Below are 284,986 nucleotides of genomic sequence, written 5' to 3'. Positions count from 1 at the left end.
TTTCGTGTTCAGATCTTCTTCTCAGCTGCTACAGAGTGTTGAAGGCTCGACTTGAGCTGTGAGTCAGTGTTTTTAGCCTGACCTAGGGGACGCTTTGGTGGAAGAAAATGGTGCCAGTCCTGCAGTTAAAGGACCAACATACCCGTGTGTGTGTGTGTGTGTGTGCGCCAGTTGTAGCTCTTCAACTACAAATAATGTGCACTTTATTTTTTTACGACCATTTTCAGGCTGTACAGTTTTAGATTTATCATTGTATTTTTTCCTACATGTCCACGCAGCCATTGATCCTCATTCATTTCTGTATTGTATGAAAATCAAACCACCACAGTAAACATCAATGCTAGTTATTTAGCCAGATGAAATTAATTTTTTTTTGTCAGGATAATTTTGTGACGGTTGTTGTAATACTCATTTTGGCCACAAGAGGCTGAAGTGCACCACCACCACATTTTCTAAATAGGACTAAAAACATTGTTTTCTTAACAGTGAGTTTTTACAAAACTTTCTTACACACTATATATGTTGTGTTTAGAGTAAATTGAGAATTTAAAAACTAAAAACATGGGGTATTGGTGCACTTCAGCCTCTTGTGGTCAAAATGAGTATTACAAAAACAAACACTAAAATGATTCTGATTAATAAAAAAAAAAAAAAATTGATTAAAAAAAAATACTTAGAAATATAACTTAGAAAATTGATCCTGGCAACTTTTTTTGACAGATGAAAAAAATATTAAGGAACTTAAAAAGATAATCCTGGCTAAACCATTTTTTTCAAGTCAAACACAGGAGAGAAAACAATTTAGATCAGACGTAGAATAATTTTTCTCACTTGCCTCTCAGGGCTTCCGTAGACTTGAATTACTGCGATAGAAAATTGAAGGTTAGCATTTATTGTGAGCAGGAAGTTAATTCAAAATATTCAAAGATGCTTTGAGACCAGACTTTTTATTTTAATGCAAAGACAACAAAAAAAATCTTTTAACCCAAAGTCTTACTATTCCTGGATTTGATTTAATGACAAACTGGTCACGTAACTGAAGTTTGGGATGTCAGAGGGTCCTTGAATCCACCACGAACCAGAGGTTAAAACATGATCTGTTTGCATTAAACACACGAACATTACATCACTTTGACAAAGAGATAAAGATCAAGTTTAAATGTCAACGATGCCAGACTTCAGACTTCTCTAAATTCACCTCAACAGTGAAGATGCAGAAAGAAGATGCACCAAATTATTTCCACGTTTTCGTCCCCCTTCTCATTTTGTTGGATTTTCTTCACACATTCCATCCCTACAGCTTATTAACATCAGCTTCTTATTATTTTTAACTTCACCCTGAACCCGAACATTAAGTGCCAAAGGACTCGGCTATTGTCGTAAATTTTACTTTCCTCGTTATCTTTCTAAAGGAAGTTGTATATATGTATATTTGCTACCAACTGTTTGTGTACGACTTCAAAGTTAATAAAAATTATGTTATTTTTAATTAAAGTCATCAGAGTGGACTGTTTGATGTTGTAGTTCGCTCTCGTACAGAGAGATCTTGTGAAGGATAAACATGAATCAGCAACAGTAGAAACCAGGAGAGTTCAAGGTTTACAAGTCATATTATGGTAGATTAGTTTTAGAAAATGGAATAAAACAAGTTCAATTGAAATGCATTTTTGGGATTCCATTTTGAAATTCATAATTTAAAGCCGTGGTTCTCAACCAGAGGTCTGGGGACCCCCGGGGTGTCCTTCAGGGAGTTCGAGGGGGTCGTCAGAAAAATGGGGAATAGTTTATTTTCACGATTTAATTCACTATAGAAGTGAGCCCAATGTGAGTAAGAGTCATAAGAGTGACTATTCTGATCATAGGTTTCACTTCCTCCACGGTCATCTCCTCAACTGTTTATATAGAATTTTATATATATATTTCTGGTCTTAATCATGTCTAACAACCAAAATATTTTCAGATGGACGTCCCTAAAGCGAAATCTTATCAAATGGGGTTCCCTGCGCTAATGTGTATCAATTTAGGGGTCCTTGAAACGAAACAAGTTGAGAGCCACTGATTTAAAGGAACATTGTGTAGGATTTGGCGGCATCTAATGGTGTGGTTGCAGATTGCAACCAACTGAGTACCCCTCCGCTCACTCCTCACTTTCCAAGACTGCGGTAACGTGAGCCACCGAGTGGAAAACCATGGTAAAGGCCTTTACACACCGGCACCTTTACTCCACTGCAAATATTATATGTCTAGGGCTTTTATTGTGAAAGATAAGAATGGAAGGAGTGGATTTGATCTAGGCTGCCTTTGTCAAGATTGAAAGGAGTAATAAAGTTTGTCGTCTTGGTTCACACTATGGAGCCTCCGTGTTCATCAATAGAGCGCTCCAGGGATGACGTATTTTTGTAGGCCAACCAGGAAGTTAGCATATCCCTGGTTCCCTCCACTAAAAGCCAATGGGAATGTTCCATTGGGTTTTGGATTATTACAGAAAATAAACTCCGTGGCAAACGTTTATGATACTTAAACGTTTTATTCAGCAAGATAATCTCCACAAATGAACACCACTTTTATGATTTTTGAAGTGTGAAGCAATAGTCAGAAGTAAAAAGCTAATGTTAGGCTATTTATCTATTTATTAGGTATTTATACAAGGAGAACTCCTGGAGAGTCATTCGGTTTTTATATATAGCACTTTTAAAGACCTGATTGCTTTTATACTGCTTTACTCTGTTAATATCCTGTCATCCACTTTTTATTGTGCTGCACCGTCGCACTTTGTTCACTGTGTTATGTTCTATGTTTGTGACTGTTTTTGTATGTCTGTGTTTGCACCTTGGTCCGTGAGCAACGACATTTCGTTTTAACTGTGTACTTTGTATGTGGAAAAATGACAATAAAGTTGAACTTGTAAACCTGTAACGGAACTACACTAGGGTCACATGAGCGTGAGTATGAACACAACGAGGCTGTAGAGGAGGACGAGTCGGCGTGATGACGTTTAGTAGCCTCATTTAGCCACTTGTTAGCAACGGCCTTTTTTAAGACACAGCTTCAAAATTCGACGTATTTTATATCATAGAACAAATCAATTATTTAATTATTTTAGGGAAACATGACAAAGTGTAAAAATAGTAAAAAGAAAACATTAACTTATGCTGCAAATTGATCAAATGTCTTTTAATGTTCTCTGCTATTATTCATATGTATTTAAAGTCTTCTATTAATTTTTCCAGTTGATACTTTCTTCTTACTTTCTTCACTCAGCGTATTATGTTGTAGCTTTGTTTTATTTGCTGCTCTAACAAAACATTTCATCATTCAATTATGTCAAATGCGTCACATATTGCGACACAAATATGGCGTAATGAAAATGAGGAACAACACTGATGTTTCCTGCTGTGAGTCAGAGTAAATTTGCTCAGATCCAGTTCTTCTTGAGAACAGACTCTGGTTCTTCTTCTTTCTCTCTTCATAATTGATTATTCATTTAATTAATTTATAAAGCAGAAATGTCAAACATTCTCTGGCTCAAACGTGACGATTTGCTACTTTAGTCTGTTTTACATTGTTATAAACTGAATATCTTTGGATTTTGGACAAAATGAGACATTGTGATAGACGTTATGCACTTTTTTTTACATTTTATAGACTAAACAATGATTTGATTAATTAAATGTATAGATTAATTAATTATGAAAATAATCATAGCAGTATATAGCATATAAAAAATCTGTAATTAATCAATAATTTAAAAGATAAGGGTTTTGTAGAAAGCATATTTGTGATGGAATAATTGATATACAAGTTATCTTTGGAAGGAAGAGGTCCGGAGCTGATGATGTCTTACAAAAGAAGGTTTATTGAAGCTTGATCAAGGAGAATTGTCAGGTCTCCACAATAGATGCTCTCTGCGTGAAGGCCTCACAACTCTGTCCTTCCTCCCCGGTGCTCAGTGTCTTACCCCTTATCATGTTATGACTTACTTCGTTCCTCTGGCATCTCTGACCCTGGTTGCCCTAGCGACTGGCTCTACGGTCTCCACTACAGGCACAGCTGTACAGATAACGGTGGCTCCTCTAGACAGGACTCCAACCCAAGAATGTCAGCAGAGGGACACTCTGACAAACACTCTGACCTTTCTACCAATAAGAGAGGAATTGATGGAAAATTCCATCACAATATTTATATTTCTTGAAGCAAGGTATCTGAAAAAGAATCATCATCTACCAAAAACCAGCCTTTGTATAAATATTATAGAACATTTTTCAAATGATACCCAGCCCTGCTCTTGTCACCCACCTGTTTTTCCTCACATTATTCCTCACATGTTCAAGTTTTAACAAATGAAAATTGGCATGGATGTCAGTCGGTGCAAACTGTACATCTTTCAAAAATAACTTTTGTTTCTTGGACACTAACTGTCAAAGTCCTACTGTATCAACATCCGACATTGTTTATTGTTTTTAAAATGTATTCATCTTCAATGAAAGTGATAAGGAATGGAAAAGGAAGACGTTTCCATGGTGGCTGTGTGATTAGATGACTCACAGCCAGTGGTGGAAGAAGTACTCTGATCCTTTACTTAAGTAAAAGTACAAATACCATAGTCTAAAAATACATCATTACAAGTAAAAGTCCTGGATTCAAAATATGACTCAAGTAAAAGTATAGAAGTATTATCAGCAAAAAGTACTTAGAATATCAAAAGTAAAAGTGCTTATTGTGCAGAATGGCTCATTTCAAAGATAAAAGAATACTGTATTATAGTGTTTTTATGCATTAGCATTTAGTGCATTTTAATGTTGTAGTTTGTCAATGTGGAGCTAATTTTAAATACTTTGTATACTATTAGTAGTACAGTACTGCATCGTATCATATAAGCATATCATGTTTTTATATGTAACAAATGTCAAATAAATGTAGTAAAGTAAAAAGGGAAATATTTCCCTCTGAGAATGTAGTGAAGAGGAGTAGTAGAAAATGGAAATACTCAAGTAAAGTACAAGTATGTCAAAATTGTACTTAAGTACAGTACTTGAGTAAATGTACTTAGTTACATTCCACCACTGTTCGTAGCATGAACCCACACGCGCTCATTAAATATTCATGAGCTGTCCAGTGCCCTCCTAGAGCAGGGGTCTGCAATGAATAACTGTTCTTTGTTTACATTTTCATTTTTATTTATCATTGTTGTAGGTCTATGGTACAACGATACGATGGAGTATTAGGGCCACATTGAGGAAAAGAAATAAATCTGAGATTTCGGGAATAAAGTCCTAATATTACGAGAATAAAGTCAGAAGATTACGAGAAAAAAGTCGTAATACTATGAGAATAGAGTCATAAGTTTAAGAGGAAAGAGTCATAGTAATATGAGAATAAAGTCATAGTAGTAATTTTACGTGTTATTTTCGTTTTTTCTCGTAAAGTTTTGACTTTATTCTCGTAATATTACAACTGTTTTTTCTCGTAAAGTTTTGACTTTATTCTCGTAATATTCCGACTTTTTTCTCGTAAAGTTATGACTTTATTCTCGTAATATTACGACTTTTTTTCTCGTAAAGTTTTGACTTGATTATCGTAATATTACGACTTTTTTCTCGTAAAGTTATGAATTTATTCTCGTAATATTACAACTTTTTTTCTCGTAAAGTATGAATTTATTCTCGTAATATTATGACTTTTTTTCTTGTGAAGTTATGAATTTATTATAGTAATATTACGACTTTTTTTCTCGTAAAGTTATGACTTTATTCTTGTAATATTACGTCTTTTTTTTCTCGTAAAGTTTTGACTTTATTCTCATAATATTACAACTTTTTTTCTCGTAAAGTTTTGACTTGATTATCGTAATATTACGACTTTTTTTCTCGTAAAGTTATGAATTTATTCTCGTAATATTATGAAATTTTTTCTCGTAATATTATGATTTTATTCTGGAAATCTCAGATGTTTTTTCCCTCAATGTGGCCCTAGTACTCTGTGGTACATTTGCTCTTTGGCCCTCACTGCATTAGATTCAAGATTCAAGATTCAAGATGTTTATTGTCACACCGGTTGTACAGGTACAAACGTGTGAAATACTTTTTGCTGGGAAGCTCCATTAAAATAATAAGTTATATTACATTTCCATTACAATTATAAAAGGAAATACTTTGTACAAGGGCATATTAAGAACATATACAGGCATATTAAGAACATATATATTAAGAATATATACAGTATATACAGTATAAGATATGTTTTTGTGTGAGAATGTGTCGAATGAATTATCTATTTAAAAGCCTGGGGGAAAAACTGTTTCTCAGTCTGTTGGTGAGTCCTGGGGGTCCTGTATCTTCTACCAGAGGGCAGGAGATATAATATATATATATATATATATATATATATATATATATATATATACACATATATATATATATATATATATATAAACTGTGTTACCTTCATCACAACGCTCAAATGTTTTGCGGCTCCAGATGGATTATGAATTTTTTTTTTTTCTTATACATTTATTTGTTTGCCTATAATGTATCTTTTGATAGTAAAGGTTGCTGACCCCTGCTCTAGAGAGAGAGAGAGAAACAAATCTGTTTGCAACTCTCCTCCTAGTGCCCATATTTCCCACCGCCCCTGAACGGAGCAGCAGGCTGACTGGCTCTGTGAAGATGGCGGACTGTCTACGTGTTCCTCTGCTCCTGCTCTTCATGTGCATCTTGTCGTCTTTGCAACCAATTCGAGGACAAAACAACGTTATCGCCAAACTAACCAGTAATGCTGAAATCCCACAGAATCCAGCCGGAGGTCCTGGACCGGCTGTGGTGAACCCGGTAGCCGCTGAGAAGAGCCTGGTCGCCGGGGCCTCGCTGCCTCGGAGGCGCTCTACCGGCTGGAAGTTGTCTGAGGAGGCGGTGTGCAGAGAGGACCTGACGCGGCTCTGCCCCAGACACTCCTGGAACAACAACCTGGCGGTGCTGGAGTGTCTACAGGACAGGAAAGAGGTAGGTTAGCGGGTCAGGGTGCTGTGGTTCCTGGGTGAAAGAAGGAGAAGCAGGGTGTTGCCTGCTGAAACACACCAGCTACCGTTAGCAGCCACAGTTAGCCGTGAGAGAACGTCACGCCAAAGTCCAGTCAGAAATGCACCAATTTATTACCTATATCATCATATTCAATATGATTAACTGCTGTAGAACAATATTTAACACATACTCAGAGTCATCATGGTCCACTCTTCAGTTCGGCATGATTTAATACCACGAAAGATGCTTATCTTTTATACGACTTGCACGTTTTTGAATCGTGCCGCCTCAGATTTCTCGTCTCTGTGTGTTTTATATAGTAGACATCAAATCAGCGTAATGTAGATTAACATCGAAACAACCGCATAACACACTCCGTTACCAAGCGTTACCAAGCGTTACCAAGCCGTTACCAAGCCTTTACCAACCGTTACCAAGCCATTACCAACCGTTACCAAGCCTTTACCTACCGTTAACAACCGTTACCACAGATAACCGTTACCAAGCCTTTACCAAGCCTTTACCAAGCCTTTACCAACCGTTACCAAGCCTTTAGCAACCGTTACCAAGCCTTTAGCAACCGTTACCAATCCGTTACCAATCCGTTACCAATCCGTTACCAAGCCATTACCAACCGTTACCAAGCCTTTACCTACCATTAACAACCGTTACCACAGATAACCGTTACCAAGCCTTTACCAAGCCTTTACCAAGCCTTTACCTACCGTTAACAACCGTTACCACAGATAACCGTTACCAAGCCTTTACCAACTGTTACCAACCGTTACCAACCGTTACCAAGCCTTTACCAACCGTTACCAAGCCTTTACCAACCGTTACCAAGCCTTTAGCAACCGTTACCAAGTTTGTTACAGATTAACTCTAATTTATGGTCAGTTTGTTGTCAATGATTTAACAGTGAGCTGTAACACAGTAAACTGGCAGATTGTGAGCGAAGTCCGGTGTTGCAAATATCCAAGTGCGTCTGGACTAAACTAAGCTAGCTGCTAAATGTAAAAATTGGCCACAACATTTTGCCAACCTGCCAAACCGTTACCACAGATAACCGTTACCAACCGTTACCAACCGCTACCACAGATAGCCGTTACCAACCGTTACCACAGATAGCCGTTACCAACCGTTACCACAGATAACCGTTACCAACCGTTACCACAGATAGCCGTTACCAACCGTTACCACAGATAACCGTTACCAACTGTTACCACAGATGACCTTTACCAACCATTACCAAGCCTTTACCAACCGTTACCAAGCCTTTACCAACCATTACCAAGCCTTTACCAACTGTTACCAACCGTTACCAAGCCTTTAACAACCGTTACCAAGCCTTTACCAATCGTTACCAAGCCTTTACCAACCGTTACTAAGCCTTTACCAACCATTACCAAGCCTTTACCAACTGTTACCAAGCCTTTACCAACCGTTATAAACCGTTACCAAGCTTGTTGATTCTTGGCTTTGTGTATTACTGTTAATTACAACGTTTAGTTTAATTATACCTCCTGTATCCAGTTTGACTGTGACAGCTAACGGAACAGGTTATTAACTGGTGTGTGACTGGTTTTAATGTTGTTGTGTGTAGCTCATGTTAAAGTGAGGCAGACAGGACAGTTAAAATCCATTTTATCTGCAGAGACTCTGTTTTTTTCTCCCCTGGGAAAGGTTGTCAGTGGCCTCCCACTTCAGCCCGGGGCAGCACCCAGGATCACTAGTCACTGTGGTTTTAGGGTAGTGGATGTTGTCCTGACATGTTTAGGCAACACATTACCAGAAGATGATTTTAAAAAAGAATAAAACTTCAATGCCAGGGCCAATAACATGCATTTTTTAATCTTAATATGCTCACTGCTTTCTGCAAAAACATTATTTTTTCATTTCAAGAGTAAGCCATGTTGTGACTTGCTGTTTTTAAATCTAATCTTAAAACTCACCTGTTCCTCTTAGCTCTCCCACAAATGTTTCATAATAACTATGAGTTGCTTTTAACTTATGTTAGGAAATAATTTGTCTATAATCTTTTTCGTCCTATTCTGATTTTGTGATTGGTTTACCCTTTGTGTAAAGCACCTTAAGATTTCGCTGTATTTTATTATTATTTGTAATGTGTTAAATAGTCATACACTGTAGATAACCCTGTACCACCAAATATCCACTGCTGCTCTTATAGACTATACATCTTACAGTCTTTAATGCACATTTTTCTGTAATATGTACATATCATCTTGTCACTTTACGGACATATTATAATATGTACGTCCTACTCAGTGTACATACAGTATATAGACATCTCCACTTGTACATGCTGTACATAATCATCCAGTCCACGTATATCCATCCAGTATTTATTTCTTTGCACTATTTGTATTGTTTGCAACTCCCACACACTTGACTTGTATATAGACATTTGATTTTTAATATCGTATTCTTTATTCTGTTATATATTGGAGTCAAATTCCTTGTATGTATGTATATATTTGGCGAAATAAACCTAGATAATAGTCTTGGCCAACAGTCTAAAACCCAAAGATATTCTCATTATGATAACATAAAACAGAAAAAAGTGGCGAGGTAGTGACCCCCAGCAGACGCTAGCTAGCTGTCATGCCAGTTTGTGGAGCTCAGAAAACGTTGGAGCAAATGTTCGATTCGCCGTCTAATATCGTAAAACTGCCAATATCCAAAATACACAGTTGTTTTCTCGCCTCAAAAATGATCAGAAGTGAATTTAGTGATGAAATAACTACGAAAATCTGGGGGGAAAAACACACCGTTTTTGATGCTCTTGTTATGACCATAGTCTGTAATGTTCCAGCGCTTTAAATTGTTGGATACAGTAGGTGAGGTAGACTGGTCCTATGCATACTGGAGATTTTTTCCAAATCAGTATGACATCCGGGTATTTTTGGCATACTATAGATTTTGCTTTTGTTTGCATACTACATGCTACATTTTGGCCAAATCAGTATGTATTACTAGTATAGTATGAGGTTTTGGATACAGCCATTGTCTGTCGACTAGTTCACACCCTGCTCAGAGAGATAACCGTTAACTTTCTTCCTGCTTGACAATGAGTAGTTTCCCCGCAGCTATTGGATTTGTTTATCTTGTTCCAACTAAGTCCACAGGTAGTTGTTTGAGAAAGGTGGAGGATGACTCAGTATTTTCTCACAGTGAGAAACTTCTCCAAGGCGTGTCTGTAGTTGAACTTGTGCTTTTCAGGTCATTACTAGGTTGTGTTTGTGGCCTTTTAGGCTCGTTCAAGTGTGTGCTGAGAGATCAACACAGGACTGTTGGCCTGTTGGCCTGTTGGCAGCTGACTGCTCACTCACTTCTTTAAGCTCATTAGCTGCTTGTCAACAGCAGAACTACAGCAGACTGAGAGATCTCTATACGCTACAACAGCAGCTTACAGCAGCTAAGACAAGCCTCGGTTTGTGCCCCGTTATCTGCTTACTCAAAATCACAAGACGCCGTCCCCTCTGGTGGTAAAAGTCTTCATGAAATACTTTGTTTTATAGCCTGTAGCTGCTGGTGGGAGTCGAAAAGATAAGAAAGAAGCTTTCTATGGAGTGTGAGCGTCAGTAAAAAAATCAAAACATCTTGATCTTTAAGAAAATGACTACTGAAGATTTCAAGCATTCAAACTGGCCACTAAGACGCTGTGATCATAGTTTTCTGTAGTCTTGTGGTTGCTCCTTATCAGCTTTTCCACATTTGACACGTGAAGTGAGGAACGTCGCTGAAATGATTTCAGAAAATTAATCTGCAACTATTTTTGGTAATTATGAGACTAAAATACCTAAAAGTTCCAGTTTCTCTAAAGTGAGGATTTGCTGCTTTTTATCTGTTTTTTAGGGATGCACCGGTTTATCGGCTGAACATCGGTATCGGACGATATTTGCCTTATTGACTGCCATCAGCCTATCAGCAAATAAGATGACATTCAGCAATGTTTATCTGTTGTGTTGCATCTCTTTTGCGCCGGCTAAATGTTGTGTTGGTTATTTGTGGTCGGTCTCTGACAACAGTAACCAGCTGATTCATAGACATTAAATATTAAAATTAAAATGGAAAATGCTAAAATGGGTCCCCAAATATACTTGGTTGTCCGTTAATATAACTGGGCGGCCCGCCTACGTAAAGTCTATGTTTGGGAAACTCTGCTTATCTTAATATTTTTGTTGGGCTATGTACTGAAACATTCTTTTCATTGAGTAGGTAGTAGGTGGTTATTTAAAACAAAAAATAATATTTTTCATGTGAAAGAAGGTTATATTAAATGTTGTTTCATAAATTAGTATGATTGAATTGGTCCTCATTCAAAGACAGTGTAATGAAATGCTGAATGACTTTAAAACAGCTCCGTTTTTTTTTATAATAAAGAGGTTTTTAATTTCCCTGGCACAAAAGGGGAATAAATAACTATTATTTTAAACATCAGTATCGGTATCGGTGCATCCCTAGTTTTTAACTTTGGTGCAAAAGGTAAATCCGTCACCAGACAAACCTCTTTGTGAACTGTATTTTCCAGCAACTTGTGTTTTGACAGTGTGACATGAATGCAGCTGAAGCCCCCGGTGAACTCAGGTTTCTGGGTGTGACGTCTCGTCTCTCTGCAGACGCCCACCACGAACGCTGCTGCTGAGCAGCCGTCGTGGAGCTTGTCCGTCCACCTTCTGTGTGAAGGCCTCGAGCTGCCCAGATGGCACTGGTGCTGCTGTTCTCTGGTTAAGGGTGAGATTTAGGAGCTGCTTTTAGACTCGCAGCATTTTTGTGTGTCTCTGGCCTGCCCGCTGTCGTCCTGCTGGTGGCTGTGGTTTTGTGTACGTGGAGCAGATCCTCAGAGTCCAGAGGGAGGAGGCTCTGGAGATTGAAGGTTTCGCTCTGGCCCGTCAGCTGCCTGAAGCCTCCATGTGTCTGTTTCTGTCTCCCAGTTGTACCCAGTTTGATAATTGCCAATTAGCACATTAATGCTACAAGACATTCACTTTAAATAACAGGCTTGTTGGTGTATATTCAGCTGCTTTGCTGTTGAACACAAGAAATGATACCCCCAACCCAGGGCAGCGTCAGTCTTTGTGAAAGCTTTGTTCCTCACTGATTGCTTGGTACCCAGGAGTAATATTTGTATCTCTTGTTTCTCTGTCAGAAAGAGGTACAAACAATGGATTGGATGGTGTCGAGGTCAGGACTCAAGTTCTTCCTCACCAAACTGCAAAAAACATTTCTTTGTGGGGCTGGCTTCGTGCACACACAGGCGTTTTATCATGTTGAAACAGGAAAGGGACAAACACAATCTGTTGCCAAAAACTATGAACAACACTATTGTCTAAGATATCACTGCTGGAGCATTAAGATTCCCCTTCATTGGAACTAAAGAGCACAAATGAGGAAAAGCAGCTGCACAAACATACTGTATGTGGTCAGAGGTGTCCACATACTCTATGCAGTATAGGCTACATCCACACTAGTCGATCAGGACATCCCTACCCATTTTCTTTTATAATAAACACTCTAGAGGCAACAAGTACATTTTACTTGTGTTTTTTTTTCACTTTTACTTAAAGGACCAATATGTAATATACTGTATTTACTCTATTAAATCATAAAATGACCATGATATGTCATCAGAGATTAAGGAAGTTGAAACACTGGCTTCTCTGATAACAAGTCAGTATGTTCTCCTATAAAATTTCTATTCCGGTCCAGAACGTCTGTTTTTGTTTTGGCCGGTTATCAAGGCAGCAAGTATTTGAGACACACTGCTGGTGAAGTGATTTACGACTACTACTGGCCAGAGGCTAACGGTATTGATGCTAACACATGCTAACTGCTATCAGTCACACCGCAAACAACATGCAAACAACTCCAATGTTTTGAATTTGGACTGTAATACCCATTCTAAACGCTAGCTGTGAGTGCTACATATTGCTCCTTTAAATACAATGATAAACATACTTTATGGAGTATTTTCCCATTGTAGTACTGCTAATGTACGTGTACTAAAGTACAGGATTACTTACCTGAGCAGCTGTAGCAGGTTGTCTGTCTCAGGACGACTGTGTCCTGATGATAAAGCAATAACAGAAACATTTCAGGGTGCTGAATTCCCACAAGTATTCAGATGCTTTTATAGGCTTATCTTGCATTATGCTAAACAAAGACGGAGCTTTTAGTTTGTTTTGATGCATTTATTTTGGTACTTTGACGGCCATAATGAAGAGGAAAAAAATTTTCCTGGTTGCTAAGCAACATCCTTTTGTGTCCTTCCAGCATCCAGTGTCTGACGGTCCATTCAGGCTGATTGTTGACATTTATCCAGAAGTGTTCATCCAACTGCAGCTCTGCTACTGTCGTCTGTGTGATAACAGTGATGTTATCAGTCATTTAACAAACAGTCCTAGGCAGTGACCTCATTTAGGATCGTAGTGGTCTATGGGTAGAAGCTCCTCCTGATCCTCTCAGTGCTGCCCGGTGTATCGGGACCTTCTTCTTGACCTCCACAGGGACAAAATGCCAATATTCTTTGCCTTAATGATTCTTCTAGCCTTATTCTGGCAACACCTGGTGTAAATATCCTTTGGCAGGGTAGAGCACCGCCACTACCTATTGTATGTTCAGCCGAAGAAACCACTCTTTGCAGGGCCTTGCAGTCCTGCAGTCCAGTCCTTGCTGTTTCCGTACGAGGCAGTGATGTGCAGTTTGCTATGTTATGATTTGAGCATATTTTTTATGCTAAATGCAGTACCTGTGAGGGTTTCTGGACAATATTTGTCATTGTTTTGTGTTGTTAATTGATTTCCAATAAGAAATACTGTATATACATTTGCATAAAACAGCATATTTGTCCACTCCATGTTGATAGGCGTATTCAATACTTGACAAATCTCCCTTTAAGGTACATTTTGAACAAATAAAAAATGTGATTTATCGCAATTAACTATGGACAAGCATGCAATTAATTGCGATTAAATGTTTTAATCGATTTACAGCCCTAGTTTTTATGCAAATAACCACTATAGATGACAATAACAAAGTACAGTACTGTGTACAGTACCCTCCCACCTCTGAAAGATAGGGCTCCCCCAGAAGCCCCGGTGTAATTTGAACACTGGAAATTACCATGCATATAATGTTTTTTGTGTAAAATATATTGACCATTGAATGACATCAGATCTAAAAGGTTATTCCTTCATTTAGCGCATAGATTTCAAAAGTGGCAGATAAAAACACATACTTGCCTGCTGCCACAGTGGCAGGCAGTGAGAAAAGTTCATTTCAGATCCAGATTGTGTGTTTCCTGTTCTGAAGATTTCTGCTGGATTTCACAGTTTGATGAGATGTCAGTGTTTTCAGTCTTTTTCTGTGTGTTGTCAGCGGTGGTGAAAACACATCTGTCACACACCTGACCTGAATACTGCCCTGCCCAGCTGTTTGGTAGGAAAAAAACACTCCTGTTTTTATGGGTGGAGAGTCAAATAAAACAAACAGTGTGCAGAGACTCAGCTGAAGCTGCAGAGGTGGTTCTAGCTGACCTGAATCGGTGTTTAAACTGTTACTGTTTGCTGATGTGCTGCCTCAAGTCATCCATGGTTAGTTTTTGATTGGCTGATTGAAAACGCAGCATGTTACAGGATACGGCTGCATCAAGATCTGGCTTCGTCCCGGATGCATTTCTTGCTTGATGTCCACTGGAGCGTCTCATTTGTGGCTCTTTTCTCGGCTCCATAATCTTTGTGTGCTGGGTCTATTTCTGCCAGACCAGCTCTCATCTCTAAAGCATAAAATGTACTAGTATTTAAATACTAGCGTGCATGCGCATTGAAGATAGCTACCTAACTGTTGCACCTGCTCATTAGGGAGGTAAGAAAATATTGATATACATGAGTATCACAATATTATGTTTTGCGATACTGTATCGATTCTCCAAAACGCTGTATTGATTTTTAATTAACCTCTTGAAAATCCGATGGCCCACCGGTGGACCCGGCCGCTAGTCTGTCTTTCGGAGGTTGTAGCGGGCTGAATTTTAAAGCTAGAGTGAAGGTGCTGGCATCATATGAAACTAGAAAAAACATTGGTACCAACCGTGTCATACTAGCTTGTCGGCAAGGAGGCTAAATAACGCTCCAAAGTTTGGTTGAATTTTGGCGAGGAAAAACTGTCAGTGCCATTTTCAAAGGGGTCCCTTGACCTCTGACTTCAAGATATATGAATGAAAATGGGTTCTATGGGTACCCACGAGTCTCCCCTTTACAGACATGCCCACTTGATGATAATCACATGCAGTATATGGGTGCTCTACAGTCGTAGCATCGGCCCATTTGACCACGGAGATGAGTGACGGCTGGCTTGACCGCACGTTACCGCAATACGATAACGTTTCCTGTCCATGACAGTTAGCATGCAGCTTAAGCTATGATGTCTTGCTCTGCTTTTTGTGCAATGTGTGAAACCCAAAGTGTTTCCAAACTTTCCTGAATGTGTAGTGTTTACCACGCTGGATTTAACATATGAGGGTGCAGGTCGTATCCACGCAGACCCTCCACCGTTATCTGCATTTTCTGTGTTCGGCTCGCTGCGGTTTGTTTTGGTTGACGGATACAGTACGGATATGACGTCACGTTACTCAGACTACAACAATAAAAGCTGTAACTTCCTTCTACCTCCATATAGACTCAAATGATGCAAAAATCTCGATTCTGGCATTAAAAAATCTATTTCAAAATGGTAAAATTGCGATACATAAGTGAATCTATTTTTTTCCCACCCCTAATATTCAGGGTATAAAACAGAGATAAGACTGCATGCTGCTGTGTGCTCTGGTTTACGTAGGGTGAGTCTGATGAAAGATGCCAGAAGTTGATGGAAACCAGCTGGTCCAGATAAATTTGTCACTTTATATTTCATTTTGAAGCTTTTCATTAGGAAAGGATTGCCGTCAGCTTTAGAAAGCAGGTTAAAAGATGCTGAGGATGAAGGCTGCTGTGCTTCATGACTCAGTAGCTGTTGGCTTCCCTCTGGATTCTCTCCTCTTTCTATCACTTCTTGTGTCATTTTCTCTCTCCATCTCTTCCTCTCACCCACTTCCAATTATAGCTCAACCAGTCATGCCGGTTTTCCCAAGACAAAATGAGGAGAGCTAATTAAGTTTAATTTAGCTGCAGCTATTAAATGAGATGGACGTTTTCACAGTTTTCTCTTTTCAGATGGGAAGAAGGTAAAAACAAAGACTAAAGTATGTGAAAGGGTGTGTCAGCTGAGTTCCCATTGTGTTAGATTACATCTCTGACAGCTGGTCACTGAGTTTGACACATTCAGAGTTAGATTAATCCAACAGTTTGGATCCGATTCACCTGAACAGTTAATATCCTGTTGCCATACAATAGTATTTTCCCAGCCTTCATGAGCTCCGTTTGGTCAGACAGAGGCTGGTTTCATCATTGTTAGTTTATTTTGGCTGTTAAATCAACGTAGGATTGAACAGATGAGAAGTTTTGGCGCTCTGAAACGTGCAGATCCCCTGGTGGAGCTGAACAGACGGCGCCCACATGAGTCACATTGTGCTCTGCAGCGGTGGTGATGTGATGTTTGGCTGTTCAGTCCAGAGGTGGACTGAGCGTGTGCAGAGGCGGGCCGGTGATCCAGTCCAGAAAATAAAACAAAAGCTCCGTGCTGTTTGAGCAGCGTCAGACTGGCCGGCTCCATCCAGGTTAAACCCCCCTGTTAGCTTTACTTTGGTACGTTCGGCCCCTCTGTGCTGACACTGACTCACTCACTGTGTTGACTTAGCAAAAAAACATGATGCTGCTTTCAGGTGCAAGTCAGAAGCATCGGAATTACAGTATTTACGAGTGCCACAACATAAATACAAATCCAGTTTTGTTTTAAAAAGCTGGAAGCATTTTAGTTTTTTATTGGTACCCACGAGTCTCCTTTTACAGACATGCCAACTTTATGATAATCACATGCAGTTTGGGGCAAGTCATAGTCAAGTCAGCACACTGACACACTGACAGCTGTTGTTGCCTGTTGGGCTGCAGTTTGCCATGTTATGATTTGAGCATATTTGTTATGCTAAATGCAGTACCTGTGAGGGTTTCTGGACAATATTTGTCATTGTTTTGTGTTGTTAATTATTTATTTCCAATAATAAATATATACATGACAAATCTCCATTTAAGGTACATTTTTAAGAGATGAAAAAATGTGATTAATTTGCGATTAAATATTTTAATCAATGTAATCGTGAGAAACTTAAATAAATCCAGTTGTTTGAAGGTGATGTTTTCACGTCAACATATAGCTGATAGAGATCGAATTATGAAGGGATGCACCAATCCGACCTTTTCAGTGCTGATACCGATAGCAATACCTGGGCTTTGGGTATCGGCCGATACCGAGTACCGATCCAATACCAGTGTTTAATTAATAAGCTGTATTCCTCACTGTGTGGAAGTGACTGTGATCATTCCTGTATGTGTAAGGCTGACTTAAACATTGCTTTCCTAACTTTGTAAAACAAAATGTAACAAATAAATACATAGATATAAATTTACTGAATTGTTATTTATTATTAAAATAATGAATCGTACACCAGCAACCTGGCCAAAAACCTTAAAATGAACATGATTGACAACAAATTGGTCAAAACTTAAACAGGAATTAAAATACCAGTATATAATGTATATAAACATAGAATTGAATTGAATAGATCGGCCCCATTGTCACAGATACCCGATCCAGCTATTTGAGTCAGTAATCGGTTCGATGCTTCCCTAGAATTATGACCTGTTTAACTTCCTAACAAAAAACAGTATGCAAACGGTAATAAAAGGAGTGGATGTTGAAGTACATGGGATTAATTATACCCCCGCGCCAACGTAGTCCGAGGTATATAGCGCTCCGCGTGTCCGTCCATCCTTCCGTCCGTTCGGGTGTCACACTTTCGTTTCCGGAGCAGAACTCGGAAACTATTTAACTTAGGAGCCTCAAATTTGGTTTGATGGTTGACAGTGTGGTCTAGTTGTGCCTTTTGTGGATTAGAAGTCCAGTTTATTTTTTTTCACCTCAGTTAACCACTGACATGTTATAAACAGCACAGAGCTGACTCAGTCCTCCAGTACCGTCCTCTTCTTCAGTAACACCACCACACTGCATTTACTGTCTGTGTGAAGAGCATTGTGACACTTGTGTGTAAAATACACTGTAAACAGAACACACACATGAATATTCAAACACACACAGACGGTCTATTCCTGGCCCGCGGTGCGGCTGCCATGTGGTAAACAGTCAGAAACTCTTCGGCCATCTGCAGAGCTGTGATTTCAAACACACACACGCACACACACACACACAGAGTCAGCAGTGGTTTGGTTTGCTCTGGTAAAAGCGGAGGGGCGGCTGCTGGTCTGAAGGCGATTTGCTGCTGCTGGTCAAGACAGGAAGTCAGACAGGTTACCTCAGGTCAACGCAGCAGAGCAGGGAAATAACTCGATGGTCACATTGGCCCCGGAAGCTGTGTCCTGGGTCGGGGTCCGCCTCACACTACGGAGGTGTGTTCTACAGAGGTTTAAAGGGCGGGTACATCTGCATTCTTTTCCAGGGTTTTTGAATGGAAACGTCCACTCAGCCGTTCACTAAAAGCAGTGACGTAGGTTACCACAGTAAGCTAATCAATAAGGTTATGAGTAATGTGAACGCTAGCACTAGCTGAGTCAACGTTAGCTGTGCTAAGTTTGGAAATAACTGTGGGTTAGTCCAGATTTTTTGAAGTGGGGTTGTATGTGCAAGGTAAAATTACTGCTTTTGTGAACGGAATCTGGTGGCTTTGAAGAGAGCAATATAACGGCTTCAGTTCCCGTCAGAAAGGGCTGTCTGATATATTTAGTCTTGAGTCAGAGCCGTACCGCCTTAATCCACCTCATAAAGAATCTCTGAAGAAATGATCTTAATCCTAAAGTCATCTCTAATGTCTCCTTTCTCTCCTTCTCTTTCAGGAAACTGAGATTGCAGCCGAATGCAACCATGTAAGTGTCTTCACTTCCCTAAAACACCTCTTCCCAGCATGCACCATGTTGCCCTACAATTCCACATAGTGTATGTTAAGCATAGAGCACCGAGGATGAGTTTGGTACCTTCATTCACATATACAACCAAAAGAAACACTGATCTAGTGAATTGCAGGTCAGAAGATGTCTATACACACATCGCTACTGCAGTATCAACCCAAAATAGACAGATTGTGCTGTGATTTAATTGCATTAAATGGATCAAAATGATGCTAAAATAATTGCATTATGATGTTGATCTGTAAAAAGTCTGAATTCATGCTTTGTCAGGTCTGTCCACAAGACGACAAGCAAACAACTTTTAAAACGCTTGTTTTCTGAATGGAGTTTGGATCAGTGCCAGGCTATGCAGCTGCTCCATCAACACTCAAGATAAAGTCATCTAGGAATAAATATGACAGCGACGTTGTTGTTTCTACCAAAGACCATATATGGTTTATACACATACATTTATACACAGAGTTTGGTCCGGTCTCTGTACAGATATGATGTACTATCGTAGCTCTGGGTGACCACAGACACATACAAGATTTATTTCCTCCATTTCTGATTCAACAACTTCAGGACGTCAGTGACGACAGGAAGAGTATCCCAACGCTGATAGGCTTTCACCACACAGCGTCACGCAAATTTCTCTTTCGAGGTGAAATATTTTGCGTCATTTACGTCATGACTTTGTGTGTAATTGCACTGCGCGAAAAGTTTGCTTTGCTCTTGGTGTGATCAGACCATCAGGAATGCAAACAGGGAAAGACACTAGTAGCATGATGGTCCAGATAGTTAGACTCTGCTAGTATCTGGATAGTGTGTGTAATCCCGATGTTTTATGTATCTTCTCTCGTCCAGCTGCTCTGGAACTACAAGCTGAACCTGACCACCGACCCAAAGTTTGAGTCTGTCGCCGTGGAGGTCTGCAAGACCACCATCACTGAGGTAAGTCGCTAAAACAAACCTCCCTCTAATGCAGCGGAACCTCAAACTAGCTGATCAGTGTAGTGATTTTCAGACAGGATAGTGTTTGTAGTTGGACTCATCCCCAGTCTCATCGCCTCACTCTTCTACCAGCCTCCTTGTTTGTTGTTCCTCGCACACAGCAGCTGTTATTCACCTGACATAAACAATCCTCCTCTTCACCACCTCTCACAGACATGTTTGGATTCTCCTCAGATTTAGTTTCTGCAAAATCTTGTTTTTTGTAATTTCTAGAAACTGAATAACTGAAAAACACTCAGACCTTTTACCCCTCTGAGACCTAAAATAGAGCCGTTTTTGTCTTTTTTAGGGGGTTACAGGGGGTCTTTAGGGGGAGATAGCAGGTCAACAGTAGATGATATGATGGTCATCCCCATGTTCTATAATGTCTCATAAGTTGTTTTGGGTTGATACCATTTATTACACAGATTTGGTGCTAAATTTAAACACTTTTTTACCACTGGAGAATTGATAAAAATGATCAATGATCCCTCCAAAATACCAAATTATATCACCAAGACCCTGAGGAACACCATAGAAAAAGCCATGCTGTGATATGGTTAAATAAAGCTTCTTTCCATTTAGAATTTAGAAGGCAGCTTTATTTTAATATATAATGAAAATAATGAAATTTCTTTACAAAGAAATGACAAATTTCAGCCAGCTAAAATTGATTTATGTCAACTAAATGATTTAATATCTGAATCAAAATTGAATATGCCTAATTTTGCAGCAATCAACAAACATGTCACATCTGTGGGAAATGAAAAAATGAACTTCTACTGCACGCCATGTTCTGATATACAGGAAGAGCTAATCTTTAAGATCCCTTTGAAGTGTCTGTATCAGCCATCAAGCTGCAGTTTATTTTTAAAAAGCCACAGGAAACCATGAAGCTTCCTGAAGACGCTTTCTGCTCACAAACAGGTTTTATTCATCAGTTCATCAGTGGTTTGTTTAACCGGTAGCAGGTTTCATATATAATTGTGGCTTAAATTGCTTTATAGTAGTAATCAAGCAATAAAAACATAGCATGATATACGTTACTAGGAGCTGCTGTTATCTGTGTTCCTGTGTTGATAAGGAGTCTTAACAGCTCCATATTGAAGCAGGTGTTGCTGATAACTTAATTTCCTGTATAGATTGTGTGATAGCAGCTTGTTTTATAAACACCAGTGCAGTTCCCGTTGAAAATGTGCCTGTTGAACGGACTGAACAGTTGAACAGCTTTCACACACACATTACAAACAGCTTCACACTTGACACTGAGCTTCTTCAGGTTCTGAGCAATACACCTGCCCAGAGTTGGGAGGGTTACTTTAAGAATTCAATCCGATAGAATTACTAATTACTTGTTCAAATATGTAATCAGTAACCTAATCCAAGTATCACAACTAAGGCTGTCATAGTTAACGCACTGCGAGTTTTAGGTTGCCCCGGGCTCAGTTTTAAAGCTAGAATGGAGATACTGGTATCATGAAATTAGAAAGCGGAATGAATCCATTGATACCAACCATGTCATACTAGCTTGTACAAAGGAGGTTAAATAACGCTCCAAACTTGCGTTAAATTTAGGCGAGGAAAAACTGGCATGGCCATTTTCAAAGGGGTCCCTTGACTTCTGACCTCAAGATATGTAAATGAAAATAGGTTTTACGGGTACCCATGAGTCTCCCCTTGACAGACATGCCCACTTTATGATAATCACATGCAGTTTTTTGAATGCAGTATAAATGTGTTTTTTTATGTTAAATGCAGTACCTGTGAGGGTTTCTGGACAATATTTGTCATTGTTTTGTGTTGTTAATTGATTTCCAATAATAAATATATACATGCATTTGCATAAAGAAGCATATTTGCCCACTCCCATGTTGATAAGAGTTTTAAATAATTGACAAATCTCCCCTTTAAGGTACATTTTGAACAGATAAAAGAATGTGGGATTAATTTGCAATTAATAGCGATGAAATATTTTAATCAATTTTTAATCACAATAAAAAAGTAAGCAATATTTTCTGTTACTTTTAGATTATTTACATTATAAAAAATGAAGATGATGAGTGAGTGAGTGAATATTTTGAACATATTATCTGATCATAAAAAAGAAGATACTTAGACTTCATAGTTATAAAATAACTGAATGAGTTAAATGTCACAGATGTGTTTATTCAGATAAATATGTCTAAAGTAGCTTCTTCCATAACATTTGTGGCCAGATCTGTTTAGACGTTCGGGTGACATATGAGGTTTTGTCGACATGTAGCTTCAGATATTTTTCAAAGTTTTATTTTTGTTGCACATTTCAGCAACATGTTTAGTTTAATGAAGTTGTCCGTGCTCTTCGCTTAGGTTAAAGAATGTGCGGCGGAAGAGCTGGGGAAGGGCTACCTGGTGTCCTGCCTGGTGGACCACCGCGGCAACATCAGCGACTACCAGTGCAACCAGTACATCACCAAGATGACCACCATCGTCTTCAGCGACTACCGGCTGATCTGCGGCTTCATGGACAAGTGTCGCGAGGACATCAACACGCTGCGCTGCGGCAGCATCAGCACCGGAGAGAAGGTGAGATCCAAGAACTAAACTAAACCCCACTTTATGATAATCACATGCAGTTTGGGGCAAGTGATAGTCAAGCCAGCACACTGACACACTGACAGCTGTTGTTGCCTGTTGGGCTGCAGTTTGCCATGTTATGATTTGAGCATATTTTTCTATGCTAAATGCAGTACCTGTGAGGGTTTCTGGACAAAATTTGTCATCGTTTTGTGTTGTTAATTAATTTCCAATAATAAATATATACATACATTTGCATAAAGCAGCATATTTGCCCACTCCCATGTTGATAAGAGTACTAAATACTTGACAAATTGGTACATTTTGAACAGATAAAATGTGTGATTAATCACGATTAACTATGGACAATCAAGCGATTAACTGTGATTAAATATTTGAATCGATTGACCGCCCTAATATAAACCCTTAACTCACTGAGTTAGATGAAAATATGCCGGTTCTACACTCTTTTCACTTGTTTTTCCCTGTTGTCTCTTACTCGTTCTTCCGAGGCAGACTATTAATTTAGCAAAATAAAATGACAAAAAACACCCCAAAAAAAAATCTGGCGATGTACTCAGCCAATCGCCGATAGCAGATACATTCGCCCAATCGCTCAACCCTAGCACACATCAGTCAGAGCAGCATTTGACAATGTTGGGGAAATAGAAAGCCTTTTCACTAGTTGGGTGTACAGTCAGTGCTTACTACCTCTTCTAACCAAAGTCTTACCAATGAAACCTGTGCTGTAAAGCCAGAGCGTGCCAGTGATTGGTTATTGATCAGTGGGTAGCTGATGAGGGACTGTCCTGTCCAGCATCTTCTTCATCCATCATATATGACCAGGCCTAGGGACTGTAGACATGTTGGTTGTCTGCAGGTAAAAAACAACAGTACCCGTGAAAGTGGTTTATAGTGTTTCATACTTGCCAAACAGATTTTGTGGTGGGTCTCTTCTCTTCCAAACCCAGAAACTGTGTTCAAAGTGTGACTCAGCTAAGAAAAGACAACTTTGACAGCAGTTTGTCAGCGAGCACAGCCAATCAGTCTCCTCTGAACGTGTTCTCCTGCTGCTGAGCCAAGCTAAACCTCATAAGCCCGTTAGACACGCTGCTATTATGGGATATCATGCCGGCACAATTAGAACTCGGAGCAAATAATTTATTTGTCAGCGGGAGCAGAGTCGGTTTCATTATCAGGAATTTGTCACAGCGGCTCATTTCAGTATGCCGGAGCTGCTCAAAGTGGAGATTAGACTGACCGTGTTTACCCCGACCGAGCTCGACTCTCAGCACACCGAACAAATACAAGACGCACTCTGACAAAATGATGCATGGAGTGAAAGGAAACCTCACTCTATGTGGGATTAGTGGTGCTATGAACTACACTGTCAAAACGTTCATATTGGGAACACTTGGCGTGTTTTATAAAATGATAGTAGCATTTTAAACCCCCAAAAGAAGTGTTTTGGATTTCACATTAAAAGTCTTCACTTCTACCTGGATAAGGAAAAGTTCACTGTTTTTATTTTTAATCAGGGCTCTCAATCGATTAAAATATTTAATCACGATTAATTGCAGATTAAATGCACATTTTTATCGGTTCAAAATGTACCTTAAAGGGAGATTTGTCAAGAATTGAATACTCTTATCAACATGGGGGTGGGCAAATATGCTGCTTTATGCAAATGTATGTATATATTTATTATTGGAAATCAATTAACAACACAAAACAATGACAAATATTGTCCAGAAACCCTCACAGGTACTGCATTTAGCATAAAAAATATGCTCAAATCATAACATTATCATAAAGTGGGCATGTCTGTAAAGGGGAGTCTCATGGGTACCCATAGAAGCCATTTTCATTCACATATCTTGAGGTCAGAGGTGGCTATTGGGGCTATTTTGTATAGGACAAATGGTGTTTTTATCCAAAGTAACAACTACACTGCTTCTAGAAGAGATGTTGTTATTGATATTAGGTGAACTGACCCTTTTTAATAATCATCCTGCCATCCCAACAAAGAAACATTTCTGTTATATAGCTGTTGAAACTAGACATATTGGAGTGAAAAGGCACCACTATCAGCAGGTGATTAGATTCGATTACTTTGGCAAAAATGTGGATATTGTGCATGCTTGCAAATGATTAAATGGTTAAGAAATATCTCCAACAAAGTGTGCAACCAGGACAGATAATTAATTGAATTGCCTCCTTATCATTATCATATGGAGTACAAGTCTGATATAAATGGGTTTAATAGAGCTGATTGATTTGAATCAATGGAGCAAAAAACCTAATTAACGCTATAACCGTGTGACCTTTGCTCTCTGTGCAGGACATTCACTCCCAGGGCGAGGTGATCGCCTGTTTGGAGAAGGCTCTGGTGCGGGAGGCCGAGGAGCAGCCGGGGGCGCATCCCATCAAGGACGAATGTAAGAAGTCCATCATGAGAGTTGCCGAGCTCTCCTCAGACGACTTCCACCTGGACCGCTACCTCTACTTCGCCTGCCGCGAGGACCGAGAGCGCTTCTGTGAAAGCGTGAGGATTTAGTGGACAATCTTGTGCACGCGTCATGAAACGTCTTCTATTAATTGATCCAGAGTTACAGCCATCACAAATGCATCTTTTAGAGTTTGTGTTTTTCTTGTTTTGCATCTTTGCTATTCTGATTAACACTAATTTACTTCTTTAAACACTTATTTCCTGTTGTGCTTTTCCTTTTTTTAGCTCGTTTCAGGTGTCTAAATTGAGAGACACGTCTGCTTTGTTACTTTATTTTGGTCTTTAAATTGGACCTCAGTTCAGTTCTCAGGTTTGAAAACCTGCAGATAACCTTGGACACACCTGTAAACATGTGGCACCATCCCATTAATATTAGTAATAGTTATAGAGCACATAAGGAGTCTCTCCTAATTATTAACACGTTAATGATGCAGACACGCCTCAGTGACAAGATGCATTCATGGCCTGTCAGAGCGTTTTACCTCTATATTAGTGCCTCCGTAAGGACAAGGCAGCTTCACATGGAGGCAGATAAAGCGTTTCATTCCTAAACAAGATGATGTCCACTTTATGAAAACGCCTCAAATAATGTCTGATATCAAAGGGATCAGAATGAATCCGCTTTTCAGGACCAATCATCCTTGTGATGCAACATGATTCTGAATGTTTGGCTGATGAAATGATTAAAAAGAGAAAGATATTTTACCTTTTACAGTAAGAATGAATCTCTCTGCTGTTGATGGACTGTGTTTTTACTTTTTTGTTTTGTTTTTTCAGACAATGGCCGGAGAGGGACGAGTTTACAAATGTCTCTTCAATCACAAGTTTGAGGAGGCGATGACTGAGAGGGTGAGTGTTTTAACGAGCTGTAGCCCCGCTTTCATTTTAAATTCTCATGTTAGTAGTTGTTGTGCAGAGTGATGCTCTGACTGGTAGAACTAAAGGTCATATTTTTACTTACCATTATTGGTCTTGTTACCATTATTATTTGGTATTCTGCCTAGGGTTGCAAAATTCCAGGGATATTAAAGTTGGAAACTTGTTGTTGCGTTGCTGGCGTTAGCGGATTCCATTTCTAACCAAACATTAGCTATGGTTGCACACTGGAGCTGAAAATAAGCCACTCCAGAGCGTGCATGAAGTCACATCCGTTGGATTTTCCCGGAAAAAACTGCCCGAATTCTTCACATTAAAATCAGTCTACAGGCTGATAGAGGAAACCAGAAACCAGAAAGTCGGGGAAGGTCTAATTTTTTTGGTTAGGTTACAACCTGTTCACACATTGGCAATAAATAGTTAAAACACGTTTATACGTGTAAAAACTTACATACAGTCCCTTTAACTTCTCTTGCAAAATTTCCTGGAAATTTACAGATCCTTTGCAACCTTTTGCATTATTTTAATCAAAACATACCATAAGACCTATTATTGCTTTTGAATGTGTATTTCCCCCCCAAATAGTTCACCATTTAAATTTTTTTTTTAAACTGAAATTGTCAAAAAAAAATAATAATTCAATTCAATTCAAAATTTTAACTTCCCTTGGAAAAATTCCTGGAACTTTCCAAACCCTAATTCTGCCTTTTGGAGTACAAACCAGGCTAAAAAAAAAGAGCACACATAGTTTGAACCTGTGCTGTGATGCTGACATGTGTCCCGTGTGTCCTCAGTGCCGCGAGGCGTTGACCACCAGGCAGAAGCTGATCGCTCAGGACTACAAAGTGAGCTACTCGCTGGCCAAAGCTTGCAAGTCAGACCTGAGGAAGTACCGCTGCAGCGCCGACAGCAACATGCCCCGAGCCCGAGAGGCTCGCCTGTCCTACCTGTTGCTCTGTCTGGAGTCGGCCGTACACAGAGGTGAGCAGCCTGTCAATCACTCTCATTCCTGCACACTAATTCATGACACTAATGGTCTGTTCCCATTAGTCATTTATTGACATCTCAACTACACACTGAACCTCCTACCTGTCTGTCACTCTGACTCTCATCCAGTCAAACTGGAATTAAACAATTCAGCCTCTAAGAACAGAAGAGAAGAAGGACCACTGCTCAGATTGGGTGAAAAAGAAGCAATACAGTTGTCTTATTGCTTCTTACAGCAGCCTAATTGAAGCAATAAGGCAGCAAGGCTCCTGTCTCATGATTAAGACATTAAAGAGAATAAAAAAAATGATGATTCTGAATTCATTATTAGAGAAAAAAGATTTTAAAAATATATGTTGCGAGAAAGCCACAATCCAGTCTGAAACGAAACCTTTCTGAAAAACTGAAACTAAAAGTAGCAAACACACTTTGAAAACTAACTAAAACTATATCAAATTTGATTGAAAATTCAAAAGTATTATAACGTTGGTATTGAGTGTTGTGTTTGTGTGTTGTTTCAGGTCGTGTGGTCAGCGGCGAGTGTCAGGGCGAGATGATGGACTACAGGCGGATGCTGATGGAGGATTTCTCTCTGAGTCCGGAGATCGTGCTCCACTGTCGGAGCGAGATCGAGGGTCACTGCTCCGGTCTGCATCGCAAAGGACGGACGCTGCACTGCCTGATGAGGGTCGGCCGAGGAGACATGGGAGCCATCGATCCCAACTGTCAGCGGGCGGTGAGGCGCCATTAATATTAACTATATGTGGGGAAAAACAAGCTTTCAGAAGCCATAAATGTTCATTTGTTAACAGCAACACAGTGTTTTTATGAAGTAAATATTCTCTCTTACCGTGCAGACGTTGGATGTTTTCCACCAGTTGATATTGTTTATCCTGGAGCATCACGACTGCATCAGAAGGAAATGATTTGTCATGTTACACAGCATTTTATCATTTTTCATTCATCACTTCTGTTTTTTTTATTGTTGCAAAAACAAAACAGCAGTGACTTTACAGGTGGTACAACAATGGTAAGAAATACCCAAAAAAACAAGGTGACATACAAAACTTGACAAAAAAATAACAAACAAAACACACATAGCAAACAAAAAAGGATGAAATAATCGTCATAATAATTCTAGTAACATCTTAAATATATAAAGATCATGATAATAATATTTAAATATTTTAGAAAAATGATAATAAAATAACTAGGTGGTAATAATAAGGAAGGAATAAAAATATATTAATAATAATAATATATTATAATAATTTTTGAAAAATAATAATAAAATAATTAGAGGGTAATTATAAGGAAGTCATTACAAATAATAAGATATACATATTTTTGAAAAATAATAATAATAAAATAACTAGAGGGTAATAATAAGGAAGGAATTAAAAAAATATATATAATATACAAATAATTTTGGAAAAAATAATAATAAAATAATCAGAGGGTAATATTAAGGAAGGAATTAAAAATAAATAAATGAGTAGTTAGATATTTAGAAGTGTTCCCTATTGTAGTAAGGAGGGAGCTGAGCTGAGCAAGTTCAACCGGTCCAGTTTGTACCATTTTAAAAAGTCATTTTCAGGAATAAATAATCAGGAGTGAGAATCATAATTTAAGTCCCAGTTTTAAACTTGGCAGCAGTTCTTGATACCCAGAGCAGCACCCCCTCAGAGGATAGCTTCCAGTTTATTTTTTTGTTTTTTGTTGTTGATGTTGTTGTGTCGTCCATCCTCAGCTCCAGACTCTGATCCAGGAAGCCGACCCCGGAGCTGATTACCGCATCGACCGGGCGCTCAACGAGGCCTGCGAGTCCGTCATCCAGACCGCCTGCAAACACATCCGCAGCGGAGATCCCATGTGAGTCAAACACGACACTACTTCATGGTTTTCTCTCCTCATTCATTGTGTCTTTCTGTTTATTGTAGTACTGGTTTATCTTCCTTATGTTTCAGTATTTTACATATTTTATATTTTCTATCTACACACGTTTCACTGATAAGAACATAAAACAGACTTTAGCTCTGATGTAACTTAATTACAAAATCTTCTACAAAGGGGAGTTATCATATAAAGTTTGGTCAAATAAACAGCTTCCATGAATGAAACCTAATATGACCCACCTTTATAACTCTGTATTATGTCGCATTCACACCAAGAGCAAAGCAATTTTTCGCCTCGCTTAACCTGCACGAGTTGGACCGCCGGTATCATTTCTGTTCATTCGCTCTAGATGCGCAGGAGAGAAGGAGCTTGTCTCCATGGAAACCACTATTGCTGCTTTGTACATGTTGTGGAAGTCCCAGATATGTCAGAAAACCAAACGCTGTTGTGTCTGGGTTCATAACATCACCCGGCGGTGAGCTGTATTCACCTACAGTGCCATTGCACTGACTGCATCTAGCAAGCCACACATCGCTACTGCGGTATGAACCCAAAATAAACAGATTGTGCTGTGATTTGATTGCAATAAAAAGATCAGAATGATGCTGAAATAACTACATAATGATGCTGATTTGTAAAAAGTCTGAATTAATGCTTTGTCAGGTCTGTCCACAAGACGACAAGCAAACAACTTTTTAAAATGCTTGTTTTCTGAATGGAGTTTGGATCAGTGCCAGGCTATACAGCCGCTCCATCAACACTCAAGATAAAGTAATCTAGGAATAAATGCGGCAGCGACGTTGGTGTTTCTACCATAGCCAGTCTGTGATATCTACACAGAGTTTGGTCCGGTCTCTGTACAGATATGATGTACGATCGTAGCTCTGGGTGACCACAGACACATGCAAGATTTATTTCCTCCATTTCTGATTCAACAACGTCAGGACGTCAGTAACGTCAGAGACGACAGGAGGAGAATCTCAACGCTGATAGGCTTTCACAGCACAGAGTCACGCAAATGTATTGCTCGATTTGAAATATTTCAACTCCTGCGAATACGCGATTGGCGCCATTTGCGTCGCACGTAGCGAATTCGCGTCTATTCACCAACTTGCATTGACATTGTATGTAATCGTGCTGTAAAGAAAGGTTTGCTTCGCGCTTGGTGTGAATGTGTCATTAGAAGCAGTAATTTAGTGACTTAAAAGTTGTTAATTGTATTTTTATAATTGTTTCTTGTGTAGTCCTGCATAGTATTTACATTATATATTTGTTGTAATTTCTGGTTATAACACCTTTTATTAATATAATTCAAAGAAACTCCTATCAACATTTCTAATTGTATGTAAATGGACCTCTCCTCATTTGATTTTAGTTCCTCAGAGTATATGATCATGAAAGGAAAAGTTATTTTGTATTCTGTATGTGGCAAATATCTGTAATGTAGTCAAAATAAAAAGAGGAAACTTTAAATATTTGTGCTGCTGATCCTGCAGGATTCTGTCATGTCTGATGGAGCATCTGTACACAGAGAAGATGGTGGAGGACTGTGAACACAGACTGCTGGAGCTGCAGTACTTTATCGCCAGAGACTGGAAGTAAGTCCTGCTAATCCTCCTCCTTCACGAGATAAAAAAAAACTGAAGCTTTATTTTCACTGACCTTTGCTGAAAAAAAAAAAGCTGCTTTACAGTTGAGAAAGCAAAACATAAAAGAAAAGTCCAGTGAAACACCAATAAATGTGAGATTAGAAACCAGGTGGCGCAGTATGTTTGTGCACTGATAGATACTTCATAATTACTCCCTTTGTTGTTGCCCAGGTTGGATCCCATCTTGTATAAGAAATGTCAGGGCGACGCTGCCCGGCTCTGCCACACTCACGGCTGGAACGAGACCAGCGAGATGATGCCGCCCGGCGCCATTTTCTCCTGCCTGTACCGCCACGCCTACCGCTCTGTGGAGCAGGGACGGAGGGTGAGTCTGTCCACGCCGACACCACCATCACAGGAGGGTTTCTGATCTGACCTCTAAGCCTTTTCTAGGATCAGTTCACTCATACTTTCCTTATCTCACTTTCCAGTAGTGGTGTCCGTCTATACAGAAAGTTTATTTTACATATCTGCTGCTTGGGTTCTGCCACACCACAAATACATTTCACTAACAGTATTCATTGTGATCTACCAACTGTAGAAAATACTGAATCTGTTCACCTTGTGGTTTTAGAATTATCTTGAGTTTTTGCTGTTGAATCCTTCAACTGTAATTTTATGTAATTTTTTTTATTAAAAAAACAAAAAACAATCCAGATGGCCGGCTACCATGTGAGAAAATATGTTGGTGAAATTTGGGTGTACTGACCCTTTAACTTCTTTACTTAAAGGGTAACTATTTTCCCATGTTTTTGGGTCTAAGCGACTAATCGGGAAAACACTTTTTGAAGTTGGTCCGGTATTGAGGGAGAACGCTGTAGACAGCAGCTGCAATATGGTGGTATGGGGGCAAGCTGGCGCCGTCACTTACATCCACTTAAAGTGCTTGTTTTTGCCACTGCCAGGCTCAGATTGTTAATATAAGTGTCTGACAACATTGTTGAAAGGACCCCGCAGAGAAATAAAACCTTTTTCTTTCTTTCTCTTGATCCGGTTTGTTCTAGGGTTGCAACTAACGAATATTTTCGAATATTAATCCGCCGATTATTTTCTCGATTTATCGATTAGTTCTTTGGTCTATAAAATGTGGATCAGTGTTTCCCAAAGCTCAAGATGACGTCCTCAAATGTCTTGTTTTGTCCACAGCTCAAAGATATTCAGTTTACTGTCATAGAGGAGTAAAGAAACCAGAAAACAAACGCATTTAAAAAGCTGGAATCAGAGGATTTTTTTTTTTCCTTAAAAAAATACTCAAACTGATTAATCGATTATCAAAATAGTAGGTGATTCATTTCATAGTTGACAACTAATCGATTAATCATTGCAGCTCTAGTTTGTTTAGTATTGTGTGTCTCGCTCTGAGTAGTCTCGTGAAATCGTGTGTCTCATTAACATTATGGAAATTATCTAAATATTCAGGGATGACATTGGAAATCTTTTACTCTTTCTGTGCTCCAACACAAAAAACTCTGACAACACCGGCACTCTTCTCTCCAACTCTCACTCACGTTTCCACCGTTTTCTTCCGGCAACAATTCGCATGACACAATAACAAAGCGAAAGTAAAAGGCAAGAATAAAGTTTTATTTCTCTATAGGGTCCTTTCCATAGTGTTGTCAAACACAGTATAATAACAATCAGAACCTGTCAGTGACAAAAACAAACACTTTTAGTGAACATACATTCACAGTGAGTAGTTGCCACAAGCAATTATATAACAGCCTGTTTAGCGGCTGCTGCCGCCTACAGCGCTGTTCCTAAATCTCCCAATTTCAAAAACTGTCGACCCATTAGTCACTTAGACACAAAAACATGGTCGAGTTTGAAAAATATATCATAAGTTTTAAGGCTTTTCGTGCTTTTGCACACACTACAGCATAAGCTAAAAGCCCAAACTGACAGACTACTGGAACACATTTGTATTTATGATGTCAGTATACAGAAGAAAATAAAAACTGTAGTAAATATGCAGGAAGTGTGTGAACGTTCTCACTGACCAGAGAATATTCTCATAGCTCCTCAGTGGGGAGTCTGAAGCAGAGAACCAGGGTTTCACTGTGAGTATGTCGTGCTGCTGATCTGATGATGATGATGATGATGATAATCACAGGAAACTGGACGTGCCTGTCATGATGACTGATGGTTTGTAGGGGAAGTGATTGTGCTCTGTAATTCTCCAATATCGGTGCAATATCGGTGCATGTGGGAGCTGATTTTAAAGAGTAATTGTGTGAAACGTGCTGCTGAACTGTGATGTGAAGAATTTATGTAAATTTAAAATGGTTATGCTGATTAATCAACCGGAAGAAATTAAGTTCTTGATTAAAATCAGATGTGTTGGCTGTCCTTAAAGTGATACTCCACTCATAGATATTGTACCAGTATCAAACACTCTCCCTGATGGCTTGAAAATCTTCCAACTACAACAGCGTGGTTATTTTTCTCGTCTTGTCTCTCTAACCCGGCGCGGTCGTCCTCCTGCAGCTCTCCAGGGACTGTAAGGTGGAGGTGCAGAGGATCCTCCACCAGAGGGCGCTGGACGTGAAGCTGGACCCGGAGCTCCAGAGACGATGTATGACCGACCTGGGGAAGTGGTGCAGCGAGAAGACGGAGGCCGGACAGGAGCTGGAGTGTCTGCAGGATCACCTGGAGGATCTAGTGTCCGACTGCAGAGACGTGGTGGGGAACCTGACGGAGCTGGAGTCTGAGGTAACCACCACACCTGCTGCTACCCATAATGCAACATTCTGAACTGGTTCAGGAGGCAAGGACACATGAAGAAGTGTTTGCTGTAGTGTGTTTGAGCTCAGTGAGGCACTCACCAGTGACTGCCTGAGAGTTTAGACCATCTCAGGAAATTATTTTATATTAATTCATATTTTGCCGTCAATTCAAATCTACATTTTACAGTTGCTCTCTAACATAATATAGTTCTCTGCTCTCTCAAACAGCATCTGATTCTCTACAGAACTGACTGTTTTATTTAAAGTGGCAACGGACAACTTTTCGACTTCTTCCCCCCTTGCATTTCCAAGTTATTGGTGCCGCTGTCGCAAAGACAACTGGATCGCTTTCCGTTTTCCTCAGAGCCTATCACTACCAACAATGCAGGACCAGAGACTTTTCAGACCCTCTTAGTGACTTTATTTCTAAATGGTGACCAATTTAGCGACTTATTCAGACCATCAGGTTCATTCTCAATGCTGCTCAGACTAATCACAGTCAACAGCACGGGGTCTCCCTCTCTTCTTAACAGTCTCTCCTTCGCTGCAACCGACACTACCACTAAGCTTTATGCTAATTAATGCACAATGACGTCACCAATATGCGAATAAGTGTATGACGTCATCTGGCAACTTTTAGCGTGCTAGCTACTTTCATTGGAGAAATGGAAAAGACGGGTCCCAGTGGATCCTTAAAAAGTCTAAAAATGTCTTGGAATTGTAAATCTGGGTCTGGGAGGTCTGTATCGTTTAGTACCCCGCCGACCTCTTGCTGCTCGGCCTCGGCCCTGCTTCCCATGTCGCTTTGTTCCTGGTGTTTCCGGGCAGGGATTCCCCGCGGCGTGCCTGCGGCCGTTGTCGCTTGGGCCTGTCTTCCTTTCAACCAACCCCTCCGCCTCGTCCCGACTGGATGCCTCCTTCCCCCATCTTTAGAGAGTGTGGCCACTTGGATGTGCAGGACCCCAGACTGGAAACTATGACTGAATCTAACTTCTGTGATCTGTCCTGATGGAATAAAAGCAGTTTAACCAGAACTGACTGATCTGGTCTCACTCAATCTTTTGTGTTTGTTCTGTTCTCAGGATATTCAGATCGAGGCGCTGTTGATGCAGGCATGTGAACCCGTCATCCAGATCTACTGCCATGTAAGTCTGCACGTAGAGAAACTCACTAATAGTTCTTTTTAAATCCAGTTTGACTCAAAATTCAATGTTTTATACCAAATTTCAACCCCCTCTGTCTCTCTGTGTGTGTCTCTCAGGAGGTGGCTGATAACCAGATCAACACCGGCGATCTGATGGAGTGTTTGGTTCAGAACAAACACCAGAAGGAGATGAATGAGAAGTGTGCGGTGGGAGTGACACACTTCCAGCTGGTGAGCAGACGGATGAAAATGTGTTGTCATGATGGTTTTTTGCTCAACGAGAACAAATTAAGAAGCTTGTTATCTCTACTGACATGCAGCATGAATTATGATGCAAATGGGCCAATATTTCTCTACATAGATTCTTTTAACCAATATTGAAATATTAAAAATAAACATTTTGTTCATTCTCTTCATAGTTTAGCTCATTTAGTTATTGGAGGCATATCTGTGTATTAGCATTACAGCTTCAGCATGCAGTAATGAGTCTGTCTGTCTGTCTGTCTGTGTGTCTGTACAGATTCAGATCAAAGACTTCCGTTTCTCCTACAAGTTCAAGACGGCCTGCAAGGAGGACGTCCTCAAACTGTGTCCCAATATCAAGAAGAAGTAAGATTTATTATCAGATATCCGAATCAGAAATATTGATCTGGGGGTAAATTGGGACGTTACAGTTGCTCTTATATATAAGTATAAAGAAAAATATATGGAGGACGGAACCTGCCCAAATCAAGAATAAATGACTAAATAAATAAATGGCTTGATAAAGGAATAAATATGTCATTAAATTTAGCAAAAATAATATTAAAAATAAATATAACCATTCATTAATTGATCAAATGTGACATTAATTATATTTATTTATTTTTGTATTAATTCCCCAATTTATCGACTTCTGTTTAATTATTCATGTATTTCTTTTTATTAATTTTTAAATGTATTTATTTATTTTATATTTATTTGTAAATTTATGCATTTATTTATGCATGATTTTTCCTTTGCATTACACGCCTTATTTATTTCCTCAAACTTATTTATTTCTGTAGTCTTTTCTTTATACATTTCTTTATGCATTTCTGCATAAGGGGGCTATTACTCAATGTATAATAGCAGCAAATTATATTTTATTTATATGCTTGAAAAAAATTTATATATACAGTATAAAACATGTACATAATGCTACAATATATAACACAATATATGTAGAGTAATAAAAATATGAAATGAGAAATATAAGAAATGGGTACAAATATGTGCTTCAAACGCATACAATATCTAACCACCGTGTAAATAAAATATGCTGAGAAATGGGATCTACTAAATGTACTAAATATAAATGCAAGAATAGTATAAATAAGAATTAAATAAGAATATGTCTTGAAATGTACCGTATAAATGCAGTATTAATGCCTGAGTATTGCACAGCTGAATTATTAAGTTAAGTCAGTATAACCTGACACCAAAACAAATGCAACAATCTGACCTTCATATTCGCAGCAATAAAATACCAATTACTTTATCAATTTATCCGATTTGTAACAAAACAATTCGAGCTAGAAAAGGTCCACTTACTATGTTTGGGAGCTTTCAGCTTCATCTCACAGTCTTTATTCTTTATTGGACGTCTGGAAAGCGTTTTATGTTACAAAATATTCTGAGCTCAAAGGTGGAAAATGATGCTCAACTTTTTCCAGGTGTTTTTGTAAATGATGGCCGGTCAGTTCACTTTCCTAAAACTCCTCCTGAGGTTTTCAGACTGCTGACTGAATTATAACGTTAGCTGCCAACACACTTTTTTCCACCCAACAGTCCAGCAAATACTGAGAAAAGTTTAGAAATGTGTGATAGAGGTTGGGTTGAAGTTTGGGAAAAAAAGAATCTGGCTTCTTGACTCTTAAAAACACATTCATCAGTTTGGAGCAGGTTGTTGCATTTAAAGGTGTATTATGTAACTTTCCTGCATTAAAATGTCTGAAAACAACTAGACCTAGACCTACATTTAGTTGAGCTGTGTACTGACATTATCCCAATTGTTTCCAATAATTTTCAAACCAGAGAAATCTGTAGTTTCTAATCAAGGTAAAGGTCCGTTTCATTTGGTCACCTGTCAGTGGCGCCATGTCCCCTTTGTGCATGCGTCACCGTCATAGACTGTGTATAAGAAGTGGACATAGTCACTGTGACGTCACCCTTTGGCTTGTGGACTACGGTTTTGAAGCCTCGGGTTTGGCGTTTTGGCCGTCGCGATCTTGTTTTTTTGGAACCAGAAGCAACCAGGAGGGTGAAGCATTTCACAACATTTCAAATGATTTAATGATAAAGCATCCCCTGCTTTATGGTCTATTTCACTCTAAATGGAACCATAATTTACTAAATGAACATCATGCTGTTTTGAAGAAGACTTGAAACTAGATAAGATAAGATGACTGACATTTAGACAGCAACTCCCATGATCCCACGCTGCTTCACCACGTCACCAAACTCCCTCTTTTGTTATTGTTTTGATTGAGAAATAACATATTGAGTGTTTACATATATTTTACAGAAAACCCATTTCTGTTTGCAGTTTAAACAAACAGACTTTCTCATTTCCAGCGAAGCATGAAACTAATCTTGACATATTGTACAGACTACAAAGTCAGACTTGGTGTATAACGTGTCGTCTTCCTGTCGTTCAGGGTGGACGTTGTGATCTGCCTCAGCACCACGGTGAGGAACGACACCCTGCAGGACGCCAAGGAGCAGCGAGTGTCCATCAAATGTCGTAAACAGCTGCGGGTCGAGGAGGTGGAGATGGTACGTTCACTGACACCGGGTTCACCAACACACAGTCACAGTCAGTCAGTCAGCGGTCGGTCCAGTTTGATTAGTTCAGAGACTCACTTTCGCTGTCAGGCAGCAGCACAGAGACAAGAAGTCTGAACGTCAACTAGTCCACCATGTTATTGTAAGAAAATTTCCATATTTTTTAACTAAAAGAGCAGCAGGTCAATCTCATCTCTCTTGAGATGTTTCCTTAAAGCCGGTCTAAGCTTCTTCTTCCTCTCCTGCACAGATTAAAAGTGTTTTCTTTGTATCTGTGCTTTCTGTGAATCCACTGAATCCTCCCCTGAATCTTTGCAGTCAGAGGACATCCGCCTGGAGCCGGAGCTGTACGACTCCTGTAAGCAGGACATCAACCGACTGTGTCAGAACGTGGCCTTCGGCAACGCACAGGTCAGCAACTATACACACACACACACACTCCTGTTTGTTTACTTCACCAAAAGGCAGATTTCATTTTTGGACGAGTCATTATAAAAAGACTGCAGAGTATGTTAAAAAAACGAAAGTTAGGTAATTGCATATAAATATCAGTATGGTGCAATCAGCCTCTGAACAGTAGGTGTGAATCCATCCAATGTAACTGCATAATGTAATGTTACTGTAGCGTAAAATAGGGTTCTGCTCAACAGAAGAAATGCTGAGAGGGTTATGCTGTGTTCACACCAACGAGAGCGAAGTGAAATTTCACCTTGCTTTACTCGCGCTAGTTGGACCGGCGGTATCATTTGTGTTCATTCGCACTGGAGAGGAGAAGAAGCTTGTCTCCATAGATACCAACAACTTTTCTTTCCTCCATTTCCTCCATCAACCATGGAAGAAATAATCTCTGTTCCTGCTTTGTACATGTTGTGGAAGTCCCAGATATGTCAGAAAACCAAACGCCGTCGTGTCTGGGTTCACAACATCACCCTGCAGCGAGCTTTATTAACATACAGTGTCATTGCACTGACTGTATCTAGCAAGCCACACATCGCTACTGCGCTATGACCCCAAAATAAACAGATTGTGCTGTGATTTAATTGCAATAAACGGATCAAAAGGATGCTGAAATAACTTTATAATGATGCTGATTTGTAAAAAGTCTGAATTCATGCTTTGTCAGGTCTGTCCGCAAGAGGACAAACAACTTTTAAAAAGCTTGTTAAAATCATCTAGGCATAAATACGGCAGTGACGTTGCTGTTTCTACCATAGACAGTCTGTGGTTTCTACAGAGTTTGGTCCGGTCTCTGTACAGATATGATGTACGATCGTAGCTCTGGGTGACCACAGACACATACAAGATTTATTTCCTCCATTTCTGATTCAACAACGTCAGGGCGTCAGTAACGACAGGAGGAGAATCTCAACGCTCAAGGCTTTCACCACACAGCGTCACGTGACAGTGTTTTTGTGAGGTTTTTGCAGTAAAGAACAGAAACAATGCAGAATATCTGTCAGTGTCTTAAACGTCCAGCCGGTGGCAGGATTTTTCAGGGATCAGTGCAGTATCAGTAGCCGTGTTTCTATTGACATATTTTTATTCGCATTTAGAAGTATCCCACAAGAAAAGCTGTATGGAAACGACACAATTCAATAAAACTTCCTCAACATGTTTCTCTCTCTCTCTCTCTCTCTCTCTCTGTAGGTCATCGAGTGTCTGAAGGAGAACAAGCGTCAGCTGACTCAGCGTTGCCACCAGCGGATCTTCAAGCTGCAGGAGGTGGAGATGGTTGATCCTGAACTGGACTACCAGCTGATGAGAGTCTGCAAGCACATGATTAGGGTAGGCCAGTAAAACCTGTACCACATGATCAGGGTAGGCTAGCAGGGTCTGAAATTAGCACCCGCCACCCGCCAAAACGCTAGGGATTGGAATAGAGAACCGTTCCTAGTTGTCCGATTCTTTGGCATCTCATGCCTCTGTGTCTATCGATTCCTCTTATTGATGCTCTCCGACAGTTACGCATGCATAATGACACATACACAGGCCGTATCATGTTTCAGTTTGTTTGGGACTGGAGCCACGGTGGAGAGGGGAAAAAAAACGCTCAAAAGCGTGGCGCTATAAACCTGAAGGGACGCACCATTTCCCTGATAATGCGACACTGAACAACAAATCCGTGTTGAAATCAGCAGGAGGAGAGTTAGTAACGTTACCTCTTTGCAGCCGGCGGGCAGCACAGTCCTGTTTGGTTAAATAACGGAGCTACTAACGTTAACGGAAGTGCCATTGAGTTACAATTATGAGGCGTTCAAGCTCTGCTCAGTAAAAGTGACTATTGGGCGAAGTGAAATTTAAACATTATCATGATGTGTTCAAATGTAATCTTTCTAAAATTAAGTTTTTGGCAAGAAACCAGTTGTTTAAAGGAAATGTTTTCACCAATATAAGATATATAATAGAGAGAGAATTATGACCTGTTTAACTTCCTAACACTAGCTCTCAGCAGCTTGCCAAGATGTTTCTTAATCAAAGCAAATATTTAAATAATCATAATCTTTTGAATAGTGTTTTTATGCAAACAACGATAACGATAATAGATGACGATAACAAAGTACAGTACAGTGCTGTGTACAGTACCCTCCAACCCCCCAAAAAAAGGGCTTCCCCAGAAGCTACGATGTAATTCAAACACTGTAATTTAGCGTGTATATAATGTTTTCCATGTAAAATATATCGAACATTGAATGACATCAGATCTGAAATGCTATTCCTTCATTTAGCGCAGAGATTTCAAAAGATCAAATTTCTGAGTGGCGGACACAAAAAGTGGCAGGAAGTGGAGAAAGTTAATGTCAGACCCTGAAGGCCAGTATAACCAGGATTCAAACAGAGCATTGACTCTTTGCGCCTGGATATAATGTGTCGTCACATCTGCAGTTTTCTGATTGAATTACAGTAATTCTGACATATCGAAAACAAACCGATCTATGATCTTAAAGTACGGTGCATAGTGAACATTGATATATATTAGTGTGTTGTGTGTATTGTGTATTAGTATATAGTGTTTGTTCCTGTTTTTAACATGAGTTTGATGTTTCAGAGGTTCTGTACGGAGTCGGAGGGAAAGAACACTCTTCAGTGTCTGAAACAGAACAAGAACAGCGAGCTGATGGATCCTAAATGCAAACAGATGATTACCAAGAGACAGATCACCCAGAACACAGGTACACACACACACACACACACACACACACACACACACACACACACACACACACACACACACACACTCCACTCAGTTTAATTAATATTATTTCACAACCACAAGTACAACTGCTGAAATCGTGTGTGTCTGTGTGTGTCTGCAGACTACAGGCTGAATCCGGTGCTGAGGAAAGCCTGTAAAGCCGACATCCCAAAGTTCTGTCAGCCCATCCTGAACAAGGCAACGGCCGACAGTGAGCTGGAGGGTCAGGTCATCGGCTGCCTCAAACTCAAATACGCCGACCAGGTGAGACGCTTTGATCGTCATCGCTGTAAACAAGACGAAGTTGTTGGCAGTTAGGAGAAGTTTAGGGGGTTGTCCTGTTGGTCTCGTGGTTCAACTGCGACTGGTTCAACTGCGACTTAGGGCAACCGTCTACCCAACAAAATAATAAACTGTGTGTTAGGAGTTCAAACAAAATCGTATTAAATTAAAATTAAATTTTATCTTTAATATTAAATAAACTGTTACTGTTCATTACAGATAGAAACCAATTTATCTTGGACGGCTCTTTAGGATGAGAGATGAAGAAAAAACATTGAGAACTAAAAGCTTGTGCTTGAGATGAAGTTTGTGTTTGAAGAAGAACCATAAGAATATATGTGGTATTAATACTGTATATACAGAATAATAATACACTTTATTTATATAGCACAAAGTTGCAAAGCTCTTTACAAGACGAAATATAAATGGCAGACAATTTAAAACTGTTTTAAAAAGTTACACAACGCTGATCAAAGGTATTACATATGAGAAAAAACACAATAAGTAAAATAAAACAATATAAAATTATTAAAATAATAAAATAAAAGTTAAGAGAATGCTGTTAATGGGAATCAAAACATGAACTATTCGATGCATCTAAAATTAAAAAGTCCTGAAGACAGTTAGCCTCTAAATAAGAAACTTGAGTTTGTAAAGTAAATATTTAGGTCATAATAATATTAATGTGTGTTTCTGTGTTGTTCCAGCGTTTGTCTCCAGACTGCGAGGCCCAGATCCAGGTCATCCTGCAGGAGTCGGCGCTGGACTACCGACTGGACCCTCAGCTGCAGATCCACTGCACACAAGAGGTTCAAATTGCTTCCTGTCTATATGTGACCGTCCTTTACATCAAAATATTATACATAACTTATGACTTTGTCATCCCAACAGGCATTAATTACACAGATCATAAAAGCAGTAAACAGTAATGATATAAAACTGTGAGAAATGGAAATGATATAGAAATGAAAGCTCTGTCAGTTCAGCTTCTCCATGCACACTGATCTCCTGTTGGTGCTGCTGGTCCGATCATCCATTCTGTCAAACATCAGAACATGTTGAATTAACGCAGACTGATCTTGATGGAACTTGACAAGTGGAAAATGGTGCAGCTGACGCCGCTAATATGCAAATTATCACAAGATGCCATCTGGCTACCGGAACAAAGCTGAGAGGATAACTGCTGAGAAGACCATTTTTCAACGTGAAAATTATAACGAAACAGATGTGCTCGGCCCTGCTTACAGTGAGCAGGTAGCTCATACAGCTGTTTAATGTGTTTTCAGATTTCCAGGCTGTGTCCGGAGGAAGCAGCAGCTCAGGAGCAGACGGGGCAGGTGGAGGAGTGTCTGAAGGTCAACCTGCTGAAGATCAAACAGGACGGATGTAAGAAGGTAAACAACCTCACTGCCGCCCTCATTCTGAGATGAACTGCGCCTCACCTGGAAAGTATATGAGATCAGGTGGCAGCAGCAGCGGATGGTGACAAAATGCTGCGGTCAAGTCGGACAGTTTCCGTCCGCCTTCAAAGAATTTATAGGAAGTCACAGAGATAGTTACATCCTGTTAGATCCGATCTGTAGGCTACTTGTAGTTTGCAGACCTCGTTCAGATTTATTTATATTTGTTTGTAAATATATGTAGAAATGTGCGTGTATCTGGCATTGGATTCTATTCTTCATTATTTTTATGTCTGCTCTGTAAAGCACTTGTAATGAGCACTCATTTTGATAAGTGCTATGTAAATAACCTCCTCCTCCCCTTCTTAAATCCTCCTCTTCTTTCCTTGTCATCTTCTTCTTTTCCTGCTCTTCATCATCTTCCCCTCCTCCTCTTCCTCCTTCTGCAGGAGGTGTTGAACATGCTGAAGGAGAGTAAGGCGGACATCTTTGTCGACCCCGTCCTCCACACTGCCTGCGCTCTGGACATCAAACATCAATGTGCAGCCATCCCACCTGGCAGAGGGCGCCGTGAGTCCACAAACAAACAAACAAACAAACAAACAAACAAACCAACACCTCAGCTGAAAATCAAAAAATTACATTTATCACCTAAAATCAAACACAAGAAATCAGATGCTTTTTTTTTTTTTTAGATTGAACTGTAATTCAATGAATTTAGAAATTTAAAAAGAGAAAATTTGGACATTTTGCTGTATTCATGTAAGAAGTCCAACTTTTTGTTTTAGGATTCTTTTGAATTGAACCATATAGTTTTCCTAAATATATATCTTCTTCTTTTTTTGTTACTACCAAGAAATAAAGTGCAGTAAGAATCAGTGTGATTGAGTAAAAACTAGGGCTGTCAAGTGATTAAAATAGTTTATCGCGATTAATCACACATTTTTATCTGTTCAAAATGTACCTTAAAGGGAGATTTGTCAAGTATTTAATACTCTTATCAACATGGGAGTGGGCAAATGTGCTACTTTATGCAAATGTATGTATATATTTATTATAGGAAATCAATTAACAACACAAAACAATGACAAACGTTGTCCAGAAACCCTCACAGAAAAATATGCTCAAATCATAACATGGCAAACTGCAGCCCAACAGGCAACAACAGCTGTCAGTGTGTCAGTGTGCTGACTTGACTATGACTTGCCCCAAACTGCATGTGATTATCATAAAGTGGGCATGTCTGTAAAGGGGAGACTCGTGGGTACCCATAGAACCCATTTTCATTCACATATCTTGAGGTCAGAGTTCAAGGGACCCCTTTGAAAATGCCCATGACAGTTTTTCCTCGCCAAAATGTAGTGTAAGTTTTAAGCGTTATTTAACCTCCTTCACTACAAGCAAGTATGCATGGTTGGTACCAATGGATTCCTCAGGTTTTCGTGTTTCACATGATGAAGTATCTTTACTCTAGCTTTAAAACTGAGCCCGCTACTACCTAAAAATTGCAAGTTGCGTTAATGCGTCAAAGAAATTAGTGGCGTTAAAACGAAATTTGCGTTAACGCGTAAACTTTGACAGCCCTAGTATTTAGATATTTTAACGTATATTGTGCTCTGAGCCTTTTTTTATCTTTATTAACACAGATAACATACATTATTTGAATGTTGTCTGAGTTTATTAAGTATTGACAAACAGGTTTGTTTCGTTAGTTCAGCATCAGTGTTAAAACTATTAGAAACTATATAAAAAGAAGACATCTAACCATCGTCTCTAAATCAAACAGTGCAGCCACAAACCAACGTACGATAACACACTTCTGTTGTGTTGTTTCCTCAGAGATGTCGTGTCTGATGGAAGCGCTGCAGGACAAACGTGTTCGTCTGCAGCCAGAGTGCAAGAAGAGACTTCAGGATCGCATCGACATGTGGAGCTACGCCGCCAAGGTTAGTTTCCTCAGTCTGTGTTATAATACTGTATGTAGATGTGCTTTCTAAAAATGAAAGATAATATTAAAGTTTAGAAAACGTCACTTAACGTTTAACAAATGGGTTATAATTTGTTTTAAAAGCTATGTAAAATTAATGAGTGACAGTTCTTTGTGTTAGCTTGAACTTTCCAAAGGTTTGGAAAAACATTACATAATATAATAAAATATAAAAGGAGTCGAGAATAAAATACAGCTCCTCAAATGTAAAACTTTAATCATAAAACATAAAGATTATTTAAAAAATGAGCTCCTTAAAATCCAGTTTAAAATCCGTTTTAAGTTTTACAATTTTTACTTTTAAATTGATGTAATGGGCTTCTAAACTGTTTAAATTGTTTTCTTATTTTGAAATTCATCGAATGAGCTGTAGAACATCAGTTTAAAGGGGTCCTTTATTTTGAAATTAATTGAATAAGCTGCACAAATTTGAGTTTAAATGTTGCTTTTATTTTGAAATTGATGGGATGAACAACAACAAAATTTAAGTTAACTTAAGTTTTAAGGGGCTTTTATTTTTTCTAAGGGGAACTTTGTTTTGAAATGGAATTATTGAGCTGCACAAAGGGACTTTTATTTTGTATTTGATATGAGCTGCGTAAAATCAGTTTTAAATGTGCTTTTATTTTGAAATCGAGTTAACAAGCTGCATATCAGTTTTAAATGGGCTTTTATTTTTAAATTGAGTTAACAAGCTGCATAAAAATCAGTTATAAATGGGCTTTTATTTTGGAGTTCATTAAATGAGCTGCATAAAGTCGACTGATGTGAACACAGCTGTCCTGTCCTCACTTCCTGTCAGGTGGCTCCTGCTGAGGGCTTCTCAGACCTGGCCATGCAGGTGATGACATCACCATCCAAGAACTACATCCTGACTGTGATTGGTGCGGGCGTGGCGGTGCTCTTCATGATGGGGCTGCTCTGCGGCCGATTCACCAAACGCGTCACGCAGGAGCTGAAGGACAGGTAGACCCCGCCCACTCCGGGGTCAGGACACACCCACGGAAGAAACGACCACCGCTGAAAAAAGAACCACGCCCCCTCATTTACCTGCTCTCCGCCACCGCCACCCGACTTCAACTCTCTTTGCCTCATCGCTGGAATGACATTACCCACAATCCTGCAGACGACAGTGGGCTTGATCAGTGACTCACCTGCTCTTCCTCTACACGAGCCCCTCCCACTCTCCAGGAGGCCACGCCCCCTGTCGCCGTTTCTTCTTCTTCTCTTCCTGAGCTTCGATACAGAGCCCCGGGTCCTCCTGCAGTTTTACTCCACTCTCCCCTGATGTAGATGCAGTATTACTCCACTTTTTTTTCTTTCCTCCTCCCCCCTTCGCTGTCGGGTGAGAAGAGGGAGGAGGAGGGGTGGGGGTTGTAAGGATATGGGGTCAAAGGTCAAGATATGGGGGCGAAGGAGGTTAATGACATCATATTAAGTGTAAATGTGTAGAAAGTGGGATGGGAAATGCTCATGTATAGAGCAGTTTAATGACTCCAGTATTTTAATGACTACAGTGTGTTGTGTGTATGATAGTGTGTGTGCGTGTGCGCGTGTGATTGAAACGGTCTTTCTACCACCATATTGTTCTGGTATGTCCTCCTGCTAAAGGGTTTTTTTCGGGGTTGTTTTCGCTCTGGATATATCTTCTTTTTTTTTTTTTTGCTGATGTGTGTTAGTTAGATCTTATCGCCATGGGACTGCCAGGCGGGCGGTGCCAACCAGCGAGCCCTCCACCGAGCCACAAATGAGATAAAGAAGACACATCACAAACACTCCCAACCGGCTCGCTCAACGCTCTTTTTACAGGAATTATTTGTGGATATTTTTATTTTTTTCTTCTTTCTGAAACAGCAGACCTGGCAACCTCAGCTCTCCTCTAATGCAGTCCGATTTTTTTTTTTTTTTATTGTTTTTCATTTTTTTCCCAGCCCAACCTGTGCCATAAATGCACCACTTGCTGCTCCCAGTTTACCGCTCCAGCAGCTGGTTGGAACGCTTGTTTGGCATCACGCTCCGGTCTCCTGAGTCAAGAGTGATCCCAGTCTGATCCAGAACTGGGAGCTATTTTTTTTTTTTTTTTTTTCCCAGTCATGAACTCGCTGAGCGGCTGTTGGTATCGTGCCGGTTGGTACAGAAAAGCTGAGAGCAATGCAGGAAAAAAAAAAAGCAGAATAAAGAAAAGATTCTAGATTATTATAGAGATGTGAACATTTTTGTGTAAAGATGATACTGGAATCATTGCACAGTTTTCGTTCTTTTTTTTATATCTATAAATATATATATATTGTTTTGTCATAGCCTTATTTATTTGTTTACTAATGTTTTGTTTTTTTCTATGATTTTAATGTTCTCTGGTTGCCTTTTCTCCAGCAAGCGAGCGTCCCTCCTTCCTGCGAGGAGGATGAGGATATGGGGGAGGATGCAGGCGGCGAAGGTTTGGCGTCCTCCGGGCATCAACCTGCTCCACGGTGTGACAGTGAATGCCTCTCTGGCGAGCAGAGAGAGTTCTTAGAAGATGGCAAGATGACACTTTGTTCCAGATCAGACATGTAATCTGAGAACGAAGTAGTAGTGCATCGGTGCATCGATATCTTTAATGTGATGGGGATGACCACTGGTGCGTTTATGCACCATTAAAGCCGATCAGTAAATATGAACAGGAAGATGGTTCATTTCACGTAGCTACGTCGGTTGGACAAGTTCGGAAAACAGTTTAATTTAAAGGTGCAGTGTGTAAGATTTGGTGGCATCTAGCGGGGAGGTTGAAGATTGCAACCAACTGAAACTTCTCCCGTGTGCAGGAGTACTACGGTGAACCACGCAAAAACACGAATGTCTCTCTCTAGAGTCAGTGTTTGGTTTGTCCGTTCTGGGTTATTGTAGAACCATGGCGGCCGGCTCCGTGGAGAGAACCCGCTCCCCATGTAGATATAAACGGTTCATTCTAAGCTAACAAAAACACGACGACTGTTATTTTCAGGTGATTATACACTAAAGAAAACATACTTATTAATATTATATTCCATTTCTGGCAATAGATCCCCCTAATTGTTGCACACTGGTCCTTGTCCTCATGTACAGACTACATGACGTACACATGACACGCCAAAAGCAACAAAGGCGTTATTGCACGTGAAATTACTTACAAATTATAGTATCATTCATACACCGTTTGGTGAGACCGGGCCGTGTCTCATGTTGTCTCATATCACAAATCGTCTTTGTAGTTTCTTTCTGCTTCGTCATATCAGTGCCGACTAAATGACGTGAGCAGAGGAAAGAGAAACACGCACAAAACAAAGAGCAGAACAAGACTCAGTCCAAATGGAGTATATGTGTCTGAACCGTGTTCGGTCAGTCTGTGAATTTGTGGTTGAATTGTTCCACTAATAGTCAGTGGTTATGTCTATAACGATGTCCACCAGGTCCGGCGTGGACACTAGGGGACGCGCTTCTCCACCCATATGGCCGTTCAAGCGGTGACGTTGAATGCACCTGATTGGTCCCTGGTTCTCTGCTCACTGTTTCAAACAGGAAACAACATGGCGGCCTGCTCGTAAACCATTGTTATTCCGTCTAAACAATCCACCAAAATCTACTTCTGATAGAGAGGAAGATGCTTTGTCACTGCTGAATCTGGTTTCATTTTAGAACTAGATCGCCTAGTTTGACAGTTTGGTCCAAGTTTTGTGAGCCGGACGCGTCACGCTGGACGGACTCATTTGCATAAAGGACTGTTCCCGCCTTTTCATTTTGAAAGGCCAATGAGGAAACTCCAACACTCGGCCGACCAATCGTGTAACTTTTGCGTTTGTACGGCTGACCCGCTGCAGTCCAGACAAAATCCAAAAATGGACGACAAACTTAAGAAGCGTTACAACATGATTTAAGCTCAAAGGTTTTTGTGGGGGGACAGGGCTTGGACTGCATCTCGCGGTCTTCTTCAGTGTTTGATTTCTGTGATTTAAACATAGCGGACTTGTTTCTGGATCTGGTCTCTCTGATGTGCTTCTGCTCAGCCTGCAGGTTGATGCCGGAGGAAGAAGGCGGTCAAGGTTTTTGGTGTAGTCGTCGGAGAGTCGCGGTGTTGTCGAGCTTTTTGGTCTCGGTGCGTCTGAGCGACTTCGCCAACTGTAGAAACACAGATCTGTCCTCTCCCAGCTCGAGCCGATCTCGTGTACATGTGTACTATACTGAGTGATGACATACTGTAAACTACGTACCGTGCAGTTAGCCTGTACTGTTTATTTTTTCTAGCTTGGTGTGGTGAGCGCTGCCCTCCCTGCTTGTAAATGAGACGTCCTGATTCGTTGAACTGCCTTCACTTCTTTTTTCTCCATCTGACGTCGGGTTTTATCAAAGCGTGCCTACTCGCCATCCCACCGAGGGATCCCGCTGTACAGAACATCCCAGAACCCCCTGCAGCACCCGGCCGAGGAGCATGTGGGCATGTGAGTGAGTGATGGATGACATGTCTGTGTGTGTGTGAGTGTGTGTTGCCCACAGATTCTGGACTGCGAGTGCGATCTCCGATCAGTTCTTCGCCGTTCTCGTCCCGAGCGATGACGACTAGAACATTTCTTGATTTTAAGTTTGTAATGATACAGATCTTTTTGTAAACAATGTTTTGTGTCTGACTCCATGGAGCTCCTGATCATCTGATTTATTTTGTTCCCCCCTGTCCACTTTTCTTTATTTGATTTCTTTTGTTGTTCTGTACAGATGAAAATTGGACAGTTTGTTAATAATAATAAAGTCTGCAAGGTTTCTATTCTGTTGTCCTGTGTGTTTATTTCAAAACCGGCTTTAAAATAGTTCTTCTTGTCAACAAATCTCCATTCAAACCAACAGCGGATTATGTGGATCACCAAATGTGGATTAATCTGTCCTCAACAAATTCAGTTTTTCCTCCTGTTTGTTTGATTAAAAACTACAGTGACCAGCTAATCACTGAGATGTTTTTTAAAAAAAAAATGAAACTATATTTATTTAAAGGTGAAGCGTGTAAGATCTGGTGTTATCTAGTGGTGAGGTGAGTATTGCAACCAACTGAAGCCTCTCCCTTGTGCCCAAGCGTGTTGGAGAGCTAAGATGGCCAATGCAAAAACGCGAATGTCCCCCTCTAGGGTCATCTGGAGCAGAGCCAGTGTGTAGTGTGTGTGTGTGTACGTAGGAAGTGAGTGGTGAAGCGAGAGAGAGAGTAGCGGCGACGGGAGCGAGTAACGTTATTGACTCCGGCCCAAGCAGGAAAGGTTAAGTGTTTGGTTTGTCCATTCTGGGCTACTGTAGAAACATGGCGGAGCAACATGGTGGACTCCATGGAGAGGACCCGCTCCATATGTAGATATAAACGGCTCATTCAAAGGTAACGAAAACACAGCTAAAGAAAACATAATTATTAATATTATATTCAATTTCTGCCAATAGATCCCCTAATTGTCACTGTTCCTTTAAGGATTGCGGTTCATTGCATCTTATTTTACAGGTTCATATCAGTCAGTTAAGGACGTTGTCGTGTTCCCAGATCTCCAGAGAACAACTGACGTGAGTCAATCTATTTGTTACTTGGAAAGATGATAGTCATTTTTCAGAATTTTTTTTCTTCAGACTTTATTTCTCCCGACATTTTTCATACTATTTTTCCCTGACTTTTTTTTTTTTTACTTTTTTTCGGTCATTTTTCAAACTTTATTTCTTCAGACATTTTTCTGACATTTTTCAGACATTTTCTCAGACATTTTTCAGAATTGTTTTTCATCAGACTTTTTTTCGGATTTTTTTTCTTCAGACTTTATTTCTTCCCACATTTTTCAGAATCTTTTTTCTAGACTTTTTTTTCAGGTTTTTTTGGGGGATATTTTCTTTCAGACTTTATTTCTTCCGACATTTTTCATACTTTTTTTCCAGACTTTTTTTTTACAATTTTTTTTTAACTTTTTTTCGGTCATTTTTCAAACTTTATTTCTTCAGACATTTTTCTGACTTTTTTTTCAGACATTTTTCAGAATCTTTTTTCTAGACTTTTTTTTCAGTTTTTTTTTTTGGATATTTTCTTTCAGACTTTATTTCTTCAGATATTTTTCTGACTTTTTTTCGGTCAAACTTTGGTTCAAACTTTATTTCTTCAGATATTTTTCGGAGTTTTTTTTCTTCCGATTTTATTTCTTCCGACATTTTTCCTACCATCTTTCCCTGACTTTTTTTTTTTTCCTTTTTTTCGGTCATTTTTCAAAGTTTATTTCTTCAGATATTTTTCTGACTTTTTTTTTCTGACTTTTTTCAGACATTTTTCAGAATTTTTTTTCTTCAGACTTTATTCCTGCCGACATTTTTCCTACTATCTTTCCCTGACTTTTTTTTTTTTTTTTTGGTCATTTTTCAAACTTTATTTCTTCAGACATTTTTCTGACTTTTTTTCAGACATTTTTTCAAACATTTTTCAGACTTTGTTTTCATCAGTTTTTTTTTCGGATTTCTTTTCAGACTTTATTTCTTCCGACATTTTTCAGAATCTTTTTTCCAGACTTTTTTTCAGACGTTTTTCAGAATTTTTTTTCTTCAGACTTTATTTCTTCCGACATTTTTCTGACTTTTTTTTCAGACATTTTTCAGACATCTTTCAGAATTTTTTTTCATCAGACTTTTTTTTAGTCATTTTTCAGAATTTTTTTTCATCAGACTTTATTTCTTCCGACATTTTTCCTACTATCTTTCCCTGACTTTTTTTTTTTTTACTTTTTTTTTTCTTTTTTTCGGTCATTTTTCAAACTTTATTTCTTCAGACATTTTTCTGATTTTTTTTCAGACATTTTTCAGACCTTGTTTTCATCAAAGTTTTTTTTCAGAGTTTTTTTTCGGATTTGTTTTCAGACTTTATTTCTTCCCACATTTTTCAGAATCTTTTTTCCAGACTTTTTTTCAGACATTTTTCAGAATTTTTTTTCTTCAGACTTTATTTCTTCCGACATTTTTCTGACTTTTTTTCTGACTTTTTTTCAGACATCTTTCAGAATTTCTTTTCATCAGACTTTTTTTAGTCATTTTTCAAACTTTATTTCTTCAGACATTTTTCTGACTTTTTTTCAGACATTTTTCAGAATTTTTTTCCTTCAGTCTTTATTTCTTCCGACATTTTTCCTATCTTTCCCTGACTTTTTTTTTTTTTTTACTTTTTTTCGGTCATTTTTCAAAAAAAAATTTCTTCAAACTTTATTTCTTCAGACATTTTTCAGAATCTTTTTTCTCGACTTTTTTTTTGGGATATTTTCTTTCAGACTTTATTTCTTCCGACATTTTTCATAGTTTTTTTCCAGACTTTTTTTTAACATTTTTTTTTAACTTTTCTTCAGACATTTTTCAGACTTTTTTTCCAGACTTTTTTTCAGACATTTTTCAGAATTTTTTTTCTTCAGACTTTATTTCTTCCGACATTTTTCTGACTTTTTTTCTGACTTTTTTTCAGACATCTTTCAGAATTTCTTTTCATCAGACTTTTTTTAGTCATTTTTCAAACTTTATTTCTTCAGACATTTTTCTGACTTTTTTTCAGACATTTTTCAGAATTTTTTTCCTTCAGTCTTTATTTCTTCCGACATTTTTCCTATCTTTCCCTGACTTTTTTTTTTTTTTTACTTTTTTTCGGTCATTTTTCAAAAAAAAATTTCTTCAAACTTTATTTCTTCAGACATTTTTTCAGACATTTTTCAGAATCTTTTTTCTCGACTTTTTTTTTTGGATATTTTCTTTCAGACTTTATTTCTTCCGACATTTTTCATAGTTTTTTTCCAGACTTTTTTTTAACATTTTTTTTTAACTTTTCTTCAGACATTTTTCAGACTTTTTTTTCAGACATTTTTTCAGACATTTTTCAGAATTTTTTTTCTTCAGACTTTATTTCTTCCGACATTTTTCTGACTTTTTTTTCAGACATTTTTTCAGACATTTTTTCAGACATTTTTCAGAATCTTTTTTTTTTACTTTTTTTTCTGAATTTTTTCAGACATTTTTCCAACTTTTTTTTTCATCAGACTTTTTTTTTGATATTTTCTTTCAGACTTTATTTCTTCTGACATTTTTCATACTTTTTTTCCAGACTTTTTTTTTTTTTTACATTTTTTTAAACTTTTTTTCGGTCATTTTTCAAACTTTATTTCTTCAGACATTTTTCTGACTTTTTTTTCAGATATTTTTTCGGACATTTTTCATAATCTAATTTAATGATGAATTAAATGGACAGATAATGTAAACTAAAATCAAATACACAGAAACTTCACTTTAAAATGTAATTATTATTTCAATTCTAAATCGGAAATCGATCAAAATTAGCTTCCAATTTCGACCACTGAAATCAAAAGCAGGAACGGTAATTATTTTTTTTCTCTATGCCCACGCTTACTTGCCTGTGTCCATTTATGCTCGCCGTAGTTTACACTAAATGCAGGTTTACACTACATACATGCATGTAGGCGCCGACAGGGACTTCTTGGTACCTTCAGGTGTGCCTCGTAATATCTGAGAAAGTGTATCTCTATCGGTTGTTTTTAAGATTATTTTCTTGGCTTTTGCCTTTATTAGATAGTTACAGCGACAGTTATGAAAGGGGGAGAAAGAGAACAGCAAAGGGCCGCGGGTCGGATTCGATCCCTAGGCTGCTACAATAAGGTGTCATTCTTCGTACATGGGGTGTCCGCTCTACCAGGTGAGCTACCGGAGCGCCCCCATCTCTGAAACGTTTCTCCGATATTGTAGCTCGCTATAGAGCCTTGAATTACAGTTTGTCATCTGAAATGTATATTTGTTTTGCCTCCAGCTAACACTGTGACGTAATCATGACGTTGACACAAAAGGGGTTTATTGTTTTTATTCTGTAGATGTCCTCCACATCACCATCATCCTCTTGTAGTTCTGTTGTTCTACAGCTACAGAGATAGTCACTGGTAAAATCTTCACTGGGAGATCATCCACAGTGTAAATTAATGGAAACATCCTCTCAGTGAAAGTGTGTGTAATGGTGTGAATGTTTGAGTTAGTATCCGGGTCAAAGAACGACAGCTTTCCTTCGTTCCAGTCCAGATTCACTCTGATCCTCTGGAGCTTCTTCTTCACTCGGCGAACAGTAGGTAGACGTGACGGGGAGAACGGTGAGTATTTACCATTATAGAACCCTAGTCTCCATAATCCAGAGCGGATGAACCCCTTCCTCTGGACAGACTCTGCTAACACACCCAGTTCCCAGTATGTACAGTCCCCAACCTCAATGTACCAGCTATGAGTCCCTGAGTTAAAGCCCTCAGAACCCAGGACGGCGAGGAAACCTTCGATCCTCTCTGGATTATCAGGAAGCTGCTGTTTCTGTCCTGGTCTCACACTGGTCAGATCTTCAGACAGGACGAGTCCTGGATCCGCAGTGTTTGGGTCCAGAATCACAGGAGTGTAGGAGACCATGTCCTTCATCTTGTTCCAGATGTTGAAGGTCAGGTTGCCCAGGTGTTTGGCCTGGTCTATCAGAGCTCCTGAGAGCAGCTGTGGATCCTCCAGCAGGGGGCGCTGCTGGACTCTTTCCACTACAGCCTTGTAGTTGAGCAGGAATGAGACGTCTTCAGCTCTCAGCTCGTCCTCTGTGGCTCTGACTGTGTCTGAAAGAGCTGCTATCTCTCTGCTCACAGCCTCCATCTTCTCCTTCATCATCTGACTCTTCTGCTCCTCTTCCTCCCTCAGTGCAGCCATCCTGGCCTCCTCTTCCTCTTCTAGAAACTGGTGAAGCTTCTTAAACTGCTCCTTAATCTGCCTCTCTGTGTGTCGGGCCTGGACCTTCATGTGTTCTGCTGTTTGATCAAACTTCATTTTAACTTCTACAAAAACCTTTAACTTCTCCTTTAAGGGCTCCAGAGTTTCCTGAAGTTTCTTCTTGTGTTGTTGTGCAGCTTCATCGATGGGTCTGATTATGTGGTCAGTGTGTTTTTCTGAATCTCTGCAGACGAGACACACCGGCTGCTGATGGTCCAGACAGAAGAGTTTGAGTTTCTCAGAGTGCAGACTGCAGAGAGCCTCTGAAGATCTTTGAGCTCTCTCCTGTAACAAACTCTCACACAGGTTCTTTAAAGCCAAGTCAGGAAGTAGTAAGTCCTTTGAATGTCTTCTCTTACAAAGTGGACACTCTTGGATGTGTTTCTCTGTCCACCAGCTCTGCAGACAGACTTTACAGAAGCTGTGGCTACATGACAGGATGACAGGATCTTTAAAGATGTCGTGGCAGACAGAACAGCAGAGATCGTCCTCTAATCTGGAAGCCATTTAGTCTCTGAGTGAAGCTGAAAACACAGCAGGCAGACGGCTCAGCCACCGTTTATGTTGTACATCTTCCGTTCAGTTTGTGGATTCAGCAGCTGGTTGTAGTGGTGGTATCCCAGTATTCCCAATATTCCCTCCTGTAGATGTCGTCTCTCAGTGGAAGTGGTGGTTGTGGTCTGAAGTTGAGTCATCTGTCAGTGTGTGTGTGTGTGTGTGTGTGTGTGTGTGTGTGTGTGTGTGTGTGTGTGTGTGTGTGTGTGTGTGTGTGTGTGTGTGTGTGTGTGTGTGTGTGTGTGTGTGTGTGTGTGTGTGTGTGTGTGTGTGTGTGTGTGTGTGTGTGTGTGTGTGTGTGTGTGTGTGTGTGTGTGTGTGTGTGTGTGTGTGTGTGTGTGTGTGTGTGTGTGTGTGTGTGTGTGTGTGTGTCGTCTCAGTGAGGCAGAGTAACAACCTGTTTCCTGATTTGTCTCAGGTGAGTCAGATGACGGAGCTTCATTGTTCCAGTTTGTCAGGTTTCAGGAGTTTTATTCCAAACTGATTCATAATTTGTTATGTAAACACAAAAGTATTGTACCCATTAGATAGTCCTTGATATCTGTTTCAGTGACGCCATTCATGTCACAATTCCACCTCTCTTGAGGCCTGTACTATGAGGCGACTTCAACATACCCAGAGTATCTTCTGGTTATCTGGCTTAACTAACCCTAACAAACAAGGTCCCGCTAAGCGGTATAGGATTTTACTTTGCTAGGCGTAATATATATTTTAAATTAGTTCAGACTTTATGATTCTCACAAACCGTCGTTTTGACACTAAGCATGAAACACCATTCAGACGTATAGAGTAGTCCTCTCACACATCTGACAAGCTTTGTGACAGCAGATTCATAACTTTTGCACTGTAGTGTATATGTATATATAGTGTAGCGTGTGTATTTATCTGGATATCTATAAATCCTCACACACACGTGAACGTTTTATGTGAACAGAGCTGACGTCACAGTCTTGTTTGCATGTGTGCCGTCTTCGTGTAGACATACATGTTGTGTGTTTTCTGTCTTGTACGTGTGTGTGAGAATGTGTCTGCAGACATGCAGTGTAAACACATGTGTCTGTGTGTGTGTTTTTAATGTGTGTGTGTGTGTGTTCTGTCTGGCCTGTGGAGGAGGCTTCAGGCCATCTGACAGATCTGTGTTAAATTCTTCAGACCAAAACACGTCGACCATCGAACAAAACTACAGTTTACAACTCAAATGTCTCAAAACATCCAAAAATACCTTCGTTGATGATTTACAGCTTGTAACATTAAACCTGCACATGACACAATGTCTGAGTAAACATGTTTATTATGTGTTGAACAGTCATTTCAGCAATATAATCAGGATAAATACAAAGTACAGTCACAGAATATCTGCAGAAATCTTTCAACAAAGCAAATATACTGACTCATACGTAGCCCCAGTGTGCACCTCTCATGCATTATTATTATTATTACATACAATTCACAGAGATAAGCATCAGTTTCTGAAACAGAAATCCCTCAAAGACTCTAAACTATATAGTCTGCATTAGAACATACTCAATCTGCTGCAGAATATAAAAGACTTTCTTTCCTAAAGTGATCTTCTGCTCATTTTAAAAAGACGATGATTAGCTCTGTGACTCGTCATGATAATGCATTAGAGGAATAATAAGTGGTGGAAGAAGTATTCAGATCCTTTACTGCAGTAAAAGTACTAAGACAAGTAAAAGTCCTGCATTAAAAACCTTACTGAAGTAAAAGTATGTAAGTATTATCAGCAGAGTGTACTTAAAGTACTTAAAATTAAATTATATGGAGGACAGAACCTGCCAAATTAAAGATCAATCAATCAATCAATCAATAAATGACTCGATAAATAAATAAATGTAATTTCATATAGGAAAAAATAATTAAAAAAATAAATGTAACCATTAATTATTTGATAAAAATGTGATATAAATTTATATTTGTTTTAATTTGCTTCTTTATTTATTTATCTTTGTGTTAATTCCCTTATTAATTTACTCCTCTGTTTAGGTTTCCCTTTTATTTATTTATGTATTTATTTTTAGTCATTTTTAAATGTATTTATTTATTTTTGCATTTATTTTTAATTTATTTTTGCATTTATTTGATAAAATAAATAAAGCAATAAATGCATAAATAAATAAAAAAACAATAAATGCAAAATAAATAAATAAATAGAACATAAATGCAAAAATTAATAAATTCATTTAGAAATAATAAAAAAAACAAATACATGAATAAATAAAAAGGAAAACAGAAGAGTAAATAAATAAGGGAATTAATACAAAGCTAAATAAATAAAAAAGCAAATTTAAACCGAAATATCAATTTATGTCACATTTGATCAATTACTTATTGGCTATATTTATTATTAATATATTTTTGCTCAATTCTTTGACATATTTATTTAATAATCGAGTCATTTATTTATTCATTTTATTTATTTTTTATTTTAGCAGGATCCATCCTGCATAAAAGTATTGATAATGCGGTAAATGTTCCCTGTCAGTGTTTTACTATTACTATATCTGATGTTTCTGTATTAACATTACTGTTGAATTAGTATGTATGCTACATTTTACTGCTGTAGATGTTTTTAACTACGATCTACTTGATCGTGGCTACATTATATACAGAATTCATAGTTTTACAGAAGAAATTCAACAAATGCAGTAAGTCACCTGCAGAGAGGCTAAAAACACTCAGTGGTTGGACACCCCCCAACCCCACCCACCCTCCCCGTCTGTTTTGCTTCCTGCCCTCGCATTCATTACAAAACCTTCAACCTCATGTTCCCTCGTATGACCAGACATTTCTGACCCGACCACCTCCTCTTGCCAGTTTTTTACACATGCTTTTACTTTTACATAAAAAAATCACATCTTGGTATGTCCCCCTTGTACATAAAGGATGGTGGTGTGACTGGTTTTTGGAAAATTCAACATAAAGGTCTTTGCACACCATGACCGTATTTTTTTTAATCCGTCATCCGGTAAAAATTGTTACGCACAGAAACATTGCGCACTGAATCAATGCGTTTTATTATTCTATTCGTTGCGAAAGATGCGTTTTATTATTGTATTCGTTACGATAATTTGCAATACAAGACAAAACTGAATTAATTACGTGGGTTCAATGAATAGCGCTAGTCCCAAACGGGGTTAATGAATGAATGACATTATCAAGAAGCTATCGTTTAGCTGCCTAGAGCACAATCACTACTGTCGGATCTTTCCTACATCCTTTGTTTTGCGACCGTCCCTTATTCCAAGCTGTTCTGCATCACCTGCCACAATCTATCTTTAAATTCTACATCTCTGTTTTCTTTTATTTCTTTATCGTAAAGTGCTTTGTGCTGAGAGATGAAGTGAATCAGTTAACCAGATGCCATTTTGAATGGTGACATTTGCACGGCTGGTGGCTCCGAGTGGTCAAACAACCCTCTTTTTGCTTTTGACGGATGCGAGAAAACACAGAAAATCAAACCTGTTACGAAAATTTTTATGATGGGCGAAAGTTTTAGAGTTGCTGTGTAAATGTGATTGACACAACGGGAAGTTGTATTTATTTTTAAATGTGCGTCAATTTCAGACGAAAAATCAACACATTCTCACTCCCAACTCGTCAAATACCGCCGCTTGACTGATGTGACAAAATTAGTCAATGGTACTTTTAGCTTCACACTGGACACGAACAGCCATGTCCGTGTCACTCCTGGTTGAAAGTCTTGTGTTTGTTTGACCCATCCACCTCCCCTCGCCTCCTTCTGCCCTGAACGGACTCTTATGCTATTAATACTACGTCACTTGCTCCAACCATCGAATAACGCCACAGGTGGGTTTGGAGTTGGAGTTAGCTGAAAGCCCAGTTTGTCACATACTGTCGCTAAAGGGTGCCTCCGTGTGTCGGTTTCTGATGCCGAGGGGCACTGACCAAATGGCGATATTTGATGAGTTGGGAGTGAGAGCGGGCTGGAAAATTTGAACTTGGTATGCAAAGATCTTTAGGGTTTGTGACTTCCAGAAGAATTTACTCACCGTTTTACAGCCGCTCCTGTACCAATTATTTATGGGCCGGTGTGCGTCAATTGATGAACATGGAAGTTGCAATACCTCGTGTGGCAACAACTCCAAAAATTGTATATCTTTTTTATATCCCTCAATAATAAAAAAACATTAACAGTAATTTAAAAACTCACTTTTACAGATTTTTAACTTGTAAAAACGATAACTGTTGTGACTTCAGTTGGACTGTAAAAGTTCATCAGGCTCTTTATTTCTGGGTGAACTGGTCCGGCACCAAACGCTGGTAAACCCTGAACCCCTCAGTCCTCCCCCTAAAACTCGTATGGAGAAACGAACAGGGTGACCTTGGTGAGGTAGCGGCCCAGCAGGTTATGGCGTTCCAGCTCGCTCATCTCCACCTCGGCCTCTAGAGTGGCGGGACCCTTGATGGGCGTCACCAGGAGGAGTGTGCCGGTTTGCCGGCCGGATCGCTGCACGCTGAAGTGGCCCCGCCCACGGCCGCCTGCCAGGCCGAAACGCAGCGTGTCGCCCAGAACGCGAGCCGACGACACCCGGAAGAGGACGCGGGGGGCGGACATGTTTGACACCACGGACAGGAAGTGGAAGGAGATGGAGTTTGGCGCCTGAGTGCACGCCTTGTCTCCCAGCATGCACGGGTTCCTCTCACAGCGCCTGCAGAAACACAAAGTAAATATCGTTATGGATGATTTAGGATGTTTTTACTCTAAAGTCACTTCCTGTCTGGTATCTGCACCTGAGAAGATGAAACATGTTCCTGGAGTTTACCGTCCACATGAGATAAATTAGTTATGTTATGATTTATAAGTTATCTGTCAAATTGAGCAATATGTTAACAGAGTCTGAAAAGCAGTAAGGCCGGCAGTCACCGAACTCCAACTCCAGTGGGCTTTTGTTTTCGGGATAACGGGCTGTTGAACTAATGGGCTTTCACTCCAATGGGACATTTATCGAAGAATTTGGGTTTTGGAATAATGTGCTTTCGTCCCCCCTTTGACATGGAGCATTGAGTCAGCCGGACGTTTGAAGAAGACATTTATGAAGCGCTCCAGAGTCCAGAATTATTTTATGAACTGGTGGACATCCATCGACATCGTCGATTGTTTTTAAAGACACAGTGATATGAAAAAAATAGCCTTTTTATTTCTTATCTTGTGGTTTAATTTGCTCTGTTGACAGATTTTTTCCTGTTAGACATTTCTGTGAAATAGTCATATGTCAAATTGCTGAAATTTACATCACACAGATTTTTAAGGTGTGGAAAGTAACTTTTTCTCTGCATACAAAGTGAAGACCAATATCTAAAGAACTAAATTCTTAACCCCAAACCCATTTTTTTAATCTTTAGTAAGCAGCTTTTGACATTGTTATTTGCAACTCTCTGGCAGAATGAACATGTAACCCTGCTTCCCGCCCTGAGAGTCTGCGCACCACAGCGCTGCCCTCCCTGCATTACTAAAACACACAATTATGATCCAGCTGTAGGAATAAATCAAACCTCTAAAACCACTTTTGATTTAGTTCCTATTTCACGCCTCTCGACCGCCACCAGCTGATCAGCTGACTGGAGTCTGAAAACCTCAGCAGGGCGTCTGAGGCCAAACCTCAGGCTGACTCTCAGCCCGGTGGCTGTCAGAGGAGGGACGCTAACGGTCGGGAGGAGACAGGAAGGGGCTGACATGGAGGTAGAACTCATTGTTTTCAAATCTCTCTCCATCGCCCAGTCTTTGTCCTTTGTGGTGAGAAGGTTTCTGGTTTTCTTTGTCCTCTGCTTGCTTTGTTAGCAGTTTCATTGTGCTGTTGAGATGTGATTTAACTCTTTATTATTTTAAAGCTCGATGATGTAAGAAGAATTTTTTTTTTTTTTACTTGTCACATCCTACAGATGTGGTGTGGAGATTTGTAGCGCTGCAGTGATGAAACTAAGGAAAGCTATCAGCAGAAGGATGTAAATGTTACTGGATGTGATTCTTACATCGGTGACGTCTTGATGTACGTGGCGTTTTTCATGTGAGGACACTCCACCACCACGCACTGGAAACCTCCGTAGGTGTTCACACACACCTGGTCTGTTGTGCAGTTGTGCATCCGGTTTTCACACTCGTCGGCGTCTGAGCACAGAAGGACAGAGACGGACAGTTACAACACGTCTCTAAACATTCTCCCCCCAGCATATCGGGATGACCTTTGACCTCTGACCTGTGCAGCTGCGTCCGTCTCTGGAGAGGTCGTAGCCGGCGGGACAGAAGCAGTGGAAGCTGCCGGGAGTGTTTACACACTGATGGACGCAGAGCCGGCCGGGCTGACCGAGAGGAAACAGACGGCACTCGTCGATATCTGAAACACAAACAGGATCTTCAGTAGTAGTAGTAGTAGTAGTAGTAGTAGTAGTAGTAGTGGAAGAAGTAGTATATGGAATATGGAAATCAGATTGAGCATTTATTCTTGACATCAGACGTCAGTTTCCTCAGTCCAGAGGGCCACTAGTGCGTCAAAAAGCTGACTAGTATGTACTTTGGTGGTACTACTGCGGCGCCCGGCGTCACTAGTATGGATTCTGATGGAACTCTTTGGACAAAAGTGCCACTAGTTGCTGAAAAGGAGTGACGACTAAGTGACTAGTGCAACCAAATATCCAACTAGTGCTGACAAAGAGTGACTAATAGAGTAAACTCACGTCTGATACCAAGGATTAAAGCTCAATTGGTTTTCCATAAATATTAGTAGTAGTACTAGTAGCAGTATTGGTAGTTCCATATGTTAGTGGTAGTAGTAGTGGTAGTTCCATATGGTAGTGGTACTACTAGTAGTAGTAGTAGTTATTGGTGAGAAATATTTATCACCTGTGCAGATGTTGTTGTCGCGTCCTGATATGGTGAAACCCACGTCACAGGTGCAGCGGGTGGAGCCCAGGAAGTGAGTGCAGTGAGACGGACGGACGGAGGAGGAGGGGGGAGGCGTGGGTGATGAAGAGGAGACAGGAGAAGGCGAAGATGCTGAAGAGGAGGAAGAGGAGGAGGAGGAGGAGGAGGAGGAATCTGACTGAGCAGCAGAGATGGGGAATGAAGAGGAAGGAGCAGCAGGAGAGAAAGAGGCCAGGGTGTTTCCGGTGCTGTTGAAGACTGAAAAAAGAAAAAAAACGTCATAAAACTACTGGTACTGAACCAGTATCAGTACTCTGGTCCAGGATTGGTACTTACTTCTGCACATTGGCTGCTGGCCGCTCCACCTCAGAGACTCCAGACACACTCGTGTGCGTGGGCCAATCAGCTCGTAGGCAGGCTTGCACAGGAAGTGGACCTCGTGTCCGACGCCAAACACCCTGCCCAGTCTGCGGCCGTGAGGGGGCGGTTCTGGTTTGGAGCAGGATGCTGGGAGCAGATAGAGACAAGTTAATTCACCTTCTGAACGTACTCAACCTTATACCTTATACCCCAGGTGAAGATACTAGTATCTCTACACCAGGATAAAGTCTCACCGCCAGTCTTAAAGAGGGCCATGGTGCTGTTGTGCAGAGCGCTCATCTTCTTCCTGAGGGAGCGAAGGCCCTGCTGGTACGACGCCTCTTGGGCCACCAACATCTTCTCCACCTCCCGCAGCGAGTTCAGCAGGTCGTTGGTGGACGTACAGTCCTGTGGACGGGGACGAGGAGACATTAGAGGAAAGACTGAGAAGAATTTTTGATCTGCTTTATTTTACTGAACCCACTTTGCGTCCTCGTATGGCTCTTACATGTCCAGACTTGTGAAACGAGTCTTGATGTTCAGCCTTGATGTCTTACACTAAAACGTTTTCTGATATTTGTAAAGATCTGTTTATTGAAAGAGTTTCACGACCAAAAAGTTTGCAGATCAAAGTAAAAAGGAATAGTGGAAACTGATACACTGTACTGTCATCCAAAAGAGCACGGGTGACATGAACAGGTTGCATTAAGGGTGTCTGATCTGGTCAGACGATAAAATCGGACCCACGGGACTGCACCGCCCTGCACGCTCATATGACATATCCGGTTCTGCCAGCTTCCTGCTAGCTGTGTGCGGCTGTAATAATGGATATATTGGCTGTAATTCATCACTTTTATTATCTTCTAATACACCCATGTGCTGTATGCTGTCAGCCTGTACCGTGGTGGATGTATTAACGTCTCTGTTCCCAAACAACCGGCTGTCGGCCAGTAGCTAGTAGTGCTAGTAGCATGACATCAACATAATTTAATGGAGTTGTAGGCTATTTAATAACACGCAGGACAAAAGCACAGGACACAACCTCTTCTACATCCATGGTCTGTGGTCTATTGGACTCCATTTTGGATCCTTGACATGAAAAAGCTTGAGATTGTTCTCAAAATCTGTGTATTTTTCTAACTTCCATTAAATGTCCATCGCTCACTTTATGCTCCTCTGGGAAGCAGCCGGGCAAAAAAGTTTAATAAATAAATAGTTATAACGGTATGCATATGAATTATATTGTTATTGTTCAACACAGACCATTTCAGTATAGACATTAAATATGACGATAGAATATAAATAATTTAGTTTTACTTTTGGGGGCTGCACAGTGGTGCAGTGGTTAGCACTGGCGCCTCACAGCTAGAGGGTTGCAGGTTCAAATCTGGCTTGGGGCCCTTCTGTGTGGAGTTTGCATGTTCTCCCCGTGTTAGCGTGGGTTTTCTCCGGGTACTCCGGTTTCCTCCCGCAGTCCAAAGACATGCAGGTTAGGTTAATTGTTGACTCTAAATTGCCCGTAGGTGTGAATGGTTGTCTGTCTCTATGTGTCAGCCCTGTGATGGACTGGCGACCTGTCCAGGGTGTACACCGCCTTCGCCCAATGTCGGCTGGGATCGGCTCCAGCCCCCCCGCGACCCCTAACGGGATAAGCGGTTGCAGATGGATGGATAGTTTTACTTTTGTACGTCACTTTGTAGGCGGACGTTTTACTATTGTCCAGATGCTTTCAGTCCAAAATGGCTGGCTTTTCCCAAAAGTTTCTCATCTGGGAAACTTCTCTCAAAAGAAGAGAAGTTTCCCAGATGAGAAACTTTTGCTGAAGAATGTGTCAATCACGCTACACCTGTAGTTTAGTCCCGCCCCCCAGCTCTCACCAGCCAATGGGAGCCCGGCCTACTAGCAGAGCTAACGTCAGTGCCGCTAAAGAGAAGAGGCAGCAGGTGTTAGAGCTCAGATGTGAGAAGGTAAAACGTTTTATTTACTCTGTAGTTGTTGTTTAAGCTGCTGATGAAACTCGCTTGCGCACATTTCATGTGTTTGATGCACATGAGAAAGTGGAGTTTGCACTTTGAGGAGCTGAAATTGAGGCTATTTTGAAAATAGCTAACTGTTCTACACCATGCTGTCTGTCTCTGCTGTAAAGACTGAGGAACCAGGTTATAGGAGTTATTGTGCAGACCTGGTTAATGTGTTATTTGTATATGGATCAGCAAAATGTCCTCTTACTTTAGTATTGTAAAAGTACTAATACTTCACTGTAAAATACTGTGCTGCAAGTAAAAGTTTGAATACCATACTGTAAAATACTGTGCTGCAAGTAAAAGTACTAATACCACACGGTAAAATACTCTAACAAGTTAAAGTACTAACATTACACTGTACAAATACTCGGTTACAGTAAAAATACTAATACCACACTGTAAAATACTTTGTTACAATTAAAAGTACTAATATCACACTGTAAAAATACTGTTACAGTGAAAGTACTAATACCACACTGTGAAAAAATACTCTGTTACAGTAAAAGTCCTGCATTGAAAATGTTCCTTCAGTAAAAATAAAGCAGTATGACACTTTGAGCAGTGACACTGGCTTATGAGAGGTGGAAGTTACAAAAACTAACTGATAAAAATGGAGGTGATGAAGATGCATGTGAAGTGAAAACTGGAGTGATAAATGATCAGGTGATTTGATTAATTTAAAGCTGATTTCTCTAAAACAGTGAAAACCATGTCTCATCATTTTCACCATTCATTCACAACACAAAATTGACATTTATCATTTAAGGAAAATGGCCTCAAGGGGCGATGTCACAACAAATAATTGAAGAAAAGGGAAGTTTTTACATCCATTTTTTTATAGATAAAAAACACATTTCTGGAACGCCCTACGAACAGAAATAAAAATACAACCTGACCTGAAAACATTTAATGAAAAGGTGGAACACTGGCTGAAACTAAACCAAACCTGTGATCACTGAATATTGATTGGGAACATACAGTACATATGTAAATTGATTGTAATGTACGATGTTGGATTATGTGATTTCATGTAAGATGTGCTATCCTTTATTTTTTTTAAATGTATTTTCTTCTCTTAAAAGCCTAACCAGGGACAAGGTCTGCAAATTAGCTATGGCTAGAAGTCCTATATACCTTGCATCAGTTGCACTTTAATTAAGTGTAACAGTGCCTATGTATTGTCCCTGTCAAATAAACTAATAAATAAATAAAAATAAAATTCACATGCATCTTTATCATCTCCATTTTTATCAATGAATTTGTGTTTCTTCCACCCCTCATAATAGTTGTGATATTTGTGTTATGTGAATGAAATACTGGTGCTTTCTTGTTGTTGCTGTTGGTGGTACGTTGTAGGGGAGATACAGAGCACGTGCCTGCCTGGAGCTTCAGTATCTTTGTACTGGAGATAAAACTGATTTCCATCTTCTCAACTGACTGTGGGGACGATAATAAACACATTTTGAAAATGCCATATTGTTGATTAAAGATAAATAACAAATAAACGTCCCTCACAGCTTCCCCCAAAACTACAAATTTCTAGGGCTGGAACTAGCGATTATTTTCTAATCGATTAGTTGTTTGGTCTATGTTTGGATCAGTGTTCAAAAATATTCAGTTTACTGTCATAGAGAAAAAATATTCACATTTAAGAAACTGGAATCAGAGAATTGTTACTTTTTTTCTTGAAAAATTACTCATACCGATTAATCGATTATCAAATAGGTGGCGATTAATTTAATAATTGACAACTAATCGATTAATTATTGCAGCTCCACAGATTTCCTGTTAATCTGAGGCAATCATTACCCACCCTGTGTGTCTCCAGTCTGCAGTGAGTTTCAGGTGTGAGGTCTATACATAGAGGTGAAGCTGCTGTAACACCTGAGTGATAGTTGGACCGGAGCCAACCGCTGACCTCCAGCTGACGGTTAAAACACTGGTTCACTAACACAACACAAGAAAGAAGCTCTGGGTTTGTGTGTCTGGAGGCGTCTCTGAGGTTTGTTAGTGACCCAGTGGTGGAGAAAGAGGAGGGTGAACCTGAGTTCAACATGTTGGAGCGCAATTACAGAACATGCAATGTTATAAGACCAGGAAAGAAAATAAATTAATTAAATAATCAAGCATTAACAAACTAAAACTTAATATATAAAAACAAGGGCTGCCAAAGTTAACATGATGATAACATGTTAATGCAAATTCATTTTAACGCCAATAATTTCTTTAATGCATTAAGGCAACTTGCAATTTTTAGGTTGTAGCGGGCTCAGTTTTAAAGCTAGAGTGAAGATACTGGTATCATGTGAAACTAGAAAACCTATTGGTACCAATGGATTCCTTAGTAAACCTAATGAATCCATTGGTACCAACCATGTCATACCAGCTTGTCGTAAAGGAGGCTAAATAACGCTCCAAACTTACTCTAAATTTTGGCGAGGAAAAACTGTCATGGCCATTTTCAAAGGGCTCACTTGACCTCTGGCCTGGGATTGAGGTTGTCGTGTTATGATTTGAGCATATTTTTTATGCTAAATGCAGTACCTGTGAGGGTTTTTGGACAATATTTGTCATTGTTTTGTGTTGTTAATTGATTTCTAATAATAAATATATACATACATTTGTATAAAGCAGCATATTTGTCCACTCCCATGGTGATACGAGTATTGAATACTTCGCAAATCTCCCTTTAAGGTTTGAACAGATAAGAAATATGCAATTAATTTGTGATTAATCGGGAATAAATATTTAAATCGATTGACAGACCATATAAAATACCAAAACTAAACCTTTCTGAAAAACTGAAACTAAACTAAAACTAGTAAACACACTCTGAAGGCTAACTAAAACTAAACTAAAATTAAATTGAAAAGTAAAAAATAAAATAAAATAAAACATAATTGAAAATTCTAAACTATTATAACTTTGGTTTGAATGCAGGACTTTTACTTGTAACTTGTAGTTTTGCACTGTGGTATTACTACTTTTACTTAAATAAAAGATCGGAGTACTTCTTCAATCACTGCTGTGCACATGATGCATGTACAGATTTCAACATTTCACCAAAGAAAACAGCAAAGATTTGAGTAAAAATAAACGTTAAATAAATAAATAAATATATATATTGTTATCCTTTAACTGCTGCTCTAACCTGAGCATCAATCTAGAAGTATAGTGAGTACAAAAATACTACTGTTAGGACTCAGTGAAACAAGTATATAATAAACTCTTGGATGCAAAGAGAATTAATGTTCCTCCTCAGTAGAAACACTGTGAAACAAACCACAGTAACACAGAGTCACCTGTACTCACCTGAGCAGAAGAGAAGGACATGTGATGAAGACTCAGCATCAACAGAACGACCCCAACGATCTTCATCCTGATAAATCTCTTGTTTCTTCAGACTCCTCAGCTCCTCCACGGCGTCTCTAAAACTAAATCAATTCCTCTCCTTCGGCTTCTTTTCGAGGGCACTTGCCAAATTTCTCCTCCACTCACTCGCCGCCACCCCTCCACCCTCCTCCACCCTCCTCCTCCTCCTCTTCAGAGGAGAGAGGCGCCCACATCTGGAACCACACTTTCACTTTTTTGATCCATCAGCATCCCCAGAAATAGACTCTCAAATTAGAAGCCACTGGTGGCGTCTTTTTAATCATCATCCGAAGAACAAAGCGGCTGCAATTTAGTGACTATTTCAGATTCATTCTCCGGCTCAGGAATGTGACTTCTGCTCCACTTACAGCAGCTTTTTTTTGAAACCCTAAACCTGCTGTCATGAAGGATAATGTGGTGTGGCTCCTAAATGACAGGGCAGCCATATCTGCTGATAGCCCCGCCTGGATTATCCCCCCAGAGAGAGAGACCCTGAAAGCATCATCAGTTATATGGAGTCATATCTAAAGAATGATAATGGCAGAGTGTGAACAGACACTATAATCTACATGTACTATCTCTAAATCCCTAGAAGCTCGTGAACTAAAAGAAGCAAATAAAAAGACACGATCGGTGTTTTTAAAATTACTGAACAAGATTTATTCTTTCTACCAAACAAGGTCTTGACTGTCCTTGAAAACTCCTTGAATTTGATGTGAAGTATTCAAAAATATAAAACTGTAATCAAACGGAAAGCTTTTATGAAAACTGTCCTGTAGTCCTCTAATGTATGCAGTAGTGGAGGAAGTATTCAGAACCTTTACTGCAGTAGAAGTACTACTACCACACTGTAAAATACTCTGCTACAAGTAAAAGTAATAAAACCACACTGTAAAATACTCTGTTACAAGTAAAAGTACTAATACCTCACTGTAAAATACTCTGCTACAAGTAAAAGTACTAATACCTCACTGTAAAATACTCTGCTACAAGTAAAAGTACTAATACCTCACTGTAAAATACTCTGCTACAAGTAAAAGTACTAATACCTCACTGTAAAATACTCTGCTACAAGTAAAAGTACTAATACCTCACTGTAAAATACTCTGTAAAAAGTACTAAAACCACACTGGAAAATACTCTGTAATAAGTAAAAGTGCTAATACCGCTCTGTAAAATACTCTGTAACAAGTAAAAGTAGTAATACCTCACTGTAAAATACTCTGTAAAAAGTACTAAAACCACACTGGAAAATACTCTTCTACAAATAAAAGTAGTAATATTACACTGTTAAAATACTCTGTTACAGTAAAAGTAATAATACCACACGGTAAAATACCGTTACAGTAAAAGTACTAATACCACACTTTAAAAATACTCTGTTACAGTAAAAGTACTAATACCACACTGTAAAAATACTCTGTTACAGTAAAAGTCCTGCATTAAAAATGTTCCTTCAGTAAAAGTATGTCAGTATAAACATTAAAATGTAGTTTAAGTATTAAACTGTGACTGTTGTACTATCATATATTCTCGTATTTGATTATTATTAGTCATACATTATTATCAATTAAAAATGCAATATGAACAGAAATATGTAATTATAAATATTTACTGTAGAATTGAGAATCTGAATATGTTATCGTGTAACATGTTCCACACAGTAGTTTTAAGATGATAGATGATGGTTAAATATAACTAAATCAAAATGTAGAAATGCTTCAGTTTGATGTGATTTAGTGTTGTATTGGTGCAGCGAGTCTGGCGTCCACCAGGCGGCGCCTCAGTCTCTCATTACAACCTTTGTGTTGCAGAAAAGAAGTTTTTGTCTTTTTCCAAATATGCAGCTGAAGTCTGAACCCAAAGAAAGTCCTCTCAGAAACACATATTTGGGAAATGATTATTTATGTTGGTGGAGTCACTAAATACAACATGAAGCTTTGAAGCATGAAAAACCACATGAAGGCTGAGAGCTGATTTACTAAAGTTGGTTTTCAGACACAAACAAAACTCAGGTTCTCTTTGTTTCTGAAGTTAATGTTTGTTTTATTGATGCCTCTGTAAAAATAGAAATCGAACAGAAAGCTTGTATTAAAAACTGACCTGTAGTCTTCTAATATACACAGTGATGGAAGAAGTATTTAGATATTTTTGTAAAGTAAAAAGTACCAGTACAACAATGTAAAAATATGTCATTTAAAGTCAAAGTCCTGAATTCAAAATGTTACTTAAGTAAAAGTATGTAAGTGAAATTAACTAAATGTACAGTATTAAAAGTAAATGTACTCACATCACTTGATTTATCTGCAGATTACTTATTCGTTCAGCTCTATGAAATAGTGAAAAAAAATTCTCATCTAAATTTCTCAAATAAATGTCTTCAAAATGTTTGTTTTGTCCGACCAAATATCCAAAAGTTAATGCTGAAGCTGAAGAAAAGGATTAATCAGTTAGCAAGATAGTCGCCAATTATCTCTTTCGATTTGCTAATCGATTCATTGATGATCATTTCAGAGCTAATATTTTTCTTTTTTGTATTTTTTTTCTCTCTTTTCTCTAAAAATACAAAGTCAATACATTTGTAACATGCATAACATAGTATAAGTGGTACAGTATAATATAATGTATAATTAACTAATTAATTAATTTTCGCATGATTTGCATGATTTTTCTTTTGCATTTCACCCTTTATTTATTTATTTTCTTTATACATTTCTTTATGGATTTCTACTTCATTATGCAAATAATGGGGCTACATAAATAGATAAAAGGGAACATTAAACAGAAGAGTAAATAAATAAAGGAATTCAGATAAAGATAAAAATAGACAAAGATAAATAAATAAATAAATAAAAACAGAAACATTTTATCAATTAATTTTATCAATTAATTTATGGCTACGTTTATTTTTACTCAAATTTTTTCTACATTTAGTGACATTCATTTATTTATCGAGTAATTTATTTATTTATACATTTTTTATTTTTTATTTTGGCAGGTTCCGTCCTCCATAGTTTGGCACGCCCTCAAACAAAGCTAGTTAGAGCGGCGCTGGAGCGGAGTCTGAAGAGTTTGGTTTTGTTGACAAATCACAAAAGACTGGGCCAGCTGATGTTTTTTGAACATTAAAGCATGTAAACATATTCTAGTAGAAACCAAAAATACAAGTATGCACCTGAAAATGAGCATCATGGGTCTTCATATGCTTCCTCTTTGTTAATTGAATCGCCTGCAGCAGCTTTCCAAAGTCGTAGTTTGATTGACATCTTTCTCGTATCATTTCCTGTTGACACAAAACAGTAAAACGTATTTATTTAATGTGTACTTCCTGTCAAGATGGTATACTGTGTAGATTATACTGTAATATATTGCATACTTTATAATAACAGTAACTGATACAGTATGAAAGATGTTTCAAAATCAAACTACAAACAAAAGCAGAGAAATCCGAAACATATAGTTGTTATTTAATATTTGTCAAATGTTTGTATATTTATATATTTGTGTTTACGGCAAGAGACGATTATTGTGTGTGTGTGTGTGTGTGTGTGTGTGTGTGTGTGTGTGTGTGTGTGTGTGTGTGTGTGTGTGTGTGTGTGTGTTGCACTGACCGTGTGGTCTGATGGATAAACCCTCATTTAAATGCATGCCGGGAGGCTGCGAGCCGGCTGCTGACGGAGGTTAACTCCAAGATAAATAAAGAAGCCCAGGAGACGCCCCGGCTCCCCTCATCATCATATCTTAATTAGATGGGACAGCTTTAATTAAAATGAAATCATGTAATGGATTTTGTAATTAAAACAGAGTTGGACAGCGGCTGGTTGGTCGGGTCAATTTATAAACGCTGATTAAACTTTTATCAACCAATCAAAGCTTCCTGAAGTCCAGAGGTAAACATATCGTTTACTTTCTGAGAAGAGTTTTAAGGCTCGAACTGAACTGATGAACTGATATTTAAAAGGTCAGTTCATGCAGATACTTTTGGTTTAGAGATATTAATCTCTGAGATTTCTGCCTCCATGCCAATACAATGTCATGCAATGTGCTTTTCTTTGTGCTACTTATAGCAATAAAAAAATCTTTAAAAATTAAACAATATTGTCTGGCTAATCTAGAGACCCAATTTGAGCTGTTTTCATTGGGACTATTATTTCTACTAAACAAAAATAGGTTTTGAGACATATACCTAACAAATATGGAATTTGTGTGAACAGACCCTTTACATACCGGGGGCATTTTTTTTGTAGGATTAATTTGCACGTCAATTTGTTGTTTTTGTCAGGAGCATTTTCACACAGAACATGACTATTCCATGGCAAAAAAGCAACATCATTTTAATTTGGAACAAAGTTGATTTTTCTGAGCTTCCGCACCGGGCATAATAATAATAACAACAATAATGATATAAATATCTTTATTTTAGGGTTGTCACAATTAACGCAATAATAACACGTTAACACAAATTTGTTTTAACATCACTAATTTCTTTAACACATAACACAACTTGTGATTTTTAGGTTGTAGCTGGCTCAGTCTTAAAGCTAGAGTACTGATACTGGTATCATATGAAACTAGAACACCTAAAGAATCCATTGGTACCAACCATGTCATACTAGTTGGCGTGGAAAAAGTGTCATGGTCATTTTCAAAGGGGTCCTTTGACCTCTGACCTCCAGATATGTGAATGAAAATGGGTTCTATGGGTACCCATGAGTCTCCCCTTTACAGACATGCCCACTTTATGATAATCACATGCAGTTTGGGGCAAGTCATAGTCAAGTCAGCACACTGACACACTGACAGCTGTTGTTGCCTGTTGGGCTGCAGTTTGCCATGTTATGATGTGAGCATATTTGTTATGCTAAATGCAGTACCTGTGAGGGTTTCTGGACAATATTTGTCATTGTTTTGTGTTTTTCATTGTTTTCCAATAATAAATATATACATACATTTACATAAAGCAGCATATTTGCCCACTCCCATGTTGATAAGAGTATTAAATACTTGACAATTCTCCCTTTAAAGTACATTTTGAAACGATAAAAAATGTGTGATTAATTTGCGATTAATAATGATTAACTATGGACAATCATGAGATTAATTGCAATTAAATATTTTAATTGATTGACAGCCCTAATTCTTACTAACAACAATTACTAACAATATTCCATGAGACTCTTTTCCTTTCATGAAACCAAAAAATATAAATGTCTTCCTTCTGGTTTCTTATATGTTTTCAGATTTGTATTTGCCGTAACAGAAAAAAAATACATATTTAATTTCAGTTTGTTTTCATCCACTAGGGTGCGTAGCATCTCCACAGGACAAACACTGAGGATTCCCTGACTGTTATTGGACCTGGATGTACAGGATTAATGGAGAAACATCATAAACTTCAGGTCAGTGTTGTGGTACCTTCTGTTGCTTCTATTTTTATTCTATTGATTCCACTTCTCATTGCTTTACACCACCTCTAGCAGTGTTGTCAGATCTCTCTCTCCTCTCAGACTCTCTCCCCCTTCCCTCTCACCCGATAATGAACCGGTCATCCCTCCTCCACCCCTCTCAGTGGAGTGTTAGATGGTACAACCCACTGCCATACTCAGCGGTCACCTCTCTCTCTCAGTGAGGGAAGCATCAGTCAGACACTCTCAGTCGGCAGGGTTTATCTCTCTCCTCCTCCTCCTCCCCCTCCTCCTCTTCCTCTTCTTCTTCTTCTTCTTCTCTTGTCATGACCCATTTCAGGAGCGACTGCCACCGAGACAGACGTGAGTAACACACACACACACACGCACACACAGTGAGATCAGTAAGAAGATGTTGTAACTGAAGATGCTGATGTTGCAATGTGACTGTTAGCAGATTAAAGATGCTCTGAGTGCACTAAAGAGACTTCAGCTTCATCGTGCAGTTCATGAGAGGAAACAACTAGTGCGATAAGAGCAGCACTGACAATTGACAGAGTCATCCTTTAAGCTGTGAGATGTGAACTGTGCAGAAAGAGCTCATATGAGGGAGATCATTCATTCATTCATTCATCATGAACAGAGCATGACGGGATGTTGCACCGTTAAGGACCAGTTTGAGTTTTACATTTGGGCAGTTGGAGATACTGAACCCAAATTTCTCCCAATGATGATGGTAGCTCACTGCCATCCGTGTGTGAGAGAATTAATGTGTGTTGTGTTTCCATTCAATTGTCAAGCGAAATTTAAGCAAACTTTTGAAATGTTGCAAAAAGAAATGTGGATAATTACAGCGCCACCATGTGGCTGATTGGAGTCATACTTCTTGGGAAGCACTTGCACATCATTTCCAGTTATTGTGCCAAGTTTCATGTTTCTAGCTCAATTTGAGCTGTGGCATAAAACAACAAATACGTATTCTGTCTAACAGCCAGCAGGGGGCGACTCCTCTGGTTGCTAAAAGAAGTCTGGTTGTATAGAAGTATATGAGTAAATGAGCCTACTTCTCACTTGATTTATTACCTCAGTAAACATTGTAAACATGAGTTTATGGTCTCAATCACTAGTTTCAAGTCTTCTTCAATACAGAATGATGTTCATTTAGTAAATTATGGTCCCATTTAGAATCAAATGGACCATCAAAGTTCATTATAACATTTTTGGTCGCCTAAAAATGTCTTATTCAGCGTTCAGTTGTACTCAGCTCCACCGTCTCGTGTCACTTATGGATGCAAAAAAACAAGATGCCTTCTGCAAAAAATGCCTAACTCGAGGCTTCAAAATGGCAGTACACAAACCAATGGGGGACGTCACGGTGACTACGTCCACTTCTTATATACAGTCTATGATTTCCACTTCGTTTTTTTATATGCAAATTGAAAATATGCACAAAAGCATGGAAATGCACTGAAAACTGTGTGACCACGACTACAATAACTATTTAGAGTCAAGTTGAAGCAGGAAGTCGTCTGTTAAGTGTGATTGATGTTTGCCTTTGTATTGTCTTCCAAATAAGTTTGATTACAATTAGGGCTGTCAAAGTTAACCCGATATTAACGCAAATTTGTTTTAATGCCACTAATTTCTTTAATGCATTAACACAATCGATCTTTCAGAGGTTGTAGCAGGCTCAGTTTTAAAGCTAGAGTGAAGATACTGGTATATGAAATTAGAAACTCTAAGAGCTAAGTTAAAAATATACTAGCTTGTCGCGAAGGAGGTTAAATAAAACTCAAAACGTATGCCAAATTTTGGTGAGGAAAAACGGTCATGGCCATTTTCAAAGGTGTCCCTTGACCTCTGACCTCAATATATGTGAATGAAAATGGGTTCCATGGGTACCCACGAGTCTCCCCGTTACAGACATGCCCACTTTATGATAATCACATGCAGTTTGGGGCAAGTCATAGTCAAGTCAGCACACTGACACACTGACAGCTGTTGTTGCCTGTTTGGCTGCAGTTTGCCATGTTATTATTTGAGCATATTTTTTATGTTAAATGCAGTACCTGTGAGGGTTTCTGAACAATATTTGTCATTGTTTTGTGTTGTTAATTGATTTCCAATAATAAATATATACACATATTTGCATAAAGCAGCATATTTGCCCACTCCCATGTTGATAAGAGTATTAAATGCTTGATAAATTTCCCTTTAAGGTACATTTTGAACAGATAACAAAATGCGCGGTTAATGATGGACAATCTTGTGATTAATCGCGATTAAATATTTGAGTTGATTGACAACCTGTCGACGCACATTCCTGGGACATTACCAAGTAACGAGAACGCTGTATTTCTACTGTTTAAAACACTATCGTTATGATTTTAATAAGACTGTAAAGACTCTTGGCGAGCAGTGATCTGTGGCTCCTCTGGCTGGAACAGGTGCAAAGATTTTCCTTAACGTGTTTAAATTTAGTTCAGAGTGATTCAGTTGATAGAAGGCAGCTGGTGTTTGTGGTTTATTGTGGATTTTAATGTCAGAGTTGTAACAAACTGCTCCACAATGAATTTTCTGAAATCATCTACTGTCTCTTTAAACATGTATCTCAGCGGACTCTCGGGTCTTTTCTTTGATGAAAACAGTGCTAACCACGATAAAGATCAGCATCCACTTCAGCCTCCACACTCACTACTCAAGTTCAAGGTTGTGTTTATTCATCCATAAAATCATGGAAATGTCAGCGCTCACATCCTCACCACCATCCAACGGTCACAGATGAGAAATAACATCAGTGTTACAGTTTCTAAAACTGGTCCACTAACATTTCATCAGAGGCTGTGATCATCAGGGAGTGAAGAAACTCTGACATGTTGTTTTACTGCTGCAGGGATGAGTGGAACTGGAAACCGACATGTAATGTTTTAGGTTTTTGTGTGTTATTATGTAATTTGTTAGTGAGAAGAGAGAGGGTGGGCACTCACTTACAGACAGGATTGATTGACTCAATTAATCCCAAAATGCAACAGAAATGGCGGACGGAACCTGCCAAAAAAAAAAAAGATCAAATAAATAAATAACTCGATAAATAAATGTAATTAAATATAGCAAAAATAATATTCAAAATAAATGTTGTCATTAATTAATTGACAAAATGTGACATAAATTGATATTTCTGTTTTAATTTGCTTCTTTATTTATTTATCTTTGTGTTAATTCCCTTATTTATTTACTATTCTGTTTAATTTCCCCTTTTATTTATTCAGGTATTTATTACATTTATTTATTTATTTTTTATTCATTCATTTATTTTTGCTTTTTTATTTTATATTTATTTTTAACTGATGTATTTATGCATTTATTTATTGCTTTATTTCTGTGTAGTTTTCCCTTTGCATTTCACCCCTTATTTATTCCCTCAAACTTATTTCTGTATTATTTCCTTTATACATTTTTTTTCTCACATTTCTTTATGCATTTTTGCTTCATTATGCAAATGAGGGGGCTGTCACTCAACCTGTGTCATCGTGGGTTCAGAGTGCAGATAATAGATCGACTATATGGTATAAAAATACAATACAGAGGTAAATGAATAAAGAAGCAAATTAGAACAGAAATATTAATTTATGTCACATTTTAATAATTAATTCATAGTTACATTTACATTTATTTTTAATATGATTTTTGCTATATTTAATTACATTTTTTTAATTTAAATTTATCGAGTCATTTATTTATTTAATCATTTATTTTTTATTTAGGCAGGTTCCGTCCTCCATGGGCAACAAACACTTTGCATGAACGATGACGATGCAGTACAGAAAGGCAGCAGTATAAAGACTTGTGAAATGAGCTGTGAGATATGTTGTTTCCTCCAGTCTCATGAAGCATGATCAGTGTTTTTTCTTGGACAGACTCAAGTCAAGTTTGTTAAAAAGACAGAATCTACATGTTGCAGTGTAGAAATGAAGGAGGAAGAAGAGCTGAGCTGGTGTTCAGACAGGTGTCTCACCTGGCTTCTGTTGATTCTGTGTTCATTTTCCTTTCAGTATGTTGCTAATGTGCACAAGAGAAACAAGTTGTGGTTCTCCCAGTTGTTTCTACTCATTTGTTTTTTAATGCACATAAAAACCCACTAATTGATGACAAGGCAGCAGTAAACATCCATCCTCTGAAATGAGCTGCCAGACGCATCGTTTCCTCCAGCTTCATGAAACGTGATCAGTGGAGTTATTGTTTCAGAGTTTCACATTTCAACAGGATGAACTTCAGAATAAAGTTTGAACCGAGACATCATTTAGGTGAACAGACAGAAAATAATGAATCCAGGATGAAGAGAGAAAGTAAAATGGATCTGTTGTTTCCTCCCTGATCATCCAGATGGTCTGAATGAGAAGCTCCTACTTTATTTCTTCTTTAAGTGGAGGTGATTGTGTGTGAGAGGACAGGTGTATTTACCTGTCATATAGCTGCAGCTGGATTTAAAAAGTTGATAGTGGGCAGTGGTTTTAAATATGTTTCATGTGTTGACTTTACAGACTTTGATCTGTTCCTGTTTATTTATTAGATCAGGATTTACACTGACACTGTTAAGGCCACCTGACAGGAAGTCATGTGACTAGGTCATCAGCTCACCTGGATGTAGTTCCTGTTTGTATCCTGATGAAGTCACATGCAGTTAGAAGTTTGTTACACACCCAACAAACAGGCAAAATGGAGGCTCAGTGAGTTTTACTGGATTTATTTGACACGTCATTTATTTAAACAGGAAGTCTGTTAACACCATAGAGAGCTCTGGTCATCATGGGAGATGGTTAACGTGGAAATACACATTAAAAAAACATGAAAACAGATTTAAAAAACAGAGAAGAAACAATACTTTAAAAAGTTACAATCTTCAAGTTGTTTTTTTAGTGTGTACTGATATGATGGCCATAATCCCCAAATCCTTAACTCCATGTGATACAAGAGTTGATGTTTTTCTGCAGTGAGTTCTGCCTGTTTGATTGGCTGCATATCTGGCTAGAGGACGGACTGGATGAATATGATTTACAGTAAATGTTCCAGGACATTAAATCTCTCTCTCTGCTGCGCTGATTCTCTTCTGGATCTTATTACAGAACTGAGATTGTGTTGTATGATGTTGAAGAATGTGATAAACTTTAGATTATGTGCTCTGAGAAGACAAATGTGACACAACAAATGAAGGCTATCATATAGAAGTCAGCACGTTATTTACATATTCCCTCAGGACTTACTGTACTGCAGCGGCCTGTAGCTCAGCTCTCTGCTGAGGTTCAGGGCTCAGATTCGTTCATGTAGTCAGACAGTAGACCTGTTAACCTGTTAGCTTGTTAGCCTCTGGATATTATTCCTGGCTTTCTGTATGCCGACGTTGGCGAGACTCGCTGCCACAGTTTGGTTGATAGACTAATTTCAGTGCCAGTTATTATCAATATTTGTTTTAGATATTGATTGAAATACTTTTATCGTCTCCATGTCATTTCTAATATGTAAAACAAAATGGTACTTTAGTCCTAAATTAACTAAGTTAAAACAGGAGGTATGTTGTGTTTAACATGGACCTGTTTTTAATAGCACAGTCACTTATAGGTTTCGTTTAGAGAAACTTAAAGGGAGGGTCCATTATTTTTGAAATTTTTCCCACGTGACCTGACGTAGGTTTCTGCATGATGTCGCTGCTACATGTACAGTATATATACATCCTTATAGTCAGTGTATTAACCAGGGCTGTCAATCAATTAACATATTTAATTGTGATTAATCGCATGATTCTCCACAGTTAATCGCGATTAATCGCAAATTAATCACACATTTTTTATTTGTTCAAAATGTACTTTAAAGGGAGATTTGTCAAGTTTTCAATACTGTTATCAACATAAGAGTGGGCAAGTATGCTGCTTTATGCAATGTATGTATTTATTATCGGAAATCAATTAACAACACAAAACAATGACAGAAATTTTATACTTTAACATATTAACGATACTTATGATTTTTAGGTTGTAGCGGGCTCAGTTTTAAAGCTGGAGGGAAGATACTGGTATCATATGAAACTAGAAAAGGAATCTATTGGTACCAACCATGTCATACTAGCTTGTCGGGAAGGAGGCTAATTAATGCTACGAAGTTACGCTAAATTTTGGTGAGGAAAAACTGTCGTGGCCATTTTTAAAGGGGTCCTTTGACCTCTGACCTCAAGATATGTGAATGAAAATGGGTTCTTTGGGTACCCACGAGTCTCCCCTTTACAGACATGCCCACTTTATGATAATCACATGCAGTTTGGGGCAAGTCATAGTCAAATGTTCAGTTGCTCTGAACTGACACAAATCTGTTGGAGGCGTACTCATCATCATCGTCGTCGTCGTCATCATCATACAGCAAACAGATATTTCCTGACAAAAGTGATCGTTGTGGCCTCATCCAGATGCCAGCAGCCGGCCTCCTCTCCGCTCTGCTCTGCTCTGGATTTCCTGCCAAACTTTGAATAGCCTGTCCCTGAAAACCAATAACCATGAGGGTGTGAAATTGTCCTGTCATCATTCTCTCTTCCTTCCCTCCTCTCTCATTTTCCCCTTCTCTTTCTCCTCCAGCCCCCTCCATCTTTCCCCCACCTCTCTCTAAAGCCGATGTGTCGTCCAAACAATGCGAAGCAATAAGCAATAATAGCTGTAATCACTCAGTCGATGATGCACAATCACCCGTTCAGCACGCAGCAGGCGTAGCGGCGACCTGGCAGTCTTATCGATCTCCAGGGGAGGGAGGGGGGACGATTAAAGGCACCCCAGCAGTTAACAGATGGTGAGTGACGGCGCTCATAAACCTCGCACTAAAAGACTAATGTCCTACAAGCTGCAGCCGGCGTGGAGGCCATAAACAACCTCGCCGCCGACTGTCAGCGCGGCGGGTGGGGGAGAGGGCGATGATGGGAGGCCAGCTGCTGCCTTCCCGAACACGGCTTGACATGCGGGGGGTCCTAGGAGCCGTGCACCGAGCTCTGATGGAGGTCGCGGAGAGACAGGCTGCTCTCAGCTTTCAATTACAAAATCCGGTGACTGTTCAGTCTGACTGAAGAGACGGAGGGAAACAGGAAACACAAAGTTGTTTTGTCACTACGAGGAAGGGGCTCTAAGATCTCAACAAAGACAAGTGTGTTGTCTTATGCTGCGTTCACACTACGAGCGACAAAGCAACAGGCTACATGTCATTTTCAATGGAAACCGGTGACATAAAGCTACAAACTGACGCCCGACACTTGTCGCTGCATGACAGGCTACAAATCAAAATTGAGCTGGTCTCAACTTTTTTCAGCGCTCCAATGACGTGGTGAAGCGTCAACCAATTCCTGTTCTGTCTAAAAACATTCAAGAAAAACATATTCTTGCCGTTGCTATTTAACGACATGTTTTTTTATTAGGGCTGTCAATCATTTAACATGTTTTATCTGTTCAAAATGTACCTTAAAGGGAAATTTGTCAAGTATTTAATACTCTTATCAACATGGGTGTGGGCAAATATGCTGCTTTATGCAATTGTATGTATATATTTATTATTGGAAATCAATTAACAATTCTTAACAATGACAAATATTGTCCAGAAACCCTCACAGGTACTGCATTTAGCATAAAAACATGCTCAAATCTTAACATGGCAAACTGCAGCCCAACAGGCAACAACAGCTGTCAGTGTGTCAGTGTGCTGACTTGACTAAAACTGCATGTTATTATCATAAAGTGCCGTGGGCATGTCTGTAAAGGGGAGACTCTAGACATGTATGACATGGTTGGTACCAATGGAGTCTTTAGGTTTTCTAGTTACATATGATACCAGCATCTTCACTCTAGCTTTAAAACTGCTATAACCTACAAAAGATCAATTGCGTTAATGCGTTAAAGAAATTTACGTTAACGCGTTATCATGTTAACTTTGAAAGCCCTATTTTTTTATGAGTAAGTAATAATAATGTATAAATCCCAAAATAGCCCATGAAATAAGGAATAGTTCCACAACATTATTCATTAAATATAACTAGTTATTCTCAGACGAATATCGCTGTTTGTTGTGTGTAGAGATGCGTGTGTGTACAGTAGTGCAGCAGTGGCGCTGTCTCTGGCACTGAAACGCCGGTTTTGTACGTTTGGGCATCTGTGAACACAGCACAGCAGGTGAGCTGTTTTTCATCTTGTGTAACAGGACAGACTGACTATTGATTGCAGCAGTAAGAAAAACAGACTATTCTTCACTTGAGTGTATCCCACAATCCTTTGCTGATCGATACGGCTTGCCTCTGCTGCTGATCAATGAGCCCCTCAGTTTATACAGAGTGTGGAAACAACACAGTCTGGCTCAATTTCTCTATATAAATAGCACCAGAGCAAGGATTTTTTTGAAGTGATGGTGAGGTATAAGAAAGAGCATCTCTGGAGCTTTTTAGCCTCTTTTAGAACATGAATGGTGAATTAAATTGATGCAGCTTTAAACCTTTTAAACAACGAGTAGATCTTATACTTCAACAAGTCAACTAAACATGTTGTTTGTAACTGCCCTTTAGAACAACATATAGAAGTGATTTCTGATCAGTAGGTAACCAGTGGGGTCTGAGAAGTGAAGCCAAAGCTGAAGTACGTTAAACCTGCATTCTTTCTAACAGCCAGCAGGGGGCGACTCCTCTGGTTGCTAAAAGAAGTCTGATTGTATAGAAGTCTATGAGAAAATGACCCTACTTCTCACTTGATTTGTTACCTCAGTAAACATTGTAAACATGAGTTTATGGTCTCAATCGCTAGTTTCAAGTCTTCAATACAGCATGATGTTCATTTAGTAAATTATGGTCCCATTTAGAGTCAAATAGACCATAAAGCAGGGGATGCTTTAGGACTTAACGTCCACTTCTTATATACAGTCTATGTTTCTGATATGATGCTCCTTTAGGCATAAATGACTTGGTTAAGGGGTAAAAATAACCCTTTCGTCGTCATGGCTGCGATGATAACCACATGGTTAAGGTTAGGGAACTATAGTGTTGACTGTCTTTTAGAAACAGGAAACAAACAGCGGTCTCCCGTGTTCAAATTAAATGTTTAGTTGACCCATCCGTTCACCCTGACCTCCTACACCTGTCGACTTTTTTTGTCTATAACGTCATCAATCTTCATCACAATTCTTTCGGCCGCTAGATGCTTTTTGCCACTTGAACGTAAACAGATGACGTTTTGAGGATTTTCTCTTCTTAACTTCCAAACACAACCTCAGGATTTCATGAAGGTTTCAGATTATTTTCACATGTCTGTCTCTCAGGCTGACAGACAGCTACATGTCTGCTGTTAAGAAGACAGGAAGCGTCATGAATGTGAGAGGAAATTAATTCCAGCCTGACAGATGGAGGCCAATTAGACTCTCAGGCTGCTCGTTAAGGTTTCCGGCTGAGCCCGCTGGGTCTGTGTGTGTGTTTGTGTGTTCATGTGTGTTTCCTGTCCACCTCCATCGCTGTCTCCCTCAGGTCAAGTGGTGAGACGGCTGCCGTCACGGTCTAACCTGATCTGACAGTTGTTTTTTGTTTTTCAGACGGCGGGATGCACGGCGAGCTGAGAGCTGGTCGCACCACGACGGTCAAGAGAGGAAGCAGCGCCGCCGACAGGTTAGTCTGCACCGCTACACTGTGTGTCTGTGGTTCAGGTGGTGGAGACGGTTTAGCGCTGTTGGATTGTAACGTTACCGTTCAGTTATTCAGAGCACCTCACTCTCAGAGCCACGGAGCACACTCAAACGAAAGCATTAATGCCGATCTCCATATTGAATATTTTTACTGAATATCGAGGCATCCCTAATGAACGGTCGGACAACTGAATGAGGCATTCCACTTACCCGAACACAGAGTTCAAACTGATTTTGTCGCTGACGCTCGCTTACATTGCATTCAGTTAGAACACGGTTCTTAAGTAGTGTTGTTAATGACTTTGCTGAGAGTAAGGCCCAAAGGATGAACTTCTAATGGATGAGTAAAGGTTTCTCTTTGTTATTATGGAGTGGGATCAGGGATCTAAATCTATAGTGGTGTAATTGTTACGTCTCATATGTTGGAAAATGTGCACCTACAGGTTGTTAAATTAGCTTTGATAAATTTGGCTGCTGTCCGTGGTACTGATCAAAGGCTGGTTAGCAGGATTGGAGTTGCATAGTGATCCTCTGCATGGCGGCGTAGCAGTTGTCTGGAGTGGTTGTGTGTGTCGAAGAGTGTGTGAACTTGTGTTTAGGGCGAGAACCCAAGAAACTAAATTTGCACCGGGGCCAATCACAATTACATGTTACGCTGCTGACACCCACTTTACGCTGTGATTGGTCAGCTGTGTGAAGGTGAATCAGTAAGATGGGTTTGAACCTCTCTCTCAAGCTTTTTTGTTTTTTACTAGGGCTGTAAAAATTGTTTTAACGCCACAAATTTCTTTAATGTATTAACGCGACTTGCGGTTTTTAGGTTGTAGCAGCTCAGTTTTACCAACAAACCAACCATGTCATACTAGCTTGTTACGAAGAAGGATAAATAACGCTCCAAAATTACTCTAAATTTTGGAAAAACTGTCATGGCCATTTTCAAAGGACCTCGACCTTGACCTCTGACCTCTAGATATGTGAATGAAAATGGGTTCTATGTGTACCCACGAGTCTCCCCTTTACAGACGTGCCTACTTTATGATCATCACATGCAGTTTGGGGCAAATCATAGTCAAGTCAGCACACTGACACACTGACAGCTGTTGTTGCCTGTTGGGCTTGAGTTTGCCATGTTATGAGATGAGCATATTTTTTATTGTTTCTAGACAATATTTGTCATTGTTTTGTGTTGTTAATTGATTTCCAATAATAAATATATACATATATTTGCATAAAGCAGCATATTTGCCCACTCCCATGTTGATAAGAGTATTAAATACTCAAGAAATCTCCCTTTTAAGGTACATTTGTCATGATTATCTTCCAGGAGAGACTGAAAATGTGGTCCGTTATCAGAAATCAGGTTCGCACATACAAGGAATTAATGCTGGTATTTTGGATCTGAATACTTCCTCCACCACTGGACATGGGGTTTGATTTCATGAAAATATATGTTTTTGGTGATGAGTCTGTTTGTGTTTACAAGCATATTGAACACACGTTGTTAACAGTAGTACTATTCAGAGTAGCAGCAGTACTGTGAGTGTTGTGAGTAGTTTTCAGTGCTGGCTGTTTGTCTGTTGGTGTTTGTGTGAAGCTGACAGTGAGTGACGATCCAGCTGTCCCCTCCTTTAACCTCATTCTCTGTTTACATGGAAACTAAAGCCAAACCGTCCTCCCAAATCCCACCGCCGCCCGCCGCTGGACGGATTAAAGCCGGGACAAACACGACTCTGCGCCGGCCAGAGTCGGGATTTACAGCCAGGCAGCCCAAGAGAGAAAATCTGCAAGGACCAACGTAGACTGTCACATCACTCTGCAGCTCTGAGAGAGAGAGAGCAGGTTTAGATCAGCTTTATTTCTTTATTGTGAGAAAGCGAGTTAAAGGGTCAAAGGTCACCAACTGAACTGATGAAAGATTGAATTCTGTGTGAATCTGCCACGTCTGATACACCATTTATCCGATAACACTGATCCAACAACGTTAAGTGGTATTTTAATAATTTGAAGTTGCAGGTTTTCTCTCTTTACTGGGTGGAAAATTATTGATTTTTATACTGAGAGAATTTTAGGCACAAATTCAGGAGGCTTATTCAGAGAAGGAGAGAGCTCAAATCCATCAGAAGAGTCAAATCTGATGAGAAAAACAGATATTTAGTATCAACAGGCTCATTACTACAACGGTGTATTAAGGTCCTGACACACCAAGTCGGTCGTCGGGCAGTTTCGGCCCGTCGGTGAGAGAAATCACTCTGATTGGCTGTTCAGCTTAAATGAATCAGTGCACGAGAAGAGAAACTGAAGTGAGGAAAAGCAAGCCAACGAGTATTCTGTAGATAAGCAGGAAGTCAACGTAAAGCAAAGTAGGCTACCTGGCAACAGTAGTAAACACTAAACACCGACGTATGTACCGCCAAACATTGCATTTGTGTACTGTAATTATTACTGTCGCTTACGCTTAAGTCTAAATTACTTCCTGTGTCTCGGTGCTTCCCATCGGGTCGCCACTCTTTCCATGAGACCTTTTCTTTTTAGCTTTTTACCAAACAATCGCTAATATTCTAGATAAAAAGCTTCTTCTTCCTCCAGTGTGTTGCCTATTTCTTTCTAAGTATTTTATGGTCATGTGACTGTCCCTGTGGTCATCTGACTGTCCCTGTGGTCTCTCAATGAACAGTTGTAGAGACATCTGTACAGGCGAACCTAATCCCTTGAAGGCGTGTTGAAATGAAAAGTGCAGCGGGTTCAGTCGGCACGTAGTTACAAAAATTCAGAGGTGCACGGCAGAGCACGGCGACAACTTGCGGAACCTTTGCGCACCACGCGAAAGCCGTGATGACGTAATTTTCTGGCGCGCACATCTCGCGCCGGCTTCACTACGGCGAGCATAAACCAAGCTTAGTACTTCCCTCCGCCCGGCTTTGTAATTATAATTTTTTTTTTTATCTACAGTAATCATAATATGCCGTTTACAAACCTGAGAGCTTGACTCAATGGAAGCAAACACCTGTTTAGTTTAATCCATCACTGATAAACCTACGAAGAATGACGTGAGTACAACTGAGGTGCGATTTCCTGATTGTGTCTTGAGTCACCACGTAGCCATCCTGAACTTATAGCATAAAATGTCTGTTAGAGAAAAGGTTTGAGAAACCAATAGGTGTAATGATTCAGAATCGTTTTCTCTTTAAGGAAACTGTGATAAACCAGCAGGATCTGACTGATGAAACTTTGGACAATGTGTAGAAGTTTTCTTTTTTTCTTGTCATGTTTTTTTCTCCTCGTTGTTACTTGTGAATGCTTTTGTCATTGATGAATGTCGGATCGTCTCTGAGCTCCTGGATGTTTCCTCAGAGCAGGTTTACCGTCGTTAGTTTTGATTAGGAGACAGAGGAGGAGGCCGAGCCCATCTGGACCACAAGCTGCTGTTTTAGCATGAGGAAACACTGAGGGGAGGAGAGGAGAGGAGGAGGCAAGGTGTGGAAGGTGGTAAAGAAAGCAAATCTTGGTACCAGTATCACTTGATGGAGTGTGTTACTGATAGTCCATTATAAAGGGAGGACAGTGGTGGAATGTAACTAAGTATATTTACTCATGTACGGTCCAGTGTGTAACATTTAGGGGGATCTATTGGCAGAAATTGAATATAATATTAATAAATATGGTTTTTGTTTAGTATTTAATCACCTGAAAATAAGAATCGTTTTCCTTATCAAATATCAATATTATAAAGTATTTAGTTCTTTATTGATTCTCTGGTACCAGTGAATGTCCTGCTAGTTTCCTGTTAGACAGTCTGAACTGTTTCGCTTTTTCTTTAGTTCAGCCTTTTGGCAGATTATTGATTTTTGTTTGCTGAGTGTATTTTATAAATAGAGCTCTGTTAAAACTGTCAGCTCTTCATAACTGAATTTGTGTGATTGATTTCTCCTCGTTTCCAGTGAACTCAGATATTGTCATGTAGCGTAGATGATCGAACATATTAGGGATGTGTATTGGCAAGAATCTGGCGATACGATACACATCACGATAAAGGGATAACGATTCAATATATTGCGATACTGCAAGGTGATATTTTGCAATTTTTTTAACCAAATTTTTAGGAAAACTGTCATAGTAGAACACCACCATATGCATACAATCTGAATTTTAAAAAAGTTAACTTTTTCATGCAATCTGAACAGTGGGATCTGGATTTGCTTCCATCACAGTCTGTGTAACCTCCAACATCACAGCACTACTTTGAGAGGGCACATACACTGAGAGGGTGCATCTCTTTACAAATTAAATAAAGTATTGACTTAGTCAGTCTTTGCATGTAAACTGTTATCAATTAAAAATCGATACTGTGTTTTTGAGAATTAATACAGTATCACAAAACATAATATTGCGCTATTCAATATTTTTCGATATTTTCTTACACCCCTAGTACATATTGCAGAATCACCTTGACGATGGTGCCGTTGTTATGGACTCATAATTTACCCTCCGAGTCCTCGCTCCGACCCTGATCCTCCTCAGCTTCGTCTCTCAGGCTGCAGCCCTGAGAGAGCTGCCGGTCGCTCCGTCCTGCATTTTAAATCACTTCTCTCTCTGCAGACGTCCTTTCATGTTTTAAAGAGAAGCTTTTTAAAGCAGCGCCGGCTTCTCCGAGCTTCAGTCTGACTCTGAGCTTCAGAGACCAGAGACTCCGGGGAAACTGAGGTGAAGGAACACTTTATAAACTGCAGCACCGGTGCAGTGAAGCAGTCTGTCGGCCCTGTGGCATCACTGTGGTGGCTTGGAGCTGCTCGATGTTTGTTAATTGATTACATTGTCTTAAATCATATGAGATGATTAGCTGATTCAGTAGAAAGCACATTATACATTTGAAGATGAGTCAGAATGAATCAGGAGGATGTACAAATGTTGGAAAGTTGGGATCAGTGCACAAAGAAAGGAAGAAAAGTTTCATGATGCGGCATGATCTGTGTGAAGCCAAAAGTAAACGTTGACTTAGCGCTTGTTACATAACGTCACGTAAGAAAGTCTGCTAAGGGCGGCTGTTATTTATTTACGCTACTTACAGTTGTTATGTTACGTTACGTTGTTACTAGCGCTGTCAATCGATTCAAATATTTAATCGCGATTAATCTCATGATTGTCCATACTTAATCATGATTAATCGCAAATTAATCACACATGCCCACTTTATGATAATCACATGCAGTTTGGGGGCAAGTCATAGTCAAATCAACACACTGACACACTGACAGCTGTTGTTGCCTGTTGGGCTGCAGTTTGCCATGTTATGATTTGAGCATATTTGTTTATGCTAAATGCAGTACCTGTGATGGTTTCTGGACAATATTTGTCATTGTTTTGTGTTGTTAATTGATATATAATAATAAATAAATTTAAAAATACATTTGCATAAAGCAGCATATTTTTCAACTCCCATGTTGATAAGAGTATTAAATATTTGACAAATCTGTACATTTTGAACAGATAAAAATGTGTGATTAATTTGCGATTAATCATGTTTGACTAATTTAATCACTTGAAAGCCCTAGTATAAACTAAACTGGAACCATCTCAGTCTCACTAAAACATCTAAAATAAAATGTCAAAAAGGAAACTTATGTATAGAAGCATGATGTCTTGTTGTGACACTGTAGTGCTTCAGTGTCTCTGTGTGTTTGTGTGGTTTGAGTCGGTGTGAAGGGAAGTTGTTTGTCATCATGTTGGATGATCTGTGTCACAGAGTCCAGCAGCTGTTAGTTCAACATGACATCATGTCGTCAGTCAGACACACACGCACGCACGCACGCACGCACGCACGCACGCACACACACACACACACACACACACACACACACACAGAGGCATTGTTGTGTAATTATGCAACTCCTCTCCGGGGCCTCACTAAATCACTCCAGTATGATCGATGGCTGAATCCTCTCTGTGGTTGGTATGCCAACAGACACACAAACAAACCCTCATAACGGACGCATTCAGTGCGTCTACATGCACTTAGCTAATTTCTTAAACGTCATTTCAACAAGAAACTTGGTTTCTGTAATCTGGGTCGAGGATTAGAAAAACCTGGTTTCTCCAGGTAGACTTCTCCTGGAGAACGACGGTTTCGCTGCCAGGTGTACGAGTAACTTTTTACATGAACACCTGTGCAGGACAAAATACTTCTAATCATAGATTGTATATAAGTAGTGGATGTAGTCATCATGATGTCACCCATTAGTTTGTAGACTACAGTTTTGAAACCTCGACTTTGGCATTATGGCCGTCTTCATATTGGTTTTTGGTCGTTGCCATCTCGGTCTTTTGCAACCAGAAGTGAAACAAGAGGGTGGAGCTAAGTACAACCGAACGCTGAATAAGATGTTTTTCGGTGACCATAAAGGATATAATTAACTTTGATGAAGTGAAAACACACTGTGAAAGGGTTAAAGTTGTAAGACGAAAACACAGACAACTCCCAGACCGGACAACGCCGTGGTAATGTCCTGTCAATTACAAGGTAGCCACGCTACCTAAAGCATCCCCTGCTTTATGGTCTATTTGACTCTAAGTAAGTAAGTAGTAAAAGGATGCAGTAGTATTATTGTTAGAGCAGCTTTTTTGATCAATAGTATTTCGCTGGATATTGCTAGGGGCACGTCCCTACCATCCCTACCAAAATCTACACCCTTGGTCTCGGAGATGCACGGCATGCTGGGATGCCTGCAGGTTGCTTCAATGTGAATGAGCGTTTAATTACCTGATGGGAAGCTTCCCAACAGGCTCCCAGCAGGTTTCAGTTGGTACAGTGTTCACATTGATCTGCTGTTTTTATTAGAGGTGGACTCTCCGACTGCATAAACTGTGTTTTCATCATCTCCTGATTAACTTCACATCAACGCGAGTGAGGAGGCAGACGCAGGAAAATCAAAGGAGAAACAGAGGACGAGAGAGATAACGTGTTGATAGGAGAGAGAGAGAGAGAGAGAGAGAGAGAGAGATAGAGATAGAGAGAGAGAGGAGCGTGAACTGTGCAGAACGCTGTAATTATGTCTTCTTGTCCCTCGGTCGCCCTGCTGAGATGAGCGTTTAGTAGAAAGAGATGAATCAGCGTTTCCTTTGAGGAGAAAAATAACAGCTCGATAAAGAGGCCGCACAAGAAAACAAAAACCATTTAACCCACCGCACACACACACACACACGCACACGCACACGCACACGCACACGCACACGCACACGCACACACACACACACACACTGAGATAAAACTGAACAGCCTCCTTGTTTAAATTTAAATATGGCCTTTGATGGCGCTGCGACGACGGCGGCTGTTTCACCTCATCTACTCTGAAATGACCCAACGTGTTTACATGAAAAGACAAAACGTGCAATTTAAATATAATTCAGATAATAATGCAGATAGAGGCTGACCAGCAGATGCACTATCATGTTGTTTTGTTCCTATTTGGAGCTGCAGGATTATTTCTCATATTTAAGCTGCGGTTATAGTTTCCACAAGGACGATCGCACGGACATGAGCTGACGTGGAATCGTGACGAAGTTACGTTTGGATCATTTATACTCTAATAATCTCAAATCTCCTCAAAGTTCTCCATTTTTTCCGCCCATCCGCATAGTTAGAAAAATGTACAATGTTACCCGGATGGGCGAAAACCTGCCGCACGTAACCCGTGAAGGGCCGCGTCTGATGGTGTGACATCACAGCTTTGGCCGTGTGGACACTTGCTATCAAGGTTTATCCTCCTGCTTTGCAGAACATCTAAAGAACATTTTCTTTAAATCTCATTTTCTCTTTTTTTACAGATAAAATATTTCACAATATTTCCCTCATCTTTTATCCCTTGTATGTTTTTATTCTATTAACCTGATCTCTGAAATAGATCAATGAATTTTAAAATCAGTGATTAGATGCTTCTTGCTGAAATGCACCATGGGAGTTTTACCCCGTGTCTAGACCGCAACAATTTTTACGCGGATATTTTCACAGCGACATAGCCGCCTGGAATGAAGCCAAGTGTTGAGTGAGAGTGGTGTGAAAATGGTCGGCAGATGTCGCTTTGTTTCATGTACCTATCATAACAACGGCTAGTATATTCGCCGTCCTCGTTCTTCCTGTTTCCCTTTTTGAATGATGAATACAGACTACCGCCGCCTGCTGGTGTGGAGTGTTAGTTCCTCTCACGCAGTCGCAGAACGTAAGTGCTAACTGGCCGTAGTCTTTGTGGTGTGTTCGAGTGCAACTTGTCAGCCAAGACAAAGGCAACGTGAGGGGACAGTGGGCCTTCATCGCCGCTAGTTCTCTGATGTCGGCTTGGTACGTCTGGACCTTAAAACTGTTCACTTTCTCAGTTCCATTGATGTAGACGGGTGTGTATCTTCACCTCTTTTTTTTATAAAATCAACGATCAGCTCCTTGGTTTTGCTGACATTGAGCAGTAGGTTGTTCTCAGTTACAGATGTTACAGTCTGATCCAACTAGTAGGTCTGTTGTGGGGATGTTGACAGGAACAATATTTACAAACTTGTCATTGCAGTAATACATTGTGACATAAGTTCCTCTGTGACCTCACAGCAGCCTGAGGTCACCGCCGAGCCGCCTTACCTCCTGACCCCCCCTTCGGTCCGAGCCCAGCGAGCTGAGGTGGCAGGAGCACGGCTGTACGGCCCATTAACCGCCGTCTCACTACGCCGCGCTACAGCACGCCGCCGCTGATTTATGACACTGCAGCAGGCCGGTGAGGGAGAGCGGTAAATCAGAATAAATGGATGGTGGCGGAGGAGAAGGAAGTCAGCGTGGCCTCACCTGCCGCCAGACGCCATGAATATGTATGAACGCGCACACACACTGTGCGGTTTTGGTGTGTGAATGCTGTCATTAGTGTTGGAGGGGGGGTGCGTTAAGTAGCAGCTATATAAATGCAAATTCCTCATATTGTTTCCTCGCCGTGTCTCCTCTCATTGTGCTGCGTTTAGAGTTCAGTTCAGCCATGTTTACTCCTCCGCTCGCCTCACCTCGTCAACGCTCTCCCCTCTGCTCACCTCCACTTCCTGTCTCACACCTTGTTATGCGTCTTCTTCCATCAGATTCCCGCCGCCGAGTCGACTCTCCTGCTTTTAAAAAAAACACTTCTCATATCGCTGGCTGCAGAATGAAGAGATGATATTTGAACAGATCATTGATTTCTCCCTCTCCACTGACGCTCTCTCTCTAGATGTGTTTGTCCGTGGTGTTTATCGACGTTCTTTGCTGCTTCGTAATTATTCCCATCAGGAGAACCGTCACTGAGTTCTCTAATAACACCATTAGGTTCTCCAGCAGTGCAGCGCAGAGCAAATTAAAAGCCTTATTGACACCCGAAGGGGCTTCTTCACTGTGATTATTAGAGGCACAACACTGACGCAACCTCACGGCCAAAGTGTTCTGGGTTTTATACAGCAGCAGCACTTGAGTACATTTAGTGTATTTACATAGTGTTTATGTTTATTTGTTTCACACATATAAAACAACAATAAAATACAATTCACATTAAAGGAATGTAAAACATGTGTGAGGATGTGGTAGAAACCTATAATGGCTTATATAAAAAAACACACCCAAAGGACATGCAAAAGGTAAAAATAACTACCATGACATAAATCACCAGTACATTTTAGATATTAGTGTTCAAAACATTTCACATATAAAAATATACAGTGTAAAGTGTAGGAGTAAAGTTCAAACAAAACAAAAAAAATACAAAGAAGAAATACATAGAAGCAGGAGTAATAATCCATATATACAGTTTCTAAGAACGATCATTTTCTCCCAAATCAAATGTTTTTGTCAGCAGAGCATTTCTAAGCCTCTTTTTATACACAGACAATGACGCAGAGGAATCCATTAAATGGACATTTTCATTCCATCAGATAACTCCACGAAATCTGATAGAAAACTGACCAGGGGATGTTTTATACAAAGGAAGATGAAGAATATCAGCCTGTCTGGTAATTATGGTGTTGAGAGTTGTTACAAAATAATATCTAAAACAATGAGGTAAATCTGCATCCATATATCTCGCCTTAAAGACAAATGTACAGGTTTGAAGAATGTTGATTTACATTGTTATATTAAATACATTTCAGAGTGAATTATTGTACCTTTGTTTAGTTACTTGGCAGAGGAAGCAAATATGATAATATTTCTGCAAAAGAATTGCTGAATTTTGAAGCTGGTAGCGTACCAAGAATACCAACTCAAAATGTATTTTGCTGTTATTTAGTGTTAAGTTATTGTACGTTTTATTTATTATGTGAATTTATATCAATTTGTGAAGTGTTTTGTATTAACTCAAGTGCTGTCAATGTCAACGCGACAATAACGCTTTAACGAATGTGATGTTGTATATAGTATGTATGTGATAAATTAATGTACATGATTTCGGACCCCAGGAAGACTAGCTGGTGCCATTGGTATCAGCTAATGGGGATCCTTTTTAAATAAATAAATAAACGCAAATTAATTTTAACGCCACTGATTTCTTTAATGTATTAACGCAGTTTGCGATTTTGAGGCTCAATTTTAAAGCTAGAGTGAAGATACCATATTTTATAATAATAATAATATTTCATATTACACACAGCACGTGATGCGGCCTCTCTCTGCTGCATTTCTTCGGCCGTTTACTCTGGCTTGAATAAATACAGCTGAATATCCGAGTCAGCCAAAACAATGTAAAATGTAATGTCCTCTGCACTCATATTTTGGTACGCCATTGTCACTGTTTGCAATACAACCGAAGAGAACAAGGAAGTTCTGTTGTTGAGTAGCATCTAGATTATGCCCTATATGCAAAAATGTTTGCTTCATTCGCGTCGCCCAGCGGTGTCTATTCGCCTCTTTGCATTGACTTTGTATGTAATAGTGCCGCGCGAAAAGTTTGCTTCGCTCTTGGTGTGAATGCGTCATGACACTATCTATTGATCCTGGTCTCATTCAGCCTCTACGAACCTCCTGTGAATCAGGCTGTAACTGCCTGGAGAAAATGCAATAACTTTAAATTTACCCACTTAAATGAGATCACACAACATCTTCATTGACTTCCTGTATAACAGGAGGTCCTTTAAACACTCATGGAGCTGTTGTGTAATTAATCTGGTGAATTGAAATCAGTTGATTGGGAAAAGTGCTCGAGCAGCGATGAGGAGGAGAATAAAAAGGATTAAAAAGTGAGGTTGTGTTCATTTTCCTAAACGCACCACGGTGGACCCGAGCCCAGACTGGTGCTCATAAAATCCAAAACAGCCTGAAGGACATTTTTTACTGGCATTATGAGGACCTCAGTAGCCGCTCGTATCGGCTGTTATGTGCCCGTAATCACAGCGAGGAGCGTCCTCTCAGGTGGCGCCGCTGCTGTAATATCAGACCTAATTACACAGATAAACCAGCAGTGCGAGCCATAAAAGAGTCATTTAGTGTGATCCCGTCTCAGAGGAGCGGGGCCGTCCTGCAGATCAATAGTCATGTTTAAAGGTTTGCTCCTACACAGCTCAATAGGAGACGCACGACTGAGCCGAGGCTCCGAGTCGGCCCCCGGATCGATGGCGTCGTTAAACGCTGATTAACACCACATCACGGCTGATGAAGATGAACGATCAGCAGCGGGAAGAGGAGCGATGATACGACTGCTTACCAACAGTGGAAGGATATGAGTTTGTTTCTCCATCAGAGACGTTACCTCCTCTATCTGTCTCCACCTTTATCTGTCCAGCTCCATCTCCTCCTGGCTTCTCTTTATTAGCTAGAGGCCTGTCGCTGCTGGTTGTGTGTTAGATGGTTATTGATTCCTCCTCAGTGGATAAATAGTGCCACCATTTGGACTTCAGTCTCCATCTCTTTTTCATTATCTGTATGGCTGAGAAAAGGGATGTTGTTTCTTCTTCTTCTTCTTCTTCTTCTTCTTCTTCTTCTTCTTATTCTTGTTATTCTTCTTGTTCTTCTTCTTCTTCTTCTTCTTCTTCTCCTTCTTCTTCTTCTTCTTCTTCTTCTCCTTCATCATCTTCTTCATCTTCTTTTTCTTCTTCTTCTTTGTCATCTTCCTCTTCTTTTTTTTCATCTTCTTCCTCTTTCTTCTTCTTCTTCTTCTTCTTCTTCTTCTTCTTCTTCTTCTTATTCTTCTTCTTTTTCTTCTTCTTCTTTTTCTTTTTCTTTTTCTTTTTCTTCCTCTTCTTTTTCTTCTTCATCTTCTTCTTCCTCTTTTTCTTCTTCTTCTTCTTCCTCTTTTTTGGTTGGACCGCAGAGGGCCAGCCCTACAAACGCAAAAGTCTGTCACTGAGTGATGAAGTTAATTGCGTTATTATATTGCGTTATAATATCCCGTTATAATATTTTATTGCCTAAACCTAACCAATCGTTTCACTATGTTAACCACATGGCATTGTACGTTTCTGCAAGCGTGATACGAGGCTGATATGAGACATTCATTCAACGTATCTCTTGGGTTACAGAAACGTCCAATGCCAACATGTTTTCTGGCGACTGGATTGACTCAATTGATCTTTTATAATATAGGACGGCTGCTCATCTCTGTCTGTTTCTAACCTTCATTTCTCTCTGTGTCTCCTCAGATCTGACTTTGAGATGGAGTTTGACAGATACCCTGATGACCACTACAACAGGTAACCCAACATCTATTCACCTTTTATTTGTTGCACTTCCTGTTTCATCTCTTAACTTGTGGTTGCTAACGCTGGCTAAAGTTCTGACTGGATATGTTACTTAAGTAAAAGTGCAAAAGTATAGGCATCACAATATACTTCTGAGGTAATCAATCAAGTGAGAAGTAGGATCATTTTCTCATAGACTTCTATACAATCAGACTTCTTTTAGCAACCAGAGGAGTCGCCCCCTGCTGGCTGTTAGAAAGAATACAAGTTTAAGGCACTTCAGCATTGGCTTCACTACATAAAAGTACTTCAAACATCTGGGACTTGAATAAGTAAAACATGGAAACACATTGTTCTGCAAACAAACTACTTTGTCGTGAACCGGTTTTAGTGGCAACAAGAGAAGATAACTGTCCAATCAGAGCAGAGTGTGTAGATTATGTGCTGATGGTGAGATTAGTTGTCTGACGGGAAAAGACAGAGTCAAAGGGTCGATATTTTATTTATTAAAGCTGTCGTAAACTGAACTGATATTTTGGCAGCAGCTCTGGACGACCTTGTCTCAACTTTTCAGTGTTTCAACAGCTTCTAAATGTGTTTTTCCTGAATGACTCAAACTGCACATTTTCAGCTGAGAGGAGGAAATTGGTCGCCCTCTTTGAGAACATGAACTGCCTCAACTCTCCATTTGTGTCTGGCTCGCAGCGGCAAATTCGATTTCCTGTTTGATGGCGGCATATATATACGCTGGACTGTGAGGTTAGGAAACGATCCTCCTCTCTGAGAGCTGTTTACAGTTCCAGATAGAGATGAAAGTGGATCCCAGTTTGACCTTGTTGTGTTCAGTTTTCAGCCGGTTGAAGAGGCATTTTGTGAGGATGAGTGGAGCTGCTGGCCTCCATCCATCCTCAGCTGCCATTATTCTGCACGGCGGTAAAAGACAAAATATAGTCATATTCTACAAAATACATCAAACAAGCAGAGAGTGGAGAGAGAGAGAATGACAGGTTGAAATCACGTCTCTAGGATTTATTGAAACAGAAGAAAGTAAGAATGACACAGAGACTGAAATAAAGAGATATACAAGGAGAGAGATCAAGAGAGAGGGACGGACAAAGGGAAAGATAAAAAGAAGAGTTGAGAGATGAAACAGAAAGAAAGAATCACGATAAAGAAAGGTGAAGGACAACGAGAACATCTTTAATTTTTTTTAATTTCTGCATTCATTTATTTATTTGTACATTTATTTTAGTTTATTCCTTTATTTTTACATATATATATATATATATTATATATATATTTTTAAAGAAATATAAAATGTAAAATGAAATGTATAAAGAAAAGAATACAGAAATAAATAAGTTTGGGGAAATAAATAAGGGGTGAAATGCAAAGGGAAAATCGTGCAGAAATAAATAAATGCATAAATACATAAATGAATACATACATTTAAAAATAAAACAAAAGTAATCAAAATAAATACATAAATAAATAAAAGGGAACTCTAAAAAGAAGAGTAAAAAAATGAGGGAATTAATACAAAAATAAATAAAGAAGCAAACTAAAACAGAAAAATCAATTTCTGTCACATTTTATCAATTAATTAATGGCTACATTTATTTTTAATATTATTTTTGCTGCATTTAATTACATATTTATTTATTTATTGAATTATTCATGTATTTATTTTTGATTTTGGCAGGTTCCGTCCTCCATAAGCGCCATCCCCCGGGTCGATGAAATGTTTGCTGGGCAACTGCAGTTATATACTTGACAGAGGAAACAGAACTAAACTTTCATCTTCTGAAATAATCCATGAAGTTACGCTGCTGTTCCTTTTGTGTAAATGTGCACAGCGTCTCTCTCTTGCCTGACGAAAAATATAGTAGCTCCGCAATGTTCACATTTTAGAGAATGTAATTAATATTTTCCTCATTAGTGATGTATTATTTCATCCACCCACAACCCATCTGCTATTAATCAGAATGTTAATTTATATGACCCGATCTGTCCGATCCGTGGATTAACCATTGAACTGCAACGTGCACATCTCTGGTATCTTGGTCAGTGTATCGTTTCATCCCACCCTCTGTGAACATCACAACACCCGACTGGAAAAAGAAAAGTTTAAACGAGTGCAGAGCAGCAGGTGAACAACAAAATGTGTTAAAACAAAGAGGGAAACTCTTTAAACTGAATTAAATTAGCTCTGATGCAGAAAACAGCTTAAACTAAATTACATTCAATTAAAATAGCCCTGACGCAGAAAATGGGAAATGAAACGTGTGTGTGCGCGCGTGCGTGCGTATGTGTGTGTGTGTGTGCGTGCGTGTGTGTGATGAAGACAGTATATTGTTGCTGCTTTACATGAACCTTGACGTGTCCTTGTGTTTCCTGCCAGCTGATCTCACTGTAAGACTCAATATGGACATGTATTATTCACAACAGCAGAATGTAACTAAGTACATTTACTCAAGTACTGTACTTAAGTACAATTTTGAGGTTAGGGTTAGTACTAATAACCTTTGTACTCTTTTTTTCTCCATTTTCTGCTACTTTATACTTCTACTCCACTACATCTTCTACGTAATGAGTACTTTTACTTTTGGTACTTTTGTTACAGCGTGTAACATTTCGGGTGAACTATTGCTGATACTTTTGTACTTAACGGTAGGGTTGGTAGTCTTTTTCAAATAAATCTTTTGTTATATTTGTTGAAATTTTCATTACATCCCAACAGCAATCAATTAAAATGCTCTGACAAAAAAAGGACACAGGACTGTAATAAACCCGTCCAACCATTACATTCGAGCTGGATATAATGATTGGACGGGCTGAGTCTCCCACAAGCTGCTAGCTTGACAGCTGTGAGTATTAACAATAGCCATGTTTGTTGTTTATAATGATCATTTTGAGGGAGTGGCTTTGGAGGGAGGCCTGAAGCCACGGACTGTCAGTGTTGCAGACTTAGCGACTTTCCTGCTAGATTTAGGGACTTTTGGAGCAAGTTAGCAGCTAATACAAAAGATCTGAATACTTCTTCCACCAGTGCGACTCTTGTATTACAGAGTGCGTTACCGTAAAAGACTGTTGGATTGTGGGTTGTTTGTAGCTTCAATGTGCCTCAAAATTGATGCAGCAGAACCAGAGATATCGTCTTTTTTATTTCTTGTCAAAACCTGGCTCTGACATTACCCACAATGCAACCTTGCCTCTGACAGCTGTGTGGGCGGATCGTACAGGTGTGTTATACTGTACTAGTAGCAGCTAATGTATCATGGAGCTTCTAGTCTGCAGCAGAGATGATCAGCAGGAGGTCTCACTTCTGTCTAACTCCACACCTCCAGATTATTTAACTTTTCTAACTTGTAGTCTTCAAACGACGCTGACTCAAGTGACATCACTTGAGGACATTTATCAGACATCACACAGCAGCTCCCTCTGGAGACACTAAAGGCTACTTTTATCACACATGGAGCAGTACTCTCCAACACCTAGAAACACACTTTGAGGTGTAAAATAGGCGAAGGTTAGTTGGTTAGTTCAGTATAAACTGTAGAAAAAGACCGGATTTTGCAGGGAGAAGATTCAGTTTTGATGTTTATTTCCGTTTGTTAAAATGTGTACTACATTTGTTAGTTTTAATTTTAGTCTCAGTTAATTGTATTATTCTTTGTAACAACACGCTCTGCTCACTAACACAGCAGTAAGGAAATAATCTGCTGTGCTCTGGACACATTTTTATCAGCTGCTTATTCACAGCCTGTAAAACTCCCTGACAGCACTGAAGGTGACACAGCTCTTATGTGTGCACACAGTGGACTCAGCAAATTCCAGACAACAGAGAAAAAAAACAACAACAAACGGGTCTGCCGGGAAATGTGCCACTACGGCAATTTAGTGTGAAAGAGGACGACAATTTCAGTGAAAGCAGGAGTTCAGTTATAAATCATCTCTTAAAGCTGTAATTCCTCCTCCATCAGCTGCTCTGAACTCACCTGAGATATCACAGAGAGGCGGCAGATCAACCAGAACACAATGAGACGCTCAGCCTTCATCACAGAGAGTTCATACTAACAAAAACACCTCCCATTACTACAGCCCGTTCTCAGCTTGGTCAGTGGCCTTACGCTTCAAACTATGGCCGTTGTTATGGCGTGAGTAAAGGAGGATGATGTAGTATAAAGAGCGACAAAGACCAAGGCATTGTCATCGTAGAACTTTAACCCACAGTGTGTTTTCAGGTCATCAAAGTTAATTATAACTTTTTGGTTGCCTAAAAATGTCTCATCAGCGTTCGGTTGTACTTAGCTGCACCCTCTCGTGTCAATTCTGGTTGCAAAAAACCAAGATGGCGATAAATATTAATATTATTTATTATATTGTAGATGTTCCCCGACTTCACTCAGGTTCATTTGTTAGTCACAGCTTCACCAAAATAAAAGTCAAAGGAAGTGGAGTCAAACCATTTTATTACAGTTGAAATAAAATCAGTTCTTTAATCCAAACTTAATTATATCTAACAAGAGAACAAATACATCTCTAATAAAACCGAAACCAGACTTGTAAATTAGATTGAAAACGACCGAAAAATTCAAACTAAAATAAAATGAATGATAGTTAACTTGCGGAGGCGAAGATTTTCAGAGGCAAGATGGGAACATTTCACATTAACGAATATCACAGTGTCATTTTAAAGTGCTTAACAGATTACATAAAGGAAGTTTGCTCCAACACTGTGAAACAAGGTGATTCTGAGAAACAGCAGCCTCACTTGCCTTTCAGATGAAGGTTAAACGAAACAAATGTCTAATGAAAATGCAAAAAGAAGTGTAAACAGCAGTGGACTGACTGCCCCACCGCGGGCTGAAAGCACAGATCACTGCAGGCCGCCAAGGACAGGAGGAGGAGGAGGAGGAGGAGGAAGAGGAGGAAGATAACTGTATATTAGCTGTAGAGGAAGAGTAAGGAGATGAAAGAGTAGAGGAAGAGGATAGAGAGAACAGCAGATGAGTGTAGAGAGAGAGAGAAAAAGAGGCTGACAGCATGAAAAACGAGTGTGTTGGCAGCCGGCAGCCGCTCAGATAAACGCTCTTCTCAGTTTCCTCCCTCTCTTCCTCCGTTCACTCGTCTGCATCATCTCATTTCCTTACACATGCCCTCATTTCAACAGGGAAGCCCACGTGATTCAGGCTACATCCACACTAATGCATTTTAAAACGCATAACTTTTGCTGCGTTTATGCCTAGCGTCCACACTACTCCGGCGTTTTCGAGGCCCTAAAACTGAGCCGCTTGAAAACGCTGCTGACTCCGTTTCAGTTTTAAAACTACGAGGTTGTGTTTTAGTCTGGACGGACAGAAACAGAGACCTTTTCAGGGGAGGGTAGGTGGATGGGTCCAACAAACACAGAACTTTTAATCAGGAGACCGCTGTTCATGTCCCAAAGTGTTGTTGAGTTTTTGTGAAGTTACGTTAGTTACGTTAGTTACGTGAGTTACGTTAGTTACGTTAGTGACATGTTTTCAGTACTTCCGTTACGTTGTTTCGTACATATTTTAGGCTCAACCGTGATGTTTTTACTAAACCAAACTAAGCGGTTTTGTTGCTTAAACCTAACTGAGAATCTTACCGTAGTTTTGTTATGTGGCAAAACAATTACACGCGAAAAAGCTAAAATGCGTTCTCATGACACGTGCGATGTCCTTGTAATGTTGGGCTATTTATATGCCTTCCAATGAGATTGGGTTTGGTGACGTAGAAATAAAGTGACAAAGAACAAACAAACACAGGAATTTCACCCAAGAGACTACTATTAGTGACACGTAAGTTAACTTAAGCTGGTCATACATTGTACGATTTTAGCCCGTTTCTGGCCCGAATTTTGAGCCACACAACTCATTTTAGAGTTGGACTGAATTTCAGCTTCGTCGGGCGTCGTTTGCCGTGCAGTGTACAGGGGGGACCGAGGACTGATAATCTCCTCCCGACCGGCCGTCGAACAAACAGATGAATTTCTGACATGTCAGAAACTTTGGTCGGCCGACCATATGCTCTCACACAGTTGAAGCAGAGCTACGAGCTGATTCCCCAACGTCAGTGCCTTTTTTCTACTTTTCTTACAGCAATCAGAGAGTAGCTATCAAGATAACAATGTGCAATGGATATAGTAAAACTTAGCTAGCTTACCTCCAATTCTCTGTGCAAAATAGACGAGCCATACTGCCCACGTCTTCCTCGCCAACTGGGAGTCCATATAAAGTTACGCCGACGCCTCTTTTTTTAGACATTTCAGCAGTCTGGATGGCACAGATGATTAAGGCAGCACGTTCCTGCCTTTTTAGCATTGTGACCCGTACAGTCCTCTGCTAGCTAACAAACTGTACCTGCCTTGGAGCTTTCAAACCAATCTTTATTGACAACTGTAACAGGTAACTTACTAAACTTATGTACGTAACCTTAAGTTACGTAACAAACGTACTTATTTTAACTCAAACCATGATCTTTTCCTAAACCTAACCAAGTAGTTTTGTTTGAATTCACAACGTTAACCACGTGTTGAAGTCTATTAGACTACCCTGCACGTTGAAAAATGGTGCTAAGGGGTCCTGACCAAGCGTCCGTATGACGTGTGACGAGTCGAGAGCGTTTCAGTATCATGTGGGATTAGAGGATTTCAGACATAATGAACTTCTGCATCCTAGTTATTTTGTGTAAATCGCCTGAACAGTGTTTGTCCAGCTATAACAGAATATTTGACCCGTCCAGCCAGCAGAAGGACAATATTTCATGCACGCTACCTTCTCTGGAAAAGCCTCCAGGAATGATCTATTTATTTCCTTTTTATCTGTAGAATTACACCGCTGCACAGCCGGGCCGCCTGGCTCTGAACGGAGCCAGACAGGATGTAAAGCTGTGGAGCCCGGCCGTGTCAACACCGCCATCCTGTAAATATTTATAGGCATTTATCTGCTGGGCTGCGGATTATCAGCTTAGCGAGGTACAGTAGCCCGCCCTCGACCAACACACTTACTCACCGGTTATCCTGATGTGTTGAGACTGCAGGGACAAACACAGCAGCAGGTCTGAATATGTATGTGCTAATCATACAACCTCACAAATCACACAGTTGCTGATCATATGTTAATCCTCACTGTTCGTGTGACACTTCCAGAACAGCAGAGCTCACAAAGTGCCTCACAGACAGACATAAAGATCTGACTACTGACGTCTATAAGAAAGAGATAAAAATAAAGTGTGTATGAGGGAAGTCAGAGCTGCAGGCTGTCAGTTTGAGACTAACGAGACAAACCTCCTGTTCTCTTTGACGGAGCAGGTTTCTGTATTTTTAGCTCTTCTTTTACCTGGAATCACATCTCCTCTACCTTTAGGAAAACCTTCTACTCAACCTGAACTCTGTAAAATATTAATAACGTTATTTTTAAACTTTGTTCTTGGGCAAGAAGTGCTTTTTTCACATTGCTGGTCAGTCGAGATGTCCCATAGCGCCGTGTTCGTTTGAAGAACTATTCAGATTCTTTACTTCAGTAAAAGTATTAATACCACAATGTAAAAATACTCCACTACAAGTAAAAGTACTGCATTCAAAACATTAACTTAAAGCTGCGGTGGGTAGAAATGGAGCAAATCTCATTAAAAAAAGTTATTTTTACTACCTGACAGTAGTGCATGAAACAGGTAATCTGAAAAAAAATCATGTTCTTCTGTGTCCTCCGGTGCTCCTAATGGCATCTGCAAGATTTCACAGACCGGAGGAAAACAACCAATCAGAGCCGAGCTGGAGTCTGCCATCTCTGAGCAGATACTGGTATCATATGAAACTAGAAAACCTAAGGAATCCATTGGTACCAACCATGTCATACTAGCTCGAGGTCCCTTGACCTCTGACCTCCAGATATGTGAATGAAAATGGGTTCTATGGGTACCCACGAGTCTCCCCTTTACAGACATGCCCACTTTATGATAATCACATGCAGTTTGGGGCAAGTCATAGTCAAGTCAGCACACTGACACACTGACAGCTGCTGTTGCCTGTTGGGCTGCAGTTTGCCATGTTATGATTTGAGCATATTTTTTATGCTAAATGCAGTACCTGTGAGGGTTTCTGGACAATATGCGTCATTGTTTTGTGTTGTTAATTGGTTTCCAATTATAAATATATACATACACTTGCATAAAGCAGCATATTTGCCCACTCCCATGTTGATAAGAGTATTAAATACTTGACAAATCTCCCTTTAAGGTACATTTTGAACAGATAATAAATGTGCAATTAATTTGCGATTAATCATGATTAAATATTTTAATCGATTGACAGCCCTAGTTTAAATAGTTCATCCTGAATCATCTTTACAGCCCACTGTACTGTTGAGCCCATGTGTTCCTACTGACAGTCCAGAATTACGAGGCTGAGAACTAAAATCCAGATTTATTCAAACTTGTCAGACTACTTGTTTAATAAACCTGCAGGATGATGGAGGATATCTGCAGCCTGTAGCCTCTCATGTCAGGTGAAATCCCCTGAACATTATTACATGTTTTTGTTGCACATATTATAATATTTTCCTCAGGCCTTTTGAAGTGTAAATGTTTTACACACCACTAAAGCAGCTTTTGAAATGAACTGTGTGTGTGTGCAGGTGTGTGTCTATGTGCATGTTTATTAATGTGACAGTGAAAGAGATGAAGTGTCTTCATGTTTACCTGCAGTCAGTCCTCCTGCAGCTGTAGATGGCTGCTGTGATAGACGGCAGAGGTTGACAGGGAGAGGAAAGGCAGCTCGTCGTCTCCCCGATCGTCTCCTCTATCGCCTCCTCTATCGCTCTCTGCATCAAATTGGAGATGTCAGTCAGATCTCACCTGCAGCACAACACACTCTATCAGAAAACACGGCGTCGGCGTCTGTTAGAAAAAGGAGGGGATGTGGGATTATTTGATGAAATGAAATCAGTGCCGGTTATCCGTTTTCATAAGATAAATTGTTCTGTCCTTCATAAAGTTTCAGCTCACCTCCAGCAGGTAACAGCTGTGCTGCAGGTTTAAAACCAAATTCACTTTCACTTGACTTTCAACTGCAGCGTCATCATAACGTTAGAGCTTTCATTCTCAATTAATTTCCATATAGATCATTTTAATACTTTTATAAGAATGAAGGGGTATTTCTGCTGGGTTAGCAGGTTAGTGGACATAACAGAGAGAGAGCGCCCTTAAGGCAGAGGAACTGGGTTCAAACCAACGCTGCAGCATACCAAATGTTTAATAATTTTTTAGGGCTGTCAAAGTTAACGCGATAATAACGTGTTAACGCAAATTCTTTTTTACGTCACTAATTTCTTTAATGCATTAACACAACTTGTGATTTTAAGGTTGTAGTGGGCTCAGTTTTAAAACTAGAGTGAAGATACTGGTATCATATGAAACTAAAAAACTTAAGGAATCCATTAGTACCAACCATGTCATACTAGCTTGAGGTCCCTTGACCTCTGACCTCCAGATATGTGAATGAAAATGTGTTCTATGGGTAATCACGAGTCTCCCCTTTATAGACATGCCCACTTTATGATAATCAGATGCAGTTTGGGGCAAGTCATAGTCAAGTCAGCACACTGACACACTGACAGCTGTTGTTGCCTGTTGGGCTGCAGTTTGCCATGTTGTGATTTGAGCATATATTTTATGCTAAATGCAGTACCTGTGAGGGTTTCTGGACAATATTTGTCATTGTTTTATGTTGTTAATGGATTGCTAATGATAAATATATACAATCATTTGCATAAATTTGCCCAATCCTATGTCGATAACAGTATTAAATACTTGACAAATCTCCCTTTACGGTACTGGACATTTTGAAAAACAAAAAAAAATGTGTGATTCATTTGTCATTAATTCGCAACGGCTGCACCCTGAAAAATAGGTGCTTGGGAACACTTGCGCATCGGGGCGACGCCTACCGTGCTTTTACATTGAAAACAATGGATTTGAGCGCGCAAAAAAACGTGGCATGTGTACGGCCCCTTAATAGGCTTCTTTTTTTGACAAATACAGTGTTTTCTTCTCTCTGACACTTGGTTATTGTTCTATCAGCTCTTTGGTTGTTTTAACTGCGTACTTTTCTAATGCGGGACGAGCTTGGAGCCGAGAGCCAAAGACAGGAAGTCAGAAAGTTTAGAGAGAAGAAGTAACACTTTGTTAGTTTTGGTCTTTTCTCGAGATCTGAAATAAGTATCTATCATTCAGGCAACAATCTGCCCTTTGGTGGATTCATTTTATGCCTTCAACATTTAAAAATAAGGATAAATGTTCTTTTTAATGAGTGTTGTATTGCTGAAAAAAAAATTCTTTGTATTTCTTCCTAAACTGGTTTATTTCCATATATTATAAATAACTTCACAGACTCGTCCGCTCCTCAGTTTGTTACCAACATAAAGATTAAATCTGTTCATGACACAAATTACCCTCCCCTTCATCACAGTAATAAAACAATCCAGAAAACAGGCCAGCGCCTCGGGCAACGGTGCATCATGGGACTCTGATGTGTGTGTTTTGCAGGGTGTTTGACTACCAACGTGTCCCCTCCTCGGTCCCAGTGGATCCCAGTCCTGTCAAACGGCCCCGCCCTTCATCCTCCTCCTCCTCCTCTTCCTCTTCCTCCACAGCAGCTCTGAAGATGAAGAGCAGCAGAGCTTCCAGCAGGAGCAACAACAAACACACCTCCTCTGACAGCAAATGTAAGAGAGATGCTCTACTCACTCTACTGTGGAGGCCTCTAACTCGTCTAGTCTCTCTAAACTATTATCTAAACTAATCTGTTCACTGATGAGGAAAAATGTCCAAACTGAATGTAGCTGAACTTGTTTAAAGGAAAGATTGTAGTCTTTTTGGTAAATATTGTAAAAGCAGAACATTTAGCAGTTAAAAGCCAAATATGTTTCTCAGGAGTTGGTGTTCCGCCCATGGGTGTGATGTGATGGTCTTAAAATGAGGTGTGGTCAGGCGCTTTGTTGGCGCGTTGCTATCTTGAGGCAGAAGAGAGCGATTGCGCCATTGACCAACAACCTGGTCTAAAGTCTGGCGCTGTATTTTCCTGCTATTTAAAGGGACTCTATGTAAGAATCAGAAATTGATTGTCAACAGTGACACCTGTGACCGTGAAGACAGTCAGCGTCCTGTCGCTCGCACTATGTAGACACGAGCGAGCATCGGGCAAAACAGTGAGGTGACACACACAAGCCTGAACTAGATTGACAGGCATCATGTTGATTAACGTTAGCAACATTAGCGGCTAAAACCACAATATCACTATATTTCACATGCTTGGCAGTAATGTTAGCGTACCTGTCCAAAGGGAATTTTACCAGTTCGGGGTCTGTTTTGAAACCTAAACCAAACGAAGGTCCCTCCATGAATTGAAGGCTGATGTGATCCTAGTTCTCCCCCCCCCCCCCCCCCCGACGTTGGTCACATTGCTGTTTTACAGACGGGTTTCACCAGATATAACTTTGTTTTTTTATGCTTTCGTGGAGTTTGTGTTGGAGTCTGAGTTGTGGTGGAGGCTGGTCGTTTTTTGGCGTTAGCGGACGCCATTTCAAACCGAACGTTAGATATGGTTGCAGACTGTTAGCCCTGTAAGCGGAGCTGAACAGAGTAAAGGCACTCGCGAGCGTGCATGACCTCACATCCGTTGGATTTTCCCGGAAAAACTGGTCCGCATTTTTCACATTAAAAGCAGTCTACAGCCTGATAGAGGAAACACAGAAGGTTGCGGAAGGTCTCATTTTTTAGGTTAGGTTACAACCTGTTCACACATTGGCAATAAAAAATGATTAAAAAGCGTTTATACGTGTAATTTGAATGTAATTCGATTCCTGTTACACCAAAAACACACCTGTTATTAATTAAGAGACTAAATACAACCCTTTTACCCCTTGCACCTTACTTTGTGCCTCTTAACTAGCAAAAGTGGAGTTGTACACGCCCTAAATGCACTTGTACCATGCACTTTAGACCATGAGCTATAGATCATTAAAATAGGGACCTAACTCATTTAACACACTGAATCACTTTATTAAAATTGAGGATTTTGTTCGAGGACTTGATTCGGCTTCAAGGAAAAACTGTTCTTCTTTCCATTACAACATCTTTGCACACATCAAGTCTTCTAGCATGCAGGAGTACATGTTGCATGTTGGGTATTTCACCTCCACAAAGCCAGCTTTTCAAGGACTTTCGTCATTCAGATTTTTGTCCTGTGCTTTGGTTTGTCAAAAGTATTTATGAGTTGTATCTCTCGACTGAGACGCACATGATCGTTGAACCAAATGAATACATAAAAAATCATTATAACTGGGGTTATGACCGCAACGCTGCCGAGTGTAAACGATGAAAAGAAATATTATGACTGCAGTTGTGTGGGTTTGAATGTTAAAAAGCTTTTATCCAGAGAGGGCAGAGACACAGGTCGATACGCAGGGGTGTTTAATGCCTGGACCCTCTCCAATTAAAGGCTTTTAAATCTCACACCCACACAGGAACCTCGGCCTGGGCGTTCATATGTGTGGTCGTAATATTTTTTTTTTCTAAAATCTTTAAATCTGCAGCCTGGATCTTTCCTTTTCTAAACCCTGCTCATGTTATCTCGTCTCGGTGGTAGGGCCCCAGGGTGCTGCAGAGAAGGCGGGTGAGGGGCGGGGGGGTGCCAGATGGTCTCTTCATTAAAAGCTTCTGTACCGCGGGGCTCTCCTTCCTGCTATAACCCAGCCGAGCCTATCAGCGCTCGCAATTAGACTGAGTTAATAGTGCATGGCAAATAAGAATTGTTTATACTAGTTTATTACAAGCCTTAATAGTTTTTACTTCGCCCCATCACAAGGAAATTAGATTGCCTTTGCAAGCTCCCGAGGTCGAAAAGCTTTCAGGAGTGAAGTAGTTTTCAGGGTCGTTTGGTGAGCCGGCGGTCCGTTACAGAGCACAGCGAGGGCGAAGGATCGTGCAGTGGAAGGAGGTGGGAGTGAAGCACTGAGAGCACTTGGCGGTGCAGGACTACAGGCTACATGGCTACAGGGGTCACTGGACCACATTTGCATCTGCTTGGAGCTGCAAACCGTGATCCAGTTTCAAGTGTGTTTTTAGCCGACTTATGAAGGGAAAACACTTCAAAAAACAGTTCTGAGTGATCTTACATGTTGTTGTTGTCCGCAAAGTTAGACGAGCACAGGGATGTCCCCATACTTTTGACAACAGCGCATCACTCACTCGTCTTATATTGTATTCATACTCTCTGTGTGTCTCTCTGCAGTGAAGATGGCGGAGCTACTCGCTATAAAGAGGGAGCTGACGGTGATCAAGGTTCAGATCGACGGCCTGTTGGACTGTGTGGATAAGATGGACAGACAGAGGAAGGACTGCTCAGGTAGAGACAACAAGCAGTTGGACAGCTTCCTGTCCAGCACTACTGTTTAGTTGATTTATAAAATCTGACAGACATTTTTATACCTGGACTGAAACCGAACCCACAACCACAGAGAGACAAATATAACCAATGATGGAGAGTAAGTAAGTGGGATAATGTACAGCTAGCGGGTCATTGTTGTGAGAGAAACCCCTTCAGGGCGATGCAAGACCCTGCCTGGGTTTATTTCACAACAATGACCCACTAGCTGTACATCATCCCGCTTATTACACGGCTACTTACTTAATAAATCAATAATTTGACACAAAAGTGGTCCGACATCAGAACTGCGCTCATAGCAACGGTCTGTTATAAAGAAATAACAGACCGCAGAATGCCGTGATTGACCAATCAGAACCGAGTATTCAACAGAGCCGTGTAATAAGTACATTTACTCAAGTACTCTACTTAAAGGTCCCATATCGTGAAAATAGGATTAGATTGTGTTTTGTGTTTGTTACAAACTCTGGGATGTAAAACGAAAGCTGTGAAAATGTGAAGTTGCTTCGAAAAGTAATGCACTGTAATTCGTTATATATATATATTTATATATAGATATACTGTATATTTATATATCTATATATAGATATATATATCCCACGAAATAATTTCTTATTAAATCCACGTAATGGAGGTCGGTGTGGATGGGTGGGTGAAAAAACACCAGAATTTCGCCCAGGAGACCGGCGTTTGTGCCCCTTGTGAAACCAGAAGTCAAAGTTGATTTATGTCACTTAACTTCCGTATTTTTAGGACGGGTCCATCTACGTTCTTTTCCAGGGCTTTCGAATGGAACCACTGTCAGCAAAAAGTAGTGACGTAGGTTACCAAAGTAAACCAATCAATAAGGTTATGAACAATGTGAACGCTAGCACTAGCTGAGTCAACGTTAGCTGTGCTAAGTTTGGCAATAACTGAAACGTTTTTTTTTAAGTGGGGTTGTATGTATACTCCCGCGTTCTGAGAGGTAAAATTACTGTTTTGTGAATGTAGACTGGTGGCTTTGAAGAGAGCGTTATAACAACTTCAGTTCCCCGTCAGAAAGGGCTGTCTGACAGCGAGGTAAAGCAGCTGTGGACAGGAGAAGCAGAAAAAAGCATTTTAGCCACCTAAAAAAATCGATATCAGTTTGGGTCGGGATTTGAATACTTAAGGAACTCCACTGGGAAGCTACAGAATGATATAAAAATCTCAGAAAACTCAAAAATAATGGACCCGCCCTTAAAGTAACACAACTTCCCTAGATATTTTAACCCAAACCACGATCTTTTCCTAAACGTAACTAAGTAGTTTTGTTGCCTAAACCTAACCAAGTTGTTTCCTGTGAAGACAGAAGCTTATTTTGAAAAGACTGTATGCATGTAACGAGCGGAAATTGACACGTGTTGCTGGACATTCATTGGAGAACACACGAAAAATGAGGAATAACTTTTCATAAGATATCACCCGAATAGTTGTATAACAATATGTTGCACAGGTGGATGACACTGACTGGTCCAGATCCCAGTTTTATTAAAGAATATCAGTCTGATCCAGGTTTTAATCCACCCAGACAACGACTGATCTGATGTTTAATATTTACTAATGATCAGCTGGTGATGCACGGAGAAAGAGAGTCGGTTTGTTTACCATCAGATGTGATACGCTATCATACTGCATCTGTGAGTAATGGTTCAATGACAAAACTGCCGCCAGCGGAGCGTGGATTATGACAGGGAGGTAAACAGCGATAAACACCGGCCTCATAACCTTTCATAAGCTCCCCTTCAGCGCTCAGGAGTTATCTTGTCGTCCACCAACTCTGTGTGTGTGTGTGTGTGTGTGTGTGTGTGTGTGTGTTGGTTTTATTTCTCTACCTCGGAAAAGGAAAATTTGCTTGCGATGATAAAACGATGAGGAAATGATCCAAAGTGGCATGTTGACAGTCTTCACTTCTTTGGGATGATTTTAAAATGTTTTTCATTACATACATTAATATTAGAAAACTTCTCTCACTCAGGTAGCAACACGGTGTGCTGGAAAAATGACTTTATTACTTTAACGAATGATGAACCAGCAACGTCACCGGTTCCATATCTGAAACCCAGCAGGTATTGAGTTGGTGATTTGCACACCGATGACTTGCAGACAAGTGGTGGAAGAAGTAAAATCACAGTGTAAAAATACTTTGTTGCACGTAAAAGTCCTGCATTCAAAATCTTACTTAAGTAAAAAAGTTTAAAAAGAAAGACTTGAAAGACTAGATCTTCAGGTGAAATAACACAATGACTGTATTCAGAGCAATGTCGTCACCTCTGACATGCTGTCAGTGACGGTACTCACAACTGTAGTAATACTGATACTGTGTGCGTGTGTGTGTGTGTCAGAGTGTCCTCAGGGCAGGGAGCCCAGTGTGTCCGACTCTCCTCACCGAGGTTCAGTCAGCAGTCTGGAGAGAGAAAGTCCTGAACCAGGAGAGGCCAGCGAGGACGAGCCGCTGCACTACCAGCACTACTACCCCCATAGGGTAAATATATACTACTACTACCCCCAGAGGGTAAATATACACCACTATTACCCTCGCAGGGTAAATATACACCACTACTACCCCCACTACTACCCTCGCAGGGTAAATATACACCACTACTACCCTCACAGGGTAAATATATACCACTACTACCCTCGCAGGGTAAATATACACCACTACTACCCTCACAGGGTAAATATACACCACTACTACCCTCGCAGGGTAAATAAACTGGAAAAACAAAGTTTGGAAACTTGTGTTTGGTCGATTATTTCTCTGTTGTTACAATGCTAATGGTCATTGTATTTTACATCGTTGGAAAGCCTGTTTATTTACCTTCACAATGATGTCCAACTTGTATGGATCATGTATTTGTGGGATGAGCAGCACAGCTGATTATGTGGGTAGCGCCCAAGAAAAATTTGCCAAAATGCTCCGTCAATGGTAAACAGTGTATTCTCCTGTTGGTATTGACTCTTGTTTTGAGTTGTTTGGTGGATTGGATGATTGAACTCTCTTTCAGTAACAAGCAACAAACAAGACATATTGGCTATTTTACACTTTATTAATTTAATACACCGTCAGGAGCCTCAGTAGCGGTGGAAGATCCATACGCAGCCACAACAGCCTGGCACTCCTCCTCATGGTGGTCACCAACCTGGTCACACGTTGCTGTGGGATGGCGTTCCATTCCTCAACCAGGATTCGTTGCAGGTCAGCCAGCGTGGTTGTGTTGGTCACTCTAACACGTAAAGCATGCCCAAGCTGATCCTACAAGTGTTGAATTGGGTTGAGGTGTGGACTCTTGGCAGGCCGTTCCATTCTCTCTACTCCCACATTGTGGAGGTAGTCTGTGATAACCCTGGCTCTGTGGGGGCGAGCGTTGTCATCTTGGAGGTTGAAGTTAGGTGCCAGATTGTGGAGATATGGGATCGCCACTGGCTGCAGAATCGCATCCCGATATCTCCCTGCATTGAGATGGCCTTCAATGATGACAGACCTTGTTTTGCCAGTGAGGGAGATGCCGTCCCACACCATGACACTGCCCCCACCAAAAGCTGTTACTCGATCGGTTCAACAATCAGCATAGCGTTCTCCACGTCGTCTCCATACTTTGACCCTGCCATCCAATTTTCGCAGACAGAACCTGGACTCATCACTGAACATGACATTCCCCCACATGTTCAGGTTCCATTGTCTGTGTTGTCGACACCAGCGCAAATGGGCCTGACGATGAAGGGCAGTCATTGCAGGCTTCCTGGTAGCCTTATGAGAATACACTGTTTACCATTGGCAGAGCATTTTGGCAAATTTTTCTTGGGCGCTACCCACATAATCAGCTGGGCTGCTCATCCCACAAATGCATGATCCTTACAAGTTGGACATCATTGCGAAGGTAAATAGGGCTTTCCAGCGATGTAAAATACAATGACCATTAGCATTGTAACTACAGAGAAATAATCGACCAAACACAAGTTTCTAAACTTTGTTTTTCCAGTATACATACCACTACTACCCTCACAGGGTAAATATATACCACTACTACCCTCACAGCTACCCCCACAGGGCCATAATTAATGTTATTAATTACATGTGTGTTTACCCTGCAATGACATGTCAACATGGCTGCTGTGAAAAGTGCATATTACACCTACCCCCCACGGGGTAAATGACTATCCTAACTGCCCCCTCTGCATTGAGCTCCACTATAGAAGGTAATGTAATCCTGCCATCTTGTGGATAAGCTATTATTAACACCAACTTCTGTCAGCTCAACACAAGGAAGCAAACTCTGCTGTGAGTCCGTTAGTTGGTCTATAAAGTGTCAGATAAAAGTTAAAAATGTCACAACTTCCTGAGGTCATTAAATATCCAAAACCTAGAGATATTATAATGATATAAAGCAGCAAAAAGCAGAACTGAAAAGCTAGAACCAGTGAACTTTTGATAGTAGAAAATTACTTTGATAATTCAGTTATCAAAATGGTTTATGGTTAATTTTCTCCCAATCAAATTAATTGTTTCAGATAGACTTGATAGATTGACTTTTTAGAATGAAATGTTGTCACTACCGGTACGAGGCAGCGGTGGGGAGAGCAGCATTAGGCCGATGACCCGCTGTACGGAGCAGGGGATGAAGACTGGAGTTAATAAGCAGAAGCAGCTAGCTAGCTAACTAACATAATAGTCATGCACCCTGCCCCCATGACGACACATGTTGAGTGACAGCCCCTCTCATTTGCATAATGAGGCAGAAATGCATAAAGAAATGTAAAAAGAAAAGAATACAAAAAATAAATAAGTTTGGGGGAATAAATAAGGGGTAAAATGCAAAGGGAAAATCATGCAGAAATAAATAAAAAATAGAAAATAAATTAATAAATAAATACATACATTAAAAAATAAATATAAAATGAATTTAAAACAATGCATGAATAAATAAATGCAAAAATGATATGATAATGAATATTTAATAAAAAATTATACATAAATAAAAAAGGGAAAATTAAGCAGAAGAATAAATAAATAAGGGGGTTTCTACAAAGATAAATAAATAGAGAAGCAAATTAAAACAGAAATATCAATTTATGACACATTTTATTTTTTATTGAATGTTTATTTTTTTATATTTTTTATTTGTATTATTTTATTTTTGATTGATTAATGCTACATTCATTTTAGCTACATTTAATGACATGTATTAATTTATTGAGTTATTTATTTCTTTATTCATTTATTTTTTATTTTGGCAGGTTCTGTCCTCCATAATAGATCAGAGTTATAAATGACTGAAACAATTTTTTTTATTTTTTTATTTTTTAAAGGACAAATGAGACTTATTGTGGTTGATGTTAATCTAAAATTAGGGGATGGACTATTTACCTGCCTCAGTCCATCCCTTCACCTGTCTGAACAGTTACTTCTGTCATGTAGAAAATCTCAGACTACTGATTTAACTAAAAACAGTAAAAATCTCGTTGCTCCACGCTGCACAGAGTGGCCCGAAGACAATTTGCATAATCTGTGGTGGACGATGTGTTCACTGTTTACTGTCTCTATTTAAATTCAGCACCTCACCGGCGTGAAGCAGATCAGCCGCGGTGCTTTCAGTGTTTCCGTTTCTTTACAGGGAAACATAATGATATAGAATTAGCCTGCAGGCTTCCTACTGTACCTGCCTGACAGAGCGGAGCTGCCTCATTAAGCTGAGCGGAGGCAGAGAACAGACCGGCCTTTAATCTGCTGCATTGTTCCTCCGTCAGGAAGAAACTGAGTGTATGTGAAGAAGAGAGAGTGTGTTAGTAATTACCATTTGGCTGTGTATATGTGTGCTCAGCAATGTGTGTGTATTACAGCCGGCGAAGATGAGGCTACAGTGATGATGATGATAAGGAAGAGAAAGGGGATGTGTAAATGAGGTGCTAACTATAGTGTGTTTTATCCGACCCAGTGTCTCGTTAAGAGTTGCTTCCTCTGTGTTTCCAGATAAAGCAGCATCAGTCTGATCTGGAGGACAATCTGTGATACTGCAGCTCAGGTATGAACGCTCACACTGAGACAAACGGCATCAAAAGACCAAAACCAACAACATGTTAAGGCCCTGATACACCAAGCCGACGGTCGGTCGTTCAGACAGTTTGGGGTCGTCGGTGAGCGTTTATCGGTCTAGTTTTTGCGGTGTGTCCCGCACCGTCGGCTCTAGTCTGCCCGTGTTGGATTTTTTTTGGCTGATTCAGCATGTTGAATCAGTGGCGGCGCCCGTCATTGAAAGAAGTCACTCTGATTGGCTGTTCAGCTTAAACGAATCAGTGCACGAGAAGTGAGGGAAGCAAGAAGAGTAAAGTCAAGAGGACACACACAGAAGGCTCTTCTCATTTTTCATCTTCATCTCATCTGATCATTCCAACACACGGATATTTTCACAGCAACATGGCCATGTGGAATGAAGCTAAGTGGTGAGTGAGAGTGGTGTTTCATGTACGTATCATAACAACGACTTGTATATCTGCCGTCCTCGGTCTTCTGGTTTCCCTTTTTGAATGATGAATACAGAATACCGCCGCCTGCTGGTGTGGAGAGTTATTTCATCTCATGCAGGAGCAGAACATACGTGCTAACTTGCCGTCCGCTGTAGTCTTTGCTGTGTGTTCGAGTGCAATTTTTTTGGCCTAGACAAAGGCGACGTGAGGCGACTCAACAGTTGGCCTTTGTCGCTGCTAGTTCTTTGATGTCGGGTTGGTGTGTCTGGGCCTGTAGTCCGTCTCTCAATACTTTCTCACTTCCCTACTTCCCTGTTTGCAGCAACAAGTCCATTGGTTCGTATTGAAAACATACATCTTTAAAAACTGCTCACAATTATGTAGTTTCATTTTAGCCACATTAGCAGCATGGCTCTATGGATGGCAATGTCGGTTCATTGGTTGGTTGGTCCACCACTTTGGTCCAGACTGAAATATATTAATATAAAACTGAGTAGAGACAGTCATGGTCCTCAGAGGATGAATCATACTGATCCCCCGACTTTTCCTGTAGCACCACCATGAGGTTTACATTTTGGGTTAAGACTGAAAAATTATATTGGATGGATTGCCATGAAATTTGGTTCACATTTCATGTTTCCCTCTGGATGAATGCCAAAATTTGGTGATTTCATGTAGCACCATCAGGTCAATGTTTTTAATTTGTCTAATACTAATTAATAATTAATAATTCATTTGTCCAATACTTTGGTTTATGACCAGAACTAAAGAGATTCCCATCAGCCTCAACTGTACGTTGTGTTTAGTGCTTATTAACATATGGTAGCATGCTAACATGCTATGCTGAGATGTTGAACATGGTAAACATTGTATACGTTAGCATGCTGATGTTAGCATTTAGCTCAAAGCCCTTCTTTGTGCATGACTGAAAGTAGTTATTATTCAACATTACTCAAATGGGAGTAAACAGTGCATTTGTTGGGGACTATTTTTGGTGGTGGATTAATCCACATGTTGTGCTCTAGTGAGTATTTCTGGCACCAGGACGGTGTATGTGGGAGTCTAAATAGTGTGTGTTCATTGTAATGAAGGAACATGTCACCCAGTGACACAGAGAGGCTCACTGGTGTTTTTTTTGGTGGTTACAATGTAAAGAAATAATGAGGTTAAAAAAGCTATAATACTACTACACATCATCTGATTTAACTGACGCAGGTAGAGTTTTAACTGTTGTTAGAAATGTAATAACAGTTTATACTGATTTAAGGACTCTTGACATGTTTGCTTAATTGGTGAATTTCCACATTTCTTAGTCTCTGTTTGTGTCCCGGAGATCAATAGACATCTGGTTTCAGACTCCTCTCCTGTTTTTCTTTACAGAACAGAAGCTGGGATTGGTAACAGCTGGGATGGAAGATGCTCCAAGGTGGCGTTGGCAACATGAAATGCATTGGACTGACTCTTCTCCACCTCTGAATCTATCTTTTATCTGTCTGTTTGATTTCTATTCTGCTGCACCAACTCCGGTTTCCAGTCCACAATGACGACAAAAAACCCAATGTGTTCCTAGTATATCACCACTCTCCATGCTAACATATTGGCACATGGGACAATATTGCTAAACATCTGTGTTTATTGATTTTTCACCTTTACAGTTTTTAGATGATTTCCTAAATTTCAGGCCACCATTAATTTCAACAGCAAATTCAGAACGCTATAAAGATTTACTTGCAGAGACTTTATACTTTCTGCAGACAAATAATAACATAACAGTGAGCAATTTATTTCATTTTGATTTTATTTCAAATTAATAGTGCACCTACCAAAACAAAATAAAAATTCATGAGCTATGTTTGGCAGACTCTTTTCTTTTAGCTTATTACATTATTTATTATACCCAGATTGAAAAAACTACATTTTCTGTACTAAAAGATGTAGCCTAATATTGGCCCCATTTATTGGCCTAACCTCGTTCCACTGTTGGACTCCACTCTGATTAATGTTAATAAAATCAGTGTGGCAGCAGCTGGCAGCTCTTTATTGCACAGTTTATTTTCATCATGTGTGTTATAACCAGATGTGTACAGTTAAAGGCTCAGGGAGCACGGATTCATGACTCTCTAGGTTACACTGTTTAATTCCCCCATATCAGACAGAATGAAGTGAAATGAAGATTAACTCTGAATAAGAAGCTACATGTAGTGCATATAATGGGAAGATGGGAGGATGAAGTATAGCTGGCAGTTACCACTGCTTCATGTCATCATCATCTGAAGACTGAAGCCATCACAGTTTAATGTAAAAGTACCAAAAGGGCCATTTTAACAGGCAGGTGCTGGATTACAATACCCGAACTTTTGGTAAACTTTAATGCTTTTGTTGTCAGAATGGCAGTGAACTTATTATCGCATCCGTACAATAGTGCTACAGACACAATGCCGTTCCATTTTCCTTTGTACGTCTATCCAACACTTAAATGTTCTGTTATCTTGACAACTATCGGCCAGAAATTTGTTATCCATCCTCCCCAGAGGACAAATGTGAATGTTGTTGCTGCCACCCTACCCCTATTTGTGTGTTTACACCGTGTCTTTAAACCACAGTGGTCCAATGTCATACTACTTCCTGTTTTTAGTCGTATCACCTCCGTCATATTTTACTTTAAATTTAGTTTGGGTGACTGGTTTTATGGAAAGCAATGCCGCCAAACTGTTGTCAAGTCAAACACATTTATAAAAACTTTTCCTCTAGCATGTTTACCCAGCTGGATACTTATGGACAACTGTGACTGACTGTAAATATGTTTAAAGCCTTCATGTAAAATATTTGTCGGTTAAAAAAAATGAAAATATTTATGTGTACATTAGTGGCTCTTTATACTTAAACATTTCAGACTTTTAAAAACATGTTACTAAAAATGTTTTAATAAGAAATCCTGTAACTGCAGGTACAGAATAATTTTGGAAACACTTCACTTGGCTTCACTGTAATGTACTTGGCTGTTGTTGGTGCTTTTGTGTTTGTCCTCAGTGCTAAATGTGATCTATTTCGGTGTGAGTGTAGTAAAGGTATTTTTCATAAAATAGATGTGTGGTTGGAGCTTTGTGTGTGTAATACTAATATGATTCTGTATGCATGTGTGTAGTAATCTATGGTTTAAGTCTGTAACAAAAGTAGCCTAATATTCATATTTTGTTGCTCTATGGATGTCAGTCGTTCTTCCTCTTCTCCTCCTCCAAAGGGAGAACAAAGGTCAGGTTTGGCAGGAATTTAGTGTCTTCAGGGTTCCCGTGTGGGTCTAAAAACGTCTTTAAAAGTCTTAAATCCAATAACCTGAATTTAAGGCCTTAAAATGTCTTCAAATGTCATGAAATGTCTTAAATACAATTTTGGCAGGTCTTAAAAATTCATTAACGTTACTTTTTATTTAATAAAAGAAATGCATTATCTTGCTTTTAAATCGTTTACTTTTTGAGCACGCCGTTACCATGCTTTATGAGTGTGACAACCAACGAGTTCATGATTAAATTGTTTACTAGAGTACAGTGATGGAAGATGTTCTCAAATCTTTTACTTTAGCAAAAGTAAAACCACAGTGTAATTAGAATTGCACTCGGAGAGCGCAGACCTCCGGCGACGCGTGACGTTAAAAACAGATCACAGCTCACAGATGGCAGTTACGTGAGGTGGCTGGCTTATTACTTACACGGTGTGTTTCCGTGTAACGTATCGGCGGATGCCTCTCTCATTCAGCAACCTTGTTATGTCTGTATAACGTTTCACTACGTTGCCTGTCATCCCGTCAGCTACAGCTTTTTTCTTTCTCACCGCGGATGGCCAGCATCTCCCGCACAAAACACATACACACGTATCTCTCTGCTCTCAGAAGGAGGAAGGAGGCGGGGTCACGCGTCATCAGCTACACTGCACATGTGTTATACCCTGTGGTTTTAATTCTCAGGCTGATCGGAATCCATAAAAATATTCCTAAATCCGGATCGCCACCAAAATCTGCCCTCCAGTGGTCACAGAGGAGAACACATATAGTCTGTGGATGTGAATTCAGTCTGAGTTGAATATTTACAGCTCTTACAGCAAATGATAAGAGAGATGAGCAGAAATGTATTATTATTTTTTATTTTATTGATGTTTGATTGATTGTTTATATGCATTGATTGTGGGAGAACCACAGTAGACAACACTGTCCACTGAGGAGGTCCTGAGAGCTCAAGCTCCTGCATTCATTTTGAAGGAAAAAACATTTTTTCTTTCAAGATGAAAACCACATTAATTATTTTACATAATTAATTCACTTTGAAAAGCGTCTTGATTTTGCTCCCTATTGCTTTGAGTGTGCTCTTGTGCGTTTGCTCTGTTGGAATTGAGCCTGAAGCATTCGTTCCATCCATCTTGTCTTCAGCAAGTTCCCGAATAATGCTTTCTGCAGCAACTTCAATCTCCAAAGAGCGTTGATACTGCAGCAGCACATACTCAGAGTCTGGCACGTCAACCAAGAGAGGGTCCATGATCACCCTCAACTCCTTCCTGATGATTTCTAAGACTTTTTCAGTCTCAAACTCAGTTTCTGGTTCCTCAGTTGATTCTTGGGAGGTGGTGGGACTTGACCTCTGCTTCGGTGGACGAGGTGAGAACACAGCCTTCATCTTACCTGCGAATGTCTTACACAATTCACAGGCACGACAAGTCATGGTTTCAAGTTTGACGGGAGGAGTGAGGCGCTGAGGTATGCCCACAGGACTGGAGAGGGCATTTTGGACACTGGCTGTAACGTCTTCAGCGATCAAATTTGTCAAGTCTGCTGAGCTGGGACACTGGACTGGGTCCTTAACGTCCAGAGCTTCGGCAAAACTCTCAGAGATTTTGCCGTCCAGTATGGATTTAACTAGGCCCGCAGGCACCACAGTTGTGTTCCCCAAAGATTTCAAGATGGCGTCTGTCAAAGTTGAAATTACGTCTTTCAGTGTGTCTGCCATCATGACTACAGTGGTGTCATCAGGTCTGCCTGATTTCATCAATCCCCACTGTCTCTCTGTCATCCTTTTAAAAAAGGATCGGAGCTGTGGGCGAACAAGATGGCGAACATCGACCTCCGGCACCGCCTGTTTCTGTGATGTTCCTGAAGTATCCATGGGGATTTAATGCTGTATTTATGGTCGATTAAATTCAGTGCGTTGCGAGTCAAATTCCTTGTACGTATGTACTTGGCAAATACTTGTCTACTCCAGAGCAATTCTTCAAAGCCATTCTTATAGTGTCATCACTTCAGAGCCATTCTTATTGTGTCATCACTTCAGAGCCATTCTTATTGTGTCATCACTTCAGAGCCATTCTTATAGTGTCATCACTTCAGAGCCATTCTTATTGTGTCATCACTTCAGAGTGTTCCATAAGCCCCGCCCACCCAAACAGCAACCAAGGTGTAGCAGCTGTTGCTAGGCAACGGCGTCACCCTGGTAACATTCTCAGAGGAGTTTTCAAACAAACTTTATTATTATTATCATTATTGTCATTATTATTATTATAAAAGGTGTTATGCACAACAAACATCCATATTCTGTGAAACAAGTCACATCACTTAATTCAGTAAAGTTGGAAAGATATTGACAGATTTGAACTTCCGGGATCAATAACTCATGAACAAAACGTTGATAAAACACAAACAACGGCTCTTTATAACCGTAGTATGGTAGACAACGAGCTACAACCTCATTTTAATCACAACGTGCCATCCTCTGAGCTGCAACCATTACATTGGTCTCTTTTTGTGTCATCACTTCAGAGCGTTCCATAAGCCCTGTCCACCCAAACAGCAACCACAGTGTAGCAGCTGTTGCTAGGCAACGGCATCACCCTGGTAACATTCTCAGACGAGTTTTCAAACAAACTTTATCATTATTATTATTATTGTAACCTTTATTATGGAGTGGACTGTTAGTGAAACACCTCAAGCTGGACTTCCTATTTCGTATTTACTGAGTCATTTGAGTTGCGAAACTTTCCGTGCTAGCTGGCCACTGCAGGCCTTGCCGCACATTCTCCGTTGTACTAGGACGCGGCGGCAGCCGAGGGCTCCAGTCTTTCAGAAGGACATGGGAGACGGAGAAGTAGCCGAGGGCCAGGGCCCGATAGGAGGTGCTACGTGTATCAGCTATTTCTAATATGGTAATAACGGCCAGAACCAGCTTAGCTGTGCATTGAGAAAGTAGAGAAGAAGAAAAAGTGGGCGTTCCCGTTCTCCATGAGCCAACCACGTTCCTGTCATTCTACAGGAACGCCCCTCCGCGACTGCAATCAGACCTGTCTCTCCCAATCTTGCATTTAACATCGCAAGGTAGGGCATGGCCTTGACGGAGGTCTGCACTCTCTGAGTGCCCTTTTTTGTTTTTATTACTCTATGGTATCTGTAAAATCTACTTACAATCAGAAATAGATAAATCGCTTTAAGAATAAATTCACATTTCAGATAGCCGCTTCAGAGGCTGAACGCCTCATGATCAACATATCTTAAATATATGAGAAAATATAGATAGAAAGCACAGACCTCCGCCAAAGCCTATCAGCTCCAAAATCTAATGGGTTCTTCCTCGGCCCACGCTACACCCATCCACCAAGTTTCATGAAATGTGGGCCGGTAGTTGTTCCCTAATCCTGCTAACCAACAAACCGAAAACATAACCTCCAATTGTGCTACCATGAAAAGTGAAATGATAAGACAACACTATAATTAAAGATGAACTTTCCATTCAGGCTGTATATGATGTTATATTGTCAGTGTTTTAATTAAATCAGTGGAGCTGTATCATGTAGTTTAATCATAATCAAACACTGGATCACATGTTGTTGACTGCAGGGAAGCTGCACTCTGGTGTTATTGATTCATTAGAGCCAGGACAACCTTTGACTCTGGTCTGTTTGTGCCGTGCATGCTGGGTAAATGGCTCTGAGCAGTGGGCGTGTGCCGTGATGGTGTAACTGGTTGGACATGTTTCTTTGGGAACTGAATGAACTGAAGTTGCTGCAGCAGAGAAGCGTGCTCAGACAGAGGTAAGGCTTCACTGACACTCACTGAGACACAAGTTTCCCGCTTTCACACTACTGCGTTTTATTACTTGCAAAGTGTCACCAGTATATGAATGTTATGTAGATTTAAAGCATTTCACATGTGTTTTGTCCATATTTTGGTAAGCCAGTTTAGTTTAGCTCTGATCTTTTCAAGCTTATAAAGTTTATTAATAGTATTTTTCTTTTCCTATATCTTTATTCTACATGTGCATGTTGTACTCGTTTTCCTGCACAGGGACCAGCTCAGAGATTCTCAGTCTTTGCATGGTTGGGACCCCTCTTGTGGTCTCTTCATATGCATAAAAGGTCACATTTTAATATAACATATCTATGCTGCCTCTATGTTCTTGAAAATGAAATATACCAAAATGCCAGACTCACGATCACATGACAGCTTGAGAACTCTTAATTGCTGGGGATCATGAGATTTAGGTAAAAACACCAGGGGAGAGTCAAGGGTCAAATGGCTGAAAGTCCTCGGACTAGTTTGTTTACTAATCTGCTGGTCCTCCATTGATTGTTTGAAAAATCCATGAAATAAATTCCTGCGACATGATTCAAAGATGTGTAACAAAATAATCTTAATTGTAATTTAATTAGAATCATAATCAGCTTTATTGGCCAGGTGTGTGCACATACAAGGAATTTGACTTTTGAGTTTTTTGCATTTCTTGATGTACTTACACAAAAATAGTAACAACATATTTCTTATTTCTTAATTTTTATTTAATTACTTTTTTTATTTCTTTGCATATATTGTGCTTATGTTATGGCATTATGTGCATAATTTACATATTACATAAAACTTTATTTATATTTTCTTTCATTTCTATATGTTTGTATAAGAGCAACTGTAACACCCCAATGTCCCCCCGGGGATCAATAAAGTATTTCCGATTCTGATTCTGAAATAAGCTTACAAAGAAAGGTAAAGGATTGGACTGTTATGTGCACAAGTAGTGGAAAAATAGGTGTGTGTGTAAATATATATATATATATACGTATATATAAATTATATATATCTACAGTATATACAAGTGCTCTGTTAGTTGTAAACTAGGGCTGCCAATCAATTAAAATAGTTAATTGCAAATTAATCACATTTTTGATCTGTTCAAAATGTACCTTAAAAGGAGATTTATCAAGTATTAATACGCTTATCAACATGGGAGTGGACAAATATGCTGCTTTATGCAAATATATGTATATATTTATTATTGGAAATAAGTTAACAACACAAACTCTTGACAGATATTGTCCAGAACCCCTCACAGGTACTGCATTTAGCATAAAAAATATGCTCAAATCATAACATTACAAACTGCAGCCCAACAGGCAACAACAGCTGTCAGTTTGTCAGTGTGCTGACTTGACTATGACTTGCCCCAAACTGCATGTGATTATCATAAAGTGAGCCTGTCTGTAAAGGGGAGACTCGTGGGTACCCATAGAACCCATTTTCATTCACATATCTTGAGGTCAAGGGACCCCTTTGAAAATGGCCATGACAGTTTTTTCCTTGACAAAATGTAGCGCAAGTTTGGAGCGTTATTTAACCTAAATAAACAAAAAATAATGAATAAACACTAATAGTTTTAAAGCATTTAGGCACATTAAATATAAATAGTTTTATTGACTTTTATTTGTTTGACGAAGACCTACGCCCGCTGGAACTGAGGTGTCCCACTTTACAGCAACTCACCCTATGTATCCCAAGAAATGTAAGAAAGATTGATACTGAGGGTGGGACATTACATTTATTGTTCCATATCGTAGTGTCATGAAGCCCGTTGAGACTGTAATGTGACTGAAGGTCCTACAGGTAAAGCTCACCTGTCCACACCTGTCCAGCAGATCATGGCGGCAGCAGAGTCCAGCCCTCTGACCACTCACGTGCTGAACACAGCCGACGGCGTCCCGGCGGCCAGGATGGCCCTCAGCCTGCACCAGCTCAACTCCACGCTGATGATCTGGAACATGCTGAGTGTCGGGTAGGTAGGGTTCGAACCTGCGGACTAAATACGTTACTACTCTGCTGAAAATTTAGAATCTGTGATTTTGTAAATGAGCGTTAAACCTTTATTGATTTGTTTAGAATTATTATTAAAGCATAAAAAGTATTGACTTTGTATTTCTAGAGAGAAATACATAATACATACATAATTATGTATTCACTAATACATAATTTGAGTTTTCTTTGAGCAGCGTTTAGCAGTCTTTACCGGTGTTATGTCGAAGTCTGTAAAACTACTTAGTAAGGTTTAGGAAAAGATTGACTTGGTTAGGTTTAGACAACAAAACTACTTAGTTAGGTTTAGGAAAAGATCGACTTGGTTAGGTTTAGGCAACAAACTACTTAGTTAGGTTTAGGAAATTATCAACTTGATTAGGTTTAGACAACAAAAGTACTTAGTTAACTTTAGGAAAAGATTGTGGTTTGGGTTTAAATAACACCGTAACTTAAGTACGGAAGTTGCGTGACAAATAAATCAACTTTCACTTATTCACTTTCACACGGGACATGAACAGCAGTCTGAAGGAAGGCAGAGAAGAGCTTTTCTTTTTTAATGACAGAAAACAAAAAGTCAAAGTCCTTCTGAGCTTGAATGAACTTTACAACTCAGCAGTTTGATGATTTGTAGGACAACAAATGAAGACGGCCGCTGCTCAGGACTCACCAGCAGAGCAGCGTTCATCCCCGGCACCTACAAGCTTCGCTTTGAGACGGGTTCATACTGGGAGAGTCTGGGTCAGACCTCCTTCTACCCATATGTAGAGGTGAGCTTCAACACGCTGCGTTCATCTCTATCAGGTGTTCCTTGGACATTATTTATACTGTTTATTTTATTGGTTAACCAGGCTGCTTTTTTGTTTTTAATTAATAAATGGAAGAATATAATACATTATAGTTCTAGGTTGTAATTGTTGTTTTTATACTTATAAATTATAAATTATTGTGGACAAATCCTATGAAAAGACTATTTGTTCTATACTGAAGATGTTAATCCTTACAAATGGCTCACATAAATATAAAGGTTTACTTTAAAAAAGGCCAATAATTTACTAAAACAGATGGGCGCTGTAGTTTTCTGCAGATGTCAGCACATCTGTCCTCTTGCAGGATTATGAAAACACCAGAAGGTGTCGCCAGATCAGATCGGACAATCATCAGGTTTAAGAGAGTTGTTGTCATCAGTTTAGACAACAGTAATGTGTACCATAATATGTCAGTATTATCACCTCATCATGATAAATAACAACACTGATTTATTACAGAGTAATTGTGAGAAAAGTCTGCAGATTTTTCTATTTAGAACTGAAGACAACTGATCTTTTATTATTTGTCAATCCTGTTAAGTGGCTTGAAATGTAGCCTCTCTTTATAGACAGAGCACAACCAAGGGGTCAGCGCGGGGTCAGCCATAGTACGGTCAAATCCCAATGGACTGAGCTACTATTGTTTGTATTTATTGTATGTTTCTATGTATGTGTGTGTTTCCAGGTTGTGTTTACCATCTCCGAGCCGGAGAAGCGGTTCCACCTCCCTCTGCTGATGAGTCGATTCTCCTACAGCGTCTACAGAGGAAGCTGAGAGCTGCAGCTTCAACACTCTGCAACCACGGATGGAGAGAGAGTAGATTTCATGACATCCAGTCTATTTTTGTTTTGTTGTTGTTTTTGCCTTTGGCGCAGTTGCAAATTTTGGAGTGACATGAGCATTTTAATCCTCATTACTACAGACTTTTTAGGTGCATAACATTTAAGGCTTCACTTAAGATCAAGTGAAGTTGTTTTACTTATTAAATACATACCAGTATTTATCATCTCTTTATTTGATGTTTTATTTTATTACTCATAACACTGCTAACCTAACTATTCTTTTGGAAGAGAATCTTAATTTACACATGCGTACAAACCTCTGATTTATTAATTTCTCATTGAGACTGATATTGAAAGTTTTATAGAATCTGTCATCTGTATGAATATGAAGAGTATGAAGCAACTGGAAATACAGCTGAATTGATCAATTTTGTTTTCTTATTTATTTTAATAACATTTTAAGACGTGTTTTCTATGGAGGACCACAAGAATCACGTAAATATGAATAAAGCATTTAATTGATAAATAATAATTGTACAATAAAAATAGGCTAAAATAAATTTGTTTACAAATGTATTTATTAATCTATGAATAAATTGACTAAATTACAAAGTAATTAATTATTTGACATTTTGATGGGCAATAAAAAAGAATTATAAAAAATGATTTACAAATTAAATATGAATCCATCAATGAATAGTTCAAATTAAAAAGGGATTCACAAAAACACCATAAATCAGTACATCATTTAAAAATACATAATGAATTAATAAATAAATAATGGAATTTAAAATTTGTTTTAATAATAATTATAATAATTAAAATAGTTTTCAAGCAGAAATGCCAAACATTTGCAGGTTTCAGCTTCTTCACTGTCTTATATGATTAAAAATCTATTGATCAGACTAAACAAGCAATATGAGCCAAAAGCACTGAGATATTGTGATGGATCTTTTTCACTATTATTATTATTATTATTATTATTATTATAATAATATAGGTTTGATGAAATGATTAATTGATTAGTCGAGAAAATCATCGCCAGATTATTCAACAATAAAATAATTTTTAGTTGCTGAAAATTTCAAACAAAACATACTTTTAAAACAAAATTAATTTCAATGTCATGATTTTACTCTGTGTTTTTACTTATTTATTCTTTATTTTTGTCTTACTAACTCAGTATTTACTTTTATTTTTTTCTCACAAAGTGAAACATCTATTTTCAATATTTTAATATCTTGTTCAGCTGTTAAATTATGTCATTTTTTACGTGTAATAATCAAATATATCAGTGTGAAAACAGCACAGTCACCCCATGTTTTGGTAACAGTTCTGTTACATGAGGTTGCATGGAAGCATTGTGAGTAGTGATGTGTCGGATACGAACGAGCCGGTTCAAAGAGCCGGCTCTTTTAAGTGAACGACAAGAGCCGGCTTTTTTAATTATATAAAAGGCAGAAGTTGTAAAAACGAAGAGCCGTTTTGGAGCCGAAAGAGCCGGATCTTCTTCGTGTGCTGAGCCAAATGATCTGACTCACTAAAAAGAGCCGGAATTCCCATCACCAATTGTGAGTAAGTGTCTTTCTGTGTCAGCCAATCAGAGTGAAGGTGTGCTGTGTGAGGACCCAGTATTGGCCTCGCTGGTGCCTGAATGTAATAAAGTCATCCTAAAGAGAATTAAATCCATTTACTTGCATTAAATGTATAATATATCATATAATATACTATATTGACATTTTTATCACCTAAATATTTTTTTAAATTAATAAATCTTTCTTTTTGTAACAATTTCCGGCAGGCATTCGAAGAGACAGCCTTCCGGGCTTTTACATCATCATGGTCCCGTTGACATTTCACGCTGTTATTCAATAACACTTGTTGGAGCTCCACCATGAAGTCCAGGAGAGGAGATTAAAGCATTACTCGTTGTGTTTTTGGATTGAAAGACTGGGCAAGCGGCTCTGGGAGGATGTCTCAGATGCTGAGGCTTCTCTCGGCGGCCGGTCTGCCTCTCTGCCGGGCTGGAGGAGCCCGGGCTCGGCTCTCTGCGGTGACCGCAGGATGGCTCCTCACAGCCGGGTACCGGAGCTCCGCTGCTCGGGTGAGTGAAGCTGGAGGTTTTCTGGAGTAATTACTAAGTAATGTACGAGTCAGACAGTGAATTAATGACACTAATTACCTCTCCACGTGGTTAAACTTTGATTTTATGTCTAGAGAGGAACTGATATCTAGCTTACCCCGACTACGTGCGAAAGCCCCGTTGCAAAATCATTCAATTCAAGGTTATCAAAATAACATACACTTTAAAACTCCATTTAAGACCTCATCTGCTTGATTATAATCTACTCTTTGATTTGGCATTAATCAGATCCAGCAAATAAAAATATTGCAAGAGATAAAGTGACTTTTTGTGTGGAGACACAGCTTGCTATTACACAGTTAGCAAGCAGACTTTGGGACTTGCAGGTAAAGGTGTCACCGGTTTTCTGGAGTACCTATTATTAAGAAATGTACGAGTCCGACAGTGAAGTCATGTCACAAATTACCTCTCCACGTAAGTTGGAAGTTAAACTTTGATTTTATGTCTAGAGAGGAACGGATATCTAGCTAAGCCCGACTACGTGCGAAACCCCATTACAAAATCAGTCAATTCAAGGTTAGCTTGGTTAATATCAAAATAACATACACTTTGAATCTCCATTTAACACCTCATCTGCTTGATTGTAATCTACTTTTGAATTCGGCATTAATCAGATCCAGCAAATAAAAATATTGCAAGAAATGTTTGTCTAAAGGAACGGATATATAACTAAACCCGACTACGTGCCAAACCCCATTGCAAAATCATTCAATTCAAGATTAGTTTGGTTATTAACAAAATAACATACACTTTGAAACTCCATTTAAGACCTCATCTGCTTGATTATAATCTACTACTTAATTCGGCATTAATCAGATCCAGCAAATAAAAATATGAATAAGTAATAAAAGGACTTTCTCTGTGGAGACACGGCTTGCTACTACGCAGTTAGCAAGCAGACTTGGGGACCTGCAGGAAAAGAGTCACCGGGTTACTGGAGTAACTATTTAAAAAATGTACGAGTCCGACAGTGAATTAATGACACAAATTACCTCTCCACGTGGGTTGGAAGTTCAACTTTGATTTGTCTAGAGAGGAACGGATGTCTTAGCTAAACCCGACTACGTGCGAAACTCCGTTGCAAAATCATTCAATTCAAGGTTAGATTGGTTAATATCAAAATGGCACACATTTTAAAACTCCATTTAAGACCTCATCTGCTTGATTATAATCTACTCTTTAATTCGGCATTAATCAGATCCAGCAAATACAAATATTGCAAGTAATAAAGTGACTTTCTGTGTGGAGACACAGCTTGCTATTACGCAGTTAGCTAGCAGCCTTTGGGACTTGCAGGTAAAGGGTCACCGGTCTTATTTAACACTATAGTGACATTTTTGTCCTGTAATCAGGTGTATTGTGTGCCTTTTTAAAATATGCCACTAAAGTTATACAATGCAAAAGTTCTTTCTGAGGCTTTTCTCACAAAACAAGCTGACAACCGTCCTGCTACTTAGTTAGCTAACTGAGGCCCTTAAAGTGAGCTAAACTTAGCATTAAGTATGGTAGCTTAAACTCAATGCTCAATTTGTGTTGATGCTTAAAAACGTGGTTTCACCAAACAAAACAGTATTCTTCTGCACCAGTGTTGACTGAAAAATGACCTTGGAGTAAAGTAAATACACAAAGCAGTGTATTTGTACCATAGAAATAGAATAGGACATAAGACTGAACTCCTATATAGTACAATGGTTAGAAATAAGATATATATATATATATTATAAGAGAGATTTAAATAATAGAAAAATGACTTTGCAACTTAAACTGAGAGAAAATATTTTTTGTTAGTAAATAGAAGTAATGGATGATTTATGACAGTGGAAAATGCTTATGGACTAACTCTTGTATAAATGACAAGATACTGGATTTGTAAACACTCTTCTTTGATGATGGACACTTGTAACCATGACTGGTCTATTTGTTTTCTTTATTGTGTTTTCTTTTTCTATCTTTATTATTGTAAAAAAGAAAAGTTAACATACACAGTACTTTTGGTTGTATGCACAAACAAAAACTCAATAAATATTAATATTGTCTTGTTTAAATGCAGCTTTATCATAAAGACATGTGACATAAATCTGGGCTCTTTAAACATTAATGGTGCAAGAGAGGATGCTGAGAGAGCTTACCTTATTAATTTAGTTTAGTTTATTAATTTTTATTTTTTTATATAAGAAATGCACAGCTGAGAGTGAATGTGAATAGAGGAGGGAGAGTAGGAACAGTGCTGGAGTTGCAGTCTTGTTTTCTAGAAAATATAAGCTGAATTTGAAAATGTACAAATGACTTTCATTAATGTGTATGCTCCAACCGTAGGCACAGATAGTGTTTTTAACACACTTTAGACACTGTTGTTGACAGTTGTAGATACTCAAGACTGAAAACCATCCAGAACCACATGGACATAAATTTTACTGTTTCAGCATCAAGCTAATGCATGTGACTAAAGATGTGAAATGTAGCAGTGCCTTGTGGCATTTCAGTGTGGCTCTTCTTTCTGATACAGTCTTTAAAAATGCTTCCAGTCTCTTTTGGAGTAACTACGGAAACACAAAATCTGAGTACAGTTCATGGGAAATAGGGAAGGGTAATATAAAACAGCTGTGCCTACAGTACCAGCCCAGTCAAACAGCAGTTTGTGAAATAATCACAAAATGTAATGTATTGATTCGTGTACATAGACATGAATTTCACTTTTTTTTTTTTTCATTATGGTCATCACAAAATCAATTCGTATGTAATCCACGTAATTGTGAACCGGGAAGTATAAAGGGCGTCGAACGCCACGTAAGGAGGAAGTCGGGGTGGATGATAGGGTCAAAAAACAAAAGACTTTCACCAGTTCAAAGTTGATTTATTTGTCACATAACGTCCGTATTTAAGTTACGGCACTTCCGGTGTTATTTTAATCCAAACCACAATCTTTTCCTGAACCTAACTAAGTAGTTTTGTTCTCTAAGCCTAACTAAGTCGATCTTTTCCTGAAACTAACTGAGAAGTTTTATTTTGAAAAGACTGGAGCAGAAATTGACACGTGCATCACGTGTTGCTGGACATTCGTAGGAAAAAGCACGAAAAATATGTTGTTAAAAGTCGTGCTGAGCGGTACGAAAAAAAAGGGTAATTGGGACATGATGACTAGATCTATGAAAGCTCTGGAGAGAGAAGCTGCAGGATTTAGCCGACTCCGTAGGAGAAAGAGAACATATTAACGTTCTCTTTCATAGAACGTTCTCAAAAGGAAAACGTCAGCTCTATCTGACCTGCTGGGTTTTTTCTGGTTAGATCTCGGTTTCAGGATGCTCCCTCTCACTTTTTCTATGACCTCGAACTCCTATTCTATTTCTATGATTTGTACAAGGTAGTTTTATAACTTCAGATGTACAGTGTCAGTTTATTGAAAACTGTCGTCTTCTTATTATTAACTTGTCCCCCCTTATTACTCAGCTCTAATCTAATTTGGACAATGATTCAATTCTATTGTCTTTAAGGCCCAGACACACCAACTCGACATCAAAGAACTAGCGGCGACATACATTTCTTGGCCGACATATTGAAATTGACACACCAAAAAGACTACAGCTGACGGCCAGTTACCACGTACGTTCTGCGCCTGCGTGAGATGAAATAACTCCACACCAGCAGGCGGCGGTAGTCTGTATTCATCATTCAAAAAGGGAAACAGGAAGACCGAGGACGACGGATATACAAGCCGTTGTTATGATACGTACATGAAACAAAGCAGCGTTTGTCGACCATTTTCACATCACTCTCACTCATCACTTAGCTTCATTCCAGATGTTCATGTCGCTGTGAAAATATCTGTGTGTTGGAACGATCAGATGAGACGAAGATGAAAAATGAGAAGAGTCTTCTCTGTGTGTCCTCTTGACTTTACTCGTTGGCTTGCTTTCCTCACTTCCATTTCTCTTCTCGTGCACTGATTGGTTTAAGCTGAACCGCCAATGAGAGTGATTTCTCTCACCGACGGGCTCCGTCGCCGATTCAACATGCTGAATCGCCCAAAAAAACTCCAACACGGGCAGACTAGAGCCGACAGACGCTCACCGATGACCCCAAACTGTCCGACTGTCGGCTTGGTGTGTCAGGACCTTTTAGAGGTGGTGGTCTTAAAGCAGTCATATAAATGTTGTTTCTCAGCAGAGCCTCTCAGGTTGTTCTCGGTGTGTGTTCGGTGTATTAACGGTGGTTCTGTGGTCTTTTTCAGAATGTCAGTCGTACTCCAGTGAACTTCCTGTCCTGTCGCAGATTCCAGTCAGCCCAGCGACGACTGTACTCCACTGAACCTAAAGGTGAGCGCCGCTGTGTCTAAAGCACAAAAGGTGGTTATTGTGCTCATCCAGCCCCAGTGGGGTTCACGACAAAAAGCAGCAAACAAAGAAAAAGGAGAAGTTGTTTGCACATTAAAATTTGAAAGTTCTCAAACGTTTTTATTGATGCAACATTTTGACCTATAAGATCTTAATCAGGCAAACATCCATGTGATATAACAATCATTTCAGATGGTCAAGGAGGACCTGCAGGAGGAGGAGGAGGAGGAGCAGGAGGAGGAAAATCATCAGGTGGAGGGAAAAAAGGAGGAAAAGACTGGTGGAACCGAATGCAAAAGGTTTGTTAAACTTCAAAACATTTAAATTCTTACAAGATGTTGAAAGATTTGTTTGGAGGAGAAAGTGAGATTTTTTTCTGTGTAGTTAAACTAAAATGAGAAATAAAAGCTGGACTTTTAGATGCAGGTCTTTAATTAACTTTGCTCTCACAGAGTTCACATAACGGGTTCATTAAAAAGTAGTATTTAGGTTGATGTTGAGACTTCCAAGAAACTTCTCTTCCTCTACTTTAGCAATATAAAATACACAGGATGTGTTTTTATGGAAAGTCCTGGGTTTCACAGTATTGTTATTGGTTTAGTATTTAGTAATGGTTTGAAATTTTGCCAATATTGATCAGAAGGTTGTGGAGAAAATGTTTGTTGGCCTTGTTTCAAATTCAGCCAATAGGAGAAAAGAGAACTGATCAGGTGAAACGTGCAAAGTAGTAACTGTTTGATAACAGCGCCGGATGGCTTTCAATGATTCAGAATCCGTTTTATTGCCACGTAGGTTTCCACATACGAGGAATTTGCCTTTGTATCTTGGTGCATAACGGTCAAAATAAACATAGTGAGGGAAAATAAAAAACAAGAATCATAAATATAAAATTGAGATTTACAATTTAAAAAAAAGTGTAAAATATGTTTTAAAGGAAAAAGTTGTACAGTCTCATCGCCTTATCGTGGTTTATTTCACAATAATGACCCACTAGCTGTACATTATCCCGCTTATTACACGGCTACTTACTTAAGAAATAATTTGACAAAAAAACGGCCCACCAGAGTCCAACATGCGTCCATAGCAACGGACTGTTATACATAGCAACGGTCTGTTATACATAGCAACAGTCTGTTATAAAGAAATAACAGACCGTAGAACGCCGTGATTGACCAATCAGAATTGAGTATTCATCAAAACCATGTAGTAATGTTTTATAACATGGACCTGTGTGTCTGTGCTGGTCTTCAGGGTGACTTCCCCTGGGATGAGAAGGACTTCCGCTACTTGGCGATCACTGCAACCGGAGTCAGTTCAGCTCTGCTCTACTTCTACTTCAGAGACAACGGCAGAGAGATCAGCTGGAAGGACTTCGTCCACCGCTTCGTGGGCAGAGGAATGGTGAGGAGGACATTTTTACTGGAGCATTTATACTGTACAGGGACATTTATATTGTACTGGGACATGATTTAGAGTCCAGATCAAGTCTGAACATCCACAGAAACAAAATAAAATAAATATGGTATAAAGATGTATCATCCACTGCATCTTTGAATAATAGGAGACAGGAGCCCTGCTGCTAAATAAACTCATTTAAGTAAAAAGGATTGTAAATGTATTTTTTAAAAACATATATGTGTTTTCTGTCCAGGTGGAGCGGTTGGAGGTCGTCAACAAACAGTATGTCAGAGTCATCCTGGTGCCGGGAGCCGACGCTGATGCGGTGAGAACAAACAAACTGAAATCTGACGCAGACATTTAAAACCTCAACTTTTACCTAATTTTTATGGAGCCAAACAATTGTAATGAAATTCAGTATATTTGTGTTAATCTTTGCTGCATTTTGCAAAACATACTGTATGTAATGTTAAAATTATGGTGCATTCATGTACTCCTCGGATGGTCCCGTTTCACGAGTTGGGAAGTCGTACTACTTCTGACGTCTGTGTGTTCATGAGCTTTAAGTCGTAATGTGGAAACAACATTGATGCTATTTTGTTTATAGTTTCTTCCTGTATTTGATTAATCGCAATTAAACATTTTAATCCATTGACAGCCCTAGTTTCTTACCATCAACCCAACATTTACTTTCGTCATCCATGTCTCTACGTCACGACGTCTACGTGGCTAGTCTTGTACCAAAATTTTCGCCGACTTTCCTTGTTGTTCTGACATGAAAGGGGCGTTCACAGGAATTTTCCCAGTTGTAAACTAACCTTTCCGATTATTCCGACACCACATGAATGCAGCATTTAGCTGTGGATCCATTGTGAAAATGGGACCAACAAATGCTTCTCCTTCCATACTACTGTAGATGCTTTTGTTTATTACTCTTCATGTATTTGAATTGTGAGCTAAATGACACGTAACGACCTGGATCTCTGAAATTGGAAATTATTTCACTCTGTAAATAATTACACAAAAAAAAATAAAAATTCTCCCAACAAAAAAAGACAATAACGATACAGCATAAAGATTCTTTACAGACTGAAAAGGTGTAGGACGACAATACATCTCCTCTTTTTTAATAATACACAAGTCATGTGTGACCTGCAGAGCTACGTTTGGTTCAACATCGGCAGCGTCGACACGTTTGAGAGGAACCTGGAGGCGGCGCACATGGAGCTCGGCCTGGAGTCGTCACGCCGCCCTGCCGTCGTCTACAGCACCGAGAGCGACGGGTGAGTTAACATGTAAAACGGCTGTACTTCTCCCATCGACGTATATCTTGTGTATACCGGTTGATATCTCAGAGATAACATCTGATATACGAACACTTCGCTCCTCTCTCTTGTCCCAGCTCCTTTCTGATGAGCATGATACCCACCCTGCTGCTGATTGGCTTCCTGCTCTTCACCCTGCGGCGAGGACCAATGGGAGGAGGCCCTGGTGGCGGAAGGGGCGGGCCCTTCAGCATGAGCGAGTCGACGGCGAAGATGATGAAGGACAACATCGATGTGAAGTTCAAGGACGTGGCCGGCTGCGAGGAGGCCAAGCTGGAGATCCTGGAGTTCGTCAACTTCCTGAAGAACCCACAACAGTATCAGGACCTCGGGGCCAAGATCCCCAAGGTACGAACGCACGCACGCACACACGCACACACACACACACACACACACACACATACACACACATTTATATAGAGATTTGTAAATGTACATGTTTTTCGTACCTACCATGTCTTTTTTTGTGAGTGATGCACGTTTTTTGTGATCTATGTAAATTGCTGCTGTAACACCGCGATTTCCCTTTGGGGATCAATAAAGTCTATCTACCTACACATCTCATAATTAAACCACATAAACATCCATCTATCTATCTCACAATTAAACCACTTGGACATAGTATTTAGTGTGTTGGGTGACTGATGTAGTTCCTGAAGTTGTAATTTGGTATGTATTATAGTTGAGATGAGTTAAATGTCTGGTCATGTGGTATCCCAGGGTGCCGTGCTGTCCGGACCTCCTGGGACGGGGAAGACTCTGCTGGCTAAAGCCACCGCCGGCGAGGCCAACGTCCCATTCATCACCGTCAACGGCTCCGAGTTCCTGGAGATGTTTGTGGGCGTCGGTCCTGCCAGGGTGAGTAACGGAAACCACATCACACGTCTGTCGGACCTCAGGACTATGGGGAACAAGCGTTTGTTTTTCCCCCTTTAGATCTTAATTATATCATTTATAATCTTGTATAATGTAAATTTTTCCTCCCAGTTGGAGAGAAACTTGAATAAATCCATTTGTTTGAAGGAGACGTTTTCACAGCAATATGAAATAGATAATAGAGAGGGAATTATGACCTGTTTAACTTCATAACAAAAACCAGTATGACAACAGCAATAAAGGAGTTATTGTTGAAGCACATGAGATTTATTGTTTTGTTTTTTACCGTGGTATCGAGACTCATGGAATTTAACTGGTATTGGTATCGACTACTAAATTTCTGGTATTGTGACATCACTAGTCATGTTTGTCCACCCTGAGTGAAAACGGAGCGGTTGATTGTGTTTCCTCCTCTACAGGTGAGGGACATGTTCTCCATGGCGAGGAAGAACGCCCCCTGCATCCTCTTCATCGATGAGATCGACGCCGTGGGGAGGAAGAGGGGAGGAGGGAACTTTGGCGGTCAGAGTGAACAGGAGAACACCCTGAACCAGCTGCTGGTGGAGATGGACGGTAGGCCGCAGATTAACTCACTCTTCAGGGTTTTGATTTGAAAACATGTTTTAGTTCTTAACTTCCTGGTTTTATTTTTTCTTTGCAGGTTTTAACACGGCGACTAACGTGGTGGTTCTGGCCGGAACCAACAGACCCGACATCCTGGATCCTGCTCTTATGAGACCGGGACGCTTCGACAGACAGATCTATATAGGTAGAGTTCAACTCTCTCTGTTCTCTGACTCTACGTACGAAACATAACAACGTTGTTGGGGTGACTGAGGAGGCGTCATCAGGTCAAACAGGAAATAGATTATTTCATGAATTGTCTGTTTATCTGCTGAATATTTTTTCTCGATTCTTCGGGTCATTTCTTGGTCTTTTAAAACATCTGAAAATTGTTTCTTGGAGCCCTGTTGACATCTTCATATTATTTTTTTTCATCTGACCCACAAATTTGACCCAAAAGTTTTCTGTAATTTAGGGAAAAGAAAAGCGGCAATCCTCGCAATGAAGAAGCTGGAAGCATGATACATTTGACTGATACATATTTGAAAAATTGCTCAAATGATTAACAGATTATGAAAATACTTTCCATTATTTCACACAAATTGTTTATTAATTGTAACTGAATATTCTTTTTGTTTTATCCGTTTATATATTTTATTTATTTATTCACTCTTTATTTAATATTTATTCATTTTGACTTATTTATTTTTTAATTAATTAATTCCTGAATTTATTATTGTCAGACTGACTGACTTATTGAATGAATGTGAAATTGCGTCGGTCACTTTAACCGGATCACTTTTATTTATTCACTTTTTATTTTGAAGTCAGTTCTTACACTCTCTTAACGTAATACCGAGTATATGCAGTACATGTATCGCAAAACAACGTGGGGGCTAGTTTGACCGTCTTTATTTGAAGTGGAGGCGTCTTCCATCACCGTTTACGACCTCAACACGTATAAGCTTCACTTCCTTCTCTTTCTCCAGATACGAAAAAAAATGACATGACAATTTGTACTGGATGTTGGCGATATAGTCATTGACTACATCCCACGTAAAACGAGCCGCAATACATGGAGTATATTCGATATATCGCCCACCCCTACAACATAGTGCACACTTTTTCCAATTCAGTTCATTATGTAGCCCAAATGTACATCTATCCTATCATTATCTTATATTTGATATGGTCGTCTCTTGTGTCCCGTCTCCTCTCAGGTCCTCCAGACATTAAGGGCAGAGCTTCCATCTTTAAAGTCCACCTGCGACCGATCAAACTGGACCCCAAGATGGACAAAGACCATCTCGCCAGGAAGATGGCTGCTGCCACGCCGGGATTCACCGGTACGTTACGGCTGCATCGGTTATAGCGGTTTAGTGTTTTCATGAAATCTGTGAGGGAGGAATTTAAAATATAGTAATGTAGTCAGTTTGTTTTAACCTCTGGATGCTCTGTTTACTCCAAGAAGCCTGAATAATCTGGATAATTCGAGAGAAAAGAGATGAAAACCTTAAAGGAAATTAAATAAAAATTAGACTTCTGCTAGTCGGAAACAGTTTTAAACCAAATCAGATCAGATTTTGTACAGTTTAACTGAAACACAAAATAATAAAGGGAAAACTACCTAAAAAAAACAAACAAGTGTAACAGAAAATCAGCATTTGACAGCTGCTTGTACTTTCATAGAGAGCACTGAAAGAGAAAACATGTTTGGTATAATTAATGTTTAGTGTTGTGCAAACTAGTCTTGAATGAATTGTTGACGGATGTATTTCTTCAGGAGCCGACATCGCTAACGTCTGCAACGAGGCGGCGCTGATCGCTGCCAGGCATCTGAACACGTCCGTCAACGGCAAACACTTCGAACAGGCCATCGACCGCGTCATCGGAGGTCAGTGTGGCGTCACAAACCGACCCAACCTCCTCGCTTTCTTTATCCACTTTATACTAGATGTGTTCCTGTCGTAATCCCTCTGCTTCAGAATTACTTTCCCTATTTAAATGTCTTTAATATATAATAATACTTATTATTATTATTATTATTATCATCATCATCCAGTTTGTGTGTTTTGTGTGTTTTCAGGTCTGGAGAAGAAGACTCAGGTCCTGCAGCCCACAGAGAAGAAGACAGTAGCGTACCACGAGGCGGGTCACGCCATCGTGGGCTGGTTCTTGGAGCACGCCGACCCGCTGCTGAAGGTACGTCTGATATCTTTAACTGATATTAATACACACTAATATACCTCCTATGTGTTCATAACTCAGTACTTCCTGTAGTGACAGAATGTCATTTACTAGAGCGGGTTTGAAACTGGACATGAGTCAGTATGAAAATGTCTTTGTGTTGTCAGGACAAAATTAATCTTTGTATCAAATATCATCTCAATAATAAAGATTTAATTTGTGTTCATAAAAACACTAAAAATACAGTAGTACTGTATACTCAAAACGTTTAACTGGGACGCTAAAAAAAATCTTCTTCAGAAAACAAAAAAGTAAAAAAAATAAATTAGAAAATTATAATAAAAGTAAATATAAAAAGATGAATACAAATAATAATGATAATAAAATAATAAAAATGAAATCGAAATAAAAATAAAATATAAATAATAATTATAAATGAAATACAAATAAAAACAATTATAAAAATAAACAAAATAATAAACACAAAAAACGGAAACAAAAAAAATAATAATATAGCACCTTTTGTTTAAAGATGCAGCCCAAAAATATAAAACAAAACAAAATACAAACAATATTTGGCCAATTTTTTAAAATACAAATAATCAACAATAAATACAACCTTTTAATAAATATAAAAGAAAAAAAGGTAAGAGCTGACAGTTTTATTACTACAAATTAAAAGCCAGAATATCTGAGGGTTGTTGTTGGAACGTGAAATGAAATTCAGTCATTGATATAAGAATGTGCTCTGTTCTGTAAGGATTTATTAACTAGTAAAATATGACTTAATCAGAAGTAAAAATATCAGGAGACGCGTTAAAATATTCAAAAAATTATAAAAAATAAATAAATATTAGTTTAAAAAAATGTCAGTTTAGTTTTTTGCTGGTGCTTTAAAAAAAAACAACAACAAAAAAACAATATACAGTTGATAAATGTCACACAAACCTTTATAACAGATGTAAAAAGTTAATTAATGCTAAAGTACCACAGAAAGAGTGGTGTATAACCACTAGTGCTGCTGCCCCTTTCACATCTACGACTGTTACCAGTGCAGAACAGCAGTAAACCCACTTCCTGTGTGCGTGTGTGTCCAGGTGTCGATCATCCCGCGGGGGAAGGGTCTGGGTTACGCTCAGTACCTGCCCAGAGAGCAGTACCTGTACAGCCGAGAGCAGCTGTTCGACAGGATGTGCATGATGCTGGGGGGCCGCGTGGCCGAGCAGGTCTTCTTTGGCAAGATCACCACCGGAGCTCAGGACGACCTGAAGAAGATCACGCAGTCCGCCTACGCTCAGGTACGCATCGCACACGCACACGCACACGCACACGCACACGCACACGCACACGCACACGCACACGCACGGTCTGTTTTTCCTGCCCTGACACCTGGATCTCCTCCCTCCAGGTTGTGCAGTTTGGGATGAGTGATAAGGTGGGGCAGGTGTCGTTCGACCTGCCGCGGCAGGGTGAGATGGTCCTGGAGAAGCCGTACAGCGAAGCGACGGCCGAGTTGATCGACTCGGAGGTCCGGGAGCTGGTGGCGCGAGCGTACCAGAGAACACTGGAGCTCATCGAGGACAAGAAGGAGCTGGTGGAGATGGTGAGACCCTCTAATGCTTCATCGTGTTTACTGGTCAGAGGTCCAGGAGCCTCTGTACTATTATGGAGTCTAAACGGTGTGTGACATTTAATTATCTTAAAATCAAGAGGTTCCAGACACAAAAGACACAAAGAGAAACAATGCAGTCAAAAATAAAAACTGATAAATAATAAACAAACACTCATCAACATGAGTTTTGTACAAAGGTGTATTAGGGCCATTGTAGGTAAAAAAAAACAAAATAAAATTGCAGAGGCAGGGGGAGGGGGGGTAAACTCAGATTTTACAAGAAGAATATTTGATATTCTCTGAGATTCAAGTGGTAAATCTACAAGAAAATACTCCCACATTTTTACAAGGAAAAACTTGAATATTCTCTGAAATTATAAAGTCATAAATTTGTGAGGAAATAAGGAATCACATCGCTTCACTTTGCCATGTTGGATCAGCCTCATCACACCGAAGAGGTTATCAAAGTTAACGTGATAATAATGCGTTTACGCAAATTCGTTTAAACTGAACTAACATCTTTTTAAAGCATTAATGTAACTTGCAATTTTTGGTTTGTAGTGGGCTCCGTTTTAAAGGTAGAGTGAAGATACTGGTATTATATGAAACTAGAGAACCATTGGTACCAGCCATGTCATACTAGCTTGTCGTGATGGAGGCTGAATAATGCTCCAAACTTATAGTAAATTTGGGCGAGGAAAAACAGAGTTTTACTGCTAGTAAAAAGATAAATGCAGCGATGGAAAGCTGAAGATCTTGTCATTCTTACGCTCTTAAACTTGACAGAGATATTGCTGGATGCATTTGTAGGTCGCCAGTAACCTCTAACTTTGGGTTGTATTGCTAAGTAGCCGTGATATATCTCCAACTAAAGGAGAAAATCATCATCAATTGCTCCTGTGAGCGAAACAGGTCGCTACGGTTGCTTTCACATTGGTTCATATAGGTTCAATCAAGTCGGCTTGGTCACAGGTTAGAGACGAGACAGAATATCAGCTCCCTTACTCGTGTTTGGAGGCCATTGCAAAAATATACCATTGTCGTATGAACCTGAAGTGCCAACCCAAACTAAACCGAACTGTGACTAGAAGTTACCAGAAATCCTGAACTTTATCCAGCGATGTCTGTCAATTTTATGAAAAACTCCTCACATCAATGGAAAGATTTTGTTGTTCTATATATAGGTGTATTGGTTGTCCTTCTATCATGAAGGCAAGGGGGTGAAGTTTGACCCTGAAGTGACCAGGCTCCTTTTATTAGGGGCTTGAAAAATGTTTGCTATGGCCCTCGTGGGGCAAATTTTCAGCGCCCCGATATCTATATCTTTATATAACATATAAACCTACATCTTTGCCAAATGTCTTGCTTTATCCTAAAATGCACAATTGTTATGTTTAACTGCCTCACTAATATTTTACAATTTAAGTATCTAAAAAAGCCCATACAATAGTCTTTAGTATGTCAACACACAGAATTCAAGGAGGTATTTTTCCAGGAAGAAGTGGAAGTAAAGTTGTAGATTTCTGCCATACCTTCATCCCTGGTTTCCTCCTCAGGTGGGGAAGCGTCTCCTGGAGAGGGAGGTCCTGGACAAGGCGGACATGTTGGAGCTGCTGGGCCCACGGCCGTTCAAGGAGAAGTCGACGTACGAGGAGTTTGTGGAGGGGACGGGCAGCTTTGAGGAGGACACGAGTCTGCCGGAGGGCCTCAAAGACTGGAACGTGGAGAGAGGAGGAGGAGGAGGAGGAGGAGAGGCCGAGGAGACGAGCCCGACTCAGGACAAACAGCAGGCCGTGTAGAGCCGGAAACTCAGATAAGGACAAACAAACTCTTCACATCCCAGCTGCAAAAACCTCAACGCTGACTCAGTTTCACAGAGCCTGGGAGGTAGAGTTCGTAATTCAGGCCCTCAATTTACTTTGTGTCCCCTCAGATCAATAATTCAGACACTTGAATGACTAAATTCATTACAGCAAGTTCTCAGTTTCATCATCTGTCCCATCAACATTCACTAGGAACCTCGACGTGGATGTATTTCAGGATTTGTCTGTTTAAACGTTTTTGAAGGAAAGGGGGCAAATCGAGTAATTTAAGAGCACAAATTATTAATTCAAGGAACCCAAATTAAAGTCTATAAATTACTTATTTGAGGGTCAAAAAAGCTCTTCCTGAGAACCACCGGGCTCTGTGTGAAAATGTAGAATCAACTTTAACGTCACTGAGGCTGCGATCAGTTTGTTTTTCCACCGTTCGGACAGGAAGACGCTCCAAATGGCCTTAACACTGATCGAACAGGAGACTGAGTCCTGAACTGATGATGCACATTTTTCTCTTTATTTATTGCGTTAAAAAGGGAGTTTTGCTTCCCGACTGACATCCAGCTGACGAGGAAGAAGAGAAAACTTTTCTGCAACCAAATTTAAAACATTTTTAAATATTTTGAGAATTGATTTGAAGCTATTTTTTGTTTCCTGCAGGATTTTTTTTTTTTTTTTTACAACATTTCATGGACGTTTTCTTTTATTAACCGATAACACGGACATGTTTCACCTTGCTCAGTGTTCATGTCGGTATATAAAAAAAACACAGTTGTCCGTTTGAGTTTCTTTTATACAAACAGCTCGATGCTGTGTAGATGATTGTGTAGATGTTTTGTGCTGCTACATCATCAGCTGACAGCTGACTGATGGGGAAACTTAAATAATAGTTGATATTAATAATTGAAGGATTTCTGCTGATTTAAAGGAGAAATCCTCCTCAAACCTCAAAAGAAAAAAGCAATTGATGACTTCATTTTTCGGGTTACTTGAATGCTTTTAATGTTTTTAATCATCAGCTCCCCTGAAGAGAGTAAAACCAATTAAATTAATGTATAACCTCAGCCTGATTATTGTGATTATTGTGATTATTATTAGCCAGAGACGATTATCATCCAAAAACTATTATAAACGCATAAGAGACGTACTGTTGAATTTGGTGGCCTTTATTACAGCAGAGTTTATCTCCTAAAATAATAAAGAAAATATAGCAGCATGTCCTGATATGTGATGTTGAGTTATTGTGTCTTTAGTCCTTGAAACACCTTCGTCTCGTTCTTTTGGGTTAAAATGTGAATCGCCACCTGCGTAGCAGAATTTAATGTTAATTTAAAACTCTGAAAATTAGTCAAATATAAGGTTTCTGATTAAAATCAAGACGTATAAACTCTTTGATCAAATTTAAAACCTCTTTCTAAAATTAGACAGTTGAAGACGCTGTTAAATCTTAAATTAAAGCACGACTCGCTGGTCCCACATGAATAAGACATAAATTAATATACATTTTAATATTAATTCATACAGTACAGTATGTAAGATGTAGCTGCAAGTATTTATTTTCGTCTGATTTATGGCTTATAATTTGCAAAAACATGTATTTAAGATTTACTTTTAAAAGCCATTTAGATTTTAAACCAAATTTTGTCACAAGAGGAAACCTAAAGGATTTCTTTCCAGATCAACACCAGACCAAGAAAGTAAATTTAAAACCTTATTTTAGACTCTCCAGGTCTTGCAGAAACATTAATAATATTGCATAGTATTAATAATTCAGACGCTGAACTAGACATCAGTAACCCCGCAGTAAAAGTAACTGAGACCAAAATCTAAATGACAGAAGTGATCAATAACAGCATCTACAGGGGGATTTTGTTCTTATCACATTGTTGTTATTGTCCAGCAGGTGGCGCCGTCACTGCGACAGAACCTGATGTTTACAGCAGGAGGGTTCGACTGACAAGTTGATGTTAAAAAGCTGCCAAATCTGAATGAACTTCAGTCTCGACTGTCTGTCAGAGAGGCACACAGAGAGGAGGAGGATGGGCTTATCTCAACTGTGGCCGAAATAACCGCTGTTGCTGCTTTTTACACGTTGAACTCCCAGATATGTCGAAAAAACAACTGCCATCTTGTCTGGGTTCATAACATCCTCCGGCTGCGCTCAGTGAATTTTACCGAGCTGTATTCACCGTATCTAGCAAGCCACACGTCGGCTGATTTACTGTGGTTTACTACTGCGGTATGAACCCAAAATAAACAGATTGTGCTGTTATTTAAATGCAATAAATGGATATAAATGATGCCGATATAACTACATAATGATGGTGATTTGTAAAAAGTCTGAATTCATGCTTTGTCAGGTCTGTTACCAAGACGACAAGCAAACAACTTTTAAAATGCTTGTTTTCTGAATGGAGTTTGGATGGAGCTGCAGCTGCTCCATCAACACTGAGAATCTCAACACTGATGGGGTTTCGCGACACAGCGTCGTGCGAATTTCGCGTCTATCCGCCTCTTTGTATTAACTTTGTATGTAATCATGTTTGGTGTGCCCGTTTTAGTGACTAAATATAAAACTACTCTGGCCTCACACATGTATCGGTTGAGCCCTCCTGTACATGAACTGTGAATTTAAAGAGAGATTTCCTGCTGAAGTGTACCCGTTACCACAGAAACATGGAAGTTATATAAATGTATTTAACCTCCTGTTTGCCAGCTGTCAGTAATGTAAAGTCAGGAAATATAAAGAGAGCTGAACAATAAATATTCTTTATATCAAAATTTGAAAGAGTACAGTTTCAAATGCAAGAGCTGCAGTTATAATGATAATAATAATAATAATCACCTTTGCTGTAGAGATTTGGGAAACATAAGCAAAACAAGAAGTAATAACTGTTCTTTTATTACTCCAGACGAATTAGCCACATTAGCTAATCCACGAGGCTAATTTCTGTGTTCAGAGAAGAGCGTTCGAAATGATTTCTGTGACATTTAAGTGTATGAGGAGGCTCGCTTGTGTTAATTTGTTGAGTTGCGTTTCCTGAATCTCTACAGCAGAGTTGAACAGTACCAACGTTAACAATCAGAAATTCAACTGAAACCTCTGCGAGTTTTAGGCCCCGTCTTCACGTATACACGTATACAGATATTTTCCCCTTTGTTTAAAAGAAAAAAATCTGTCCACAAGACCTTTGTTTTACACAATATCTCCGTCCACACTCGAACGCAAAAACAACTCCAAACGCTCGCCGTAATGATTACGTCACCACAAGTGAGATCACAAGTTAAAGGTCACGGGAGTTTAGTTACCAGCCTTCTCTCTCCCTTTCCTTCGGCTTCATTACACTCAGTTGGGTAACAGTTTAACAGAGATCACGATTATTTATCACGGTTATTCATTGACTTTAGGGACAAAATATTTTTATTGCACTGCTTTCACTTCCATGTTGTGCTACATTCCTGTACAAATCTTTGCATCAAAATAAAGATTGATCCTTATCCATCTCCTAGAAGAAATGAAATTGTACTGTAACTTTTTAATCCAAATAAAACGGAGCACTTCACTTTCATGTTGTGCTACTGCATTAATTAGAAAACTAATTATTTACTAATTAGCAAATTGTTGCTTCAAAATAAGACTTCAAATAAGGTTTTTCTTCACCTGAATTCAGTGCATGTTCATTTTGCAGAGCTTCCTATTAGTGTAGCGCGCATTTTAAACGTCAATATCGCAGTCGATCATGTTCATTTAATTGTGGGAAGCCAAAATTGTTTTCGATTAATTGTGCAGCCCTACTTAGAAGGCATTTTCAAAAATATCCATTTTTGTGACCCAAAACTGTGTGCGTGGACGAGAGGCCGAAATGTAGAGGGAAATATTTGTTTTTAAAAATATCTGTATACATGTAGACAGGACTTAAATCTGGTTTAAAACACATCAGCTTCAGTCTAAAATCCAGGATACCTGCAGGTAAATAATCTCTTAAAGAATAACTGGTCCTTTAACATTTGGCGACTGTATTTTCTGTTGACCTTTGACCTCTCAGAGAGCTGAGAATGTCAGTGTTTAAAGCTCAACCTTTACTTTAATCCTACTTTTTTTTTTAAATTGCAAATGTAAAAATCTACTTTGTATACAATATTTCTGTAAAAAAAGCTAGAAAGACGCTACATTCGTTGAGTGTGATGGCAACAACTGAAGCTGCACTGAGGACGCTCTGGTCCTCGTTCAGTTTATAGTTCAAGAAAGAGAAGCCCTTTATCTCCACTGAAGAGAGAGTCGAAGCTCGTCTGAACAGCAGGAGAGAAAATCTGAGATGTCCCGTCGTCTCTCATGGAAAGTAAAAAACATCTTTTGGCGACGTGCACGACGTTCCCGCCGCCTCCCTAGGAGCGTCCTGATTGGTCCCTTCTTTACGTCCAATGGTGGAGGAGAGACGAGGCGAGCAGAGAGGCCGAGAAGACCGAGAGCGACAGGGAGATGGCCGACGCCCCGCCACACTCCTTAGCATCTTCCTGTTGGAGAATTTCAACATAAGAGGTAACGATACAGATAAATACTTTTGTATTATTATTGGTTGTATTTGTTTATGACTGTATAGAATATACGTTTTTTAATAACTAAATAAAAAAATTTCTATGCCTTTCTACATACTATACTTTGACTTTTTTATGACATTTTTCAACATATTGTACTATGGCTTTTTTTATGACATATTATACTATGACATATTATACTATGACTTTTTTCGACATACTATAATATAACTTTACGACCTTTTTTGACATATTACTTTATGACTCTTTATTAAAACGTACTTTGACTTTTTTCGACATACTACATTATTACTTTTTTTTAACATTTTTCAAGATACTAATCTATGACTTAAGGAAATTTTTTGACATACTATACCATGACTGTTTTTATGACATACTATGACTTTTATTCATGTCCTTTTTCGACATACTAATATGACATTCTTATGTATGTCTGTTCTATGTCTCTGTGTTTTAGGTTCAGTTCCCTGATGAATGCTTGACGGCTCCTGTGTGAGGATGTGAACTGGGTCTATATAAGTGGATAATTACTCCCACACAGTGGCTCCCTTTTTGTCATTTTGTAATAAATGTTGTATTCTGTTCCATCCAACTCTGTATTGTGTCCCTCTTTATGTTGCTACATTTCAACCAGTCATAATAGTAAGATATGTAATAAAAACATGAAAAAAGTCATTGTATAGTATGTCAAATGTCATGAAAAAAGTCATAGTAGCATGTCGTAAAAAGTCATGAAAAAAGTAATAAAAAAGTCTAGTATAGTAGTATAGTATGTCTGAAAACAGGTCATGGTATAGTATGTTGCAAAAAGTCATGAAAAAAGTCATAGTGTAGGGTATCGTAAAAAATCAGTATACATAAACACATAATAAAAAGAAACAAAAATGTCAGTGTAGTATGACATAAAAAAATCATTGTATAATACGTCATAAAAGATCTTAGTACATTATGTTAAAGATGTCATGAAATACATTAAAATGTCATAGTATAGTATGTCATAAAAAAAGTCAGTATAGCACATCAGAAAATAGAAATAAAAATGTCAGTGACATAAGGTAGTCATAAAAACGTCAACTCCCCGCAGACAACCTGTTCATAGAGTTGTCTAATCGTTAAGTTGTCTGAGAGAAGTCAGGTGAGCCCACAGCTTCAGAACTCACCTTCGGGTGGTAGGCGTGGCAGGACTCCGGACGCCGCCGTACCTTCTGGGATTTCATCCTGTTGCACTTCACTGTGGCGTTATGTTCACTGCCGTTAAGGAAAACAGACAACTCATGGCAGAGTACTACCGCTCAGCATCGTTTGAATATTTTTGATACTAGTTCCGATACTATTCCTGAGTTTCGATACCTAAATTAGCTTTTTTTCAGAACCTTACTGTAAGGAATATAAAACAGTTTTTGTACGTTTTTAAAAAAATTAACAAAAGTTGCATTTAAATACAAATCACATCACACAATCTCACAGAAATACAGAGAAAAACTAGTGAAAATTTAAGATTTATATCAGGAACTATCTGATCAAATCCGTGTTGAAATCTGCAGGACGAGAGCTAGTTAACGGGAGGTGCCATTGGTTTACATTATGATGCGTTCAGGCTCTATTCAGTAAAAATGAGTAGGTCTATTGGGCGAAAGTAAATTCATTTTCATGATGTGTTCAAATGTAATCTTGTAAAATGTAGTTTTTGGCGAAAAACTTGAATAAATCCAGTTGTTAGAAGATGTTTTCACAGCATTGTAAAACAAATAATAGAGAGGAAATATGACCTTATCATATCGAATTAGTATCGAAAATCGTGTAATTTCACTGGTATTGGTATCAACTACTAACTTCTGGTATCGTGACATCCCTAGTGTAGGCTTATGGGAACTGACAAAATGCTTAAAATGTATTATTACGGCTACATCCGATAGCTGATTGGTTCAGAGATTGTTGAAGGATATATTTGATCTCTTTGGGCTCCAGCAGGATGGGTCCATACTGACGGGAACAGTCACAGTCGGCCTGAGCCACAACCAGAACCAGGTTACTGTCAGGAATCTGCTGCACAACAAACATCCTGAAACACAACACAGACAAGATACAGTCAACAACCACTCCCTCATTAACACTCACATCATCAATAACAACTAATGTCGACCTTACAGCAATCGACTTTTCAAGTGATTTCATGTCACAGACATATTGACAATGTCGGAATAAAATCAGGAGAGTTTTACTAGAGTTGCGTCGCGCTCCCGTGATCTTGATCGTTAAGAGTTATTCATAACTTTGATATGCAAAACTATGTACAGTAAGCACATGGTTCAGTTTTACACATAGGCCTGCACATAATACAGAAGGCATGGAGCTGACTGTAGTTGTTCTGCAAACAGACACATGTTTACCGTTGTTGACCTTGTGTTGACACTTTACCAAAATTTACTTTCAGTTTCAGTATTTTTTTATCAAATCTTTTATATTTGTTTTCATGAATAATGACTTAAACCTTGATGCACCAGAAGGTCTCGTGGTTTGACCACTAGATGGAGCTGTAGGTGTATTTATATATGATGCATTGTTGTAGATTAAACGAGCTAACAGTATATCATTATTAAAATGCAACGTACACAATAATGCAGCAGTATTATTAATCCAGAAACATCAGATATAATAGTAAAACACTGATAGGGAACATTTTTCTGCAACATCAATACTTTTACTACACAGTGCTGATAACACTTACATACCTTTACTTCAGTAAGGTTTTGAATGTAGGACTTTTACTTGTGGTGGAGTATTTTCACAGTGTGGTATAAGTACTTTTAGTGCAGTAAATTATCTGAATAGTTCTTCCATCACTGTGTGTGTGTGTGTGTGTGTGTGTGTGTGTGTGAGTGTCGTACTTCTGACAGCGTCCACACTTGATGAGGCTGTTGGCTTCTCTGACAGACGAATCGTACATGAAGCCAGGATACGCTGTGTCGCAGGGCTGCAGAGCATCCACCTTCCTCTGCTTATGACCTGACACACACACACACACACACGCACGCACACACACACATTAATATACTGTGAGAATTGAACATTTTAATTTTTAATATGAACTCATTCAGTGACTAGACGACGACCATCAAAATGTCCTCAAACTGTGGACAGATTTCATCGTCTTTCTGTCTCTGATATTTTAGCGCTAAAACATGTATTATTATACTCATATTGCTTATATTTTCATACTTGCATTGCTCAGATTCTGCACTTTTTATCACTGATATTTATTGCTAATATTTTATCTCATCCGTACCTCATTCATTTCTCCCTTGGCAAACTTTATTTTTTTTTCAGAGGCTGTAGCAGAGCTAGAGTGAAGATACTGGGATCATTTGAAACTAGAAAACCTGATGAACTTTTGGCAAAAACTGGCATTGCCATTTTCAAAGGGCTCCCTTGACCTCTGACCTCCAGATATGTGAATGAAAATGGGTTCTCTGGGTACCCACGAGTCTCCCCTTTACAGACATGCCCACTTTATGATAATCACATGCAGTTTTTTGAATGCAGTATAAATGGGTTATTTCCGCCTATTCTAAATATTTCTGCATTTTCATCATCTCAATTCTTGAGTGGTAAAAAATGGTTACATTTAGCTCCATATCTGTGTAACAAATGGTATCAACCCAAACATTGCTGCATCAATTTATGAAACATAATAGAGCATGGGGATGACCATCATATACTTCTATCATAATGTCCCTTATAATCCCTTATACACTTTTACAATTAATATGAATTAATTAATTAATTAATTAATTAATGTTTATTTCTGATTTATGACTAGAAGAACTTTACAGACATGCTGAGCTGCATCTCAGATTAATCTTCAGGTTCCCAGCTTTCAGATGATGTACACCACTTCTATGTGACATCTACTGTTGACCTGCTATCTCCCCCTAAAGAGGGCAACTACAGTGTTTTTTTTTTTTGCATAATGACAATAAAGTTCTTGATTGAATATAACACACACACACACACACACACACACACACACACACACACACACACACACACACACACACACACACACACACACACACACACACACACACACACACACACACACACACACACACACACACACACACACACACACACGTTGTACTCACTTGTATGATAACCAGCCTTGGCTGAATGGATGAAGATGGATCACAGTGAAGATACACAGAGAACACGCCGAGGTGACGATGATGATGATGATGATGATGAAGATGAGGATGGAGATGAGGCCGCCATTTTTAAACCGAATGTTTGTAAATGAGACATAAAGCAGTGATGAGACGATGGAAACAATCACACCTCCTGTCTTTGCTCGGACAGGCAACTCTATATTCAATATTTTAACATGTGTTTATTTTATTTTATATCTCAATAGATTGAGGTTTAGCAGGTATCCACCTTATTCTCGGGGGCGTTAGTGGAGAAATGATTATGGGCGTGATATATGTTATAGATAGCGGTACTAGCAGTAAGATAGTGAGTCCCTCAGGCTACCCATAGTGGCAGTGCAGTACTTGAGTAAAAGTCACTTTCCACCACTTACTATCCACCTTATTACTTTGCGGATTCTGATTAATAATACAAAATATAATCAACTAATAAATGATAATGTATGTTTGTGGATAAAGACATTATTGATTAATTGGTGAGATTCAGAAGCTACCCAGCAGTATATAAAGTAATCAAAATTAGCTCGACCTTTACCAGCTGCAACATTACCGTGTTGAACACATAATATCAAATACATGACAAATCTTTTTACAATATGGGACCTTTAAGTGCATTCACTTGTAACAGAGTATTTCTACACTGTGGTATTACTACTTAACTAACAGATCTGAGTACTTCTTCCTCCACTGAGTATAATGTTTAACGTGATCACATCTTACCGTCCACAAAATAATCAGAGTGCCAGAGACCACAGAGGTTAAAGTCCAGCAGGAACCTGACGGGAGACACAAACGTATAAAGAGTGTATAATGTGTTAATGAGTATCTACACACCGTCACATCCAGCAGATACTTTTAATAACTATGAGCTGTGGAGGGTTCAGTCGGTAAAAGTATTTCCTATATTCACTGATCTTTAAGAACCATCACTTCTTTAATTTATTTGTAAAAAGTCCTCCGTTTCTCAGAGGTGGTGGATTTTCATTTTACATTTAGACTCTCTGTTTGATTTATGCATATTAAAACACATTAAATCCAGCACACTGACTCATTAATATTAAACATGTCCTCAGGACATATTTCACATCCATTTAAGGTTTGAAACGGGCAAAGGTCCAAACTCTCACTGCAGCTTTCTTCACACTTTGGGTATCATGTATTTTCTGTATCATGTCTGTGTGAAGTAAATATTAATAATGAATAAATGTGTTTTTAAATATAATGATGCAGTCGGTTACAGAATAACTGCAACCCTCAATAAAGACATTCAACTCCAGAACAACAAGAGCAGTAAGTGATTGATTCAACTTATTTATTCCTTTAATAACCTTGAAAAATATTGTTTTTTTTAGCCCTGGGTAGCAATAGCTAATGACAAGCTCTCCCTCCTGGAGAGACTTCAGCTGGAAGAATGTGACTCTATTCGTCTGTACTCCAGTAAACTAACTACTCTAATCAGGCGGCCTGCTGGAGGTCCTGAGAAAACACATTCACATTTTCTGGAATTGTCCCTCCGTGGCTTTATATTGGAGAAGTGTCCACGCTGTCCTGGAAGTAGTTTTTCATTTTAAAATCATGTACCTTGGCAATCTATAATATGGAGGATGGAACCTGCCAAAATCAAAAATAAATAAATAAATAAATGACTCGATAAATAAATAAATAAGTCATTAAATGTAGCCAAAATAATATTTAGAATAAATAAATTGATATTTCTGTTTTAATATGCTTATTTATTTATTTATCTTTGTATTAATTCCCTTATTTATTTACTCTTCTGTTTAATTTTCCTTTTTATTTATTTATGTATTTAATTTTATTATTTTTTTAATTTATTTATGTTTGCATTTATGTATGTATGTATTTTTATTTTTTTATTTATCTTTAAATGTATTTATTTATGTGTTTAAGCATTTATTTATTTATGCACTTTCCCTTTGCATTTTATCCATTATTTATTTCCCCAAACGTATTTATTTCTGTATTCTTTTCTTTATACATTTCTGCCTCATTACGTAATTGAGGAGGCTGTCACTCAACGTGTGTCATGGAGTAGCCAACTAGTTTTAAATAACATGATGCCGTGTGTTGGTTTCTCCTGTCCTCCCCAATTTTAACTTTTTAAAAATGATTTTACATTTTTAAATTGGTGTGTTTTTTGTACGGTTGGTAAAAAAGAAAAAGAAAAAAAGATGCATGGTTACAGGTGTCTCATGTCTCACTGTAACATCCTGGTTTCACATCAACCTTTTTACCTATTATCTACGTTCTACTTCCTGTCCTGGCACTCCCCACTGATAAACTACTGAATAAAGCACATCATATGATACTTACATCCAAGCGTTGGAGAAGAACCATCTCATTAACGCAGCGATGCCATAAAACGGCTGCAGGACAAAAAGGAAAACAAGTTAATACAAGAACTGTACGTTATCTGGTTTTTAACACTGTGGAGCCAATAAATGTGATGAAATCAAGAAAGTCTTATTGTATTTGGCAAGTCACTCGTTGGTTTTGTTAAATAGATTTTAGTTTTGAGTAAAAAAAACATTTCAATCTCAAAGTCTGTCAAAGCTACATACTCATTACAGCAACAGAAGCAGTGTAAGGTTAATAGTAACTCACACTGAGTAGAGGTCGGGCGCCGCTGTGGTGATGATGACTGTTCTTACACATCGCCTGGTAGTCAAACAACGACACCCTGCAGACAAACAAACATTCAGATTAACTCCAGTAACGTCAGCAGATCGTAGAATCCTTCACATACTGATGTTCTCATGTGAGTAGATTCAAACCTCAATATGAATTCAAAACACCTTCCTAATATCCCTTATCTTAACACGTCTTATAAAGTATAACATCCCTTATCTTAACATGTCTTCTAAAGTATAACATCCCTTATCTTAACACGTCTTATAAAGTATAACATCCCTTATCTTAACATGTCTTCTAAAGTATAACACCCCTTATCTTAACATGTCTTATAAAGTATAACATCCCTTATCTTAACATGTCTTATAAAGTATAACATCCCTTATCTTAACATGTCTTATAAAGTATAACATCCCTTATCTTAACACATCCTATAAAGTATAACATCCCTTATCTTAACATGTCTTATAAAGTATAACATCCCTTATCTTAACACGTCTTATAAAGTATAACATCCCTTATCTTAACATGTCTTCTAAAGTATAACACCCCTTATCTTAACATGTCTTATAAAGTATAACATCCCTTATCTTAACACGTCTTATAAAGTATAATATCTATTATCTTAACACGTCTTATAAAGTATAACATCCCTTATCTTAACACGTCTTATAAAGTATAACATCCCTTATCTTAATGTCTTCTAAAGTATAACATTCCTTATCTTAACATGTCTTATAAAGTATAACATCCCTTATCTTAACACGTCCTATAAAGTATAACACCCCTTATCTTAACATGTCTTATAAAGTATAACACCCCTTATCTTAACATGCCTTATAAAGTATAACATCCCTTATCTTAACACGTCCTATAAAGTATAACACCCCTTATCTTAACATGTCTTATAAAGTATAACATCCCTTATCTTAACATGTCTTATAAAGTATAACATCCCTTATCTTAATATGTCTTCTAAAGTATAACATCTCTTATCTTAACACGTCTTAAAAAGTATAACATCCCTTATCTTAACATGTCTTATAAAGTATAACATCCCTTATCTTAGCACGTCCTATAAAGAATAACATCCCTTATCTTAACACGTCTTATAAAGTATAAAATCCCTTATCTTAACACGTCCTATAAAGAATAACATCCGTTATCTTGACACGTCTTATAAAGTATAACATCCCTTATCTTAACACGTCCTATAAAGAATAACATCCGTTATCTTGACACGTCTTATAAAGTATAAAATCCCTTATCTTAACACGTCCTATAAAGAATAACATCCGTTATCTTGACACGTTTTATAAAGTATAACATCCCTTATCTTAACACGTCCTATAAAGAATAACATCCGTTATCTTGACACGTCTTATAAAGTATAACATCCGTTATCTTAACACGTCTTATAAAGTATAACATCCCTTATCTTGACACGTTTTATAAAGTATAACATCCGTTATCTTGACACGTCTTATAAAGAATAACATCCGTTATCTTAACACGTCTTATAAAGTATAACATCCCTTATCTTGACACGTTTTATAAAGTATAACATCCGTTATCTTAACAAGTCTTATAAAGTATAACATCCCTTATCTTAACACGTCTTATAAAGTACTTTTAGTCGTACTTTTTGAACATTCCCATCTTGATCAGCGACGCCATCACGGACCCGTCCACCTCGCCGAAGAAACGACCGACCTGGAAAAATAAATAAAGTGAGTGAAATGAGCACATTTCCCAAAATGTTGAATTATTTCTATAAATAAGACATGCATGAAACAGCACTTAATCATAAGTAGCTCTTACAAATATCAAAATGTTTCCAGTAAAGACAGAGACAGAACTCCACAAGAATCTAAAGTTGTGAATTAAATTATCGTCACTGCAGTTTATTTAATTTGTGCAGGAGTCTCTTGGAAGTCTCCTCCAGTCCTCCTGCTACTTACAGAAAAAAAGACATTTGTTGTAACATAACAGATGTAGATGAAATATAAAAGGTCTGGTAGCTGAGTAAGAATACTGGGAGGAATAAAAACAGATGGTGTGAAGTGTTAAACTGTGATTTAAAGTCATTCCTGTGCGTCTGCAGAGAGTCTGGCCCTCAGCAGCAGCACCAGTCTCTGAATTATTCAGAGTGTTTTGTCTCAGCAGCTCTGTTCACGTTTACAAGCTGCTCTCTGCCCACACTTTATCTCCGTCTGGACGGGATTTTTCCCAGCAGCCCTGGAGGACTCGCAGGTTGATGAGCGTTAGTGGTCGGATGCTGCTTACAGTGAAACAAGACCCTCTGTTTACCTGACAGCAGCAGCAGCAGTGGAGGATAAACGTGCTGGAATAAACAAAAAAATAAGAGCAGTAATAGCGCCAGCAGGAGCTCTGCCGCAGCAAAACACAGCTTCAGTTCTGCTGTTGGGAACCGCTACCAGTAAAATATCATATCATCAAATCACTGATGGTCAACTCCCATATTGAGTCAAGCTAGTTTTGAGGATTAAAGGAGGAAACGTCTGTTAGTCCTTCGCTCCAACACTTTGGTCCACAGTGAAACATCTCAACAATTGTTGGATCACCATGGATATTGGTTCAGACTAGAGCTGTCAAAGTTAAAGCAAATTTGTTTTAACGCCACTAATTTCTTTAATGCATTAACACAACTTGTGCAAATGTTTAGGTTTATAGCGGGCTCAGTTTTAAAGCTAGAGTGAAGATACTGGTATCATATAAAACTAGAAAAAATTAATGAATCCATTGGTACCAACCATGTCATACTGGCTTGTCGTGAAAGAGGTTAAATAACGCTCCAAACGTGTGCTAAATTTTAGCGAGGAAAAACTATCATGGCCATTTTCAAAGGGGTCCCTTGACCTCTGACCTCAAGATGTGTGAATGAAAATGGGTTCTATGGGTACCCACGAGTCTCCCCTTTACAGACATGCCCACTTTATGATAATCACATGCAGTTTGGGGCAAGTCATAGCTTATGATTTGAGCATATTTTTTACGTTAAATGCAGTACCTGTGAGGGTTTCTGGACAATATTTGTCATTGTTTTGTGTTGTTAATTGATTTCCAATAATAAATATATACATACATTTGCATAAAGCAGCATATTAGTCCACTCCCAAGTTGATAAGAGTATTAAATACTTAACAAATCTCCCTTTAAGGTGCATTTTGAACAGATAAAAATGTGTGATTAATTTGTGACTACAACCTGCTGCAACTTAAAAATCACAAGTTGTGTTAATGCGATTAAAGAAATTAGTATGAAACTGCATGTGATTATCATATTGGTACCAACCATGTCATACTAACTTGTCGAGAAGGAGGTTAAATAACGCTCCAAACTTAAGATAAATTTTGGCGAGGAAAAACTTTCATGGCCATTTTCAAAGGGGTCCCTTGACCTCTGACCTTCAGATATGTGAATGAAAACTCTGAGATGAACAGAGTGAAAACTGTATCTATATGTACAAACTGCATAATTTGCAGTTCAGAAAGGTAGAAAATCGCAATATATAACGCAAAATTATAAAAAATCGCAATAAGATCGTATTGTGACTTAACTATCGTGATAATATGGTATCGTGGGGTCTCAGGTGATTCCCACCTGTAGACATAATAGTTGGTGTTTATCGGATGAACTGTGGACTCCTGCAGCAGCTCCTCAGGCAGAATCATTGATCAGAGATTTACTCTGCGTACGACCAACAACAAACCCTGCGTCACCCCGCTCACTACACTTCCTCACTAGGAACCATTTCTTTTAGTCAGCACTGACTTAATTTCTCTACTGATTAAATATTTACCGTGGCCTGCAACGCACTACGAGCTGCACCTTCACACCACAGCGGCTCTAACACCGGCGGGGGAGGATTCTGGGTGTTTCCACAAAACTTCCTGTAAAGTCCAGAGCTCAGCAAAACATCCAGGAAGCACTTTATCATAATATCTGCTTAGTAAGGCCACTGGGAACGCAGCAGACATGCAAATAATGACAAATGAGTTTCTACAGTAAATAATTCTTGCTTTAAGGTTAGACCAGAACATTTTGCTGCTGTGTGTTGAAGTTATATTTCCTTTTACTTCAACAATGTCACACAAGTGCTAATAGTTTAATAACAAATCTCACCACAGAGATTAACTAAAATAAAGGCTTTCTTTAAGATCTCCCCCTCTGGCTATTGGAGGTCTTCGGTTTCGCTCAAGATTCATTTATTGAAAACCCAGTGTATGTGAATGGTCATGTGATATGCATTTTGAGGCATGGTAGTAAGGACAGAGATGTATTCATTAATTACCACCCAGAGCCGGGCTCTCCTGAAGGTTTCTACCTGTTAAAGGGGAGTTTTTTCTTGCCACTGTCGCATAACAATGCATGCTCATGGGGGATCTTTTGTTGGGTCTCTAAATAATAGAGTACAGTCTAGACCTGCTCTATATGAAAAGGGTCTACAGATAACTTCTGTTATAATATGACGCTATATAAAAAGAAATTGAATTGAATTCATTCTGTAACGGCCCTAAAACACTCGTATGGACGGAGATCGATAAAACAAAAACTTATTAGTGTGGATGTAGCCTCAGTTTGACTCTCGTCTAGTTAGACTGAGTCTGAGATCTTTACTGAGTGGATCCACAGACACAACAAACTGCTCAGATCAACACGTTATTACATCCATCCATCCATCCATCTGCAACCGCTTATCCCGTTAGGGGTCGCGGGGGGGCTGGAGCCGATCCCAGCCGACATTGGGCGAAGGCAGGGTACACCCTGGACAGGTCGCCAGTCCATTGCAGGGCTGACACATAGAGACAGACAACCATTCACGCTCACACCTACGGGCAATTAGAGTCAACAATTAACCTAACCTGCATGTCTTTGGACTGTGGGAGGAAACCGGAGTACCCACGCTAACACGGGGAGAACATGCAAACTCCACACAGAAGGGTCCCAAGCCGGATTCGAACCTGCAACCCTCTAGCTGTGAGGCGCCAGTGCTAACCACTGCACGGTGGTGCAGTGGTTATTACATAAGAGATGATTTTACTGTGTTCCACATCTGCAGTTCTGTACTCAAACCGGAGGTCCGTTTGACCCTGACAGCCTCACAGATGTCAGAGGACGACAGCTAAACCTCATCGGGCCTCAGCACAGCCAGCTGCTGCTGCTGCACAGCTGGCTGCTGCCTCGCGGTCACTGTGACCGACCTGTAACACAAACATCACAGGTTCGACTCCCGGTAACACGTCTTCAACCCAACAATGATCTTAAACTCCGGACAGAGATTAAAGAAATGGAACAGAAGTAAACATCTCAGCAGATGAAGAGAAGCGGTGCGTGAACTGTGTATGTGTGTGTGTGTGTGTGTGTGTGTGTGTGTGTGTGTGTGTGTGTTGATGGCAGCATGGTGGGCTCTGGATTAATCCTCAGTAATATGGCTCTTAACAGGCCGAGTTAATCCGGAGCTAACGAGCAGCTGTCAGATGGACAGCAGGCTCACAGTCGGCTCGTCTCTACACACTCAAAGATACATTAAAGTCCTTCAAATGATATCTGCGTATACGTACGGGAGCCCATTTAAGCCAAGAAAAGAAATATATAAATATACATTGTATTTACGAGAATAAAAACTGCGAGATACTAAATCAAATTAAGATTAAGTCAAAAACATTTACAAAGAGAACGATATTTTCTTACCAAGTCAGATTAATGTATTTGGGTTTTGTTAAAAGTTTTGGTTAATTAAATGTGACCGACTGAACTAATCACATATTTTAGTCAAGTTAACCTTTAACGACGGATCAAACCTGCCATACATCCGCTCTGGTTAGGCTCCGCCCACAGTCAGATGAGGTCATCAGGTGCAGCAGCTGCTATATTTAACTGCTAATGCACCACACACATACAGATTAAGACCTGTGAACCTTCCAGATGTTGTTTATGAGCACATTCAATGATCCAGAGAGAAACGTCCTGATGACACCAACACTCATCCTGATGGTTACCAGAATCAACTCCCTGAAGCCACGGAGGTTAAACCCAGCGGGCCGAAGTGTTCCCGTTTAATTAACAAAAGATTTAAAGAACTTTATCTGCAGTTTCTCTTATGTTTTCCAAATCTGATCATTCATCCTGGCAGCAAAACATAAACTTAAAATAGGCTTGAAACGTGTTTTAGAAAAATTATTTGTCACATGGATCAACAGCTCTATTTTACCTTTCGGTCAAAGTTACATTATTATCGAGTTTGCGCTCGTGACAGCCTCGTGCTCTGGACCGCATTTGTGCACGCGGAGCAGAAATGCTCTTGTATCACGCCTGGTTTTTGTGTGTGCGGTTCTTGAGACTAATTAAACACCACATTAAAGTAACTGGAATAATTATTTCACACACTGAGAATCACCCCGTATATTAAATTCAGCATCATCTCTGTAAAGGTTCTCACTGGTCCAGGTCACTGGATATCTTGTAGTGCTGAATTTTGTCACACACATCCAAGATGCTTCATCAATTTGGAAATGATAATGAACTGAAAATGTCCTCTAGACCAAACAGACAACTATTTAGTGAACTCTGTGCAGCCTCATCAGACCGAATGGGACAACCAGAGATGCTCACAAGTTGCTTGGAGTCTGAGATCTTACCTCGTTCCTCTCTTTGGACAGCAGGATGAAGCCGTTGTTGTCGACCAGGAAACAGTTCAGATCCTGAACAGGAGGAAGCAGAAGCAGAAGCAGAAGCAGAAGCAGAAGCAGAAGCAGAAGCAGAAGAAGAAGTAGAAGCAGAAGCAGAAGCAGAAGCAGAAGAAGAAGTAGAGTGTGTTTAGGTTTTTCAACATAAAAGAACTGATGTTTGTTGACGAGCAGACGGAGCAGGAAGGGTTACTTACAACGCTCTCACAGCTGAGAGGACACACGCCTTCGATGGTTGAACACTGAGAGAAAGAGAGACAGAAGGTCTAACGGTCAGAGGTCATTGCATCATCACAAACAACATAAACAAGCTGAATCACTGAGATCAGAGCTGCCGAAGCTGCAGCTGAACACACAAGAGGAAGGTGGAGGTAACCTCCAGGAAATAAGTGTTATAATTTCAACATTTAATAATTGTATTCTTGCCAGAAAAAACAGTCTAACCTAACCAGTTACTGTTACTAACCAGTTGAAATATAAAGCGGGGTGAAAATAGTGCAGAGCAAACTAAGACTATGACTCTAAACATGATGTAAAATAAAAGTAGCACTGTGAATAACACACAAACTTTAAATCAATAATCAATGTTTACTCACGTCTGTGTCGCTAGGCTGGAAGCAACGAGGAGATGAATCGAGGAAGATGAGGGGGAAAAAAACACAGTAGAGATAATTGTATGATAATCATTAAAGTACAAATTAATAGAAATATTTCAACATCGTAACAACAGTTTAAAAATGACTTCAAAGTTCTTAAACAGATTCAAAACAAGAGCAAAGTGTGAGTTTTTGAGCGCTAAAAAGGGCTGTAGGATTTCTTTTTGACTATCAAAACTTAGTTTGTGGTCTAACTTAAAATAACAAATAAGACAAAAAAAACAATGTGAAAAGATGCCATCATTTCAGTCAAGGATAGTAACTTAACTAGCTTTAGAGATTTCACTTGGTTTAACTGGTCACTGAGAAATTCAGTTGTTTTACAAAACAGATGGATCTGTATTAAACAGCTGCTGACAGCTTCAGTTTCCTCGGATTTGGCCCGTCTGAATATGCAAAGTAGTGTTTGTCCCGCTGGGCCCATAATCTTTACATTGTGATGACGTCACAGATGTTTAAATTGCTTTTCTCAGTTTGAAAAAAGTTTTACAAATATAAAACATCCATGGATCAAAAATTCAGAATAGAAAGAGTCATAATCGACCTTGTTTGCAGCTCGAGGTGTCCTGTCAACAGTTTTACAGACTTTTCTTTTACAATGGTGGTCTATGGGAAAAATGCTTTTTGGGCAGCAGGGGCATTTTTATTATTAGAAATACCGCGAGTGGCCACTGGAAAAAAAACACTCAAAACCACCCTTCAGGTGTCAGAAGCTCACGCACAATGCATTCTGGTACATGTAGGCACTGCCGGCACGGCTCCACGAGTAGGAGAACTCAGCTTTCTGGGTGAATTTAGCAGCACTGAGGAATTTATTGCTTCAATCGACTACATTTACCATCAACACTGTTTGGACATCCACATAAAAAGCGGTGAATTTTCTCTTTAATGTGAGATAGAAGAGAAGCAGCCTTGTTTCAGACTGACGATTATTGAATTGGAGAAACGTTGCATAAACCTTAAGAACAGTAAATTAGTGGCGACAGGATTTAAATGTGGTCTGTGGATGATCAGAAGAGCTAATGTCAGCAGTGAGGAAGTCCTTAAAGCGGTCCGTCACAGCTGTCAGCTCTAATTAATAATGTTATCTGCACCATCAACCTCTACAGAACATCTGCACACATTCATCTGCAGCTCTGCTTCACTGAACTGAACTGCAGGAGACGTTCACAAGGTCAAAGACCTGGAGAGAGAGTATGTGTGTGTTTGTCGGCCTTATGTCAAATCTGGGGACAAACTTTGTCACAAGATTAAAAGTCTGAAGCCAAATTAGTGTCCCAGAGAGGCTGTAATGCTCGTTTAACACCAGAGAACAAAACTGTAGGGTGGATACAAATGGAGGGGAGTTGTCTTTATTAGATCTTTACCACTAGCGGGGTGAAAATAAAAACAAGTAAGGTTTATCCTGAGGAGGGCGCCAGAGGAAAGATCAACTTATTATCCTCTGTACGGAAGTCACTTTAAGAAATCTCAGACTCTAAGGGCCCAATCACACAAGCATTTATTTAAAAATCTAATTTCATATCAATGGAATCTGCATAATCAGGGGGCTGGCTTGTAAAGGTGCAGTAAATCTTCAATATTATGTAAAGTTTGATTTTGATGAACTTTGACACACAAATTTGTGCCCTTGACCTGCAGCAAACGGTCTGGACAGCGCTGACCTCTGAAAGACTGAAGAGTCCAAAATAGAGCCAGGGTTAACAGAGCACTAAGCTGGACTTTAAGGTGAGAGTTAAATTTAGCATGCAAACATGCCAAAAACCAAGATGACGACGGCCAAAAACCAAGATGACGACGGCCAAAAACCAAGATGACGACAGCCAAAAACCAAGATAGTAAGGGCCAAAAACTAAGATGACGACGGCCAAAGACGGCAAAATTCAAAACGGCAGTCCACAAACGAATAGGTGACCTAACGACGACTACGTCCACTTACGATCTATGGTGTTAACATGTCTGCAGTCAACATGCCAGCACACATGTTAACAACTATTGGATTCTTACGTACGTGTAACATGTTAGTATTAGTACATGGGTCCATTTATCAAGAATTAGATTGTTGATTGAATTTAATGTCTCAGCTTTCTCTTAACCGGAAAGATTAGAAAAGAGGCCACTTAAAGGGACTATTTGTAACTTTTTAAGCGTATAAATGTAGCGGGTCGTGGCTGGAGCCTCGTCTCCGCTGCCTGCTCTCCTTCACTCAGAATGCGCGCGCGTCCTCGCTGTCTCGCTCCACCTCTAGACGTGAACGCGCACTCACTCCACACTGCAGAAGAGTTAATTTAGCTCTGAGAATATCTAGTGAATGCACAGGAGACGTTTGTGCAGAAATAAATGCTGCAGTTCCTCCAGACCAACAGAGCTTTCCCGTGTCTTGTGAAGTGACGGAGCTCTTCAGAGAGTTACATTACCCTCTCGTTACCGACCGGGTGCCGGTGTCTCCTCTGCTCTCTCCGGCTGCGGGCGGAGAGAGCAGGGAGACACGCTGCAGAGCCCCGCTGCATCAGCCTGCACTTAGGCAGGAAAAGCCAACACTAGGATCAGCATTGATTCATGGAGAGACCTTCGTCTGGTCAGCTAACATTACTGCCAAGCAGCTGAAATATAGAGTGATATTGTGCTTTTAGCTGACGTGTGTTGCTTCACTGTTTTGAGCGATGCTCGTTCAGGTATATTTAGAGCGAGCAAGCGCGAGCCCGGCGTTGACTTTCGTTGATTTCACGGCCACAGGTGTCGCTGTTAAGAAGCATTTCTGAAAGTTACAAATAGTCCCTTTAAATTCAATAATATGAAAACAGTTGCAGAGCGGACTGAGAAACATTCGTTAACTAGGTCAGTGTATTTGGGCTTAAAGTTAATTTTAGTTGAACTTTGGTCACTAAACTTGGCAGGAAACAGTGTGGTGTGTGTCACTACACCCGGTAGAGCACTGCCACAATCACACACTCTCAAAGCTCAATTTCGGCAAGTGCAGATCAGATTTTACTGCGCATTTGTTGTACCCCAAAGATATGATGTGTTGATGACGCATGACATCTGCTCTTTTCAACCTCCTTGGTTGGCCTACGTCATCCCTGCAGGACTCAATTGTCTATTATTATCCCTATTGTGGTTCAGTTAAGGTTAAAGGGAGTTTGTTATCAGTCAGTTACGGTGAATGTATCAGCCTGTATCATGTTTGAGTCCTCTGGTCACCTGCTTGGCAATGGCCCAGAACCTCTTTTCCAGCAGATCCAAGGACATCTGCACACCGATAGCTAAAAATAGAAAACACACACAAACACAAACACACATTAAAGACAGACGCAGGACGAGATGGACTCTGCAGAGCCCGAACCGTTCGCTGTGTTTGTGGAGGAAAGGAGGAGGAGGACAGGAAATCAATTTGACCCTGGGTTCACCTCTGTTGTGTCCTGACGCTAATGAAGGGATGTAAACACCGGTGAGCCTGACGGTGTGTGCGCTCCCTGCAGACGGGTAATGACACCCTCAGTTCCTCAGTGATGCACTGGAGCAGCTTTATTACTTTATTAGTATCACAGTGGAGTACACAGCCAGTATTTAGCTGGCAACCTGTGTGAACTCTGATGTGTGTAAAATAACATGTCCACCATCCAGTGGTGTAAAGTACATTTACTCAAGTACGGTACTTAAGTACAATTTTGAGGTACTTTTACTTTCCATTTTCTGCTGCTTCTACCTTCTACTCTACTACATCTCAGAGATAAATATCGTACTTTTTACTGCACTACATTTATCTGAAAGCTGGAGTTACTTTACAGATTAAGATTTTTTACAAACAAAATGTGAGTAGTTAATGTAAGCAGTTAAAATGTGCTCCACCGCCACCAACTGTGTGGTAAAGCATCAGTGATAATATTCCAATAATATGACATTAACAGTTTAAGTACATTTTTTGTAATTAAAGCTTTTTATTAACTTTTTCAATACAAACAAACATAATGGCACAACAGAAACCAGTTGCTACAGTAGATCAATGATGAATAAGTAACAAATAAAAAAAAAGAAATAGGTGTATCGTCCCAGCCCTAGTTTGTAGTGAGTTTCTGGTTGTGAATTGTCTCCAGCTCAGAAAATATCTTGGTCACAATGTTAATGCACGACAATTTCCCTCGGTATGAATAAAGTTCTATCTTATCTTACATCAAAAATGAATACTATTGGACGATGTATCGCTATTAATTTTTAAACTCTCAAATTAAATAAATAACCCAGTCACAGTCGGACCTTCTTTTGGGTGTTTCTTGCTACCGCCTCATTCTAGGTTCATTAACTTACAAGGAGTCACAACCAGAGCAATTAAAAAACACAATGTGCCTGCTGAGATACAAAGAACCGGTCGGAGGCGGTGGCCCGGTCCACAGCAGCTCGTCACTCAGTGACCGCAGCGTTAGAGGACCGGCGGGGGTCGTTTCCTCTCAGACCAACATTATATCTCCAACTGCTTTTTGTCACTTCAATAATGAAAACGGTTCTTCACACAGGCAGCTGGTCTGCAGTCTCGCACGCACGCACGCACTCACACGCGCACGCACGCACGCACGCACGCACGCACGCACGCACGCACGCACGCACGCACGCGCGCGCGAGTGATACGCGGCGACATGCCGAGCCTCTTGTGTACTGGTATTATTGGAAAAGCAGAGCAGCTGTAAAACCTTTTATTTCTGGTTATTGAGTGTTTCGACTGCAGATTCTCCTCCGATGCTGCAGTACGGAAGGAAACAACTGCTGTCTGTTTAGAGTACGTAGGAATTTAAAGGAGGATATTAACTTCACCTTGATTTCATTTTAAGAGACGTTTCATCCTTGATGTTGTTATCAAAGCCTGAAATATAACAAGTGCTCTATTGGTAAATAATAGCTTAAAACAAGCTGTAACTAACAGCTGCAATATGTTGCTTTAGCAAAGCTCTTCTTCACACTTCACAATAGAAGTAGAAGGTTAGTCTAGGGTTAGCACTACTGGAATATCAGATGAACATAATCCCAGTTTAAAGACCCCCTCCAGTATATTTTGTCATTTCTATGATATTTCATATTTATTTGAGTCATTTCCTGACTAAGTTGATTAGATACACTGTTTGCCAAAATGTTTTTGACAAATAACTTAATTTTGTGGTAGAAGTTAAAAAAAAGGTTGATGCTAAAATGTGGTTATGACATCTGACTATAGTAGAAGTTGCAGGTCAAAGGTCATCCTCCAAGCTGCAGGCGCACTCATGCTCGTTTGAGTCTGAGCAGCAAACTGATAAATCAGTTTGTCTTTCTAGTTAGTTAGCTAGTTAGGTGTAGTTAGCTAGCCCAACTTGTTGCATTAGCTAAATGAGGGGTTCCATTTCACTTTCCTCCACCTTACTTTAGTGTGTTTATTTTCACAATGGCATTTGTGGGTGGAATCAACGCAGTGAATTACACAAAATCCCACCGTCAGAATTAAATCTCTTCAGTCTAACCAGGCTAACCGAGTGGACTGCAGAGGGACTAACTCAATATTTAGGGTTCAATAATGATCGATGCTTATCTGAACTGGAAAACTAATTCAACATCCAAGTTCAACAGTATTCTCCCATCATGCAACACTGCGGGGACTTCGACTAAATGGAAGATTGAATCATTTCATTCTTCTTCTTTTCTTCTTCTTACAGTTACTATCTGTTATAATTTATGTACATGTTATTTTATTTGTTGTGGTTTAGGTTGTTGTAGTCTTTTTTCTTAAGGAATCATAAAAAGCATGATTAATAAAAAAGGTGCTGGGAATCTGGTGTGTGAATTTATTTTATTGATTAATTTATTAATATTGCTATTTATTTTTATTCATAAATTTAAAAATGTAATTTATTATATTTTTTATTATATATTTATCTATTTTTATTTCATTATTATTATTATTTTTTTCTCCTTGGTTTTTGAAAAATTTGAATTAATAATTTCAATTTACAGAGACTATCCGTTATATGTACATGCTAATTTATTTGTTGTGGTTAAGGTTGTTGAAGTCTTTTTTTCTTAAAGAAACAATAAAAAGTATGATTAAAAAAGAAAAACGATAAGAGCTCATTCATAACTTTTGAACGGTGGCGTGAGTAAGTTCAACACTCACTGTTCTGTGCTGCCCTCGATGCAAAGGGCAGCGAGAAATCCCTGTTTGCACGATGAAGTTTTGATACCTACGAGCTCAGCGTGCAGCAGGATATTTGTTTTCAGCAGATGGAAGAAATGTGACGCTGCATTTGTGTTCAGAGAGAGTTGTGACCTTTGGGTCCGTTAAACCTCTTAAGGCATCGCTCTCCTTCATTCTTTTTAAAATAGCCTCTCTGCAGACTCAGTGGTCTGCGGCTTTTCTCTGCCGTTTGATTTCATTTATGGTTTTTTTCTCCTTTCCTGTCAGCAGCGTCCTTATCGCTGCCCTTCAGCGCTGCAGCTGCACTGTTTCTGCTGCAGTCTGCACTCTCAGCGAATCCACGGCGGGACAAAACACACCCCACACAGTCATTTTACTTTTCTACCTCACTTCAATATAACGCAAGTATTTCATGGTGTGCACGCGGAGTTCATGACGACAAAATCTGCATTATTATTGTTGCACGTGTGCATTATATTTTGTTAGTCGACCCAACTTCTCCCGTGGTGTAACTGTGCGTCGAGTGTTGGAATAAAATCTTTCTGCAAAACTGAGTGCACCCCTGAGTACATTAAAATTTCATGGTACAATTTTCTACCAGCTCTGTTTACACTTTTTGGGTGTTTCTTCATATTTCTTATGCTTTTTTAAATTCAGATTTTCTCTTCACAGGTCTGCTGTTGATTCATATTTTTTTTATTTCTAAATAACTGTGATTTTTTGTGAAACATCTCATTGTCTCTGCTGTTAACTGCAGTTGTTCTTTCTGGATCCTGCTACACATTCGCTGCAACCAGCCAATTCCACCACAGTGATCAATACATTTTCATCTAATCTAGTTTTACATCAGCTAAAATCTAACAGATACATTTGAGCGTATTTTCACTTGGATTTTATGTCCTAATGAATCCAAAAGTTGTTTAACGAACTTTCTGTTGACCAGAGTTTACGGCACACGTGGTTCTCTTGTTTACACAGTTACAAGAAAACATGTTGAAACAGCTTAGGAAGCTGCAGTGGTGCAACGGAAATCTGCAGGAGGAGAGCTATTTAATGTTAGCTGTTAGCAGCACAGTCCTACTGGCTAAATAACGAAGATAACAGCTAACGTTAACATTAACTGAGGTTATATGATGTGTTCAAGCTCTAGTCTAAAAATGATTATTGGATGAAGGTAAATTATATCGTTATGATGTGATGTGATCAAATGTATTCTTGTAAAATAGAAGTAAAAAAAGTATTAACAGCAAAATGTAATTGCTTTAACACGTAAACAGCATTTTACTGTTACAGCTGGTGGAGGTGGAGCACATTTAACTACTTTATATGTTACTGGATAGTTTCATCCATATCACAGTATCATATTTTATTTACTGATCATGTTTTGTTTGAAAAATCTCAATTTGTAAAGTTATAAAAAGTGCAATATTTCACTCTGAAATTTAATGAAGTACAAGGATAAAGTTGCATAAAATGGAAATACTCAAGTAAAGTAAAAGTACGTCAATATTGTAAATGTACCTCAGCTTGCGGTGAGGTGTGTTTAGCCTTATCCTTTAAAAAAATTAAATGTCTTTGTTTGTCTCTCTAGCCCCATCTCCTGAAGAAAAAAACTGCATTGTGAATTAGGTTTTGAGGGAGACGTATTTTTTTTTTTTTTACGTTTGTTTTTGATGTTATCAGAAATATGTTTTTAATGATAGTCCACAGACGTCCACTGTAGCTCAGTGGGTAGAAAGGTCGTCCTTTAACCACGAGGTTGGTTCCTACTGTCTGCGTGTTGTAGACTTTATCCCAGGAGACTGCTGTTTGTGTCCCGTGTGAAACTAAAAGTCAATATTCACTAGTTAATTTAATTTACGTCTGCAGCTTACCTTCATAAACACGGTAATTTTAAGCCAAACCATGCTGTTTTTCACTGAACCGAGAAGTTTTATAGTGTTTTTTGTTTCAATATACAACGTTAACCCCGTTTTTAAAACTGTAAAACTGCGACCGTAATCTTGGAGAAAATATGTTTCCCTCAAAACGTCATCGAGAATGCAGTAGGGATGCACCGATCCGACTTTTTCAGTCCCGATACTGATACCTGGGCTTTGGGTATCGGCCGATACCGAGTACCGATCTGATACCAGTGTTTAATTAATAAGCTGTATGCCTCACTGTGTGTGTAGCCTACCACCGGGCCTAAATTTACTGAATTGTATTAAAATAATAAATCGTACTCCGGCAACTTGGCACAAAAAATTAACAGGAACCTGTTAAAACCTTAAAAAACGTTTTTAATGCAGCAACAAATTGGTCAAAACTTAAACAGGAATTAAAATTCCAGTCTGTAATGTATATAGTATATAAACATAGAATTTAATTGAATAGATCGGCCCCATTGTCTCAGATACCCGATCCAGCCCTTTTGAGTCAGTATCGGCCTGATATCCGATCCGGTATCAGTATCGGTGCATCACTAGAATGCAGTTTAGTTGTATGGGAACGTAGTTTTGTAGGAAACAGGGTTGGTCTCTCGTACAGTCGTTTCCTTTTTTGTCAAATTTGCTGTATTAGCATGTGTGTAGTTGGTACAGTACTGCAAAGAAATACTACATAATATAGTCTCGCTCTCTCTCTCTCATACAAAGTGTACCTCTCTCTCTCTCTCTCTTTTTTCATTCAGAGCTCAGCCTGCAGCTGCAACACTCTGCTGTTACTATTTCTGTCAAACTCTGCTTTAATGCACATTACACGCTCAGTACAACACACACACACACACACACACACACACACACACACACACACACACACACACACACACACACACCATTAGCAGCAGCATGTGGCTTCTCTCTCTCTCTCCCTCTCTCCCTTTCTCCCTCTCTCTCTCTCTCTCTCTCTAGCACACAGAGAGAAGCTCGCTCGCCCTTCGTCGGCAGGCTGTGTGTGTTAGACAAGAGCTCAGAGACGATCAGAGTCAGCTGAGAGAGCAGCGATGTGGACGAAAGGGAGGAAAACGACGACGATGAGCTGCGTTTGATCGGGAATAAAAACTCAAGTCCAGCTTCTGGTTTCTGGTTTTCTCTCAGATTCTAGTTTTAAGGAGGAATCGAGCTGCTGGTGTTTTGAGTCGAGACCAGTTTTCTGTCCTTGAAGACCTGAAGTCTGGGTTCTGGGCTCAGGTTTAAAAAGACAAATCCAGATTTTTGGTTCAAAGACAGACGAGCTTCTCTGAATGCTGCAGATGAAGCTGAACAGTTTCTGTCTTCTTTCTCTGTTTGGAGGCTGAAGCAGCAGAGCAGATGGTGAGCAGTGTCTGTGTGTGTGTGTGTGTGTGTGTAGATACTGAATGTACAGTAACATGCATGTGCCTTTAAAAGTAAAAAGAGTGTGTGTCCTGCATGTGTGTGCATGTACACTACATGGCCAGAATTAAGTGGGCACTCCTGTCCACATACTTTAGTGTACTTTTGGTCTCAATCGGTTTTCCTCCTTTAGAGCCCTTATAGGAAATCTTAATGTACGATTCATTTCACGATTAATGAATTGATGGTTTTGTCTACAAAATGCCCGAGGTGACGTCTTCAAACGTTTTATTTATGTCCAAACAACAGTTTAAAAGTTACTTAACTTAACTGAATTTAACAGCTAACTGATTATGAAAATAGTTGCCTGTTAGTTTTCTGTCAATCATTTAATTGTTGTACACCAACAACGATATCTAAATAAAATGGATTCTCTTTCCTTCAATTTTCTCAACAACCGTTCATCCGATCGACTTCACACTTGGCGGTGTTTTGCTGAGGACTCAAGGACATGTAGTGTTGAGAGGGGAACCCTATTAACTGCTACACCACTGCCGAAATGCATGCTGGGCACAGCTTGCTCTCTGTCAATACTCATGCAAGCTTTTGCACCCAAATGGCGTGTACAAGTATACTTGGTGGTAAATACGGTGGTGCAACGGTTCCCCACAGTTTCATTTGTATTGAGGTTTTTGTGTAATGGTTTCAATTCCGATCCGGTTTGTTTTGCACATTATAAAAACAACCATTTCCAATGTATTTGAACTCCAAATTATATAAATACTAGGGCTGTCAATCGATTAAAATATTTAATCGTGATCACATGATTGTCCATAGTTAATCACAATTAATGTGTTTAAAATGTACCTTAAAGGGAGATTTGTCAAGTATTTAATACTCTTATGAACATGGGAGTGGACAAATATGCTGCTTTATGAAAATGTATGTATAAATTTATTATTGGAAATCCATTAACAACACAACTCGTGGGTACACATAGAACCCATTTTCATTCACGTATCTTGAGGTCAGAGGTCAAGGGACCCCTTTGAAAATGGCCATGACAGTTTTTCCTTTGGTTAGAACCAATGGATTCATCAGCTTTTCTAGTTTCATATGATACCAGTATCTTCACTCTAGCTTTAAAACTGATCCCGATACAACCTAAAAATCACAAGTTGCGTTAATGCGTTAAAGAAATTAGTGGCGTTAAACTAATTTTTGTTAACGCGTTATTATCACATTAACTTCGACAGCCCTAATGTAAACTATTAACCTCTTAACATCCGACAGCCTGATGGCGGGCCCGGCCGCTATTCTGTCTTTCAGAGGTTGTAGCGGGCTCTGTCCTAAAGCTAGAGTGAAGATACTAGTATCATATGAAACTAAAAAAACCTAAAGAATCCATTGGTACCAACTATGTCATACTAACTTGTCACAAAGGAGGCTAAATAACACTACATACTTATGCTAAATTTTGGCGAGGACAAACGGGCATTGCCATTTTCAAAGGGGTCGCTAAACCTCATGGTTGGTACAAAAGGATTCTTTAAGTTTTCTAGTTTCATATGATACCAGTATCTTCACTTTAGCTGTAATACTGAGCCCATTACCGCCTAAGTGTTACCACCAAGTTGTGTTAATGCATTAGTGGCGTTAAAACGAATTTGCGTCAATGCATTATTATCGCGTTCACTTTGACAGCCCTAAAATAGATAGATTGATTGATAGTAAACAATGATAATTCTATATTATATGAAGCCATAACACTTATTTTATACATGAAATAAGGCAAGCTACTTAATGGTCAAGTAGGGCTATGTTCAGTTAATTGCCTCTTCTATGTCTCTGGCACCTCGTCAAATAATTAGCAGGTCTGTATTTAATAGTGGTGCAACGGTTCAACAAGCCCACAGTTTGTTTTTTTATAGTTCGGTTCTGTATTCCTAATAATCGAGCATTGCTAGGGGACCCAACTATGTCATGGCAGGTGTATTGCTCAGGGCCCAAAGAAGTGCAGCAGCAACACCAGAGGCCAAACAATCGGTCCGTTCTGAACAGACACTTTTTGAACGGGCACTGCACTAGTTTTAGAAAATAGTTTGTGTTTGTCTCTTTTCTGTTTCAACACACAAAGCCAGCTCCATAAAGAAATGGTTTTCCAAGTATGGTGTGGAAGAAATTGACTGGCCTGCACAGAGTCCTGACCTCAACACCTTTGGGATGAACTGGAACACCGACTGTGAACCAGACCTGATCAGTGTTGGACCTCATTAATGCTCTTGTGGCTGAATGGCAGCTAATCCCTGCAGCCAGGATCTGAAACCAGTTATAGCAGCAGATTGATGCTTATGGTTTTGTAATGAGTCAACAAACACATGCCAGGAATTTTTCGCCTGTCCAAATACTTTTGGCCATGTTGTGTACAAGTGTATGCCTGTGCTTTTAATAGAGAGAGAGAGTCTAAAAGCATGTGGGAGTGTGCTGGTTGTTTACTTGCTCTCTGTGGTTTCCTCGCTCGTCCTGCCTCAGTGTGGATGCTGCAGAGTGTTTGTGCTCTCGGCCTTTTGGACCGAACGCTCGGCTGCCTCGTTCTCAGGCTGTTTGGAGGAAAAGTGCAATCACAGAGGGGGGGAGCTGCCTGTCAGAGGCCATTAAGAAGCTAGCGGGACGCCACGTTAGAGCCCAGAAAACCGGAGCGATGCACTGCAGATGAAGCAGGGAACATCACATCGGCAGGACTTCAGTGACACAAACCCAACAGCTGAGTTTTAAATCGAGATAATAATCCAGCACTTTTCCACATGAAATAATTCTGCTTTTTTTGTAGCACAATGTCGACCCACAAACAGGAAACAGAGAGGTTGATAAAGTCAACTTGAGGCCGGAGGGGTTGCTGGTTTGAATCCCCGGACCGTGAAATGTTATAAAAACACAGCTGTGGCATCAGTGATGTTTTTTTGAGGGGGATGTTCTGAAGCCTCAAGGTTGGATTTACTGGATCACTGCCATCGTTGTCAGTTAGTGGAGCGTTTGATCCGAGAGAGGTGGAGCTGAGGTGATAGGCCGAGACAATCTCAACAAACATCCACCGCCACAAAGAGTCACATCAGAAAAAGTAAAATGACTTACTGAAGAAGAAGAAAATGACAATGGCTTGTACCTTTCACTCCAAATCGGCCACAGATTTCTGGAGAAGCATCTAGTGGCCATTAGAGGAACTGCAGCTTACAGCACCTCAGCACTACTTGGGGAAATCTAAGCGTTGATTTAAGAGCCGTTATTTCTGTATGTCAACTCGTACAGCAGTGTCCATCTCATCCGTGCTTGTTGACAGTTTTTGTTTCTGGCTTTGGCACAGAAAGATGATGTCCTCATTATTAGTCCTGTCTGATACCGTTCCAGTGGGCCAGTACTCACTGGTACCTCTTCATTTTACTCCTTAGCGTACTGTGTGACCTCTCCATATCAGGTTCTCTGGGAGATTCATAATGGCAATTCAGAGCCAGTGTATTTGCGCCTCATCTCAAGTCCTATTAACATAAAAACTATGTGGGGAAGAGCCGACGCACTGCACGACACGGCACGGGGGAGGGAGGGTTAAAACGAGGGTGCTGTAATTTATCAATACAACGTTCACATCCTTTTTGTAAAATCATTATTCTACTGTTGGTCATAACTTTTCTCGATTGTGAACAAATATAATTAATGAAACCTTATTTGAAAGTTTTCTGAATTTGTTTTCTTTTGGGGCAAATATTTATATATTTCCAGAAGAATCAAATGTTCAGACGCAGGCTGTGATATGTGTAAATAATAAAATAATAATTAAATTACATTTAATAATAATGGTCTAAAATGATGTAGAACTGCATAGTTTTAAGACAAAACCCTGCAATTTTTTCTTGAGGGAGGACCCCCAAACCCAACATCTCCTAGTGTCTTTTATTCACTGTATAAATTCAGAATGTGTCTCTGTATAATATGTAGGAGCATCCTGCCTACTATAGGCTACAGATAACACAGGAAATACTTTAACTATTAACACTAAACACACCACCATAACCCTATAATGTTCCATTTGGAATATGAAAGCTGCTAACATGCTAACGCTTAGCTCGCCAGAACATCTCTTCTGAGTTCAGCAGCCTGTTCAGCTAACTGACAGCTCTAATGCTTCAAACACACAATCAATCAGACTGATCAGAGATTAAACGATCAGTTCAGAGTTAAAAAAAAAGGACAGAAATTCATCATGTTATTATTATTATTATTATGTTATTATTAAATTCTACAGAAACACCAACAGCTGCTCAGAGCCACTGTTGGACCTCCATAAAGTGCGTCATCATGCCATCATCTGTTTCTCTTCCAGAGTAGCTCGCTGGTAACAAGGTTATCAGCTAACATATGAAGTACTGTGTGTTTACAACATAATACCGTGTATTTACTTCATACTGTGTATTTATAACGGGTCCTGTGAAAGTGATTTAAAAGTCTCAACAAAACAGCAGATGTGTGATGGTGACGCGACAGTAAAAACAGGAAACAGAAAACAGAGAGTGAGCGGTTGTTCCGACACCATCTGGACTCCCGAACAGGAGTCCGTTTCACTCGGGGATTGAAACCACAGTTTTAATCTGTGACCCGCCGCCGCTGCTGTGGGCGGCGTCTAATCTGGTTGATGGTGCTTTTGACAAGTTGTTTCAACAGCTGTCTGCTCCCAAAAACTCCATAAATATAAACCACTGAAGAAGCTGAGGATATTTTTCTCTTCACTTTCTTTAACTGTGGGAGTATTTTCTAAGCTGTCATCGCAACAGGATCATTTCTGTTTACTGTCAAATCAGGTGAAGGAAGCAACATAAAATCCACAATGAAAATCAGTCAAAACAAGTATTAAGTGTTGAGCCTAAACTACAGGAAACAATGATTATGAAGGTGTCGCTTGGTCGTACGTTAAATATTAAAGGGACTGTTTGTAAAAATCAGAAATTGCTTGTTAACAGCGACACCTGTGGCCGTTAAGTCAACGAAAGTCAGCGTCCTGTTGCTCACGCTTGTGCTCGCTCTACATAGACATGAACGAGTATCGCTCAAAACAGTGAGGCGACACACGTCAGCTAAAACCACAATATCACTCTATATTTCACCTGCTTGTCAGTAATGTTAGCTGACCAGACAAATGTCTCTCCATGAATCACTGCTGATCTTAGTGTTGGCTTTTCCTGCCTCAGCCTCCCGACCGAGGTCGGAGGGAACAGGGGAGACACCGGAGTTTTGGTCAGTGATGATAACGTTTCGGGGAAACGGGGAAACCTCTGTTGGTCTGGAGGAGCAGCAGCATTTATTTTACAGAAGTTATAAACAGTCCCTTTAACACATGCATCACCGGACTGCATATAAGCGAATATACACGGTGCATTTTTCCGAGTTAAACCTGCCTCCTGCCAGGAAGTTGTATCAGCCAATCAGCTCAGAAAAATCTACCCGTTTGAAAAAATATATTGATGTACGAATTAATCACACACCTTTAAACCAGACCTGTATAGGCTGTTAATCCCGCGCCATCTTTAAGTTCCATTTTATAAGTTACTGTAGATAAAAGCATTATACAACCTTAAAATAAAACAAATGCACAATACAGTATGAAGTCCGTGATGTTCTTTGGCCTAGAAAAGGTTGTTAGACTGTATTTCACAGATAAACCTGCCGGGTAAACTTTGAGTTTAGGTGAATGTGACGTCCTCGACCTACACCCAGCAGCCTCTACGCTCTCTGTGAAGTCCTTAAAAGTCACGAGTCCCAAAGAAAGACATGCCAAGTGGTGCAGAGAGGAGGGCATGCTCAAAGAGACGAATGAATGAGGAGGGAGATGAATAGCAGAAAAGCAGCCAGGAGCAATTTCGGCTCTTGATAAACAGAAGATGACATGCCTCTACGTTTGCTTTTGTTTTGGTCCTCGGCTCGCAGCTATCTAAGGGTTTGAGTGTGTATAAGCATTCAACGGTGGGTGGGTGAAGTGTTTTCATGATGTCCAATGTTGTAAAAGTCTCCGGACTAAGACGTCGTGGTGGACTTTCTATTATTTGGCTCCATCTGAAGGATTTACACAAGATTTACACAAGACGTTTTTCTGTAAATCCTTCCTCCTGTTTTTACAACGTGCAGCATGATTCATTGTCCGTCTGTTGTTACAACCATGAGACAGAGAGAGGGGTCAGAGGTCATCCTCTCCATAGGAAACTCTGATAAAGGCTCTGCTCATCCTCTTATAGGCTGCTGTAGTAGATCTAATGTGACACGTGGCTGATGTCACTCACAACTGATCTGAGTTACTAAGCCTGTGGATTCTTTTATTTTCATGTTAATTCACAGCACGTTGTGCTGCACCCACACTGGACCTGAAACAGGCCAACAAAGCCTCATACTTTGAGGACCAGAAAAGGTTCTGAAACGACCCAGATAACTGTCCGATGTTGACGCAATTTCTGAAGCACATTTTCTCTGTAATTATACACATTTGTAGCTCCTTTTTCCTGTTGTACATCCATCCATCCATTTTCTTCCGCGCAAAAAAGTTTGTACGCTCGCTTGAGGTGTTTTTTTCCATTGTCGAAAAAGAGTTGATGTGCTAAATGTGATATGGAAACGTCTTTGCCGAAAACGTTCTGGCATAGCGAACATTTAACTCACATGACTGATCAGCTGTTTCCGCTGCTGGCAACTTCCCAGATATATATTTATATTGTCTTCGTCTCCAGACAGTTTACCACGCTGGATTTAACATGTGAGGGTGCAGGTCACATCCACGTGGACCCTCCGTTGTTTTCTACTTTCTCATTTCGGCTCGCTGCGGTTGATGGTTATAGAACGGATATGACGTCACGTTACTCAGACTACAACACTAAAAGCAGTAACTTCCTTCTACATCCACATACTCAAATAAAGCAAATATATTGATTCTGGCATTAGAAAAATCAATTTCAAAATCGTAAAAAAACAAAACACAATTGTGATACATAGGTGAATCATTTTTTTCCCCACCCCTAGAAACTACGCTGTAGCCGAGATCATTCACTCCAAACCAACTGATGGAAATGCACCAAATTCACATTTCTGTTTTGCGACATTTCAAAAGTTTGCTTGACATGTGAATAGAAACATGGTTAATATCTCACTGCATCCACGTCAGGAAATGTAAACATTGGTTATTTTAAGCTTTTAAAACACACAGCTGTTGTTTTTCTGGTGATAATCTACAGAAACGCTGAGCATCAGTACATACTAGACGATTTGTTGTCATTATCATCTGGGAACACAGGCTCTGACTTTGCACTTCTAATTTTTGGTCTCTCGATGATGCGAAGTGACGTCAAATATTCTTCAGGGAGCCACATTTGCCTCTCCCATTATCTCCCTCCTCTACCTGCATTGTAATTTCTCTCCGGTTTGTAATGTCAGTCGTGGCCTGAAGGCACCTTCTTGCCTCACGCAGGCCGCAGCAGAGTGACTGGCATCATTGTGCCAACTTAACAAAAGAAAGACCTGCAACAAAAGAAAGACCTTGAGGCAGCGTTTCTCTGGCTCTTTATAGCCGCTACAGACGGATGATGGAGTGACAGCACTTTTCTTTACCTCTGCAGCATTATCTCTCATGCACGCCTCCCCCCACTGCATGTCTGAGTGCCCAAAACGCCAGAGACATCAAGAGGAGCGAATTAAAATTGCACAAATCATCAAAAAATGTTTTTCTTGATTGTATGTGTGAAACAATGCTGACGATGTACTGTATCTGCAGCGTACAGGAATTGCGAGTGGGCGTTAAGAAGACAGAAGTTGGCATTGACTTTTTCCTCCGGTGTTGCTGGATGAAAACACGGAGGATTATTTCACTCCATCATGAAGCTTGTGTGTTCTTTCGGAGCGGGAAAAGGCAAAGAATGAAAAGGATTGAGGACAAGCAAAAAGCTGAGAACAACCCCGGCCTGTAATGCCAATATACTGTAGATCAGCTCCGCCGGAGACTAAGCTGTTGATGTTTTTTAATCAGTGCACACGAAATACTCCACTTAATCTTGCATATCGAGTTGCACTCTTTCTGGCGGCTGAGAGGTTTGAGAAACAGGCGGGTGAAAAGAAAAGCATCAGTTTGAATCCCTGGACCAGATGGAGAGTGCAAAGCCGGGAGTGTGAACGAGTAAATCTTTTATTTGTTACCAACGAGATGAATGAAAGTAAGGACGTGTAAAAGCTGAAAAAGAACAAAGTAAATCTGAACAAAGCTCACAAAGGATTATCCTTTACAGTAAAGTAGTGAAGCTGGAGGAGTCATTTCAGTCGTTTTCTCATCTTTCATAGACAATGTAAGATGACAATGGAACACTTCAAGTCTTGGATGAACATGAACATTTCATAAAGTACAAGCCTGGACATAAAAACTGACAGAAAAACATCCATCTTTAAATCCTGTGATGTGCTCCGCTGACAATGAGCTGAAGCTGAATAAACCTGGTCAAACATTCAACGGTTTAAATCAGATCACTTCCACTTTCCGGGTGAACTTTGGATGAATTCAGTTGCCGTAACAAAGCGATTTGGCTTGTGTATTTGCTACAGCGATAAATCAGCTGGGCTAATATATTGGCCTAAATTACCTTTTTGCAGATTAGGGCTGTCAAAGTTAACGCAATAATAACGTGTTAACGCAAATTTGTTGAACGCCACTAATTTCTTTAACGCTTTAACGCAATCAATCTTCCGAAGGTTGTAGCGGGCTCAGCTTTAAAGCTAGAGTAATGATACTGGTATCATATGAAACTAGAAAACCTAATGAATCCATTGGTATCCCAGCTTGTCATGAAAATGAAAATGTGTTCTATGGGTACCCACGAGTCTCCCCTTTACAGACATGCCCACTTTATGATAATCACATACAGTTTGGGGCAAGTCATAGTCAAGTCAGCACACTGACGCACTGACAGCTGTTGTTGTCTGTTGGGCTGCAGTTTGCCATGTTATGATCTAAGCATATTTATTATGCTAAATGCAGTACCTGTGAGGGTTTCTGGACAATATTTGTCATTGTTTTGTGTTGTTAATTGATTTCCGATAATAAATATATACATTCATTTGCACAAAGCAGCATATTTGTCCACTCCCATGTTGATAAGAGTACTAAATACTTGACAAATCTCCCTTTAAGGTACATTTTGAACAGATAAAAAAATTTGTGATTAATCGCGATCAATTATGGACAATCATGCGTTTAATCTCGATAAATCTTTTTAATCGATTGACAGCCCCACAAGAATGTGTTGAAAATACATTGTTTGTCTATAAGAGAGCTGACTCTTTCTTGTTAAAGGTTTTTTTTGGGGAGTATTTTCTATATCCGAATCGAGAGTCTCAGGACAGATTGTAAAGCCCCTTGTGGCACATTTGTGATGTTGACTTGTGGCACATTTGTGATGTTGAGCTATATAAATAATATTGACTTGACTGTTTATTTTTCAACTGTAAAATCTCACTAAATATCCTGGTCACAAACAAATTTAAGGGATCTAGGGCTGCACGCTCTTAGCCGATTAGTCGATTAATCGGTTGTTTTGGTCTTAGTCGACTAAGATTTCTTTAGTTGATTAGTATTATTTTTTATGTTTTTTTCATGCTAAATGACTTATTTCCAGGAAACTTCTGAGCACATCTCTGGTAAACACACGATTTAAAGTAGTGTTTTTGTGTGATTCTTTGTGGAGAAACTCAGTTTTAAAAATCTGTCGCCTAAATCAACTAATCAATTAGTCAACAAAATCGTATGAGTGTTAGTGGAGAATTTCTTTGGTCGAGGACAAACCTAAAGGGTTCCTTTCTTAAAATGTTTTATCAGATTTTTTAAACTCTAAAATATCAAATTTGGTATCGGGCCTCAAAAACTCCAGTATCTGTTGGGCTATAGTCTTTGCCATAAGGAATGGTCACTGAGGCTGACGGGTATCGTAATATCTGGAGCCATTTGTTGAACTAAACGGTCATCTGTTGTTGAAATACATCTAACGAACGATGGCCTTAACATCAACCTATAGTATCATTAAATCATCCAGAAGACTCAGCGGTTTCTATGTTGAAGTACGTTGAGGAAATCATTGGAAGAAAACTTTTCAAATGTGAATTTACAACATCTCCTCTGCTGTCTTCGTTTTCTTTTTTTCCAGGAAGTTCCTCACAGCTGGACGTTGGTGTGAACACAGCTGGATGAGAGCCTGAAGCCACAGTAGAGTCAATGTGACAGACATGAAGAACCTGGACCAGTATGGACGCAGTCACCTGGAGAGTCTGGGTGAGTCCGGACAGACGAGTGATTGTAGTCTGCTTCCATAAAGACTCCACAGGTGTTAATGAAGCAGACGGTTTAGCTTTGCTTTACTTTATTTCTTCTTTATTTCAGCTGCAGTGTTTTTTGTGACTTCTCTTTCTCCTAGCTCAATAAAGTTCTGTTTGTTTCTTGTGTCTTCCAGTGTGTGCAGCCCTGCCCAGTCTGGTACTGGTTCTACTGGGACTGCTGGGCTCGGTCCACGGCTGTCCCGGTGTCTGCACCTGCTACGGTAACACCACTGACTGCTCTGCTGTCGGCCTTCTCTCTCTGACGCCCATCCTAGCACAGCTGGACCAGGACTCTCTGATACTCCGGCTGCCCCAGAACAACCTCTCCTCGCTGGGCACCGCTGAGCTGTCCAACCTCAGCCTGGAGCTCCTGGATCTTTCTCAGAACCACTTTTCCTCCCTGCAACCTGGAGCTTTCACGGGCCTGAGCAGCATGCGCTTCCTCAATCTCTCCGCTAACTACCTCGGGGTTCGCCTGGTGACCTCTGACCCCAACAACAGCACAGAGGTCCTGCTGGGCTTGAACGGAAGTCAGGGGAGCGCTGGCCTGAGCAAGGAAGCGTTCAGGGGGCTGTGGCGGCTGCGAGGGCTCGACCTGTCCTCCAATGGCCTCCTGTGGCTGCCCAAAGGCCTGCTGGATGGGCTTCAGAGACTCGCCTGGCTGTCCGTGGCCAGCAATCGGCTGGTGGCCCTGGACCGAGTCACCTTCGAGCCCTTGGTGGGGCTCCAGCAGCTCCGGCTGGCGGGAAACCCCTGGGAGTGCGACTGCAAGCTGAGAGACTTCAAGCACTGGATGGAGTGGTTGATTTACAGGGGTGAGCAGAGCTGTTAGCAGGCCTCTCCACATCTCAAATACTCTGATGTTGATAGGTTTCAGTTAAGACGGTACCGGAGCGAATCACTTTGTATTTTGAGTCTGTACTTCAAAAGCTGTCTAATCGTAGCAATTAATCTCCGCTCTGCAGGATGGATGTATGCTGAGCAAAGACATCTAAGAATATAATGACCTCCATCTCTCTAAATCCTTCCCTGTCTCTCCCTGTTTCTTTCTTCCTCCACTACATCTTTCCCCTCCCTCCCCTCTCCGTCTGCTTTATAGATGGGCAGGTAGATGCGATGCAGTGCAGTCTCCCAGGGGATCTGAAGGGCAGGGACATCCGCAGCGTGCCAGCAGAGATGTTCAGCTACTGCCTGCAGACTCCGACCAGAGAGGGCGCACCGGGTTACGCCACCCGGCCTCCCTGCCCGCCCGGCCGCATCAACAGCAACGACGACTGCATTCGCCAGCGCTACCGGCCCGTCAGCGTCCGCCGAGCGCACGGCACGCAAATAGTCGCGGGCGTGATCTGCGGCACGGTGTGTGTCATGATGGTGGTTGCGGCGACTTACGGCTGTGTCTACGCCTCGCTGATGGCGCGGTACCAGAGGGAGATGAAGAACCGCGGGCAGCCTCTGATGGCCGAGTCCGGAGCCGACACAGACCTGGAGGACGGGCAAATGTCGTCGCCGCCCTCGCCGGAGGAGTCGCCGCCCAAAGAGTCCTGCGGCATCGTGCATGGGTATCGAATCAGCAGCTTCTGACCCGCTGCTTTTTGCTGATTTTAGATGCTTCCGGGACGCTTCTGCTCCTCAGCGCTCATCAACTGACGAGACAGCGTCTGGAGGGAGGAACCCTGCAGCTCTGTGATTGTGCTGAAAGCGTCTGGGCGGGGACCGATCGTACAGCTAATGGAGCGCACTAGATTCAGTGACACTGGAATGCTGCAGCACTTCTTTTAATGTATGGATGCTCTGTGAATTGTTATTCCCTGCGCTGCATCTCTCAGCCAGCTCTTAAACTCCTCTGAAGCTGTTGTTTGGCACTTCTGCACCTTGACTTCCCTTCTTCTCTAGAAATAGGAAACAACCTTTTTTTTGTTCAAGCTGTCCGTTGTTGTATCTGAGCCCAACAAGCACAAGATCCAAAAGTACAAATGTCTGTGAATCTGTGAAATGTGACATTTCTCTTGTTGTTTGCTGCACCCATTATCTTGTTTTCTTGATATGTGTATTTTATGTTATCTGTAACATCCCCACTTTGAGAAATAGTTCTTCCTCTGTTAAGTTGAATTCCCTCCAAATAAGAACTCTGTTAGAGTCCTGCTGCTGTCAGGGAAATGCTGCTTTAAGCTTCATCACTGAGGTAAACTGCATTCAAACAACATTAGAGCTGTGCTGCCACCTAGAGGGCAAGCTTTGAGCTACAACAGCTTTCAATCCAGCACAAACAGTTTATTCCCAACATAGCAAAGCAAGAGGTACTGACTGAAAGTGTGTGTGAGCGTATCAGCTCATATATACGGTAACGTCCATGTGTTTTCATTCATTTTGTCCAGATTTTCTGTGATAAGCACATGCAATATTGTCTCAAATCCAACTCAAGGACTGTTAATCATGCTGAAGATAATAAACTCTATATTTATCTAAACTGCATTTTTTTCTTATTAAAACAACAACGACCAGGAAACCACATCCGTTAAAATAAGAGCCAGACTCACAAGATGAAATGAAAAGAGAGAAAATTCAAGAATTCTACATCGATGTTCTGAGATTAAGACAAATAACACGATCAAGTGAAGACATGAAATCCTCTCCTGACAGGTCAGGCTGAGGAATACAGATGAAGTTTCATCAGCTCTCATCTGAATCTACGTACGTCATCTGTATTTCTTTTTCAAAACAAACTAAACAAAACCTTACAAAGCCATCCAGTCATTTTCTACAACTTTTAAAGTTTTTTTTATTCTATTCTTCTCATATACTCAAAAATCCTAATGACCTGTCAGACCTGTGAAACATCACAGTGAAGTCTAATTACAGCTAATCCTTGACTCCCGACGCTGTGGATCCATCAACTGTTTAACTAGAATTACTGTCTCGTGGTTGTATGCCTCCGCCAACCAGTCAAGTTGCAGTTTGCATCCATGTCTGTCCAAAATGTCATCACTTCGTATACTTTCACGAGAATGGTACAGACGGACGGACGGACACGGCGGTTGCCGGCACTGAAGCATAATAAAAGAAAGATAACATCTACTGCAGGTTCTACCGACAGGCTCGCAAATAGGTTGTTGTCTCTTTCAGTCAAGCATTACAATATATTAGGGCTGTCAAAGTTACCACGATAAAGGTCCCTTGACCTCTGACCTCAAGATATGTGAATGACAAGTAACACATTTGCAAAATACCTGCCTAGCAGCTAGTTTGGCACGCCCTCAAACACAGCTACTTAGAGCGGAGTCTGAAGAGTAAACATGTTCTAGTAGAAACCTGTTCTCTTTAAAGCTAAACCAAAATAATTAAGACTTTATAAGACTACATTTAAGACTTTTCGAGACCTGCCAATACTGTGTGTAATGTTTGTGGTCTTCTATGTTTCATCAGGCAAAAGTTTTTGGAAACCGTTTTGAAAAACAGAAAGCTACAACATATCCAAGACGTCCAATAGATGATGCAAATATCAGGATAACATTTAAAAGCGTGTTTTGAATGAGAGCTGCAACAGCCTGACTCACCTCCGGCCATGGCGGTCTTCCCTTCGGACGACACCGTCACTGCTGTGGTCCCTATCACGTACTTCACTCCTGTTGAGAGAACGTTCACCTCGGAGTCAACCGATTGGGGACATATCTGATGATAATGATAATATTCTACATGTTGAGAGCTGCTGAGGAGACGGACCTTTGTCGTTGACGGGGTAGTAGAAGAAGCTTCCAGGAGTGTTTTCCACGGCCAGGCGGTACCACAAAGGGAAGTGATCGATGGTGAACAGGTTGTCTTTATCAGTTGGCGTCAGAAACCTTCTGTTGAGAAGAACACAAGACAACATTTTACTTTGAAACCTACTGCGGAATTAATTCAACCAGCCTGAAAAGACGTAGTATGTCATCCCTGGATCGTAGCATTATGATCAGTTTTTCTACGAAGCTCAGGTGAACTACGGTGGATACCAGTATCTTCACTCTAGTTTTAAAACTGAGCCGCTACAACCTAAAAATCACAAGTTGCGTTCATGCGTTAAAGAAATTAGTGGCGTTAAAACAAATTTGCGTTAATGCATTGTTATCGCGTTCACTTTGACAGCCCTAGAATAGATATATTGATTGATAGTAATCAATGATAATTCTATATTATATGAAGCCATAACACTGACAGTTTTTTTTTTATGGTTTGGTTCAGTATTCCATGTTACTATCGTGTTCACTTTGACAGCCCGACTTGATATATTTAATGTTGTTAAGAATAGTTAAATAAATGAAGCTACAGGATAAATAGAAGGCTTCAAATAGACCCCGTTATCGGCATCGACCGATACTGCTTCCTGTGAGTTTTGATCGGCCCCAAAAACCCTGATCGGAGCCCCTACTGTGAACGGTTTGTGTTGATCAGCTCTAAATATGAGCTGGAATGAATGTGTGAAAGTTAAGCAGGCTGGTTTTGTTTGTTCAACTAAATTCTTTTCGTCTTTGTCAATGTTTTTATTTCCTTGAGTTTCTTTTTGCTGCACCATGAGTCAGATGTTCTGAGCTGAACAAAGTTAACTGAGAATGCTGCCTGGTTCCAGTCTTACTTTGCCACTCTGGTCTCCACTCCTGCGTATCTCATCATCCTCATGAGGCCGGCACGAGTACCGAGGAAGGCTGTCTCCATACCCGGCTCCACCCTGCACACACACAAACACAGACACACACACACCAGACATAAACACCAGTCAGAGGATGGAAGGTAAACAAAGACTCAGACTCAGCAGCTTTAACGGCGCTTCAAGGATTGTTCTTCACCATTAGACGAGTCAGATAAAGCGTTTTTTGATGAATGGTTAATATTAATGAAGGACATTTCCTCTTTTGAATATTTAATCACAACTATTAATAATTACCAAGTTAAGTTTTATGAAGTCTGGTCTCATTTTTTATATGTATATAAATAAAAAAAGATAACATAATGAAAATATTCTCATTTATGTGGTATTTTATTTATATTTTGTGCCTCTCTTTTGGTCTGTTGTCTCAGTTTTTCTCCTTATTTTACTGATGTTAATTTTGGCAGCTATAATAGATTTAGTCTTTAAATTTTTTTTTTATTAGTTTTAGTCACATTTTAATCATTTTAATCCTTCATAGTTCTTGTATAGTTTTAGTCAACGACAACTTAACATTTTTAGTCCAGTTTTAGTCACTGATAAGTCATTTCTTTTTCGTCAACATTTTTTCTCTCTTAATTTGGTTAGCTTTTTTTTTTTCATTTAATATTAGTCCTGTTTTACCCACCGGTCCGTTATGAGAGCCTATCCGCCCCCTCAACATGTAAATAAATGCGATACTCAACCAACCGAACCCGACCCGACCCGCAAAATTTATGCATTATAGTAGCACAATTTTGTGTTTGAGACAGAGAGAGGGGAAAAGAATGTAGAAAGTGACAAAAATAAAGAGATTTTGGTAAAGTTTTTATTTTTAAAACTACATTTTAGTCTTTTTTGGTCCATGATATTGCATGTTTGATATCGTCACCGTTAGCGTTTAATGACGTCGGTGCCGTCTCGTCATAGTCTCGCCTTAATCATGGAAGAGAAAAGGGCATTGACGAACATATTTCGTCATAGTTTTTGTTACCGAAATTAACACTGTGTCAACTACTACAGTATATGTGCCCAGATTAGTTTTGTTCCTTTTGCTTTGTTACCTGCTCTTCATTGACTCACTGTCATATGTTGTTTTGTGTGGCATTATGTTGTTTATCTATTGGAAAACTTTAGAGACAACTTCAAGATGTTCCATGCTTTTATTCATTTACTTGTCTGTGTTTTTAATTGATCTCTTTTTAAAACACTTTGGTCAATGTTAGTTGTTTTTAAATAAACGAGACTTGACAATCAGGAGTCGAAATCTGCACAATGAAGGATCATAACTCCACAAACATGAGAGGAGTTTAGTGAGCGGAGATCACAGCAGTGAGAAACTCAACAGCAGTGTGTTTTACTAAAACAATTTCCAGTTCCAACTGTTTGTTGCACCAACATGTTTTGATTCATTCATGTATTTTTGGGTGAACTGGCCCTTTAATGCTTCACATTATCAGGTATAAAATGTCTCACCTGTCGTTGAGCATCAGGGCGTTCCAGTAGGCCTCCAGCGGAGCCGTCACCACGGCGTCAAACAGCGTCTGCTGCAGCAACACCTCGTCACCTAGGCAACGGTCAAACAACAGTTCGGTCAAACAAAGGAAACTTTTAAATGAAGGTCAAATAAACACTCGTCAGTCTGGACAAGAACGGATGCGTTCATTTTCTTCTTTAAGGAAAATCTTAACTTAAGGTATTATGTGCAATCAGCCCGATTCTCATTTTGTGTCTTTTTTCCAAAACCTGTTTTATCAAAATATTACAAGTCATCATAATTTGTATAAATATAAAATGGAGCTAAAACTTTATGTGTTTGTTATTTCAGTATGAGAAACTTACACTCGAGGTCTGGCTCCTTCCCCAGCAGGTAGCGGATGGCAGCCTGAAGCTGGGTGTATTTCCGGTGGCTGGGGTCGATGTCTGTCTCACAGTACGTCCTGAGGAAAAGAAGTATTATTACCAGGATTAACTGCTACAGGAAGCTGCCTTGATGCTTCTGGGAGTTTGATCTGATATACAAAGTTTAGGGAATAATATATATTTGATATATGAGAATAATGTCAGAATTGTGGGGAAAAGATTTTAGGGAAGAGAGAGACTTTAATTGAACAAATCCTGACTTGCTTTTTCACTCTTATCTTCTTTTTTCTATCACACTCAGCTTGTACTTTATGGTACAATAACACAATAATAGTTTGTCATTTACTGATCCATTTGACTCAATAATCTGTGTCTTCCTCACATATAAACTGATTAAAAGGTTCAATTGTTGAAATCTACAGTATTAAATATCAGTTCATGTTTCAAACTGATGACTGTGTGGTTTCATACGTACCACTCGGTGGCAATGCTGAGGTCTGGGGAGGTGAGGTCATGTAGGCCTGCGAAGGAAGGTACAAACAGTCAGACTTTTCCATGAAAACATACAGATTTTATTCTTTTTGCTTCAGTTTAAGAAGCTGTTGTGCTGCCTTGGAAATGTGGTTAACTATGGATTCATAGGAGTGCTATAAAAAAGAATAAATCTGTAAAATAATAAGAAAATAAATGTGGAAATAAGGAATAAATAGAATAACAAATAAGTAAAAACAAAAAAATGGGAACAGGGAGAAGCAAAAGCAATTGGGAAAAGAATAAGGAAAAATAAAGGGATACAAAGAAATAAATGAATTAACCCTTTAAAACACCATAAATAATGACATAAAATTAATAAATATTTTAAGAGTAATTTATATGCAAATAAATAAAAATATCTAAAAAAAATTATACAGAAATACATTAACAAATAAATTAAAATGCTTCTAATTATTATTTTATATTTTGTTTCCACATTTTTATATACTTATGTAATGTGTAAAATTATCTAAAATTTCCTTATAATTTTACAGATTTATTCTATTTTTTAGAAGCTATTAACTCCATAGTTAATAGCTTCTAAATCATGTGTATGAGAGTGTGTTTTTATATGCCTGAATAGAAACATTCACGACTAAACAAGTTCAGCACCCACCTACACATACTGGAGGTGAGCGTGCTGATTCATTGTATTTTCTAACCAGTGGCAGCATCAAATACAGCCGTTGATTTAAAAGGTCTGTGCAGCAGGGAACTGTTGGAAATCCTACCTTCCTCCACAGACACATTTCCAAGAAACATCAGCCTCCCGTGACCCCTCGTCAGCACCATGCCGAAGCTGCAGAGACACAGAAGAGACAGGTGAGACATTTAATAATATAATATAAGGTGTGAAACGATGCCCTCTAGTGGTCAAACCACACATATACAACTGGATGTTAAGTTAAACTTTACCAAAACCGCCTGTTATTGTGTGACTTTGGTGAATCAGAATTAACCCTTTAAAACACCAAAGTCACACAACAACAAACTAAGAGACTGATGCAGCGGTAGACCAGCAACTCCCGTGATCTGAGAATTAAAATTACTGTTTTTGTCAATGGAGTCTGGTGGCATTGAAGAGAGCATAGATAACAACCTCAGTTCCCCGTCAGAAAGGGCTGCCTGACAGTAAGGTAAAGTGTTCAAAATATTCTCAATATAGCATACACTTAAACTGATATTGATTATTTTAGGTGTCCAAAATGTGTTTTGCTGCTGCCCCCGTCCACAGCAGTACGTTGCTTTGCTCCCGTGCTGCGACTCCTGTTTCTCCAAACTCCACTTCAAAACATCTTAACTCTTCCTTTAACAAAAACGTACTACATTAATTTAATTGAGCAGGAAGAGATGGATCAAACATACAACTCTCAGTTTAGCGTCTTCAAAAAACAAATTTAAAGATAAAAACAGTCGATTTACCTGAAAGGAGTCTCATCGATGTTTGTGTAGAAGTAGTCGTTGACGAGGAACAGAGGACGTTTCTGTTGGGAGGAGAAGGGAACCTCATTATGATCAGGATCAATAATATATAGAGCTGGATCTCCATCGGAGTTAATCAAACATCCAGGCTTAAGCAGCTGGTTGTGTCTCTACATGGTGTTCATTGATCTGCTACATTGTTTCTGTCTCTGTAACACAACACTTGATCACTATTTGATCTGATAAATACTGATATGCTAATGCTAGCCTCTGGTAGCACCTTTAGCTGGTGACAGTCAGATAAACAGTGTTTATGGTCAGCTGACAGAAAGCAGCTGTGTTCAGACAAACTTTGCTGTTCAAAAGAATAACTGCTGTCAATCACATGAAGACCAACCAGGAAGTCTTCTTCTTCTACTACTAGAATAAAGCAGCAACATTAACAAAGCATTACTGCCACCTACTGAGCTGGAGGGAAACTACAGGTGTGTCCTAATTCCATACTATACTGTAAAGTCTACATTACTACATGCTCTTGTGCAGTGGTGGGATGTAATTAAGTACATTTACTCAAGTACTGTATCTGAGGTAATTGAGTATTTAAGTGTTCTGCTACTTTCTACTTCTACTCCACTACATCTCTAAATATTGTCGATTTTACTCCACTAATCTAAGTTATGAGAAGAAGGTTTGTGATAAACTGAAGGATGAAGCGTTTCTTTATGTGTTGAGAAAATTACCCCCTTCTCAAAATCAAAACTGTTTGTGATTAGAAACTTGAAACTATGACAATAATCTCAAGAGTCAATAATTTATTGCCATATTAACCAGGGCTGGGACGATACACCTATCTCCCGATTTGATACTATCATGATACTTGGGTGCTGATTCGATATGTATTGTGATTTTTAAGTATTGTGATTCAATATCATGATTTATTGTTGGTTTTGTTAACTTTTTAACAAAAATCTAAAGTTGAATCATACACTTCTAGGGACTTTTACTTTGGAAAATATCTAAATGAATCCAGTAAAAATGTTTGATTTTCAACGTGTATGTTGTCAGAGATGTCCTGAAGTCAAATATATCAGTCATTGACAGGCATTATTTATTAATTTTTTTTTACAGCAACCCAAAAATCCCTCACAAATTAGTGGTATTTTCTTTTTAATTTATAAGGGACATGTAATGTTTTATACTTCTGGTGAATATAATCAATCAATCTTATTTCCATATATGTATTTTGTATATAGAGTTCCCTTTGTTAACACCTTATTTTGAAAACCAGACGTAGTCACATGTGTCTACTTCCTCTAACTTCTCCAAGGTGGTCTCTAGCTCTCCCGTCAGCTCCGTTCTCTTTATACATCCATGGTCAGCTCCATCGGGGCTGTTTGAATGCATTTAACATAAATGTCAGTATATGGGTGCTCTACAGTTGTAGCGTCGGCCCATTTGACCACGGAGATGAGAGTGACGGCCGGCTTGACCGCACGGTACCGCGATGTGTGAAACCCAAAGTGTTTCCATACTTTACTGGATGTGTAGTGTTTACCACGTTGGGTTTAACATGTGAGAGTGCAGGTCGTATCCACGCAGACCCTCCACCTTTTTCTACTTTCTCATTTCGGCACGCTGCGGTTTGTTTTGGTTGACGGATACGGAACGGATATGACGTCACGTTACTCAGACTACAACAGTAAAAGCACTAACTTCCTTTAGCCTCCACATACTCAAGTGAAGCAAATATATTGATTCTGGCATTAAAAAAATGTATTTCAAAATCGTAAAAAAAAACGCTATACACAGATGAATTAATTTTTTTCCCCACCCCTATTATAAACCGCAGTTGATGAGGAATCTGGTGGTGTTATATTAAGATACTGTGATTAACGCTCTGTGTATTCATTGATTCCTCACCCCTTTATCCACTGATGCTCTGATGCTCAGCCTGCTGTTGCCGGTCTCCCCCCTCACCATGGCCGTTCTCAGCTAGAAACAAGACAACAACAAGTTTAATATAAAGTCAGATTAGATTCTTCCTCCCAGACTGTAAAAATTAAAAGTGAAGACTCTCATCCACTAGTTACCTTCTCCTCTGTATCCTCCCACTCCACCTCAGACAGATCCACACTATTGTAGTTCGGCTTCGGCTTCAGTTTCTTTCCATCTTTATACTGTAGGACAGAGGACAACCCTGTTACTGTGAATTACTGTATAACCGTCCTTATAAATACTTAATAGCGTCTCCCCTTAATGTACCCTTCAGGATATCTGCTGCACTGTAATATTACATCTGTTTCTCTAAATAGAGCTCTAGTAAATCTGTCCTCTTCAGTCATGTTGAACTCACCAGAGGTCGAAGGTCAGGGTGTGCCAGGATGTAACCGTTGTTGGTGATGAGGAAGGCGTAGCCGTGAGCTCCCAGCTGTGGAGGAAGAAGAAGAAACACATGGAAGGCTTTTATTGTGAAAACTAATTTCTTAGTTTGGATAAAAAAACAAACCAGAATACGGAGCAAGAAGAACTTTCCTCACCATGTATCTGGGTGCCAGCTTCATCACCTCCATCAGTGGGATGTCGGTGCCTACCACACCCAACAGGATCCCATGGGACAGCTGGAGAGAGAGGCAGCAGGGTCACTATATAATACCACGTTATTATAAAGAGTTTTAGACATCTGAGGAAATCACCCCTCTGATCAACTGACTCTGAGGCCCCCTTCACACCTGGTATTAACATGCGTCTCCAGTGACCTCTTGTGATCGGACCTCATTTCCCTGCTTTATATGCAAATGAACACGTACATCATTTCCATTTACATAAACTTAGTTTAAGACTTGGTGAAAAGTTCCTCTCCTCCTAGCTAAGCCTGAGATGAGAACTTTGTTGCTATGGCAACAATCTGTTTGAAGGTCAGTTAGCTAACTATTTCAATTGTTTATCCATTACTTTTAGCTAACTATTTCAACAGTTAGTTAGACAGACAGACAGACAGACAGATAGATAGATAAGAGTTGACACTGACCGTTTCCTTCTTCTTGCTGAAGACTGGCATGGCCACTGAGGTCATCAGCAGCAGACTCTGAGCTTTGGTGGTGAAGAGCTGAGACAAAGAAAAACAATCAGGACAGTGTGTCGTTATTTTTATTAAGCACACTTTCAAACATGAATGATGGATCGAGGAAAAGATAGACATTTAAAATGGTGGGGCAGAGCATTGCTCTCTAACGGACTAACGCTGAGAACTGACGCCATGTTCAAACTATGTTACCATCTATATTCTTTGAATTTTCTAAATAAATCATATTCTTCATCATCTACACACACATATCAAATAATGTTTATAGATACTATAACTACGTGCAGCTATAATAACTAGTGCAGCTCTGAGGTTGAACTCCAGGTGGTGATGTAGGACTACTATGGTTCTGTGTACATTTAAACACCCTGGTGGTAAAAGTACTACAATCAGTAGAATCTAAACCAGTGGTGCTCAACATGAGGACCATGACACTCTGGGAGGTCATGAAACAGTTTAGAGGGAGTCGTCATATATGTTATTATATAATATATGTAATTTTGGTGTGTAAAATGTGTAATTTTTCATCGAAATCTGAATCTTTTCTCTTCCTGTAAAGTTAAGTCTAGAGCTTGTGTTCTTCTGTACATCAATAAACAGCTGATGTTTGGAAACTCCTCTGTGAACTGTGTTAAAGGTTCTATATATGACATTCAGAACCAAGAACACAACGAGATAAACAACAGTATAAAGTTACGCTTTCGTGAACAATGTCAAGGTACTTATACAGTATAGAGTTATTTAGTAACATCAGTAAGGGCTCGGTGAGGAGCTATTTAATAAGTCCATGTATTGTAATTATTAGCTTGCTAGCTGTACTGCTAACGCTAGTTACCTAAAACATCAAGTAAAACATGCTTTAGGTATCTAAAGTTTGATGGTCTCACTTGAATGTTTGGGACACTACTAGCAAACAGCTGACTACAGTTTATTTCTTTTGAAGAAAGTGTATTCTTTGAAGGTCGCCTTCAGCTGAACGCTTCAAACTGCAGAGAAGCTCAGAATACAACACACACAGAGGGAGAGTGACTCCTCTATACCTTTACATAGGAATGTCACGTTCTCTTTCGGTGGCCTTTTATAAAATGAGTAGTGGTGAAAATGAGCCTACTCTATTCTGTTATATCCGATCCGGTTTGCCGGTTTGCCGTTTTGGCGTATCTGACGGTGAGACTGGAACCAACTGAAACTTCGCCCACGTGTCAAGCGTGTAGGAGAACTACGGTGGCCAGCACCAAAACATAAATGACCCTCTCTAGAGCCAGTGTTTGGTTTGTGCGTTCTGGGCTACTGTAGAAACATGGCGGCTCCGTGAAGAGGACCCGCTCCCTATGTAGATATAAACGGCTCATTCTAAAGTAACGAAAACACAACGATTCTTATTATCAGGTGATTATACACTAAAGAAAATATAGTCATTAATATTATATTCCATTTCTGCCAATAGATCCCCCTAAATGTTACACACTGATCCTTCAAGTGTGAAGTGAAACCATGAACACAAAGATTTATCTCAGTATTAAAACCACTTTCAGAGAGTCTGAGTCTTGTTCTACATGTTAAATCCTGTTTATCTAAAACTACTTCTTCTTCTTCTTCTTTACCTTCTTGGTGCTGGGAAGCTGCCGGAGCGATGGAGGGAAAGGCCCGGAGGATGATGGGAGAATGAGTCGAAAAACACAGGGAGGAAGCAGACAGACAGATGAAGGTGCAGTGATGATGATGATGACTTAAAGGAGTAGTCCACCCCAAAATGAAAATGTAGAAAACGCTGTATTATTTCATATCAAGATGCTTAAACTATGAATCCCTCGCATACATAATGAACTGCTCCTTTTAAGCTCTCTCATTGGCCGGCTTCGGCTCACCACAGTGTCCATGTAGGCTTCCGTCCAAATTATGTCATGGTCGTGGTTGATGACCATTGGTCGGCTGAGCACGTGCAGGTACTCCATGACATTCTCCTGCACGTCGGCCAGTGTGGAGATGTGTGTGTAGTAACCTGAGAAAACACATAGAAGCATGCAGTTTATAAAGACACACACACACACACACACACACACACACACACAGCTGACCTTTGTTGTTGCAGGCGATCCACTTTGTGTTTTGAGCGAAGGTCATCTCTCTGCCGATCAGGTAGGTGAAGACTCGCACCTGAACAGAGAAAAACGCCTTTTCAACAGCAGAACACAAAACAAAGAAGCTTCATACTAAAATATGACCAAATATACTTCAGAGTGAAATAAAGGCTTGTCTCTAATATAAGCCTGCTTCAAATAAAGGCCTGGTACCTAGTGTTGTACGGTATACCGATACTAGAAAGGTATCGCGATACCCTGCGGTTAAAAACGGTACAGTACCCCGTTTTATTAGTACCGGTACTTTAATAATGACAGTGTTTTAATACGAGCTGTGAGTTGCGTCGATGTGCGACCGTAGCGCTCCGTTTTAGAGGACGCCGTTAGGATTGGGATCCCGCGGGAGCAGGCAGTTATAACTTTGCTGCTTCAATAAATAAATTGTAGTGATAACCAGAAGGATGATCAACAAGTGAAGTCATAATTTTGGTATCATGACAACATTACTGGTACCCTCTGCAATTAGTTAAAGGAAACTAATTTAACTTCACTTTGTGATAACAAATGTGCGCACAGGCACGCTCGTGCTAAAAACACCCAGTTACAGCAGTTCATTTCACTGGTGAAAGGGAGCTGATTTTGCAGAGAAATCCCAGTTAACTTGTGGGGAGGTTCGGATCTCCTTTTCTGGGCCCTCGGCGCTCGTTCTCACCCTGCGCTCAGGCCAGTTGAACTCCTCAAAGACGGACTCAAAGTCTTCCATGGCTCCGTCTGTGATCAGCATGATGGCCTGGTTACACATGCTGCCCTGACCGTTCGCCCTCGCCTGCACACAAACACACAGTTTATATTCAGAGCAACAACTTCAAATGACTCTAAATTCAAAACACAATACAAGAACCATATATACTCCTGCAGGGATTACAGTACAAAGCGGGAACAGTCCGAGGGCCACAGAACTCCAAAGGTTCACTGTGTCAACTGGTTTTAGAAACTGCTCATTTGAATTCAAACCTACACAATATACACAACACATCTTCTTAAGCTAAATGCTTTGTAACATCCTGTAGGAGTCAACAGTAACAGTGGTGAAAAAATTAAGACCTTTAAAGTCTTGTGTAAAATAGAGTCAAATTTCATGTCTTTTTGTTCCTGTGATCATTAAAGGACACAAACCTCATTGAGGATTTTGAAGGATTCCTTCATGGCGTTCTTGATCTTCGCTTCCCCTTTAACATGCAGCTCCTCCACCAGCTGTTTAAAGTGCTGAGAGACAGACAGATTTACAACATCAGTAGATTGTAATAACATGAAGACTGTTTTGGTTTTATTAAGCCAGATTTTGAGATATTTGTCTCTGAGACTGAAACGTCCAGTTTTCAAAATAAGGTGTTAACAAAGGGAACTGTTCATACAAAACACACATATATGGAAATAAGATTGATTGGATTATATTCACCAAAAGTATAAAACATTACATGTCCCTTTTAAATTAAAAAGAAAATACCACTTATTTGTGGGGAAATGTCTTTATTCTTTGATTTTTGGGTTGCTGGAAAAAATCTAATAAATAAATCCTGACAATGGCTGATACATTTGACTTCAGGTCTGCTCTGCCTACATACATGCTGAAAATCAAACATTTTTACTGGATTAATTTAGAGATTTTCCAAAGTAAACATCTCTAAAAGTGTATGATTCAACTTTTCCCCATGGTCCAGGGGAAGCATATATATATATATATAATATATCGCAATACTCGTAGAATGGCAATAATTAAAAATCTAAATGGCTATTGAATCGGCACCCAAGTATCGTGATGTATCGAATCGGGAGAGGTGAATCATCCCAGCCCTATTTAGAATATTTTCACCCCTTTACCTCGCCAGCAGACAGCCGTTTCTGACGGGCAACTGAAGCCGTTAATCTATGCTCCATTCAAAGCCACCAGACTATATTAACAAAATCAGTAATTTTAACTCATTTGTTTTAATGTGTGACTTTGTTGAATCCAAATTAACTCTTTAAAACACCAAAGTCACACAATAACACAAAAACAAACTAACCGACTGAGGCAGCGGTAGACCAGAAACTCCTGTGTTCTGCGTGGTAAAATTACTGTTTTTGTCAATGTAGTCTGGTGGCTTTGAAGAGAGCATAGATAACCGCGTCAGTTCCCCGTCAGAAAGGGCTGTCTGACGGTAAGGTAAAGTGGTGATTGATTATTTTAGGTGTCTAAAATCCGTAATCCATAATAATATAATATATATAATATATATGGTAATACACTGACTATGGAGAAGTACCTCATACAACCCCACTTCAAAACACCAGTTATCCATTTAAGTAAAAGATCTGAATACTTCTTCCAGCACTGAGTTAAAAACTTGACTAAATGTTGTCACTCTAAAGATCTCAAAGTGATGTTGGTCCTATAAAAGACACACAGAGCTCCAGGTTGACCTGCTGTGGTTCCTCATGTCACTCCAGGACGTAGGCCAAGAGGTTGATCTGACAGTGTTGTAGAGGGGTATTCCTGTCTGTCTCTCTGTGTGTGTGTGTGTGTGTGTGTGTGTGTGTGTGTGTGTGTGTGTTTTGGCTGCTAAGACGCCTCGTCAGCTCTTTAAGCCTCCATGAAGCAGATAATGGTCTTACCTCTCTGTTGTCTAAGTCGGCCTGGACCAGAGTCCCTTTGAAGCACGGCTCCACGTAGCGGACATAGTCAGTGTACTGAAACACAGGAGGAGGAGACAGGTTCATGAGCAAACAGCAGTCACTGGTTCAAATCCGGTAACAGTAGCCTCCCAATGCATGTAATGCAGAAGTGAAAAGTACATTTACTCAAGCACTGCACTTAAGTACAATTTGAAGATACTTGTACTTTACTTTTCATGTAACTTTCTACTTCTCCTCCACAACATTTATCTGACAGATTGAGTTTTATAAATAGAAGATTTTTGCACACAAAACATATTTATAATTTTTCATGTAAAAACCATTCATGGTTCTAGATTTAATAAAGTTAATAATGTTAATGTATTAGCAATAATGTTATTTGATTAATTAATTAATAATTAATGCATGAGTAACAATAATTTAATGATAGAATATACAGTATAATAGTACAACAGTCACAGTTTAATACTTTAACTACATTTTACTGATTATACTGTTGTACTTTTACTGAAAGAAAATTTTCAATGCACAACTTTATTTTACAGTGTGGTATAGTGGTAGTACTTTTATTTGTAACAGAGTACTTTTACAGTGTGGTATTAGTACTTTTACTGTAACAGAGTATTTTAACAGTGTGGTATTAGTATTTTTACTTGTAACAGAGTATTTTAACAGTGTGGTATTAGTACTTTTACTGAAGTAACGCTGAATTCACACCAGGCAGCGGCCACACTTCTCCACAGAATCAAACGGTCACAGCTCGTGGAGGTCGGGGTGGCCGCCACAGCTTTTCATAGACATTGCATGGCAGCTCGCCGCAGGCCACACTTCACCGCTGCTCTTGTGTGAATTCGAATTGGGTCGTTGAAATATGTGTGCGTGTGTGCGTGTGTGTGTGTGTGTGTGTGTGTGTGTGTGTGTTTGTCTCACAGCGATGACATTGACGAAGTCGTTCTCTCCCAGCGTGTCCAGGATGGTGTTGATGGTGTGTTTGGCGATGGTCATCTTCAGCCCCTTCATGCTGCCGCTGATGTCCACCATGATGATGATGTCTTTCGGAGACGTGGCTGCCTGGATGTACCTGAACATAACATGACAGAAGACTCATTATTTATTCATATAACAGTATGAAATGTATTCATATCACACTTTTTATTGCATTTCATAAACAGAGTGAAAGTCGACATTCCTGTGGAATTCCAAACTGTCCAACATCAAATACATAAGACATTATGTGATAAATAATCAATAGCAGTAAAAACAGTAAAACATTAAAATCATCTGAAAAACAGAAACGTGTCGCTCTGAGTTCTTCCAGCTCAGCTGCAGTAAAACGGCGTGACGAGGCGTTCAGGGACATATGCAGCTCTCTGGTATTATTTAGAAATGCATGAACAGTCGCATATGGTGCCATGTGGGCAGCAGTGACCCGGCTAAGGAGCAGCTTATCGTCTTTTCCAGAGGATCAGGACTCTGGCTGGCCGCTGCTCAGCCGACACACCGCCAGCAGCACAACCACCGCCAAACACTGATGTCACACTGGGATGATCTCCCTTCTTCTATTGTGTTCATTTATGTTGTTCAACGGTAAAAATAACCGACACATTGTCCCAAAATTAAACATCAGTTCTGCTGACTCAGCTTGATGGTCATTCTTGAGGTTTTAGTTTGTAATTTGCGGTTTATAAAATATCAGTATCAAGTGTCAGAGTTTAACTTGTGATCAATGTTCCTCTTTTCAAATGCAATTTTCCTGCGTTTGACAAAAGGATTTTAGAGACTTTTCTTCTTCCAAAGTGTGTGCAGCATTCGTGACGGATTTACTCTCTTTTGTACCAAAATGAAGGCTGTCAATCAATTAAAATATTTGATCGCGATTAATCACATGATTGTCCATAGCTAATCGTGTCCAGACCGTCATTGTCATGTCATGTTATTGTTTATATATGAGAAGTTGTTGTTGGACTGAACTCACCAGTTTCTGTTCCTGCAGTCGAAAGCTGCGACGTTGTTGGAGTCTGGAGTCCATTTAATACCTGACAGAGACACATGGAGAGAAAGATGAAATAAATGAAAGATAGGAGGCGCCATCATGAAATAAAAAAATATAAAAATTTCTCCCTTTTTGGTTTCTAATTGTTCTTCAAATTAGAACCAAGTATGTGATTTATGGGGCAGATATGTGCTGTATGCTCGAGCAGGACAAAAACAGGACTTTCAGTTTACATTTGCAAACACAACTTCAGCTCCTCTCTGAATAAGAGAGATGAATGTTAAACTGACCGGGGTAGATCCTGAAGAAGCCGGTGGAGCTGCCGAAGAACTGCCAGGTGAGCGTCGGATCCTTCTGAAAGTTACCGATGAAGACGTCGTTTAACGCCTCCGAGTTGTAGATGGCGTTGAGGATGTTGGGATCTACAGTTGGGCAGAAACATCTTAAAAGCTGAACCTTACAGGAGGTGTTTTATACAGATGTGAAGGACGACCTTTGACCTTTGTTGTAGACGTTGGTGGGGATCTGGATGTCGCTCAGCAGCGTGTTCACCAGCTGGTTGTTGAAGTGTTCGTTCTCCTCCAGAGGAAAATCTCCGCCCAGCTCCACGTTGTTCCCGTCCTCGTCCACCGTGTTGATCATCATCGAGTTGTAATAATCAAACTGACAGGAGACAGGAAGTAGGACGTCGACTTTTAGAGAAAATGTTGGAACAGCTTGACTGAGGAGCTTAACCACACCCCCATTCTCTGTTTGAGAAAGAACGTTAACCAAAAAGCAGGAAGTAACGCTGGCTGGAGGGGAGGGGGGAGTTTAAGGTACATTTTGAACAGATAAAAAATTTATGATTAATTTGCAATTAATCACAATTAATCGTGATGAACTATTTTAATCGACTGACAGCCCTGTTGTGTTTATATTTAGTTTCTCAGCTGCAGCGTCGACCCAGTTTCCTCACAGGATCAGTGAAGTTTGATCTAATCTATTTTCAGGTGTCAGCTGAAGCTTTAAAGCTGTACACGGTTAGCATGCTAACATTAGCATGCAGTTTAAGACAAATTACAGCTTAGACTAGTTAAACAGTTGATGGATTATCTTTGGCAGGTTTCAATTCTCTGCAGGTTTCAGTGTTGAGTAAAAGTAATAAAAGGAACAACATCAACAGCTGTAAGTGTCCTTTGAAAATCAACTGGTTAGTTATCATGAGAAGAGCACCGACCCGCATTGTAGCGTTGAAATCGTGGTAGAGGTCAGCGTCCTCTGCAGACTCCGCCAACCTCTGAGACAAGAAACAGAAAAGAGTCTTTATGAGTCATCTGACTGCAACAGGAAGAATAAAAACAGTGTGGACCAAGTGAAGGATAATCTGACTGTTAACATCTCAAACTTTTAGGATTGTGACCCTGTAAAATGAAGTAATGTCTAACTTATCATCATCATCATCATCATCATCATCATCATCATCATCATCATCATCATCATCATCATCATCAGGTTACATAAGACAGAGAGCTGTGAGCAACCAAAGCAGTTAAACCTTTAAAACCCTCTCAGATTGTTTCAGTATTTCACAGGAAAATAAATATTTAATATGTTCTATTATTATATTCTTATTCTATTAACCTTTTAAAAAATGGACCTCCCGTGGGCGGCTGCGTACAAGCTGTACAACATAAAGCCATAAATTATACCTTTGCGAAGTTTATAATATTTTTGGTGGCGTTGTCAGAAGTTAAAGGAGGTGTTGTACTGGACTACAATATACTGAGGGGTGTTTCTAATTTTTACATAAATGAGAATATCAGAAAGCATCTTTGTCCTCACCTTCACTGACTTCATCTTGCTTCCCAACATCCGCTCGATTTCATCCGAGTAATCCTTCACCAGGTCGTCTCCGTCCAGCTCCACGATCTTAACGATGGACTCCACATCCTTCAGTTTCTGACATGGAACAAACAAATTTATGGATTCAAGGATCCCAGGAAGAGTAGCTGAGTTAATGTGGCCGTTTGATGATGTTAGTCCTCATAGGAGCCATTTCATTGTAGTGAGACCATTTTTTGAAACATGACCTCAATGTATAAAATGACCTGTGGTGACCTCTAGGATAATCACAGCATCATGAAACTTTACAGCCACAAACTAGAGACCTAGAGCATTCAGAGGATGGCTCTCCTAGCTAGATTGACTATAAGGGTGTTTCTGCGCAGTTTACACAACAGAATTGCTCGCCATCCAATCACAGAAAGATGCAATTCTTGCAGAAATCCCCAAATGTCAAAAGTTTTTGATACCAAATCACAGCATGGCTTTTTCTATGGTGTTCATCAAAAGGTCATGGTGACTCAATGTGGTATTTTAGAGGGATTACTGATCATTTTTATCAATATTCCAGTGGTAAAATATGGTTAAATTTAGCATCAAATCTGTGTAACAAATGGCATCAACCCAAAAACAACTTATAAGACATAATAGAGCAGGGGGATGACCATCATATAGATATAGATGATGTACACAACTTCTATGTGACATCTACTGTTGACCTGCTAGCGCCAGAATTGTGTGTTTTCCTTTACATAAATAAAGACATTTCTACCATAACTTGATGCAGAAAAGGCAGAAATTGGTGCATAAAAAAATTCACCAGAACGCAGGATAAGAAGTGTTTGACGCTCAAAATGTCCTAGGAGGACCCAAAGACCCAAAGAGTGTACAAATGTCACATTGTCGTTAGGGGCTGAGCCCCCTTAGAGGTCTGATCCTAGAATCAACCCTGAGATTTGCCAGCGAGTTATGAATTAATATCTCTTGTTTGTAGCGTAAATTAAGTTATTCTTTAAATCTTTCTTGCTCCAGGCCGTAATCTTGATTTGATCTGCTTTGTTTCAGGGTGTTTCCACGCAGTAATTGAAACAGGTGAAACAGTGAAACTGATCTGACGATGCTGGCACATTGTTTTGTTCTCATCAGATCATTCGGGTTGAGAGACTCACTCTCAGATTAAATCGGCGGCTGTGATGCGGAGATGTGTTTTTGTTTTGTTTCTCTCTCCGAGGTAATCAGGTCACTTTCTCTGGATCAAGAAGCTCGAGGTGGATCAGCCAGCTGAGAGCGAGGAGGGACGGCCCAGTCTGGTTATTTACACTCTGAATCACTCCATTAGGTAATTCACTAATTCCAATTAGTTCAATCAACCCACTTACTGACACCAATACATGCAGAGACAAACATTTAGTGTTTCCTCAGCGGATCTCTCTGATCTGATCTGCAGACATTCACACGGAAAAGCATCATGTGAAACTTTAACTGATGCAGGATTCCCAGGATGATAAATCTGGTGTTTTTGCATTGAAGGCTGGTATTTGTAGAAGAAATATACTAAATTTAAGATGAAACGTTCTGCAGAACAAAAAGTATCGATTGTTGATCCTTTAATGCATAGATCTTTATTTGCTTCTTTTATAAAGCAAAATGCAACACAGAGTGAGTCGTCCGGGAAACATACTTCAGTAGGTAAATGTGTTTGAGATGCTGCCAGCAGCAACTACTAATGTCGGGTACATACTACACGAGAATCAAGCTGATTTTGGGTCTGATTCCTCCTGACGATCGTTAGTAAAGCCCTGATTGTTTGATGGTTCTAAAGATTATCTGTCCAGATGTTCCTGTGGTGTGAGATATGTTAAGAGTGTTTTTTATATCCCCCGATCGGCTCAGAAGTCCATCCTGGCCACACCGATTTCAAATCGTAAATATTAAAGGGACTGTTTGTAAGATTCAGAAATGCTTGTTAACAGCGACACCTGTGGCCGTTAAGTCAACGAAAGTCAGCGTCGGGCTCGCACTTGCTCGCTTTAAATAGACATTAACGAGCATCGCTCGAAACAGTGAGGCGACACACGTCAGCTAAAACCACAATATCACTCTATATTTCACCTGCTTGGCAGTAATGTTCCAGACGGAAGTCTCTCCATGAATCAATGCTGTATATTATCCTTTACATATTCTATTTAGCTTGTTTTATTTTCTACTCTCTTGGATTTTCAATGATTGTATTTAAATGTCCTTTTATAATGTGTTTCTTTTGCACCTTTGTCGTGATGCTTTTGATGTTTTATATACAGTCCTTTGAATTGCCTTTTTTCTGAAATATGCTGCATAAATAAACTTGCCTTTAAATCTGCACACATCTTTGTCTGGTTGACCCATTGGACAGCGTTTTGTTCTCAAAGTACTAAACTACCTAACATCTATTAGTAAAGAAAACTTTCTACAAGCTAAATAGAGATATAGAGTAGTCCTCTCACACATCTGACTGGACACAATCAAGCTTTAGTGGCAGCAGATTATGAACTTTTTAACGATGGTGTAAAATGAAAACAACAACATGGAACCAGAAAGTCAAAAATCAGCAGTTATTTTAGGGTGGATTTAGTGTCTTTGCAGACGTGTTGCTGGGTGGTTTGTGTGTTGTGTGTTTGTGAAAGCAGACAAACTGCAGACCGCCTGTGATGATTCTAAATCTGACAGATAAATGGATGAATGTCTAAAATCAGAACAGGCCACAAATCCTGACGCCGGTAAAGAGGGCTCGGTCCTCAATCTGGGCATTACCATGATCCCTGTGTGTATGTGTGTGTGTGTGTGTGTGTGTGTGTGTGTGTGTGTGTGTGTGTGTGTGTGTGTGTGGTGTGTGTGCTGCCTGGTAAACACAAATAAATACACCGACGCAGACAGACAGACGCTATCGCGCAGACAAACACTCTGCTCCTGTCGCTCTCTGTTCCCAGTTCAACCAGTCTGGTCGACCAGTTTGAGATGCAGCTGCATTTCATGAGCGTCTCTCTCTTTTATCGGTCAAATACAAAATTACATCATATCATCTGAGGTCATCTGATGACTCTAATCCAAAACAAACCGTCATCCTGCTTTAATATTTTAAGGGAAATCCACCATCCTCCCTTTTTAACACCAGAGAAGAAATATACAGAATGCATTTTTACAGCAAAGCCAGCGGGAAATGTTACTGATCGATGATCAGAATCCAAATGTGTCCAGAATTTACACAGAATCTGAAAGTAAATTCATTTAAAATGCAAATTATGTAATCTCTTTGGGACTGGATGTTTGTAACTGAAATGCACCCTGGGAGTTGTAGTTGACTCCTCTTTTTTAGTTGTAAACTTTGACTTTTTACCAAAGAGATAGATATTTTCTAACACAGTTGTTCATCTGTTGTACTGATGAGAGCTCCATCTAACGTTGTCTACGCCAAAAACTATGAGGGCGCCTAAGATGTCTCTCCTCTAACTTCAAAACTCTATTGGTTCTCGGGCTGTCAACTGGCATTCTGGGAAATGTAGGACACCACTAAGTGAAACTAAAATTATACTTCCTGCGTCTGCACAGCCGTGAACATCAACATGTGGACCATGCCGACACTCAGACACGAAACAGAATCATTGACTTAATTTACCTTCTGCAGCAGCAGGGAGCCGGAGTATTTGGTTGTGAATTCTCGAAGCTCAACGGAGAACACCGACGCCCACACCTGCACCCTGAAACACAGACAGGCCAGGAGTCAACAGCTACAATCAACATGAAGGATAGAACCTGCAGGATACAAGGATACAGTATTATCTGTAGTGGTGGTCGACGTGTAAACACAACGGTGGACACAACGAAGAAAATACATGCTATAAATAATACATATAGTTGTAGTTAGGTACGTTTTATTTCCATGTCATGGCAAACATTTGGCCTTTTCCACGTGTGATTGCAAGACACTCAAAATATTAGGGCTGCACCTGAATCAGATTTGACTCAGATTTGGCTGTTCAATACGAAGATCTGACTATCCATTCTTTTTGTTTTTCTTCATATAGCAGGCTATCTGGCAATCAGAAAATCTATTGACCTGAGTTTCAGTGATGTTTTCTGCTTGTACTGTACTGTGACTGTGTGTGTGTGTTTGGTGTATCAATGTGTGTAAACAGTGAGTTTGTTGGATGCGTTTGTCTGTCTGACAGGTGATGCCCTGCGGCAGCAGCAGCAGTGAGTTACGGCAGAAAAAGGCAGTTAAATGTGACGGTGATGAAAGAGATTTAGATAATCTGTTCTTCATCTGGGTCACAGCAGAGAGCTGCAGGTGTCTGCTCAGCACTAACTCACAATAACACAACACACAACAAACACACACTGACAGAGGGACCCCGGTCTCTGTTGGAGGACCTGAGAGGAGCTGAAGTTCAAGGTGTGTCATAAATAATCCTTCATGTTACAGCATTTCTGATCCTTATGTCGTCAAAACACTGAGAAGATCTCTCTGCACATCTAATGCCTACCAAAGAGTAGGAGACTTTAAAAAGACTTTTAAAAGACTGAAGTCTGACACCCTCTCACATCTAAAGACAACGTGTCAGAAATTGCTGCAGTCCTTGAAATCCCCGGTGAGTATGCTATAGCTAGCAAGCTAACAAGCTAACCACTGTCCCTAATGGGGCTATTTGCAAGCTAACGTTAGCTACTGGAATGTTTTCTATTAGCGTACGAGCTAACTGTATAATGATATGGAACGGATTGTGTTTACTCAGCATGTGTTGAACAATGGCGGAGATTATTGATCCATCTGTTCCGGACATTAATCCTCTAAATTCACAAACACACACAGGATGTGAGTTTAAAAATGCATTGTGTTTTCCCCCCCAGGTTTCACAATATTCAGCAGTGGTGGGAAAAAATGATTCACCTTTGTGACTTTTTTTGTTTTTACAATTTTAAAATAGATTTTTTAATGCCAGAATCAATATATTTGCTTCATTGGAGTCTGTGTGGAGGTAGAAGGAAGTTACCGCTTTTATTGTTGTAGTCTGAGTAACGTGACGTCATATCCGTTCCGTATCCGTCAACCAAAACAAACCACAGCGAGCCGAAAAGAGAAAGTAGAAAACGGCGGGTCTGCGTGGATACGACCCGCACCGTCCCATTTTAAATCCAGAATGATAAACACTACACATCCAGTAAAGTATGGAAACACTTTGGGTTTCACACATTGCAGGAAAAGCAGAGCTAGACATCATGGCTAAAGCTGCATGCTAACTCTGTCAAGGACAGGAAACGTTATCGTATAGCAGTAACGTGCGGTCGAGCTCTTCAGAAACAAAAAAATAATGAAATTGTTTTTATAGTTTTGTTACCAGGAACTGAATCAAATACTGAGTTGAATTTATTTAATCTGTGACTCAGAGCTTCTGTTATTTAGCTGCAGCACACTGGGGACAGGATTTACTAAATTTAACAACATTTAACTGCCTAAAGACTGCAGTGGTAGGGTTATTGTTTTCATTTTATAATATCTGGAGGGTTATTAAATAAGCCTGCAACTAACGATTATTTTCATTGTCGATTAATCTGTTGATTACTTTTTTGATTAATCGATTAGTTGTTTGGGCTATAAAATGTCAGAAAATTGTGGAAAATGGCCCAAGATGACATCCTCAAATGTCTTCTTTTGTCCACAACTCAAAGATATTCAGTTTACTGTCATAGAGGAGTAAAGAAACCAGAAAATATTCACATTTAAGAAGCTGCAATCATTTCTTAAAAAATGACTCAAACCGATTAATCATTGCAGCTCTATTATTAAAACTATGTTGGTGTTTGATGCAGAACTAATAACTTATAGAGAAAGTGAAGTCTTGTGTGGTTTTCATTTACAGGTTTTAATCTGTTGTCTTTTACCAGCCCAGTACACTGTAAGGGATGCAGTCTGAGGACACAAAGCTAAATAAATAAACTCGGGATGGAACCTCTTTCAGTTTCAGGACGTCCTCTCAAACCGCTGGTCGCCCTGAAGCAACAATAAATCCTTCAGCTCTCTACAGATTTACTTTTTATCTGAACAAAAGAGCTTCAAACATCACATCCCACTTAAAAATACACTAGTAGAGCTCTTAGTGTGGGATGTGACATGTGGTGGAGATATTTGTATATGAACTCTGAAATCGTATCAAGCTAACAATGTGAAACTAAGGGTCCCTAAAGACTCAATGTACCTGCAGTCTCTTCCATCCGTCAACAATTTCAACTAAAATGCCCCCAAAAAATAAATCCTCCATCAAGATCACCTCCAAAATCTAATCAGCTGATCCTCGGTGCTGAGGCCGATCTGTCCGACAGATTGAAGCCAAATCTGCTGAATGTAACCTGGATACAAAGACGGGCTGAACTCAGATATCATCTAATTTTGCTTGAAGTTACAACCAACTGGGAGAAGGTCAAACATTACGTCACTGCGGTGACGTAATGAAAAAAACAAACAACTGCCAACTGAAACTACAAATCTGTGTCAGAAATGACCGACAGAAGCCCAGAGAGCCACAAAAAAAACATTTTGAGATGATTTTAGGATGTTTTTTTTCTTCCAATATAAACAATGAAGCACCATTTGAAGGTAAGTTTTTATGTCATTCTGTAGCTTCCCAGCAGTGCTCCTTATGTATTCAAATCCAGATATTCACATTTTGGGATTTGGCTTCAAATACGTTTTGCCAAGTGACCTGACTCAGGTTTCTGCATGATGACGCTGCTACATGTACAGTATATATACATCCTTATAGTCAGTGTATTAACGTTACATACAGTAACTTAGATGGCGGTTGGCGTGCTCCCAGTTTGGAGAAGCAGACAGGAGTTAAGCAACGTACTGCGGTGGACGCCACATTAGTTCAGATCAGAAAGTCACACGATAACACAAACTAACTAACCGATTGATGCAGCGGTAGACCAGCGACTCCTGTGTTTTGAGTGGGAAAATTACTGATTTTGAGAATAGTCTTTTTAGGTTTGGCTAAAATATGTTTTTCTGCTGCTCCAGTCAATAGCCGCTCTACCTCCCCATGAAGCAGCAGAATGAAGCAGTTATATGGCTCTCTTCAAAGCCACCAGACTCCATTCACAAAAACAGTAATTTGACCTCTCACAACACGGGAGTATACATACAACCTCACTTCAAAAAAATCTGAATTAACCCTTTCAGTTATTTTCTACAGTATATGTTATGATATTTTTGTATAAAGGCATGTTCACATAGAAAACAACACTACATTAAAGAATGAAGCCTCTTCCTTCCGGCACAAAAACACTCACAAAAAGTTGAACTTTTGCTGCAACATTATCCATTAACACAGCGCTTCGGCCAATTAAATACACACAAGCACACATTCCTGGTAGATGATTGTGTAACTTGGACGTCATCTTTTTACTGTTTACCTGATGATTGTGGAGACAAAGAATTAAATAATTGTCTCCAGAGTTGTAAAATCCTGTCTGATAGTATTATAAACCTCTGTTACTCAAACTGGACTTCCTGGATCGTATTTCATCGTCTCACCGGTACCTGAAGAGGTGCAAATAAAACCCCTCCAAAGTCCTCCAAACTAAAAGACTAAATGAGTCATCTGTCATCGCCTTCCGGCACACAGTTAAGGTCACTGGAGACATTTTTCTACTTTTAATATTTGAATTACATTTTCCTGATTATACTTACATACTTTTCCTTGTAGGGGTGTATTTTTACTCTGTGGTATTAGTACTTTTACATGAGTTCAGGATCTGAATACTTCCTCCACCTCTGTGAAACATTCACCAGGGTTTAAATTCCACATCAACCAAATCTAAGACCAATAATTTTCATTTTGTCGTACAAACACAATCTCTCTAGGTCTTTACTGTATCTCTGGTTGGTAACCAGGTGACATGGCGGTGTGTGTCCAGGCCTGCAGTGGTCGGTTGGACAGGCGAGCGGTGAATGTGGGTCAGGGTAGAAGGTGACCGGGCCGACGGGGCGTGGCCGGTGGCCAGTTAGCCATGCCGGCACACAGATGGCGATGGAGGAGGGAGAGTGTGTCCTCCAGGAAGCTGCAGTGCTGAACGACCTGCTGCTGCTTCACGCTAACGCTGCCTGACAGCTTCATGCTAATGAGGTTGTTAGTATGAGACACTACAACGGGAAGAACACACGGACTGTCTGACAGGTGAATTCTGGGAAGCACAGTTTAAATATGTGGGCAAAGGAACAGTTACTGAGATGGATTTTAAACAAGAACAAATAAAATGTTCCTGAGATTCTTGCTGCTTTGACGAGCTGTTGATTCACCACCTATGATTAAATATTTTAAATAACGTTAAAATCTATTTCTGACGGATATAATTTATGTTTTTCCAGGTTGTTCTCTGATCTATGTTGTTGTTGTTTTTAGATTCAGTTCTTCTGGTTTATTTTGTGTTTGTTGTGACGAGTGTGATGTATGGTGCCACATATTTCTTTTAGGGCTGTCAAAGTTAACGTGATAACATGTTAACGCAAATTTGTTATAACGCCACTAATTTCTTTAACGCACTAAAGCAATCGATCTTTCATAGGTTGTAGCGGGTTTTTAAAGTCAGAGTGAAGATACTGGTAATATATGAAAATACGAAACCTAAGGAACCCATTGGTATCAACCGTGTCATACTAGCTTGCTGTGAAGGAGGCTAAATTATGCTCGAAACTTACGCTAAAGCTTTGCGAGGAAAAACTGGCATGGCCATTTTCAAAGGGGTCCCCTGACCTCTGAACTCAAGATATGTGAATGAAAATGGGTTCTATGGGTACCCACGAGTCTCCCCTTTACAGACATGCCCACTTTATGATAATCACATGCAGTTTGGGGCAAGTCATAGTCAAGTCAGCACACTGACACACTGACAGCTGTTGTTGCCTGTTGGGCTGCAGTTTGCCATGTTATGATTTGAGCATATTCTTTATGCTAAATACAGTACCTGTGAGGGTTTCTGGACAATATTTGTCATTGTTTTGTGTTGTTAATTGATTTCCAATAATACAAATATACATACATTTGCATAAAGGAGCATATTTGTCCACTCTCATGTTGATAAGAGAAATAAATACCTGACAAATCTACCTTTAAGGCATATTTTAAACAGATAAAAAGTGTGTGATTAATTTGTGATTAATCATGATTAATTATTGACAATCATGCCATTAATCTCGATTAAATTTTTGACAGCCCTAATTTATTTTCATGTTTTCTTGTTAGCCTCCTTGTGAGAGTTTTGGATCAGGAAAGTGAGGATGTTTTGTCCAGTTCTGACCTCTTCAAAGGGCAGTTTGGAGGTTGGCGTTAGGGTTAAAGTTGGAATACGGTTCAGGTTAAAGACATGTAGTTGTGCTGGTTAATGTTAAACTCTAAATTAAACAGCCGATATGAGATAATTTAAAGCAGTTGGAGACAGAAGCACCTGGAATAATTTCTCTGCTCAGTCTGAGTTGTGGACAGAAACAGAGGAGAGCAGATTTCAGAGGGTCCTGAGGGAAAACTGCCGTCAGCTGACACAAACTTATTCCCTCAGGAACGCCGTGAAAACACAGTGCACTCTGGGAGTTTGTTGTCTGAAGCTTAATTTATCTGGAACAAATCCATCCAATCAGGACTATTTTCTATAAGCTTTACATGCACACAGATAGACATGTTTACAATGTGAGCTGCTCAGTACAGAACCCCTACCAGGGTCCCATTAACGGCATAGTTGGAGCCACCTTCAGGATTTTTTATGTGTCATGGACCAACTGCTGCATGAAGAAATAAGATAATAACAACATGATGCTAATCTCCAAATGGTCTGCATGAGTTATTGTAGATTTAGCTGTAAATGTAATGTTTTATTGGATCAATTCAAAGTCCAACTGAAATCACTTTTAGTCAACATGTTTTTTAAAATGTATTGTTAGGGAAAAAACAAAAAGATTTTGGGGGAAATCGGAAATTGGAAATGCTCCTTTACTGTCTCAGCAGCAGCGTTTGACTGACAGCAGCTGGCAGGCTGAGCTCCAGCAGGGGAACGAGAGACAACGTAAACAAATTTGTGCTGTAATGTTTACATGCTGTTTAATGTGCTGTAGCTGAGCAGCTAGTTAGCTAACTAACGTTACAGTGAATTTTTTTCCCCTCACTGTTTGTTTGGTTGCTTATTCAACAGGCTAAAGAGCAGGAGAAGACCTGTGTTTATGTTTTGTAGGTTAAATAAGAAGGAGAGTTTAGCAGCAAAGCTAATGTGGACAATCATGCAATTAATTGTGATTAAATACTTTAATAGATTGGTAGATTGACAGCCCTCGTAAAAACGTGCATATAAGAGCCATCATCGCTCAGATTTGAAAGATATTGAATAATGAGAATTCAGCTAATGATGTGTTTTCATCTGAATGGATCTTTGGCAAAAAAACAAAAACATAAGTAAATTGAAATATCCATGTTTGCATCCATACTCTGCTCTCAAGATTTCCTATAAAAAATAAATAAATCTGCCAATACGGTGGGATAATTTCACTACCTCACTGACCTGTGCGTCTACATTTAATTACAAACTCATGCTGTGCAGCCAAACATTGTTCAAACTCGTAGAACTTTATTTTAAATTCTTTCTGGAGATCCAAATGTTTCCAAAGATACAAAATATGTTTAAAAGGATGCACAAGACATCTAGAATATTTCCATTTGATGGGACCCTTTAAACCTTAAAGTACTTCAGGGTGAAAAACCTGCATGTTATTGGGTTTAATCAGTTTACCAACATCGGTCTGTGTGATTGTACGTGTGATAATTATGGAAGATAACGGGAGCTGAGATCCTGTAGAGGAAGTGAAGAACACTTACGTCTCCGGTGGGATCTTCATCTGAGCCTGAGCTGTAATCCACAGGCAGATAAATCCCAGAATCCTCAGGAGCCCCCTCATTCCTGGCATCCTGCCCTCCATCCTGCTTCCAACACCTGACATCAAACTCCTCCTCGCAGCTCTGACTTTTAAAATCTTGTGAGGCGGTTTCACAAACTGGGATCAGCTCTGGAAGTTTGAGAGTTTCATGAAGAGTTTGTAGGAAACGGCTTCCTCATGTTGGCTAAAGGGAGTAGAGGAAGACGGTGGTCACGGCGGTGGGCTTTGGTACCTGAACGCTCTCCGTCATGTCTGGATAAACCCGTCCTGCTGCCGGCATCTTCTCACCGCTTCCTGTTTTAGCTTCTCATCCTCTTTATAAGAAACTTCCAGACGATTGTGACTTTAAAAAAGTCATCCAAGACAAACTGAAAATCTAGTTTTGGTGCAACAAGAAGAAGAAACTCTTGAGGTTAAATATGAAAATTATTCCTTCTCAGAGACTCCACAGGAAAAATGTGATAGTTTCCAGGTTTTTCCTGTTGCTCCTCATGAAACCAGGACCAATGAGTGGGTTAATTCCTCCACCTTGCAGATATTTAGGAAGACATGAATCCGGCAGTCTGCAGCAGATTTTGCAGCCGCTCGCCTCCACTGTCACCCAATTTGCAAACGTAATCCACTTGGATTAAAAACTCCTCTTCCCCATGGAGAGAGAGAGAGAGGGAGAGGGAGACGAGGGGGAGTGAGGGGAGGGATTGGGGCAGGGGATTGGACGAGGGCTCGGTTTTATCTAAGAGGATTACAGCGATTTCTGGAGACGGGCTCTCCTGCAACCAATCAGAGCAGCCGGAAGAAAAGAAACCCTGAGGTTCAGTTTGGCTGCTGAAAGAGAAAGAGAGACAGTGAGAGAGAGTCGGTGAAAGAGAGAGCGCGAGAGACGGCGAGCGGCGGCGAGAGAGATATGGCGAGCAGCCAACAGTGACATGATGCCACGACACACAAACACAAACACACACATACAGACAATGAGCTGAATATTAACACAAAATTAACACACACTCCTGTGTGCACATGAATTACACTTCACTGACTCCTGTGGGGGGATTCAACCTTTGTGTTTGACTCATCTGAACTTCAGCAGCTCTTGGGTCAGTGCCTGGCTCAGGGGCAGCGGCAGGTTGATACACACACACACACACAGGTTTCGGTCTACACCCTGCTGGACCAGATCGACCGGGACGTTTAATCCAATCTGATAAAAACCTAATTAGAGGCAAAGCTGTTGACCAATTACAGCTCACCACCATCCCTGCTCCTCATCATCATCATCATCATCATCATCATCATCATCAACTGCTGCGATAATGTCCTCGGCAGAAAAACGAAAACATGGGTTGTTTGTTCAACAGCAGGGCTCTAGACTAACATTTTACACTGGTTCCACCGTGGGCCTAACTTTTTTTCATTTAGGTGCACTGTCATCCAAAAATTTTCTCCGTGCCTTTTGGCGCCACAATAATACATTTTAAGCATTTTGTCAGTTCCCATAGGTCTACACTAGAGATGTCAGGATACCAGAAATTTAGTCATCGATACCAATACCAGTGAAATTCCATGATTTTCGATACCAATTTGATAAAACAAACTGTAAAACAATAAGTCCACCACGGCACACCACGGTGCGATAACTGAGGCACCCCCGCCCACACCGCTCGGAGCTGCCGCTGACAGCAGCCCACCGAGTCAGTCCGTGTGCACGTCGGCTTGGGAGTATAACCGAGTAGAGATAGTTAGAGGAGAACATATGTAAGGTTAGGCCGATAATGTCTCTAGTGTTTGCTTTGGATATAAGTTTTACTTTGTGACGGTACTTTTGGAATGCTAATGTTGAGCCGGTATCTAGCTGGTACCAGACTAAAACTTATTGTGAGAGACTGAGAGAGGAGACATGAAGTGAAAATTACTGAGTGACTTTTCTTGGAGTAAATATCACATGACATCACATTTGGTTTCTTCATATTGATTCTGTGTCAAATACAAGATTGTTTACTGTTGATGTCCTAAATTAGTTTGACCTTCTTATTTAAAGTAGATCTGATATTTAAAGCCACTTACAGTCAGTTTGAGGCCTCAGATTCTCAAACAGTCGGCCAGACTTGACTTGCAAAGTCATTAAAACCTGAAGAAGTAATAGTAATAATCTAAAGCTGCACCTCATTCATATTAATTCAACTACAACTCACTAAAGTTATCAGGTGTTCAGATGTTAAGATGCAGCTCTGCTGGCAGCAGTTTGGTGGTTTCACACTTCATTAATTATTGATCAGTCACAAGAATAACCACAGAGTGATCAATAAGATCAGAGTGTCAAAGAAGATCTGACGCTTCACCGCTGTGACCGAGCGCACTGCATAATCACGTTCACACTGTGTCCTTATTATCATCATCATGATACTCATTATGTGTATCGATACAGCTCTTCACTAAACAGATACTAAAACTGATCAATTACAAACTGAAATCAAACCCAATGAGACGTTCTTTGTCTACTTAATAAGCCTCTAAATTATAAATAATCTTAATAGGAAGGATGGGCATAATTATGATTAATATATTATCACAGCTCTGTAACACACATGTTCCTGCCTCCTGTTATAGAAACATAGTCAACTCATGAGTCAACAGCTCCCTCTAGTGTTTAAACACATCACACACAACCATTATCAACAGTTAGACTCACATGCAGCTACTAGTGAGGACCCACATCCCCAGGATCCAACCTGAACCTGAACCTGGTTTCAACCCTAAAACCCTAAAACCAGGTCTACACCCTCACATAAAAAGCCTTTTGAAGAGGTGAGGAGCAAACAAAACGTCCTCAGTGTCAAAGTCTAAAACGCAAATAATCCCAAACACACCTAACACTATAAAATCCAGAATCCAGTACACCGTCATCTCAGAAGTACTCAGATCTTTTACTTGTAAAAGTAGCAGTAACATTATGTAAAAATACTCTGTTACAAGTAAAAGACCTGCATTCAAAATCTGACTTACTAAGTATTAAAGTAAAAATACTCGTTGGGCATAATGGTCCCTTTCAGAGTGTTACAATATATATATAATATTATTTGAATATTATTTCTGAAGAATTAACACACAAACAGCATTTTAATGTAACAAATAAGTATATGTACAGTATATAAACTATAAACAATGTGTGATTAATCGCAAATTAATCAAACATTTTTTACTTTTTTAAGTATTTAATTCTCTTATTCTCTTATCAAAACATCATGGGAGTGGGCAAACTGTGACTTGCCCCAAACTGCATGTGATTATCATAAAGTGGGCATGTCTGTAAAGAGGAGACTCGTGGGTACCCATAGAACCCATTTTCATTCACATGTCTTGAGGTCAGAGGTCAAGGGACCCCTTTGAAAATGGTGGTACCATGGTTGGTACCAAGGGATTCCTTAGTTCTTCTACCAGTATCTTCACTCTAGCTTTAAAACTGAGCCCACTACAACCTAAAAATCGCAAGTTGCGTTAATGCATTATTCAAATTAGTGCTGTAATTAGTTGCATTAACACATTATTACAACTGTTAACTTTGACAGCCGTAGTATATAATAATGCTATCAGTCAAATTCATCTTTAACTTTGTTTATTGTGCGTTTTGTCTCTTTTTTGGAAAATGAATTACACTCAAAATACGAGTGTAGGGATGTGGAGAGAGAGTCTGTAACTATCACTGTTTATATAAAATGATTTAAGAGGCGCTGGATTATTTACACAATATACAGTATATACAGTACATATATACAGTATAACACATGTATAATGTGTATATTTGCATTAATTCTGCTGAGAACAGAAGTTATGAAACAGAAATCAAAGTGTAGTGAAGTGATGGATCAGGTTTTAAGACACAAACTGGTGTCATCATTTTTATGATCCTGGTCAAGAAGTTCAGGCGACTCCTCACAGCAGCACATTCCTCACTTGGACTTCTCAGAACTGTGTGTGTGTGTGTTGTAAGGTGCTGATGAGGTTGGTTCCAGGTCCTGGAGGTGTCGTGGAGGATCTGGTAACAGCGTGGTTTCAGTGTCAGAGCCGGGAGTAAATCACATGGTTAGTGTGCTTCACTGACCCTTCACTGAAAATCGGAATGTCACGAGAGATTCCGATAACATTTTTTCCTTCCCAATACCGATTCAGATACCTGAACTTGTGGTATCGGCCGATGCCGAGTACCAATCTGATACCAGCGTGATAAAAAAATATATATATAGTTATAATAAAAAACGATTCCGTATTCTCTTAGATGCCTCCTCAGTGGACAGTCTGGGTGCTAATTTGTCCTGCAGGGTGCAATATTCACACACCCTACTAGGGTGCTGCCACCCCTGTAAACAGAAGCCTTACATACTGAACATATCGCCGAACATATCGCCGTTTTACTTGTTGGATTTTCCACTGTGAAATATTGCCAAATGACTGACATTTTCCTCGCTCTGACTACCGTTACACTCTCCACTAGCACCACACTGTTGTTGTTTGCTAGCGTCACGTGACAAACTACCTGCAATCAGTTCTTGCACCATCCCTCGCAGGGAGAGAGGGCACAGCGTGCACTAACTCCACGGCTCCGTGAAGCGGTGAGGTTTGGGTGAGGGGTACTATAAAGCTCACAGCCAGAGGCGCGAGCCACCTTCACCTCAGGACAGCAATTGATTTTTGCTTCTGATTTTCAAACTGGAAAAATCATGATGGCTGCTACAAAAACTTTTCTCAGAAAATTTGAGGATAAAAATAAATACGCGATCAGATGCAGAATCAATCCTCATTCTGTAAGACGCAGCTTTAAAAGCTGAGTAACATATAAAAGCAGCGTCCCTGTCCCATACAATAACTGATCACAGCTCAGAAATACTTCTGCACTACGATACGAGTTGTGACACGTAGCGTGACATGCTGGTCACCAAGTGTCATCGGGCTCCTCTCGACACCCACCCGGGGGGGGTCAGAGGTCAGGTGGTGTCCATAGCTACATACCAGTTACATAACCTCCTTCCCTCTCACTTTCAGTAAACACTGATCAGTTACTGACCAGAAACCGCATCGAGTAGCCAATCTTCCCAGAAGCTGTGGCCATTTTGGGGTTTTTTAACCAATGGTATGAAAAACATTTTAAGCCTTTATTACCAAGTTGACAGTAGAGAGTAAACAGGAGATGAGGGGCAAATAATTGACAGAAAATGAACTATTCTGATAATTGATTAATTATTTTTGTCATTTTTCAAGCAACAACGCGCAACGTTTGCTGGTTCCAGCTTCTAAAATGTGAATATTTCACACTTTTCTTTGTCATATATGACAGTAAACTGAATATCTTTGGGTTCTGGACTATTAAATAAAACAAGCTACAGTATGTGAACACTTCACGGTGGGCTGTGAGAAAGTTTTACAGGGATTTTTCACTATTTTCTGATATTTTATAGAAAAAAAAGTAGTAAAATGAGTAGTAAAGTCGTAAAATGAACTATTAGGTGAATCCAGAGTTATTTTCCTCGTCATAATGAACGTGCATCAGACCCACGGGACTGCACCGCCCTGCACATTCATATGCCATATCCGGTTCTGCCAGCTTCCTGCTAGCTGTATGCGGCTGTAATAATGAATATATTGGCTGTAATTCATCACTTTTATTATCTTCTAATACACCCATGGGCTGTATGCTGTAAGCCTGTACCGTGGTGGATGTATTAACGTCTCTGTTCCCAAACAACCGGCTATCGGCCAGTAGCTAGTATTGCTAGTAACATGATATCAACAGAATTTAATGGAGTTGTAGGCTATTTACTAACACGCAGGGCAAAAGCACAGGACACAATCTCTTCTACATCCATGGTCTATTGGACTCCATTTTGGATCCTTGACATGAAAAAGTTTGAGATTGATCTCAAAATGTGTGCTGGATTTTTCTAACTTCCATTTATGTCCATCGCTCACTTTATACGCCTCTGGGAAGCAAAAAGTTTAATAAATAAGTAAGTAAATAGTAATAATAGTATCCATCTTTATATCTTTATTGTTCAACACAGGCCATTTCAGTAGAGACATTAAATATGACAATAGAATAGAAAGTATTAAGTTTTACTTTTGCACGGCTCTTTGTAGGCGGATGTTTTACTGGCGTCCGGTAATCGATTTCAGTCCAAAATGGCGGAAGCATAGCTCTGCTGCTGGGCGGTGATGTTGAAATGCAACAACGAACCATTGACTTTCACTTGTAATCAATATACTGTAAGTTCATTGGTTCAGTTCGCCTGTTGATGATGCAACTGTGACAGAAGAATGAAGACAGCATCATGTAAAGTTCACTGTGTTGGATTACCATTTACGTTTTGAGTCTCTGCAAGTTGAAAGTCAATTAATTGAACTGAAACCAATGGCTGCACGAAAAGAAAGGAAATCTAAAAACTGACAACTGGTGTAAAATAAGTCTGTAACAGGACAAGCCAATGTAGAAGCATCAGTATGAACCTCACACTTCTCAGCAGTGTTTTGTGTGTTTTTAACGGTGGATTTTGTCTCCGGCGTCTCTACACAGCAAACAGCTGCTGAGCTATCAAAGTCCAGTCCATCATCCTCAGCTCCATGTTAACACACCACCACACTCACCACCACTGCTGTGTGTGTGTTGAGGGGGGGTGCTTCATCCCTCTGATATGGAGGGCTTAGCCGGCCTGGAGCACAACAATGGTCGCATTGAGGAGGACGTTGCCCCGCGTGGCCTGGCGTGGATGGAGGGTTATGGAGGGGTTTGGGGGGGTGATATGGGATGTTCTTTGGGGGGGTTGTTATGTGTAGAGACCCTGAGCCCTGCAGCTGTCGCCTGGCACGCTCCGGCCTCGGGGAGAACCGACAGCTCACGTCACTGCCAAGTGTCCTGCTGCGGCCGATGGCGGGGGCCTCTGTCATCGTGGGGCATCTGGAGGGGGGGGGACCAACGACCACCACAACACCACCCTCCCTCCCTCACCCCTGGGCTGCATGTCACCCAGCTGCTTCACCCTCTGATGCCCCCTTAAGATGGAACGTGTCACGGTTTGAGCGTCAAGCCGTTTATGCCGCTCACATGTGATCTGCTGTCGAGGCAGAGCGTCAAAACCAGCAGCTGTCAATCTCTCTCGCAAAGCAGGCGACTCAACAACCAGCTAGTTTATACTTTGTACAAGGGGCGTCCGAAATAGCTCCTCCCTACTCTGTGATGGACACTCAAGAGACACATCTAATGCCTACTATACACTAGAAATCTTTGAAAAGACTGAAGTTTGACACCCTCTCACATCTAAAGACAACGTGTTTTCAGTCAGTTTGTAGTCCCAGACTATAATATTTAGCAAAGACTGGGGATCTTGCAGGGTCACTATTTACAAGACTACAACTAGATTCCTTTAGAGATGATATCACTTCCTGCTCCTGGTGGACATTTACAAGAAGAAAAACTGTTGAGAAACAAGTGGACAGAAACGTACAGTTAGCTCGTAGGCTAACAGCGAACATTCCAGTAGCTAACGTTAGCTTGCATGTAGCCCCGTTTTGGACAGTGGTTAGCTAGCTAGCTATAGCATATAGCCTACTCACTGCAGCTTTTTTCCTCTCCTCTATCGTGGTACAAATGGGAGGACAAATCAAAGAGACACTCTTGTTCACTCCACGACTCCACCAGTTCCTCCATGTTTACTGCTTCCTGTTTGGTGCTGGAGAGAGCGCTCCTATTGGTTGTTGACAATGTTCACGTCATCGAACTTACGATAATATTAAACTTGTTTGATTTTTTCGGAACGTCAAGATGAGACAAATACTGACTTAAGACAGCTTGGACTGAGTTTTATGACCACCTTACACTAAACCATTGAGATTACGGGAGCGCGCCGCAACTCTAGCAAAACTCTCGTGACTTTATTCCGCCATTGGAAATATGTCTGTGACATGAAATCACTTGAAAAGTCGCTTGGTGTAAGGTCGACATTACCAGCATATATTGTGATCTTTCATGGTTTGTGTTTGGTATCATAAAGATTGGATTTTACAGCACAAAAGGTAGATAAAAACTAAACACAGCATTATACAACAACGTGACTGAATAAAAAGAAAGACTATCTACAGTAGTGTGGCATCGCCGTGGTCATTGGCCTTTTGCACATGCTCCTCAGCTTACTGGCTGATCCTTCCACATATTACATCACTCCCGTCCATATCGTGTTGCTCAAAAGTTGAAATATTCACGGCGACATCTGTTTAATTAGAAATCCAGGCCTGATCGATGTGTGCCAAACCGCAAGTGCAGAGGTTTAAACTGCTGCTCCTCCCGCTGCATCAGTTCTTGTTCTCTGTTCCTCCGGCGCTCAGCTCACAGTTGGTTTATTATTTATCTGCCGGCGTTGGGCCAACAGTTGCTGTTCGGCCTCTTGTCCTCTCTGAAGCCACCTGGAGCTGTCACTTCACTTCATTACTACTGCTGCTGCTGCTGCTGCTGCCGCCTCGGCTGCTCAGAGACAGTCTGCAGAAAAAGTTGTCCGTGTTTTCATCTCAGAACTTTAACCCTTTCGAAGTGTGTTTTCAGTTCATCAAAGTTAATGATAATATTTTTAGTTGCCTAAAAATGTCTTATTCGGCGTTGGGTTGTGCTTAGCTCCACCCTCTGGTGTCAATTCTGGTTGCAAAAAAACAAGATGGAGACGGCCAAAAACCAAGATGGTGACGGCCAAAAACCAAGATAATGACGACCAAAAACCAAAATGGTGACGGCCAAGAACCAAGATGGTGACGGCCAAAAACCAAGATAATGACGACCAAAAACCAAGATAATGACGACCAAAAACCAAAATGGTGACGGCCAAGAACGAAGATGGTGACGGCCAAAAACCAAGATAATGACGACCAAAAACCAAAATGGTGACGGCCAAGAACCAAGATGGTGACGGCCAAAAACCAAGATGGAGACAGCGAAGAACCAAGCTGGATGATTAAACTAATATTTTGTAAAATATTTCTCAGTAAGCATGGATTTGAATGAGAAATATGTTACCTCGGCATTATCATATATGTTACCTCGACATCTAGACATCTTTTGACCTGCAAATGACTAAATCAAGACCCACTTGGTGGGATCTTGTAACCACAAAGGTTGCTCACCAACACAGGGTCCATTTAGAAGCCCTTCTGGTTCTTTCGATCACATCACATGACCTTCCTCAGCAGGAGGAGTTTGCCCAGCTGTCACAGATTTGCAGATGTTTGATTGAGTAGTTTTAATTGCCTATACTGATGAAGGTCACCTTGCACTCCTCTGGAAGTCTTTGGGGGAGGAAGGTGTGTTGGAAAAGCCACCAAAGAATAAATGATGAAGAGAAAATCTGACCTGAGGAAGTTCTTTGTCAGATTCAAATGTTACATGGCTTGCGAGCCTCGGGCAGCATGCTGAATATTTTCATCACTAGTATAAAATGACAGTTTGGCTATGAGGACTTGTTGGGACTTGTTGGGACTCGTCCTGACCAAGGAAGAAAGGTCATTCCAACTCTGACGATCTGATGAGCTTCAACATCCGTGACTGCAGCAGTTGTTCGTCTGTTAAACCTTAAACATCATCAGAGACGCCAACACCTCTTCAGCCAGTCTACCTGATCCTCATATCCACCTCTTCTCTCTGTGTTGTCAGAGACTGTAAAGGTCGGGGGCCCTCCATCAAACCTAGGCCGCTCGCCCACCATCTCTCTGTGTGGTCACTCGTAAACTCGTCCTCGTGGCGGCCCACGACGCTGCCACTTGCCTTGCGCGTAAAAACATCTCGTTAAAAAGCCCGTTACCTTCGGACGGCGTGGCGCTCCGAGATAACAACACCTCACAAATACACACACACAGATGGTTTTCCACTTCTGAAGCGAGAGCTCGATAAACAAATCAGCACGAAAACAAAGAGCTTTCACTGCTGATCGACCCCCAGATGCAGTTTCATTCGCCCGTTAAAGGAAGCAAAGGGTCGTGTTATGTTACAGTCGGGTCACATACTGTCTTTACATCTTCACTACAGACGGTAAAAGAGTCTTCTTCTGTGGTGGTTTCATTTTAATGGAAACCAAACGAGTGTGGAGGTTTAAGAGGAAGGGCAGACCAGATCAGGTGTGTGTGGTTTGTGTGTTTTCGTTTGTCACCCAACAACAAACGAAATAAAGTTCTGTGGTTTTAAACAATAAAGAGGTTGAAGTCCCTGACCACATGTTGTTCCACCTCCTCTGTGTGTTTTTTAACAGCAGGTTGAACTCAGATTCCTCCAAACTGAATCAGAGGTCAGTTACTCACAGCAGCGTTCAGAGGCGATGATTCGGTTTGACTGTTAACATGTTTCTGGTGTTTGTCACTTTCTGAATGTTTAAACCAGATACTGAATGGTTCTTCAACAATGTTTAATATTTGGCAAACAGAGAGGCCAGACACATCAGTCACAGTGGTTTTATTCCACAGAAAATCTGCTTCACATTCACATCTTTCTCATATCATAAATATCATGAAAGACACTCATATTCACAGATCTGTGCCTCCACACAATGAATCTGAGCTCTGAGCTCCGCAGGAAGTTCCTTCAACCTCACGATTCGGTTTCTGCTCTGATATGCATTATCTGCTATGACACATTATATAGACCAGGGCTGTACAGTGACATATAAATATATGTTGCATGTGCTACGAAAAAATTGGTCTGTGCGATGAAATAAATGTCCACAGTAGCACCCATGCGATGCACCGATGGATGTAACTTCAGTTCTATAAGTACGAGAACAGTATTGCCGGGTTCACACTACACAAGAATCAAGCTGATATCGGGCCTGATTCCTCCCGACAATCGTCAGCAAAGCCCTGATAGTTTGATGGTTCTAAAGATTATCTTTCCAGATGTTCCTGTGGTGCTGTAAGTTAAGAGTGTTTTTAACATCCCCCGATCGGCTCTGAAGTCCATCCTGGCCGCACCAATTTCAAAACGTAAATATTAAACATGTTCAATATGCATGATGGGATATCCTGTTGTGTGTGGGGAACCCCGAGGACAGCTGATGACGTGGTCACGTTAGAAAGAATGATAGCCAATAGAGAACCAAGCTGACTGAAGAAGGAAGGACAACCACCGCCGTCATGGCGGCCGCCGCTAATGCATGAGCTAATGCTAAACGTGAAGCATAAAGTAGTAGTAAGATGGAGCTCAGAAATGGAGGACCAACTTGTTGATTAGTGTTTATTTAATGTGTCTCCATGACTTCATCTATTCATCCTTCGTCAGTATTCAGTACAAAGTAAAACATCACTAATTCTTCCTGCCCGTCGTCCACCATGTTTGTTTACACTAAAGTCCCGTTTGATCATGCAAGAGATTTTGCGAGATTTCTGGTGTTTTTTAGTGGGGACACTTGTTGTTCATCAATGAATCTGTTAGTGTGTGGTGTTGCTGTTTTGGCTAAATCGTTACTCTCCACACACTATAGAAACAAAACTGTTAAATTGATTAAAAAATACTTAAGTGGGGCCGGCCTTTAGGAGCGGAGGAGTGAGTGACACGCTGCCTGGATGCGGGTGAGAGATGTGATATAAAACCAGATCATCATTTTATTTTATAAAAATGCAGAGCAGTGACAATACAGACATTTCATACATCCCGCGTAATATAACGTGGACCTGCCGATGCGCTTTCAACCTGCGCTGGACCCGTTCATATGAGTCGTCTCTGTCAGTGGAGACTTCAGACAGCAGGGTAGTTCATACACTTTAACAGTGTAAAAATAAACATATCAGTGCTCTCTTGTGGTTAAACTTTGTAGCTGTTTCTAAATTAACCCAAGTTTGTTATTTTGGTCCTGCAATGTCTGCTATCAGCCGACATATCCACCAATTATACAATCTATCTATAATAAGCTAATATCGGCTGATATATCCTTATCCCTATAACCGTTGGGAAACAGAGATGAGACACTACAAGACATCAGAATCAGAATTTATGACTTCATGATAGTAGAAAGGTTCATAGATGAGCACAAAAGGAAACTCAGAGTCAACCTTGACCTTTCCCCTCAGAGGTCAGAGGTCATTTCCAGCAGAATAAAAGCAGCTCCGGACAAAATGCAGCGTTAAACCTCTGGCACGGCCGCTGCCTCCCGCTCTGCCTCTTCAAACTATCAATGAAAGGATTCCAACTTGGCACAACGCTCAGATTCTGCAGATTGAGCGGACGATTAACACACAAGAGGCTCTCAGAGCGGCAGAAATCCCCTCTCTGCTGCGCGGTGTCCTCTTACCCAGCACAATTTTCAGGGGTTTTAAGCGTCTTCCTGTGGAAATCAATATATTCTCTGTGGTGAAAATGATTCACGGTGAAGGTCTAACCAGAGCGAATCCAGAGCTCAGCGGCCGCCCGCTGCTGCTGCTGCTGAAAGGCCATACTTCAAAGTGCTCATCCACAGACCTCCAGATTAACCCCCGAAACACTCAGCCAGCAGGCAGCCATGTTACTGTAACATCCCTCAGTACACATGTGATATTATCTGTGATTTGTTACAATAATCCTACAGAGGAAGTAAAGTCACTGCAGCAGCACAAAAGGATGAAAATGTAAAAGATAAAACAGGCAGAAGATGATGAAGCTATTTTCTTTATGCTGCTCTCATGTCTGAGTTCAGTCTTTACTGTTTAACCCCCTGAAAGTAAAAATGAAGGGTACAAATATCATATGAAACTAGAAAACCGAATGAATCCTTTGGTACCAACCATGTCATACTAGCTTGTCAGGAAGGAGACTAAATAACACTTCAAACTTATGCTAAATTTTGGCGAGGAAAAACTGGCATGGTCATTTTGAAAGGGGTCCATTGACCTCTGACCTCAAGATATATGAATGAAAATGGGTTGTATGGGTACCCACGAGTCTCCCCTTTACAAACATGCTGAGCTGCATCTCAAATTAATCTTCAGGTTCCCAGCTTTCAGATGATGTACACCGCTTCTATGTGACATCTAATGTTGACCTGCTATCTCCCCCTAAAGACCCCCTGTACCCCCTTAAAAAAGACAAAAACTGGTCTATTGTAGGTTTCAGAGGGTTAAGTCAAAGCTGCCATTTAGAAACTGACAGTTTAAAGGTCTGAACTGTGTTTAAGTGAATACATTTCTGTCATATTCTTAAGATTTCAAGCATAAATAGTAGGGATGCACCGATACCAGTACCGGGTCCGATACTGTGCTCATGTACTCGTACTCGCAAAATGGCTCCAATACAACGGCACCGACACCACTTTATGGTGGTGCGGCCGACCTTGCGGGGCCGGGATTCCACCTCAGCCGGCACGCACCGGCCCTCACTTTCATTGCGCCACAGGGTTTTGCTTGCACCCTTTAACTAGCGCGTGCCCCCTGGCGCCTTTTACGTGGGCTGAGCCCCGATCTGGCGGCATGACGTGGTTGAGGCACACAGAGGGCAGTCCGCACCGGGAGCAGGGGGCCGCCCCCGGCGGGGTGAGAGGGCGCAGCGAGCCCATTGTCCACAGTGCGGCGAAGTCCTGGCGGGGAGCACTGTAAAGCTGCGGCCTTCGCTCAAGCATTTCCAAGCCGACCTAGAGCCGGTCGCGGCGCACCGCCTTGTATGCGGTACTCTCCAGCCTGCCGTGTGTCGCTCACACCCTCCAGCTGGCTGTTAACGAGGGTGTTTTGGCACAGAGAAGTACTCTTATCGGTACTCGGTATCGGCGAGTACCCAAATGTAAGCAAGATGACAGAAATGTTCAATATAATCTGATGACTAAACAGTACTAAGTTAACTAAATTAAAAAAAATAGCAGACAAAATCATTTCGGTCACATTCCGGTGACTAAAACTGAACTAAAATGTTTTGAGTTGTCGTCGACTAAAACTAAACTAAACTATGAAAGATAAAAATTACTTAAATGTGACTAAAACTAAGAAGCATTTTTGTTTTAAGACTGAGACTAAATCTATAATAGCTGCCAAAATGAACATGGGCACTCCGTGGTGATTTTATAACCAAACTACTACTGTGTAAATCACAAGTTTCCTCACAATACAATATTATATCAATTCTTTGGACAAACGATATTTGCAGATATCAATCTGCTACTATACGATTTTGATTTGATTAAATTCAGGGGCCTGCGATCGGTAAGAGACAATATCATTATGCCCATTTAAGACATTTATATCAACTCACAAAAAGAAACTAAAATATGATTTGACTATTTTATTACTGGACTCTTCCAGGCATTTAAATCAAAAACAATATTATTTTTAATAAACAGAATATAAAAAGACACCTCCACCAAATCATATTAAACCCACTGGATCAAATATCTACATGTTCAGTGATCAGAAGCAAATTCCTTGATGATCCCAACCTGACAAGAAGATCAGAAAATAGACGGGTTTGTTTAATTATCCTGAGATCTTGACATAATTGATTTCATCTCAATCACAGAATATTTATGTAACATGAAGCTTCAAGAATTTCCCAAGTTGGGATCAACAAAGTACATCTATCTATCTATCTATCTATCTATCTATCTATCTATCTATCCATCAATCTATAGTTAAAAGTCTAAGATGAACACAAAACATCGTCCATGTCGTCTCAGACCGTCATCAGGACGACAGTTTAAACCACGTTTATGTTTCTGCATCTGGATTTTTAAGAAACAGAGCTCTCATCCCATACGCAGATACTTTATCTGAACATTTCAGGACTCTTATGGAGCAAAAATATTTCACTCTTGCTGACATTCATTTGGTTTATTCATAATACCACAAAAACACAAATATGTGTATTTCATCCTACGACAAATGTGGTTTTCCATGAACTTGTCACAGCTGTTGGGTTGACTTTTCAGAGGTCAGGTTTAAGTGAACTTTCTTTGGACAATAAACACAATAAAGTGACCCAGCTGGTTGACACAGTTTGTGGTACATGTAGTCATGTAAAGTGACTTTTTGAACAGATCTTCGTCTTAATCAGTTTGGTAAAAAGATGAAAGTAAAGTTTAGAGATTTAGAGAGACAGTAAAAGTTCAGATCCTGGTCCAGGACCTGGAGGACCTCTGACTGCACAGGGTTAACATGTCCCAGGAGACAGACACACTCACACACTCACACACTCACACACACACACACACACACACACACAAACACACATACGCACACACACACACCGCACCAGTCTAATCCCCCCAAAGCAGCAGCTTTAGTGTAATTCACGCCGCAGCTGTCCACTGCTGGAAGAATCGAGAAATTGTCCTGCACATGTTCAGCTGCAGGAACAAATGTCACGGAGCACAGCAAATGAAAAAACAAGATGGACTCCTGAACCGCACACACAGACACACACACACTCAGTATAAACATGCCAGTGTTGGCATGATGTGTAGTCGGGGAGGAGGGCAGGTGGAGGCTGCCAGAGGTTTCATAGCAAAGAGAGCGGTGTGTGTGTGTGTGTGTGTGTGTGTGTGTGTGTGTGTGTGTGTGTGTGTGTGTGTGTCACGATGTTGATTCAATATCGGAAATCGATCGAAATAGAGAGTTGAAGTCACGCCCCTTCCGGTGGACCACCATGAGACCTTATTTCGGAAAAACGGTAGTCAACGGAGAAAGACAATATTTTTTTGAATTGCTTCATGAATCACACATATGATGTTTGTCAACAAAAAGATAATTTTCCAAGTCAAGAAAGTCTCAGTTTGTTGTAAAACTGTTGAAGTATCAGACTGTGAAAATACGTCATTAGAAAGATGACACCCAAAAGTGTGGTAGTGACGTCTCTCTCTCTGAAGCTACGATGTCTGTATGTTTCCTACTGGGATGAACTCACACCAGCAACAGGTCTGATCCTTCTTTCCCTTCCTGGCTGATAAAAACACCAGGAGTCGCTGGATAAAACATTAGGGATGCACCGATACCGGATCGGATATCTGGCCGATACTGACTCAAATAGCTGGATCGGGTATCGGTGACAATGGGGCCGATCTATTCAATTCAATCCTATCTTTATGTACTATATATACTGGAATTTAAATTATATTTTGAAATTAAGTTTTGACCAATTTGTTGCTGAATTAAAATTGTTATTCCTGTTCATTTTTAAGAGTTTTTACCAAGTTGTTGGTATACAATTTATTATTCTAATAATAAAGAACAATTCAGTAAAGTCATATCTATGTATTTGTTAGGAAAGCAATGTTTAAGTCCAGCCTGATGATGTTTCCTTACATATAAAAGAATGATCCCAGTCTCTTCCACACAGTGAGGCATACAGCTTATTAATTAAACACTGGTATCAGATCGGTACTCGGTATCAGCCGATACTCAAAGCCAAAGTATCGGTATCGGTAACGGGACTGTAAAATTCGGATCGATGCATCCTTGAACTGTGGTACTGTAGTAATAACTCCAGCTGTGAGATAAATGCAGCGCAGTACAAAGTACATTATTTCCTTCTGAATTGTAGTAGAGTAGAATTTGAGTAGATTGAGTAGAAATATCAGAAAACACAAAATTTTACTAACAGTAAGTACAGTATTTGAGTAAATGTGACTTCATAATTTATAGATCCATGATGAGAACGTCTGACACCCAAATCAAAATACACATCAGATCAGGTAGCAGAGTGATGAGACGTTCAGGTGTCTCAGCTTAGACAGGATTCTTTAAATTTAAATTCAAACAACATTTTCTCCTCATGTCTCGGACCGATAAACCCAGAGTGAAGCCAGCAGTGTGTGTGTGTGTGTGTGTGTGTGTGTGTGTGTGTGTGTGTGTGTGTGTGTGTGTGTGTCATACATTCTCAGCGTGTCCGTGGTCTTACTGAGCATTAGTGGACACATTTACCAACATGCCAGACGACTCAGGAAACATGCTGCAGTGCTCAGCTCGGCCTCAGGGTGGGAACACTGAGCTGACAGACTCTCTGTGACAATAATAAAGTCTAAATAAAGCTGTGAGAAAACAGAACAGAGAAAACAGCTGTATAATATCTCTGCAAGGAAGCTTTCAGTCTTAACATTTTAGCTTGGTGACTAAAGATATTTAACTTAGTCTGAGTTAAGTCCTGGAGTTTGTGAATGTTTTCCAGGCAGGGAGGGTTTAACAAAAAGACGCTATTAAGATGCATTATGGGAAATGTAGGATCTAGTTTCTTTTTTTGCATTTCAAACTCCCTCTGAATCTCAACTGAAAAACATAATCTGCATTTGTAATGAACCTCGTTATCGGTGTGTGTTTCATGCTTCAATGTAGGGATGTCAAAAGAACCGATACTTCGGTACCAAGTTTGGCCGGATGCCAAAGTTCTGAAAACGTGGCCTGTAATTGTTATTCTACAGTACCGTAGGCAAAGAGTATAGAAGCAAAGAGACTAAACCCCGCCCCTGCCGCCATTTTGGACCGAAAACACTTACTATATTTCTAATATTTTATTGTTCACAGACCATTTCAGTAGAATATGACAATAGCATAGAAATAACTTAGTTTTACTTTTTACGGCACTTTTTATGCGGACGTTTTACTGGCTTGTTGACTTTCATTTCTTGGCGATATACGTTCTTTGCCGTAGGTACGGGGGATCAGGGCTCGGGATGACAGCGTCGAAAACAGAAGTTTTCCCTGATAATGCTACCTTGTGAACAACAAATCCGTGTTGAAATCAGCTAGTCGCCGTTAGCTAACGTTAACGGAGGTTGCATTGATTAACATTAGGATGCGTTCAGGCCCTATTCCATAAACATGAGTATTGGCTGAAGATTATTATAACGTTATCACGATGTGTTCAAATGTAAATTTTGTTTTTGGCGAGAAACTTGAGGCGGATCATCAGGGATTAATAATAAATTCGCAAAAAAACAGTATACAACAGTAATGAAGGACTGTATGTTGAAGTACATGGGATTTATTGTTTTGCATATGTTTTTTACCGTGGTATCAGACTGGGTATCGAGATTTGTGGAATTTCACTGGTATCGGTATCAACTAGGGCTGCACAATTTTTGATTTTCTATATAAACATTGTAAACTCTACTGATTCTGTGTATTTGTTTTGGATATCTGTGTTTTTTGCTTCGTGTGTCTGTATTTTTGTGAGTATTGTCATATACTGTATATACTGTTTTATGACAGAATAAATGATAAATGGTATAGCAGTACTTCTTAACTCTATTACCGTCTACCATTTTTTTACATAAATATAACGCTCTGTTGATTTATTTTTCCTGCTGTCAATCAGCTTTTATAGGTGTTTTTAAATGGTGTAAAATCCTGAGAAAGCCTGAAAGTTCACGTCCCATCATTTATCTCCTCAGTTTAAAAGTAAAAAGGTAATTCCTACTACGTTGACTAAGCAAACACTGGTCCTTGTTAAATATCAATTAAACAAACTATTTCTGATAGTTGGAGAATGAAGTCTCTCTGTATCAACACCATCCTATACAGCCACCTCGGTGTCCTGCCGAACGAGCGGCACGTAAACGTCTCTCAGAACGATGACGCTCCGATAGTTGGCTCTGACACAATCTGCTCTCTCATTTTACATTTCAGGCATTTCGCTGACACTCTTCATCCTAAATGACTCCCCAAGAGGGAGACAGGAGAATCATAAAAACACATGTCATGTTGTTCTGTGTACCGTGGTGTTTATTTAGTTAAAGTTTCCGTACGGTGCTTGTGTTTTTTGTGTTTAAACGACATTTAGGGGCATTGGCTTCTCTTGTTAAATGAAAAGAACAACACATTTATACTCAAAGTAGCCGTAGTCAGCACCTTCTCTGGAATCTGCACCTCTTTTACAATTTAGATAAAGTTGTAGTATGATGGAGCTCAGGAATGGAGGACCAACTTGTTGATAAGTGTTTATCTAACGTGTCTCCATGACTTCATCCATCCATCCTTCATGAATTTTCAGTACAAAGTAAAAACTAACATCACTAATTCTTCCTACCCATCGTCTGGCATGTTTGTTTAGACTAAAGTCACGTTTGATCACAAGAGATTTTGAGACATTTCTGTTTTTTTCAGTGGGGACTCTTGTTGTTGATGAATGAATCTGTTAGTGTGTGGTGTACTGCTTTGGCTAAATCGTTGCTCTCCAAACACTAGAGGAACAAACGTGGTGACGTGAAGGCTTGTGACCATGAACTTTAGCTTTTTACTTCTGGCGATTGCATTTACACTTACATTTACACAAAATCATCAAATTGGTGATCATTTGTGGAGATTATCTTGCGGAACAAAACATGTAAGTATCATAAACGTGTGTTTAGCTTATTCTCTGCAATAATCCAAAACCCAATGGATCAATCCCTTTGGCTTTTTGTAGAGGGAACCAGGGCGATGCTAACTTCCTGGTTGGCCTACAAAATTCAAGTCATCCCTGCAGCACCCTATTCTGGCTTTAAAAACTTAATGTGCACCATTTGTTATTTGGAGCACAAGAAGAGGAGTTTAACTCTAATCGTGTATGATCAAAGAAATATGATCCATGGAACAAAGGTAGCAGGTATTTTTGATGACGCAGCTCTGGTCCAGTGGAACGTTCTGGACCGCCCCTCCTGGTCCTGACGCATCTCTTCCTGACGAGACATACCCAGAGAAAGGTCTCATACCCGGGCAGCCTGGCCCTCAGTGACGCTCCGGACTAAAATAGCGTCATAAAGTCATCCATCAAACAAGTAGGCCAAGGGTCAGTAAACGAGTCGGCAGCCGAGGGAAACCACAGAGATAAAACTGAACCCGGCGGGAACATCCCAAAATACTCCTGAATTCACGCTCACATATTTTTAGACTGTAAACGAAGTGTCAAGTTTTTTAGTTAATTTCCGTAAAGGTCAACCTTGAAACTAGATAATTAAAACATTTAGTCAACTTTATTTTTCTGTCTTAATTTGTTTGCATCGTGTGGTATAAGGCAGATCATTTTCAGATGGTGCATTCAAGAACACTCGGATTTCTGATTTCCTTTAAAAGCACTGTATCAGTGACATATGATGTCAGTGAATCAAACCCAGATTATAAGTAAACATGTTTGACGAGAATAATGTGAATTCGGTTGTTTCTTGCATTGAAAAGTGTCACAACTCAGATGTCCTTGAATGCGATAAACAAGGCCTTTTGAAATGCTACCTGCATGTTATGATAATGGAACGAAAAAGGCAGAAATGTTCCCTGTGATGAATTATGGAATAAGAAACATGCACAGGCTAAAAATATATAAATTAAATGCCGGACTGAAGATGAGCAGAAGTCAGAAGATCTATTTTCATAAAGTGAAACCTCCCAATACGTACTAATAATACATAATGTCACTCGGTTCATTTCAGTGTGCTATAATAATTTAATGCGGCGCTGGACAAGTACTATTTCTGGAGGTGCGTTCAAGGAACCCTGACATCAGGTATTTCGGGCTCCTGCTGAACAGCAACCTTTGCAATAAAACAGCCTTTAATTAAATAAGGTCTGTTGGACTGTTCAGCAGAAGACTTGTTTATTAGATAGCTGGCAGTATATTAGTGACAGGAAACAGGAGAGAGAGAAAAGAGCGATGTGCCACATTGAGCAAAGACGTTTTGTCTACATTTGTCATCAACGGGACACCGTCGGGTTGATACCAATGCGTGAAATAACAATTTGGCCGATGAAAAAAAAGTAATTTTCCTCTGTGTCTTCCGGTGCTCCTAATGACATCTGCAAGATTTCACAGACCGGAGGAAAACAACCAATCAGAGCCGAGCTGGAGTCTGCCGTCTCTGAGCAGCTGTCAATCACTCATGAACTCCGATCAAACAGTCAAACTAGGCAGCGCTGATCAAATATGAACGAATATGTTACTGTAATGACTATTTCTTACCTCAAATGTTTTCTGAAACATTTTGTAGTGTACTGTTTAGCTGTAAAATGAGAAAGTTTGTGACCTGGCAGCCATGTTGAGATCAGTTGAGGAAATACCAAGCACCGCCCACCAGCCGGAGCACGGCCAATAGGAACGCTCTCTTTCTGAAATGACCTGTGATTGGCCAAAGTCTTCCGTCATGGGATTTTTTTAAAGCATGAAAACAGAGCCATGACGAGGTGCAGAAGTTTAGTTATCTCTCTGAACACTTGAATTGCAATATGCTGAAAGGTTATTACGGAATTTTTGCCCAATGTTGCCCAAAATATACTGCCCACTGAAGCTTTAATATTCATTATGAATTTTTTCAGCATAACTGTGGTCAGTAGCCATGTAAAACACGTATTATTGTAGTTATAGGGGTAACATTTGCAGAACCAGCTGAATGTTTCAGGATCAGATGAATCATGTAAGGCGTCAGTAGCACCTCGATGTGACGGACACAAATCACATCAACTCTAAAAGATAAATGGGATTACTACTAAACACAGAGCTCCATCTGCTTCCACTCAACTTCACCGTGTGAGAATCAATCCTGCCGTCCAACTTTAATCTGACTTCAGACACACAGAGAGAGAAGGTACGACGCTTCACAAAGAGCAGACAAGCCTCCGTCTGAAACCGATCTCTGGTTTGAACCTAAAACAAAATGAAAACAAAACAAATCACAACCCTCTTCCCATGCTCCCTTCCATTCATATTCACCCCATAAGAAAATAACAAACCTATTAGTGCTGATCATCAACCATAAATATCAAACAATCGCCGGGCCCAGATGGGGAGGATTATGTCGCCTTAAAGTCATTACCATCACATCCTCTCCTTAAGCTTCCAATTCCCCCTCTCAGCTGCATTGTAATACCCCGCCTCGGATCACTTTCCCATATTAAACTCACTGTTTGCCGATGAGCTTATTAATGCTTTTGTTTCGGCGTGCCAAAACAAATGCCCTCCACTCCGGCAGATAAAAGTCCCGAGCGTGATGAATCTGATTTAGTCTCAAATGGGTCGGAGCGCTGTGGAAACAGATCAGGGCTCTATCGAGGCTCTTCCTAGGTGGCGCTGGGACGTTTTAGGTTTTTTATCTGGACGCTCGCCTCCTTTGAAGTGAGGACAGTGCATGTTTCACGCCGAAAGTGGCTGTCAGAAGTCGGGCCGGGCTTATAACAGGCCGTAACCTGAGAGCACAGAGGGGCTTAGGCTTGCCCCGCCAGAGTTTTGATATCAATTAGATTTGTGGTCATCTGATACTGCCGAGGGCCCAGCGCTGAACATCTGCACGGGATAATGAGAGGAGGAGGAGGAGGAAGAGGAGGAGGAGGAGGAGGGTCTGTGGTACCTTGGCACTGCTGCAACACACACATGAAACATCAGTCCACACTGGTGAAACAGATCCACAGGCCAGGATGACAACATCTATTCTCACAGAACTGCAAATAAATAATGTCAGAATGATGAAAAGTTGTCTGAAGGTGATTTCTGAGTGAAATCACAATTAATGATGATGACACATGATGATTTTCTGTGCTTTTATGACCAAAACAAGCTTTAGGGTGCTTTCACATCAGGGACCCGGGCCCAGATTCGAGTACACTTGTCCCCAAATTCCAGTTTGTTTCATTAGTGTGAACGCTCTGTACCGTACTCGGGCACGGTTCGTCGATCCGAGTCCACTTGAAAAGGTGGTCTCGGGCACGGATCATGTGAACTCGGGTACGGTTTGCATCAGGTGTGAAAGCCGACCGTATCAAAACACAGATGTGGACCGCTATTAAACGCGAGTAACGTTGGCAGTCAGCGAGTAGTTTTGAAAGGGCAGGGTTTTTTCACCGGGGGTGTGGGGGGGGGGGTTCAATCGTACTCGGGCATGCTACGGATCAATCGTACCTAATATGAAATCGCCCATAAACTCTCTGTTGCAGGTTTGCTGTTTGATGTAAACCATCCAGGTCACTATTGTCACACTTTAAAAGAAAACAACTTAACAATCCAACTGTATTTAATTCAGTAAATCTGAAATGTCAGGAGATGCAGCCATAAATCAACAGTTGTGGTGGGCTGATGGTTTGCTGCCTTGCTCAGAGGTTCTGTGGAGGTGTTGCTCTCTAACTGTGTGGCGGTGCTGCTGCTGTAATAGTCAGATGAGTGATGACGTGCAGCAGTGTGTCGTCTGTAGACACTCTGCTGGTCAACGTCTCCCAGCTGGATGTTATAACAAGAAGCAGAGAGGCTGACAGAGCAGAGAACTACTTCTCCCAGCAGCCACCAGGAAAAATAACAACCACACACACATCTAACAGAAAACACATCAGCTGAGACTGCAAATGCAAATTCCACCAATCCTCCCACCTTTTGATCTTGCAAGTTTTGGAAAACGACACAATTTTTTTCCGATTAGAAAAAACTACTAACTCTCCTGTAGATTCTACACAGATACCTCCATGAAACATGGTGTATCTCACCTGCCAGAGCTTCACCTGGATAGTGTAACATACATGGGAGCTTCACAAGATAAGCTAGCGTGCAAAAAAAGTGGGACTTCAATGAATTTTCACTGCATGAAGTAGATAACGAAGCGGTCCTTTTCATTATTTCATGTACTGTAATAAATATACAAATGTCAATTAGATGGTAATCTGCGAGAAATGAGAAATGATGCACAACAACAAAACTTTGGTTATAATAATCATCTGCTTATAGTGATCAATTTGACCTGGACAGACATGATCACTGTAAGTGGTTTCCACTGTACTTTCACAGTTTACCTGCAGCGTTGTTGATCATGATTGATGAGTCTGGCAGAAAATGGGGAAACATATAGGGATAAATAAATAAAGCCGCCCCAGAAGTGACTTAGATTCTCGTCACTGTTGTATCATCCGTTTATGTAAACAAGATAGAAAAGGAATACCAATATCAGCGCCAATTCTTCGAAGACTTCACTCGCCTACAAAAAGGCATATTAAAGTTCTGAGATTAGTCCCGCTGTCGCCTTGTTAATGATGTAGACGTTTATATATTCATATCCGAAATTGTCCTTGTTTGTAAAAAGAAAAACAGTGGGAACACAAGGAAGAACCTGCTACCAAAGCCTAACAGGGTCCTTAAAGTTCATGTAATGCGAAGCCTCATGTTATCGGTTGTCTCTATAAATCCATTCCTATATGAATAATTTCAATACTCTTCTCTGCTACACAGGTTGACAGTAACACAATAACAAGAGCACATTTTTACTGGTCAGTCGAGTCATTTGAAGCCACGTGTCCAGAGCAGCAGAGCCACTTTGACGGTTCACTGACAACGTTAAGCAGAACGAAACAGGAAGTCCTGCTCTCTGGGGACGCTGGCCGGACCCGTCTCATAATTAACGTCCTCCATGTTACTCTGCCAACCACTCGCAAACGGTATGCAAACAACCCTGCAGCCGTCTCTCGTTTCAAAGTCAAGTCCTCGGCACCAGCTGTAGAGCGGGACGCAGATTTAACCATCTAATGCTGAGAGCAGAGCAGAGAGAGCGAGGATGAAGACGGAGGAACGAGCATGTTTGATAAACTGCAGATGTGCTGCAGGATAAGATGAAGCTGCTGACAGGCTCTCTGAGCATTAACAGCCTGCACAGCAGCAGCTCTGCACGCTGGACCAACAAACAGCAAATACACCTTCAACATCGGGATTCTTAATAAAGCTGATAATGAGAAAGGTTTGTCAAAAGCTGTGGTCAGACAGCTATGTTTAACTTTATAAAAAAACAAAAAAACTCTAATACGAACATCAAGTAACGTTATTTAAAATATAGAGTTTGTGAGCTGTAAGATTTTTATAATCACAGTAAAAATTAGAGCTGGGACGATACACCTATCTCGATTTATTGCGATTTTTGTTAACTTTTTTAACACTAGACCAAGGGGAAGGTTGAATCATACACTTCTAGGGACTTTAACTTTGGAAAATATCTAAATTAATACAGTAAAATTTTTTCGATTTTCACCATGTATGTAGTCAGAGATGTCCTGAAGTCAAATAAATCAGTCATTGTCAGGAATTATTTATTAATTTTTCCAGCAAACCAAAAATCAGAGAATAAAGACATTTCCCTCACAAATTAGTGGTATTTTCTTTTTAATTTATAAGGGACATGTTTTATACTTCTGGTGAATGTAATCCAATCAATCTTATTTCCATATATGTATTTTGTATATACAGTTCCCTTTGTTAACACCTTATTTTGAAAACCAGACGTAGTCACCCATATATACTTCCTCTAACTTCTTCAAGGTGGTCGCTAGCTCTCCCGTCAGCTCCGTTCTCTTTATACATCCATGGTCAGCTCCATCGGGGCCGTTTGAATGCATTTAACATAAATGTCAGTATATGGGTGCTCTACAGTTGTAGCGTCGGCGCATTTGACCATAGAGATGAGAATGACGGCCGGCTTGACTGCACGTTACCGCAATACGATAACGTTTCCTGTCCATGACAGAGTTAGCATGCAGCTTTAGCCATGATGTCTAGCTCTGCTTTTCCTGCAATGTTTGAAACCCAAAGTGTGTCCATACTTTACCGTATGTGTAGTGTTTACCACGCTGGATTTAAAATTGGAGGGTGCAGGTCGTATCCACGCCGACCCTCCGCCATTTTCCGTTTCAGCTCGCTGCGGTTTGTTTTGGTTGACGGATACGGGACCGATATGACATCAACAATAAAAGCAGTCCACATAGACTCAAATTAAGCAAATATATCGATTCTGGCATTAAAAAATCTATTTCAAAATCGTAAAAAAACAAATCGCAATACATAGGTGAATCGACTTTTTTCCCCACCCCTAGCCAACTCCTACAGAAGTTAATACGTTCACCTGATAATGAAAAGTGATAAATGAACTGTGAATTATTGGACCAAAGGTTCATTCAGAAACTAACAACATCTGCGTGCTGCGTTTACTGCCTGCTCAGACTTTACCCTTGACTTTGGTGCTTTCCTCTCTCAGTAACCTTAGCCTGGCCGACCCCCTCCCCTTTTGTCCTTGCTGACCCCCTCACCGGAGCAGAGCTGAATTTACATTCTTCACCAATCCTTTAAGCTCAGCGACCAAGATGCTCTCATCCCCTGATCAAAACAGACCTGTTGACACATCCAGCCGAGTCCCCGAACACAGTCTGTGCTGCTCGGCTCCTCTAATTGGCTCACTGAGAGGAAAAAGATGTCGTACGGCGATCAGAGGAAAAGAGCTATCTCTCTAAATCTTCAGGTCGTTGTTGACTGTCGGCCACCGTGACAAGTACAGCTTCATTAGGAAGGGATAAGCAGAGGGGAGATGGAGAGTCAAAGGTCAGAGATGAAGTGTGAAGAACAAAACACCTGCAGAGTGAAGCTGTACAGATGAGCAGTAACGTGCTCCTAAAAACTACAATCCTGCTAAAAACTCAGAAGCTACTACTCAGTTTGTCAGTTATGCTTTACTTGACATGCTGGAAAACAAAAATGGCAGAAATGGTGAAGTAATTATGACCATTTCTACTAACTTTACTTTAAGGGGCACATAAAGGAAGTGATGAGTAGGTCAGTTCATTAGATCTCTTATCAACAATTCATTAAACACTACACATACAGTAAAGTATGGAAACACTTTGGGTTTCACACATTACAGGAAAAGCAGAGCTAGACATCACGGCTAAAGCTGCATGCTAACTCTGTCAAGGACAGGAAACGTTATCGTATTGAGGTAACGTGCGGTCAAGCCGGCCGTCGCTCTCTCTCCGTGGTCAAATGGGCCGACGCTACAACTGTAGAGCACCCATATACTGACATTTATGTTAAATGCATTCAAACGGCCTCGATGGAGCTGACCATGGATGTATAAAGAGAACGGAGCTGACGGGAGAGCTAGAGACCACCTTGGAGAAGTTAGAGGAAGTATACACGTGTGACTACGTCTGGTTTTCAAAATAAGGTGTTAACAAAGGGAACTGTATATACAAAATACATATATGGAAATAAGATTGATTGGATTATATTCACCAGAAGTATAAAACATTACATGTCCCTTATAAATTAAAAAGAAAATACCACTAATTTTTGAGGGAAATGTCTTTATTCTTTGAGTTTTGGGTTGCTGGAAAAAATGTAATAAATATTCATGACAACGACTGATATACTTGACTTCAGGACATCTCTGACTACATACATGCTGAAAATCAAACATTTTACTGTATTAATTTAGATATTTTCCAGATTAAAAGAAGTTTATGATGCAACTTTTTCCCATGGTCTAGTGTTACTTAAGTTTAAAAAATTGCAATAAATCTTAATATCGAATCGCAATACTTAAAAATCGCAATACATCGTCCCAGCCCTAGTAAATTAATTGTTATATTAATTGACAATTTAAAAATAATCTTTAGAAAAATCATTAAATTAGTCGTTAGATTAATTAATATAAAAATAATCGTTAGGTGCAGCCCTAGTTGTGTGTTGTTTTGTCTGAAGCTATTCAGTTGCTGTCACATGAGGGAAAGAAAAGGAGCAAATCTTGACAAATGAGAAGTTTGAATTTATTTTGGGCATTTTTGCTTTGAAATATTATTGAATTGGTTAATCAATTATTTAAATAGTTTGTCAATCAACTAATCAGTTAATGGACTGATCATTTCAGCTCTAAACTTAATCAAATCATCTAAATTGGATGGACAAAGATCACCCTACATATATCTGGGAACCCCCTGAGTATCATTAATTAAGTCTATCAGAAACTAGAACAGAAACAAGTGTGATAACCAACAGAGAGGTAACGGTGCGTCTGAGGTTTTGTGGTTTTGAAGCCTCACTAAGTATTCTTCATGTACCAAACAGCTTTGAGGCTTCGCTGCTGCCGTCATCTTCCTGGTTGGTCAAAGAGAGCGAGAGATTACGACTTTATCCCTCTGGATCGACGCTGGGAAATGAGAAACCCACTCATAGCTTTGATATCAACATGATGTGTCACAACATGGCAGGATTACCAGTCAGAGGTCAGACACTTCATCAGTATCATCACTTCTCTATGTGTCATCATTCAGACATAGATCTCATTTCATACTTTATTTCTCTCTGGGAGGGAGCACTCTTTCCTTTTTCCACTCTTCAGAGAGAGGTCAGAGGTCACAAACCAGTGGCAACCACCTGAATGTTGAAGTTCCTGAAGTTCCACCTATCTTCAGATTCGATACTATCACGATACTTAATCAAAAAATGAAGACATTTCCCTCACAAATTAGTGGTATTTTCTTTTGAATTTATAAGCAAAACATAAATTGTAGTGATAACCAGAAGGATGGAGTCAACAAATGAAGTTGAAAAGAAGATTAAAGCCGGTCATGTACCGCTCAGTGGCTTCACAGTCTCGCTCTGAGCTGGTGTCTGTATCAGCAGAACTCCCTTGAAAAAAACCAACGTGGCTCTAATTACCGATAAAATGTACTGATGAAATTAGATTCACCATCTTCTCTGAATCTGTCCAAGCATCTCCTGTAATTCGGTAAACACATAATCCACCAAAGAGCACGTGTTACAGTATTATTTTACCGTGTGTCTCTGTAACGTGAAATGGACGGAGAGGAAAAGCAGTCCGGTGAGAGTGACTCTTCTCTCTCTTCACACAACTTCAACACAACACAGCTCTTTCTACAGTTACTGTGGTGTCTTCCTGATTTTAGCAGCTTTTCTCTCATCAACTTCTCTCAGAACTTCATCTGAATTTATTATCGTTTTGTGGGTTTTTGCCGTCTTCAGTGCTGCAGTATCACTCTCGGCCTGAACAGTTACTGTTGTGCTAGCAGAGGCGCCGTTTTACAATAAAAAGCCTTATTAAACGCTGTTTATTGAGTGATATCATCTGAATCAGAAATAGAGAGGCGAAGTCTCTCCCGGTGGACCACCACGGGATCTTATTTCGGTAAAAATATGAATGGTAGTCAACGGCGAGAGACAAATATTTTTATTTGTATTGATCCCTGGGGGGAAATTACAGTTGTTCTATTTTAGAATAAAAATATATATATAAACATAGAGAAGTTATAAGAAAAATATAAATAAGAATAGAGATGAAATGTAAATGTGTGTACATTATCAAATATAAATGCAAAAAATAAATGCAAATATAAAGTTAACTATCAACGAAATCACAAACTCAAGTATAGGGGACATCAGATTATTGCATACCATTTAATAATTATTATGATTTTTTTAAATAAAATTTTAGATTTTAACATATAAATAACACATAAAGTTCCATGTTCTCTCATCTATTATTCCATTACTTTTCCTGTTTTGTTTTCTTTACCATATTCACCTGGGGTGTCTCCCCTTAAGATGAAAGTTGTTTTAAAATTCATAACTTTTCCCTTAAAATCTGATGAGGTCTCATCATGGCTCATACTTTCCTCAGTTAGAAACCTTCCCAGTCAGAGTTTAAAGTGGGTCTGGAGCGTTCTGGTTGTGAAATGTTGGTATAGTTTCGCTACCGTCTGATTGCTGGCTGCGGCTGCATGCCTGAGGCCTTACTGTCATAAAACTCACTCTAATCAATTAAAGCATAGAGCTGCAGTGTGTTGAGCTGATCGTGTTTCCCACTCAGAGCACCTGCTATCAGCCGTGATCACAGCTCTGTGCGGCTAAAAGCCCACTGACTCACACCGGCCCGTCCACTGACAGCATCTACACACACCAACACACCAACACACACACACACACACACACACATATCGGCTTACACAGCGGCGTGCGTGCCAACAGCTAACACGCTCCTCCACGCACAGCCTCACAAACTTTGTCATTTTATTTTCGTGCCCGTCACAATTTCACACGTCTTTTCCGGGCGTGGTTGGATAATCCCTCGCAGGGTGAGCGGCTGCGGGCCGGTGGGGCCGCGGCGTGCCGGGCAGAGACCATCACAACCCCAAAAAAAACATGTGAGCCGAGGTGAAGAACCCTCGGCATTCTGGGTGCTTTCTTGGTTCTGTGACGAAACTTTAGCCGACATTTCCTGGAGCTTTTCTCAGAGAGGATTGAATGACTCTAAACATGATGAGTTGAAGTGTGAGACGTGAAGGCCACCTTAAAGGCAGAACATGGAAAATATGACACACATAGTCGTATTAGTACATGATTTACAATATATGTTTTACTGTAAGTAAACCAAATAGGTTTTTAATTTAGACCTTTGACTGATAACGCAACAGTTTAATAAGGAACACTGTTGGGGTGTTACTCTATTTCTAGCTATTAAATCAAATAACCTTCAGGGCAGTGGAGAGTTTCTAAATCTTTTCTTTTAAGATCCAGAAATTCTCATGAGCCCAGCTATCCGAGTTCTCAAGTTGTCATGTAATTTTGAGCATATTTTGGTATTTTCAAGAGTATGGCGGAAACACTGAAAATATTATTAATTGAGGATGCACCGATCACAAAATTCTGGGCCAAAACCGAACCAAAGTTTAAAATAACAATTTGGCCAATAGCCGATAGCCGATAGCCGATAGCCGATAGCCGATAGCCGATAGCCGATAGCCGATAGCGATGTTTTTGTTTATTTTGTTTTGCTGTTATATTCCTCTTTTGTGCCGGGGAATCACAGACCTCTTCACTATAAAAAAATAACTGAGCTGTTTTAAAGTCATTCAGCATTTCATAACACTGTATTTGAATGAGCACAAATTCAATCATACAAATGTATTAAACAACCTTCAATATAACCTTCTTTAACATTAAAAATAACTTCTTCAAAAGTCTTTTCAGCTGGTATACAACTTCCTACTCAATGAGAGGAATGTTTCAGTACACAGACCAACAAAAATATTTGTTTTGTGAAACGTAATATTTAATGTAAATGTAAAAGTGATTAGAAACAAAAGCAGTGTTTCTCACACATAGACTTTACTTGACAGGCCGCCAATATATTAACGACTGCCCAAATATATTTGACCCATTTTAGCATTTTATATTTTTATTTATAGAGAACGACGCCTTCTGTGATCGATTAACTAGTGGACAAGGAGCGGATGGAGAGCCCCGCTCTGCTGGAGCAGCCTCGGGTCTGCTGTTGCACTCTGCTCAACCAGGACTGGCTCCGGGTACTGGGTGCTATGTCACATCTCGTTGGACTGACAGGTCTCTAGTGACACATAACGCACACACCAGGTTTGTTCATCCAGACCGCAGTGATTGTTTTTAATAAATCTTGTAAATCGTGTTACTGCTTAATTTTTTGTTGAACATAACAACGTTCTTGTCGCTGATCTTTCTCTGAGACAGTGTACTCCCACACAGCCGACTTTTTCTTTCTCTTTTATTTGTGAACAAACCACACAGCTGCACGACGCCTGCCGTCATGTCAGAGTCGTCTCCAGTCAGTGTCTTCTTCTCTGAATCAGCTGGTTACTGTTGTCAGAGACCAACTGTATATACAGTAACTAACACAACATTTAGCCGGTGCAAAATTGATGCAAAACAACAGATTAACATCGCCGAATGTCATCAGCGAATGTCATTTTATTTGCAGATATACCGACGGCAGTCAACAAAGTGAATATCAGCCGATACCGACGTTTGGCCAATAACTCGGTGCATCCCTGATAATTATGCAAGAAAGGAGAGTCTTTATTTTGCAAGTGAAGTGTAAAAATGCGGATAAAGGCACGCAAATTTTAAACTTTATTTTATACTAGAATAGGGCTGCCCCCTCTTATGGGTCATTTTGGTCTTTAGTCGATATTTTTATTTTCGCATCGAGTGTTAGTCGACTAAGACTTTCTTTGGTCGAGGCCTGCAAATAAAAGTTTTAAAACTACTGTCAGGAAAGAAATTCAAAGAACAGGAGAACATTTATAGACGACATTAAAAGTAGAAAAAAGAGAATAGACATATAATACTTCATAACGACTTTAAATTCAGACACCCTGAGGTCCCCCTTGTGGAATCACATAGTATGGCTGCATGTACAGTGTATGTGTGTATGAGAGCATATCCATCAGTCTCGGCACATGAATCACAGTAAAAGCCTCCCGTTTGTGGGACTCTGGAGAATAATCTGGTCCGACCGTTTGTCTTTTCTCTGCAGTTACAACTCATCGCTGTGAAACACCCTCATGCTTTGAGAGTAGAGTCAGCGCTTGTTAAAAACAAGGATTACCTCAGCGATTCTGCACGGTAAAGAGGCCGAGCGCTCCGACAGAGACATTCTTTCCAGTTTACTGTCGGGACGGTAATGAGCTCGATGACGACGACGACTCAAAGCCAGAACACGGAGGCTTTCTGAGCTGAAGGTTAAAGATGCTCTTTGGAACAACTCTGTTCATGTCTCCAGAGACTGAAGCTGCTCTGGAAGCTTCTGGTTCAGTTTGGCACCTGATTTTGATTTAGTTTTAGTCTTTTGATGAATATTTGAAACATGTAATGTGAAATTTTAGTCTCATTTTTGACATGCACTTTAAGTTTTCATGTCTCCTGAGCATTTTGAGGCTACATCTGTCACCATCTTTGTTATGCTGGTTGGTAGTTAGTGGAGAACACACAGTCTACGTCACTCTGCTCTGAAGACTGTCCTCAGTAAATCAAGTCTTCATTCCCAAACTCTGGCTGTTCTCGTTTTTTTTTTTTTACTAATTTGGTATCGGAAGAAACTGTAATGAGATTTTAGAGGGTAAAAAATGTAAAAAAATTCACAGGATTTACACAGCTGGGAGCCATGGTATGTTTAGAAGCTGTTAGAAGGGTTACTGAATTATTGATTTACAGCCACAGAGCAGACAATGAACGGTTTTACGTGGTCATTTGACGAGTACAAAAGAAAATTGCGATTGGTATATGTTGTTATGATGATAACACATGTTAATGTGGCCGTAGAGTGTGGTCGCAGCTCACCGCTGGTGTTTGCTTAGCATTAAGCAAATTATTATTATGTTGTTAAATTTGACTAATTTTACTCTGGCACTCTGTGCTTTGTAACGTTACTACTATACTTCTCGTTTTAGCCCACTACAACCATGGATGTTATATGGCTGCAACGGTCGCAATGGTAACAGTACACCTAAAAATGGCCGCCACCCTGACCATCCTGCTCCGTTGATTTGAATGGGAATGTCCGTTCTATTCCTTAAAAGTTAGGCCTCTGCCGACTAACAAATCGTATATCGACAGCTGAAGGGATGATCGACGATTGATTTTTCTACGTTGATATTAAGGTAATTTTTAAAAACAGAACTGAAGATGTTATAAGAGATTTTTCTGGTGGAGCGGCCCGCTGAGCCCCATTAATCAGCCCGAGTGACGAGTGAATTTTCAAATCCTTAATTACAAACCATGGATCTGACGCCGCGCATCTCCGTTCTCCATACGTCTGCTCACCAAAACTTTGCTCTGCGCTTCCTAAGAGTAGTTATGGATATGATTTGGATTGTGATTTCAAAGATAAAATAATGTTAAACAGAACATGATGCTGTGATATTGTAACACAAAGCACAGATTTTTTTATAAATAAGTTATACGTGTCATTGCAGGATAAAATGAAGGCCTTATTGTACTACAACAGTGTCTGTGGCTCCCCAGTGGTGTCCCCATGGGGGTGAGATGGGTGCAGAGGTCAAAGGTCATGGGTGACGGGGGAGGCTGTAAACAGCAGTGGTGGGCCGCAGCGGGCAGGTACAGCCTCAGTTTTATTTATGAAGCTGCAGCCACGTCCTGGGTCACAGTTACCAGAGGCGATGGGGGGGCTCGGCTTTACCGTGCCCACGGGGATAGGAAGTTGGTCACGGGGTCAGGGGTCGAGGGGGTGGGGTAAAGGGGTGTGTGTGTGGGTATGGAGGGGGTCGGATCGACAGGTGGGACGCTGCTGCAGACCGGCCACACCTGCCCCGCCTGTCAATCAACGGCCGGCCACGAGTGTGTGGTTACACTGAGAGGGGTTTGGGGGGGGGGGGGGGGGGGTGTTTTTGTGAATGAGATGACTCCACAGATAATGAGACAGACAGTCAGATGATAATCTATGTCTCTCTTATGATTATTGTACATTTGAACCAAAACAACCCTCTTTTTGCTCTGTTTTCACTCTCTTCATTTAAAGGATGTTAGCAGAGTCACTGTATATTTTAATTAACTGTGTCATCAATCAATCAATCAAATGAATGAATATTGTTGTGGGATTATTCTTTATTTCATGGGCTATTTTGGGGTTTATACATTATTATTACATACTTAAAAAAACTTTACTTACAGTTAAAATACTTACATAAAAAAGAAATGATACTGATTTGGAGGACGATTACCACGGCAACGGCTGAAGCTTCGAAGCATTCAGGTCAGCCCTAGTCAGGTCAATATGTCACAGGAGTCACAGGATATGTTTACTGATTGGCTTCGAGTCATCTCTGGACACTTTGTTTGGCCGCAGAATCAAACGGCCGCGGCTCGCTGAGCTAAGGAGCGGCCGCTGCTGCTTTCTATAATCACTGCATGGCATCTCGGCGCAGGCCACACTTCGCCGCTGCTCTGGTGTGAATTTAGCGTAAATTAAGACTGATTAAAGATACGACGATAACGGAAAGATTTGGAGACACAAAGACATGTAAATTCAGCATGAACTGAAGATGCAGATTTAATTTGAGTGAAAAACGTGTGTTCAACCCTGTGAAAAGTTACAAAAATTTACCAACAATCTGTTGCAATCGTTCCTACAGTGTCTGGGCCTCAGAAAGGAAATGAGGGAAGGAGGTGAGGAAGGGAGCGAGGAGATAGTATAAAGTATAAAGAAAAAAGAGAAAGTAGAAAGTTAGGACATAAATATATTGTCCCAGATGACCATCAGTTATGTTATCGGAGTAAAATTATCAGCTAGCTGCCGGTCAGTTTCCCAGCATGCCTTGAGGTCGGGCAATCGGACGCTCGGCTCCGTCTGTCTGTAATGTAGGATGGCTGTGTGTGTGTGTGTGTGTGTGTGTGTGTGTGTGTGTGTGTGTGTGTGTGTGTGTGTGTGTGTGTGTGTGTGTGTGTGTGTGTGTGTGTGTGTGTGTGTCCGTCTGTGTGTGTGCGCGCGTAGACGTACATTTGCTGTGTCAGTGGCAGGTGCAGATTAGACGGGTCGTTGTCCTGACAGTTGCAGTCGACCCAAAACAACACATGCAACACACACACACACACACACACACACACACACACACACGCACACAAAGCTCCCTCAGTGAGTCAGCAGTGTGTGTGTGTTGTGTCAAGACTACACTTTCAACAAAACATATGATGCATCATGTTTTAAACTTGTACAGAAATGACTCGTGTGTTTGTAAATTATCGTCTCTGAGTAACATGGATATTACAGCAAATTAAATATAAACTTGGTGTTTATTTTTTAGATATTTTTTGGTAAAAGGGAAATTGTACCGGAACTGGTGAGGTGAGGAGTGGGGGAGAGACAGATAACCCAGGTGTGTTTAAAATCCATCCGAGTGTGACTTCAGGTATTACACAATAAAAGGTGCTATAAAAACATGGCTTTTTGTATAGATACTCTTATCAATAATACGATTATTATCTTGTTTCAGACTTGTTCACCCTCCGCTGAGGACAAACACTGAAGGACGAACACAATGTTCCCTACAGAGGAAATAAACCCTGCCATCTCTAGAGGGCGCTAATCCTGCTGTACTGCCATTGTGTGTGTGTGTGTGTGTCTGTGTGTGTGTGTGTGTGTGTGTGTGTGTCTGTGTGTCTGTGTGTGTGTGTGTTTTGAAGGCCATGAGGGACCCATGGGACTCTCCAGTTGCAGGCCTGCAGACTGGCTGGCACCCTCAAAGTAGCTTCTTCATCCTGGAGACAGCTGTTGTCTCCGTGACGACACGATCGGCCAATGAGGGAGTGGGAGGGGGTTGGCCGGTACGTGTGTGTGCATGGTGTGTGTGTGTGTGTGTGTGTGTGTGTGTGTGTGTGTGTGTGTGTGTGTGTGTGTGTGTGTGTGTGTGTAAGGCTGGATATATGGAGTGGCAAGGATCAAGTAAAGTCAGTAAGTCAGTATTACTTGTAAATAAATACAGAAAATAATGAAACGCGGAAAATTAGGATTATTACGTGAGCTGTATGAAAAACAGCTTGTGTTTGTATGTGTGTGTTGAAATGTGTGTGTGTTAGCAGTGCGGTCCAGTTGGCTCTAAGCAGTAAACACCATTCTTTCAGTCCCACTGTGGCAGAAGAAAAGACTCCATATAGATTCAACAACAAGGAAACATAATTCTGGGTGTGATCCTGCAGTTAGCAGCTGGACGTGTAAAGAGCTGCTGGGACGAGACGCCGCAGGCTTCACTAGAACAGTGTTAGCTTACAGCCAGCAACGCCGGCCTCACCGACACTGAACTGTGTGCTGCCTGTTCAGATGTGTACAAACAAACAAATCTGTATCCATAGAAATAATATTATTATTGGTCAATTCTGCAGTGCACCAGTTACTTCCGATGAAAAAAAATAATCTGCAACAGTTTTACTGCGATATGATGATGATGATATATAGTGTCAAAATTATATCAAATTGTCTATTGTACAGTATAGATTTTTCTATATTGTTTCTATTGCAATGTGGAAAAACCAGCGGCCAAACTGCATTACAGAATTATCTACATCATTTGGGCGACGCTTTATGTTCTGATTCTTACACGTGGGCACGAAGCTGGAGTGAACCATAGAGGTGCTGTTTTGCTAACATGGAGAGGGCACAACATGCGGAAACTTTCTCATACTCAGCCCGACCAGAAAACAAACCATCTTCTGCAAAGTTTGCCAAACAAGATACGGTCTACAGACTACGGTACACAGAAATGCTTCAACACAATGTTTTGTTTGTGGCCGCTTATGTCAGAACATTATCTCGATTGTACGACATACAGCGGTTAATGGATAGATAAAATAAAATAACACAGATTTTCATTTAGTATGAATGTTTGACGCTATCACACTACATGTCCAATACTTGTACATTGCAGTGACACCGAATGTAAAAAAAAAAAGCAGTAGGGGTGGGGGCAAAAAATCGATTCTTCTCTTCTTTTTTTTTTAAGATAAGGAAATTGATTTTTTAATGCCAGAATCAATATATTTGCTTCTTTTGAGTCTATGTGGAGGTAGAAGGAAGTTACCGCTTTTATTGTTGTAGCCTGAGTAACATGACGTCTTATCCGTTCACCAAACGAGTGTTTTAGGAGCGAGCTACGAAGCAGAAAACGGCAGAGGGACTGCGTGGATACGACCTGCATCCTCACATTATAAATCCAAAGTGGTAAACACTACAAATACAGTAAAGTATGGAAACTCTTTTGGTTTCACACATTGTCAGGACAAGCAGAGCTAGACATCATGGCTAAAGCTGCATGCTAACTCTGTCATAGAAAGGAAACGTTATCGTATTGTGGTAAAGTGCGGTCAAGCCAGCAGTCACTCTCATTATCGTGGTCAAATGGGCTGACGCTACAACTGTAGAGCACCCATATACTGACATTTATGTTAAATGCATTCAAACAGCCTCGATGGAGCTGACCATGGATGTATAAAGAGAACGGAGCTGACGGGAGAGCTAGCGACCACCTTGGAGACGTTAGAGGAAGTATATATGGGTGACTACGTCCGGTTTTCAAAATAAGGTGTTAACAAAGGGAACTGTTTATACAAAATACATAAATGGAATTAAGATTGATGGATTATGTTCACCAGAAGTACAAAACATTACATGTCCCTTATAAATTAAAAAGAAAATACCACTAATTTGTGAGGGAATATATTTTTTGATTTTTGGGTTTCTGGAAAAGATTTAATAAATAATTCCTGACAATGACAACTTGAGAGGAAAACTGTGGATCTGAGGATCACTTGGCTCACGTGACTGATGGAGATCCTTCTTGGTAGCCAAGCTAGCAAGGCTACTTGTACTGTAAAATTTAAAGTAAAGGATATGAAGTCTGTGGATGTGATCCCAGAGGAGACAGCTGGTGTTGAAGTGACGAATCCTTCATCAACCTGAGCTGAGACCTCAGCAGACAGGTGGAGTTTTAGAGAAACGTCATGGTCCTTTAACCAGGTGAGTGAACGAAGAACAAATGATTGGCCAGATGATGCAGTGACAGGGCATGACATTTTGGTCCTCAGGAAGTGACCTCGTCACCTCTGAACATGTCACCTCCTCTCAGAGGGCAACGCCTGATGTGTTCTCAAGACACAGCTTCAATACACACAGACAGGTGTGTGTGCAGTGTTCCTTTTCTTTATGTTGTAAAGTAACTAATGATAGTGTTTATCGCTGCGTATGCGACTACGACGGAGTACTAGGGCCACATTGGGGGGAAAGAAATCAGAGATTTCGAGAATAAAGTCATAACTTTATGAGAAAAAAGTCGTAATATTACGAGAATTAAGTAAAAACTTTACGAGAAAAAAAGTTGTAATATTACGAGAATAAAGTCATAACTTTATGAGAAAAACAGTCATTTCCTCCTCCACAAAAGAGACAGTTTCCCCATCAGGTCCGTGTGGTTCTTTCTTCGGAATAAACGCAGTTTCTTGCACAATCTTTTAAATGTCCTGATACTTATGATAATATGGTGCTGATGTGCCAAAAGATGAAGTATTTCGTTATTTGTAAAACCTCAACTTAAATAGAACTTCACAAGATGCTCCACGTTCCTCATTTTCACACGGATGGCACGCTGCCCTATATCCTTTCTAAAATAACACTTAAAAATTACTACTTTATAATTTTATGACTTTATTCTCATAATACGACTTTTTTCTCTTAAACTTATGACTTTATTCTCATAATACAACTTTTTTCTGTCTTAAACTTATGACAAAAATTGAGGTACATACCGAACTGTGACCCCAAAATCGAGGTACATACCGAACTGTGACTCCAAAATCGAGGTACATACCGAACCGTGACCCCAAAATCGAGGTATATACCGAACTGTGACCCCAAAATCGAGGTACATACCAAACCGTGACTTCAAAATCGAGGTACATACTGAACCGTGAAACCAAAATCGAGGTACATACTGAACCGTGAAACCAAAATCGAGGTACATACTGAACCGTGACACCAAAATCGAGGTACATACTGAACCGTGACGCCAAAATCGAGGTACATACCGAACCGTGATTTTTGTGTACCGTTACACCCCAAGGGAATAATCATAGTTGAAGCTCTACATTTCTTATCAATTAACATAAATTAATCTTTATAAAATTATCACATTCTGTATTAACTTGATCTCTGTCCTCTCCCTCACTCTTCATCAGGAGTGACCTTTGACCTGTATATGCATGAATGCAGCCAGATTTAACTGAAATCGTTTTCGAAGCTCTGAGCAGTTAATACTACATGAAGTCAGTGAGAGACAGATTGAGATACTCCATCTGGTTCTCCTCCGCTGTCCCAGAATCCTCTGCTTCTTCTGCAGTAGCTGGACAGAGAAACCCAACACTAAATAGTAAGAGGGGGGAGGTCAGGCCAAGGGCAAGGCCACCGTCCAAACATCAGTAGAATCTGACTTTTTCAGTCCCGATACCGATACCCGGGCTTTGGGTATCGGCTGATACCGAATACTGATCAGATACCAGGATTTAATTAATAAGCTGTATGCCTCACTGCGTGGAAGTGACTGAGGTCTTTCTGTTATGTGTAAGACAACTAGACCTGCACGATAGGAGCAAAATCTGCAATGTGCGATATCATTGTATAATACTGAGATGACGATATGACTTGCGATAAATAAACAAATATTGAAGTGTGCATATTAGCTGTACTTATGTTAGCCTGGTTGTCTTTAAATTCAAAACACTCGTTTGGTTGAAGGATACCGAGTCACGTTACTCAGAATACAACAATGAAAGTGGTGACTTCCTTCTACCTTCGTATAGACTCAAATGAAGCAAATATATCGATTCGGCAATATTAAATAAATCGATTTCAAAATCGAAATGTTCATCCTGATCAGACAAACGTCTTCATTAACAACGATTTGACGGCTGAACTTCAACTTAGCAATGCAACTCTTTAGTCTCCTCTTCACAGATCGATTACCCACAACCCCCCTCTGTTTCTGGAACTTCCTGGTCAGAAAGTCATTTGTCAGTATTAAGGTGGATCATGTCGAGAGCCACCGTAGGTACCAAGGTTAGGACACAGCAGTTGAGAAAACATCAGTCAGGGTATCGCTTTCAGTCCGGCTGCTGGCCTCACCTCAGGGTAAACAGAGGCAGCGTCCACGCTCGCCACTCAGGTATCAAACTGACCCGCCATTTACGCTAAGAAACCCTCTCATTTCTGTCAGACTGACTGAAGAGGAGACGCTCAGCTGTTTATGTCTCCTCTCTGTTAATCGTGATATCTTGTGTCCTGTCTGAGTGGAGGCTTTCACTGCAGGTCAGCCTGTGACCTGCTGGACCTGGACCGTCCCCCCAAACACCAACACGGTCTGGTCTGATACTGGTCCATGTTTGGTCTGATTTAAACATTCAAACATGCAAATATGACTCAGCTGTGGCTAGGGCTGCCCCCTCTTTGTCAATTAGTCGACTAATCGCTCACGGTTTTATGCCGATTTTACACCAATCGACTTTTCAAGCGATTTCATGTCGCAGACATATTTCCAATGTCGGAATAAAGCAGGAGAGTTTTACTAGAGTTGCGGCATGCTCCTGTGATCTCAATGGTTTAGTGTAAGGTGGTCATAAAACTCAGTCCAAGCTGTTTTAAGTCAGTATTTGTCTCATCTTGAAGTTCCGATAAAATCAAACAAGTTTAATATTATCGTAAGTTCAATGACGTGAACATTGTCAACAACCAATCAGAGGGCTTTCTCCAGCACCAAACAGGAAGCAGCAAATGGGGTAGAAAGTAAACATGGGGGAACTGGTGGAGTTGTGGAGTGAACAAGAGTGTCTCTTTAACGTGTCCTCCCATTTGTACCACGATAGAGAGGAGAAGGAAAAAAGCTGCACAGAGTATGCTATATGCTATAGCTAGCTAGCTAACCATTGTCCCAAACGGGGCTACATGCAAGCTAACGTTAGCCACTGGAATGTTTGCTATTAGACTAAGAGCTAACCGTATGTGTCAGCTGAAGATTGCTGGCTTCAATCATATAAATCTGTCTGCGGTACTCGCTCTCTCTCTCTTTCTCCCCAAAAACACCGTAAAAAATCATAATCTGAATTTGGATCAGTGGCAGAGTTAACTGTTGAAACCCCTCCTCCAATCTTGAGTTGTTTTTTCCCGGTCAGTGAGTCAGTTGGGTCAGAAGCTTGTTTTATTTGTGTATCTGAATTCCCAGCTGGCTCTGGAGTATCCACTCTGTAAAGCCAAACAGAGGAAATGGCCAGAAAGGTCACGACCTTTCAGCCCATCGGGTTCATGTCCAGTCAGAAGGTCACAGACAGCGAGGAGAGATTCAGTGTTTTTGAGTCCGTCAATAATCCGAACCTGTCTTCACTACAAACACTTCAGCTGATTATCTTCATGATTACAAAAGAATCAGCAGGTTTCTGTAAGGAGAAGTATTTTATTTTACTTAATCTATAAAAAAATTTAACTCATTTAATGTTGAAATGATTCCTCAAGTAAATCCAGTAATTTGATTACTAGAAATCATTGAAGCAAATTCTTTTCCCATGTATTAATTAACATATATTTTGAATACAAACGCATCATCACAGTTTGATCAGTTTCAGTTAAAGAACGTTTATAGGAGTACCCCATAAGATGTGTACCTTTTCTAAAGTAATTTGAAATTATTATTTTTTATTTATTTGTTTGCATTTCAGAAAAAGTTTACTTATAAAATTTAACATAAGTTTGGAGGGTTATTTAACCTCCTTCTCGACAAGCTAGTATGGCATGGTTGGTACCAATGGATTCATTAGTTTTTTTAGTTTCACATACCAGTATCTTCACTCTTTAAAACTGACCCTGCTACAATCTAAAAATCGCAAGTTGCGTTAATGCGTTAAAACTAATTTGCGTTGACGCGTTATTATGATTCAGTAGCTAATAAATTAAAACAGTCATGCAGACAATCCTGTTATCAGCTGCTTTCATTCTCAAGATTTGTTTCAGTGTTAAAATCCAATTATTTGGGATTAAAACATCTTAAAAAGGCTGAAAACTATGCTGATGAAACTCTGTAGCTACAGCCTGCATCTTTTGGTGAAATCAGGACCTTAAGATCTTCAGAATCAGTTTCAGAGCTTTTCTTCTGAGTTGGTACGAAGCTGTAAACACCACATTGTGAGTTATTTGCTGCTGGTCTGGTTTGGCATTGAACTTGGCGTCCTCCGGCACGTCTCTAGTCCACTGTTTGACACTAAACTATCACATTTCCAAAACAGCGGTGACTCTCCGCACGGCTGATGAAATGTTCAATGATGCTTGGGTTTCGGCCTGAATCCTGCGGCTCGTACTGCGACGTCCCTCGGGTGCCCTGCCCGCCGGGCCAGCAGCCCCCTCAGCAGAGTTTGGATCTTGTCAGTAGGAAGCGGGCCCCTGGGAGCCATTTATAACCCGACCCCGAGCTCGCTCGTTCTCCTGCACTTCTCTGCCAAGTGTTAAAAGAGGGATTCTTTAAAATGGAGCAGCCATATGTACCGCACCCCGGAGCTTTAAATGAGCTTTTCATCGAGGTGGGGGTCGAGTTTTCTCCTCTTACAGCCCAAAGCACTCAGAAACAAGGCCAGACGCCTGCTGACAGGTCGGCCATCTTGGATGACATTTCTGTGGCGGTGTGTGGCGTTCAGGGGAAAGTCACTGGTCCACTGGATTTTCATTTTAACATTGTTTTAATAAGTTAAATAGTGAAGCATGCAGCTTTCCACTAGAAGTGTGTTACCACAAATTAGTGGTATTTTTGTTTTAATTTAAAAGGGACATGTAATGTTTTATACTTCTGGTGAATATAATCCAATCAATCTTATTTCTATAAGATGGAAAGTATGTTGTATATACAGTTCCATTTGTTAACATCTTATTTTGAAAACCAGATGTAGTCACACGTGTATACTTCCTCTAACTTCTCCAAGGTGGTCTCTAGCTCTCCCGTTCTCTTTATACATCCATGGTCAGCTTCATTGGGGCCGTTTGAATGCATTTAACATAAATGTCAGTATATGGGTGCTCTACTGTTGTAGCGTCAGCCCATTTGAAATGAGTCCCATTCATGACAGAGTTGGCATGCAGCTTTAGCCGTGATGTCTAGCTCTGCTTTTCCTGCAATGTGTGAAACCCAAAGTATTTCAATACTTTACTGTATGTGTAGTGTATGAGGGTCATATCCACATAGCCCTCCGCTGTTTTCTACTTTCTCGTTTCGGCTCCCTGCGGTTTGTTTTGGTTGACGGATACAGAACGGATATGATGGCACGTTACTCAGACTATATCAATAAAAGCGATAACTTCCTTCTGCCTCCACATAGACTCAAATTAAGCAAATATATCGATTCTGGCATTAAAAAAATCAATTTCAAAATCATTAAAAAAAAAAAAATCATGAAACATAAGTGAATCTATTTTTTTCCCCACCCTTATCAACTACACACCTGTAAAGTTTCGTGACTGCATCTTACACAGTTGTTATCGCGGTGACAAAATCTCTCCACAGACAGAAATATAAATACCTGTCAAAGTGCTCTAAAACTCCTCTGTGGTAGTTCCTGCTACAGTCGGTGTCTCCAGGACCACATTTAGCCATGATGACACACACAGAGACTCACAAAGTGAAAACAATACCAGCGTCTGTCGCAGCTGGTAACAAACTGACTGTAAACTGCTGCAGGTGAGTGAACTCTGTAAAAGTTGTCTGCTGGCTCAGTAGTAAACTATTTTCAGTTGCAGCTGGTAGCGTCAGAGGAAGCTGTCTGGTGAAGGTGAAGACAGGAAGCTGCATTACTCTCTTCAGCAATACACACACACACAATACATACCATCACGCATACTGTACATACAGTACAGACTGGTCTAATAACACAAGCTACACACAAACACACACTGAAAATAAATATTGCTATAGTCGCACTGTGGACCTTGTGCACGCCCACACAGGTGTTATTCAGTTTGATTGGAGCAGGTTGAAGGTGGGTGGAGCTACAGTATGTTGGGAGTTAAGACAATGTACTGACAACTCAAACTACCGACCATCAGTGGTCAACTTTCCATCCAAATGTAGAGCAAACTTTAACCAAATTTCTATAAAATCGGGGGGGGGAAAGGGTGAATATCAGGAGTTGGTGCATGGAGATAAACAGTGGACATTTCTGTTTGTTTCATGAACTAATAAAAAGGAAGGTTACGTCTCGTCATCACTCCATACAATGTATATATATTGCAGCCTGTACGGCACAAAGCGTAATATTATCTTAAATGACATAACATTAGGAAGTGTGGGAGAGTTGCTTCACTGAAACAAGAGTCTGAGCGCAGTGACGACCATGAGGAGTCGGGGTAACCGTGTGGTCCCAAAATAAAGTCTGAAGACTTGAGTGCCTCTGGTTGGGAATGTGAGCTATGGACGCCCTCTAAGCCCCGGGACCAGATTCCTCCTTAAAATAGCGTCCTGGGTGAAGAGAAACGTTCTGAGGCCACGGAGATGCTTTCTGCAGGAATTTACACTTCAGCTAATTGGAGGTTTCTTCATAGCATTGGTGGACTGAATGGAGATCCGGGGATATCTGTGATATCTGTTTTAAAGGCAGTGAGGCTCTGACCTTTGACCTGCTTACTCATAATGTTGGTGATGGTTTGTGACTGACGGTTTTCTCTTTACCTGCTGGAGTTTGACAGCTTAAATTTGCATCACAAAAGCAACAGCAACACACAGATATTTTCACAGCAACATGAACATCTGGAATGAAGCTAAGTGATGAGTGAGAGTGATGTGAAAATGGTCGGCAGATGCCGCCTTGTTTCATGTACGAATCATAATAACGGCTTGTATATCCGCCGTCCTCGGTCTTCCTGTTTCCCTTTTTGAATGATGAACACAGACTACCGCCGCCTGCTGGTGTGGAGACTTATTTCATCTCACGCAGGCGCAGAACGTATGTGCTCACTGGCCGTCGGCTGTAGTCTTTGCAGTGTGTTTGAGTGAAACTTTTTTGCCAAAACAAAGCCGATGTGAGGCGACCCAAAGGTCGGCCTCCATCACCGCTAGCTCTTTGATATCGGCTTAGTGAGTTTGGGCCTTAAAACACGGTAGAAAAAGCATTTTACCTTTTTATTACTTTCAAAAAAATCTCTTCAAGGTCTTTATTCTGTTGTCGTAGTTTGAAAAATTGATAAATCTGATGGAAAACATGCATACAGAAGAGTAGAGGAGTGGCTGAGCAGGAGCAAACTAAGTGACTAATAAGTTATGACAGTAAGAACAAACAGAGTGTTTCTTCACTTTATTACACGGCTGTGTTGAATACTTGATTCTGATTGGTCAATCACGGAGTTCTGCGTTTTGTAATTTATGTATAACAGACCCTTGCTATGTATAGCAGACCCTTGCTATGGGCGCAGTTCAGATGTCGGACTCTGGCGGACCTTTTATGTGTCAAAATATTGATTTCTTCAGTAAGTAGCCGTGTAATAAGCGGGATAATGCACAGCTAGCGGGTCATTTTTGTGAAAGAATCCCCTTCAGGGCGATGAGAGACCCCTCTGCGCAGCATCGCCCTGTCGGGGATTCTTTCACAACAATGACCGGCTCGCTGTACATTATCCCTTACTTAAATACTCCGAAATCAACCAAAATATCCATGAATAAAGTTCAAACCCCTCTCTGACTGAAACACCTCTGCTGTCCTGAAGCCTATGACATTGTGATAACTGGGGGATTACAGCTGTTCAGGAGGACCGGGGGCCACAGGAAGTAACCTGTAACTTTAGGTCTACCACCCCCCCACCTGTTAGCCCGAACGAGCAGAGACAAAACATCAATGTATGATTAATAATGGAGAAAGTGTCTGTGTGGAAACGACGTGTCTCAGTGATGAAGATGAATGAGTCAAGGTGGGAAACGTCACTTTAACAGGATGATTTAACTGAAGGATCATTAGAGGAAGTCCACACGCTTCACATGAGAACTTTATACACCGCAGTTTAAAAATACACTGACTAACAAAACTATACAACCTGATTAATGTATCCGTACTATATGAAAACTACTAAATGCTATGATACAAGGTGCAAATTACTAATGAATACAGACATTGCAACTATACAGGAATGCAAATATTTGCATAAAATATATGCAGACCCAGATCAGGCTCGTAGTTTGTTAAAAGATATATTATAAAGTTAATTTATCAATCAAAATCACCAAATATTCTGTGGCTTCAGCTCCTGAAATGTGAGGATTTGCTGTATTTCTCTATTTTATATTATTGCAAACTTAGTGTCTTTGACTGGCACTGACATAATATAAAAATAAATATATTTAAAATATTTTAAAATATGCAGAATAAATTTAGTAATAAATACATATTTTTTTTAAATATATAAATAAATGTATCAACAATCACACACCTGTTTCCTGTTCTCTCAATCAGGTGGAAGTATTGGATTCAAGCCTCTTCAAAAAATACATCAAATAAAGAATAATGATATTTTATTAATCCATTAAGTGAGTTTTATGACCGTGAACTGATCATTTTTTTGTAGAAAATGTTTTAATTACAGTAACATCTCAGAGGCAAATCTGATCAGAGTACTTCTTCCACAGCAGTCCATAATATCAAGACTAACCTACCACAGCCAGGAAATACACGGAGCCAATAACGTTTAAAACACAGAGCCAGGAAATACACAGAGCCAATAACGTTTAAAACACAGAGCCAGGAAATACACGGAGCCAGTAACGTTAAAAACACAGAGCCAGGAAATACACGGAGCCACGGCGAGACATTTAACCAGCAGTAAACAACCAGCCAGCAAACAGACAGACGGACAGACGGTTATATTTGACTCACGTTATTCTTAGAGACCATTCTCCTGGTTCTCCGGTCCTTCATGGAGGTTTATTGTCCCAAATCCACATCATGAAGTCCCGCTGAACTTGCTGCTTTTTGGCGGTTAGTTAGCTAGACATCCTGCTAGCTAACGTTAGCCTGCTAGCTGATATTAGCTACATTAGCTGGCAAACTAACCTATCACGGTTGTTTAAACGCGGTAACTGATGTTAGCTAACTAACATATCCCGGTTAATTATTAAAGAGTAATTGACTCCCGGTGACTTAATGGTGATATGTCATCCTGTTTGAAGTCACCTGCCTTCTCTCTCTCTGTAGACCCGGCGGGCTGCACTACCCTTTCTCACCGCTATCATTAACTACATGTATCTGCCGTTACAACCCAGAGGGGCGCTGTTTCACTCATTTAAACATCTCAATGGAAACTGGGGAAAAAGAGAGTTATTTGACAAAACATATTTTTGAAATGATTTGTGTTACAAAACAGTGGTGGAAGAAGTACTGAGATGTTTTTCTTAAAGGGACTGTTTGTAAGAATCAGAAATGCTTGTTAACAGCGACACCAGTGGCCGTTAAGTCAATGAAAGTCAGCGTCGGGCTCGCGCTTGCTCGCTCTAAATAGACATGAACGAACATCGCTCAAAACAGTGAGGCGACACGTCAGCTAAAACCACAATATCACTCTATTTCACCTGCTTGGCAGTAATGTTAGCTGACCAGAAGAAGGTCTCTCCATGAATCGCTGCTGATCCTAGTGTTGGCAAATTTCCCCACTGCGGGACTAATAAAGGAATATCTTATCTTTCCTGCTTCAGCTGCCCGACCGTGCCCGGAGGGAGACACCGCAGCCGGTCAGGGACGAAAATGGTTCTTGCTGCGTAGCCCCGCTAGTATTGACAATTTTTTTTTGCAAATTATTAAATTTATCCTGATTTTAGTGATATAAATAAGCTTTATTGCTAGCCTTTTATTCGGTATATTGTTGCTTTTTAAAGGACAAAGATGACAGTTTTAAAACAAATTAAATACTTCTTTATTTTTAATTGCAGAACACAGAAGGGCAGCATTTTACCCAAAGTGGAATATTTTTTCGACTCTCTGCATTCAGAAGAAAACACCAAACGTGCATCGCTCAGGGCAGAATATACACTGAGCGCCTCGTCATGCTGCTGGTGTTTGTAAAGTGTAAATATGCGGCGTTCCCATTGCAAAGAATTAAAAAAAGAAAAAACATGAACATAGCAGTTGTTTGACATCCTCCTGCGGTTAGCTTGTCATTGCAATATTGCGGTTATTATGACAGCATTATTCATTACTGATTAATCTGATGATTATTATCATGATTAACTGATTAATTCTTTAGCCTATAAAATGTATGAAAATATTGAAAAATAGCCGTCAAGTTTACACATACAGAGGTACTTCCCTACCACAGTGACACTGAACTAAAATACGATTCAATCAGCCACCAGAAAATGAGAATAACAACTCTTTTATTTTCAGTTGCTGGTGCTTAAAACTGACTTTTTAGTGCTGATACGTATTTCAATTAATCCAAAGTGATTTAGACTCCATTAGTGATTTAATGTGTATTGATCAGGATGAGTTGAGGTTGTAAACAGTGAAGGAGACTTTCCTGAGAGGATCAGAGCTGTTATGTCTTTCACAGATGGACAGACACCTGTCGTACTGAGACAATGACCCCCAGTCAGCAGGTCAAAGGTCACAGAGCTACACAAACACTCTGGTCTACTTCTCGACAAATATATCATATAAATCTGGATCAAATTTGATATACTCAGAACACAAATACACACACATATAAAGTTTGACTTTTCTCCACATCAACACAATGCAAGAGGGCAATATTAATGGTAATATACACAAAGGAAAATATGAACACATACAGCAAGTATTATTATCAATTATTCATTTGAGGGAACAAATTGAGTATGAAAATTAATCAGCAACAATTCTGATAATTGATTAAACAATTAAACAAAGCATTAAAGTAAAGTATTCAAGTATTAAAGCATTAAATAATGAAATAGTAAAAGGATAAAACAAGGAAATAAAAAAATATGTATATCCACATACACACAACCTGTATGTATTATATATATACAGTTTATCATTATGAAGTGAATATTTATGGGGGTTTTGGACTGTTGGTCGATCTGAAAATGTCACATTGGGTTCTTGAAAGTTGTAATGGGACTTTTTAACTATTTTCCAACATTTATAAAGTAAACGATTAATCACTAGGTCATGAAATAATAATCTAATAATAAACAGATTAATTTCTGATGAAAAACTGCAGTTATAATGTACACATACTGTGTGTACTGTATAGACATACACATACATTTACAGGAATATAAATGTTTTTGTGGACCCAGATCTGGCTCGTATAGTTTGTTAAAAGATATATTATAAAAGATAATTTATTAATCAAAAACACCAAATATTCTCTGGCTTCAGCTGCTAAAATGTGAGGATTTTCTGTATTTCTCTATTTTATATTATTTAGAACTGAATGTCTTTGAGTTTCAGACTGACACTGACATTATATACAAATAAATACATTTTAAAAAATATACAGAAAAAGCTAGTAATTTATATATATGTAAAGACATAAATGTTCAAATAAATGCGAACATGAATGACTATGCTTATAATTATTTTTTATATTTCATTTGTCTTAATATTTCCATTTTTTTCATTTACTTATTTATTCTTTTATTTATTCCTGTTTATATTTCCATTTCTTATTGTTTTACAGATTTATTCATTATTATGGCACTCGTACATCTAGATGGTTACATACTTTTACTTCGATATGGTTTTGAATGCAGGACTTACTTGTAGTGGAGTATTTTCACAGTGTGGTATTAATACTTTTACTTCAGTAAAGGACCTGAATACTTCTTCCACCACTGTTATCACATCTGATGGATTGGTACCTCCACTTGTTCCCTTCTTTAATGTTATTTTTTTTCAGGTGTTTTCAACTTTGACAACCAATCAGCATCTTTTTTTTCTATTTTGACAAACATTTCTTTTAAATTTTTCTGTCTTTTGACCCATTATTGTATTCTTTATATTGCACTTTTTAAGCTCTTAATTTCATGTCAACATCATTAAAGTATAAACTTGTAGTTTTCCTCCAGACTTTCCCTCGTACTTTGCCAGTGTTTTGGGTTCCCAGGGCGGCTGTGGAGAGATTGGTCTACCACATTGAGTCTGATGTGGAAAACAAGACTTCCAGGTCGCGGCGTCCCGTTCGGTAACATGGCAGGATCGTTTGTACCCCGTGGGAGTTTCCCCCCCGGTCACTTCCCTGAGGTCCTCAGGCTGGCTGCTGTCCCCTCCAGGTCCTCCTCCCTGCAGCCTGCGGGGGGTGGTGGCTGGAAGCAGTGTCAGAGGTGGAGCTGGATGAAGTTTCCAGATGCTCCACCAGTGTTTGGACTGCTGACGCTGCAGCTCCGGTCTCTATGTGTGCACTTAAGTCCACAATTTACGGTTTATTGTGTTTGACTTCAGGAGGTCTTCCTCTTTATTATCATCCTGCAGTCACCTGTTCTCATCTTTTTTTATATCCTCTAGTATTGTTTGACTTTGATTTAGCAGCAGAAACCTCAGTTTAGTGTTCACTTACCTGGGCTGCACCTTCATTACAGATTATTTCTTATAAACTCTGATTTGTTCAATCAATCTGTCTATTGTTAAGAAGGAGGAGGATTTTCTCAACACAATTGGACAGGAAGTAACTAAAGCTGTCAAATAAATGTAGTGGAGCAAAAAATGGAAATACTCAAGTACAAGCATCTCGAATTTGTACCCCTTAACACTCAGCTGCTATTCTGTCTTGAGGTTGTTGCGGGCTGAGTTTTCAATCCATTGGTACCAACCATCATACTAGCTTGTCAGGAAGGAGGTTAAATAACACTACGAAGATACGCTAAATTTTGGCGAGGAAAACTGTCATGGCCATTTTCGAAGGACTCTCTTGACCTCTGACCTCCAGATATGTGGATGAAAATGGGTTCTATGGGTACCCACGAGTCTCCCCTTTACAGACATGCCCACTTTATGATAATCACATGCAGTTTTTTGAATGCAGTATAAATGTGTTATTTTCTCCTGTTCCAAAATGGTGTATCTGAATATTTCTGCATACTAGGGTCCCTAAACTGTCTTGAATTACATAAATTGGGTATCACTGTAAAGCTGAGACTCTTGTGGATCCAATGAGCCCAACTGTATTTATGTGTGATGATGTTAGTCCTCATAGGAGCCATTTCATTGTATTGAGACCATTTTTTTAAACTTGACCTCACTGTATAAAATGACCTGTGGTGACCTCTAGGATAATCACAACCTCATGAAACTTTACAACCACAAACGAGAGACCTAGAGCATTCAGAGGATGGATGGCTTTCCTAGCTAGATTGACAATAAGGGGGTTTCTGAGCAGTTTACACAACAGAAGTGCTCGCCATCCAATCACTGAAAAATTAAATTCTTGCAGAAATCTCCAAATGTCAAAAGTTTTGACACCAAATCACAGCATGACTTTTTCTATGGTGTTCCTCAAGGTCTTGGTGTCTTAATGTGGTATTTTGGAGGGATTATTGATCATTTTTATCAATTCTCCAGAGGTAAAAAATGGTTAAATTTAGCACCAAATCTGTGTAACAAATGGTATCAACCCAAAAATTGCTGCAACAACTTATGAGACATAATAGAGCATCCCAAATTAATCTTCATGTTCCCAGCTTTCAGATGATATACACCACTTCTATGTGATATCTACTGTTGACCTGCTACTTCCCCCTAAAGACCCCCTGTACCCCCCTAAAAAACAGAGCGGATTGGTAAGGGGTTAAATACAGTACTTGAGTAAATGTACTTAGTTACTTTCCACCACAATGAAGAATTTCAAGGAAATCTGGAGAAATGTTGAATCGTCTAAACTCACCTGAGCATGCAGCCTGATTCTCCACGCCCACTCAGGTTACCGCCCCCCCCCCAGTCCGGCCCGCGCCCCCCTGAGGTGCAGTGAACGTGAGCTCCAGCAGGTTTGATATTAAACCTGATACCGGCTGGTGGTCGTAACACAGAGTGTTTATATAAAACCAGCAGCAGGAACCGAGGCTGCGAAACCCATCAAGACCCAAACTCCACCTGTTAACAGAGAGAGAGGATAACCTTCAGTCTGGACTTTATGTACATGTTCAACCTTCTGAGCAGGTCTGAGTCACTGAAGCTGTTTGGAGGTTGATACCAGTTACTTTTTTATCAGCCTTTATTTAACCAGGATGGTGTCTTCACATCTAAATTGTCTTTTCTGCTTTCCTTCTTCCGTTTGAGTCGTCGCTGCATAATGAAATCAGACGAACCAACTCAGAGCAAAGTTTTACTGAAAGAAGAGGAAAATGTAAAAGTAATTGAACCTGATTAAAAACAGAAAAGGAGGGAAAAAATACATTAAAAACACGATTACCGAAGTAAATTGATGGTAAATCAGAGGTTGAAGTAGTACTCGGTAAATGTAGTAAAACTACAGTGTAAAAACACTCAACAAGTAAAACAAGTAAAAGTCCTGCATTCAAAATCTTGCTCAAATAAAAGTTCAAAAGTATTAGCATCAAAATGTCCTTAAAGTCATCAGGAGTGGGTGGGACAGGAATCATAGTCACAATAAGTCTGTTTTTATATATAAATAAATATGCACTTCTAATATGTATACTTCAGACCAGCACGTACGGGTTTTTCACGAAAAATCAAGGCCGCGCCCCCTTTTAGGGGAAAGAAAACTGAAGATCTCATTGACTTCAATGTAATCTGACGTATGTTTGGATTGTAATTTCGCATGCATTCATCTCTTGTTATACAAACGTTTGTTTTATACACATGTCTCATAATTATTTTGCAATCTTGCCTGAACCTGAGCGTTGGCGATACCTTAATAAATGAAGGTTGATTGCCGTCATGTCCCTTCAGTCTACCCCCGTCCAACACAGTGGACTGATATTGCTTATCCAGACATCTCGACATATCTGGTTGAATCCCGTTAGGCTAAGTGTTGTCTGTAAATAACCAATGTGTTAATAGTCAACTGTTTGATCTATAGACTGAGATTTAGTTGGAGACGACAGTCTGATGCTGCTATAATGTTAATTTATGACTGTATTACTGCAGCAGCCTCACACTCAAGCTAACGTTAGCTAGCCATGCTAGTCACCGTCACCAGCATCATTTAGCCATTTAGCACACTGACAATGAATATTCTCGTATCGTATGTGCCTCAAATCTCAGTGTGAAAGCCTTGGTTAACCCGCAACACAACAGCTTTTCATAATTTTCTCTCCTGTGACGGCGAGTTTCTTTCCCCCAAAAGGGAGCGCAGCCTCAGAGATGACGCCATGCTGGTCTGGTCTATAGCCTGGAGCCATGAAGACCCTCTGTTAGATCTTTTTTAGGACGTGGTGGAGGAGCAAGTGTTTTTGGATTTATTGTTGGTGCAACCAGCTACGCTACCAAGATGTGACGGCTGGAGATGCCCACTTTTGAGCTTCACATCTCTTCAGATATCTCTGGGTGACGTCACGGAGACTACGTCCATATTCTACACAGTTTACGGTTTGACCCTTTCCTGTTTCAGCGTGACACATAGCCAGCTCCATTTACACCAGTTTGGTGTGGAAGAAGTCGACTGGTCTGCACAGAGTCCTGACCTCAACCCCATCCAACACCTCTGGGATGACCTGGAACGCCGACTGAGAGCCAGACCTGATCACCAGCATCAGTGTTGGACCAAATCCCTGCAGCAGCCTCTGAAACCAGAAGAGTGGAGGCTGTTAAAGCATCCCTTTAATGGTTTTGACATGTTCAGCTATCACATACGGTCGCAACGTTCAGCTGTCCACATACTTGTGAAAAATGGAACACTTGAGCTACTAGTGACATTTTTCTGGATCCTTAAAGGTAAAAAGTTGTTCAGTAACTTTGTGTAGTCCAGCAGTCAGACTGGTTCTCACAGCTTCTTCTTCTCTTTCATCGTTTGGACCTCACACTGCTCTCAGATAGCCTGCTGGTCTGTTCCTGCTGTAGCTGGTTGGTTGGAGACAGGGACCCCCCACCCAGCCCTGGCTGAGTGCCGGGCCGCACAGGGCAGGACGGCGCCTCCACTACTTAGAGGACGAAACTCGTCGGGTTCACGGCTTCGTCTGTGAGTGGAAAACGGGATTATATCCTGCGGTTTGTCTAAATCCACTGACCCGGGGAAAAGAAAATGTCTGATTAAGAGCCTGAAACACCATTACAGAACATCTGAGGCATTCAGAGAGCGGAGCGACGGACACTGACTGCAGCAGGTGGAGCTTTATGGGGCTGAAACTCAAACATTTTAATGATATAAACAGTTGAATGTATCAATGAACTGAAATCTAACCTTGTTTTGATAAAGAATTCATTGAGAAAATATTTAAAAACCTATTTTAAGATCCTTTACTCCAGAAAAAGTAGGAATACCATGGTCTAAAATATTCTATTACAAATAATAATAAATGTTACCTAAAGGAACAGCGTTCAGCATTTAGGGGGATCTATTAGCATTAAGTAAAGTATATGTTTTCGATAATATATAATCACCTGAAACTAAGAATCGTTGTGTTTTTGTTATCTTAGAATGAACCGTTTATATCTACATAGGGAGCGGGTCCTCTCCATGGAGTCCGCCATGTTGCTCCGCCTTGTTTCTACAGTAGCCCAGAACAGACAAACCAAACACTGGCTCTAGCGAGAGACTTTTTGCGTTTTTACATAAAGTTTTTATGTTACGCCTACCTGAAGACCACCATAGTTCTCCCACACGCTTGTGAAACTGCGGTAACGTGAGCGCCGAGTGCTAAACCGTGGTACCGCCAGCCGCCGTCTGAGGTCCGTTGCTCCTAAAGTAGTGTTATTATGGTAAAGATGGCCTCTGAGCGAGGCAAATTATGTTACCACTGTTTTGCACTCGGCAGCTCACGTTACCGCAGTCTTGGAAAAGAAGGAGTGAGCGACTCAGTTGGTTGCAATCTGCAACCACAACGCTAGATGCTACCAAATCCTATACACTGTACCTTTAAGTATCATTGAACCCATAAAAGTAAGAGTAAAGTTTCTTCACATGCATAGCGCCATTATCAGGTCAACACTTTGGTTTATGACCAAATACCTGCAGAACTAATGACACTCCCGTCAGCTTCAGCTGGACTTTGTGTTTAGTGTGGTCATTGTGAGCATGTTAGCATTTAGCTTAAAGCACCGCTACGCCCACAGACTCAGAGTTTTGTGGAAAAAAACAACAAAAAAACAGTTGATTGCACCTCATACAGGAAAGTACACCACGTTTACTTTTTATTTTGTTGTCGCTAACAGTGATCTTAAAGATGAGATGGATTAGATTGTAACAGGAGATGTGCTGCTGCAGAGCGTGTCCCGTGTGAAGCACCTTGCAGTAGTTTAAGTGCAGATATTTGCAGCCCCAGTGGGACTCAAACCCTCGACCTCAGCAGTCAGAGTGCCTTGCTCTGCCTGTCGAGCTGCACAGGACACTTGATCCCAGTCATATCGGAGGGTTTAAATGGGTTTAAATGAGGGCTCAGGGGAGTGGTGAGGGGGGTGAGGAGGGGTGTGGTGGTGGTGGGGGGCGGGTGAGGAGATGAATGGCTGCCGTTGGGAACAGAAGAGGGGCATTCTGGGAACTGGTCATGCTGAGGCCTTCCTTATGGCTCTCTATGAGAAATGGAGAGAGTGTGACGGGAGCCAAATGGAGCTGACAGCCAACTGGTCTGACTTCCTCTGACACACACACACACACACACACACACACACACACACACACACACACACACACCACACACACACACACACACTTCCATCTTTTTTTTTTTTCCAATTCTATAATTTTGTTTTGTAAAAACATGATCTCGTGTTTCGTGTCTCTGAGAGCCACCAGCGCTCTCCAACTTTCATGTGTCCGTCCTGCTTCGACCCTCCGCTACTTAAAGACCTTTGTTTGGGGCCGAGGGCAGGTTTTGGCAGGCGGGCAGGTGCTGATAGGGACAAACTCCATAACACGGAGGGAACCGTGTGCCAAGAGGCTAATGGCAGCCTGAAATTTAAAAAAGCCAGAGGAACAGAGGGCGTCTGAGCCTGTTGTTCTTCAGAGTGATGAGCTCATGTTGGAGGGAAGTTTCCTCTCTGGACAGCACTCACAGGTTAAAGAGAAACTATTACGCTTTTGTGCTCTTTCCCTTCCTTTAGTGTGTTATATATTTTTTTGTGCATGTAAAAAGTCTGCAAAGTTACAAACCCCAAAGTCTAGGGCTGTGGTTGAAAAGGTCTTATTCTCTTAGGAAGGTTCCTAACGGAGTGAAATGACCCGGAAGTATCTGAGTAGCAGCCATGATGATAAGAGCTGTTTGAATCCTCTAAATGTGAAGGAAAGGTGCTTCAATGCTTCCTTTCTTATCTCCTTTAGGAGATAGGACATAGGGTACACTGGGCTATCCTTCACCGAATGAAAAGGAGATAATAACATCCCACAATGCCTTGCGGCCGCAGCATTTAAAGCAACGCACCATTCATGAAAACAAACAATGTAGAAACACTGTAGAAGCTGCCTTTAATAAACCCCCAAACAGCGGAGGAAGAAGATATTTTACATAAGTAAAAGTAGTAATGTAGAAATAAGTCCTGCATTCAAAAGTAAGTAAGTATTACAATAGCATCAAAATGAACTTAAAACACCAAAAGAAAAAGTACTCATCATGCAGAATTGCTCATTTCAGAATATATTATATCACTGGATTATAATTATTGATGGAACTACCAGCAGTATATAAAGTCATTAGAGCTCCACCTTTACCAGCTGCAACATTAAAGTGATGAACACATAAATGCATCAATAATAATACATCATCATTTATTAGTTGATTTGTATTTTCTATTAATCTAAATCTGCAACAAGTTATCACATAGATGTAGTACAGTGAAATAGAACAATATTTCCCTCTGAGATGTAGCGGAGTAGAAGTATAAAGTATCAGAAAATGGGAATACTCTAGTAAAGTACAAGTATCTGAACTTGTACTTCAGTACAGTTTGAGTACTTAGTTTCTTTTATCTCCTCCCAAATATATTCAGTCTTTATTTTCAGATAGTGTTGTTTTCCTTCTGCTGCTGGTTTATTTGCTGTTAACAGCAGTTTGTGTCTCCACTTGTGAACCTCGGGATGTAGAATTCATCACGGTGCTGAAACCTGATCGCCGTTCGTTCCTGGGGGCCTCCCTCGTCCTCAGCGCTCAGCGTTTATAGCCAGCGTGCTACGGTTACAGCTCTGAGGGTGAAGCTAGACGGCTCTTTACTGCAGCCAACAGCATTCCTCTGCTTTCGTCACAGCCACGTTCTATGCTGATGCTGCTCTACGCTGCTGTTGCTCTACGCTGCTGTTGCTCTACGCTGCTGTTGCTCTATGCTGCTGTTGCTCTATGCTGCTGTTGCTCCAAGTTGCTACTCTATGCTCCATACTGCTGCAGCTTCACGCTGCTGCTGTTGCTGCTGCAGCTTAGCGCTGCAGCTCCACACTACTGCTGCTGCTGCTTCACGCTGCTGCTACTGCTCCACGCTGCTGCTACTGTTGCTGCTCTATGCTGCTGCTCCACGCTGCTGCTGCTGCTTCATGTTGCAGCTTAGCGCTGCAGCTCCACACTACTGCTGCTGCTGCTTCACGCTGCTGCTACTGCTCCACGCTGCTGCTACTGTTGCTGCTCTATGCTGCTGCTCCACGCTGCTGCTGCTGCTTCATGTTGCTGCTGCTGCTGCAGCTCCACGCTGCTGCTGCTGCTGCTTCATGTTGCTGCTGCTGCTGCAGCTCCACGCTGCTGCTGCTGCTGCTCCACGCTGGTGCTCCACGCTGCTGCTACTGCTGCTGCTCCACGCTGCAGCTCCACGCTGCTGCTACTGCTGCTGTTGCTGCTCTATGCTGCTGCTTCACGCTGCTGCTGCTGCTGCTTCATGTTGCTGCTGCTGCTGCAGCTCCATGCTGCTGCTGCTGCTCCACGCTGCAGCTGCTGCTGCTGCTGCTGCTGCAGCTCCATGCTGCTGCTGCAGCTCCACGCTGCTGCTGCCCCACGCTGCTACTTAATGTTGCTGCTGCTGCTGCTGCTGCTGCTGCAGCTCCATGCTGCTGTTGCTTCATGTTGCTGCTTCATGTTTCTGCAGCTCCTGCTCCAGGCTCCTGCTGCTCCACGCTGACAGAGGAAACACAAGAAGAAGAAGGATGCAGGAAGCTGGAAGATGTTGGGAGCTGGATCAGATTCGGGTTCAGTTTCCATGACGGAGGGAATTCTTCAACCGTGTAAAAGATTATAAACAGCTCTGCTGACTTGTATGTTCAGAGAGGAACACATTGGTCTGCAGATGATCACGTTTTACATGTAACAGCCTTAAATTAACCCTGCTGATCTGTCAGTACTACCAGTGCTGCAAAGAACATTTACTCAAGTACTATACTTAAGTACAGTTTTGAGGTACTTCGACTTTACTTGAGTATTTCCGCTATATGTAACTTTATACTTCTACTTACGACGGTGTATTAGGGCCATTTAGGTAAAACAAAACAAAACAAAAAAATATTACAAAGCTGGGGGAGGGGGTAATATTCTGAGATTGCTCTACGCTGCTGTTGCTCCATGCTGCTGCTCTACGTTCTACACTGCTGCAGCTCCATGCTGCTGCTCCTCTTGAGATTAAATACAAATAAAACATATTTATGAGAAAAAAACCTCATAAATTTACAAGAAAAAAACGAAGAAATTCTCTGAGATTAAAGTCGTAAATTTCCGAGAAAATAGTTCACAAATTTACAAGAAAAAAAACCTCACATATTTATGAGAAAAAAACTCAACATTTCTGAGATTAAAGTCACAAATCTCAGAGTAATATACTCTAATATACTAGTGATAATATTCCTCTTTGTGAGGAAGAGAGCACTAATTATTGTACCTTATATCTATTTATATATGTATTTATAATCTAAAAAAGTTACTTTGGTTTGTGTCACATAATAATATAAAACACATAATGTAAAACGATTTAGACAAACTAAAGCAACAGTACACACTCAGAGAGCAGAATACATCCTTTCAAAATAAAAGCAAACACTGAGAGATGAAGAAATTAATTTTCTGGCAGGAGTATTGAATCATGGTGGGCACTTTGACACTTGCTTTGGATGGAAATGACCAACATGACGTGTCAAACAGGAATCCACGTGGGAGGTTCGGAGGTGTGATGAGTCCTGATTGCAGCTATTCAGCGGCAGTTAGACAGTTTGACTGCTGTCAGCAGAGGAAACGCTGCTCTCCACAGCCCTTATTTTCTACATAATAAATTAAAAATTAAAAAGAAAAACCATAGAAACATAATGAAGACAGATGCTTTTTTAACCATAACAGACAAGGAGACACTCTCTCCAGGTTTTATCCTTTCCTTTAATTAATGAACAGTTCTTACACCCTGGTCACTGGTATGAGGTTTAAATCCCCCGCCATATTTCACAGCATTTGTACTCAGTTTAACTTGATATCCAAGTTACATGTTACTATGGTTACCTGCAGTTTAATACACATTTATCTCTGTTGACTGGAGTTTATGGTTGAGGTGTCATCCAATCAGAAACACTGATTTAATAATATAGAAAAGTTGGACAATCCACACAAAAAACTATACATTTATTCTGTATTTAATCTGTCCATGCATATTTATATGCAACCCACTTACACTGATCCCTACCGTTAACCTGTTTATTTCATGATGCATACTGGTAAACTGATTGTATATATTGCACATATTTTGGGATTTGCACCTTACTGTTATCGTTATCTTACACTTTATATTTGCACTCACACACTTTGTATTGCAACTGCAATCCTCCTTCTCCTCCTCCATCACCATTTGATGAGCTGTGCGTTGACAGTCGGACGAAACATTCCTGAAGTGGTTACAATTTTAGGGCACGAACACATAAGATGATCATATGTGCCACAGCTACTTCAGACATAATGGAGAGCATATAGGGTCATATTTAGATTGAGTAGCTGGGGTTACATGTCGTCTGTCAATAATCTTATAGTGGGTTTCATAGGATTTATTAGAACTGTGCTATCGGGAAAACACCTCTTCATTTGAGAACATTTTGAAGCGTTTTAAAGTAGATTTCTACTCCAGATTCACAGCCTTCATCCTCAAACATTTCTGGTGAAGTTTGGTGGACACAACGTTTTTTCTAACCACTTCAGGAATGTTTCGTCCAACTGTCAACGCTCAGCTCATCAAATGGTGACGGAGGAGGAGGAAGAGGCGTTGATGCTCGACAGATACTTCACCATTTGTACAGAACAAGAATGTAACAAAGTGTGTGAGGACCACCAGAGGACGGGACACCTCTGAGCCATCGTTAGGACCTGACGTCCAGAGGATGGCCCAGAATCAGTGTCTGTGTTTGGGTTGTTCTCAGCTGCTGGTCCTGTCAGAACCCCCCTCCACCATCCTCCACCCTCCACCCTCAGCTGGACGTCTGAGAGGACGCAGGAATCAAACGGATGTAAACACTGAGCTGCTGTGATCTTAGCTGAGGTCTGCTGATCTCCTGCAGGGCCGAGCAGGAGGGGGGACAACCAGTCTACAGGGACCACACCAGACCAGACCAGTCACCTCAACCCTGTCTCCTAAATATTACCTTTTACCAATTAATAATAATCATAATAATCTTTATTGTCCACAAATGTGGAAATTTGCCTCCGGCTTCACAGGTTGGTTAAAATTTAACCAATTTAACCAAAATTGATTTAACTGTTAAATCACATCATAGTAAATCACAGTAAATGCAATAAATAGCACAACATGCACAATACAGACAACAATAATGGACATGGTCCCAGTTAAGTTATTGCATTTTGTATGAAAGACTTTTTGTAAATGTTCTTGGTTGCTATGGCGGATCTAAAGCGTCTTCCCGACATCTTCAGTTTTATAAATTCTTTAAAAAGAAGATGAACGCGATCAGATCGCAATCTGTCCGGGTTTTTGTTTTGCTCTTTCCCGATAATTTTACTGGCCATGTTTGTGATTCTTGAGTCGAATTTTGTTCTTAGTCCCAGGTGCCCATGTACATATGTTGATTATGATCACAGAAATTAAGTCAAGTCAATTATATTCATATAGCTCAATATCACAAATCACAAATTTGCCTCAGGGGTCTTTATAATGTGTACAACATACGACAACCTCTGTCCTTAGACCCTCGCTTCGAATAAAGAAAAAACACCCCCAGAAAAACCTCAGGAAAAGCAGCAGAGGGATGCCTCGCCCTGGAGAGTGTACAGAATAACCAATGTAATAAAATTACAGTATAGACTAGGGATCGATGTGTTTTTCAGGGCCGATACCGATTATTAAGGAGACAGATAACCGATATTTTGAACTGATACACATTTGCAGTAAAAATTAAAATCTTGGTATCAAAAATGAGAATAACACAAACTCCAACACATGAAATGCCTTAAAGTATATGTTAAATTAAAAGAGAACTTTTCAACATTATCTTAAAACAAAAAGTGCAGGGAGCTCCAAGCTTCTTATAAAGTTAACCCAAAATGTTAATAAATAAATAAACAATATCTCCCTGAAGTTTTATAAAGTGTCAAAATAAATAAAACTAGCAAAACTTCAATTTAAAGAGTCTCAATTTTTCGTCCCAGTTCAGCAGCACCAGAGTGGAGAATTTATTTTATCGGCAATTGGTTAAAAAAATTCCAAATATCGGCTCCGATAATCAGTCAGGCTGATAATCGGTCGATCCCTAGTGTAGACAATCAGGATGACAGAACTATAGATAGTAAACATTTAGGAGAAAATGGAACCAGGAGGACGTCGAGCAGCTTCAGGTGTCACCAAACAGACAGAACCCGAGTCACATGACCTCCTCTCCACCACCACTATCATATAAACTGCATCAAACACATAATGTGTGAAAAGAAACTTGACCGCCAGCTGAACGGTGAACGAGGATGATGATGATGATGATGATGTTTTAACATGTGAAGAGCAGCAGCAGCGTGTTGACTCAGACTGAGGAGGCTCCTCAGGTTAAAGGGTGACGGACCACACAGAGAGGCCACACACACACCCACACACGCACACGCACACGCACACACACACACACACACACACACACACACACACACACACACACACACACACACACACACACACACACACACACACACACACATACACACACACACACACACACACACACACACACACACACACACACACTCAGTGTAATGTGAGTCTCATTAGTCTGTGAGGGATCAGATCTGTTCATCACAACATTAACTGCTGTGTAACCGGCAACCAGCAGAGTGTGTTTACTGCTACCTGACTGTTAAACACAACTACACAAACACACACACCATTGGCAGAGCATTTTGGCAAATTTTTCTTGGGCGCTACCCACATAATCAGCTGTGCTGCTCATCCCACAAATGCATTATGAAGGTAAATAAATAGGCTTTCCAACGATGTAAAATACAATGCCAATTAGCATTGTAACAACAGAGAAATAATCGACCAAACACAAGTTTCCGAACTTTGTTTTCCAAGTTTATATATAGATATATATATATATCTATATATATATCTATATATATACAAATATAAATTATTGTTGTTTATTATCTCCCAGTTTCCTCTGTACTTGATGTAAAACATATTAAGATATATGCCTGATAAAAAGAGTCATGGCACCACCCCTCACCTAAAAAAAGTATTATATTGCTCGGAGTTCATATGAGAAAACAGCTTTACTCACTTACACACACGACAAAACCAACAACAAAATTCTACTATAATCATACGTGGAGAACAATACATCATTATACATCAGGTCTCCAGCTCCTCCCAGTCACAAATTGAACTGGGATGAGACCAGTGTTTCTCTGTGGTTGACGGGTAACACCATCAGATCCTCCTGCATTAGTGCAGCAGATACGAGAGGCATGTTGATACGTTATCTGTTCTGGGCACAGAGAGGTGTGACGATGGTGATCATGATATCTGGGTCATCCTCACCATTCCCACAACGTGGAGAAACAGGAGACGTTAATCTGTACGAGGCTGAACATCAACACAGCTGTCAAACACAACCTGTCAAACACAACCTGCTCGCTGCACAAAAACTACATTCACTCACATTCATTAAACCATTACCTTCCATTAAAACACCCTCACGAAAATGTAGTATACTTCAAGTTTATTTTATCAAGTAAACTGAAGTAAAGTTCAAGTATATTTCCCAAGTATTCTTTATGTAGTAAGTGTACTAATATCAGTGTACTAGTAGTATACTTTTAAGTGTACTACCTATATACTTCTTGGGACAAAATTTTTATTCTACACATGTCAAAACCTGACGCCTATATTACCCACAATGCAACTGGACCTGCTGACAGTTCAGTGGGAGATTCAGGTTTGTTATGCTAGTTAGTAGTTAATGTAGTTTGGAGCCTCTAGCAAAGAGTTTAGAAGCAAAGAGACGAAACTCTGGTGCTTTTTTGACAAGATGGTGCTGCGGTAGCGCTGCCGCCATTTTGGACTGAAAGCGCCAATGAGTCATGGATGTATAAAGAAACGTCTTTAAATCCGAGGATCTTTTCACTGGCGTCTGGTAGTCGCTTTCAGTCCAAAATGGCAGAAGCGTAGCTCTGTTGCTGGGCGCTGATGTTTCAATGGAACGAACAATTGACTTTCACGTCTTAGTAATATACGTTCTTTGCCTCCAGTCCGCAGCAGAGATGAGCAGCTAAAGAGGTCTCACGTCTTTCTAACTATACACCTCCAGATTATTTTCATTTTCTAACTTGTAGTCTTCAACTGATGCTGACTCAAGTGACATCACTTGAGGACATTTATCAGACTTCACACAGCGGCTCCCTCTGGAGACACTAAAGGCTTTATACTACTATTAAAACATGTGCAGTAGAACTCCACAACACCTGGAAACACACACCGACGTGTTCCCCTTCTTATCTAACCCATTTCTTTACACGTCACAGGTGTAGTACAAGTATCAGTAATCCAATCTAATAATACTAATACTATTAATATCAGTATCTTCCTTTGAGTATTAAAGCCTGAAAAACAGATGTGAAGCTTGATTTTCCTCCACCACGGTGGTCTGATTACCCACAGACACCAAACGTCTCACATGTGTAAAGAATGTGTTTCTGCCGTCGCTGGAAATAGTGGTGTGTTTACCTCCCCCTCCTCTGAGCGTCATCATTCATCATTGTTTAATTTCTGCCACATAACACTGCGGCATCCATTTACCCTCCATCCCTCACTGGACCACGCTGCGCTATATTTGTCTCTTTAATGAGGATGGTGGCATTCCAGAGGCTTTCTGGGTAATCACAGAGTCTGGCACTAAGAGGCATCCGGGGGGTGGGGGGGTTCTCACCGGGCATCAGCGCCAAACTGGGATTTACTTTCCTCCCATTTCAGAGGGCAACAACATCCTTCAAACGGGCCCAGTTTGTTTGGTCCGATGAAGTTTACAACGAGAATAAAAAGCGTGAGCGGCGCTGTGACGGGGTTAGGGTTCCCGTAACGAGGCAGACTCTGGTGTCGGGTACCGGCTGTGAAACGGGGCACCGCTGCAGGCTCGGGTGTCCCGGCTCTGATCAGTAATTGTATTTACCTTGTCTCTGTCTTCCCTCCATTAAGGGCGGTAATGAGGCGAGTTGTGAGCTGAGGAGTTCTCCGCTGATGACGGTCCGGAGGATTCTTAATAGACAGCTGTTGGTGTGGCCTAAAGAGAAGAACTTCTGATCTGTTTGACAGCTGTGACCTGCTGCAGACCGGGCCAACGCCGGGCCAACGCCGGGCCAACGCCGGACCAACGCCGGCCCAACGCCGGCCCAATGCCGGGCCAACGCCGGCCCAATCATTGACCATGTCACACATCTGAGTTGAGACATAAAACAGATTTGAATCCAGAAGGGTAAATTGTCCTTGTAAGATGTTATTTTGAGTTTAAAAGAACAAGCGTAGCATCAAGAAGAATTCGTTAACGTTACAGAACGTTGCTGGAACATATTTTAATTATGAGCAATTAGCATGATGGACGCAATATGAGACAACAAGGCCTCACCACGTTTCCTTCACAGGAGCAAGATACACAGACTTTATAGTTGTTTAGCCACTTTTTGTGGTAATTTTGTGTCTCTTTGTGGTCGTTTTGTGTCTCTTTTAAGTGACTTTATGTATCATTGTAGTTGTTTTTTGTCTCTTCTTATTCATTTTGAGTCTCTTTGTGGTTGTTTTGTGTCTTTTTGTCATCATTAGGCATCTCTTTGTGGTTTCTCTTTATAGTCATTTTGTGTGTCTTTGTGGTTGTTTTGCCCCTTTTCATAGTCGTTTAGTGTCTTTGAAGTCATTTTGTGACTCTTTAGTCATTTTGAGTCTCTTTGTAGTTGTTTTGCATCTCTTTCTGGTTGTTTTTAGTCTCTTTGTTGTTGTTTTGTGTCTCTTTGTAGTCATTGTGAGTCTCCGCTCTGATAAAGACTATTTCTCCGTCTCTTTTGTATTAGCAAACAGCAGGAATGTAGGAAACATTCTCATGAGAAAACGTTGCTTCCACCATAAAAGTGCATAAAAAGTGTCTCTCTGGGAAATTTAGACAAAGACATGTCATAAAATTCACTATCATAATATTTATGCGATACTCATTATCATCCTGCAAACTGCATGAAACGGAAGAACTACATTTTAACGCAGCAGAATATTTGACACTTCACATGGACCAGATAAAACATGGTGCTCACATCATTCAGATGAGATTTTAAGATGCTGAAATCACAAAAAACATGTTAGTTCATTTCTTTCTGTGTTAATATGATACAACACAGCACAAGACAAGCTGTTATAGAATCCAAACAGCAGTAAAATGTTTACAATTCTTCAATATTCAGCTCTAAAAGTCTGACTTGATATTCAACTGACAAAAATCTGTTCAGGAAGATGTGAGTATAAATGATGAACACTCATGACTGGATGAACTCATTCATAAAACGTACTGAGTATCAGATCCTGAGCAGCGTCTTTGTTTCAGGCGTCAGACGATCTGTTTTTGTTCTGTTTAGTGCACCAGCTGTTCTGTCTGAAGCATGGACGTATTTATAAACCGGGTCATGTGATGAAAGACAGGAATTCAAAACGAGAGGCGGCGGTCCTGAACGGCGTTCTCTGTAAGAAACGCCAGCTTCGTTTTCTCTTCTCTGTCTGTGGAAAGAAGCTGCTGCAGCCCTGAGAGTCAAACATTGATTTATAAACTGAGCTTAGCCTGATGATCAGACTGAATCATCATTTCCTTTCACTTCATTGTTCAGTCTGACATCATGCTCTGGAGAGAGGGTTATTCTGCTGTATGCAGATGAATGAATGGTGGTCACTGGTGACTTAACGTTTGTCATGTCCAAGAAAATATGTTTATTATGTACATTTTTTTGACACTTGCGACAGTGTCCAGAGGATTCTGGCTTTGACACAATTTTCTGATTGGCTCGGTTGTTTTTCCAACCGGGCAAACGGTCGGGCCCGCTACAGCTTCACAGCGCTGCTAGCATGCCTGTAGTCTGTTATTGTCAGGGCGATGGTGAGTGGGGCGCAATTGCAGACCAGGGGAAAACTTAAAAGTTAGTTCCAGAAGGTTAACCACAAAAATCACAAGCGATTGAAGGGGAGAGAGGAAACACCAACTCACTCTAAACCTTACCCTCACTAAGATATTTAAATATTTTGTAGTTATTTTGTGTCTCTTTGTAGTTACTTTGTGTCTCCTTGTAGTTACTTTGTCTCTTTGTAGTTGTTTTGTGTCTCTTTGTTGTCCTTACGGATCTCTCTGGGGTTTTGTCTCTTTGTAGTGATTTTGAGTCTCTTTGTGGTTGTTTTGCCCCTTTTCATAGTCGTTAAGTGTCTTTTTGGTCACTTTGCATACCTTTGTAATTGTAGAAGGGTAATCACAAGCTATTGAAGGGGAGAAGGGAAATACCAAATAAACCCTACCCTCACTAAGATATTTAGATAAGTGGACTTGGATAGTAAACTAAAACACCACTGTCGAGCAGCTGACTAGAGGATGAACTCTCTGGGAAACAGAGTGAAGTGGACTAAAGAAAAAGGCACTGGCAGCAATGCCAGGTCCAAACTAAGAAGCAAGGCCACACTGGCAGCAATGCCAAGTCCAAACTAAGAAGCAAGGCCACACAGACCAGCCCCTCTCTAACAGACTAGAAGAGCAAGTCATGCAGGTAGGTTCATGTGGTAAATTCTGCCAATACACACACACCTCTACACAGCTAGAACGAGAGCATTAAGCTCTCACTACCTCTCACCGTGAGAGTCAGCAGCATCTGACCACTGGAAACCAGACATAGATATAGACTTCACACACCTGACCTCATCATAGACAATCAGCTCCTACAGCTGCTCCTCCTCCTCACAGATAATCGACCTAACCAGCCCAGTGAGTGGAAAGTGCTCCTCACACTTATACATGAATCTGAGGAAGAACCGGAAGTTAACACATCACCATTACTACTTCAATCAGTGCATGTTTGAATGCAGGCTGTCTTAAAAAGTGTACAGTTTTCTACTTTTACCTTTACTTTCTATGTAACGTTACTTTTGACAACGATGTCTATGAGTTCAGGAAGAACCTGAGCAGTTCTCAGCTGCCTAACTTGGTGAAACAAGTAGCGTCAGCTAAGTTAACACTGCTTAGCTAACGTAGCTAACGTGGTGCTGCGGTGGTCCCAGCACACGTTTTTTTAAAGGATTATATTTTGGGCTTTTTCTTGCCTTTAATTGTTAGAGATAGTGATAGTCATGAAAGGGGGAGTGAGAGTGGGGATGACATGCAGCAAAGGGTTGTGGGTCGGACTATTATACATTTCTTGACTGCTGCAGTGCTTGCTTTTATATATATTTTTAATTTTCTCTTACTTTGTTTGTTGTTATGCACCAAAACACCAAGACAAATTCCTTGTATGTGAAAACCTATAAACCCGATGGACCAAATGCTCAAAATATTGACAAAAAATATATATTTCCGTGAGTATTTAGACAGTAGAGAGAGAAAGAGAGGGGTGGAGGTTGATATTGAGCTGGATTCAGCTCCTGGTTGTACTGGTTCAGAGAGGTTCGTTCAATCTGAACTCTCTTCAGTCCACAAACACAACAAACCACACAACTGTCTGCAGAGCAGTAAATCTGCTGCTGCGAGGTGATCCAGCTCAGTGTGTGCGTGTGTGTGTGTGTGTGTGTGTGTGTGTGCGTGTGTGCAAAGTAATCTGCCACCAGTGCAGGACAAAGCAGTGGTTGTAGTGTTGGTGGTTTACAGCAGGCAGCAGGTGTGAAGGTTGACACCTCTCCTGTCAGTCTGCACAGTTTAACTTTATTAACTGCTTTATGTGCGTGTGTGTGTGTGTGTGTGTGTGTGTGTGTGTGTGTGTGTGTGTGTGTGTGTGTGTGTGTGTGTGTGTGTGTATGTGTGTGTGTGAGTGTCCGGCTTCATATACAGTATACTGTATTTATGTGTCTTGTCTCGGTATGATCTTGTGTTTATCTGTATTTGTCTCTTTGCTGCTCTGTTAAGTTTTTTATGACAAACCTTATTTCTTTAAAAATAATTCAACAAATTTCTAAAATCCACTTTAAAATGCTTCATAGTCTTTTAATATTTGGATGATTATCAGTCTGAATGTCCCTCAGCTTGTTTTCAGTGTTTTGTTTTGACATTGTACCTTTGATTTTTGGATTTTTTCTGTTTGGTTGTAATGATTTGAATTACTGTAATGATGTAAATCATGTTTATAGACTGCACAATGTTACATAATAATTATCTGAAGGTATCTGTATCCGCTAAAGTGTGACTCTATGAAGTTGTATACGTACAGAGTCCAGCTGGACGTCAATAACAACAACAACAACAACACAGTGTCTGAGTGGAGCTCCGACTGTGTGTTGACAGCTGCAACGTCCCACAGTAGCATTGGGGGGTTGTAACGGACCTCCACAGGGTCAAGAACCAAAGTGTCTCATCATCTGAAGCTCGGCTGTAGCTCCACATACAAACATTAAACCTTATTAATATGTGATCAGCCTATATTTACTCAGATCATTCACATTATTATAATGTTTAACACATCGTCTGAATCTCATATAATGAAACTGAGAAGAGACCAGAGTCCAGTTTAACAGATCACATAGTGATGTAGATCCTGTGGTCCAGTGTGTCAGCGATCAGCTGATCTTCAGTAGTGGTCTCTGCTGGTCCAGAGTCGACCCCCCTGGTTCTTCCTCCTCTCCTGTTGCAGGATGAGTGACGGGAGGGGCTGGCTGCTCCCCGGGGGGTCAGCTGGTCCAAGAGGGAAGAAAGACCGGAGCACCCCCAGGGTCAACAGGACCCTGCACCCTTGACACAACCCCCCCCCCAGACCTCCCCAAGACCCTCAGACAGCTCAGTAATCACTTGGCTGGACCTCGCTGTCACAGATTACAGGCTCACTGCAGGAGGTCAGTGCTCGTTGATAAGGTGGGTGTACTACGAGGTAGATTGGTAGGTTACCGAGGAGGAAGTGGGTATCCTCTCCTATATGTTCCAATGGCTCTTTGGCTGATAGGTGGGTACACTATAAACCGCCAGAGACTGAACTCAACAGAGACCAGACAGAGGCCCGAATGAGGCTCGTCAGAGGTCCGATGCTGCAATGCTTCAATACGTAACGGATAATGTACAGCGAGCCGGTCATTGTTGCGAAATAAACCCCAACAGGGCGCTGCAGGACCCCGACGCGAAACGGCTATTTACTGAGGTCAGAACTGCATCCATAGCAACGGTCTGCTATAAAGAAATAACAAACCGAAGAATGCCATGATTGATCAATGAGAATGGAGTAATGACCAAAGTCGTTTAAATATAACATACATCAACTACTTTTAGAAAATGAGTTGTGTAGTTGTCTTTCAGATGTCTATGAGTTGTTGTCAGTTTCACTAAAGAGACATTTCAGCCTCTAAACTTCTCACATGGTTTAATTTCAATTCATTGTTGGAGCCACAGAGAGGAAAAATTATCAATATTTCACAAAGAAAATAACAGATAAGAGAAAATTGCAGAAATAAATTTAAGTTATAAGTTACAAGTTATATCACATTACAAAACTACTTTGTAACAAGTCCTGCATTCAAAAATGTAAAGTACAAGTGCGCAGGTATTTTCAGCAAATGTACTCGTTATGTATCAAAAGTACATTCAGAATTATACTGAAAGTACTTTTGTTTTTACTGTGGACTTTAGATCATTTTAACTACTTTATATACTGTAAACAATCTACAATAATGCATCATATCTTTTAAGATAAACATGTTTTCTGTGTAAAATCTCACGCAATGTAAAAAGTACAATATTTCCATCTATTGTCGAGGTATAAGTAAGTATAAGAATGTCAAAACTGTGCAGTACTTGAGTAAATGTACTTAGTTACTGTCAGTCAGAGGTCAGAGGTCAGGGTCAACAGCGTTTGTTGCCCAAAGGCCCCTCAGCAGGGTGGGGGAGGGTGGTTGAACCCTCATGGGGCCTTCAGATGATCCCCTATGAAGACGTGATTTGTGGATCCATTTTGAAACTAAATTTACGATCTGAACTTTATCTGAGAGACAGAGGAGCTTCAGTCTGTAACAGCGTTCTCGTTTTACGCCTCGCGTTCCTCCCAAAACCTCCCATCACCAGGATTTATCTCTCCTCCTGCCCCATCCTTCATTTTCTCAGAGCATGTGTCTTCTCTATCTGCTGCTTTTTTTTCTCCGAATGGCAGAGATCTCATTTTGTAACGAAGCTCTTCATCGAGGCGTTGGCGATAGGACGGGTGCAGGGGGGTTCAGATACCACGAGGCTGGAGAAGGAGGCAGGGCAGGTTAAAACCCTGGAGACCTGGCCCCCGACGCTGGCCTAAAGCCCGTCAGGGTGTACATTTCCCCCCCTGAGTTCCGGAAAATTGGCGAGATTAATGCTGCGGCAGAGGGACAGTGGCGTTGATGGCGTTTCCAGATGGCCGAGCGGCAGTGGCGTTGGCGCGTCGCAGCGTGGCCTCCGACCGCCGGCTCGGGTTTATGAGTCGTGTAAAATCGTTTCAGGACTGAGGCCCCGGGCCCAGTCAGCAGCAGTTTGGGACACCTTGTTATCCGTCTCTCAAAGTGGCGTGCACCTCAACGAGTCAACGCCATCACAGTCCTTCGCTGCTTCAGTTTTATCTGGATTCACTTCATGCTGCATTTTATTCTATTAAACTAAAGTTTGGCCCCTGAATCAGATGTTACACTTCGTTCAAAGCCAGAGATCTTTAGTTGCTGTTCTTCCTCTGGTCATTTAGGTCGGTCGATTCAAAAATAATCAGGAGTGTGTGAACTGTGTGATTTGGGTGAAGTGGAAAATGAAATTTAATGATGATTTAATGTTTTAAGAGAGTTAATGTTCCATTAAAAGGCTCAACTAAACCCTGAAATATTCTGGTGTTCAGATGAACAAAAACGGCTGTTTAATTCTGACGTGTTTAATTGAGCTAACTTTGTGTCAAAAGCCTGGAAAAGAAGGCAAGATTGATTAGGGCTGCCTTCTCTTAGTCGATTAGTCGACTAATCGGCCATTTTGGTCTTAGTCGACTAAGATTTATTTAGTGAGTTAGTTGTTTTTTATGCTTTTTTCAAACTGAATGACCAAGAAGCTTATGAGCACATCTCTGGTAAACACAAGATTTAAAGTGGTGCTTTTGTGTGATTATTTGTGGAGAAACTCAGTTTTTCAGATCTGTGGATTAAAGGTACAGTGTATAGGATTTAGTGGCATCTAGTGGTGAAGTTGCAGATTTTGACCAACTAAATACCCCTCCCCCTCACCACTTCCTTTCCAAGCATGTCGGAGAACGAAAAACGAAACATGGCGGAACAACATGGAGGACAAGTTTCAGGCGAGTTTGTTCGTAGCGGTGTTTCTCAAAGTGGGGTCCGGGGACCCCCAGGGGTCCATGGTGTCCACAAAATAATTAGCTACAAATTATAAATTGTGCTGTATCATTAAAAAGCACATATCTACAGGTGGGGACCATTTGTGACAATAGAACAAGCATACATCACAGCAAGCTGTGTGACCAACATGTGGTCCGTTATGTCGAGACAAAAATATCATATAGTCTGAACCCCGCATTAGAGGGTGTTCGGACCAGAAAGGAACCATGGATGTATAATAAGACCAGGATACGGCACCGCCGCTCAGCCTTGCTTCCGATTTCTTTTCCAGTGGCCAGTCGTGGTATTGCAGTGAAAAATCTCCCTGAGGCCCAAAAAGCATTTTCCCCCATAGACCACCATTATAAAACAGACGTCTGTAAAACTGCTGACAGGACACCTCGAACTGGAAACAAGGTCCATTATGAATAACATCTGTGACGTCATCACGATGTAAAGTCTACGGGCCGAGCAGGAGAAACACTACTGCACATGTTCAGTGGGCCGCATAACCTGGAAGTGAACCGTGAAGCTAGAAACTTTTTTGGCGTATGTGCCAGTCGAGCAATTCTCATTGGAATGAATGAGCACCATCTTGGGGTCCGGTATCCAGTTCTTGTTATACATCCATGAAAGGAACACATCGAGATCCATTCACGCATCCCTGCTAAACAGGTGGAGCTGGAAGCTTGGTGATGTAGTGACAATTGGTGCCTTCAAATGAAACTGGTGAGCTCGTGTTTACAACATGGGAAGTCCTGTACGCCATGATGTGTTATATGAAAGCGTTTATTTGGTTATTTGCAGATACTCACTGCTGATTTCTGTTTTATAGTGATTCTCTAAGTTTGGGTTAGTTCTGCACTATTTAGTTAAAGGTCCCATATAATAAAAAAGTGAGATTTTCATGTTTTTTTATTATAAAGCAGGCTTAAGTCCTATATAAATACCTGGAAAGTATCGAAACACTTAATCCACAGGGAAATACACACAGCCCGCATTCAGAAACTCTGCATTTGAAACAAGCTGTCAGGATTTCTGTCCATTCGTGATGTCACGAATATTCAATATTTAGACCCTTGACACAGATTTAAACGTAAACATTCTAAATGTGTCCCAGTTTATTTCCTGGTTGCAGTGGATGTGAATCTCATCAGCTGACAGGAAGTACACATGGACCCAAGCTGTTGCCTAGCAACGCAATTCCGTTGCAATTCCGTCAGAATGCGTTAAAACGGAGCGTTTCAGACAGAGGGTAAATACTGTCATATTCAGGCAGACAGTATGAGGAAAATAAAGTTTTTTTTTAACATTACAGCATGTAAACATGTTCTAGTAGAAACACAAAATACAAGTATGAACCTGAAAATGAGCATGATATGGGACCTTTAAAGTAAGAAATGTCAGATAAGGATTTATAGCATTTGTAGGCCACACCTGATTTTTATACAATAATGGGA

The 284,986-nt window shown here is 40.1% G+C and overlaps 7 protein-coding genes across 18 annotated transcripts; 5 read left to right on the top strand and 2 right to left on the bottom strand.

Annotated features, from left to right (window-relative positions):
* Positions 1-6,583: 6,583 nt before the first annotated feature.
* LOC141766539 (Golgi apparatus protein 1-like) lies at positions 6,584-48,861 on the top strand. 2 transcript variants are annotated; one of them, XM_074633474.1, is made up of 26 exons: positions 6,584-6,998; positions 19,037-19,066; positions 19,955-20,041; positions 22,430-22,645; positions 24,978-25,181; positions 25,923-25,994; positions 26,816-27,002; positions 27,530-27,744; positions 28,759-28,880; positions 30,401-30,502; positions 30,725-30,878; positions 32,569-32,610; positions 33,038-33,262; positions 34,359-34,421; positions 34,538-34,651; positions 34,941-35,029; positions 37,099-37,216; positions 37,544-37,636; positions 38,873-39,010; positions 40,272-40,395; positions 40,540-40,682; positions 41,408-41,509; positions 41,987-42,094; positions 42,550-42,670; positions 43,940-44,046; positions 44,890-48,861. In XM_074633474.1, the coding sequence occupies exons 1-26, from the start codon at positions 6,666-6,668 to the stop codon at positions 45,055-45,057; spliced, it is 3,477 nt and encodes a 1,158-aa protein (XP_074489575.1). In that variant the 5' UTR covers positions 6,584-6,665; the 3' UTR covers positions 45,058-48,861. The 2 variants fall into 2 exon arrangements, with proteins under 2 accessions (XP_074489575.1, XP_074489576.1); XM_074633475.1 differs by lacking the exon at positions 32,569-32,610 and having other exon boundaries at positions 6,588-6,998.
* Positions 48,862-58,515: 9,654 nt separating this feature from the next.
* On the bottom strand, positions 58,516-67,094 carry LOC141766859 (fibulin-7-like). Its single transcript, XM_074634035.1, has 7 exons — positions 67,029-67,094; positions 61,947-62,100; positions 61,669-61,839; positions 61,312-61,590; positions 60,668-60,805; positions 60,444-60,579; positions 58,516-59,122 (listed from the first exon to the last, which is right to left on the bottom strand). Exons 1-7 carry the CDS (start codon positions 67,092-67,094, stop codon positions 58,762-58,764), a joined length of 1,305 nt encoding a protein of 434 aa, XP_074490136.1. The 3' UTR covers positions 58,516-58,761.
* Positions 63,594-116,635, top strand: LOC141766538 (RNA-binding Raly-like protein). Of its 4 annotated transcripts, XM_074633471.1 has the most exons (10): positions 63,608-63,659; positions 72,392-72,487; positions 72,596-72,856; positions 82,085-82,157; positions 94,793-94,843; positions 105,401-105,579; positions 108,147-108,260; positions 110,666-110,805; positions 114,292-114,343; positions 116,166-116,635. In XM_074633471.1, exons 3-9 carry the CDS (start codon positions 72,820-72,822, stop codon positions 114,328-114,330), a joined length of 633 nt encoding a protein of 210 aa, XP_074489572.1. In that variant the 5' UTR covers positions 63,608-63,659; positions 72,392-72,487; positions 72,596-72,819; the 3' UTR covers positions 114,331-114,343; positions 116,166-116,635. The 4 variants fall into 4 exon arrangements, with proteins under 4 accessions (XP_074489573.1, XP_074489572.1, XP_074489571.1 ...); XM_074633472.1 differs by lacking the exon at positions 72,596-72,856 and having other exon boundaries at positions 63,594-63,659; XM_074633470.1 differs by lacking the exons at positions 63,608-63,659; positions 72,392-72,487; positions 72,596-72,856 and adding an exon at positions 77,116-77,220.
* A 5,027-nt stretch (positions 116,636-121,662) lies between these two features.
* LOC141766537 (5-hydroxyisourate hydrolase-like) lies at positions 121,663-125,896 on the top strand. 3 transcript variants are annotated; one of them, XM_074633467.1, is made up of 4 exons: positions 121,663-121,850; positions 123,720-123,859; positions 124,496-124,646; positions 125,371-125,896. In XM_074633467.1, exons 2-4 carry the CDS (start codon positions 123,726-123,728, stop codon positions 125,458-125,460), a joined length of 375 nt encoding a protein of 124 aa, XP_074489568.1. In that variant the 5' UTR covers positions 121,663-121,850; positions 123,720-123,725; the 3' UTR covers positions 125,461-125,896. The 3 variants fall into 3 exon arrangements, with proteins under 3 accessions (XP_074489568.1, XP_074489567.1, XP_074489569.1); XM_074633466.1 differs by having other exon boundaries at positions 121,665-121,850; positions 123,723-123,859; XM_074633468.1 differs by having other exon boundaries at positions 121,679-121,850; positions 123,723-123,859; positions 124,511-124,646.
* Positions 125,897-127,304: 1,408 nt separating this feature from the next.
* Positions 127,305-146,868, top strand: LOC141766560 (mitochondrial inner membrane m-AAA protease component AFG3L1-like). 3 transcript variants are annotated; one of them, XM_074633510.1, is made up of 18 exons: positions 127,305-127,572; positions 131,840-131,924; positions 132,135-132,241; positions 133,194-133,343; positions 133,594-133,665; positions 134,499-134,623; positions 134,743-135,013; positions 135,386-135,523; positions 135,961-136,114; positions 136,203-136,310; positions 137,326-137,451; positions 137,889-137,999; positions 138,192-138,307; positions 139,390-139,590; positions 139,701-139,895; positions 141,461-145,691; positions 145,954-146,261; positions 146,736-146,868. In XM_074633510.1, the coding sequence occupies exons 1-16, from the start codon at positions 127,441-127,443 to the stop codon at positions 141,701-141,703; spliced, it is 2,334 nt and encodes a 777-aa protein (XP_074489611.1). In that variant the 5' UTR covers positions 127,305-127,440; the 3' UTR covers positions 141,704-145,691; positions 145,954-146,261; positions 146,736-146,868. The 3 variants fall into 3 exon arrangements, with proteins under 3 accessions (XP_074489611.1, XP_074489610.1, XP_074489609.1); XM_074633509.1 differs by having other exon boundaries at positions 145,878-146,261; XM_074633508.1 differs by having other exon boundaries at positions 141,461-146,261.
* Positions 144,034-258,658, bottom strand: LOC141766559 (voltage-dependent calcium channel subunit alpha-2/delta-4-like). 3 transcript variants are annotated; one of them, XM_074633507.1, is made up of 40 exons: positions 211,359-211,962; positions 204,119-204,200; positions 200,467-200,583; positions 199,862-199,921; positions 199,143-199,305; positions 198,933-199,064; positions 198,625-198,685; positions 197,580-197,730; positions 196,629-196,703; positions 195,150-195,239; positions 194,686-194,799; positions 193,971-194,049; positions 193,761-193,894; positions 193,497-193,514; positions 191,839-191,916; positions 191,348-191,428; positions 191,164-191,238; positions 190,901-190,987; positions 190,731-190,802; positions 188,811-188,872; positions 188,120-188,187; positions 187,330-187,375; positions 186,834-186,931; positions 186,468-186,558; positions 184,941-185,033; positions 184,052-184,173; positions 183,886-183,954; positions 163,703-163,764; positions 160,442-160,456; positions 160,043-160,087; positions 159,798-159,860; positions 154,778-154,848; positions 153,109-153,184; positions 152,818-152,870; positions 151,204-151,259; positions 150,424-150,444; positions 149,167-149,284; positions 148,225-148,340; positions 147,439-147,521; positions 144,034-146,236 (listed from the first exon to the last, which is right to left on the bottom strand). In XM_074633507.1, the coding sequence occupies exons 1-40, from the start codon at positions 211,478-211,480 to the stop codon at positions 146,135-146,137; spliced, it is 3,321 nt and encodes a 1,106-aa protein (XP_074489608.1). In that variant the 5' UTR covers positions 211,481-211,962; the 3' UTR covers positions 144,034-146,134. The 3 variants fall into 3 exon arrangements, 1 of the variants encoding a protein (XP_074489608.1); XR_012593653.1 differs by lacking the exon at positions 211,359-211,962 and adding an exon at positions 258,348-258,658 and having other exon boundaries at positions 147,439-148,340; XR_012593652.1 differs by lacking the exon at positions 193,497-193,514 and having other exon boundaries at positions 147,439-148,340; positions 211,359-211,957.
* Positions 169,544-182,798, top strand: LOC141766561 (leucine-rich repeat-containing protein 52-like). Of its 2 annotated transcripts, none has more exons than XM_074633511.1 (4): positions 169,544-169,948; positions 180,163-180,339; positions 180,466-181,146; positions 181,431-182,798. In XM_074633511.1, exons 2-4 carry the CDS (start codon positions 180,261-180,263, stop codon positions 181,910-181,912), a joined length of 1,242 nt encoding a protein of 413 aa, XP_074489612.1. In that variant the 5' UTR covers positions 169,544-169,948; positions 180,163-180,260; the 3' UTR covers positions 181,913-182,798. The 2 variants fall into 2 exon arrangements, with proteins under 2 accessions (XP_074489612.1, XP_074489613.1); XM_074633512.1 differs by having other exon boundaries at positions 169,547-169,948; positions 180,163-180,287.
* Positions 258,659-284,986: the final 26,328 nt, after the last annotated feature.

The sequence above is a fragment of the Sebastes fasciatus genome, chromosome 4, assembly GCF_043250625.1.
Source record: "Sebastes fasciatus isolate fSebFas1 chromosome 4, fSebFas1.pri, whole genome shotgun sequence".
NCBI lineage: Eukaryota > Metazoa > Chordata > Actinopteri > Perciformes > Sebastidae > Sebastes > Sebastes fasciatus.
The sequence above is the reverse complement of the archived record's forward strand: the minus strand, read 5'-3'. Positions and strand labels throughout refer to the sequence as shown.

Excerpts from the sequence above, each read along its gene's own strand:
- LOC141766560 (XM_074633510.1), top strand. The coding sequence starts at position 127,441 with ATGTCTCAGATGCTGAGGCTTCTCTCGGCGGCCGGTCTGCCTCTCTGC. Across the intron at positions 133,344-133,593 it reads GCTTCGTGGGCAGAGGAATG|GTGGAGCGGTTGGAGGTCGT; the intron begins GTGAGGAGGACA and ends TTTTCTGTCCAG. Across the intron at positions 136,115-136,202 it reads GCTGCTGGTGGAGATGGACG|GTTTTAACACGGCGACTAAC; the intron begins GTAGGCCGCAGA and ends TTTTCTTTGCAG.
- LOC141766538 (XM_074633470.1), top strand. The coding sequence starts at position 77,169 with ATGCAGTTAGAAGTTTGTTACACACCCAACAAACAGGCAAAATGGAGG. Across the intron at positions 82,158-94,792 it reads GGAAGCAGCGCCGCCGACAG|ATCTGACTTTGAGATGGAGT; the intron begins GTTAGTCTGCAC and ends GTGTCTCCTCAG. Across the intron at positions 105,580-108,146 it reads CACCTCCTCTGACAGCAAAT|TGAAGATGGCGGAGCTACTC; the intron begins GTAAGAGAGATG and ends GTCTCTCTGCAG.
- LOC141766539 (XM_074633474.1), top strand. The coding sequence starts at position 6,666 with ATGGCGGACTGTCTACGTGTTCCTCTGCTCCTGCTCTTCATGTGCATC. Across the intron at positions 27,003-27,529 it reads GGAGTCGGCCGTACACAGAG|GTCGTGTGGTCAGCGGCGAG; the intron begins GTGAGCAGCCTG and ends GTGTTGTTTCAG. Across the intron at positions 27,745-28,758 it reads ATCCCAACTGTCAGCGGGCG|CTCCAGACTCTGATCCAGGA; the intron begins GTGAGGCGCCAT and ends GTCCATCCTCAG.
- LOC141766859 (XM_074634035.1), bottom strand. The coding sequence starts at position 67,094 with ATGAAGATCGTTGGGGTCGTTCTGTTGATGCTGAGTCTTCATCACATG. Across the intron at positions 62,101-67,028 it reads TGTCCTTCTCTTCTGCTCAG|GACTGTACGTCCACCAACGA; the intron begins GTGAGTACAGGT and ends CCCCGTCCACAG. Across the intron at positions 61,591-61,668 it reads CCAGCAGCCAATGTGCAGAA|TCTTCAACAGCACCGGAAAC; the intron begins GTAAGTACCAAT and ends TTCTTTTTTCAG.
- LOC141766537 (XM_074633467.1), top strand. The coding sequence starts at position 123,726 with ATGGCGGCAGCAGAGTCCAGCCCTCTGACCACTCACGTGCTGAACACA. Across the intron at positions 123,860-124,495 it reads TGGAACATGCTGAGTGTCGG|TTTGATGATTTGTAGGACAA; the intron begins GTAGGTAGGGTT and ends ACAACTCAGCAG. Across the intron at positions 124,647-125,370 it reads CCTTCTACCCATATGTAGAG|GTTGTGTTTACCATCTCCGA; the intron begins GTGAGCTTCAAC and ends GTGTGTTTCCAG.
- LOC141766561 (XM_074633511.1), top strand. The coding sequence starts at position 180,261 with ATGGACGCAGTCACCTGGAGAGTCTGGGTGAGTCCGGACAGACGAGTG. Across the intron at positions 180,340-180,465 it reads CTTCCATAAAGACTCCACAG|TGTGTGCAGCCCTGCCCAGT; the intron begins GTGTTAATGAAG and ends TGTGTCTTCCAG. Across the intron at positions 181,147-181,430 it reads GGAGTGGTTGATTTACAGGG|ATGGGCAGGTAGATGCGATG; the intron begins GTGAGCAGAGCT and ends TCTGCTTTATAG.
- LOC141766559 (XM_074633507.1), bottom strand. The coding sequence starts at position 211,480 with ATGTCAGGTGTTGGAAGCAGGATGGAGGGCAGGATGCCAGGAATGAGG. Across the intron at positions 193,895-193,970 it reads GATCGCCTGCAACAACAAAG|GTTACTACACACACATCTCC; the intron begins GTCAGCTGTGTG and ends GTGTTTTCTCAG. Across the intron at positions 186,932-187,329 it reads CTCAGCATTGCCACCGAGTG|GACGTACTGTGAGACAGACA; the intron begins GTACGTATGAAA and ends TCTTTTCCTCAG.